Consider the following 261372-nt stretch of genomic DNA (forward strand, 5'->3'; position numbering starts at 1 on the left):
ACAGTTGATGTTGAGATGTGTCTGTGACGTGAACTCTGTGAAGCATTTATTTGGGCTGCAATTTCTGAGGCTAGTAACTCTGGGTCTTCCATTCCTGTGGCGGTTCTCATGAGAGCCAGTTTTATCATAGCGCTTGATGGTTTTTGCGACTGCACTTGAGGAAACTTTAAAAGTTCTTGAAATGTTCTGTATTGACTGACCTTCATGTCTTAAAGTAATGATGGACCGTCGTTTCTCTTTGCTTATTTGAGTTGTTCTTGCAATAATATGGACTTGGTCTTTTGCCAAATAGGGATATCTTCTGTATACCCCCCCTACCTTGTCACAACACAATTGATTGGCTCAAACGCATTAAGAAGGAAATACATTCTACAAATTAACTTTTAAGAAGGCACACTTGTTAATTGAAATGCATTCCAGGTGATTACCTCATGAAGCTGGTTGAGAGAATGCCAAGAGTATGCAAAGCTGTCATCAAGGCAAAGGGTGGCTATTTGTTTAACACTTTTTTGGTTACTACATCTTCACTATTATTCTACAATGTAAAAAAATTGTAAAAATTGAATCAGTAGGTGTGTCCAAAATGATTTATCTTTGAAACAAGTTCAGTTGGATTTACAATGCTTCTTCGGTGAAAAACCACTTCAACAAAAAAGCTTACTAACACAGCCATACACATGATGGACACATATTTACATATCCATTTGGGTTTGGAGGCAGTTTCTGGAATATTCCTCTGAGCTTTCTCATGGCCAACCTCAGGCCCTATTACACCTCTTCCTGCATGGCATCAATGGGAAGCATGACTGCACCTCCCCCACACACAACTCCTGCATGATGGGGAGACAAACTCAAAACATCATCAGGCATCAAACAGGGAGGAAATATCTAGAAACAAGGAGGGACTATTTAATAAGAAATGCTTATTTTCATTTTGAGTTGTAAAATGTTTTAACTTTTTCCAAGGTATGCCCTTATGAGCAAGATCCAGGTATTTCACAAAGCAGGTTTAACAGTTTGGTGAACTCAATAAGTTAGTACTGCAATGTATTAGCCAGCTAACTTAGTGGTACGGAGCCACTGTGAAACGTTAAAACTGTTGTTTTTGATTGTTTACATTGTTTTAGCTCGCTTACTCATTAACCCTGATTCATTTAACCCATGGTAGGCCTAACATTGACAGAAAATATTTTGTAAGACCTTTCTTACTGTAGATTTGCATGAACCTTTCTTACATGGGCTTTTGCACAAAAAGAGGCTGGGACAAACAGTTTTTCCAACAGTAACTGCTGTACTGTAACTAGCTTCTGGTGTATCACATCTCCCTCTCTCGTTGCCAAGTGAAGCCGCACAGCCTCCCATCCCTGGTGGTTCATTGACTCCCCAATCGGACTGAACAATGCCCACCATTGAAATCTCAATGGGTGTCTTTAATTGACAGCTGGTTTTCATTAATGCTGAGCCTGGTAGCCATAGCAACTCCACAATAACTTTGTCATCCATATTCATGAACTAAAAATATATTTTAAGCCCGGTGCAATGGAACTAAGATGGAAACATCAGACTTTGTTCGGTGCAGCCTGTGCACAGTGACGAAACAGTGTAAGCAGCCTTGAAAAGAGGCCCTTCAGTGTTTCAGCATGTTTTGTATCTGAGTCACTCGCCTTTTCCACCCCTGGTTCGCGAGTGCTATTTACGTTTGGGAGTTATAATTTCCATGATTTGAATAAATGGGGTGACTAGAGTACATCTGGTAACCATTTTGTTCATCAGGCTTATAAGCTTGTTCTTTCTTCTTCTGTATGACATGTTAGGGTACTGTACTGTAGAAGGAGGGAAGACAGAGTTTGCTCCCTCAGGAGAAATTGATGATGAATTGTACTGGATGTTTCCAAACCTGCTTTTCAAAAGTGAAATAAGCTGCGTCATCACAATATTGTTTTATTCTTTCATTGTTAAAGTAAATCACAATTTATTCAAAATCAACCAACATGACATAGAATGAGGTTCCATTGAACTTGTCACATGAAACACTTTACAGTGGAGAAGACTAGAAGTTGATTCAGCACTTGTGGCCATTGTGAACTTCAGTTCACTGAGATCAACATCTAGGACTCACCATCCATACAAATATATACAGTAGATGACCAAAAGTATGTGGGCACTTGCTTGTCGAACATCTCATTCCATAATCATGGGCATTACTATGGAGTTGGTCCCCCCCTTTGCTGCTATATGTCACGATCGTCGGGAACAGAGGACCAATGCGCAGCGTTATTTGCGAACATGCTTTTAATATTTTTGAATGATAACACGAACAAAAACAACAAACGATAACGTGACATCCAAAGGTACAAACCTACAACAGGAACAAGATCCTACAAACACTGTGGAAAAACTGTTTAAATATGGTTCCCAATCAGAGACAACCAGCAACAGCTGACACTCGTAGCCTCTGATTGAGAACCACTCTGGCCAACATAGAAACACAATACAATAACTATACCCTAGAAACACAAAACTAGAACAACATAAAGAACACTCACACCCTGGCTCAACATACAAGCGTCCCCAGAGCCAGGGCGTGACACTATAACAGCCTCCACTTTTCTGGGAAGGCTTTCCACTAGATGTTGGAACATTGCTGCGGGGACTTGCTTCCATTCAGCCACAAGAGCATTAATGAGGTCGGGAACTGATGTTGGGCGATTAGGCCTGGCTCGCAAACCATTTCTGTATGGACCTCGCTTTGTGCACGGGGGCATTGTCATGCTGAAAAAGGAAAGGGCCTTCCCCAAACTGTTGACACAATGTTGGAAGGACAGAATTGTCTAGAATGTCATTGTATGCTTTAGCGTTAAGATTTCCCTTCACTGGAACTAAGGGGCCTAGCCCGAACCATGAAAAACAGCCCCAGACCATTACTCCAGAGTCCAATGGCGGTGAGCTTTACACCACTCCAGCCGACGCTTGGCATTGCGCATGGTGATCTTAGGCTTGTGTGCGGCTGCTCGGCCATGGAAACCCATTCCATGAAGCTCTTGACAAGCAGTTCTTGCTCTGACGTTGCTTCCAGAGGCAGTGTTGCAACCAAGGACAGACGATTTTTACGCGCTACGTGCTTCAGCACGTTCTGTGAGCTTGTGTGGCCTACCACTTCGCTGCTGAGCCATTGTTGCTCCTAGACGTTTCCACTTCACAATAACAGCACTTACGGTTGACCAGGGCTGCTCTAGCAGGGCAGCAATTTGACGAACTGACTTGTTGGAAAGGTGGCATCCTTTGACAATGCCACATTGAAAGACACTGAGCTCTTCAGTAAGGCCATTCTACTGCCAATGTTTGTCTATGGAGATTGCATGGCTGTGTGCTCGATTTTATACACCTGTCAGCAACGAGTGTGGCTGAAGTAGCCAAATCCACTAATTTGAAGGGGTGTCCACATACTTTTCTATATACAGTGTATGTATCAAAATATTTGCTACTGAAATTGATGTTGATCCTGGTCGAAATTGTTTACACTTGCTTTCGAGCTAAATTAAATGGTGTCTTCAAGACCTTGGACCTCCTGTAATTTTATTGGTTTACTGAACTGGGCAATTGTTACTTAAGTTCACAGCCACGGAAAACATCAAAATGGGCTGACAAATATATGGGATGGAATCCAGTGCTGTCCCAGTGTACACTGCATCAAACAGGGGAAGGCTGTGTGTGTGTGTGTGTGTGTGTGTGTGTGTGTGTGTGTGTGTGTGTAAAATAGAGAGAATGGTTACAACATTGTACAACTGACAGAAACGGGCTGAATTGCGAGTACAATTTACATAAAAACAAACATAATACCAAAACACATTGAACAATAGATATACTGTACATTCAGTGGCCAGTTTACAAGGTACACCACACCATTCACGAAAATGGTTAGCTCCTACAGACAGTGAGTCTGGTGTCCATGGCTTGCTATATAAAGCAGTCAGACATTCCGTTACTGTTCGATTGAACGTTAGAATGGGCAAAACGAGTGACCTAAGCAACTTTGAGTGTGGTATGATCATCAGTGCCAGGCACGCCGGTTCCAGTATCTCAGAAACTGCCGGCCTCCTGGGATTTTCATGCACTACAGTGTCTAGGGTTTATGGTGTGACAAACAAAAAACATCCAGTCAGCGGCAGTCCTGTGGGCGAAAACAGCTTGTTGATGAGAGGTCGAAGGAGAATGGCAAGAATCGTGCAAGTGTCACACCCTGATCGAGAGAACTCTTGTTGGTTGGGTCAGGGTGTGAGTCTTCTGTTTAGATTCTATGTTTAGAGTCTAGTATTTGTATTTCTATGTTTGGCCAGGTGTGATTCCCAATCAGAGGCAGCTGTCGCTCGTTGTCTTGATTGGGGATCATACTTAGGCAGCCAGTTTTCCTGCCTGGGTTGTGGGATCTTGTTTGTGTTTCGGTGAGTTTGGCTTGTTTGTGTATCGCCTTCCGACGTCACGTTTCGTTGCCTTTTGTTGTTTTGTCAGTGTGTATTCAGTTTAATAAACATGTTCGCATACCACGCTGCACCTTGGTCTGACCCGTCTCTCAACGACCGTGACAGAAGATCCCACCAAAAATGGACCAAGCAGCATGCCCAGGAGCAGACACCCTGGACACAGGTGGGGAAGTCATTTTGGACTTGGGAGGAGATATTGGCTGGTAGAGGACCCTGGGCGAAGGAGGAAGCTCAGGCAGGAGAGGAACACAGAAGGCGCCGGCCGAGGAGGAAGCCCGAGAGACAGCCCCAAGAAAAACATTTTGGGGGGCTAAAAGGGTGGTCAGGGATCGATAGAGAAGAGCCCCGACCACTGCACTCGTGGGGGCTAAAGGAGGAGTCCTCACTGGAGGAGGACTGGGCGCGGAGAGTAAAAGACTGGTACAGTCGGAGATCTCTAACGTCAGTTCCCAGTCCGGTACACCTCGTGCCTGTGTCTCGTACCAAGCTAGTTGTGCGTGTTCCCAGTCCGGTACGGCCCGTCCCTGCTCCTCGCACCAAACCAGTGGTGCGTGTCGCCAGCCCGGTACGCCCCGTACTTGCTCCCCGCACCAAGCCAGTGGTGCGTGTTCCCAGTCCAGTACGCCTCGTCCCTGCTCCTCGCACCAAACCAGTGGTGCGTGTCGCCAGCCCGGTACGCCCCGTACCTGCTCCCCGCACCAAGCCAGTGGTGCGTGTCCCCAGTCCGGTCCGGCCCGTTCCTGCTCCTCGCACCAAACCTGTGGTGCGTGTCTCTAGTCTGGCCCAACCCGTTCCTGCTCCTTGCACCAGACCAGTGGTGCGTGTTCCCAGTCCGGCCCGGTCCGTGCCTGCTCCTCGCACCAAGCCAGTGGTGCGTGTTCCCAGTCCGGCACGGCCCGTGCCCGTTCCACCGGGGCCTGGTCCAGCACCGGTCAGCTGCTCCACTCCGGAGTCAGAGCAGTCCGTTCCACCGCTGCCCAGTCCAGCTCCGGTCAGCAGCTCCACTCCGGAGCCAGTGTAGTCCGCTCCACCGGTGCCCAGTCCAGCTCCGGTCAGCGGCTCCACTCCGGAGCCAGAGAAGTCCGCCCCACCGGTGCCCAGTCCAGCTCCGGTCAGCGGATCCACTCCGGAGCCAGAGCAGTCCGCTACACCGGTGCCCAGTCCAGCTCCTGTCAGCGGATCCACTCCGGAGCCAGAGCAGTCCGCTCCACCGGGGTCCAGTTCAGCTCCGGTCAGCGGCTCCACTCCAGACCCAGAAGTCAGCCCCTCTCCAGGGTCGGGGCCTCCCACACCAGGGTCCAGACAGGGCTTGGTGCATCGCGGGAGGATTGCAGATCCAGGCCCAGCCGTCAGCCCCTCTCCAGGTTCGGTGTCTCCCACACCAGGGTCCAGACAGGGCTTGGTGCATCGTTGGAGGAAGGAGAGGGGAAGCATCGCGCCGAGGTCCAGACCAGACCAGGGGCGCAATGGGGAGGCGGAGAGGGAGAGGTCGTCACGCCCAGAGCCGGATCCGCCTCCGAGGCTGAATGCCCACCCGGACCCTCCCCTAATGAGTCAGCTTGGTGCGGCCAGAGTACACACCTTTGGGGGGTACTGTCACGCCCTGATTGAGAGAACTCTTGTTGGTTGGGTCAGGGTGTGAGTCTTCTGTTTAGATTCTATGTTTAGAGTCTAGTATTTGTATTTCTATGTTTGGCCGGGTGTGATTCCCAATCAGAGGCAGCTGTCGCTCGTTGTCTCTGATTGGGGATCATAGATAGGCAGCCAGTTTTCCTGCCTGAGTTGTGGGATCTTGTTTGTGTTTCGGTGAGTTTGGCTTGTTTGTGTATAGCCTTCCGACGTCACGTTTCGTTGCCTTTTGTTGTTTTGTCAGTGTGTATTCAGTTTAATAAACATGTTCGCATACCACGCTGCACCTTGGTCTGACCTGTCTCTCAACGACCGTGACAGCAAGCTAACAGGCGGGCCACAAATAGGCAAATAACGGCGCAGTACAACAGTGGTGTGCAGAACAGCATCTCGGAACGCACAACTCATCAGTCTTTGTCACGGATGGGCTATTGCAGCAGACGACTACACCGGGTTCCACTCCTATTAGCTAAAAACAAGAAGTGGCTCCAGTGGGCACGCGATCACCAACAATGGACAATTGAGGAGTGGAAAAACATTGCCTGGTCTGACAAATGCCGGTTCCTGTTGCGTCATGCAGATGGCAGTCAGGATTTGGCGTAAGCAGCTTGAGTCCATGGCCCCATCCTGCCTGTTGTCAATGGTACAGGCTTATGGCGGTGGTGTAATGGTGTGTGGAATGTTTCCTGGCACACGTTCAGCCCTTGATACCAATTGAGCAACATTTCAATGCCCCGAAGATTTCAGGCTGTTCTGGAGGCAAAGGGATGTCCGACCCGGTACTAAATGGGTGTACCAAATAAACTGGCCACTGAGTGTTGGTCTCGAGCAATGAATGAAAGTAGTTAGTAATGTTCATCAACTACTTTTGGGCAGTTGGCTTGAGTTGGGCTTTTCGGCAGTCAGTCTTACACAAGCCAGGAGCTCTTTTTAAGGACCCCTCGCTGTCTCGGACATTCACTTTTTCTCTGTAGTAGCTGCTCCTAGGTATTTAGTCCCCCATGGACGAAAGCGTACCACCCACTTCACAAGAGAGGCAGAGGAAGAGGGAGACAGTGTCAAAGTTTTAGATGTAAGGATAACTGTAATCAGAAAGTACATTTTGATTATCTCCAGCTGGTTCTCAGTAGGACTGTCATGGTGACCGTATTACCGCCACATTGGCAGTCAGGAGTCATAACCACAGTCAAATTCCACGTGACTGTTGAGTCACGGTAACAAGGCTTCTCCAAAACTGTGCTCTGATGCCTCTCATTAGTAGCCTACCAAACTTGCTGGCCAGTCGCTAATGGCCGGTACTCAGCGCTCTATTGTCCCTCTAATCACTCTGACATCAATGCAAATGAAATCTAAAATCAAATCAAACACTTCATGAGAGCCCTGGCACTCAGAGTTTGAGCGGAATAGGATCACCTGTTGCGTAGTGAGAAAAGCGTCCACCATTTGTTATTCAAGTGCATACGGATATCTTTTTTTTACCCTGCCCCTGTTCCGACAGGTACATGATAATGGCCCATTCTAAATCAAAACTAATTTCACACATATTATTTAGTATATGTAAAGACTAGATTCAGTCGAGAATAATCCGAATGTTGAGAATATTATCACTTGTGATTATGCATTTTTTTGAGACTTTTTCCAATCATAGTCACCTGCATCATGTAGCCTAGCCCATAGGCCTATATGTTTTGCTAAGGTCTATATCACAACTAAAGTGACCAAATAACTCCAAACGTAGCCTATAGGCCCAAGAACCGTGGAACATGGTTGGAGAGCCCATAGCCTACAGAGCCCAGTGAAATATGTGAAGCCCAGTCATTGCGCAATCGAGTGTGAAAACCAGAGTTTTGACTGGCCACTATTTAAAAGCGTATCCGAGCTTTCTGGTGCTGCTATATTTATTGCTAAATTCTAAAACAAATTAAGCACATTAATCCGCTTTACAAACGGTGTAGCCTACCTGGCATATTAAAAAAGGAACTGCACGTAACCTGCATTCGCTATTGGAGTGCAGGCTATGGATGACTTTTAAATTTTTTATGGGCCATTCTAAATCAAAAACAATTCCACTCTTTATGTAAAGACTGGATTAAATTGAGAATACTGCTTGAGAATATTATCAAGTGCTTGTCAAATTGTGAATGAGAGACTGATTAAGTGTTGTTTTGGGGCTGTCGCTGGGCAACACGGACTTTCAACTCCCTCCAAAGATTTTCTATGGGGTTGAGATCTGGAGACTGGCTAGAACACTCCAGGACCTTGAAATGCTTCTTACGAAGCCACTCCTTCGTTGCCCGGGCAGTGTGTTTGGGATCATTGTCATGCTGAAAGACCCAGCCACGTTTCATCTTCAATGCCCTTGCTGATGGGAGGTTTTCACTCAAAATCTCACGATACATGGCCCCATTCATTCTTTCCTTTACACGGATCAGTCGTCCTGGTCCCTTTGCAGAAAAACAGCCCCAAAGCATGATGTTTCCACCCCCATGCTTCACAGTAGGTATGGTGTTCTTTGGATGAAACTCAGCATTCTTTGTCCTCCAAACACGACGAGTTGAGTTTTTACCAAAAAGTTATATTTTGGTTTCATCTGACCATATGACATTCTCCCAATCCTCTTCTGTATCATCCAAATGCACTCTAACAAACTTCAGACGGGCCTGGACGACTTTTTTCAAATCATAATTTGTCACATCATGCAGCCTTAGAATATATTAAAAATCAAAACATATAGCCTAACGTTTGTATCACAACTAAAGTTGCATACATAACTCTAAATTAAGCATATACAGTGGGGGAAAAAAGTATTTAGTCAGCCACCAATTGTGCATGTTCTCCCACTTAAAAAGATGAGAGAGGCCTGTAATTTTCATCATAGGTACACGTCAACTATGACAGACAAAATGAGAAATGTTTTTCCTGAAAATCACATTGTAGGATTTGTAATGAATTTATTTGCAAATTATGGTGGAAAATAAGTATTTGGTCAATAACAAAAGTTTCTCAATACTTTGTTATATACCCTTTGTTGGCAATGACACAGGTCAAACGTTTTCTGTAAGTCTTCACAAGTCTCTCATTCACAAGTCTCTCGTTTACTGGCTTAAGCAGGGGGACACGTCTGGCACTGCAGGATTTGAGTCCCTGGCGGCGTAGTGTGTTACTGATGGTAGGCTTTGTTACTTTGGTCCCAGCTCTCTGCAGGTCATTCACTAGGTCCCCCCGTGTGGTTCTGGGATTTTTGCTCACCGTTCTTGTGATCATTTTGACCCCACGGGGTGAGATCTTGCGTGGAGCCCCAGATTGAGGGAGATTATCAGTGGTCTTGTATGTCTTCCATTTCCTAATAATTGCTCCCACAGTTGATTTCTTCAAACCAAGCTGCTTACCTCTTGCAGATTCAGTCTTCCCAGCCTGGTGCAGGTCTACAATTTTGTTTCTGGTGTCCTTTGACAGCTCTTTGGTCTTGGCCATAGTGGAGTTTGGAGTGTGACTGTTTGAGGTTGTGGACAGGTGTCTTTTATACTGATAACAAGTTCAAACAGGTGCCATTAATACAGGTAACGAGTGGAGGACAGAGGAACCTCTTAAAGAAGAAGTTACAGGTCTGTGAGAGCCAGAAATCTTGCTTGTTTGTAGGTGACCAAATACTTATTTTCCACCATAATTTGCAAATAAATTCATAAAAAATCCTACAATGTGTTTTTCTGGAAAAAAAATTCTCATTTTGTCTGTCATAGTTGACGTGTACCTGTGATGAAAACTACAGGCCTCTCTCATCTTTTGAAGTGGGAGAACATGCACAATTGGTGGCTGACTAAATACTTTTTTCCCCCACTGTAAGTGGACCTGTTTCTTTGTTAACTGCTCAACACAGAATAGCTCCCTCGAAAATCATTTGTGGAAAAATATCCTTTCTCTTTTCTTAAGCTATGTTCCATTGTATTGATCTTACTATAAAATAGTATAAAATAATGCCACGGGAAGTATAAGCAAATACTGCCTGCTAAATGAACTAGTGTAGCCCACTGCCATATGGCATAGCCAGATCAGGAGCTAACATAATGACGACTCAGAATATGCTATTCTGTTCTTCTCAAATAGGCTAAAATGTAGATGTTCCAAAGGTCAACATCAGTGGCTTGTAGGCTATGTGTGGAAGCCGGAGATGTTATACTGAACAAAAATATAAATGCAACATGCAACAATTTTAACGATTTTACTGAGTTACAGTTAATATAAGGAAATCAGTCAATTGAAATAAATTCATTAGGCCCTAATCTATGGATTGCACATGACTGGGCAGGGGTGCAGCCATAGGTGGGCCTGGGAGGCCATAGGTCCACCCACTGGGGGGCTAGGCCCAGCCAATCAGAATGAGTTTTACCCCACAAAAGGGCTTTATTAAAGACAAAAATACTCCTCAGTTTCATCAGCTGTCCGGGTGGCTGGTCTCAGACAATCCCTCATGTGAAGAAGTCAGATGTGGAGGTCCTGAGCTGGAGTGGTTACACGTGCTCTAAAGTTGTGAGGCCGGTTGGACGTACTGCCAAATTCTCTAAAACGACGTTGGAGGCGGCTTATAGTAGAGAAATGAACATTTAATTCTCTGGCAAGAGCTATGGCGGACATTCCTGCAGTCAGCATGCCAATTGCACACTCCCTCAAAACTTGATACATCTGTGGCATTGTGTTGTGTGTCAAAACTGCACACTTTAGAGTGGCCTTTTATTGTCCCCAGCACAAGGTGCACCTTTGTAATGATCATGCTGTTTAATCAGCTTCTTGATATGCCACACCTGTCAGATGGATCGATTATCTTGGCAAAGGAGAAATGCTCACTAACAGGGATGTAAACAAATTTCTGCACAACATTTGAGAGAAATAAGCTTTTTGTGCATATTGAACATTTCTGGGATATTTTATTTCACCTCATGAAACATGGGACCAACACTTTATATGTTGCATTTATATTTTTGTTCAGTTAGTATTAAGAGTAAATTACCGTGAGACCGGCAGTTATTTGAATGACAATCACCAGCTGACAAAGTGTCATGACTGCCACAGCACTAGTTCTGAGCACATTCATCACAACAAAGGCTAAACATAGCACACATAAAACATTTAACATAAACCATACATAAGATAACATTCTAACATTCCACTGTGACAGGGCCTTTAAACTTGATCAAGACAGCTCTCTTACTCTATTGATATTTGCTGGCTGTTTTGGTGTAAGACTGGTATGCATTATAATTTAGGTGGGCTCTTACCTTTCACCACAAAGCCTTTGCAATGGCAATTATCAATGGGAAATTGGGAACTGTATGTTATCACAGTCAACTTTAATACACATTATTATTATTAATTGCTTGAAATTAAGCTAAGCAGACATCCTTGAAAATATGTATTTGAAGTTTTTCAATACATTTTATTATTTGTAGCTACTTTTTATGTAAATACCTGCAGTCAACTTCTGCAAATCGTTAGGAGTTAAAGCAGATTGTGTTCTTTATTTCACCAGTCACATTATTTTACATTATGAAGCTTACCTTAGTTCCCCAGAACAGTTGAGCCAGTCACGTATTTGTTTGTAAATAGCACAACAGGAGAAAGCGGGAGCGGATGAGTCCAGCTGTGTATTGACAGGGGTCCTGTTTTATATTGAAAGTCAACAGTGTTTTTTTGCTTCAATAGAGTGATCAGGGAAGTGCAAGTATAGTTTTCCTTCCCTTCACAGAAAATACATGACTGCAGCACATTCAGCAGAAAATAGCTTAATTTTCATCAGATGACAACATAAGTGCAATGCTATTTGGCTGGCAGCCACACAAGTAAATGAGTTTACAATGAAAAAGCAAGGTCATTTTTGCAAAAACGTTGCATTTTCATCATATTCCTAATGTTTATCATATAAATAATGTAGCTAGCTATATTCCTAATGTTTTGCTTAAAGTTCATCTTGCATTTTACCAGAGAAAAGTCAGAGCGCTGTCTGCTGATAAATGCCAATTTGTGAATTCTCATCTGAGTGGAGAAGTGCAACTGAAGCATGAAATTAGTCTGATGCAGAGCAGAAATTACAATAAGAAGCATTTTAGATCTGCATTTACAAAACGCAGCAAGATATTTCTTATGCGTTTTCAAATTCTGCATTAACTCTAGTTAATCTAAGTATGTGGCTGAATTAATAAAGTGATGGGGCATCATATTGTGTTGTTTGAGAAGTCAAAGCCCTTTGGATGAGTAATTTGTTCAGCTGCCACACTGTCTTGATTTCCTTGAGTTGTTTCTCCTCTCTGTTCTCAGCCCTTCTTCTCCTCTCCCCACGTCACTGAGCAGAGCAGGCAGGCCTTTCCCTAGAAACTCCTGACTACACAAAGACACAACATGTAGCCTACACATGCTGCTCCAGAGCCAGTACTGTTCTTCCTTCAGACAAGCATATTGTCACACCCTGGCTCTGGGACTCATTATGTTGAGCCAGGGTGTGTTCATTCTATGTGTGTATTTCTATGTTGGTAATTCTGTTGTGTTTAATTCTATGTTTGCCTGAGTGACTCCCAATCAGAGGCAACGAGTGTCAGCTGTTGGCTGGTTGTCTCTGATTGGGAGCCATATTTAAACTGTATGTTTTTCCCTTTGGGTTTGTGGGTTTTTGTTCCGTGTTCGGTCATTGATACCGTTGGACGTCACGAGTCATTTCTTGTTTTGTATTGTGTTTAAACTTTAACTAATTAAAGTATGTTTGTTCATCATGCTGCGCCTTGGTCTGTTCCATATGACGATCGTGACAGAAAAACCCACCATGCAACGACCAAGCAGCGTGTCCAGGGGCAGCTCTTGGGCTGGACATGGGAGGAAGCACCGGGAGAAGAGACGGTGGAGGCGCGCCGTAGAGAGGAGCAACGGCGTGATCAGGGTCGTCGTCGGGCGGTCGAGAGGCAACCCCAGAATTTTTTTAGGGGGGGGCACACGGCATGGACGACGGGGCTGACAGAGGCAAAAGAGGGGCGGATTCTGGAGGCCACCAGGTTACGGATACACCGCCCTGTACGTCCTGTGCGGATGCCTCACACAGAGTGTGTGAGGGTAGGCATTCAGCCAGGACGGGTTGTGGCCGCTCTTCACTCCAGGGCTCCTATCCGTCTCCACAGCCCGGTTCGGCCTGTCCCTGCTCCACGCACCAAGCCTACGGTGTGCGTCGCCAGCCCAGTCCGGCCTGTCCCTGCTCCACGCACCAAGCCTACGGTGTGCGTCGACAGCCCGGTCCGGCCTGTCCCTGCTCCACGCACCAAGCCTACGGTGTGTGTCGCCAGCCCAGTCCGGCCTGTCCCTGCTCCACGCACCAAGTCTACGGTGCGCGTCGCCAGCCCGGCCCGGCCTGTTCCTGCCACTCGCACCAAGTATACGGTGCGCGTCGCCAGCCCGGCCCGGCCTGTTCCTGCCACTCGCACCAAGTATACGGTGCGCGTCGCCAGCCCGGCCCGGCCTGTTCCTGCCACTCGCACCAAGTCTACGGTGCGCGTCGCCAGCCCGGCCCGGCCTGTTCCTGCCACTCGCACCAAGTCTACGGTGCGCGTCGCCAGCCCGGCCTGTTCCTGCCACTCGCACCAAGCCAGGGGTGTGAGTCGTCTGCCTGGTAAGGCCCGTCCCTCCTCCACGCACCAAGCCAGGGGTGCGAGTCGTCAGCCTGGTAAGGCCCGTCCCTCCTCCACGCACCAAGCCAGGGGTGCGCGTCGTCAGCCTGGTAAGGCCCGTTCCTCCTCCACGCACCAAGCCAGGGGTGCGCGTCGTCAGTCCAGCACAACCCGTGCCTGGGTCACCGGTGCCTGGTAAGGTACCGGTCAACTGCTCCACTATGGAGCTGAAGCTAACCGCTCCTGCTAAGTCCAGTTCGGCTCCGGCCGGCGGGGCCAGACTGGACCAGGGGCGCTATGGGAGGTGTATTGGAGGGTGGTGGTCAAGGCCGGAGCCAGAACCGCCGCCGAGGAGGTATGCCCGCCCAGCCCTCCCCTGTTTTGTTTAGTTGAGGCGCGGTCGCAGTCCGCGCCTTTAGGGGAGGGTACTGTCACACCCTGGCTCTGGGACTCATTATGTTGAGCCAGGGTGTGTTCATTCTATGTGTGTATTTCTATGTTGGTAATTCTGTTGTGTTTAATTCTATGTTTGCCTGAGTGACTCCCAATCAGAGGCAACGAGTGTCAGCTGTTGGCTGGTTGTCTCTGATTGGGAGCCATATTTAAACTGTATGTTTTTCCCTTTGGGTTTGTGGGTTTTTGTTCCGTGTTCGGTCATTGATACTGTTGGACGTCACGAGTCGTTTCTTGTTTTGTATTGTGTTTAAACTTTAACTAATTAAAGTATGTTTGTTCATCACGCTGCGCCTTGGTCTGTTCCATATGACGATCGTGACACATATATGAAAACTTTGTTTATTTGCACAATATCTCTAGTTCACATTCACTTGTAAATGTCCAAATTCACCAACAATGATATTTGGTAATTCCTACCTATATGTGTATAACTTTATGGGCTGGATTGCCTGTCTTTGCAATTAGTTTATTTTGGTTGAGCTCATTAGCATATTTAGGGAAACTAAACTAGTAATCATTTCGCTTTGTCCTCCAAGGTTTGGAACATTTGATGTTGCAAATTGTCCCTTGAGTGAGACAGTATTCAAACAGATCCTATGATTAACTTTTGTCACATTCTCAAAACTGCTGTAATTGAGGAAAAATGGGGTCGTTAATAGCTAGCAGTGCCCAGCTGGATGTGTGAAAGGAAAAGCCATTCAGCACAAAGCTCCATAACTTTAAAAGGGGGATTCCCATAAAAACGATTATTTCTACCATCTCGAGCCAAACGCTCCCGTACGCATCAAACCAAGAATTCTGGGACATTGGGTGTTAACAGCATTATTAATTCGATGGTTTACTGACAGTCAGCAACAGCAGTAAAACTAAGTCATATCTATCCCACTAACAAGGAAACCACAACTGTATGAGACTTCGTATTTTGTCAAACATTTCTCTTCAAAAATGTCTTCATCATTTAAAGGCCTATTGTGTATTAGCAGGTGAATGGTCGTCTGTGGATGACATCATCACCACCAGTGGCGTGTTTCTGATGTGAACACAAACTTTGATCTGACGCGGGACAGCCAAGCCAGACCAAGTACTCAGTCAAACTGCGAGAAATATAAAACATTTCACTGTGGGATGTCCCTTTAATAGAGGAGGACTTTAATGATGTGAGGCTTGGTGCACTGCCTGACTTTGGGACCCAGTGAAGGAATGTGTCCATTTCCTGCTGTTTTTGCTGACATTGATAGGCATCGCTTTCTGGTTCATCAGTGTGCAGCAGAGAAACCAGGCCCTCTTCCTGCTTTTCAGTGATTACCGGAGAAGGGTTCCAACATTTCAAGGGCAGAGCAGGAAATAACTAATTAACAGCCCCTCAGACCATGTCTGCTTCTATCAGCTTGTTACAGTAGCAGGGCATTTCAATAAGTAATTTTCAGTACTGTATAACTGGCATAGTAGTGCATTGTGTGCAGGGTGAGTATACTGTAACATACACACAAGTTATAATAGGCATTGTTGTACAGGAGAATACATTATTTAATACTGTTGTACTGTGAAGCCAAGTTCGGTCAAAACTAAAAGTCTGCCAGCTAACAATACCTTCAGTTCCAGTATCTTTGTGGTCAGGCACATTTACATACTGTATGATGTCAAGTGCAGTATTCAAAACAATTATAAAACTAATCCAAGGGCCTTCAAGGCCCCCCTCTACTATACTTAAAGCCATACTCCAAACTGGAGAATGCATTATTTTGGAGTCAAGTACTGAACAAGATTGACTGACATTTCCACCAGATTATTTTCATACAGAGTGCATATCTTACCAATAGGGGGAGGCCCAAAGCAGACCTACAACCAATGCCTACAATCCAATTTACCTCTGTATAACTCAATAACAAACTTGCACTGTTGAGTTATTGGCCATTTGCAGTTCAGAACACCAGTAAGCCATTTGGTGTATTTATGTATGTCTATCTGGTCATAATGTCTTGTGATGTATGTTGTGTGTCATGCATGTTATCTGGTATATTATATGACTTGTGATGTACATGTAACAACCTAAATAAAGGAAACACTTGAGTAAATGAAGGATACATTTACATTTTAGCAGACGCTCTTATCCAGAGCGACTTACAGTTAGTGAGTGCATACATCATTTTTCATACTGGCCCCCCGTGGGAATCGAACCCACAACCCTGGCATTGCAAACGCCATGGGATGCAAAGTATATTGAAAGCAGGTGCTTCCACACAGGTTTGGTTCCCTTGTTAATTAAGCAATTAGCAACCCATCATGCTTAGGGTCATGTATAAAAATGCCATTATTGTGGCAAGCAGAGATGTAAGTGACTTTGAAAGAGGGGTCTCAAATGACAATAAGGGGTTTAAAGTGTGTGTGTGTGTGTGTGTGTGTGTGTGTGTCAGTCACCAGATCTCAACCCAATTGAACACTTATGGGAAATTCTGGAGCAGTGCCCGAGACTGCGTTTTCTACCACCATCAACAAAACACTAAATGATATAATTTCTTGTGGAGAAATGGTGTCGCATTCCTCCAATAGTGTTCCAGGCACTTGTAGAATCTATGCTAAGGCACATTGAAGCTGTTTTGGCGGCTCGTGGTGGACCTTAAGACACTTTATTTAGGTGTTTCCATTATTTTGGCAGTTACCTCTATGTTACAGTATCTGTTTGCCAAGTATGCCTGCATGTAGATTGTTGGAAAGCACATTTTCCCATAGGAATGTGACTATCTATCTAGAACAGTAGACAATATTGTCAATTTCTCAACAGGTGTAGCATTAGCTGCAATGACCCAAGTAGTTGTAATATTTGCATTAGGTGTCACTGAGTCCGGGTAGGATTTCTAAAACAGTATTCAATCTATGCCTCAAGTGAGTGGGAGTAAAGGGGTAGACAATGTTACAGGAGTTGTATATTTACTGAATATACAGTACTTTAAGGATAATACAGTCGCTTGCCATTTTTTCTATTTTGTTGCCTTACAACCTGGAATTAAAATAGATTTTTTTGTGGGTTTGTATCATTTGATTTACACAACATGCCTACCACTTTGAAGATGCAAAATATTTTTGGGGTGAAACAAACAAGAAATAATAAAAAAAAAACTGAAAACTTGAGCGTGCATAACTATTCTTGAAGCAATGGCTTTTTTCTGGCCACTTTTCCGTATAGCCCAGCTCTGTGGAGTGTACTGATTAAAGTGGTCCTATCGACAGATACTCCAATACATTTACATTTACATTTTAGTCATTTAGCAGACGCTCTTATCCAGAGCGACTTACAGGAGCAATTAGGGTTAAGTGCCTTGCTCAAGGGCACATTTACGTCATTTAGCAGACGCTCTTATCCAGAGCGACTTACAAATTGGTGCATTCACCCTATAGCCAGTGGGATAACCACTTTACATTTTTTTTTTTTTTTTTTTTTTTTTGGGGGGGGGTAGAAGGATAACTTTATCCTATCCCAGGTATTCCTTAAAGAGGTGGGGTTTCAAATGTCTCCGGAAGGTGGTGAGTGACTCCGCTGTCCTGGCGTCGTGAGGGAGCTTGTTCCACCATTGGGGTGCCAGAGCAGCGAACAGTTTTGACTGGGCTGAGCGGGAACTATGCTTCCGCAGAGGAAGGGGAGCCAGCAGGCCAGAGGTGGATGAACACAATGCCCTCGTTTGGGTGTAGGGACTGATCAGAGCCTGAAGGTATGGAGGTGCCGTTCCCCTCACTGCTCCATAGGCAAGCACCATGGTCTTGTAACGGATGCGAGATTCAACTGGAAGCCAGTGGAGTGTGCGGAGGAGGGGGGTGACGTGAGAGAACTTGGGAAGGTTGAACACCAGACGGGCTGCGGCATTCTGGATGAGTTGTAGGGGTTTAATGGCACAGGCAGGGAGCCCAGCCAACAGCGAGTTGCAGTAATCCAGACGGGAGATGACAAGTGCCTGGATTAGGACCTGTGCCGCTTCCTGTGTAAGGCAGGGTCGTACTCTCCAAATGTTGTAGAGCATGAACCTGCAGGATCGGGTCACCGCCTTGATGTTAGCGGAGAACGACAGGGTGTTGTCCAGGGTCACGCCAAGGCTCTTCGCACTCTGGGAGGAGGACACAACGGAGTTGTCAACCGTGATGGCGAGATCATGGAACGGGCAGTCCTTCCCCGGGAGGAAGAGCAGCTCCGTCTTGCCAGGGTTCAGCTTGAGGTGGTGATCCGTCATCCATACTGATATGTCTGCCAGACATGCAGAGATGCGATTCGCCACCTGGTTATCAGAAGGGGGAAAGGAGAAAAAATCTCCTTTGCAGCTCCTTCAGGGTTATCTTTGGTCTCTTTGTTGCCTCTCTGATTAATGCCCTCCTTGCCTGGTCCGTGAGTTTTGGTGGGGGCCTTCTCTTGGCACGTTTGTTGTGGTGCCATATTCTTTCCATTTTTTTATAATGGATTTAATGGTGCTCCGTGGGATGTTCAAAGTTTCAGATATTTTTTTAGAACCCAACCTTGATCTGTACTTCTCCACAACTTTGTCCCTGACCTGTTTGGAGAGCTCCTTGGTCTTCATGGTGCCGCTTGCTTGGTGGTGCCCCTTGCTTAGTGGTGTTGCAGACTCTGGGGTCTTTCAGAACAGGTGTAGATATACTGAGATCATGTGACACTTAGATTGCACACAAGTTGACTTTATTTAACTAATTATGTGACTTCTGAAGGTAATTGGTTGCACCAGATCTTATTTAGGGGCTTCATAGCAAAGGGGGTGAATACATATGCACACACCACTTTTCCGTTATGGTCTAAGGCACTGCATCGCAGTGCTAGCTGTGCCACTAGAGATCCTGGTTTGAATCCAGGCTCTGTCGTAGCCGGCCGCGACCGGGAGACCCATGGGGCGGCACACAATTGGCCCAGCGTTGTCCAGGATAGATGGAGGGAATGGCCGGCAGGGATGTAGCTCAATTGGTAGAGCATGGTGTTTGCAACGCCAGGGTTGTGGGTTCGATTCCCACGGGGGGCCAGTATGAAAAATAAAAAAAATAATGTATGCACTCACTAACTGTAAGTCGCTCTGGATAAGAGCGTCTGCTAAATGACAAAAATGTAAAAATGTTATTTACTCCAATTTTTTGAAACAAGTTATTTTTTTCATTTCACTTCACCAATTTGGACTATTTTGTGTATGTCCATTACATTAAATCAAATAAGAATCAATTTAAATTACAGGTTGTAATGCAACAAAATAGGAAAAACGCCAAGGGGGATGAATACTTTTGCAGGGCACTGTATACACTGAAAGAACTTAAAATGTAAAGCAACACAAGTTAAGTATTTGTTTGAATACATATTGCTTCGGAGGGTTATGAGGAGTACAAGTGGTCGAAAGGCCCCCTTGATTGTTTTGGGTGTCATCCAAGATAAGAAGGTAGGTTGGTTACGTGTTTGCTTATATTACTGTACAGTTTATCTGATTCAATCAACAGTTTGATCTTTGTCTGATGTTACTTTTTTTTATTGCTGCAGTTTCTGTCAGTAGAAAACAATTGTTTGGTCATTCCTTGGGTATTTCAGTTGTTGAGGTCATCAGTAGGCAGGTTTCAATTGACCCAGGTTTATTCGACAAAAGCAATATCGCAAAAAAGATCTTTGCGATGTGTAATGGATGGCAGATATAGAACAAATACTATTTTTTTCTCAAATAAATGATGATTGACTAATACTTTTGAAGGTATGTGGGGCACTTGATGTCAACACATAACTAGTACAAGATGGCGCCGATAAACATGGACGCCCTGTTCCTGACTCCTAAGCAAGTTGTATGTTTCATGATTAACTACTCATGGTGTGATTGTGATAATATACAGGAACTCAAGTCCTTTTGTTCACCTGACCTGGAATACCTCACAATCAAATGCCGACCACACTACCTCCAGAGAGAATTCTCTTTGGTCATTGTCACAGCCATGTATATTCCCCCTCAAGCTGATACCATAATGGCTCTCAAGGAACTACACTGTACTTTTTGCAAACTGGAAACTGCATATCCTGAGGCCGCATTTATTGTTGCTGGGGTCTTTAATAAAGCAAATCTGAGGAAAACGCCACTGAAATGTTATTAACACATCGCATGCGCTACTCGCGCCTCAAAAACTCTCAACCAATGCTATTCTCCCTTCTGGGATGGCTACAAAGCCCTCCCCCACCCTCCTTCTGTAAATCAGATCATGCCTCCATTCTGCTCCTTCCTTCCTATAGGCAGAAATTCAAACAGGAAGTACCTGTGGTCAGGTCAGTTCAACGTTGGTCTGACCAAACGGAATCTATGCTTCAAGATTGTTTTGATGACACGGACTGGGATATGTTCTGGGTTGCCTCTGAGAATAACATTGACGTATACAATGACTCGGTGACTGAGTTCATCAGGAAGTGCATAGAGGATGTTGTTCACACTGTGACGATTAAAACCTATCCAAACCAAAAACCGTGGATAGATTGGCGCAAAACTGAAAGCACGAATGAACACATTTAACCACAGCAAGGTGACTGGGAACATGGACGAGTACATACAGTCCAGTTATGCCCTTGGTAAAGCAATCAAACAGGCAAAACATCAGAGCAGAGACAAAGTGGAGTCGCAATTCAAAGGCTCAGACACGAGACGTATGTGGCAGGGACTCCAGACAATAACAGATTATAAAGGGAAAACCAGCCACATCGCGGACACCAACGTCTTGCTCCCGCACAAGCTAAACACCTTCTTCGCCTACTTTGAGGAAAACACAGTGCCGCCGACGCGGGACACGACACTCACGAGGACGGTGAGCTCTCATTCTCCGTAGTTGATGTGAGTAAGACATTTAAGCGTGTTAACCCTCACAAGTCTGCCGGCCCAGACGGCATCCCTAGCATGTGCAGACCAGCTGGCAGGAGTGTTTACAGACATATTCAATCTCTCCCTATCCCAGTCTGTTGTCCCCACTTGCTTCAAGATGTCCACCATTGTTCCTGTACCCAATAATGCGAAGGTAACTGAACTAAATGACTATTGCCCCATAACACTCACTTCTGTCATCATGAAGTGCTTTGAGAGGCTAGTTAAGGATCATTTCACCGCCACCTTACCAGACACCCTAGTCCCATTGCAATCTGCATACCGCCCCAATAGATCCATGGAGGACACTATCGCCATCGCACTGCACACTGCCCTATTCTATCTGGACAAGAGGAATAACTATGTAAGAATGCTGTTCATTGACTACAGCTCAGCCTTCAACACCATAGTACCCTCCAAGCTGATCACTAAGCTCTTGGCCCTGGGTCTGAACCCCGCGCTGTGCAACGGGGTCCTGGACTTCCTGATGGGCCGCCCCCCAGGTGGTGAAGGTAGGCAACAACACCTCCTCTACGCTGATCCTCAACACAGGGGCCCCACAAGGGTGCCTGCTCAGCCCCCAGCTGTACTTCCTGTTCACCCATGACTGCGTGGCCACGCACATCTCCAACTCAATCATCAAGTTTGCAGAAGACACAACAGCCTACAGGGAGGAGGTGAGGGCCCTGGCAGAGTATTGCCAGGAAAATAACCTCTCCCTCAACTAGAGTTGGGCGGTATCCAGATTTTCATATCGTCATACCGTCCTTCTCTCATCCCGGGATTTATGGTATTACCGGTTTAGTACACAAGGGGGCGCCATTATATTACTAGAATGCTAACAAAATTAGCACAAGTAAAAGTGAATTTCCATGGAGGCTGCTAGCTAAATATGCTAACAAGCTAATTGTAAAGACAGGCAGTCCAGCTCATAAAGTTATACATATATAGGTAGGAGCTACCAAATGTCATTTTTGGTGTGTTTGTACATTTGTGGCCGACCACCTCGATTTGGTCTTATGTAGCAAAATTTGAAATTGTATTTTTTACTTTGGATTAAAGTAGAGACTCAGAGCTACAAAATGATATATCATACACTGCAGTTGAGGAACAATGGGAAAGTAATTATGCTTTGAAAGTTGATAAACTTGTAACCCCACTTTTGAGAAAATGGCCCTTGAATGTTTTGTACACCTACTGGAGAGCTCTTCTTTATCTACACCTATTCAGAATCGTTCACACAATCTTAAACCTTATCCCCACTCATCTCTTTAAAGGTTCACATGTGAGGCCATGTGCTAAACAGAGTGAGTAAGGTAGTGAAGGAAACAACCAAAGCTTTCAAGACTAAAAGTGTTGAAAGTAGTAGCTTACAATAAGGGAAAAACTCCAGGTAAAAATACACTTTATCGAGTCCTTGGCCTATATCCTAATCTGACTTTGGTGCAGGTCATGTTGTTCTTCACATTACTTTCTCTGGTAAACGCACACAATATGAAATAAAATCAAAGTTTATTTTTCACATGCACAGGATACAGAAGGTGTAAACAGTACAGTGAAATAGTTACTTTAGTAGCAATATCAAAAATAAAAAAAGTGTCCAGATACAAATATTATGTAAATATTTTATAATTACTGTATTAGATTATGCTTACCCAGACACACTTGTCTAAATTAATGCTATAACCACCCCCCAGCCAAATCTAGCTAAGTGGATGGGTCACTATTGTCAAGACATCTACACATGTTCATGAAATACAATAGATGGCCTTAATCACCCCCAGACATACCTGGCTAACTTGATCAGTCATGTGAAAGAGAGGCTATAACCACCCCTCAGCCACGTCTAGCTAAGTGGATGGGTCTCTACAGAATGTGTAAACAGTACAGTGAAATGGTAAGTTGCATATTTCCATAGTAGCAATATCAAAACTAGAAAGTGTCAATATAAAAAAAACAAGAACAAAAAGTGTCAATGCCAGTAGAGAAAGAACGAAATAATAAACAGCATGTACAAGAACAATATCAATAATGAGAAGTGATACTGGTGATAGATGTTGTGTGTATGTACTGACGTATTCCTGAGTGGCGCAGTGGTCTAAGGCACTGCATCGCAGTGCTAACTGTGCCACTAGAGATCCTGGTTCGAATCCAGGCTCTGTCGCAGCCGACCGGGAGACTCATGGGCGGCGCACAATTGGCCCAGCGTCGTCCAGGGTAGGGGAGGGAATGGCCGGCAGGGATGTAGCTCAGTTGATAGAGCATGGCGTTTGCAACACCAGGGTTGTGGGTTCGATTCCCACGGGGGGCCAGTATAAAAAAATATATATATGTGTTCACTAACTGTAAGTCGCTCTGGATAAGAGCGTCTGCTAAATGACTAAAATGTAAATGTAAATGTGTAACTGATAGATGCACACACACATGTTAATGTTTTTAAATGTATGTAAATTGTAAAGTATTTTGTCTGTAATGTATTTTTCGTTATATGTTTGACCCCAGTAAGACTAGCTGTCGCCATTGGCGTCGGCTAATGGGGATCCCAATAAATCAAATAAAAAATGAGGTAGTTATATGCATACAATTTGGGGTAAAGTGGCTGAGCAGCAGGATTAAAAAAATAGTAGCAGCAACATATGGTGTGTGTGTGTGTTAGGAAAGAGTCATGTGAATGTGCATAGCACTGCAGACTGGGAACTCACCCCCAGTGATGAACTGATCCGTCTGCATCTGCCCTTGACTTTGGTGCAGGGCATTTGATGTCATGCCCTCTTCATCGCAAAATTCCCTGATCATCTCAAAAAGATACGTTTGTCTAGTTGTGTCCAGTCCAGTTGGTGCTTGTACAGGCAGACCATCTATGGGAGGAAGGACGTCAGCGTTGTGCAGCAGCTGAAACCTGGTCCCGACTGAGTCCTGTGGTGGCAGAATTTAGGGTGAGCTGCTGTAACTTCTCAAGCGATATGTTCTGTGTTGGACTGTGATGTTATGCCTTTCATAGACTCCTGGTATGTCTGCACCCTAACACAAGGCCATTGTGGTCCGGAACTGTTGCTTGTATTGAAATAACTGTTGTGTAAACAATATGATTGTATAATCACCTCCCACTATTAAGGGACATGTAACCATTTATTATTTGAGTTCTTCCCTGTGAAATCAGAGATACTGTAGATCTCCCCTGCAGCTGCTTGATTAAAGATTGTTCTATTATATCATTAAATAGTCTCTACCTGTCACGCCCTGACTCTGAGGACTTGTATTTGTTGAGTCAGGGTGTGTATTTTCTGTGTTGTGTTTGCTATGTCGATGTTCTATGTTTAGGATCTAGAATGTGTAGATCTATGTTGGCCTGTGTGGTTCCCAATCAGAGGCAGCTGTTGCTCGTTGTCTCTGATTGGGGACCATACTTAGGCAGCCTTTTGGCACCTGTTAGTTGTGGGATCTTGTTTGTATGTTACCTTGGACTTCACGTTTCGTTTCATTTGTTATTTTGTCGTTGTGGTGTTTATTCGTTTAATAAACATGTACGCATATCACGCTGCGCCTTGGTCCGTCCCGTCTATAAACGATCGTGACACTACCTTAATCTTTGGATAGAATTTTCCACAACATCGACAGCAACCTGTCCTTTTTGATCCATTTCGCTCGGCTTGGACTCAGACATTCCTCTGGACGTAAAAAGGTAAGAGACCTTATTCAAAAATCTCTGTGAGGGACTGTCTGATTTCCAGCCGAGCCTTAATGGTGAGAGATCTCTTGTCCTCCTCATCCACGAAATGTTGGGGTTCAATTGGGCAGAACAATTTTTCCTATAATAATGAATCTGGCTGGTTAATATTGATCAATAGTGGGTATTCAGAGATTGACCGCACTTTCAAGTATTCTGAGTTTGACGATACTTTAAAGCCCACATATAGGAAGCATTTCCCTACAACCAGGTGATAGCCTACAGGAAAAGTATTCAGAGTTTGACTATACTTCAAAGTAGGTAGAAAAGTATTCAGAGTTTGACCAGTATTCAGAGTTTGACCAGTATTCAGAGTTTGACCAGTATTCAGAGTTTGACCGTACTTTAAAATGAGTAGGAAAGTATTCGGAGTATGACCTTACTTTAAGGATAGCATTGCCGGCCAGTAGAAAATTATTGTGAGGTTGTATGTGTGGTATGTACTGTATGTATAATGGTTTATTATAGATTTTGTGTAATAATAAGGATCTAAGAAGGCTATTAGAAAGCATGGGTGCTGAACCCTCTGGGTGTACTGCTGGAGGTGCTGATCCAGCAGGGAAAATACAACTTGCGCACCCACACAAGACGTACGTAAGTGGTGTAAAAAGTATAGTACCAGGGTATGGAATAAAGAAAAAAAAAAGCTGATCAGCCAGCACCAACGTCTTGAAGGCCCTAGCAGATTTGTTAAACAACAGGTTTCATATGTTGATTAGATGATGTCCCAGAGACAGAAAATACAGGACTCAAGCCATACCTCAATGCAACAGGTCTAGTTGAAGGAGATTACAAGAAAGGGGCTCTGGGATTGTTTACTTTAGAAGGTGCCTATTCCACTTAATGGGACCCTGTACAAGGAGATTGGAACCACAAAGGAAATGTCACGCCCTGGCTCTGGGGACTCTAATATGTTGAGCCAGGGTGTGTAAAGTCTATGTGTGTTGTTCTAGGTTTCACATTCTGGTATTGTGGTTCTATGTTGGCCAGTGTGGTTCTCAATCAGAGGCAACGTGATTCAGCTGTTGCTTGTTGTCTCTGATTGAGAACCATACTTTAGCAGCCTGTTTCCCCACAGAGTTTGTGGGATCTTGTTTCTAGTCGGTTGTGTTAGACCGTGAACTGTCACGTTTTCGTTTTGTTGTTTTTTATCGTGTCTCTAATAAAGAGTATGTTTGCCTGCAATGTTGCGCCTTGGTCCTCATCCCTGTTCGACGATCATGACAGAAGATCCCACCAAGACTGGACCAAGCAGCAAGTCCAGGAGCCAGCGCCTGAGAGATCTCTAGTGGATCTCCTTCGCCTCCTCGACTGGGTCAAGCCATGTGAGGAAGAGAGGGGCTTGACGTGGAGGCAGAAGGGCGAAAGGCTGGCGAGGAGCATGGAGACCTGGTCCACGGGTAGGAGTGAAGCCCATACATTTTTTAGGGGGGGGCTAACGCCGTGGACGACGGGGCAGCAGGAGGCCGCCAGGTTACGGGAGTCACTGGTCACCAGGGGGAAGGAGGATGTAGAGGCACGGCGAGAGGTACTGGCGTGTGTTGCCAGTCCGGTCCGGCCTGTTCCTGATCCCCACGTAGGGCCAGTGGTGTGTGTTCCCAGTACGGTCCGGCCTGTTCCTGCCACTCGTACCAAGTCTACGGTGCACATCGCCAGCTCGGCCCGGCCTGTTCCTGCACCCCGCACCAAGTCTGTGGTCCGCGTCGCCAGCCCAGTCCGGCCCATTCCTGCTCCCCGCACCAAGTCAGTGGTGCGTTTCGCCAACCCTGTCCGGCCCGTTCCCGCTCCCCGCACCAGGTCAGTGGTGCGCGTCGTCAGCCCGGTCCGGCCCATTCCTGCTCCCCGCAACAAGTCAGTGGTGCGTTTCGTCAGCCCAGCTCGGCCCGTTCCTGCTCCCCGCACCAAGTCAGTGGTGCGCTCGTCAGCCCGGCACGGTCCGTTCCTGCTCCCCGCACCAAGTCAGTGGTGCGCCCGTCAGCCCGGTCCGGCCCGCTCCTGCTCCCGCACCAAGTCAGTGGTGCGTTTGCGTCAGCCCGGCTCGGCCCGCTCCTGCTCCCCACACCAAGCCAGTGGTGTGCGTCGTCAGTCCGGCACGGCCCGTGCCTGTTCCACCGGTGGCTGGTCCGGCACCGGTCAGATGCTTCACGCCGGAGCTAGAGCAATCCGCTCCACCAGTGTGCAGTCCAGCTCCGGCCAGCGGGGCCAGACCGGACCAGGGGTACTTTGGGGGTTGGAGAGGAGCGGGGATCAGGCCCGAGCCGGATCCGCCGCCTAAGCGGAGTGCCCACCCGGTCCCTCCCCTGTGGTGTTTGGTGGGCGCGGTCGAGTCCGCGCCTTTAGGGGGTACTGTCACGCCCTGGCTCTGGGTACTCTAATATGTTGAGCCAGGGTGTGTAAAGTCTATGTGTGTTGTTCTAGGTTTCACATTCTGGTATTGTGGTTCTATGTTGGCCAGTGTGGTTCTCAATCAGAGGCAACGTGATTCAGCTGTTGCTTGTTGTCTCTGATTGAGAACCATACTTTAGCAGCCTGTTTCCCCACAGAGTTTGTGGGATCTTGTTTCTAGTCGGTTGTGTTAGACCGTGAACTGTCACGTTTTCGTTTTGTTGTTTTTTATCGTGTCTCTAATAAAGAGTATGTTTGCCTGCAACGCTGCGCCTTGGTCCTCATCCCTGTTCGACGATCGTGACAGGAAAGGAGAAGCTCAGAATAGGGACGCCCCTTAGAGGAAACAACATCCTTGATACAGCAACGCCCACAGGTAAAAGTAGACTGTCGTATCGGATGAGTGGTGGCAATTATTGCTGATGAACAAAAGGAGTCTGCTCATACTGAACGTTGATCATAAGGTTTATTCAGATCAGAAGCTTCAGCATGAGTGACAGGTGACATGACACCCGGAGAGTGACGCCTCAGAATGGCTGCTTGTTCTGCCCTCTCCTTCGTTTTCCCCCCTATTTATAACAATGATGCTCCCTCTTCTGGCCAATCACCAGTCTCCCCTGGGGCGTCACCCTAAAACATTCCCTTTTGATACTAACATAAACAACATTCATTGTTCCTCCAAAACAGTCATAATGTTAATACACCACATTTCCCCCCTTCGAGACGAACTAAACGTTTCGAAAACAAACAGAATAGGATTATGACCAGTAACAATTTCTTATTGAGTATCTTTAACATTAAACCAAAAACATTCTTCTCTAGAGTGTAAATACCTTTCTATGCAATAACTGTTTATGAAGTGTGAATACATTACTATGAAATATGAACAAATCTCTATGGAGTGTAAGAGCGAAAAACTGTCCGGCAACCTTCCATCCATCAATCAAGACAGTAAAATTCTCTCACGGTCCCTCTGCCCCAGGCAACCACCTTCGGTACTCCAGATAACCTCATAACCCATGTAAATGCATTTGAAACTATGATGCAATTAAATACACATGTAAGCCCTTGCAAACAAAATCCTATCCAAAAACATCCACTTGTAAGGCTGGTCAACCCATTGGACCTTACAGTGAACCTCTCCCTGCCTAATTCCCTGTCCCTAATCATTCACGAAATAAACAAAAACATCTAAGATCCTCACATGTATTCAATAACATCAAACATCATTCTACAAAAATTAATACCTAAGAATATGACACAGTTATGTATTACACATGTCTATATTTCATTGCAGACACTGGAATGTAGTCCACTACACTTCATCTCCCCGTAGTCTCCTCTTCCAATGGATTGTTGATGATGGAATCAGCCACACCCTCCTTGTTTCATCTCCTCCAGTCATTGTCGTTTCATATTGTCCCTTCATATTGTCCTTGTTTGAGTCACATGTTCCCCCAAATGCTTCTGGAAGAAAAGAAAAGAAACGACCAAACAGTATCTTTTGCAAAACAACCCTTTCAAATTAAACATCAATATCCACTAAGAATATAAAAATGATATATAAATGATGCATGAATCACATAAACCCATTCCCCCCTTTGATTCATAAATCATACTAAAAATCACACTAATATTGAAAAAAAAATGAAAAATCATCAAATAATCCAAAATGATATTTATCCATCAGTTCCACTTGTCCATCTTTATCCAGATCAGGAACAGTCAACACCGGCATCTGAGTGTTGTCTCCAGGCATCACTCTCCAACCTATCTCAATATCATAGCTTTCTCAAAGGTCAGTAACAAATTACAAACCTCACACACAGTGTTATCAAAGCTGCCATTAAATGTAACCCATCACTGCCCCTACTGGCCTACCTGATCTTGCAACCAAATCTTCTCAGATCTCCCAAACACATCCCTTATATTTTCCAATGCATATATAACCCTAGTTATAATATCTGAACTATCTGGACTCAAAGTATCTACTAATATTATCAATATGATCTTCCCAAATGTTACACCATACCATGGAAAAAGTCCCCCCTTCTCCCTTAGATTTATCCTTCAATGATAGGCTTGAAGACTATGACATGTAGCCATGTCACCCTTTTAACCCTAGATTTAGCTGTGTCCGGTGCTATCCCTCTTATAATGGTAAAAACCTCATATGGAAGCTTCAACGTTGACATGTAACAACATCCTGTCTATCCATAGTGTAAGAATATATATGCTTTATCACCACAAACCCTCCAAATATCTCTAAAATTCCCCATAGTCACATTGTCAGGCAAAAGCTAATCTTTTAACCATCAAAGTCCTGCTGTTCCTACTAACTGGTACATAAAAATTACATTATATTTGTCATCTCTAACCTTATGTTCATGCTTATCCAAAGTCATCCTATAATCATCACAATCTGATATTCCCATAAACATACCCCTTACCTCATATGTTTTATTAGAACCAAACAACTTTTAGCCCTCAATGGTTACACCTCAAATGCTTCAGTTACGCTGTTACCTGATTTTTCTTTACATCTAACAAATTCACACAAGTTAATTCACTTAATCCAATAACACCTAACCCTAGGCTTAAACAAATGTTTTGACAACGACATAATTTTATCTGTTACTGACTGTTGCTGATACCACAGTCATGACAAAGCATAAGATTGACACATACTTGATAGAGGTCGAACGACCGTCTCTAACATGTTTGGTTCTGGAATTCTCACCAGACATGGACCCTCAAGATTCCTCACTGATCTTACAGAATGAGCTGCTGGAACCTGCCCATCTATCTCTAATCTTCACAACAGAAGAATCAAACCACTCCCTTTAGTTTCTCTCTTCCCTAACGAGCGGTACTGATCAGATACCTCTCCTTGTCTGTCATTAAAATCAAAGACCTCATCCTGTATCTCCATGATAGTATCACTATTTCAGATGAATCTATATTGTCTCTACCACTATCTGCTCTCATATTTTAAGTCCTTCTTGCTACCCCCTTTAATTTCAGAAAAGTTGTTGTCGGTGTCATACTTCCTACATTTGCTTATTGCCATCGTATCATTAATCCCTTCCAAAGTTACCATTAAAGTAGTTGATTTAGCTGATGTATCAACACTCTTCACTACCGATACCCTATGTGTATTATTCACTGTTGGAGTGGCTACTGTAACCTACTCTTCCTGAACCTCCTTGGTGCCTGTGAAACTTCAACAGATTTCAAATCTTCCATCATAAGCGTTACTTTATGAATTACATAGCCTTTTAACCAATAATTCTTAACCGGAACAAATTTCTAATGCTTGCACTAGATAAGTACACATATATTCTCCCTGACCTTTCTCTGTAACATTACGCAACATAAGTGAACAGTCACTCCTAACCCTCTTCTAAACTATACCTCCTTTAATTAGGTGCCACAGCTTCTACTCTTGGTCCTGATAACAATACTTCTTCTCCATAATTATCTCTCCATGTGGGAGGAACTACCCCATCCTATCCCCAATAAGTATTTTTTCCCTAAAATTGGCGCTGGAGCTATTGGTTCCCTTATAATCAAATGCGATATATTTATGGCTTTAATAACTATCAATGTTGAAAGAGTTAACTTGCTTCTCACTGTTGTTATAATAGACTGAAGTGTTAATCTCCTTAGTTACTTCTAGTTTTCCCCAAAGAAAAGTTGTCTTTGCTTGTACTTCCATCTATCACCACTAGTGTCACTTTTTCCCAACTCAGTCCTATCTCTAATCCCTGACTTTCAAACTTTTGATTATAAAAAATACACCTATAATTACCTTGATCTTCCTACTCTAAAGTGTCATTCACCATTGTTCTCTCTCTCTTACTACTAACTTTGAAACTTAGCTTACTGTCTTAGAGTTCCTTCAACCTAGTTCTCCTAACTTATTTTAATCTAATCTTTTCTCTCATAACCTTTAAAAACCTTTTCCACTGATTTATTCACAAAATCCCTTTACCACCAACTTTTTAGAATACGTGATTGGGAAAGTTCCCACCTGTTTCTGACTTCTTTACACACAGACTTGGCAAACGACTAAACACCTTTTAGCCTAGCCTGAAATCTCTTAGTGTAAAAATGTAACCCAGAATAAACAGTCACCCCTTTTAACTTTTCAGACAGATTGTCTAATAGACAGTCGTCTAGTGTACATCTTATTGTACAATTCAATTTAAATAATGCATCTCTTCCCAACACTGCAATAACACTATCTTCTAATATTAGTACCTTAAGAGTAATTAACTGTTTTACTACCTCAAATCCCTATCCTAATTAGTTATCAATTAGTGAGATGTTTAACCTCTTTAGGCTGAACCCAGATAAGTTTTTCCACTATTCACCATCACTTCTAATGGTCGGTTTTTACTTCAATTGTTAGCTATTTTCTCTTCTTCTCTAATCGATGCTCTCAGCTGACACCCCCCTTCCGGATCTTCTAGGCACTAACAGGTGATCTTCACTTGCTCCTTTATCTTCCTCTGTTGTTTTCTCCTGACTCATTTCCATCACAGGTAAAGTACCCAATCTGTCCACAATTATAACAGTCTTCTGAAAGTTGCTGGAAGTGTAGCTGAAATCTTCCTCCTTCTTCTAAGTCTTCTCGTCCTCTTCCTCTCCAATTCTGTGTCTGTCCAGAAACTGGCTGTGGATATGGAACATTTGGTACCCCCCTTGGCTGGTACAATTGCATTTGATATTGTTCTGTTGAAGCTGTAACAGTGATTGTTGATTTGGTTCATTCTGATTCTTCATAACCAAAGCTTCTCTTCTCCACCCGTTGTATGATTGAGTTCTCAGAGTTTCTTCGTCCTGTTCTTTCTTCTTCTCCAATTCTTGGGATCCTCTCAGCAGTTTCTCCTCTTCTGTATCTTCAGCTGTGTTACTTCTTCTAAACTATTTGCTTTATCCAGGCATGATAAACATCGGTCTATATCTCTATTTCTTCTTTGCTAGTCATTGTAGGATAAAATCCTCTTGAACATAAAGCACCTTTAATCTCCAAATCTTCATCGCTTTCTTCATCTTTGCTTTCATCAGAGATCAAATCTCGTCTATCCTTCTTCCTTCAACTTCCATCAGAGATCAAATCTCTAGTATCCTTCTTCTTTCCTCTCTTGCCAACTTCCTTCTGATCACAGAGTCATCTCCACCCATGACCTCTTCATCATCACTCATCTTCATCATCCTCATCTTCTTTAAGTTCCATCCTCCTTAACCTCCCTCTTTTCTTCCAGACATCACATTTTCTTCCTTCTGGAGTTTTGATTCATCTTCATCATCGTTTCTGCTTGTCCTCTATCTATTATTCGTCTTCATCTCTGATGCAACAATCACCCTCCTGGATGATCACCGGAAGCTGAGGATAAACATCCCTAAGCTCTACTTTTTGCTGAATCCGTATGTGAGAAAGGTGTACTAACTTCTGCCATTAGTTTTTCTAACACTACTTTAGTTAAAGGATTACTATTTTTTCCCCTATATCAACCCTTTTATATTCCTTTATTATGAATTATCTTATTTTAGACTGTATAGCCTATGGCTTCCCCCCTCTAATTATTAATATAACCCTAACAACTCCAAAAAAACAAAAAAACAATTAAAAACTCAATTAAAAATTATGAATAATTTAAAACCAATTTTTTATTTCTATATTCTATGTCACCAATTTATCAATTAGTGTTGGCTATCTTACCACAACCCATCAAATGCAAGTAGTCAACTTCAAAGCCATCCCAAAAACAAAGCCTGTAACCCCTAATTATCTTAAATTTACAGAATAATGTCAGTCCTTGATTCCCAAAACATCTGTAATTAACCCAAGTGATGCACATAGCCTCCAAAATGCAATTTTTAATGAATCAGTTTGCCAAGCCTATGTGAAATTGTCATACCATCACATATTTTGTGAACTAGCCTGATATCTGATCCTCTGCCTGCGTCACACCTTGTCACGTGACGCACGTCAGTCACACGTTAGCCCCTCCTCTCTCCTGTCGTATCGTATTGCTCCTCTCATATGACAGAAAAACATACACGAAAAACATTTTAGTAGTTAATGCAATCACTGAGTTATCTCAACCATATTCAACATTCCTTCGTTCACCCATTATTCACTCTAAGACTAAAGTCAGAACTAAATAGATCGCTCAAAAACATTTTTATTTTATTTTAATCCGTCATTTAATTTAATTCATTATACTCCGTCAACATATATTTAATTTATAAATTCACTACATCTCAACAAATAGTTTAATGTTCAAACCCCAGCCGCTTTAAACTACAAGATTCGTGTTAAAATCTCTCCTCTTTGTTCCCACGTCTGTGTCTCCCTGTCTCCCCCTGCAGTGTAACAGATGTGTTGTTTAGTAAAATCCCACGCATGCGCGATACATTCTAAAATACTTTCTCACCGTGGAAGGTGAAACAGACAGTTAACAGTCCGGCTGTAACTCCTTTTCCCCCTATTAGTCAAACAACATTTAACAGCGCTCACAAAACATAGAACCGAAATTCCACATACAAACATAATTTAAGAGGCTTTATTACCATCGCAGTGGACCTCTAAGGATATCCGTTAGCATGTAGCACGCAACACAATTAGCATTTAGCAATTAGCATTAGCTTTAGCTTTTAGGTACAATGTGACACAACACCCATTTAGCATTTAGCATTAGCATTAGCCTTTAGGTACCATGTGACACAACACACATTTAGCATTAGCATTAGCCTTTAGCCAACTGCGGCCTACAACATGTAACAGAACCCGCATTGCGTCTTAAATTGATTACTGTTTCGTTTGTCCTAAATTTATTCTGCCGTGAGTATGGCTATTTCTATGAGCGATCCCCCCCATGCAAATATCCCGTCGGACAGAAGCTGAGCAAGCCATCCCCAAGAAAATGTCCCACCAACCCCAGTCCAAGACTGACCTGAAAATTCCTAATGCGTTTCCAGGATTTTGTGGCCCACCCTTCGGTCGCCCCGTTTGTCACGAGGGCTTATCTAAACCTGCAATGCTCTAAAATTGTATACATATCTTGGCCCCGATTGTTCTTGACTTACTATTCAAGCAACACATCTCTATAAACAATCCATAAACTCTAACCACTTTTGCGCTGTTTTTAAAATTGTATAATGATTAGCCAGACCCCCCAGTCATCAGCAAAAACACCACCAGAGGCACGGTCGTAATGGTACATTCCTCCAGTGTACACAAGCAGTAACAAAACTAACAACTTAGCTGTGTTTGGTCTGGTCATGACTCCAGACCGAAGTTAGCTTGAGTTAGCTTGGCGGCTCCAAATGCAGGAGAGGAGAAGTGCAGACCCCTCCTGGCAAGCTCGCCATTTGTCGTATCGGATGAGTGGTGGCAATTATTGCTGATGAACAAAAGGAGTCTGCTCATACTGAACGTTGATCATAAGGTTTATTCAGATCAGAAGCTTCAGCATGAGTGACAGGTGACATGACACCCGGAGAGTGACGCCTCAGAATGGCTGCTCGTTCTGCCCTCTCCTTCGTTTTCCCCCCTATTTATAACAATGATGCTCCCTCTTCTGGCCAATCACCAGTCTCCCCTGGGGCGTCACCCTAAAACATTCCCTTTTGATACTAACATAAACAACATTCATTGTTCCTCCAAAACAGTCATAATGTTAATACACCACAAGACCAATCTGGCCCAAACATTATGGCAAACATACAGGGGAAAGGAATTCCTATGTTTGTAGATACGGGTGCTACTACATCCACTTTTGGTAAAGGACCGGGACTTGACCTACCCCTAACCAATAAAACTATAAACGCTTATGGGATGTCCTCCACCCCGGTTATAGATTTTGGGAACAAAACCCATGCCCTCTTCTATAGGAGCTGTAAAAGTTGAACAGGATTTCCTATATTCACCCACTCAACCATTTAATTTACTGGGAAGAAACTTGCTAACAATACTAAACGCTACAATTTATTGTACTGCCAATACATTTTTGTTGATATCCCTAACGATGAAGTTATAAATCAATTCGTGAGTAGGCAGATTTGAACCACTCCCCGAGACAGAGTGGGAAACTGTCTCTGTCTCTCAGTCTATTCTGTCTCAGGTGCCAGACTCATTATGGACAGAGCACTCCAATGACAGTCGACTGATAGGCAGTGCTAGCCCAGTTATAATAGAAAGAAACTCTAGTCTCGAGAGCTACTTAAAAAGGAAGCTCCCTCCAAAGTTGTTCTCCCCTTCTGAGTTGGTCGATGTATTTTGTCATTTCAGTGCATTACATATTAATCTCAAAATAAGACATTTTATGAGTGTGAAGCAGAAAGCAAATATCTAATGGAAATTGGTAATAAAGATATAGAGTAAGGGTAGACTAAAATGAAAACAATGCCTTCTAATAAGGAGAAAGTAAAAGGGGACAATGGCATCCCGTTGAACAGAAGTTAAGATGTTTGTTTTTAGGGGTAAAAGCAGAACATTGTTTGAGAGTGAGCTGTGTATTAGCAGTAGTGATTGAGAGGGTTTTCCTATTCGGAAGAGTAGAAGGGTCCTAGTTGAAGGAAACAGATATGGAGACTAGTGAAAGTAACAAATACTGTGATAAAGCTAAATGACTAAAATGTAAATGTAAAATAAAGACAGTAAAATGGAAAGATTCATGGTACTCATGGTCTATCAGTTGATGTCAAATTTAAATGAGTATTGACAGTATGTGAATGGTAATATGTTATTAGATGTTATTAGTGGCTTTCAGATAGCTTCTACAAATTACTAAGATATTGCATAATTAGAGTGCTAAGGTTTCAATACAAGGTCACATGACGAACAGAGCGATTGTGCCTTGGGACTGATATTAAATTAGAGGCTGCCATCTGTTGTTTAGGTTAAAGAAAAGCTTCCTGTGGACCCTTAGATAAGCCGCCAGTGAAAGTGAGTGGAATAGAGGTATGAATAATTGAATAAAGATACATTTTTGACGATTTCCAATTAGTATTTCTCAATTCGATAGTTTGCATAACACCAGTGATTTAAGGAAGAAGGTAATGGCATCTAAAAACAATAATCTGTTTCCATTACGTGGGACACTGTCCAAAATTGAAGTGAGTAGATCCAAATGAAAGAACAGACTCACTTAATGATTTTGAATTACCTCTGTTCTGACTTTCTGGTGAGGTCTGATCACCCTCGCTAGAAAGATCAGTGACATTGGTTGAAATTTTAATATAATATGTAAACGCTGATATGTATGAAGGAGTGTATGGTTGTTGATACTTTCATTTTCTTTACCCTTTATACTTTATCAATAGTTCTGATTTGTATTCGGATGGGCGAGAAGGAGCGAGACAGAGTGCTGCCCCTGAACTGAATGGTGTGAGGGGAACCTGTCTCTGGTCTATTTGACTCTTCCTTGAATGAAATTATTTCCTTATGGAGTTCTCAAGGGTTGTAATTCAAATTGTATTTGTTATTCTGATTTAGTTTGTTTTTATTGAACCGGCAGTGTTGTTTTTTTTGGGACGCATGAATCATGGTGTGAGTCATATGTCCAAAGGGGGAATGATGGTAAGTAAGTGCTTGTAGAAAAGAATGGTACGCAGCCAAATGTACTACTATCACAGCACAAATCTGTGCCTAATGTCTAATTTGTCAAGAACACAATGCAGGAAAGTGAGTACCGACCTCTTTGTCAAGCCTACCTGTCCCCTGTGGCCCTGCAAATTGATTTTGTTCACATGCCTGCCTGTAGAAGAAAAGAAATATCTATGTTGTTAATGGTTGAGAGTTACTCCAAATGGATTGACGCCTTCCCCACATCAAATGAAGAGCAAGGACTGTGGCTAAGTGCCTGTTACAAGACATTGTTCCACGATTCAGTGTACCACAAAGTTTAGATAGCGATAGGTGAACACATTTTACCTCGAAGATAATGAAAGAACTGTGTGACATGATGCAAGTTAAGAGACATTTGCATGTACCGTTTCACCATGAAACTTCTGGACTTGTAGAACGCTACAATGGGTTTCTTTCTCAAATAAACTGGCAAAAATATGTGCTCAAACAGGACTCACCTGGGTGGTTGCGCTACCCATAGCCTTGTTTTCAATGCGTTCCACCCCAGTCCGGAAAACTGGCTTCAGTCCACATGAGGTACTTATGGCCCGACCCATGAGGACCCCTGCATCACCACCAGCTGCAGTCCCTGATCTGCATCTTCTGGATGACACTATGATGAAGTACTGTATAGCTACATTTTACATTTTAGTCATTTAGCAGACGCTCTTATCCAGAGCGACTTACAGTTAGTGAGTGCATACATTTTTCATACTCTGACTAACTGTATTTGAGCTGTTCATTCACAGGTCTCTGCTGCCCAAACTCCCCCAGATGACTGTACCCATCATGATCTCCAGCCTGGAGATTGGGTAATGGTCAGGAGGTATGACAGAGGTAAAGAACCTTTGAAACCCAGGTGGAAGGTACCACATCAGCTCGCCCTTATCACCCCAACAGCAGTAAAGTGCTTAGGGAAAGACACCTGGATCCACGCCTCTCACTCTAAGCAAGGAGCAGATCCAGAATATGATGTTACTCCGTTTACTCCTACAACCCAGTAGGGACACTCTGCTTACCCTGAGACTCGCAGCCATTGTGGCTGTGGGCATCCTCTGGGTGGTAGCAGACTTCGAGCAAGAGGCGGGTGAATGTATTTGTATTTATTAAGGATCCTCATTAGCTTCTGCTACTCTTCCTGGGGCCCAGCAACATTAAGGCAGTTAAATACAATTTAAAATATTACATGACATTACATTTCATAACACTTTTCACAACACATTGTGTTCCCCAAGGCCACTCTACTATCACATAGCTACAATACAAAATCCATCTGTACCTGTGTGTAGAGTGCGTGTCTTATCATGTGTATGTGTAAGCGTGTGTCTGTGTGTGTCTCTTCACAGTCCCTGCTGTTCCATGAGGTGTATTTTTATCTGTTTAAAAAAAATCTGATTCTACTGCTTGCATCAGTTACCTGATGTGGAATAGAGTTCCACGTAGCCATGGCTCAACGTAGTAATGTGCACCTTCCATAGTCTGTTCTTGACTTGGGGATTGTGAAGAGACCTCTGGTGGCATGTCTTGTGGGGTTATGCATGGGTGTCCGAGAAGTGTGCTAGTATTTTAAACGACACCTCGGTGCATTCAGCATGTCAACACTTATTACAAAAACAAGTAGTGACAAGAAGTCAATCTCTCCTCCACTTTGAGCCATGAGAGATATACACGCATGTTATTAATGTTAGCTCTTTGTGTACATTTAAGGGCCAGCCGTGCTGCCCTGTTCTGAGCCAATTGTAATTTTCCAAGGTCCCTCTTTGTGGCACCGGACCACACGACTGAACAGTAGTCCAGGTGCGACAAAACTAGGGCCTGTAGGACCTGTCTTGTTGATAGTGTTAAAAAGGCAGAGCAGCACTTTATTATGGACAGACTTCACCCCATCTTAGCTACTGTTGTATCAACATGTTTTGACCATGAAAGTTTACAATCCAGGTTACTCCAAGCAGTTTAGTCACCTCAACTTGCTAAATTTCCACATTGTTTACAAGATTTAGTTGAGGTTTAGGGTTTAGTGAATTTGTCCCAAATACAATGCCTTTAGCTTTTGAAATATTTAGAACTAACTTATTCCTTGCCACCCATTCTGAAACTAACTGCAGCTCTTTGTTAAGTGTTGCAGTGATTTCACTCGCTGTAGTAGCTGACGTGCATAGTGTTGAGTCATCCGCTTTACTCAGTAGCATGTCATTAGACATCTAATGCTTAAAGTTAGTGAGGGAGATAAAAGTCTCCAGCTTCAGAGATTTTTGCAATTCATTCCAGTCATTGGCAGCAGAGAACTGGAAGGAATGGCGGCCAAAGGAGGTGTTGGCTTTGGGAATAACCAGTGAGATATACCTGCTGGAGCGCAGACTACGGGTGGGTGCTGCTATGGTGACCAATGAGCTAAGATAAGGCGTGGATTTGCCTAGCAGTGATTTATAGATGGCCTGGAGCCAGTGGGTTTGACGACAAACATGTAGAGAGGACCAGCCAACAAGAGCGTACAGGTCACAGTGGTGGGTAGTGTATGGGGCTTTGGAGACAAAACGGATGGCACTGTGATAGACTACATCCAATTTGCTGAGTAGAGTGTTGGAGGCTATTTTGTAAATGACATCGCCTAAGTCAAGGATCGGTAGGATAGTCAGTTTTACGAGGGCATGTTTGGCAGCATGAGTGAAGGAGGCTTTGTTGCGAAATAGGAAGCCGATTCTGGATTTAACTTTGGATTGGAGATTCTTAATGTGAGTCTGGAAGGAGAGTTTACAGTCTAACCAGACACCTAGGTATTTGTAGTTGTCCACATACTCTAGGTCAGACCCGTCGAGAGTGGTGATTCTAGTCGGGTGGGCGGGTGCCAGCAGCGTTCGATTGAAGAGCATGCATTTAGTTTTACTAGTGTTTAAGAGCAGTTGGAGGTTACTGAAGGAGTGTTGTATGGCATTGAAGCTCATTTGGAGGTTTGTTAACACAGTGTCCAATGAAGGGCCAGATGTATACAAAATGGTGTCGTCTGCGTAGAGGTGGATCTGAGAGTCACCAGCAGCAAGAGCGACATCATTGATATACACGGAGAAAAGAGTCGGCCCAAGAATTGAACCCTGTGGCACCCCCATAGACTGCCATAGGTCCAGACAACAGGCCCTCCAATTTGACACACTGAACTCTATCTGAGAAGTAGTTGGTGAACCAGGCGAGACAGTCATTTGAGAAACCAAGGCTATTTAGTCTGCCAATAAGAATGCGGTGGTTGACAGAGTCGAAAGCCTTGGCCAGGTCGATGAAGATGGCTGCACAGTACTGTCTATTATCGATCGCGGTTATAATATCGTTTAGGACTTTGAGCGTGGCTGAAGTGCACCCATGACCAGCTCGGAAACCGGATTGCATAGCGGAGAAGGTACGGTGGGATTCGAAATGGTCGGTGATCTGTTTGTTAACTTGGCTTTCAAATACTTTCGAAAGGCAGGGCAGGATTGATATAGGTCTGTAACAGTTTGGATCTAGAGTGATCTAGAGTGTCACCCCCTTTGAAGAGGGGGATGACCGCGGCAGCTTTCCAATCTCTGGGGATCTAAGACGTTACGAAAGAGAGGTTGAACAGACTAGGGGTTGCGACAATTTCGGCGGCTAGTTTTAGAAAGAAAGGGTCCAGATTGTCTAGCCCAGCTGATTTGTAGGGGTCCAGATTTTGCAGCTCTTTCAGAACATCAGCTGTCTGAATTTGTGTGAAGGAGAAGCGGGGGGGGCATGGGCAAGATGCAGCGGAGGGTGCAGAGTTGGTGGCTGGGGTAGTGGTAGCCAGGTGGAAAGCATGGCCAGCTGTAGCAAAATGCTTGTTGAAATTCTCGATTATTGTAGATTTATCGGTGGTGATAGTGTTTCCTAGCCTCAGTGCAGTGGGCAGCTGGGAGGAAGTGCTCTTATTCTCCATGGACTTTACAGTGTCCCAAAACTTTTTGGAGTTAGTGCTACAGGATGCAAATTTCTGTTTGAAAAAGTTAGCCTTTGCTTTCCTGACTCCTTGTGTATATTGGTTCCTAACTTCCCTGAAAAGTAGCATATCGTGGGGGCTATTTGATGCTAATGCAGTACGCCACAGGATGTTTTTGTGCTGGTCAAGGGAAGTCAAGTCTGAGGAGAACCAGGGGCTATATCTGTTCTTAGTTCTGTATTTTTTGAATGGGGCATGTTTATTTAAGATTGAGAGGAAATTACTTTTAAAGAACAACCAGGCATCCTCTACTGACGGAATGAGAACTATATCCATCCAGGATACCTGGGCCAGGTCAATTAGGAAGGCCTGCTCGCTAAAGTGTTTTAGGGAGCGTTTGACAGTGATGAGGGGTGGTCATTTGACCGCGGACCCGTTACGGACGCAGGCAATAAGGCAGTGATCGCTGAGATCCTGGTTGAAGACAGCGGAGGTGTATTTAGAGGGTAAGTTAGTCAGGATGATATCCATGAGGGTACCCATGTTTACGGATTTAGGGTTGTACCTGGTAGGTTCGTTGATAATTTGCGTGAGATTGAGGGCATCTAGTTTGGATTGTAGGATGGCCGGGGTATTAAGCATATCCCAATTTAGGTCACCAAGCAGTACGAACTCTGAGGATAAATGGGGGGCAATCAATTCACATAAGGTGTCCAGGGCACAGCTGGGGGCTGAGGGGGGTCTGTAGCAAGCAGCAACAGTGAGAGACTTATTTCTGGAAAGGTGAATTTTTAGAAGTAGAAGCTCAAACTGTTTGGGCACAGACCTGGATAGTATGATAGAGCTCTGCAGGCTATCTCTACAGTAGATTGCAACTCCACCCCCTTTGGCAGTTCTATCTAGAACTGCCAAAGGTATTTAACATGAGATCAACAACATAGGAATCACTACAGAACTTCTTGTAAGACCTCTTATACACTATATTAGGCCCAGCCTTTGGAACTTTGGAAATATGGATACTATATTGTGATCACTACATCCGATGAATTTGGGATAATGCTTTAAAGCATATTTCTGCAGCATTAGTAAAGATGTGATCAATACATGTTGACGATTTCATTCCTCTGTTGTTTGTAACTACCCTGGTAGGTTGACTGATAACCTGAACCAGGTTGCAGACACTGGTTAAAGTTTGAAGCTTTTTCTTGAGTGGGCAGCTTGATGAAAGCCAGTCAATATTTAAAATCACCCAGAAAAAATTCCTCTCAGTTGATATCACATACATTATCAAGCATTTCACACATTATCCAAATAGTGACTATTAGCACTTGGTGGTCTATAGGAGCTTCCCACAAGAATGGCCTTTAGGTGAGGTAGATTAACCTGTAGCCATATTACTTCAACAGTATTTAACATGAGATCCTGAACAGGAATGTGGTTATGAATATAAACAGCAACACCTCTACCATTGGCATTTCTGTCTTTCTGTCTGTAGATGTTATAAACATTTATTGCTACCACTGTATCATCAAAGGTATTATCTAAGTGAGTTTCAGAGATAGTCAGAATATTAATGTTATCTGTTATTAGCAAGTTATTGATTTCATGAACCTTGTTTCTTAAGCTACATACACTGCTCAAAAAAATTAAGGGAACACTAAAATAACACATCCTAGATCTGAATGAATGAAATAATCTTATTAAATACTTTTTTCTTTACATAGTTGAATGTGCTGACAACAAAATCACACAAAAATTATCAATGGAAATCAAATTTATCAACCCATGGAGGTCTGGATTTGGAGTCACCCTCAAAATTAAAGTGGAAAACCACACTACAGGCTTATCCAACTTTGATGTAATGTCCTTAAAACAAGTCAAAATGAGGCTCAGTAGTGTGTATGGGCTCCATGTGCCTGTATGACCTCCCTACAACGCCTGGGCATGCTCCTGATGAGGTGGCGGATGGTCTCCTGAGGGATCTCCTCCCAGACCTGGACTAAAGCATCCGCCAACTCCTGGACAGTCTGTGGTGCAACGTGGCATTGGTGGATGGAGCGAGACATGATGTCCCAGATGTGCTCAATTGGATTCAAGTCTGGGGAACGGGCGGGCCAGTCCATAGCATCAATGCCTTCCTCTTGCAGGAACTGCTGACACACTCCAGCCACATGAGGTCTAGCATTGTCTTGCATTAGGAGGAACCAAGGGCCAACCGCACCAGCATATGGTCTCACAAGGGGTCTGAGGATCTCATCTCGGTACCTAATGGCAGCCAGGCTACCTCTGGCGAGCACATGGCGGGCTGTGCGGCCCCCCAAAGAAATGCCACCCCACACCATGACTGACCCACCGCCAAACCGGTCATGCTGGAGGATGTTGCAGGCAGCAGGCGTCTCCAGACTCTGTCACGTCTGTCACATGTGCTCAGTGTGAACCTGCTTTCATCTGTGAAGAGCACAGGGCGCCAGTGGCGAATTTGCCAATCTTGGTGTTCTCTGGCAAATGCCAAACGTCCTGCACGGTGTTGGGCTGTAAGCACAACCCCCACCTGTGGACGTCGGGCCCTCATACCACCCTCATGGAGTCTGTTTCTGACCGTTTGAGCAGACACATGCACATTTGTGGCCTGCTGGAGGTCATTTTGCAGGGCTCTGGCAGTGCTCCTCCTGCTCCTCCTTGCACAAAGGCGGAGGCAGCAGTCCTGCTGCTGGGTTGTTGCCCTCCTACGGCCTCCTCCACGTCTCCTGATGTACTGGCCTGTCTCCTGGTAGCACCTCCATGCTCTGGACACTACGCTGACAGACACAGCAAACCTTCTTGCCACAGCTCTTATTGATGTGCCATCCTGGATGAGCTGCACTACCTGAGCCACTTATGTGGGTTGTAGACTCTGTCTCATGCTACCACTCGAGTGAAAGCACCGCCAGCATTCAAAAGTGACCAAAACATCAGCCAGGAAGCATAGGCACTGAGAAGTGGTATGTGGCCACCACCTGCAAAACCAGTCCTTTATTGGGGGTGTCTTGCTAATTGCCTATAATTTCCACCTGTTGTCTATTCCATTTGCACAACAGCATGTGAAATGTATTGTAAATCAGTGTTGCTTCCTAAGTGGACAGTTTGATTTCACAGAAGTGTGATTGACTTGGAGTTACATTGTGTTGTTTAAGTGTTCCCTTTATTTTTTTGAGCAGTGTATGTTAACGTGTGCTATTTTTAGCACTTTTCTGGGTTGCTTGATTGTTTTCATTGCTTTACTGGGAAGCTTAGCAGAAGTAGACATGCTCATGTTATTTATGTTAGTGCAGGGTGAGTTGCACACAGTGGACTTCCTACTAGGGCACGCCGCCTCAGTGCTAACAGTATAACTCTGGTTCATAAGTACATGATTACTGCATACAATAGTTGTAGGATCAGCAGAGGCATTCAGGGAAGTTAGAGGGACATAAATTAGGTTACTTACACTGTGTCTACCAACGCCCCTGGTATAATGTACATTTGCTGAAGCATTATCACAACTCAGCGACACAATGGTAGGGATTAACTGAGCTGAGCTTGGGTCATTGATAAGTAATTGTCTCAATGCAGCCTTATAATGGTATGAAAGGATCCAGGAACCCAAATTATTCGGATGGATCCCATCATCCTTATAGAACGTGTCTTGTTTCTAAAAGGTATCGAAATTGTCAACAAAACGTACACCCATTGAGCTGCAATAATCACGTAGCCAGTTGTGAAGAGAAAGAATCCTGCTAAAGCGTTCAATGCCACGATTCAGAGAGGGAACAGGGCCAGATATGATGGGTCTTTTATTGTCTAGCAGAGAATCAATCAGCTCTTTAAAATCCAGTTTCAACTGTTCAGAGCTGACCTTCATAATGTCATTAAAACCCACATGGACTAAGATAGAATCGATTTCCATATCTTGGCGTAGAATATTCATTAGCAGCTTAGTAATGTCATTTACTCGAGCTCCGGGATAGGACATTGTTTTTGCACCAGGAACAGTGACATTTCTTACCATGGAGCTGCCCAAAATCACGGCTGGTGAGAAGGACGAGGAAATGCGCCCACTCCAACACTTCACAGGATTCGGAGAACCCTTTATTGATGGGCGAGAGGCAGGATAACTTGAGCCCATAGCTCTCTGCGCCTGGTGCAGGCCTCCGACAGATGGAGAAGTCCCTCTTGGTCCAGAGCGGGTACGGAAGGTTGCCGACGTCGACTTTGAAATCGTAGGGGAAGGAGTCGGCACAGCGGCCGCAGACACAGATACCCCCAGCAACGAAGGTGCAGGAAGATCAGGCTCCAGGGCGGCGAAACGATTTGTTGTTTGTATCCGCCCCGGGCCTTTCATTGGGAGTGTAGCCTGCTTTGTGGGAGGCCGCTGTCTTCGGCTTCCATGGCTCGTGGCATGTGACCATCGTTGATTGGAATGCTCCTCTTGCTGTGCTCCTTCGACTCCGCTATCAGATGGGGAGGAAAGGCAGGAGATGGCTCCCCTGGCGAATGAACTCCGGGCAGTCGGACAACGACAAGGCTCATCCACCTCTGGCCTGCTGGCTCCCCTACCTCTGCTGAAGCACAGTTCCCGCTCAGCCCAGTCAAAACTGTTCGCTGCTCTGGCACCCCAATGGTGGAACAAGCTCCCTCACGACGCCAGGACAGCGAAGTCACTCACCACCTTCCGGAGACATTTGAAACCCCACCTCATTAAGGAACACCTGGGATAGGATAAGTAATCCTTCTACCCCCCTTACCCCACCCCACCCCCCAAAAAAATAAAAAAATAAAATAAAAAAATAAAAGTGGTTATCCCACTGGCTATAAGGTGAATGCACCAATTTGTAAGTCGCTCTGGATAAGAGCGTCTGCTAAATGACGTAAATGTAAATGAGGTGCATTCAACAAGCTTGAACGCCGTCCAGCCACTGGCGTAGAAAAGGTAAACATTACACTCTGCGTTTTCCCCAGTTTCTTACTTAGGCTGGTAACCTGCTTGATCAAGAAAGCCACTTCAATCCTGTAGTCCTCGGCAAGCAAACAGTTGCTATATTGGAACTCCGAGTGATCCAGTTTGTCCCGAAAACAAAACGTAGTATGTACAGCTCCTACAGCGTTGGAACCGTTAATTTACTCATTTGTGACTAACTTAGTTAGCTTTATGGCTAGCAGCTTAGCTAGCAGCTTAACTAGCTAGCTAGCTAAGGTTAGCGGCTCTGTCAAGCAAGCTTCAACCTGTCTGTTAAGCGGGATTCTGGGACAAGAAATAGCGGTCCTAGCTGTTAAAAGCTAACCGCATTGCGGAATCCTTGCAAAAACAAGTTCAGTATTTATATTGTGATGTCACGAGAGGCTGTGTCCTGGAGGGACGTTACATCCCCCTGAGGTGGCTGCAAACCCAGACAGCTATGGCTCCATCTGCTGGTATGGTCGGGAACTCCACCCCTCTATGGCCAATCTTCCCACGCAGCTGAAACAAATGAGGAGCTGATGAGCTGAAGGTTTGGGAAGTGAAGGGACACACGGAGGGAGTGTGTGGGGGGTGAAGAGACACAGTCTCCAACCTGGGCTCTCTGGAGGACAAGAGTGCTGCACGTCCACTTCCATGAGGAATATAAGGATTTGGAGATACTTACCTTTGGGAAATACTCACCTTTGGATATATGCACCTGTGGAAATACGTGAGAGACATTTGGAAGGACTTTTTGCTGGGTTGGCCACTAGCTGCAACGTGGACTACAGTAAGGCTGGGGAAAAGTTATCTGAGCGAGTGAGAATTATGACTTTGGATGTGGAAGAGACATCCCTGAACTGTTAACCCTTAAAGAGCCACAAGAGAACAGAATTTTGTTATATTTTCGTTAATTTCCCAAGACCTATAATAAAATCCTTGTTTTGTTTGAACCTTGTCTCCTTGCACTACTTGAGCAATCCCGCTGAAAGCTGTGTAGCCTCTCGTGACGTCACAGATGGTGGAGAATACAGGCACGCTCAAGCGTTAATAGTGCATGTCAGAGGAGGATACCGAAGGTTTGATCACCCAGTTTTCCAAGTTGGCCGTAGGCTCCCCGCCCGACTGAAATGGAGGACATATTGAAAGCCCTTGTTGCTGGCCAGCAAGCCCAGATGCAAGCAAACGTGGCTCTCTTGGAGGAGCAAAAGAAAGCCAACCTTCTGAAGGCAGAGGAATTGCAGTTGCAGAGACAGAGGGTGGTCCAAAATACCCGCCCAATAAAGGCAAGTGACTTTATATCTAAGATGGGAGCTACCGATGACATTGAGGCATACCTGCATGCATTTGAGGCCACGGCCACTAGGGAAGCCTGGCCCAAGCAACAGTGGGTTGGTCTGTTAGCCCCCTTTCTAACCGGGGAATCGCTGAATGCTGTCCGGGACCTGGGCCCTGACCAGGTTACTGACTATGATGCCCTGAAGTCTGAGATCCTCAGCAGATATGGACTCACAAAGTTTGGTATGGCCCAGCGCTTTCACAGCTGGACCTTCCAACCAGACCAACCTCCTCGGGCGCAGATGCATGAACTTGTCCGAATCGCAAGGAAATGGCTGGATCCGCAGAGGAATACAGCAGCGGCGGTGGTGGAGGCCGTTGTGGTGGATCGTTACCTACGCGCCCTGCCTTATGAGGCAAAACGGTTCATCAGTCAACAGGCCTTGACCACGGCTGATCTGACCGTGGAAGCTGTGGAAAAGTACCAGGCCACAGCGGAGATGCTGAATGCTTCCCGAAAAAGACCCCAGGAGTGCGGCCCCACCACAAATGGGAAGAACCCGTCCAAAGGACCCCAAGGTCTCGAACCCAGCCACGTCAGGACTTATCCCGGCTCCAGGGGGAGCCAGAAACCAGGCGGGTCCAAGAAGAGTACACCAGGAGGGGGAAACTTCGACAGTGTTACCGGTGTGGGGAGATGGGACATATCTCCTGGCAGTGTGGGAAACCAGCCGATGAACCTATGCCCACTGCGGAGTCCTCCAGCTCAGCACCCACACACCGTTTTGCCTCGCTCTTGGGAGTCGTAGATGGCGGCCCAGATCGACCCCCCCACCTGCCCGGTAACTGTGAATCACCATGATGTGGAGGCCTTACTGGATTCTGGTAGCCGGGCCACCCTGGTGCGTAAGGATTTGGTGGGCCCAACGTGTCTGACCCCGGGAAAGTCCTCCCAGTTTCCTGTGTCCATGGGGACACCAGAGAATACCCCATTACTGAACTTACAATGACCAGCACACGGGGAACCATACACACGACCGGCGGGGGTGGTTGATTCCCTCCCCGTCCCTGTCCTAATTGGACGAGACTGCCCAGCCTTTTACCCACTCTGGAGAGAGTCTCAGGAGAGGATAACCCGAGTACCTCGGAAACGGAGAGGCAAGACTCATCCTGGGAAGGCTCCGGTGCAATCCTCCGAATTACTCACTCCCGCCCGGGCTCTGATAGGGATGGCAGGTGCCCAGACCGACACAGAGACGGAGCTACAGAATCTGGACAAAGAACTGTCTGGTCTGAAGGGGACCGCTGAGAGGTATCGTTTGTTAAAGCAACAGTTAGACATGAAGACAGAAGAGTTAGATATCCTCCAGGCTAAACTCCAACAGAGCTCCTTCCATAAGCAACAGGAGGAGCTGGAGAGGCTGCGCAGGACCATCGAGGAGTGTGAGGAGACCCTGCGCAGTAGTAAGGAGGTCCAGAAGAAGGCAGAGGAGAAGTACAAGGTGTTGGAGAACAAGATGAAGAATGCGGAGGCAGAGAGAGAGAAGGAACTGAAAGCTGCTCAACAGAAGCTAAACTCTGCTAAAACCAAGGCTGATGCGTTCAGTAAGAAACTCAAGGAGAGACAACAGGAGGCTGAGTCCCTGGTCCTAGAGGTGGAGGAGTTGAAGAGAGAGCAGGCTGGCAAGCACCACGGCAATGCGGACGCCCTCTCCCGGCGTGATGCCTTCTTCGCTGCCTTTACCCCGACGAGGACGTCGGTCCCGAGGAGGGGGATGTGTGATGTCACGAGAGGCTGTGTCCTGGAGGGACGTTACATCCCCCTGAGGTGGCTGCAAACCCAGACAGCTATGGCTCCATCTGCTGGTATGGTCGGGAACTCCACCCCTCTATGGCCAATCTTCCCACGCAGCTGAAACAAATGAGGAGCTGATGAGCTGAAGGTTTGGGAAGTGAAGGGACACACGGAGGGAGTGTGTGGGGGGTGAAGAGACACAGTCTCCAACCTGGGCTCTCTGGAGGACAAGAGTGCTGCACGTCCACTTCCATGAGGAATATAAGGATTTGGAGATACTTACCTTTGGGAAATACTCACCTTTGGATATATGCACCTGTGGAAATACGTGAGAGACATTTGGAAGGACTTTTTGCTGGGTTGGCCACTAGCTGCAACGTGGACTACAGTAAGGCTGGGGAAAAGTTATCTGAGCGAGTGAGAATTATGACTTTGGATGTGGAAGAGACATCCCTGAACTGTTAACCCTTAAAGAGCCACAAGAGAACAGAATTTTGTTATATTTTCGTTAATTTCCCAAGACCTATAATAAAATCCTTGTTTTGTTTGAACCTTGTCTCCTTGCACTACTTGAGCAATCCCGCTGAAAGCTGTGTAGCCTCTCGTGACGTCACAATATCTAATGAAGATTGATTATTTTTTAGTCAAAAACAACAAACCAAGTGTTTCCAGCATACAGTGTTCAGCTGCGCACTCAGCTGCTAGTAACCACTCCCCAACCTCTCTGCTCCAACGAGGCCCGGCTTCTACAGGGGAAAGCCCAGAAGTAGATGACCCCGCTGACCTGAACCTGGACTCTGATGACCCCGCCGACCTGAAGAGATGAAAAAGAGGACACAAACATTATGGGGTTTTCTCCGGGTCAAACATTATCTTACAATTCGCTAGTAACGTCTCTGTACTACAGAATGTATCAGATTGTTGGGTTTGAGGATTGTTACCAGACAGTGCTGAATCTATGCCATTACTATCTATACCCCTCGGTGCTTATGAAATATTGATGTGGACCAAAGCATGTAACCTTACAGACAGAGAGCTTGATTGGGTGTAGTTTAGGGTGTTTTATCTCTGCCCAAGCAACCCATCACCCTGGCCTACTCTCCCCCAGGTTATTTGTGTTATATAGCAAATGGAACCGGTCTCCAGTTGGGAGAAAGTCATTGTAAGTATAACCTTTCTGTCTAGAAAACATATCCCTGCCCTTACTGTTGAGAAATGGAACGTTCCACCCTAACATGATGTTGGGAATACGTTATAAACTAAAGAATGTCAGTATGTATGCTAAACCTTGTTCCTCAGTAAATGCATTATCTGCATACAAATTGGTCAGGATCCTGCTATGCTGCCGCTGTTTTGCAGTGGTGGTGGCAGAATGTTGTACTTACATTCCGGATTCCTCCATTGGGGTTGCTGAGTCTGTTGCTACTATCAGACAGGTGGTAGCTACTGTAAAGAAGCGAAATAACGAGTGGGGTTGGGATCTGTTTGCATGGGTAAAATCCAGCCTGGGGAACATTGGAACTCTCGTGTTGCAAGGTCTCCTAGCCCTGGTTGGAGTCCTTGTGATATTGTTCTGCCTGTTCTCTTGCCTGACAACCTTGTTGAGGAGATTGTGTGAAACAGCAGTATCTCCTCCCCACCAGATGGTCATGACCATAGAAGTAAACTTGAATGGCCTGACGGATCTCGCCACTCTTTCACCCTTTATTGGGGATCTAAATTGCCCTATGGGAGATGATAGTCCCTACTGTGCTCGAAATGACCCCGATCCCTATGAACCCCCCCTTTTTCCCGGATTGTTATTATTAAATTATATTTTCGGGGTTCCATTCAGACCACCCCTTTCTGTGTAAAATGCCAATTTCCCCGAAACCAGAAGATGTTCAATTCTGTCTGACAACAGCTCAGATATGTAATGTATGGTGATGCCTATGGTTTTCATGACATCAAAGTGGGAATTGCGGTGGCAGAATTTGGGGTGAGCTGTTGTAACTTCTCAAGGGATATGTTCTGTGTTGGACTGTAATGTTATGCCTTTCATAGACTCCTGGTATGTCTGCACCCTAACACAAGGCCATGTTGCTTGTATTGAAATAACTGTTGTGTAAACAATATGATTGTATTACCATCTCCCACTATATAAGGGACATGTAACCATTTATTCTTTGAGTTCTTCCCTGTGAAATCAGAGATAGATCTCCCCATGCAGCTGCTTGATTAAAGATTGTTCTATTATATCATTAAATAGCCTCTGCCTTAATCTTTGGATCTAATTTTCCACAACAGACCGAACGCTCGTTGGCGACAACAACACCAGGCTCCAGAGCATCGAAGCTGTAAAACCGGAAAATAGAAGAAAAAAAAATTATAAGACATTACAACCTTGCGAAACATCAATTCACCTCCCAAGTTTAGATACTAAGAATAACATCATACAATGCAATGAAAATTATATTCACCTTAAGCGCTGGTACTGCTTGGTCTGTGGCAGCGGCCTGAAGTACAGAGTCAGGTGTTGTTGCCAGCCATAGCTTTCCACCAGCATCGTACCATCCTCCAGTCCAACCAGCTGTGGGATGTTGACCTCTGTCACAGTGCTGTCCTTTACCACACCAGCAATCTCTGACAAAGTGTTCACTCAGGTCTTTCTGAAGCGCTGCTTGATGAGGCCGAAACACCAGTCAGGGGCAAACTTGGTGTGGCCTGTGATCAGGAAGTGAAGGTCCAGACTGTGGTGGAGCTTGTGCATGGTCCACCAGGCACAATACCAGAGCACAAACTTGTTCTTGTTAAAAAGTAGATGGGACCTGGCTGCATAGGGTCAGAAGGATAGCGCACCTGCAAACAACGACAAAAGAACATTAGAGAAACCAAAAATGTATTGTCACATCCCTGTCAGTCTTTACACAGGTCAGTGAAAGACGCGTGCCTGCTTCCCATTTATAAACATAAATAAAACATAACCTTTATTTTATCAAGGAGTCATACTGAGACCAAGGTCTCTTTTACAGATGAGCTCTGAATTACATAAATTACATAAAATACACACATCAATATAAATATAAAAGAGAAACACATTCATCAGTAATAAGGTCCTCAATCAGTATAAAGGAGGAAATGTTGCTTACATTGAGCAAAATCAAAGCTGTAATGCATCCTGATGTCTTTGCTTGCTGGTTCAGTAGGGCCCCCCAGAGACAACTGCATGTCTTGACAGGTGGTCTTACAGTCAGCAACCATCTTCTGGTAGACAGACCGCTCACTCTGAACAAGCAGGAGATGCTGCTCTTGCTTCTTCAGTTTGGCTGATTTAACAGCTTCTGGCAGATCTGAAAACCTGAAAGTTGTTCCTCTGGCACTGCCAGCACAGGTCTGTCCTGGGCTTAGTGCTGGAGATGTGGGGAAGCAATTGTCTCCACAGATTCCTGAAGGAAGACAGCCTGACACCACGTACAGTGGGGAAAAAAGTATTTAGTCAGCCACCAATTGTGCATGATCTCCCACTTAAAAAGATGAGAGAGGCCTGTAATTTTCATCATAGGTACATGTCAACTATGAAAGACAAATAGAGAAAAAATATCCAGAAAATCACATTGTATGAATTTTAATGAATTTATTTGCAAATTATGGTGGAAAATAAGTATTTGGTCACCTACAAACAAGCAAGATTTCTGGCTCTCACAAACCTGTAACTTCTTCTTTAAGAGGCTCCTCTGTTCTCCACTCGTTACCTGTATTAATGGCACCTGTTTAAACTTGTTATCAGTATAAAAGACACCTGTCCACAACCTCAAACAGTCACACTCCAAACTCCACTATGGCCAAGACCAAAGAGCTGTCAAAGGACACCAGAAACAAAATTGTAGACCTGCACCAGGCTGGGAAGACTGAATCTGCAATAGGTAAGCAGCTTGGTTTGAAGAAATCAACTGTGGGAGAAATTATTAGGAAATGGAAGACATAAAAGACCACTGATAATCTCCCTCGATCTGGGGCTCCACGCAAGATCTCACCCCGTGGGGTCAAAATGATCACAAGAACGGTGAGCAAAAATCCCAGAACCACACGGGGGGACATAGTGAATGACCTGCAGAGAGCTGGGACCAAAGTAACAAAGCCTACCATCAGTAACACACTACGCCGCCAGGGACTCAAATCCTGCAGTGCCAGACGTGTCCCCCTGCTTAAGCCAGTAAATGTCCAGGCCCGTCTGAAGTTTGCTAGAGTGCATTTGGATGATCCAGAAGAGGATTGGGAGAATGTCATATGGTCAGATGAAACCAAAATATAACTTTTTGGTAAAAACTCAACTTGTCGTGTTTGGAGGACAAAGAATGCTGAGTTGCATCCAAAGAACACCATACCTACTGTGAAGCATGGGGGTGGAAACATCATGCTTTGGGGCTGTTTTTCTGCAAAGGGACCAGGACGACTCTTTTTGACAGGAGGCATTGGACCATTCTCCTTGTATGACTGGTCGAGGAGTCAGGTGTGTTCTACTGATACTGAAAGACAAATTCCAGATACAAATATTTTAGCATTATTAGGTGAGGCTTACCAAGACACACTTCTCTAAATTAATGGGTCATGTGAAAGAGAGGCTATAACCACCCCCAGCCACATCTAGCTAAGTGGGTCTCTATTTTCTAGACCTGTTCAAATGTTCATGAAATACAATAGATGGCTGTAATCACCCCCAGACAATTTGATGGGTCATGTAATTATCTGGCGAAGGGGAGTCTTTTGTTAGCTAACATTAGGCTATAACTAGCAATGCAAATGGATTTCTGAGAAACAAAAAATAGTACTACACAGATCATGTAATCATCTGGCGAAGTGGAGTCTTTTGTATATACACATGTAAGTTAGCTAGCTAACTAAACAATGAACCATAATCCCAACCCATAGAGTACTAGCAATACAAACTGATTGTCATAGCTAGCCACCATGCATGAAATGCTGTAGTATGAATCTGCAGGTAGCTAAAGCTAACCAACTAGGTTCAATGTTAGCTAGCTAGCTAACATTAGGCTATAATTAGCAATGCAAATGGATTTCTGAGATAGTAATAATATTACTATCGCCGTTTCTTCCCCATCACTGTCATCAGAAGACTACAATGTCTGGTTCAATGAAAATGTTTTTACCTAAATCAGGGATTTCCTCATCGTCCGATTCATTTTCAGAGTCAGAGAGAGTCAGCATGGCATGATCGTCTGCCAGAAAGTAGTCCATCACAACTTTTTCCCCACTGATCTTTGTTGATAGCGTCTGCTAAATTCAGGGCAGCAATGTTGTTGAGAGCAGTAGCAACACTTTTGCAGTTCTCCATGATATCTTTCAAAAAAGCTGCGCTAGCAAAGATTATCTACACATACTGAGCAGCTCAGAAGCATACTACATGGCAGACCATTCCCAAACTATTCTCTCAGCATGTCCAGCCCATCCATTATCTCAGCCAATAATGGCTAGCGGGAATGTTCCTGTCTTTTTCCTTGGGTAAACCAACTAGGCTCGTAATTTAACCATTTTATTTGTATTTACAGATGGCATACCAGTTTGCTATTAAGGCACATGAAAATTCACATGTTCCCGAGGGCATTACTGACAATTTTATTTTCTACATTAAAATGCCTCTCCTGTGAAGTAGTGACGTGCGACATAGGCCTATCTTCCTGAAACGGGTCTCATCAGCCCAGTCAGGCAATTTATAAACTTGATCTCCACTATAAAAATCATCTAGACATTATCTCGCATTTCTTTTAGACTAACATTTAGTTTCCAACAGCGGAGATTTGTATAAACCTTGCTGTCTCTCTCTCCGAGATTTGCAACATTGTTTCAATATTCAAATTCGATCTCCTGCTGTCGCATAGTAATGAACGTGTTGGGAGTTGGGATGAGACAGACAGCAAGGCAGCTTTTCTCAGCCAGTCGAAATCATGAATCAGCATAATTTGTATGGATATATACAAAGAAATATAAATTAAAAAAAGGTACAACAAAATGAAGTGCAGCTAGTTTACAGCCTTTCCAGCTTCAGTTTGAAGTGATTGTGTTAGCTGTGTTGTTGGCTAGCTCCTCTGAACAACAGTGTCCTGACAAGAGAGCACATTTTCTATGCCAGGTGAAATCACGCCTCATTAGATTGTTTTACTTGAACTATGAAGCTCCACTCTCCATTTAATTATTATTGCCTACTGCCTGCTAAATCTATTGTTCAACTATAAAAAAGTATGTTTCTTTGCAGGATCCTTGTTCTGGCTTTCAAGAATGGCTGAATTGCTTCGCTTTGCTTTTCCGGTTAGCAATGCAAGTTTCACCATCCAATTATTTCAGATCTAAAGGGGTGCAAGTTTCACCATGGCACGGACAGTGACGATACCTTGGCACATGAGAATTATTAGAATATAGTCAATTCTTGCATTCTAGCCATGCTGGCCTTTGTGGGCTACACTCTTAGAAAAAAGGGTTCCAAAAGGGTTCTTCGGCTGTCCCCATAGGAGAACCCATTTTTGTTCCAGGTAGAACCCTTTTTGGTTCCATGTAGAACCCTCTGCGGAAAAGGTTCTACATTGAACCCAAAAAGGTTCTACCTGGAACCAAAAAGGGTTCTTCAAAGGGTTCTCCTATGAGGATAGCCGAAGAACCCTTTTAGGTTCCAGATAGCATCTTTTTTGTGTATCTGAGACATGAAACAGATAGGTTAAGGGCATACAGCTGTCGCCATTTTATTAATGCGCAATTTGCGTAAATGGGTAATGGAAACACTTAAACCACTTAATTTATCAACAAGATTGTTAAATGGAAAGGCACCTTAGCAGGCAATTGTGAAATCTATTTTCTATGCAAACTTTCTAAATGTCGCCAAAAAGAATCACTGGACACAAGTTAATGGAAACATAGCTGATGACAATGATATGCCAATTGCACAGTTGTTTTTCATTCGTTTCTTAATTTTCCCTTTAATACACTTCCTGTAGCCATTAAAGTTGTCTTGAGAATGCAAATGCATTTACTGTACAGAAAGAACTGAACATACCGTGCATTCATCCCAGAAATGGCTAAATGAATTAGAGTTAGCCAACTAGAACTGCAAGCCTCTTCATTCAAAACACAGTCAGCTGACTGATGCCCTAGATGGGCGACCGCCATAGATCAGGAGTGCATCCCAGGAGCTCGTCTCGTGGAAAACTAGGTGCATTCATTTTAGCTTGTCGGGGTCTCTCACTGCTAACTCACTCACTGCTCCCAGATCATTGATCCTTATAAGGGGCCCCATGCCAAGTGTCAGCCAACGGTCAATTGGTCTCAGTGGTCCCCGGAAAAAGTGAGCTGCTTAGAAATGAGGAATCCTGTGATTTTATGAGAAGGACGAGGGAGCCCAATTCTGATATTTTCTTCACTAATTGGTCTTTTGACCAATCAGATCAGATCTGAAAAAGATCTGTGAAAAGATCTGATTTGATTGGTCAAAAGACCAATTGGTGGAAAAAAAAGATCAGAATTGGGCTGCTTGTGTTTCTCTATCCATTTCGATGTTGATTAGGTGTGGTGCACTGATTGAAGTCACCTCGTTAGATCTATTGGCCCAGAACAGATATAGCCCCTGGTTCTCCTCAGACTTGACTGCCCTTGACCAGCACAAAAACATCCTGTGGCGTACTGCATTAGCATCAAATAGCCCCCGCGATATGCAACTTTTCAGGGAAGTTAGGAACCAATATACACAAGGAGTCAGGAAAGCAAAGGCTAACTTTTTCAAACAGAAATTTGCATCCTGTAGCACTAACTCCAAAAAGTTTTGGGACACTGTAAAGTCCATGAAGAATAAGAGCACTTCCTCCCAGCTGCCCACTGCACTGAGGCTAGGAAACACTATCACCACCGATAAATCTACAATAATCGAGAATTTCAACAAGCATTTTGCTACGGCTGGCCATGCTTTCCACCTGGCTACCACTACCCCGGCCACCAACTCTGCACCCTCCGCTGCAACTTGCCCATGCCCCCCCCCCCGCTTCTCCTTCACACAAATTCAGACAGCTGATGTTCTGGAAGAGCTGCAAAATCTGGACCCCTACAAATCAGCTGGGCTAGACAATCTGGACCCTTTCTTTCTAAAACTAGCCGCCGAAATTGTCGCAACCCCTATTACTAGCCTGTTCAACCTCTCTTTCGTAACGTCTGAGATCCCCAGAGATTGGAAAGCTGCCGCGGTCATCCCCCTCTTCAAAGGGGGTGACACTCTAGATCCAAACTGTTACAGACCTATATCCATCCTGCCCTGCCTTTTGAAAGTATTTGAAAGCCAAGTTAACAAACAGATCACCGACCATTTCGAATCCCACCGTACCTTCTCCGCTATGCAATCCGGTTTCCGAGCTGGTCATGGGTGCACTTCAGCTACGCTCAAGGTCCTAAACGATATTATAACCGCGATCGATAATAGACAGTACTGTGCAGCCGTCTTCATCGACCTGGCCAAGGCTTTCGACTCTGTCAACCACCGCATTCTTATTGGCAGACTAAATAGCCTTGGTTTCTCAAATGACTGCCTCGCCTGGTTCACCAACTACTTCTCAGATAGAGTTCAATGTGTCAAATCGGAGGACCTGTTGTCTGGACCTATGGCAGTCTCTATGGGGATGCCACAGGGTTCAATTCTTGGGCCGACTCTTTTCTCCGTGTATATCAATGATGTCGCTCTTGCTGCTGGTGACTCTCAGATCCACCTCTACGCAGACGACACCATTTTGTATACATCTGGCCCTTCATTGGACACTGTGTTAACAAACCTCCAAACGAGCTTCAATGCCATACAACACTCCTTCAGTAGCCTCCAACTGCTCTTAAACACTAGTAAAACTAAATGCGTGCTCTTCAATCGGACGCTGCTGGCACCCGCCCACCCGACTAGAATCACCAATCTCGACGGGTCTGACCTAGAGTATGTGGACAACTACAAATACCTAGGTTAGACTGTAAACTCTCCTTCCAGACTCACATTAAGAATCTCCAATCCGAAGTTAAATCTAGAATCGGCTTCCTATTTCACAACAAAGCCTCCTTCACTCATGCTGCCAAACATGCCCTCGTAAAACTGACTATCCTACCGATCCTTGACTTCGGCGATGTCATTTACTAAATAGCCACCAACACTCTACTCAGCAATTGGATCTAGTCTATCACAGTGCCATCCGTTTTGTCTCCAAAGCCCCATACACTACCCACCACTGTGACCTGTGCGCTCTTGTTGGCTGGTCCTCACTACATGTTCGTCGTCAAACCCACTGGCTCCAGGCCATCTATATCACTGCTAGGCAAATCCCTGCCTTATTTTAGCTCATTGGTCACCATAGCAGCACCCACCCGTAGTCTGCGCTCCAGCAGGTATATCTCACTGGTCATTCCCAAAGCCAACACCTCCTTTGGCCGCCATTCTTTCCAGTTCTCTGCTGCCAATGACTGGAACGAATTGCAAAAATCTCTGAAGCTGGAGACTCTTATCTCCCTCACTAACTTTAAGCATCAGTTGTCAGAGCACCTTACCGATCACTGCACCTGTACACAGCCCATCTGAAATTAGCCCACCCAACTACCTCATCCCTATATTGTTATTTATTTTGCTCTTTTGCACCCCAGTATCTCTATTTGCACATAATCTCTTGCACATCTTACATTCCAGTGTTAATACTAATTGTAATTATTTTACACTATAGCCTATTTATTGCCTTACATCCATAACTTGCTACATTTGCACACACTGTATATTTTCTGTTGTATTTTTTTGACTTTATGTTTTTTTTTACCCCATATGTAACTCTGTGTTGTTTTTATCGCACTGCTTTGCTTTATCTTGGCCAGGTCGCAGTTGTAAATGAGAACTTGTTCTCAACTGGCTTACCTTGTTAAATAAAGGTGAAAATAAAAAAATGCATCAATTGGAAAGAAGATGTTGGGAGAGCTACACCTCACGTTAGCTGCAGTGTGATTTACAGCTCAACCACTTTAGTTAGCCAAAAGTAGCCAGAGTTTTGTGTTTTCCTGTCACGACTCCCTCCGAAGCTGCCACCTCTCCTTGTTCGGGCAGGCTTCGGCGTTCGTCGTCACTGGCCTTCTAGCCACTTCCGCTCCTCATTTCATCATTCCATTGGTTTTGTCTTGTTCAATACACACCTGGTTTATATCCCCTCATCAGTACCTGTATAATTGTTCCCTCTGCCCCCTTGTCTTTGTGCGATTGTTTATTGTGGAGATAGTGATGCTCGGTGGAGCTCTTTGTATTTTGCATCGCCAGGTTATTTTCCCTGTGTGCCTTGTTGGTTCCAGTGCGCCTGTTTTGCACACTGGACTGTTTTGACGCATTACTGCGTAATTCTGTTTTCTGGAATAAATCCTGTTATTCTGTGATTTACCATTCTGCGCCTGACTCTTTCAACTCACCCATCACATTTCCGCTGTTTGTTTGGCTCCATATTAGTTTTACTCCCTATCCTAAATTGGTGTGGGGTTTTTCTTTAGTTTGTCTTTTCTGAGGTAAAACTAGTGGGTTGTCACGTTCGTCGTGTAAAGGATTGGACCAAGGTGCAGCATGGTATGCGTACATGTTTAATGTCAATAATAAACACTTGAAAAAAACAACAAAGCAACTGAACGTGAAGTTCTAAAGGCTATACATCAAAACAAGCCAAACAAACAGAAACAAGATCCCACAACATAGGTAGGCAAAATGGCTAACTAAGTATGATCCCCAATCAGAGACAACGATCGACAGCTGCCTCTGATTGGGAACCACACCCGGCCAACATAGAAATACACATACTAGATAGTCACATAGAAATTCACACCCTGACCAAACCAACTAGAGATCTCCCCAAAGGTGCGGACTCCGGCCGCAAAACCTGACTCATTAGGGGAGGGTCCGGGTGGGCATTTAGCCTCAGTGGCGGCTTCGGCTCCGGGCGCGACGTCAACCTTACTGTCCTCTTCTTTTCTGGCTCCCCGTTGCATGCCTGGTCTGGTCTGGACCCCGGCGTGATGCTTCCCCTCTCAAAACTCCCACGATGCACCAAGCTCTGTCTGGAACCTGGTGTGGGAGGCCCCGACCCTGGAGAAGGGCTGACGTCTGGGCCTGGAACGGAAATCCGCCCGTGATGCACCAAGCCCTGTCTGGACCCTGATGTGGGAGAGTAGACGACCGGACCCGGACTGGGCACTGGTGGAGTGGACTGCTCTGGTACTGGAGTGGAGCCGCTGACCGGAGCTGGACTAGGCACCGGTGGAGCAGACTGCTCTGGCATTGGACTGGAGCAGCTAACCGGAGCTGGACTGGGCACCTGTGGAGCGGACTGCTCTGGCACTGGAGTGGAGCAGCTGACCGGAGCTAGACTGGGCACCGGTGGAGCGGACTGCTCTGACCCTGGACCGTACCGGGCTGGGGACACGCACCACTAGTCTGGTGCGAGGAGCAGGCACGGGCCGTACCGGGCTGGGAACACGCACCACTGGTTTGGTGCGAGGAGCAGGTACAGGGCGCACCGGGCTGGCGACACGCACCACTGGTTTGTGCGGGGAGCAGGTACAGGGCGCACCGGGCTGGCGACACGCACCACTGGTTTGTGCGGGGAGCAGGTACGGGGCGTACCGGGCTGGCGACACACACCACTGGTTTGGTGCGAGGAGCAGGTACGGGCCGTACTGGACTCGATTAACGCACCACGGGTCTGTGAAGGCACCCTGGCGGCACAGTGCGCAAGCCGGCGCATAGCCTGGTGCCTGCACGGTCACACGCTCCTCAAAGCGAGTGCGGGGAGTTGGCTCTGCTCTGCAACCTGGCTTCGCCAGCCTCTGCTCTAAGTACTGAGCTTTCTGCTGCTGAAGGGTTAACTCCTCTCTCAGCTCCTCCTGTTGCCTGGCCAACTCCTCTCTCAGTGCATTTACTGACTCCTTCTCCCTGTGAGCCTCCTGCAGTGCTTCCCTCTGAAGGGAGAACTCCTGCTCCTTCTTCGTTGTCAGCCCCCGTAAGGTGGTTGTCTCTTCAGCCAACCACCCCGTGTGCCCCCCAATTTTTTTTTATTGGGGTTCAATCAATCAATCAATTTTATTTTATATAGCCCTTCTTACATCAGCTAATATCTCGAAGTGCTGTACAGAAACCCAGCCTAAAACCCCAAACAGCTAGTAATGCAGGTGTAGAAGCACTCTCGGGCTTCTACACCTCTCGGGCTTCCTTCGCGGTCTCAAACTTCGATTTCGCCGTTGATCCTCTCCTGCCTGGGCTTCTTCCTTCGCCCAGGGTCCTTTACCAGCTAATATCTCCTCCCATGTCCAAAATGTTTTCCCCACCTGTGTCCAGAGTGTCTGCTCCTCCTGGCCACGCTGCTTGGTCCGTTGGTGGTGGGATCTTCTGTCACGTTCGTCGTGTAAAGGATTGGACCAAGGCGCAGCGTGGTATGCGTACATGTTTAATGTTAACAATAAACACTCGAAAAAACAACAAAGCAACTGAACGTGAAGTTCTAAAGGCTATACATCAAAACAAGCCAAACAAACAGAAACAAGATCCCACAACATAGGTAGGCAAAATGGCTACCTAAGTATGATCCCCAATCAGAGACAACAATCGACAGCTGCCTCTGATTGGGAACCACACCCGGCCAACATAGAAATACACATACTAGATAATCACATAGAAATTCACACCCTGACCAAACCAACTAGAGATCTCTATGTCAGGGCGTGACAGTACCCCCCCCCCCCCAAAGGTGCGGACTACGGCCGCAAAACCTGACTCATTAGGGGAGGGTCCGGGTGGGCATTTAGCCTCAGTGGCGGCTTCGGCTCCGGGCGCGACGTCAACCTTACTGTCCTCTCCTTTTCTGGCTCCCCGTTGCACGCCTGGTCTGGTCTGGACCCCGGCGTGATGCTTCCCCTCTCAAAACTCCCACGATGCACCAAGCTCTGTCTGGAACCTGGTGTGGGAGGCCCCGACCCTGGAGAAGGGCTGACGTCTGGGCCTGGAACGGCAATCCGCCCGTGAAGCACCAAGCCCTGTCTGGACCCTGGTGTGGGAGGCCCCGACGTCTGGTTCTGGCTCTGCAGTCGTCCCGCGATGCACCATGTCTTGTCTGGACCCTGGTGTGGGAGAGTAGACGACCGGACCCGGACTGGGCACCGGTGGAGTGGACTGCTCTGGCACTGGAGTGGAGCGGACTGCTCTGGCATTGGACTGGAGCAGCTAACCGGAGCTGGACTGGGCACCGGTGGAGCGGACTGCTCTGGCACTGGAGTGGAGCAGCTGACCGGAGCTAGACTGGGCACCGGTGGAGCGGACTGCTCTGACCCTGGACCGTACCGGGCTGGGGACACGCACCACTAGTCTGGTGCGAGGAGCAGGCACAGGCCGTACCGGGCTGGGAACACGCACCACTGGTTTGGTGCGAGGAGCAGGTACAGGGCGCACCGGGCTGGCGACACGCACCACTGGTTTGTGTGGGGAGCAGGTTCAGGGCGCACCGGGCTGGCGACACGCACCACTGGTTTGTGCGGGGAGCAGGTACGGGGCGTACCGGGCTGGCGACACACACCACTGGTTTGGTGCGAGGAGCAGGTACGGGCCGTACTGGTCTCGAATAACGCACCACGGGTCTGTGAAGGCACCCTGGCGGCACAGTGCGCAAGCCGACGCATAGCCTGGTGCCTGCACGGTCACACGCTCCTCAAAGCGAGTGCGGGGAGTTGGCTCTGCTCTGCAACCTGGCTTCGCCAGCCTCTGCTCTAAGTACTGAGCTCTCTGCTGCTGAAGGGTTAACTCCTCTCTCAGCTCCTCCTGTTGCCTGGCCAACTCCTCTCTCAGTGCATTTACTGACTCCTTCTCCCTGTGAGCCTCCTGCAGTGCTTCCCTCTGAAGGGAGAACTCCTGCTCCTTCTTCGTTGTCAGCCCCCGTAAGGTGGTTGTCTCTTCAGCCAACCACCCCGTGTGCCCCCCAATTTTTTTTTATTGGGGTTGCCTCTCGGGCTTCCTTCGCGGTCTCAAACTTCGATTTCGCCGTTGATCCTCTCCTGCCTGGGCTTCTTCCTTCGCCCAGGGTCCTTTACCACCTAATATCTCCTCCCATGTCCAAAATGTTTTCCCCACCTGTGTCCAGAGTGTCTGCTCCTCCTGGCCACGCTGCTTGGTCCGTTGGTGGTGGGATCTTCTGTCACGTTCGTCGTGTAAAGGATTGGACCAAGGCGCAGCGTGGTATGCGTACATGTTTAATGTTAACAATAAACACTCGAAAAAACAACAAAGCAACTGAACGTGAAGTTCTAAAGGCTATACATCAAAATAAGCCAAACAAACAGAAACAAGATCCCACAACATAGGTAGGCAAAATGGCTACCTAAGTATGATCCCCAATCAGAGACAACAATCGACAGCTGCCTCTGATTGGGAACCACACCCGGCCAACATAGAAATACACATACTAGATAATTACATAGAAATTCACACTCTGACCAAACCAACTAGAGATCTCTATGTCAGGGCGTGACATGGGTATCCATGGTGGGTGTCTTTTAGAAACCCTTTACTAGTTGCTTTGCCAACTTTCAGTGGACACCCCCATGGGTGTGTTTGAAACCCTTTCTGTTTTGGTTTGGTTGTCGAAGTGACTTCTTTGTTAGTTCCCTATTCTGTGAGCGACAACACATTGAGTTTGTATTTTGGGAGCGTCACAAACTCCTGAAATAATCAAGATTTTGCACACAACAGAGCATAGCTACAGATGTAGGATCTTAAATTGATCTTCTTTTGTAGCCGAGAAGTTTAGAAAGGCTTCTAAAATGTGTAATGTCCACTTTTAAATGTCAGACTTGATTTGCCCTAACAAAAAATGTATCAACCCCTACAAATCCATGAATTATAATCCACATAATAATTCACATTTCCTGTTGCTGCAGGATTATTTTCCTGCTGTAGCAAACTGACTCAAATTACGATCCTACATCTGTACCTACTGCACAGCTCTTAGCTCTCTCTCTGCTTAAGGCCTTCCCACACTGTACGTCAGATTAACTATTTTACGATTATTACATGTCACACTGTGCAACGTGACCAAATAGAAATCTTGATATCAACCTGTCCAGATTTTACGATTTGCTTCAGTTCTGTCATCAAATTTTGCGATTGGCTTACAAGGCTACGTCAGCCGACATAGGCTACGTCAACTGCAACTGGGCATATCAAGCATGGTATTGAAAGAACAACAAGCTGTTGCTATGTTGATGATTGACAGACACTGCTCCTCCTACCGTTGTGAATGTGCGCTCCTCGTAATGAAAGCTCAACTCTCAAATTAAAGAGGCACATCACAACATGAAAACAGTAACGCTGAATATAAACCCCATAGCTCGAATGTGATATGCGCCTCCACATTATCATTGCCATTACTCAATACAAGCATTGCGATTTTGACATTCAAGGTGTGTTTGTTATTTGTAACTAGACACAGCCCATTACTTGCACCAAGTTTTCATTTTACGATGTGTGAATTCTATAGTATAATTTTTTTTATAAACAAATGCATTTCTTCATTGCCGGTCGTGTTCCTATTAGTCAGTCACCGGGATCGGCTCGTAACGCCAGCCACACTACACGATGAAGGCTCAACATTTATGACACTGCCAGAACTTTGTCGAACCCTACAACCGCACATAGTGGTAGTTAATCGGCAGACCTAGACCCTGTCATACTGAACGAGCCAAGACGTCCGACAATCGTTTACAACCATTTGCCCACAATGTCTGGAATGGCAAAATCGTTGCATAAGACAGCTAAAATCATACAGTTGGTGTGGGCCTTTAGGTAACAGCTTTTTAAGGGAAGGTGGTCAGTTCAGTCATCTGGCTGGGCTTGTAACATAGGAGAGGGGTGGAAGAGGTGCCCTAACCCTTCGCTAGTACACCTTAGCCTTCATGATGAAGTGTCTTCCAGTTCCACCTTGAATTACCCCACCGTAGGCAGTCACATAAATACTAGTGGTGAGATGTTGAAGTTCAAGTGTACTAGATTTTCACTAGACCTGTCAGTATAACCTGGAAAGTGAGGATCTGTTGCGAGAGCTATTGTTTTCCCTTTCAGTTGTGTATTGAGTGATTTGCTTAAGTTAATTTGAGAGAAAGTAACAGGACGTCCTCCTGCTCTCCCTGCTACTTTGCCTCCATATGTCATATGTCATGTCCTGAAACGCCCATGACGGAAACAGTCCCAACACTTTGACACATTGTATTGAGGCACAATCACTAATACCACACACTCACTCACACTCATCCAAGGCTCACTTGATAAAGAGATGTCAATCTCAATTGTGACTTCCCTGGTTACATAAAGGATAAATACACATTTTTATAAATATACTCATGGGCCAATTATATTATGCTATTATTGGCCATGCTTACTAACCGATTGTCTAAACTCAATCAATATGAATAACTTTTTAGGAAAAGTTTTTCATATCATTTATATTTATTTAAGGCTTATTAAGGCTTAATATGGCCTACCTCTTATGTCGACAATAGAGACAAATTCAAATAGGAATCAACATCATACAAATTCACATAAGGATTTATTGCGTATTATTGAGCCTGACCTTTTGAAGTAAGGGCATGGAGGCGGAGACTTTCTTCTCTCTTGTTAACAAGACATGTGATTAACATTGCTGGACTTGCGCCCTTATGCAGTCGGTCTGTCAAGTTCTCTCAAGGGAATGTGCCACAGGGAAGGCTACGAACAAAGTTAGCGCGCAGGTCAAGGTAAGCGTAATATTTTACAGCATTACTGTGCTAATAATAGGCTACATTACCACTTTGTAGAAGTATAGGCCTATCGTAATGGCCCTGATGTAAAATAGGTTATTACCTTTTGCCTTCTACATTCCCAAATGTAACATGAGGGATGGTGTGATAAGGTCCCTGTTTTGAGTTGTTTCAGCATTCCCTTTGCAACTTTGATCATTTGACAAATTGATAGATATACTGTTTTCTTGAATCACTGTCAACATTGTCCGCACCATTGTTTTTGTTGGATAGCTGTGCATTCTTGCCCCAATAAATATTAATTCACTGATAAACAAGGTTTAGCCAAACTGTATAATTGGAATTTGGTGAATTAAGGTATTTTGAGAGATTGAGTATTTTATAATGACTAATTTCCCATAAGTGCAAATATATGTTCACCTCAAGCATCATACTTTTTGCAAATAGTGAAATGATACTGAGGACATTTAGCCTATATCAGTGGAGGCTGGTGACTTGAAAAATTTAGAAGGATGGGAGACCCACAGTATAGGCGCGGAATGCACGGAGACTACAAAGTCTGTTTCAAAAATCGTCAAAGACTAATTATTTTAACCTAAAGCATTTAATAAAGACATTTATAGTACAATATTATGGGGAATGGGAATGAGAGGGCTACTTACAGTGTTGGAAAGGGATCACAGCAGTGATTGAATGAGGGTATGAGGCATGAGTTGAGGTGTTCAGAGGCTTGACCAGTGCAGGACAGGATTTGACTGGGAAGACAAAAAACAATAACACAACACACTACACAGTTAGACAAAGAACAAAGAATGAGTTAGTCCAAGCAAGGAGTAAAATCATTGATGTTTAATAATGTGATTGTGTTTGTGTATGTGATTGACTCTACATACAGTAATGAGAGAAAATTGATAGGAGTACTCACAGTGCTTGGAGGGGAAACATTCAATGTGCCAGTGGATGAGCGGGCACATGAGATGTGGCTTCAGTTCATGTGAGGAGAAAGTTGACAATGGTAGTGTAGTGGAGTAGTCATCACCTCTTAATCAGGGAACAGGAGGGGACTTAGCTGTAAATACAAATAGCAGATACATTCCATTACAGCTGCGCCATCATAGGTTTGGACAACAAGTTTCTCTATGAAGTTAAACTCAGACATCTCAGAATTCATAAAGTCAAACACAGACTGTGCATCTCACCCACTTGACACATCAAAGTAGCCCAAGAACCGTTCCTGAATAAAGCCCTGATCATCCACATACCTGACGATAACTGACAACTGCAAGCAGACTGGTGGCACCATAGGTCCCAGAGCAGTGGGGCAATATTTACCCCTGGGGCCTGGAGTTTTTCCTTATATGTTAACCTAACTAGGAAGACTCTGGACCCTATAAGGTATGACAGTGATTCATCCATTGTAAAAAGGTTTTATATGGGCTATGATGCGACCAGTTATTCCTAATCAAGTCACATGGTTTAAAAAAAACTATACTTTTTTACGTGTCTGTCTGTCTGTCTGTGGGCATGAGTGCAAGTTGCCTCATCTTCAGCTTATCTCAATAAATGTATTGTGATGCCTGGGTCTGGGAAAATGTGCACAGGCTAAATTGCATGGAGTCCAGACAGAATGGCTATAATCCCCTCCACTGGAGAGTGATGTGATGGTTCTGAGTTATGCCAACACTAGGTCACATGATAGCGCTGGGCGCAGCAGACAGAGGAACCTTTCCCCACAGACAGAAGTAGGGAGTAAAATAGTATTTTAAAAATATAGGGGAATGAGGTGTGATTATGATTAGTGTTGGGCACCAATATTGATCATTCAATATGATATCGATATAATTTCATAGCGATATGACAGAGGCATGTGATATCGTTTAATACTTATTTTACCCACTTCCGACACTCTTTTGTAAAAAATTAATACAATAATGCCGCACTAGGCGGATAGCTAGCAAAGCAAAGTAATAGCATTGGTTCACCAATGCGACCAGCTTGCTAGTTCACCCAAATTTCAAAATGACACATTAGTTTCCTTACCCTATAAGCAGTCTTTCGACAAGGTATGACAGCAATCCATGCTATGGTTTCGTTTCCCTGGCACCATTTCCACATGCTAACATTTTAGCATTCGTGGCACAAATCCCATTCAAGTCATGTGACCGATATTAGCATATTTTGTGCATCATGTCCAAATCAACCAAAACTGTATAAAATTGATTGTGAAGCCAAACAAAGACACTTATAGATGTTTTGAACATGATGCGCAAATATGCTAATATATACATTTTTTGCAAATATATTGAAAACGAAATACAGAAATATCTTATTTACATAAGTATTCACATCCCTGAGTTAATACATGTTAGAATCAGCTTTGGCAGCGAGTAAAGCTGTGAGTCTTTCTGGGTAAGTCTCTAAGAGCTTTACACAGCTGGATTTTACAATATTTGCACATTATTCTTTTACAAATTCTTCAAGCTCTGTCAAATTGTTTGTTAATCATTGCTTGACAACCATGTTCAAGTCTTGCCATAGATTCTCAAACAGATTTAAGTCAAAACTGTAACTCGGCCACTCAAGAACATTCACTGTCTTCTTGGTAAGCAACTCCAGTGTAGATTTGGCCTTGTGTTTTAGGTTATTGTCCTGCTGAAAGGTGAATTTGTCTCCCAGTGTCTGTTGGAAAGCAGACTGAAGCAAGTTTTCCTCTACGATTTTGCCCGTCCTAAGCTCTATTCTGTTTATTAAAAAAAAACTCTCTAGGGCCTCCTGAGTGGCACACCGGTCTAAGGCACTGCATCACGGTGCTAAAGGTGTCACTACAGACCAGGGATCGATTCCAGGCTGTGTCACAACCGGCCGTGATCTTTAGTTAAGCGGACAGGTGTTAAGAAGCGTGGTGTGGCGGGTCATGTTTCGGAGGACGCATGACTCGACCTTCGCCTCCCGAGCCCGTTGAGGAGTTGCAGCGATGAGACAAGATCGAAATTGGGGAGAACAAAGGGGGAAAAATACAAAATAATCCAATAATAATAAAGTCCTTGCCGATGACAAGCATATCCATAACATGATGTAGCCACCACCATGCTTGAAAATATAAAGAGTTGTACTCAGTGATGTGTTGTGTTGGTTTTGCCCCAAATATAATGCTCTGCATTCAGGACATTAAGTTAATTTCTTTGCCAAATTTTTTGCAGTTTTACTTTAGTGACTTATTCCAAACAGGATGCATGTTTTAGAATATTTGTATTCTGTACAGGCTTCCTTCTTTTCACGCTGTCATTGAGGTTAGTATTGTGGAGTAACCACAATGTTGTTGATCCATCCTCAGTTTTCTCTTATCACATCCATTAAACTCTGTAACTGTTTTAAAGTCACCATTGGCCTCATTGTGATATCCCTGAGCGGTTTCCTTCTTCTCCAGCAACTGAGTTAGGATGGACACCTGCATCTTTGTAGTGACTGGGTTATTGATACACCATCCATAATTAATAACTTCACCATCCTCAAAGGGATATTCAAAGTCAGCTTTTTTTTTACCCATCTACCAATAGGTGCCCTTATTTGCGACGCATTGGAAAACCTCCAGGGTCTTTGTGGTTGAATCTGTGTTTGAAATTTACTGCTTGAAATTCACTGCTCGACTGAGGGACCTTACAGATAATTGTATGCCTGGGGTACAGAGATGAGGCAGTCATTCATGTCACTTTTTGGGCAACCTGACCAAATTCACATAGAAATGGTAGTTACAGATCTGTCATTCTCATTAAAAGCAAGTCAAATAAGCGGTATAACTGTTCTATGGGCGCTATTTCTATGATTCCCATGCTTAAGATTCGTTTTTTCGTCTTTTACTTTTGGTTTTGTACATCAGCTTCAAACAGCTGAAAATGCTATATTTTTGGTTATGGAAAAGATATTGTATTTCACAGCAGTTTAGATGGCACAATTATTCTCTACACTATCCTTGCTTGTTTTGTCACATAAACTGAAATTAGGCGAACTATTAGAATTTTAGCAACCAGGAAAGGGGATATCTTTTCATTACACATTTTCGATATTCTAGAGAATACAGACCATTTCCAATGCACATTTAGAGTTTTGTGGATTTGCACAATATCCTGACAACTTCTGAATCCAGATGTGTCTTTTAGACATATATGATATCACACATGGACATTTCCTTTGGAGACTTCCTATGGCCAGATATGGGGCGGCAGGTAGCCTATCGTTGGGCCAGTAACTGAAAGCTCACTGGTTCGAATCCCCTAGCTGCCTAGGTGAAAGATCTGTTTATGTGCCCTTGAGCAAAGCAATTAACCCTAATTGCTCCTGTAAGTTGCTCTGGATAAGAGCATCTGCTAAATGACTAAAATTGAAATATGGACTCATTCAATATCCTGAGATATTAGACATCCTATTTTCTCCCTTCATGTTGACAAATACTGACTGTATACATCGCATATCTGTGTTTTCTCAGCATGTTCAAGATATTAAGCTATATTGATTCCAAATATGCTTATCTTGGTTGAGGTCCATAACCAGATCTTGATATGCTTTTTGATATGCTGAAAATACGGACGATTTCTGATGCATTTCAGAGTTTTCAGCACATTCTCAATAACTTGTCAAATTTGAAATCTATATTTTTCTTTCATGCACTAATAATTTTTTGATTCGTTCCCGATATCATGCATGGTATGGCCGGATATTGACTCATTAGATATCCTGTGTGGACATCTTATATTCTCTATATGAAGACAAATACTGACAGTAGGCCTACATAGTATATTTTCTCAGAACATACAATGCATATGCTCTTGACTGAGGTCCATATCAGGATCTTTATATGCTTTTTGATATGCTAAATAAGGACAATTTCTGATGCTTATCTTAGTTTTGAGGACATGTTCAATAACTTGATAAATGTTAAATCTATATAATTATTTCAGACACTAGCTAAACTTTTTGTATGCCATCTGCATAAAGGCACGCGCAAACTGCAAGCACTGTAACTGGTAGCCTAGCAACAAGAATCACATATTGTGGAGTTTTACATTTTTGTCATTTAGCAGACGCTCTTATCCAGAGGGATTTAGAGTTAGTGAGTGTATACATTTTCATACTGCCCCCCCGTGGGAATCGAACCCACAACCCTGGCGTTGCAAACGCCATGCTCTACCAACTACACAGGGGGCATTTCTGAATTTGGGCGCCACAAATGAGTTTGTAAATGGTGTGTGTCGGACTGTCAACTGGAAAAACAAAGAAGTTAACGCTAAAGTGAGTGGCTAATTTGAGATGTTTTATTTCTCTTAGTAACTACAATCAAGAATGTTAGCTAATTTGGCCAGCAGCCAGTAGGGCTAGCTAGCTAGCTAGGCTTGATAGGGAGGTAAAAGCTAGCTGGTAGCCTAGCTAGCTTACAAATAACAAAATGTCCTTCCCTTCAGGATTTTTTTAACCCACTATCAAGCCTCAAGGTGACACCTGTTAATATAAGATAGCTAGCTAGCTCCCTAGCCACTTGGCTAGCTAGCTTGTTCCAGTTAGTTTTCACATCATGAATGAAGCAGGTAGAGTGCTATGGTCATGTGAAATGACAATATTTTCTTGCTATATCTACACAATATTGATTCATGATTTATGCATTGACAGTTTGGAGTGGATCACAGACCAACACTACCACGTTGGTTCCACGACCCCATCTTGTCCATCGTGCATAACAAACAGGGCAGGCAGGGGTATTGAGGGTGTGCAAATTGAATTTTCTGTTAAATAAATAAAATAAATGTTTTGCAAAGATTGGCCTTAGTTTGCATCTTTACAGAAAACATGTGTTGTGATAAGAGTTCTGGATTTGCTATGCTGCATTTTTAAACAGAAATAGCAGAAATGTGCTTTGGATTAAATATGACGGTGTTTGCTTTTCTGTGGCTTGTAGCCTACTACTGAATATGGTGCAAATGTATGCTCAGATATGTCACCTTCATGTGAAGAAGCACAATGATTTTCGGCACCTGAACAGGTAAAATAATTTGGCGCTGGACATTGATCATGAGTCAGATTTAGTCCATTTTCGATCAGACATACACTATATATATACAATAGATTTGGATAATTCAGCCACACCCGTTGTTGACAGGTGTATAAAATCGAGCACACAGCCATTGAATCTCCATAGACAAACATTGGCAGTAGAATGGCCTTACTGAAGAGCTTAGTGACTTTCAACATGGCACTGTCATAGGATGCCACCTTTCCAAGAAGTCAGTTTGTCAAATTTCTGCCCTGCTAGAGCTGCCCCGGTCAACTGTAAGTGCTGTTATTGTGAAGTAGAAATGTCTAGGAGCAACAACGGCTCAGCCGCAAAGTGGTAGGCCACACAAGCTCACAGAACAGGACCGCCAAGTGCTGAAGTGCGTAGTGCGTCTGTCCTTGGTTGAAACACTCACTACCAAGTTCCAAACTGCCTCTGGAAGCAACTTCAGCACAAAACTGTTTGTTTATTATGAAATTGTTTTTTTAATGAAGATCACCATGTGCAATGCAAAGTGTCTGCTGGAGTGGTGTAAAGCTCACCGCCATTGGACTCTGGAGCAGTGGAAATGCATTCAGTGTACAGATTCTTGCGACATGGGGCTGTACATTATCATGCTGAAACATGAAGTGATGGCGGCGGATGAATGGCACGACAATGGGCCTCAGGATCTCGTCAAGGTATCTTTGTGCATTCAAATTGCCATTGATAAAATGCAATTGTGTTCGTTGTCCGTAGCTTATGCCTGCTCATACCATAACCCCACCGCCACCATGGGGCACTCTATTCACAACGTTGAATCAGCAAACTCCTCGCACACACAACGCCATACACGTGGTCTGTGATTGTGAGGCTGGTTGGACGTACTGCCAAATTCTCTAAAACGAAGTTGGAGGCGGTAGAGAAACATTACATTCTCTGGCAACAGCTCTGGTGGACATTCCTGCAGTCAGCATGCCAATTCCATGCTCCCTCAAAACATGAGACATCAGTGGTATTGTGTTGTGTGACAAAATTGCACATTTTAGAGTGGCCTTTTATTATCTCCAGCACAAGGTGCACCTGTGTAATGATCATATTATTTAATAAGCTTCTTGATATGCCACACCTGTCAGGTGGATGGATTATCTTGGCAAAGGAGAAATACTCACTAACAGGGATGTAAACACTTTTGTGCACAACATTTGAGAGAAATATGCTTTTTGTGCCTATGGAACATTTCTGTGATTTATTATTTCAGCTCATGAAACATGGGACCAACACTTTACATGTTGCGTTTATATTTTTGTTCAGTGTATACAGATGAAGTTATCCCCTGATATTGACCCTTTTCGCCCAGTGCAGTGTCTTCCTCGATTATTGAGCCTCTAACGTACACTCACTGGCAAGTTGACTAGGTAAACCACCCCGTTCTCGGATCGCTCTGACAGACATTGAGTCACGTGGCCATGGCTTGCTATATAAAGCAGGCAGACATGCATCGAGGCATTCAGTTACTGTTCGATTGAACGTTACAATAGGCAAAACGAGTGACCTAAGCAACTGAGAGTGGTATGATCGTCGGTGCCAGGCACGCCGGATCCAGTATCTCAGAAACGGCAACCCTGCTGGCTTTTCATGCACGACAGTGTCTAGGGTTTCCCGAGAATGGTGCGACAAACAAAAAACATCCAGTCAGCGGCAGTCCTGTGGGAGAAAAAAACAGCTTGTTGATGTTGCAAGCTAACAGGCGGGCCACAAACAGACGAATAACAGTACAACAGTGGTGTGCAGAATCTCGGAACGCACAACTCATCAATCCTTGTGACGGATGGGCTACTGCAGCATACGACCACACCGGGTTCCACTCCTATCAGCTAAAAAGAAGAAGAAGTGGCTCCAGTGGGCACACGATCACCAACACTGGACAATTGAGGAGTGGAAAAACATTGCCTGGTCCGACGAATCCTGGTTCCTGTTGCGTCATGCTGATGGCAGAGTCAGGATTTGGTGTATGCAGCATGAGTCCATGGACCTATCTTGCATGGTGTCAATGGTACAGGCTGGTGGCGGGGGTGTACCGCCGTCCAATCTGCAGCAACTTTGTGATGACATCGCATCAGCATGGACCAACATCCCTTTGGAACATTTCCAATTTGTAGAATCCATGCCCTGATAAATTCATGTTGTTCTGGTGGCAAAGGGGTTCCAACTTGGTACTAGATGGGTGTACCTAATAAACTGTCCGGTGAGTGTATATCTTCACCAATATCTGTACTACAGTTTTGTTTTGGAGAGAAAATGGTGTATAAAATAATGTTGAAACACTTAAACCAATGCTATTCTATATGAGAACCAACATGGTTTTCGTAAAAACTACCCCACAGATATTGCTCTTTTACAACTTGTGGGTAACATCTTTACAGCCCTGAACAACAATGAATACGCTCTTGGCATTTTTTTATATTTATCCAAAGCATTTGACACGGTTGATGATCAAATATGACTTGCTAAATTGCATTATTACAGTTTTCATGATGATACATATAAACTGAACAAAAATAGAAACGCAACATGCAACAATTTCAAAGATTTTACTGATTTACAGTTCACATAAGAAAATCAGTCAATTTAAATAAATTCATTACGCCCTAATCTATGGATTTGCATCTGTTGGTCACAGATACCTTTAAAAAAAGGTAGGGGCGTGGATCAGAAAACCAGTCAGTACTGGGTGTGACCACAATTTGACTCATGCAGCGCAACACATCTCCTTCGCAGGCTGTTAATTGTGGCCTGTAGAATGTTGTCCCACTCCTCTTCAATGGCTGTGAGAAGTTGCTGGATATTGGTGAACTGGAACACTGTCGTACACGTCGATCCAGAGCATCCCAATCATGCTCAATGGGTGGTGACATGTCTGGTGAGTATGCAGGCCATGGAAGAACTGGAACATTTTCAGCTTCCGGAAATTGTGTACAGATCCTTGCGATATGGGGCTGTGCATTATCATGCTGAAACAAGAGGTGATGGCAGCAAATGAATGGCATGACAATGAGCCTCAGGCTCTCGTCACGGACTTGCCAAAACTATAGTTTGTTAACAAGAAATTTGTGGAGTGGTTGAAAAACAAGTTTTAATGACTCCAACCTAAATGTATGTAAACTTCCGACTTCAACTGTAGATATAGAGATAGATATCTAGATAGATATAGATATAGATATATATACACTCGTCACGGTGTATCTATATATCTATATACTCACTTGAATGAGTAGGTGTGTCCAAACTTTTGACTGGTAGTGTATGTGTGTGTATATAGGTGCGTATAGACAGTATGGACAGTTTATGAATAAAATGTTTAACAGTTGTCTTTACATTCTTTAGTTTAGTTGATGCTTTGCACAGTTCATTTGTTTTTTTACATGTGTGTAGATAGCCAACTGCCAATTTTTTTCCCCATCTGCTTTAGCTAACGTTACCTAACGCCCCTCAGCTAGATGCTAGCTAACTAGCTAGCCAGCAAGCCATGTAACTAGTGACTAGCCCCTAAGTCAGTGGTGGAACCCATCCGACAAAATAGCCAGCTGCTAGCCAGCTAGCACATGATAAGAAAGATGGATAGTTGTAACAAACATGTGTTGTTTATATTATGTGTGGCTTAAGTTTAGTTGATGCTTGCGCACAGTTAATCTGGAAAAAATTAATAAATGCTGGGCCTCCCGAGTGGGGCAGTGGTCCAAGGCACTGCATCGCAGTGCTAGAGGCGTCACTACAGACCCGGGTTTGATCCCGGGCTGTATCACAACCGGCCGTGATCGGGAGTCCCATAGGGCGGCGCACAATTGACCCAGCGTCGTCCAGGTTAGGGGAGGGTTTGGCCGGGGGGGGGCTTTACTTGGCTCATCGCGCTCTTGCGACTTCTTGTGGAGGGCCGGGCGCCTGCAGGCTGACTTGTTAGTTGAATGGTGTTTCCTCTGACACATTGATGCGGCTAGCTTCCGGGTTAAGCGAGCTTCCGGGTTAAGCGGGCAGGTGTTAAGAAGCGCGCTTTGGCGGGTCATGTTTTGGAGGACGCGTGACTCGACCTTCGCCTCCCGAGCCCGTTCGGGAGTTGCAGCAATGAGACAATATCAAAAAAGGGGGTAAAAAAAAAATATGCTTGTTGCTTGCAATTTCTTTCATCTGTTTTAGTTAACGTTAGCTAGCTAGCTCCATTGGGTTGAATTTTTTCAAACACGCTAGCTCTACTCTCTCCTACAGATCTGTGGATGGTGACGTTTTTAGCGAATTGGACAGAGATGGAATGGGCACAAATTATATGGAAATCTAGCTACAGATTTGTTGTAGCGGTACAGCTAGTTTGTTTACTCCAGTTTAGATTTAGCTAGCCAGCCAGTTTGCTTCATCCATTCGAGCAGTGACAACTATGGTGGCTCATAAGGAACTGAAACCACAACGTTACGGTGGAAGATAAAACACATTTTTTGCCTACACATGTTTTAAAATTACGATATATGATATCGATATCAAATTTTTTAAAATCTACTGATGTCGATAATGACTTTACATATTAGTGCCCATCCCTAATTATGATCTAAAAGACAAAACTGATCCTAGATCAGCACTCCTACACTGAGACTCATATCAACAACCCACACCAATGACAGCAATTTAATCTAAAGTAGTCAGGGAAGGGAAGAAAACAATTGCCTTTGGGTCTTGGCCTTGACAATTGTAGAAGCCAACATAGTAGGCCAGTGTTTCTAAGACTGAGTTGTGACAACAAACATAGATTTTATTCAAATGGGGTTCATTTCATGGGTCGTGAGAACTTGAAAAAGGCTCTAGTTGGATCATAGGCCTGAAATGTTTGGGAAATCCTGAAATAGAATACTGACTGCTACACATGGCTACACATGGATTATCTTGAAATTATACTATGCAGTAGGCCTAGACTATAAAAAGTACACAAACTGTTTAGAATACCAAACATTCATTAGAGGCTTAAGTAATGCTGTATTCCATCTTTCGATGTTACATTTTCTAATAACTTTTATTGATAAGCCATTATAAATGGTTATATATGTTTATAAATGCTGAAATGCTTATTTAGCCTAATAAAACCTAAACATACTATAAATAAATAGTTTATTATAGTATTAGCCTACTGTCTGTTCACTGTTCAGATTAAATGAATTGCCCAATTCCTTGGAGACCTTACACTGCTGTAGTCCAGAACGCTGCTGTTAAACTCAGATTTTTTATGCAATGTGTTGGGATTTATGACCACCTTAATGGGAGCAATTAAAAAATACTGCCAACTATGGGACTGGTTTGGCATGGGGATACAGTGGATATGTGTGGTTATACAACGGGTGTGTCTAATCCTGGATGCTGATTGGTTAAAATTGCATTCCAGCCGGTGTTTACTCCACACGTTACTACCGGCTAAATCTATGATGTTGAAATGCCTATTTACTCTGTTCCATCTGACCGCACAATCCACTGTCTCATCAACTCAGCCAGGCAATTTATATACTAGATCTACACTGTAAAAAGCATCTAGACATTTATTTTAGCCTGGCATTTGGTTTTTAACAGCGGAGATTTGTAATAACATTGTTGTCTGTCTCTCCAACATTTGCAACATTGTTTCAATATTGAAATTCGATCTCCAGCTGTCTTATGGTAATGAACGTGTCGGGAGTCGGGACGAGACAGACAGGCTGGCAGCTTTTCTCAGCCAGTCGAAATCATGAATCAGTATCATTTTTATGGATATATACAAAGAAATGCCCCCCCAAAACATAAAATCAAAAATAAAATAAAATAAAATAAAGAAATGCCAATTAAAAAACACGAATTCCAGCTTCAGTTTGAAGTGATTGTGTTAGCTGTGAGAGAGAAAATGTTCTATGCCAGGCGAAATCAAAATTAAAATATATAATGTATGCACTCACTAACTGTAAGTCGCTCTGGATAAGAGCGTCTGCTAAATGACTAAAATGTAAATGTGAAAATGGATGTATCCCAAAAAATCACTAGAAAACAGCTTAAACAAACGCAAATGCAGCTACTTTGCTGTTATTCTGGCTGCACTGTTTGACGTGACTGTGTTAGCCAAAGTTGGCTAGCTAGCAAGCAAGGGATAAGAACGTTGCCAGCCATCATGGCAACGGAACATTTAGAACGAACGACTGGGTCCATAGATCTATAACAAAAATACTTAAAGACTGGGTCGCATCTCTGGCAACCGAACCGATAGACCGAATGACCAGCCGGCTTGGGTAGCAACCCTATATTTGTGTTGGGACTATATCTCATGGAAGGATTAAATAGTATGAATAAATTAATCAAAATAAAGTTTTTAATTAAAATATGTCAATCATTATTTTAATATGTAACAACACCCGTGCCAATATAGCCTTCAAACACCGGCTTCTCGATCATTATCACTTAAATACATGCGGACGCACTGAGTTGGGAAAAGGCAACTTAGCAAGACATCTAAACTAAGTGTTGGGTTACTTGAATGATTATGCTTTTGACAATAAATAAAAAAATTACTGAACACCTCCCTACTGAACATTTCACACAAGATGAATACGTTCCATATGCCATTCACAAATGGGTTTGAATAACATTGCAACACAATATGAATACCAGAAATATGATTGCATTAACAGCATTTCTAAATGTATACATTTCTGGTGGGGCTATCTAACCCTGACCAAATGATGAGGAAAAGGGACATTTACGGTGGGTAGGCCTAATGTTGCAGTATTCTGGAGTGTGTTAACGGTTCCTCTGATAATATGTATTTTCTGTACTTTGTTTATGTTGGCTGTTTTGCATTTAGTCAGTCCAGAGGAACTGGTTAATGTAAAACAGAGGCAAAGTGTACAAAAATGAAAGAGCCCCCAAGTCCTCCACAATTCCTCTTACACTCAAAAAAAAATGCTAGGTTAAAAACAACCCAATTTGGGTTATTTGGTAACCCAGCGCTGGGTAAATATTTTGTGAATAACCCAACATGTTGGGATTACTCAAACATGGGTCAATTTAACCATCAGTTGGGTATTTTTTACTTTCATGCTTGGCTGACCTAGCAGCTGGGTCTTTTTTAATGTAATCCTTAGGTTATTTTCAGGAGGAGTGTCTTATTAGGGGCGTGGCTTTCAGATAGAGCTAATTGGCCACCCGTGAGAGTAAATGTAATTCCTGTTCATCATGTTAAGTTTACATACTGCAAATGTAATTTGTCCTTAAAATGTTAAGCTTTTTACACATTCTTCTAGAATTTTAAGATAATTTATTACATGTTATAAGAAGGTGGTATCTATCCAAACAATGGGATTTGCATAGGCATTTTACAGACCTTGTACACTTCTGTAAGCCTCATTGAAACTACAAAAATGTCAATGTTCAACCTTAACATGTGACAACTATACAACAGAACAGATGAACAGGAATGACATTTCTCTCACAGGTGGGTAAAAATAACAATCTGAAAGCCATGCCTCTACTAAACTACGCTTCCGGTCTTCTGATCTGACCAACTGGGTCATATCTCAATAACCTAGCACCGATAACCCAGTATCAACAATGGAACCTTTCTCTTTTTAAAGAAAACAACCCAACTAAGTGACCCAACGCCTGCAAACCAGCTGTTGGGTCAACCAAACAACCCAGAATGTTTGAGTGTCCTGCATTCCCTACCTCATGTTGTTTTGTCAGTTACACTGTCTGCAAGTATTTGTATTACTTTTGTTGCAATATAAAAACAGAGACATATTTTCATGTGTGTGGATGACAAGAGGTGAACTACATCAAAGCAAAGCTTGCAGTTATTTTTTTTGTCAAATTGCTATAGCTTTACTACTCCATCCAGCTGTATCACACATTGACTTTGGAACATCAACTGTAGTGTTTTGTGTTGTAGTTATTAGGGGATTTGGCTTTTCTTGGTTGAGTTCCTGTTCCAGGTACTTTTTTTCTATATTTGATGCCACGGTCGTTTTGTATTATAATGGTTTTGAGTAAACATTTGTCTTGTGTCTTTCTGTTGCACTATGGTGGCAATCTAACTGGTTTTCTCTCCCCATTCTTGCAGTCCAATATAAAGCAGTGAATAGTCCCCAGGCACCCAAGGTGACCATGATGCCTACCACCGCTATGGGGAAGAAGCTGGATCTCTCCACACTGACAGAGGAGGAGGCCCAGCACGTGTTTCAGGTCGTCCAGAGAGACTTTGACTTGAGGAAGAAAGAGGAGGACAGACTGGGGTAGGCAAACCTCTTTTCATTTTATGTATTATTTATCCTTTTGTTTATCCTTTTATTTGAACATAGAGGTTTGTTGGTTCACAAAAAAACACATCTCTACTTTGTTGAAATGAAAGCAAACATCACCAAGAGCTGGACTCATACAAAAGGCAGGGGCTCTCTTATATGTTTCAACTTAAGAAGGTTGTTGTTTTTGTTGCCAAATTGTTGGTTTGATTTCAGTAGGTTATATTGAAGTAGTATGGAAATATTATGTATATTGGATCATATTAGCTATTTATCACTATTCTGTCTGCCAGTGACCGATCTCGCCTAAGAATACAACAATGTCATATCTTAGTAACAATCTAATTGAGCTACTGGATATGTTGAAATGTCAGAGGTTTACTGCTCTGTAATTTGGAACAGCAACTTTAAAGATCACTTACCATGCAGGATCAATCAGTTATTCGTTATTCATTTAATGTAATTATTTTGATACATTTGACCATATATCAGAGTCTATAGACATTACATCACATTTTAATAAGGATTATCATTCCACTTTGTTGAGGGAATCATACTTTCTACCCAGAGAATACCAGAGTTGGGTCCAGCTGACAAAGGCTACTTTTGAAGATATCTACCATTGAATGTACACTGTGTGACCACGTAGATTAATAGTGTAAATTAGTGCAGATTAGGATATTTTGTTGGTTCAGACGGCTCTCTCTCCAGGAGACGTGTTAATCTGTCTCATTTTAATTGCAGTTTTCTGTAGACTGGGATTAGGAGTGACCTCAAGGTTCACCTCAGAGTCAAATGCAGTATACAGTACATACTGTACATACTTTTCGTTCCCTTAACTCCCTCTGGAGAGACACCCTAAGGCTTTTTGTTGATATTTGATGTCAACTAAGCATGTTTGACTAATGGGAAATTAACTAAAGCCTTGACGCCTGTGGTGGACTTCAGGCAAGACCAAAATAGAATTTTTAAAATCCAATTTGATTTCCATGTTGATACAATGTTGAAAAGTCGTTAAAGCAATGTCCTTTCAACCTGTTTGTACCCAGTGGGTAGGCATGATAGTAAACACTGATAGAGGGCCTCTATATATCTAAGCTCTACTGGGATGTCTGGGAGTGAGCCACAGATCACATGACCTGTACTGAAGCCCAACCGTGTAATGCCAGATAATTGGCACATTCCTGATTTTTTCTCTGGTAGAGATGGAGTCTACTAGTCAGCTGATTGGGCAGTTCATTATATTATTCCATAAAGGCAAGGTTGCATGATCCAGTTGTGGTTTGACACTCACATTTGTTTCACTTGAACTTTCACCTCACTTGTATGGTTTGGCCTTAATTAAACAAAATAGGGAAACCCCTTAGGACATTTTACAAAAACACCCTCCTATATCATAAAAAGCAGATCAATTGGTTAAAAAAATATATTTTTTTACTTGCATTGATTCTCATAGGAGTCAGGTCAGAGCTAGCAATGTTATGAAGAGCATTGACTCTCCCTTCTCACGCTGTGTGGGTTTCTAGGTAATGAGTCTCAGGACTATCTGTGCCATGCAGTAGTCAGCAGACGATGTGGACTATGTCCAGACTCCGGGAGGCACTGCTCGGCCTAGCCCGGCCATCACATGACTCTCTGGAGCGCCTCTGATGGCAGGGAGAGATAAGCATGATGGTATGGGGATAATGGGACCTTCCCTGGCTGTGTCGTTGATTAGTTCTGCTGAGTCAAATCTAAATCTTGTTCATCCAATATGCAGAATTGGACGAAGTTCCATCTTACCTTTGTTTCTTTACCTCTACCAATATGCAGTAGGCAGATCTTAAACCAACCACTTGGATTTACACTTTTTGACATCACATCTAGGCCTCTGATGGAGTATATACCATGTTGGATTTCTATGTGACTCCAGTTCAAGTTAGGGATACTACTTTGATCAGCAAACAATCAACCCTGTTCAACCGTGGATCAACCCTATCACTTAGTAGTCTATTATAATTCTTCACAACATGCTGTCTGATCACACCTGAGAGGTATCCTACGAAGCAAGCTAGATCTACTCAGGGTTTTCTAAAGCTAACCAGCTTCAGTTAGCATCACATTCCAGCTCAGGCTTCATCCATACTACGACAGTGGATACTGCTCGTCCCCCTGCCTCTAACTCTAGCAGGCTTGTAACTGCGCATGCATGTTGCACATGGCTCTTCATTGAGACAATGTTAAAATATCAATCCAAGGGCGAATCAGTGCCACATTTTCATTTGTTCCCGAAATCAAAATGAAAATAAAAGTTATCTTGCAAAATCAGCAGGCTATGGTGTGAATTAGGCTTTTAGAAGTGCTGTCTTTATTTGATTACTTATCAACTTTGGTGTGCTTTGGTGTGCTTATCAATGCACAAGCACCTTTTTTCCCACTCCTATCGATACAATTATTTGTACCAATTGTACTATTATGTGTGTTTTTCCGTCATACAAAAGTGTTACTGTGCGTGAAGCTTAAAATACATTGTCATTACTAAATGTGTAATGGGATATATTTTAAAACTGAAAAATTATACCACTATTTTTTGATTTATTAATAAAATATTTAATCAGTCGTTTTCCTCAAATGAAGGGGATGATGACGCAATCTTTGCAAGAGGGAGGGAATCTGATTTCATTGGTCCTTAACTCATGGCTCAGTCATTTCATTCAGTGTAAGTGGAGTTCAGTGGCGGTCAGTGCCGTTTAAGATGAGGGAGCATGGTCTTATTTCTATTACAGCATATTGGATGACTCTCATTCATATTCCATTCACCCAGTTCAATGTAACAGCAATAGGTTTAGGCTACTACATGATACTCAAATGTTCCCTATACCCATCATTAGGTTGCTACAACCTAGTTTATGAATGAAAGTTTACAACGTAGGTGCACACAGGTCGAGAGACACATTTGAGGTACGTTATAAATGTTCCATTGCCAAACTGGCTGGCAACGTTCTTATCCCTTGCTTGCTAGCTAGCCAACTACGGCTAACTTACAGTCACATCAAACAGTGCAGACAGAATAACAACAGTAGCTGCATTTGCATTTGTTTTAGCTGTTTTCTAGTGACATTTATGTGGATACATCCATAACAATGAGCTAATGAGGCGCGATTTCGCCTGGCATAGAAAATGTAATCTCTCGTCAGGAGAGTGTTGTGTCAGAGGAGCTAGCCAACAACACAGTTTACAACAATAAGGTAATTATTAGTCCAACAGCTACAAACGAGAGATTCTATTGGACAAATTCAGGTATGTTTATCCCCGTTTTGTTCCGTTTGCTTCCGTTTAAGAATTTTTTTTCAACAGAATCGGCAGAATGAATACACCCCTGATCACGTGTAAACAGAGTTCACTCTCATAACAGCCACATTGTATTCCTTCTCTTCCCTTCGCGTGTGGACTCCAATGCACAACAATTCAGCTGTATGTGACCAGGCGAAAAAACCTTTCCAAGCCAAACCTCTTGAAACAGCCTACATCGTTGTCACCATATTAGCTAAAGCAACGTCATAGTCAGCATAGCTAATAGAACTAAGGAGTTAGTAAACCCGCTACAATCATGCAGTAATGTTAGTGTACAGTCAGTAAGCAGTTACACCGGTGGGCCGGTGGCAATAAATTAGTAATACCAAAAGCTTAACGTTACCTTGACTTGGAAGAGTTGCAGTGTTGTGTTGGAAAGTCATAGCCAGCTAGCTAACATAGCATCTATCTGTTTGAGCAGGGTGTTTCAGTAGGCTAAACTAGCTAGCTGCATTTGCTAGCTAAGTAACTGAAACTGAAAGTGAAAAAAAATTCTCTCTTGCTTCTCCTTCATTTTGGAAGAAATTAATGTTCAAAACTGTTCAACTATTGTCTTTCTCTCTCTTTGAGTCAACTACTCACCACATTTTATACATTGCAGTGCTAGCTAACTGTAGTTTATGCTTTCAGTACTAGATTAATTCTCTGATCCTTTGATTGGATGGACAACATGTCAGTTCATGCTGCAAAAGCTCTGATAGGCTGGAGGACGTCCTCCGGAAGTTGTCATAATTACTGTGTAAGTCTATGGAAGGGGGTGAGAACCATGAGCCTCCTAGGTTTTGTATTGAAGACAATGTACCCAGAGGAGGACGGAAGCTAGCTGTCCTCCGGCTACACCATGCTACCCTACAGAGTGCTGTTGAGGCTACTGTAGACCTTCTTTGCAAAATAGTGTGTTTTAATCAGTTATTTGGTGACATGTTATTATATTTAGTATAGTTTTATCTAAAAAGGATCACTTTTAAAATGTTTTATAATTAAAACATTTATGAAATTCACTGAGGAGGATGGTCCTCCCCTTCCTCCTCTGAGGAGCCTCCACAGGTGGAGTTAGACGTGAGTTAGCCTGCCCGGGAGCGGGTTAGTTCTGAAGGGTTCATTGCCATAGAAATGTACCTGGCTAAAAGGTGAGACACTAAAAGGTGAGACACAGAGGGATACCCTTCTGGTCAAGTCTTTTACAACATTAGCCGAGCGCTTGTGACCCAAGCCGCTCGTTTCCTTCGGAAAACTTGTCTTTGTCCCAAATGGCACCCAATCCCTTTATAGTGCGTTACTTTTGACCAGAGCCCTATTGGCCCTGGTCAAAAGTAGTACACTAAATAGGGAATAGGGTGCCAACTGGGACGCAGACCTTGTTTTTATTCCTCCTATGTGAAATATCCTTGTTACATAACCCATTGTAAATTGATTAGCTGCTGGTTCCCATGTGTACATAAGGCAAGTTATATTTAACATGTTAAATGTCATGTCTGATTTTTCCACTTGCATGTCACATATATTACATTAAGCATTTAAATGGTTGTAATTCTTCGGAAGTAACAGGCAGGGATGTAGATATGGAATACTGATGTTCTACAGGTGTTTGGGAATGCCTGGGGAGGTGTGTGCGTGCATGCACACATATGTACTGTACATGTGCATGTGTGCATCTGGCCTTATTTGTGTGTATGGTTGGGTTTGAGAGCGAGAGACAGACAAGGGAGGGACATAGCAGAAAAAGAAGCACCAGTTTGGCACAAGCCCTGCCCTTTGGTCAGAAATCTAACCTGATCTAATCAACCAATAATTCTTGGCATGCTCAGAGCTCTTTTGCAGATTTGCAGAAAGCCCCCAGGTCCCCTGATGCCATGATGGTGACCTCTGCTGCTCCACATGTCTCTATAACTTAATATAGAGAAAATACAAAAATATACAGATGCACAGTACAATTAAACAGGACTAACGGTCCATTTTGTGTCCAGATAAATCTCCCATGTATATATATATATATTCAGTGTGGTTAGAAAGCTTTAGCTACAGTCACAGCTATACAGTAGGCCTAAGCATGCTTGGTTACAGTTGCTGATGGTCTATGTTTTCCAGGCCATGTGTGTCTCTATGGCTCTGGAATGTAAGTGGAATTTTATTTCCCGTTACACGGCCATGTTACAGTCACAAGGCCAATTTTAGCTAGCCAATTGCAATCTCTGAATGAAAAACAAGATTCTCTCTCTCTCCCCCTCTCCTTCTCTCCCCTCTCCTGGTCTGTCTCTTTCCCAAAACACAAACAACACACTGTCTCCTCTTCCTTTCCTAATTCAGCCACACAGTCCTTTGCAACATCTTGATCCAGCTATTTATTCTCTGTGTTCTCCTATGGTCTCTGTTAAAGTTAGAGCTGTTTTTGTCATGGTGCTTGTTGTTGATTAAGTCCATTGAATCTAGGACACACATTGTTACTCGTGGTTTTAATCAGTTTTAGGCCTAGTCTCTTAGAACTGAATAAGAAATGGAATAATGGGGTTTGAGAGATTCGTGTACTGGTATAGTGTATGTGAAAATAGTATATTGTGAAGAATATCAACCACAAATCACGTTTCACTATTAACAATGGAGCTTATAACAATGGAGCTTATTCATCACTGCCTACTGTCCTTAACCCTCTAAGGTCGATGTCCACACACCCTCGGAAATCTAGAATGGCGCCGGAGAAGATGGCTGCCGTTTTACAGCCCTCTAACCAATTGTACTATTATGTGTGTTTTTCCGCGTTATTTTTAATTTATTTTGTACATAATGTTTCTGCCATCGTCTCTTATAACCAAAAAGAGCTTCTGGATATCAGGACAGCGATTACTTACCTGGACAAAGATTTTTTCTTCAACGAGGCGGCCGCAAAGGATATCCTACAGACACCCGACAAGGCCCAAATCCCCGTCATTCGCATGAGGAAGAGACGGAGATATCTTGGACGTAGGTCGGGGTGCCTTGTAAGAATCCGACGACGAGCGAGTAAACTGCCTCTCCCATCAATCCTATTAGCCAATCTTCAATCATTTGAGAATAAATTGGATGACCTAAGATTACGGTTATCCTACCAACGGGACATTAAAAACGGTAATACCTTATGTTTCACCGAGTCGTGGCTGAATGACGATATGGACAACATACAGCTAGCGGGCTATACGCTACATCGGCAGGATAGAACGGCTGACTCCGGTAAGACAAGGGGTGGCGGTCTGTGAATATTTGTAAACAACAGCTGGTGCACAAAATCAAATACTAAGGAAGTCTCGAGGTTTTGCTCGCCTGAGGTAGAGTATCTTATGATAAGCTGTAGACCACACTGTTTACCAAGAGAGTTTTCATCTATATTTTTCGTAGCTGTCTATTTACCACCACAAACCAATGCTGGCATTAAGATTGCACTCAATGAGCTGTATAAGGCCATAAGTCAACAGGAAAACGCTCATCCAGAGGCAGCGCTCCTAGTGGCCGGGGACTTTAATGCAGGGAAACTTAAATCCGTTCTACCTAATTTCTACCAGCATGTTAAATGTGCAACCAGAGGAAAAAAAACTCTAGACCACCTTTACTCCACACACAGAGACACATACAAAGCTCTCCCTCGCCCTCCATTTGGCAAATCTGACCATAACTCTATCCTCCTGATTCCTGCTTATAAGCAAAAACTAAAGCAGGAAGCACCAGTGACTCGGTTAATAAAAAAGTGGTCAGATGACGCAGATGCTAAGCTACAGGACTGTTTTGCTAGCACAGACTGGAACATGTTCCGGGATTCTTCAGAGAGCATTGAGGAGTACACCACATCAGTCACTGGCTTCATCAATAAGTGCATCGATGATGTCGTCCCCACAGTGACCGTACGTACATACCCCAATCAGAAGCCATGGATTACAGGAAACATCCGCACTGAGCTAAAGGGTAGAGCTTCAGCTTTCAAGGAGCGGGACTCTAACCCGGACGTTTATAAGAAATCCCGCTATGCCCTCCGACGAACCATCAAACAGGCAAAGAGTCAACACAGGACTAAGATTGAATTGTACTACACCGGCTCTGACGCTCGTCGGATGTGGCAGGGCTTGAAAACTATTACAGACTACAAAGGGAAAAACAGCCGCGAGCTGCCCAGTGACACAAGACTTCCAGACGAGCTAAACCACTTCGATGCTCGCTTCGAGGCAAGCAACACTGAAGCATGAATGAGAGCATCAGCTGTTCCGGATGACTATGTGATCACGCTCTCCGTAGCCGATGTGAGTAAGACTTTTAAGCAGGTCAACATTCACAAGGCCGCAGGGCTAGACGGATTACCAGGACGTGTACTCCGAGCATGTGCTGACCAACTGGCAAGTGTCTTCACTGACATTTTTAACATGTCCCTGACTGAGTCTGTAATACCAACATATTTCAAGCAGGCCATGTAGCCATGAAGTGCTTTGAAAGGCTGGGCATGGCTCACATCAACACCATTATCCCAGAAACCCTAGACCCACTCCAATTTGCATACTGCCCCAACAGATCCACAGATGATGCAATCTCTATTGCACTCCACACTGCCCTTTCCCACCTGGACAAGAGGAACACCTACGTGAGAATGCTATTCATTTACTACAGCTCAGCATTCAACACCATAGTGCCCTCAAAGCTAATCACTAAGATAAGGATCCTGGGACTAAACACCTCCCTCTGCAACTGGATCCTGGACTTTCTGACGGGCCGCCCCCAGGTGGTAAGGGTAGGTAACAACACATCTGCCACACTGATCCTCAACACGGGGTCCCCTCAGGGGTGCGTGCTCAGTCCCCTCCTGTACTCCCTGTTCACCCATGACTGCATGGCCAGGCACGACTCCAACACCATCATTAAGTTTGCCGACGACACAACAGTGGTAGGCCTGATCACCGACAACGATGAGACAGCCTGTAGGGAGGAGGTCAGAGACCTGGCCGTGTGGTGCCAGGATAACAACCTCTCCCTCAACATGACCAAGGCAAAGGAGATGATTGTGGACAACAGGAAAAAAAAGAGGACTGAGCACGCCCCCATTCTCATTGACGGGGCTGTAGTGGAACAGGTTGAGAGCTTCAAGTTCCTTGGTGTCCACATCACCAACAAACTATCATGGTCCAAACACACCAAGACAGTCGTGAAGAGGGCATGACAAAGCCTATTCCCCCTCAGGAGACTGAAAAGATTTGGCATGGGTCCTCAGATCCTCAAAAAATTATACAGCTGCAAAATCGAGAGCATCCTGACTGGTTGCATCACCGCCTGGAGGGAAGGCCCTCAAAATTGTCAAAGACTCCAGCCACCCTAGTCATAGACTGTTCTCTCTGCTATCGCACGGCAAGCGGTACCGGAGTGTCTATGTCCAAAAGACTTCTCAACAGCTTCTACCCCCAAGCCATAAGACTCCTGAACAGCTAATCATGGCTACCCAGACTATTTGCGCTACCCCCCACCCATCTTTTTACGCTGCTGCTACTCTGTTAATTATTTATGCACAGTCACTTTAACTCTACCCACATGTACATATTACTTCAACTACCTCAACTAGCCGGTGCCCCCGCACATTGACTCTGCACCGGTACTCCCCTGTATATACAGTGGGGAAAAAAAGTATTTAGTCAGCCACCAATTGTGCAAGTTCTCCCACTTAAAAAGATGAGAGAGGCCTGTAATTTTCTTCATAGGTACACGTCAACTATGACAGACAAATTGAGGAAAAAAAATCCAGAAAATCACATTGTAGGATTTTTTATGAATTTATTTGCAAATGATGGTGGAAAATAAGTATTTGGTCACCTACAAACAAGCAAGATTTCTGGCTCTCACAGACCTGTAACTTCTTCTTTAAGAGGCTCCTCTGTCCTCCACTCGTTGCCTGTATTAATGGCACCTGTTTGAACTTGTTATCAGTATAAAAGACACCTGTCCGCAACCTCAAACAGTCACACTCCAAACTCCACTATGGCCAAGACCAAAGAGCTGTCAAAGGACACCAGAAACAAAATTGTAGACCTGCACCAGGCTGGGAAGACTGAATCTGCAATAGGTAAGCAGCTTGGTTTGAAGAAATCAACTGTGGGAGCAATTATTAGGAAATGGAAGACATACAAGACCACTGATAATCTCCCTCGATCTGGGGCTCCACGCAAGATCTCACCCCGTGGGGTCAAAATGATCACAAGAACGGTGAGCAAAAATCCCAGAACCACACGGGGGGACCTAGTGAATGACCTGCAGAGAGCTGGGACCAAAGTAACAAAGCCTACCATCAGTAACACACTACGCCGCCAGGGACTCAAATCCTGCAGTGCCAGACGTGTCCCCCTGCTTAAGCCAGTACATGTCCAGGCCCGTCTGAAGTTTGCTAGAGTGCATTTGGATGATCCAGAAGAGGATTGGGAGAATATCATATGGTCAGATGAAACCAAAATAGAACTTTTAGGTAAAAACTCAACTCGTCGTGTTTGGAGGACAAAGAATGCTGAGTTGCATCCAAAGAACACCATACCTACTGTGAAGCATGGGGGTAGAAACATCATGCTTTGGGGCTGTTTTCTGCAAAGGGACCAGGACGACTGATCCGTGTAAAGGAAAGAATGAATGGGGCCATGTATCATGAGATTTTGAGTGAAAACCTCCTTCCATCAGCAAGGGCATTGAAGATGAAACATGGCTGGGTCTTTCAGCATGACAATGATCCCAAACACACCGCCCGGGCAATGAAGGAGTGGCTTCATAAGAAGCATTTCAAGGTCCTGGAGTGGCCTAGCCAGTCTCCAGATCTCAACCCCATAGAAAATCTTTGGAGGGAGTTGAAAGTCCGTGTTGCCCAGCGACAGCCCCAAAACATCACTGCTCTAGAGGAGATCTGCATGGAGGAATGGGCCAAAATACCAGCAACAGTGTGTGAAAACCTTGTGAAGACTTACAGAAAACGTTTGACCTGTGTCATTGCCAACAAATGGTATATAACAAAGTATTGAGAAACTTTTGTTATTGACCAAATACTTATTTTCCACCATCATTTGCAAATAAATTCATTAAAAATCCTACAATGTGATTTTCTGGATTTTGTTTTCTCATTTTGTCTGTCATAGTTGACGTGTACCTATGATGAAAATGACAGGCCTTTCTAATTTTTTTAAGTGGGAGAACTTGCACAATTGGTGGCTGACTAAATACTTTTTTTCCCCACTGTATAGCCTCCCTACTGTTATTTTATTTTACTTCTGCTCTTTTTTTCTCAACACTTTTTTGTTGTTTTATTCTACTTTTTTATTTAAAATAAATGCACTGTTGGTTAAGCGCTGTAAGTAAGCATTTCACTGTAATGTCTGCACCTGTTTTATTCGGCGCATGTGGCTAATACAATTTTATTTGATTTTAATTAGCATAATAAACACATTCCCATAAAGATCCAAAGGTGACTCTCACGAACACGTACACTACCAGTCAAAAGTTTGGACATACCAACTCATTCAAGGGTTTTTCTATATTTTTAAAATTTTTCACATTGTAGAATAATAGTGAAGACATCAACACTATGATATAACACATATGGAATCATGTAGTAACCAAAAAAGTGTTAAACAAATCTAAATATATTTTATATTTGAAATTCTTCAAATAGCCACCCTTTGCTTTGATGACAGCTTTGCACACTCTTGGCATTCTCTCAACCAGCTTCATGAGGTAATCACCTGGAATGCATTTCAATTAACAGGTGTGCCTTCTTAAAAGTTAATTTGTGGAATTTATTTCCTTCTTAATGCGTTTGAGCCAATCAGCTGTGTTGTGACAAGGTAGGGGGTGTATACAGAAAATAGCCTTATTTGGTGAAATACCAAGAATAGCTCAAATAAGTAATGAGAAATGACAGTCCAACATTACTTTAAGACATGAAGGTCAGTCAATACGGAACATTTGAAGAGCTTTGAAAGTTTCTTCAAGTGCAGTCTCAAAAACCATCAAGCGCTATGATGAAACTGGCTCTCATGAGGACCACCACAGGAATGGAAGACCCAGAGTTACCTCTGCTACAGAGGATAAGTTCATTAGAGTTACCAGCCTCAGAAATTGCAGCCCAAAAATGCTTCACAGAGTTCAAGTAACAGACACATCTCAACATCAACTGTTCAGAGGGCACTGTGTGAATCAGGCCTTCATGGTCGAATTGCTGCAAAGAAACCTCTACTAAAGGACACCAATAAGAAGAAGAGACCTGCTTGGGCCAAGAAACATGAGCAATGGACATTAGACCGGTGGAAGTGTGTCCTTTGGTCTGGAGTCCAAATTGGAGATGTTTGGTTCCAACCGTCGTGTCTTTGTGAGAAGCAGTGTGGGTGAACGGATGATCTCTGCATGTGTAGTTCCCACCGTAAAGCATGGAGGAGGAGGTGTTATGGTGTGGGGGTGCTTTGCTGGTGACACTGTCTTTGATTTATTTAGAATTCAAGGCACACTTAACCAGCATGGCTACCACAGCACTCTGCAGCGATACGCCATCCCATCTGGTTTGGGCTTAGTGGGACTATCATTTGTTTTTCATCAGGACAATGACCCAACACACCTCCAGGCTGTGTAAGGGCTATTTTACCAAGAAGGAGAGTGATGGAGTGCTGCTGTACCTCCAACAATGAAACTTTGTGTAAGTAATAACCACAAATCATGTCTCTCTATTAACAATGGATCTTGTTTACCATTGTCACTTGCACTTTCTATCATTTCATTTCACAGCGTAGCATTTGGGTTAGATAATACCTTGGAGAGTCAATAAACATCAGTTGACAGCTAATCCTCATTTGAGAGGGGTTACATTTTCCTAGGCCCATCTGTCAGCTGTGTACCAAAACAAGTGGCGGGATGAACATTTCGTTGTTTTTTAAATCCCAGAATGAAGCTTTAAATTAATAATATTATCATATTTGATTGCATTTATATAGAGGAGAGGTGAGGTGTGATACTATGTGACAATTATGAATGAGGGGGTGATTAGGTGGACATGATGGAAATGGGGCTATGTTGGGAATTTAGCCAGGACACCGGGGTTAACATCTTAAGATAAGCACTCCTACTCTTTTATATATGCATTCACATTGATCCCCGCATTATGTAACTGTAATGTTGAAACTCGTCCATTTAGCAGAACTGCTTGGCCAAAGATTTATCAAATCCAGCTGAGGTTTTTGGGAACAAAAGGGAAAAGCGCTCTTAATGCTTAGTAGTCTGCTCTGAGCTGTGGGTTGCTGTTCAGTCTCTGAAAACCATTATGTTATGGTTTTATAATTCTGTCTTTCTCTCTCTCCCTCCCCTTAACTAAATGTGGGCTATGGAGGATGTGGCAAGTGGGGGGTAGGGGGGGGAGGGACTGGTGTTGATGGGCATCCAGGAGATATCCTTGTATGGGAACAGTCTGCTAAATTGGATCTTCCCAGAAAACGGATGTCTGGCTCCCATACCAGGATTCCCTAGGAGTGCCAGCTAAGCAGATTACTTTCTGGTTTAAGGCCATGATCAATTTAGTTTAATATAATCCTAGGGACATGCTATCCTGTGTATTTTATAAAACCTCTCAAATATCTGAGCGTGTGTCTACCTGTGAAGTTATTTAATTTTTAGAACCCTTACACAGACTCAAACTTGGCTCAGTCTGTCTACACTAAAGATCACATTGAAAAAGAAAAGATAAATATCTACTGTTTCTATAGCATGTAAAAAAGATAATGTACAAAACATTGATTTTTATTAGTTTGTATGAAATAAAATTCCAAGGCACTCTTCTTTGAAAGTTAAATTGCTTTTATTGACATAGCATATTAATGATAAAGATGATTTTTAACACATTAAAAAAGATATGTTTACACTTGCACATTTCACATCTAGCCTTCATTGTAAGGTAGTTCTTTTTCCGGGTGCCTTGCAAAAGTATTCATCCCCCTTGGCGTTTTTCCTATTTTTTTTGTATTACAACCTGTAATTTAAATGGATTTTTATTTGCATTTCATGTACAGTAATGGACATACACAAAATTGTCCAAATTGCTATGAAGCCCCTAAATAAGATCTGGTGCAACCATCTACCTTCAGAAGTCACATAATTAGTTAAATAAAGTCCACCTGTGTGCAATCTAAGTGTCACATGATCTGTCACATGATCTCAGTATATATACACCTGTTCTGAAAGGCCCCAGAGTCTGCAACACCACTAAGCAAGGGGCACCACCAAGCAAAAGGCACCATGAAGACCAAGGAGCTCTCCAAACAGGTCAGGGACGAAGTTGTGGAGAAGTACAGATCAGGGTTGGGTTATAAAAAAATATCAGAAACTTTGAACATCCCACGGAGCACCATTAAATCCCACGGAGCACCATTAAAGAATATGGCACCACAACAAACCTGCCAAGAGAGGGCAGCCCACCAAAACTCACGGACCAGGCAAGGAGGACATTAATCAGCGAGGCAACAAAGAGACCAAAGATAACCCTGAAGGAGCTGCAAAGCTCCACAGCGGAGATTGGAGTATCTGTCCATAGGACCACTTTAAGCCGTACACTCCACAGAGCTGGGCTTTACGGAAGAGTGGCCAGAAAAAAAGCCATTGCTTAAAGAAAAAAATAAGCAAACACTTTTGACGTTTGCCAAAAGGCATGTGGGAGACTACCCAAACATATGGAAGAAGGTACTCTGGTCAGATGAGAGTGAAATTGAGGTTTTTGGCCTTTAAGGAAAACGCTATGTCTGGCGCAAACCCAAGACCTCTCATCACTCCGAGAACACCATCCCCACAGTGAAGCATGGTGGTGGCAGCATCATGCTGTGGGGATGGTTTTCATCTGCAGGGACTGGGAAACTGGTCAGAATTGATGGAATGATGGATGGCACTAAATACAGGGAAATTCTTGAGGGAAACCTGTTTCAGTCTTCCAGAGATTTGAGACTGGGACGGAGGTTCACCTTCCAGCAGGACAATGACCCTAAGCAAATGCTAAAGCAACACTTGAGTGGTTTAAGGGGAAACATTGAAATATCTTGGAATGGCATAGTCAAAGCCCAGACCTCAATCCAATTGAGAATCTGTGGTATGACTTAAAGGTTGCTGTACACCAGCGGAACCTATCCAACTTGAAGGAGCTGGAGCAGTTTTGCCTTGAAGAATGGGCAAAAATCCCAGTGGCTAGATATGCCAAGCTTATAGAGACATACCCCAAGAGACTTGCAGCTGTAATTGCTGCAAAAGGTGTCTCTACAAAGTAGTGACTTTGGGGGGTTGAATAGTTATGCACGCTCAAGTTCTGTTTTTTTGTCTTATTTCTTGTTTGTTTCACCCCAAAAAATATTTTGCATCTTCAAAGTGGTAGGCATGTTGTGTAAATCAAATGATACAAACCCCAAAAAAATATTTTCCGGTTGCCTTGCGAGACCATGCTGCCACACGCCACCATGCAGCTAGCTAGGACTCTGTCTATGGTGCGGATATCCTCGCTATTCAAATCAGACAGGCACAGGATATATACCAAGTCCCTGGGATTTGGGCTTTCAGAGGAGGACAGATATAACTTTTGTATCCCATTGCTAATGCCAAACAGCTGTACCACTGTATCTCTGAGGCACCATCTTGATGACCGGCCATACAGTGGGGAAAAAAAGTATTTAGTCAGCCACCAATTGTGCAAGTTCTCCCACTTAAAAAGATGAGAGAGGCCTGTAATTTTCATCATAGGTACACGTCAACTATGACAGACAAAATGAGAAAAAAAAATCCAGAAAATCACATTGTAGGATTTTTAATGAATTTATTTGCAAATTATGGTGGAAAATAAGTATTTGGTCAATAACAAAAGTTTCTCAATACTTTGTTATATACCCTTTGTTGGCAATGACACAGGTCAAACGTTTTCTGTAAGTCTTCACAAGGTTTTCACACACTGTTGCTGGTATTTTGGCCCATTCCTCCATGCAGATCTCCTCTAGAGCAGTGATGTTTTGGGGCTGTCGCTGGGCAACACGGACTTTCAACTCCCTCCAAAGATTTTCTATGGGGGTTGAGATCTGGAGACTGGCTAGGCCACTCCAGGACCTTGAAATGCTTCTTACGAAGCCACTCCTTCATTGCCCGGGCGGTGTGTTTGGGATCATTGTCATGCTGAAAGACCTAGCCACGTTTCATCTTCAATGCCCTTGCTGATGGAAGGAGGTTTTCACTCAAAATCTCACGATACATGGCCCCATTCATTCTTTCCTTTACACGGATCAGTCGTCCTGGTCCCTTTGCAGAAAAACAGCCCCAAAGCATGATGTTTCCACCCCCATGCTTCACAGTAGGTATGGTGTTCTTTGGATGCAACTCAGCATTCTTTGTCCTCCAAACACGACGAGTTGAGTTTTTACCAAAAAGTTATATTTTGGTTTCATCTGACCATATGACATTCTCCCAATCCTCTTCTGGATCATCCAAATGCACTCTAGCAAACTTCAGATGGGCCTGGACATGTACTGGCTTAAGCAGAGGGACACGTCTTGCACTGCAGGATTTGAGTCCCTGGCGGCGTAGTGTGTTACTGATGGTAGGCTTTGTTACTTTGGTCCCAGCTCTCTGCAGGTCATTCACTAGGTCCCCCCCGTGTGGTTCTGGGATTTTTGCTCACCATTCTTGTGATCATTTTGACCCCACGGGGTGAGATCTTGCGTGGAGCCCCAGATCGAGGGAGATTATCAGTGGTCTTGTATGTCTTCCATTTCCTAATAATTGCTCCCACAGTTGATTTCTTCAAACCAAGCTGCTTACCTATTGCAGATTCAGTCTTACCAGCCTGGTGCAGGTCTACAATTTTGTTTCTGGTGTCCTTTGACAGCTCTTTGGTCTTGGCCATAGTGGAGTTTGGAGTGTGACTGTTTGAGGTTGTGGACAGGTGTCTTTTATACTGATAACAAGTTCAAACAGGTGCCATTAATACAGGTAACGAGTGGAGGACAGAGGAGCCTCTTAAAGAAGAAGTTACAGGTCTGTGAGAGCCAGAAATCTTGCTTGTTTGTAGGTGACCAAATACTTATTTTCCACCATAATTTGCAAATAAATTAATTAAAAATCCTACAATGTGATTTTCTGGATTTATTTTTCTAATTTTGTCTGTCATAGTTGACGTGTACCTATGATGAAAATTACAGGCCTCTCTCATCTTTTTAAGTGGGAGAACTTGCACAATTGGTGGCTGACTAAATACATTTTTTCCCCACTGTAGCTACTAAGCAGTAGCCTTTCTATTCTGACTCCTGAGAACCGTGCACAGTTGGAAAAGAATGCCCCCATATCATGGCATAAGTCCGTTTACCAGGGGTGTATTCAGTGATTTGAAATGTTCAGAACCTTGCAGACCTGGGATATCTATAGTTTTAACTATGCTTTGTGAAAAGGTTTTTAAAAATAGGGGGAACAAATATTTACTTTGGAGGTGACTACAACTATTTGACTACAGATCACAGAAAGTAACTACTTTTTTCAAACTATTTGAATACATATCTGAGAAAGTAACTACTTTAAAAAAAAACGTTTGAAACAGATCTCAGGATGTGACTACTTTTCAGAAACTGTTGGATTGGCTGCCTTCAACTAATGCCCGGGCAAACTGTCCAAACAGATCCTCAAGGAAGGTGGATCATTTTAAATATGTTATTGGACCATAAGCAAATGATGATCCACACTTCTTAGAAAATATCTATATAATAATCTATCGAGCTCACAAGCTACAAATGACTCAATTATTATGGTGGGAGATTATAATATGGTTTTAAGTACCAAAATGGACAGTAAAGGAAATCACACTACAAACTATCACCCTGATGCAAATACGGAAAGTATTCAGACCCCTTGACTTTTTCCACATTTTGTTACGTTACAGCCTTATTCTAAAATTGATACAATTACTTGTTTTCCTCATCAATCTACACAATACCCCATAATGACAAAGCAAAAACTGATTTTTAGAAATGTGTGCTAATTTATTAAAAATAAAAAACTAATATTACATTTACATAAGTATTCAGACCCTTTACACAGTACTTTGTTGAAGCACCTTTGGCAGCAATTACAGCCTTGAGTCTTCTTAGGTATGACGCTACAAGCTTGGCGAACTGTATTTGGGAAATGTCTCCCTTTCTTCTCTGCAGATCCTCTCAAGCTCTGTCAGGTTGGATGGGGAGCGTTGCTGCACAGCTATTTTCAGGTCTCTCCAGAGATGTTCGATCGGGTTCAAGTCCGGGCTCTGGCTAGGCCACTCAAGGACATTCAGAGACTTGTCCTGAAGCCACTCCTGCATTGTCTTGGCTGTGTGCTTAGGGTTGTTGTCCTATTGGAAGGTGAACCTTCGCCCCAGTCTGAGGTCCTGAGCGTCTCTAGAGCAGGTTTTCATCAAGGATCTCTCTGTACTTTGCTCCGAAAATCTTTCCCTCGATCCTGACTAGTCTCCCAGTCCCACTGAAAAACATCCCCACAGCATGATGCTGCCACCACCATGCTTCACCGTAGGGATAGTGCCAGGTTTCCTCCAGACATGACGCTTGGCATTCAGGCCAAAGAGTTGAATCTTGGTTTCATCAGACCAGAGAATCTTGTTTCTCATGGTCTGAGAGTCTTTAGGGGCCTTTTGGCAAACTCCAAGCGGGCTGTCATGTGCCTTTTACTGAGGAGTGGCTTCCATCTGGCCACTCTACCATAAAGGCCTGATTGGTGGAGTGCTGCAGAGATGGTTGTCCTTCTGGAAGATTCCCACAGAGGAACTCTAGAGCTCTGTCAGAGTAAGCATCGGGTTCTTGGACTCCTCCCTGACCAAGGTCCTTCTCCCCCGATTGCTCAGCTCTAGAATGAGTCTTGGTGGTTCCAAAGTTCTTCCATTTAAGAATGATGGAGGCCACTGTGTTCTTGGGAACCTTCAATGCTGCAGAAATGTTTTGGTACCCTTCCCCAGTTCTGTGCCTTGACACAATCCTGTCTCAGAGCTCTACAGACAATTCCTTCGACCTCATGGCTTGGTTTTTGCTCTGACATGCACTGTCAACTGTGGGACCTTATATAGACAGGTGTGTGCCTTTTCAGATCATGTCCAATCAATTGAATTTACCACTTGTGGACTCCAATCAAGTTATTACAGACCTCTACATGCTTTGTAAGTAGGAAAACCTGCAAAATCGGCAGTGTATCAAATACTTGTTCTCCCCACTGTAATTCATCCTGATCAGACAGTTTTTTTTTTACATGGACGATACTATAAGACAAGTACTTGAAACAATAGAACACTATGGAAAATATAGGAAACCTGGTCTGGTATTCCTAGAAGATTTTCAAAAGACTTTTCATAAAGTACAACTAGAATTTATATATAAATTCCTGGACTATTTACATTTAGGATAATCTCTCATACATCTTGGTTAAAGTTAGATATAGCAACCCCAGGTGTAAAATAGTAAATAATGGTTACTTCTCAGAAAGTATTGAACTGTGAAGAGGAGTAAAACAAGGTTTTCACTGGCAGCGAATCTATTTATTATGGCCATCGAAATGATAGCTTTTATAATCAGATCCAACTATAATATAGAGGGGCTAGAAATCCAGGGCTTAAAAACAAAGGTGTTATTGTACGCTGACGACTAAAGTTTCCTTTTAAATCTGCAATCTGGATCCCTGCACAGCCTCATAGAGGATCTAGATAATTTCTCTAACCTCTCTGGATTACAATCAAACTATGATAAGTGTACCAAATTACTTATTTCATCGTTAGTAAATACCACTTTTACATTACCGTTACCAATAAAATGTTCTGACGGTGAAGTGGACGTACTTGGTATTTATATCCCTACAAAAACAAATGTTTATAGAAAGTTATTTTTAAAAAATTGATACGATCTTGCCATAATGGAAAGGTAAATAACTGTCTATTTGATACAGATACACTACATGACCAAAAGTATGTGGACACCTGCTCGTCGAACATCTAATTCCAAAATCATGGGCTGTATGGACCTCGAGCCATGGAGCTCGAGGTCTATTTTCTTTGATATTCAAATACCGGTCTCAGAAAATCAATATATATTTGAAAGTATTTTGAATACTCTCAGAAAACCCAGTAATATTTGAAGGTATTTGAATTATGCAATATTTATTTGATGGCTGCCAAATATTTGATGAAGAACTAAAAACTACAACAGATAGTTGAATTGGTCTAAACATATGATCATAAGCACATGGTTTGAATCTTAATATAGCCTATAATCTAGAATTATATAGATGAGGACATGGAATCACCTTAACACTAGAGTAGATCACTTTTGCAGCTTCAAAATGACTGACAAATATATTTTCATAATGAGTGAGACATAAGGTAATACAGTAACACTTGACATCAAGTCCTTATAAATGTACAGTAATTTTGGGATTATTACAATAGCAACATTGTTGACACATACGACTTTGGAAATTGCTTAGCAATAGAGTTATTACATGGAATAAGGAACAGTCACTATTCATATTGTGTACACAGTAGTAACAAAAACTCTCCGCTCAATGACATGCAATTAAAATGCAATTACCAACATATTTTGTAACATGCTAATACAATGTTGCTCCAAAAGTAATACAGTTTTATTACACAGGTACAAGAACAGTTTAATGTTGAAGACATGCTCCGGAACTTTGGCGAATACTAAGTATTTTTTTTAAACCTCCTGCTTTGGCCTGGATGTGCCAATGTGTAGTTCATACACACATAATCTGTGAAAAGAATTACGGTCTTATCTCAATTAGCTACAAAATTCCTAGTTAGAAAGATAATATTTTTCTGGAAGCTGTACTGCGCCATTTTCCCAAAATCTTCCCCGACGTGGCCCAGCCCCCTAGCAATTCGAGTTCAACCAATGAGCTTCAGTCCCTCGCCATTTGAGTGAAAGCTAGCAAGATACACACAGCAGAGTAAGAGAGAGATCAATGATGTGGTGCAGATACACTATACAGTGAGGGAAAAAAGTTTTTGATCCGCTGCTGATTTTGTACGTTTGCCCACTGACAAACAAATGATCAGTCTATAATTTTAATGGTAGGTTTATTTGAACAGTGAGAGACAGAATAACAACAAAGAAATCCAGAAAAACGCATGTCAAAAATGTTATAAATTGATTTGCATTTTAATGAAGGAAATAAGTATTTGACCCCCCAATCAGAAAGATTTCTGGCTCCCAGGTGTATTTTATACAGGTAACGAGCTGAGATTAGGAGAACACTCTAATCTCAGCTTGTTACCTGTATAAAAGACACCTGTCCACAGAAGCAATCAATCAATCAGATTCCAAACTCTCCACCATGGCCAAGACCAAAGAGCTCTCCAAGGATGTCAAGGACAAGATTGTAGACCTAAACAAGGCTGGAATGGGCTACAAGACCATCGCCAAGCAGATTGGTGAGAAGGTGACAACAGTTGGTGCGGTTATTCGCAAATGGAAGAAACAAAAAAGAACTGTCAATCTCCCTCAGCATGGGGCTCCATGCAAGATCTCACCTCGTGGAGTTGCAATGATCATGAGAACAGTGAGGAATCAGCCCAGAACTACACGGGAGGATTTTGTCAATGATCTCAAGGCAGCTGGGACCATAATCACCAAGAAAACAATTGGTAACACACTACGCCGTGAAGGACTGAAATCCTGCAGCGCCCGCAAGGTCTCCCTGCTCAAGAAAGCACATATACAGGGCCGTCTGAAGCTTGCCAATGAACATCTGAATGATTCAGAGGAGAACTGGGTGAAAGTGTTGTGGTCAGATGAGACCAAAATCGAGCTCTTTGGCATCAACTCAACTCGCCGTGTTTGGAGGAGGAGGAATGCTGCCTATGACCCCAAGAACACCATCCCCACCGTCAAACATGGAAGCATTATACTTTGGGGGTGTTTTTCTGCTAAGGGGACAGGCCAACTTCACTGCATCAAAGGGACGATGGACGGGGCCATATGCCGTCAAATATTGGGTGAGAACCTCCTTCCCTCAGCCAGGGCATTGAAAATGGGTTGTGGATGGGTATTCCAGCATGACAATGACCCACAACACACGGCCAAGGCAACAAAGGAGTGGCTCAAGAAGAAGCACATTAAGGTCCTGGTGTGGACTAGCCAGTCTCCAGACCTTAATCCCATAGAAAATCTGTGGAGGGAGCTGAAGGTTCGAGTTGCCAAACGGCAGGCTCGAAACCTTAATGACTTGGAGAAGATCTGCAAAGAGGAGTGGGACAAAATCCCTCCTGAGATGTGTGCAAACCTGGTGGCCAACTACAAGAAACGTCTGACCTCTGTGATTGCCAACAAGGGTTTTGCCACCAAGTACTAAGTCATGTTTTGCAGAGAGGTCAAATACTTATTTCCCTCATTAAAATGCAAATCAATTTACAACATTTTTGACATGTGTTTTTCTGGATTTTTTTGTTGTTATTCTGTCTCTCACTGTTCAAATAAACCTACCATTAAAATTATAGACTGAACATGTCTTTGTCAGGGGGCAAACTTATAAAATCAGCAGGGGATCAAAAACTTTTTTCCCTCACTGTATATACAAAAGTATGTGGACACCCCTTCAAATTAGTTGATTCGGCTATTTCAGCCACACCTGTTGCTGACAGGTGTATAAAATTGAGTACACAGCCATGCAATCTCCATAGACATACATTGACAGTAGAATGGCCATACTGAAGAGCTCAGTGACATTCAATGTGGCACCGTCATAGGATGCCACCTTTCCAACAAATCAGTTCATCAAATTTCTGCTCTGCTAGAGCTGCCCCGGTCAACTATATGTGCTGTTATTGTGAAGTGGAAATATCTAGGAGCAAAAAGGGCTCAGCCGCGAAGTGGTAGGACACACAAGCTCACAGAACGGGACCGGAGAGTGCTAAAGCGTGTATAAATCGTCTGTCCTCGGTTGTGACACTCACTACCGAGTTCCAAACTGCCTCTGGAAGCAACATCAGCACAATAACTGTTTTCGGGAGCTCCATGAAATGGGTTTCCATGGCCGAGCAGACGCACACAAGCATCGGCTGGAGTGGTGTGAAGCTCACCGCCATTGGAAATAAGTTGCTTTAATTGGTGCAGCTAATAGCTAGAAGCCACAGGCACCCACAAAAGAAATTCAAGCAACTTATTTATCAATTTTGTTGTGCTGTTGTTACATTTGTATTGGTGTTTTGTGTCTGATGAGCTCAGGGTGTTGTTACATGTCATTTACGATGTGCATCATGAGCAAAGTTATTGTAGCCTATCATTTCACTTCCCCTGTGAGAACCATGAGCACGGGCTGACTTGGCTTTGCTGCCCTTACGAAAAAGGATTGCAGTTAAAGTGCAGTATAACTACAGTACATTGCAGTATAACTGCAGTTAGAGTGCATTATAACTGCAGTATGCTGCAAATACTGTGTCCAAAATAACACAGTTTTTTTTACTGCAGTAATTTTGCAGTGTAACTGCAGTTAGAGTGCAGTATAACTGCAGTTCAACTGCGGTACACTGAAATTACAGTGGGGAAAAAAAGTATTTAGTCAGCCACCAATTGTGCAAGTTCTCCCACTTAAAAAGATGAGAGAGGCCTGTAATTTTCTTCATAGGTACACGTCAACTATGACAGACAAACTGAGGAAAAAAAATCCAGAAAATCACATTGTAGGATTTTTAATGAATTTATTTGCAAATTATGGTGGGAAATAAGTATTTGGTCACCTACAAACAAGCAAGATTTCTGGCTCTCACAGACCTGTAACTTCTTCTTTAAGAGGCTCCTCTGTCCTCCACTCGTTACCTGTATTAATGGCACCTGTTTGAACTTGTTGTCAGTATAAAAGACACCTGTCCACAACCTCAAACAGTCACACTCCAAACTCCACTATGGCCAAGACCAAAGAGCTGTCAAAGGACACCAGAAACAAAATTGTAGACCTGCACCAGGCTGGGAAGACTGAATCTGCAATAGGTAAGCAGCTTGGTTTGAAGAAATCAACTGTGGGAGCAATTATTAGGAAATGGAAGACATACAAGACCACTGATAATCTCCCTCGATCTGGGGCTCCACGCAAGATCTCACCCCGTGGGGTCAAGATGATCACAAGAACGGTGAGCAAAAATCCCAGAACCACACGGGGGACCTAGTGAATGACCTGCAGAGAGCTGGGACCAAAGTAACAAAGCCTACCATCAGTAACACACTACGCCGCCAGGGACTCAAATCCTGCAGTGCAAGACGTGTCCCCCCTGCTTAAGCCAGTACATGTCCAGGCCCGTCTGAAGTTTGCTAGAGTGCATTTGGATGATCCAGAAGAGGATTGGGAGAATGTCATATGGTCAGATGAAACCAAAATATAACTTTTGGTAAAAACTCAACTCGTCATGTTTGGAGGACAAAGACTGCTGAGTTGCATCCAAAGAACACCATACCTACTGTGAAGCATGGGGGTGGAAACATCATGCTTTGGGGCTGTTTTTCTGCAAAGGGACCAGGACGACTGATCCGTGTAAAGGAAAGAATGAATGGGGCCATGTATCGTGAGATTTTGAGTGAAAACCTCCTTCCATCAGCAAGGGCATTGAAGATGAAACGTGGCTGGGTCTTTCAGCATGACAATGATCCCAAACACACCGCCCGGGCAATGAAGGAGTGGCTTCGTAAGAAGCATTTCAAGGTCCTGGAGTGGCCTAGCCAGTCTCCAGATCTCAACCCCATAGAAAATCTTTGGAGGGAGTTGAAAGTCCGTGTTGCCCAGCGACAGCCCCAAAACATCACTGCTCTAGAGGAGATCTGCATGGAGGAATGGGCCAAAATACCAGCAACAGTGTGTGAAAACCTTGTGAAGACTTACAGAAAACGTTTGACCTGTGTCATTGCCAACAAAGGGTATATAACAAAGTATTGAGAAACTTTTGTTATTGACCAAATACTTATTTTCCACCATAATTTGCAAATAAATTCATTAAAAATCCTACAATGTGATTTTCTGGATTTTTTTTCATCATTTTGTCTGTCATAGTTGACGTGTACCTATGATGAAATTTACAGGCGTCTCTCATCTTTTTAAGTGGGAGAACTTGCACAATTGGTGGCTGACTAAATACTTTTTTCCCCCACTGTATTCTGCAATTACTGTTTCCAAAATACCACAGTCAACTGTAGTTACTGCACTTTTACTGCAGTTTCAAAACTGCAATCTTCTCTTATGGAAGATGCCAAAACTTTGGAGATAACAATAGATGGCAAAGTCAAAGATACTGGTTTCCATCTGTGGCGAAGTTTTCCCTAAATGCTTATGATAAATCCAGAACCAGCCTATTCAGCTGCCTAATCTTTTGAATATGGTGTAGTTTAAAAAAAACAGCAACCACAGACAACACTAGCTAGCTAGATAAGGTTAACATGATATCTAGCCAAGGTTAGCATGCTAGCTAGCTACACTGACATCTGTCAGTTCCCTATATGTTGATGTTTCTCATCCACATGGAAATCACCACAAAGTTCTTTCCCACCCCAATTTGTGAATATGTATAAGTAGCCTGCATCACTCTTCGGAGGGTGAACCTATACAAGCATTTCCGCTACAGGGCAGGAATTACGTTGAACTGGGGCGGAATTGCCCTCTGGTTGGTGCCTTCTTAAAGTTATAAAACTGTTCTTGTAGTACTGTTATTTGCTGAACATGGCAATGCAAGTTATGTCTCCCTTCTGTGGGTTCCATGTGGTATTAAGACACAATTTATACGCCTTACATTATTGACTTTATCCTCTAATAATACACTGAAATGGTTGAGTTGAGTGGTATACTAATTTATATAATCTCTGTCTTAATTACAATTTACAGTAAATATAGGGTCTAAGTAAGCACAGTTAAACCGCGTCACATCTGCCTCCAGGAATTTTCCTACCCTCAGTCTGAGGGGGTGGAACAAACAAATTGGTGGTCCTGTCAGTGACAAACGAATAGCAACACCTCACAGCACAATGCCTCTCCCCTATTTGACCTAAATACTGTATTTTGTATGTATGTAATGATATATAGGCTATGTGTGCTGTTTTTAAATTTGTAGTTCTGTCCTTGAGCTGTTCTTGTCTATTAATGTTCTGTATTGTTTCATGTTTTGTGTGGACCCCAGGAAGAGAAGCTGCTTAATGGGGATCCTAATAAAATACCCCGCAAAAAATAATGTTGTTGCTTAGGGGTGTGGCAAGTCTGCCTCTCTGTATTCTAATGGTGCAGGTGAATATTATGATATTACCTTGTAAGCGCAACGCTTCCAGCTGTATATATTATTGGGTCCTTGAGATCAAGGAAAATGTGAGTTTCTTGCATGTATGTCCAATGTTAGAATTCAGCCCATTATGCATACATGGAACTTTTCTGTCAGGCTCTACTAACTCTACAAGTCCAGTGCTGTTAAGGTACTGTATCATTATGCATGCTGTGCCTGATTACTGGCACATACTATTGGATTAGTACGCCTCAGAAACGACTGTATATCAACATCGCATGTCACGAGATCCATGTATAGCCAAGATGGCCACCAAGTACTTTCTGCAATCCACCATAATGTGAGAGACAGACAAGGGAAACCTGTTTCAACTGGCTCAAATGACCCTCATTTAGCCCCCCAAAATCACTTGTTTTCATGTGGAAAATAGAAAATAGAATTGTTAGCCTTCTCCATGTCTACATCTGATGCAGCATATATTCCTAGTTCTCTCTTCTTACTTGTTGTCTCATAAGGTTAGCGGTTGACATTTGATATGTAGGGGTTTAGTTGTATCAGGGATTCAGACTTTCCCCAGGTCAGAGAACCCACAATCTCCTGAGTTTAAAACCTTTGATATTTGGCCCCAAAAAAGTACATATGGTCCCGCTTAAAGGAAGCAATAATGCTTTGGTTTTCATCTGCAAAGTGATAGCATTTTAGCCTTTGGGCTAGTCATGTTGCTGTATATGAGATGGCTGACAATAGAAGAGGGATACTGTAAAAAAAACGGACTTGTTTCCCGGGGCCATATTTGCAGCTTATGTAAAATATATGTAACCACAGATGTGAGCGCATTTCTGTGCCATGCCTCTCGGGCTTCGTAGAAAGCCTTCATAGATACCAATGCACCTTCATTACTTTGGATAGCCCAAGGATATGCATGCCTTGGTCCGTCACTGAACATATTACAGGATAGGAAAGGGACTGAATGCAGTCTTACAGAATAATTGGGCCATAGTCTTCAACTCCCATGACTGGTATAGAATAATCTATCTACTGTCTGTCCTCTCCATTTGTCCTTTCCTATGTCCATTCTTCTGTCTTTACTTCTGTCTGTCCATCCATCACTCCACTACAGCATGGTTCCCCAGCTGTCAATTTGGACTGCAGGTGATTTTATTTGGCCCCCCAAGTTTTCTTAGCAAAATAAGCGATCGTAGCTTTCACCCCCCACTTTTTTGGATCCACTTCAATCAGTGTAGATGAAGGGGAGGAGACAAGTTAAAGAAGGATTTTTAAGCCTTGAAACAATTGAGACATGGATTTTGTATGTGTACCATTCAGAGGGTGAATGGGCAAGACAAAATATTGAAGTGCCTTTGAATGGGTAGTAGGTGCCAGGCTCACCAGTTTGTGTCAAGAACTGCAATGCTGCTGGGGTTTTCACGCTCAACAGATTCCTGTGTGTATCAAGAATGGCCCACCACCTAAAGGACATCCAGCCAACTTGAAACAACTATGGGAAGCATTGGAGTCAATATGGGCGAGCATTCCTGTGGAATGCTTTCGACACCTTGTAGAGTCGAATTGAAGCTGTTCTGAGGGCAAAAGCGGTGGTGCAACTCAATATTAGGAAGTTGTTCCTAATGTTTGGTATACTCAGTATATGTGATCATACACAAATGTAAGCAAGGTTTGAAATTATTATGTTGTAGTCTAACATTATATCTGTTTGGGCTTCTTGTGGTCAATTTGCAGTCTACAAATTATTAGTAATTATGTTCCGGCCCCCTGACCATCCTCTCAAGAAAAAATCGGCCCGCGGCTGAATCTAGTTGAAGATCCCTGCACTATAGCCTCTCTGTCAAGCTATCCATCATCTTCTGTTTATATTTCTCTGTCAATCAATTTATCCATCCTTCCTTGGGTCTTTTGCAGGGAACTAAAGACGCAGCTAGAGAAGGAGGACACCAAGAGAGAGCTGCTGGGCACTGGGACCAGCCTGACAGAGTCCCACTGCATCCGCTGCCTGCAGCCCTTCAAGTTCCTGGTGAACAGCAAGCGCCAGTGTCTGGACTGCCAGCTATACGCCTGCAAGGCCTGCAGCCGCTACAACAAGAAGGAGCACGGATGGGTATGCGACCCCTGTCGCATGTCCAGGTGAGCCGGAAAAACATACTAATGCTAACATCTCAGCATAACAACCTTCATGCTAATATATGCTGACATGCTAGGGCCTGAAGCCTCGACAACATAAAGTATCGCAGCTGGGTGTGCGACCCCTGCCATATGACCAGGTGAACTGAAGAAACATACTAATGCTAGGACATTAGCACAATAACTGTAATGCTAATATACAGTGCCTTCAGAAAGTATTCAGAATTCTTGACTTTTCCACATTTTGTTGTGTTACAGTCTGAATGTAAAATTGATTAAATTGAGATTTGTGTCACTGGCCTACACACTACCCCATAAGTGGAATTATGTTTATAGATTATTATTTTTTATTCATTAAAAATGAAAAGCTGAAATGTCAATGAGTATTCAACCCCTTTGTAATGGCAAGCCTAAATAAGTTCAGGAGTACAAATGTGTTTAACAAGTCACATAATAAGTTGCATGGACTCACTCTGTGTAATAGTGTTTAACATGATTTTTGAATGACTACCTCATCTCTGTGTCCCAATCACACAATTACCTGTAAGGTCCCTCAGTCGAGCAGTGAATTTCGATCACAGATTCAACCACAAAGACCAGGGACAAAGACCAGTTTTCCAATGCCTCGCAAAGAGGGGCACCTATTGGTAAGATGGGTAAAAATAAAAAAGCAGACATTGAATATCCCTTTGAGCATGGTGAAGTTAATGATTACACTTTGGATGATGTATCAATACACCCAGTCACTACAAAGATACAGGCGTCCTTCCTAACTCAGTTGCCGGAGAGGAAGGAAACCACTCAGGGATTTCACCATGAGGCCAATGGTGACTTTAAAACAGTTACAGAGTTGAATAGCTGTGATAGGAGAAAACTGCGAATGGATCAACAACATTGTAGTTACTCCACAATACTAACCTAAATGACAAGGTGAAAAGAAGGAAGCCTGTACAGAATATCAATATTCCAAAATATGCATCCTGTTTGCAATAAGGCACTAAAGTAAAAACATTATGTTTGGGGCAAATCCAACACGACACGTCACTGAGTACCACTCTTCATATTTTCAAGCATGGTGGTGACCGCTCCATGTTATAGGTATGCTTGTCATTTGCAAGGACAACAAAAAAATACAATAAAAAATGACACAGAATAGAGCTAAGCACAGGCTAAATCCTAAAGGAACACCTGGTTCAGTCTACTTGCCAACAGACACTAGAAGACAAATTCACCTTCCAGCAGGACAATAACCAAAAACACAAGGCCAAATTTACACTGCTTACCAAGATTACATTGAATGTTCCTGAGTGGCCTAGTTACAGTTTTGACTTAAATCGGCTTTGAAAATCTATGGAAAGACTTGAAAATGACTGTCTAGCAATGACCAACAACCAAGTTAACAGAGCTTGAAAAAAATAATAAAAATAAAAGTGCAAATGTTGTACAATCCAGATGTGCAAATCTCTTAGAGACTTACCCAGAAAGACTCACATATGTAATCGCTGCCAAAGGTCATTCTAACATGTATTGACTCAGGGGAGTGAATAATTATGTAAATAAGATATTTCTGTATTTATTTCCCCCAATTTTTTTTACATTTTCTAAAAACATGTTTTCACTTTGTCATTATGGGGTATTGTGTGTAGACGGGTGAGGAAAAAAACACAATTTAATCCATTCAGGCTGTATCACAACTAAATATGGAATAAGTCAAGAGGTATGAATACTTTCTGAAGGCACTGTATGCTAACTAATATATGCTAGCAACTGTAATACTAATATATGCTAGCTAATATATGCTAGTTTGCTAATATATACTTGCTTACATTTTAGCATCACAAGTCTGTTACAACCCCCAAAACTAAATGGAGGAAGGCTTCAAGCCGCTTCAGGCAACCAGGAAGTTAGCCGGACAGAATATAAAAGTAAAGGAGAATTTACATCTAAAGTTTACATCCCAATTCCTACTCAAGGTCTGAGGGCAAATAGATAGACCCTTTTATCCACCCCTCTGGCAAATCTCCCACACACCTGGTCTGATGCATTTCGCAAACTCGCATACTGTATATCTAACATACTGTGTGTGATCCAAGTACTGAAATATTGGCTCTTGGGAGAGTGGGGTAAGTCAAGCCAAAGGGTTTGTTGAGCCACCCCTCGTTTCTAGGAAACTATACACAAAATTAATCATGTGAACAAATATTTGGGAAGAGGTCATCATTTCATGCAGTCTGTGAAGGAAAGAATCACATTGAAAAAGGTGGTAAACAAGCTAGTTCCAAAAAACAGATTTTCGCAGTCAAATGAATTTATTGTGGTACAGGTTTCATGATGATTGTTTCTAAACCAAAGTAAATACTGTAGTTTTAAAACTGTTCTATACATCAGTTGGGGTCTCTAAAAACTTCAATATGAGGTCGTAAACATACCAAGAAAGTGCATCCTTGTAGCTGTGTGGGCTAATACAGTAAAAAAGCTTCCTGTGGGGAATATTGAGCAATTTGGCCAGGGGCAAGTTGAGCCAATGGTTGAGCCAATGGAAAGTTGAGCAAATTTAAGTGTTTTCTTCCCAGGTTTAATGCAAGGCATTATCGCTGGGTTATGAGGTAAGACCATGGCCTGGCCCATGTTAAAAGTGTTAAAAAAGTACAAAGTGTTTGTTAGGTGTTAAGCCTATGGTAAAATATGCTTAAAATGATGAAAATACAAAGTGATTGGGAAATAAAGATAGACATGGGTTTTAAAAAGGTTGTGGTAATATTTAATTCAGTATATACATTTGTAGGCGGCTCAACTTACCCTGTCCCTATGCTCAACTTACCACATACCCAGGATAAGGTATGTTTTAAAAACTGTTGTGTTTACATAAATTCTGATTATTTCTAGGGATACACAACATCCTGAAATATACAGCTAATGTCGGAAGTGTACATACACTTAGGTTGGAGTCATTAAAACTAGTTTTTCAAACACTCCACAAATGTATTGTTAACAAACTATAGTTTTGGCAAGTCGGTTAGGACATACTTTGTGCATGACACAAGTCATTTTTCCAACAATTGTTTACAGACAGATTATTTCACTTATAATTCACTGTATCACAATTCCAGTGGGTCAGAAGTTTACATACATTAAGTTGACTGTGCCTTTAAACAGCTTGGAAAATTCCAGAAAATGATTTCCTGGCTTTAGAAGCTTCTGATAGGCTAGTCAATTGGAGGTGTACCTGTGGATGTATTTGAAGGCCTACCTTCAAACTCAGTGCCTCTTTGCTTGATATCATGGGAAAATCAAAAGAAATCAGCCAAGACCTCAGAAAAAAAATTCTGGTTCATCCTTGGGAGCAATTTCCAAACGCCTGAAGATACCACGTTCATCTGTACAAACAATAGTACGCAAGTATAAACACCATGGGACCACGCAGCTGTCATACCGCTCAGGAAGGAGACGCGTTCTGTCTCCTAGAGATGAACGTACTTTGGTGCGAAAAGTGCAAATCAATCCCAGAACAACAGCAAAGGACCTTGTGAAGATGCTGGAGGAAACAGGTACAAAATTATCTATATCCATAGTAAAACGAGTCCTATATCGACATAAACTGAAAGGCCGCTCAGCAAGGAAGAAGCCACTGCTCCAAAACCGCCATAAAAAAGCCAGACTACGGTTTGCAACTGCACATGGGGACAAAGATCGTACTTTTTTGATAAATATCCTCTGGTCTGATGAAACAAAAATATAACTGTTTGGCCATAATGTCCATCGTTATGTTTGGAGGAAAAAGGGAGTAATTGCAAGCCGATGAACACCATCTCAACCGTGAAGCACGGGGGTGGCAGCATCATGCTATGGGGGTGCTTTGCTGCAGGAGGGACTGGTGCACTTCACAAAACAGATGGCATCATGAGGAAAATTTAAAAATTATGTGGATATATTGAAGCAACATCTCAAGATATCATTCAGGAAGTTAAAGCTTGGTCGCAAATGGCTCTTCCAAATGGACAATGACCCCAAGCATACTTCCAAAGTTGTGGCAAAATGGCTTAAGGACAACAAAGTCAAGGTATTGGAGTGGCCATCATAAAGCCCTGACCTCAATCCTATAGAAAATGTGTGGGCAGAACTGAAAAAGCTTGTGCGAGCAAGGAGGCCTACATACCTGACTCAATTACACCAGCTCTGTCAGGAGCTTTATTGTGGGAAGTTTGTGGAAGGCTACCCGGAACATTTGACCCAAGTTAAACAATTTAAAGGCAATGCTACCAAATACTAATTGAGTGTATGTAAACTTCTGACCCACTGGGAATGTGATGAAAGAAATAAAAGCTTAAATAAATCATTCTCTCTAATATTATTGTCACGACTTCTGCCGAGGCTGCCCCCCCTCCTGGTTCGGGCAGGCTTCGGAGTTCGTCGTACTAGCTACTGCCGATCCCATTGTCATCACTCCACTTGTCATGTTTTGTCAATCACACATACTTGGTGCTCATTCCCCTAATTAGTATGTGTATAAGTGTTCTCTCTGTTCCCCTTGTCTTTGTGAGTGATTGTTTGTTGTGAGAGTGGGTAGCTCGGTTGAGCTACTATTCACTGTGTTTATGCCAAGGTGGATGTTTTCCCTTGTAATAGTTTTGTTTGACGCTTGGGGCGTTTTATTTATGTAAACGGAATAAACTCTGGACTTCGGTATTTTACCTCCTGCGCCTGACTCTTTAATTCACACCTCGTCACAGAATCACTCACCTGATCTGATATGGAGTCAGCAGGAGAAGACCGCATGCTTGGAGTTGTGGCAAGGGTTCAGGAGCATTCCTCGATGTTGGCCAGCTTGGGGGAAGCGATGGATTGGGTTCTTCAGGTGGTAGAACACCTGGAGAGGAGAGGATCTGATCTATCGAGACCAGCTGGTCAACCGGATCCAGCCACCTACACACCAGCCCCTGGAGGGATCCAGATATCCCGGCCACCGGCGTTTGATGGGACAGCAGCGTGATGTAAGGGATTCCTCTCCAACTGGAGTTGTATTTCTCTAGCATCTGGCCGCAGCCCCGGGAGCGGGAGAAGGTATCCGTCCTTGTTTTCTGCCTTTGTGGGAGAGCCCTGGAGTGGGCCAACGCGGTGTGGAACGAGGGAGGTAACGCATTGGAGGACTATGGGGAGTTTGCTCGTCTCTTTCAGGCCGTTTTTTATCACCCGCCTGAGGGTCGAGAGGCGGGCAAACGACTGTTTCATCTGAGGCAGGGGACGAGGACCGCTCAGGACTACGCGCTGGAGTTCCGAACGCTGGCAGCGGGGTCCGGGTGGAACGAGCGAGCCCTAATCGACAATTTCCGGTGCCACCTAAGGGAGTACGTCCGATGGGATCTAGCCTGCCGGGATGCCATGCTATCATTCTCCCAACTGGTGGACATGGCCATCCGGCTGGACAATCTGCTAGGAGCCAGAGGACGTCCTGGTAGGGGTCTGCCCATTCCCACTTCGGACGACTCTGACCCCGAGCAGATGGAGCTAGGGGGAGCCGCCGGTCGAGAGAGAGCAGGAGGACAGCGACAGTGCCACTCTGGTGGCACGAAGGGACAATCTACCTCACGTCGCAGTAAACCTTATTTTGGGTCTGGAGGCGGTAGACAGGGTACTCACGCAACACCCCAGGTAATGAACACCCAAACGTGTTCAGAGCCCATTGTGGCGCACTATACTTTATCTATCTCCTTTTCCGATCACTTGGTAGGTTCCCAGTGTAAGTCGCTAGTCGATTCAGGCGCAGTTGGGAATTTTATGGACAGGGAATTTGCACGCCGTCAAGGCATTTCATTGGTTCCCCTAACCATTCCACTCCCCATCAGAGCACTTGGTAGTCGACCATTAGGGTCTGGGTTGGTTAAGGAAGTTACGGTACCAGTCAACATGATTACGCAGTAGACGCATGTTGAGCAGATAACCTTTATGATTATTGAGTCTCCTGCTTACCCTGTAGTCTTGGGTATCCCGTGGTTAGCCCTTCACAACCCCAATTTCTCATGGCCGCAGAGGGTTCTTACGGGGTGGTCGCGTGTGTGTCCGGGTAGGTGTCTAGGTGTCTCCGTTGGTGCGACCACAGTGGAAAGACGGTACCCCCACCGTGCGCATTCCCCCCGAATACCATGATCTGGCACTCGCATTTTCCAAGACGCAAGTTACTAAATTCCCACCTCATCGGGAGGGGGATTGCGCGATAAACCTTCGGGTAGACGCTGTACCTCCCAGGAGTCATGTGTATCCTCTGTCGCAGGCTGAAACGGAGGCTATGGAAACATACGTCACCGAGTCCCTGCGCCAGGGGTATATACGTCCCCCCACTTCACCTGCCTCCTTGAGTTTCTTCTTTGTGAAGAAGAAAGATGGCGGTTTACGCCCCGTGCATTGATTATCGACCACTGAATAATGTGACTGTACGATTTAGTTATCCTCTTCCCCTCATTCCTTCAGTGATTGAGTCAATGCATGGGGCCCGCTTTTTCACCAAATTAGACCTCAGGAGTGCCTACAACCTGGTGCGTATGCGGGAAGGGGATGAGTGGAAAACAGCATTCAGCACAACCTCGGGGCATTACGAATACCTGGTGATGCCCTACGGTTTGATGAATGCTCCATCCGTTTTCCAGTCCTTTGTGAACGAGGTGTTTCGGGACATGCTTGGTCGCGGTGTGGTGGTCTACATCTATGACATCCTGGTGTATTCCGCTACGCTCGCTGAGCATATGTCCCTGGTTCGCAAGGTACTGGTCTGACTGCTGGAAAATGATATTTATGCCAAGGCAGAGAAGTGTGAATTTTCCAGCAATCAATCTCCTTCCTCGGATATCGCATTACCACCACAGGTGTGGAGAAGGAGGGAGACCGCATTGCAGCCGTGCGTAATTGGTCGACTCCAACCACGGTAAAGGAGGTGCAGCACTTCCTTGGCTTTGCCAACTACTATGGAAGGTTGATTCGGGGCCTTGGCAAGGTCGCAGCTCCCATTACCTCCTTGCTGAAGGGTGGGCCATCCCGGCTCCACTGGTCTGCTGAGGCTGATTTGGCCTTCAGTAGATTGCGGGGTTTGATCACCTCAGCCCCGGTACTGGCTCACCCCGATCCATCACTACCGTTGGTAGTGGAGGTGGATGCGTCCGAGGTAGGGATAGGAGCTGTCTTATCCCAACGCTCGGGCACGCCACCCAAGTGCCTTCTTTTCTAAGAAGCTCAGCTCGGCAGAGCAGAACTACGGCGTTAGTGATCGGGAGCTGCTGGCTGTTGTCCGAGCATTGACGGCGTGGAGACATTGGCTCGAAGGGACGAAACACCCTTTCCTCGTCTGGACAGACCACCGTAACCTGGAGTACATTCGGGCAGCGAGGAGGCTGAATCCTCGCCAGCCCAGGTGGACCCTCTTCTTCACCCGGTTTGATTTCACACTCTCATACATTCCGGGTACAAAGAACGTAATGGCAGACACGCTGTCTCGGCTGTATGACACAAAGGAGAGGCCCAGAGACAACACCCCCATACTCCCGGCCTCATGCATTGTGGCGCCGGTAGTATGGGCGATGGACGCAGATATAGCGCAGGCATTACGCACAGATCCATCTCCACCATAGTGTCCAGCTGGGCTGCAGTACATGCCTGCGCTTATCCGTGATCGTCTGATCTACTGGGCACACACGTCACCTTCCTCTGGTCATCCAGGTATCGGTCGTACAATGCGCTGCCTGACCGAGAAGTACTGGTGGCCTACCTTGGCAAAGGACGTGAGGGTGTATGTTTCCTCATGCTCAGTGTGCGCCCAGTTTAAGGCACCTAGGCACCTCCCAGCGGGTAAGCTACAACCTTTACCAGTTCCACAATGACCATGGTCTCACCTGAGTATTGATTTTCTCACTGATCTTCCCCCCTCCCAAGGTAACACCACTTTCCTGGTCGTTGTGGACCGCTTTTCAAAGTCCTGCCACCTCCTTCCTCTGCCCGGTCTCCCCACGGCCATACAAAATGCGGAGGCTCTGTTTACTCATGTCTTCTGGCACTACGGGGTACCAGAGGATATAGTGTCCGACAGAGGTCCCCAGTTCACGTCTAGAGTCTGGAAGGCGTTCATGGAACGTCTGGGGGTCTCGGTCAGCCTGACCTCTGGATTTCACCCCGAGAGTAATGGGCAGGTGGAAAGGGTGAATCAAGATGTGGGTAGGTTCCTGCGGACCTACTGTCAGGACCGGCCGGGGGAGTGATCGGTGTATGCTCAGAACTCTCTCTGCCACTCCTCCACTAACCTAACACCCTTCCAATGTGTTTTGGGTTACCAACCGGTCCTGGCACCGTGGCACCAGAGCCAGACCGAGGCTCCTGCGGTGGATGACTGGTTTCGGTGCGCGGAGGAGACTTGGGATGCTGCCCAGATTCGCCTCCAGCGCGCTGTGCGTCATCAGAAGGCCAACGCTGACCGCCACCGCAGGGAGGCCCCGGTGTTCGTATCGGGGGATCGGGTCTTGCTTTCGACCCGGATTCTGCCCCTCCGTCTGCCCTGCCGGAAGCTGAGCCTGCGGTTTGTGGGGCCATTTAAAGTCCTGAGGAGAATAAACGAGGTGACATACAGGTTGTTACTCCCCCTGATTACCGTATTAAACCCTCAGGCCGGTGGTAGCTGGTCCGCTCCAGGAGTCTGAGGTATGGGAGGTTCCTCCACCTCCTCTGGACATTGAGGGGGCCCCAGCGTACTCGGTCCGTTCCATCCTGGATTTGAGGCGTCGGGTGGGGGGCCTCCAGTATCTCGTGGAGTGGGAGGGGTACGGTCCGGAGGAACGGTACTGGGTCCCAAGGCGGGACATCCTCGATCCCTCCCTTCTGAGGGATTTCCACCGTCACCATCCGACTCGCCCTGCTCCGCGTCCTCCTGTTTTCGGCGTTCGTCGTGACTGGAGTACAAGCTGCTGCCGATCCCATTCTCATCACTCCACTTGTCATTTCTTGTCAATCACACACACCTGGTGCTCATTCCCCTAATTAGTATGTGTATAAGTGTTCCCTCTGTTCCCCTTGTCTTTGTGAGTGATTGTTTGTTGTGAGAGCGTGTAGCTCGGTTGAGCTACTATTCACTGTGTTTATGCCAAGGTGAATGTTTTCCCTTGTAATAGTTTCGTTTGACGCTTGGGGCGTTTGATTTATGTAAACGGAATAAACTCTGGACTTCGGTATTTTACCTCCTGCGCCTGACTCCTTCATTCACACCTCGTCACAATTATTCTGACATTTCACATTCTTAAAATAAAGTGGTGATCCTAACTGACCTAAGACAGGAAAGTTTTACTAGGATTAAATGTCAGGAATTGTGAAAAACTGAGTTTAAATGTATTTGGCTAAGGTGTATGTGAACTTCCGACTTCAACTGTATGTAGATATCTTTGTTAGAAAGAATACTATATTTCCCTTGACGTAGTGATGTGTCAATTTAAAAAAAAGTCTCAACATATACCCCAAGAACAGCTGCTTCAGATTTAAACCTTGGAGCCATACAGTAATTTACAGTGTTTATCTATTGAGTCTATGTCAATGTCTGTCCCTGTTCTGTCCATCCGTCTGTCTGTATAGCCAGTCACATATGCTTATTGAAGTCCTCTCTCTCTCTCTCTCTCCAGGGTCCTCAAGATTGGCACTTTGGAGTGGTACCATGAGAATGTGCGCTCCCGTTTCAAGCGCTTTGGCAGTGCCAAGGTGATGCGCTCGCTCTACAAGAGGTTGAGTGGCGATCTCAGCGCCTCCCAGAGTGACCTGAGAGGTGGGTACTATGGATTCCATGCCCACACCTGAACAAGCCCTTAGTAGACCACATCACCTCTATATAAACCCTTAGGAAACCCCATAGCACATGGCAGCAGTGCTACAGAGCCCACTGGGTACAGTAGGGAGTTTATTGTTGCTCAAGGTCTGCTGAAGCTTATTGTTCTAAATCCACAATAAATGAAAAGCTTTCTAGAGACACAGCTGCTTTATACAGTGGCTGAATGTTAATAATCTCTTGTCATGATGGATGGAATGTATATACTGTAGGCTGCATCTATGGTATGGAAAAGATCACCCATAATGATTACAATGTCAGGCCATGTCAGGTCAGTGTTGTGGTGTATGCATCACCATGTTAATTCTGGAATCGGAAAATTGTTTAAATCACTGGTCGTTATTTTTTGTGAACACTACTCATAAAATTATGGTGTTTATAACAGCCTATGCAGGCATCCCTTCTCAACTTACCATTTAAACTCCATAAATCCAACATTTGCATGGTATCTAACGCAGGAGCTTTTGTAATCTGTTAAAGTAACATTTTATCCATCTTTGCATAATGCTTTTTGGGTGTGTGGAAGATTTATATGCAAACTTTACTGGAGTGATACACATTACTAATTTGTCCCACTCTGTGAATTCTGAATCATAGCAAATAAGTTTATCTTTCTTTCTCTCTTTTCAGCCAGTAAGCCCTTCTCAGGGAGCTGCCTGCCAAATAGGACAGAGGGACTTAGTATTTTCCATATTTTCTGTTTTTCCGGCTCTGGCTTCCTACAACTGTGTGTGTGGAGCCGTGTTAAGAGTACTGCAGCACACAAAGGCCTGGATTCGATCTAAATGTCATGCCATTTTGTCCTCCACTGACTAGCAATGTTATAGAAATGTTGCCTCCGTTGGTCCCTTTATGACGCGGTCAGTTCCAGACGTTGCCTACGTTACCAGACATATTTACATAGCAATGAAACGCTTTGTGTATGTTTGTCTGACATGTTTAAAGTTTAACACAGTGACGATTGGGTTTAATCAAAGCAAAACTGACATTTTATTTGCCTGATGTTAACTGTACAATGGAGCTTATCTGCTAGCAACACCCAAGGCATCTTTAAAACGATGAGACCTATTACGTATTGGCCCTGATGAGTTTGTGACGTTGCTTAAAGGAAAAGTAAATCATGCAAATATGAATTATAGCGAAAAAAAGCAGAGTCACAATGGAGGATTGTGGGGAGGGTGCGGAGGCAGCTGGTTTGCTCGGTCCAGCGGTCCGTATGATCGCATGATCACATGTCTCGCTCTGTGTCTGGAATTTCATGTCTCTGGTTGATCCAGTCATGCAGGGTTCAATTGGCCAGATATAGGGCAAAAGAGAACAAAGACACCGGTTTTCCTTTTTGTTAAATTATTAACACGAATTTGGGCAAATGTACATGCACACGTATTGAATGTATAGATATATACAGAAACACCCACACCTACAAATACACATACAAACAGATGTATACACAGTCTATACAGAGTCCACACGCAAGCATGTACCAGTGTGTGACGAGGTGTGAAAGAAGGAGTCAGGCGCAGGAGGTAAAATAACGAGGGGTGGCAGCCTCGGCGGAAGTCGTGACAGTACCCCCCACCCCTGACGCGCGGCTCCAGCAGTGCATCGACCCCGGCCTCGGGGACGGCCAGGAGGACGCGGAGCAGGGCGAGTTGGATGGCGATGGTTGAAATCCCTCAACAGGGAGGGTTCGAGGATATCCCGCCTTGGGACCCAGCACCGTTCCTTCGGACCGTACCCCTTCCACTCCATGAGATACTGGAGGCCCCCCACCCGACGCCTCGAATCCAGGATGGAATGGACCGAGTACGCCGGGGCCCCCTCAATGTCCAGAGGAGGTGGAGGAACCTCCCGTACCTCAGACTCCTGGAGCGGACCAGCTATCACCGGCCTGAGGAGAGACACATGAAACTAGGGGTTAATACGGTAATCAGGGGGGAGTAACAACCTGTGTGTCACCTCGTTTATTCTCCTCAGGACTTTAAACGGCCCCACAAACCACGGGCTCAGCTTCCGGCAGGGCAGGCGGAGGGGCAGAATACGGGTCGAGAGCCAGACCCGATCCCCTGGTACAAACACCGGGGCCTCCCTGCGGTGGCGGTCAGCGTTGGCCTTCTGACGACGCACGGAGCGCTGGAGGTGAACGTGGGCAGCGTACCAAGTCTCCTCCGTGCGCCGAAACCAGTCATCCACCGCGGGAGCCTCAGTCTGGCTCTGGTGCCACGGTGCCAGGATCGGTTGGTAACCCAAAACACATTGGAAGGGTGTTAGGTTAGTGGAGGAGTGGCGGAGAGAGTTCTGAGCATATTCTGCCCATGGCAGGAACACCGACCACTCCCCCAGCCAGTCCTGCCAGTAGGTCCGCAGGAACCTACCCACATCTTGATTCATCCTTTCCACCTGCCCATTGCTCTCGGGGTGAAAACCAGAGGTCAGGCTGACCGAGACCCCCAGACATTCCATGAATGCCTTCCAGACTCTAGACATGAACTGGGGACCTCGGTCGGACACTATATCCTCTGGTACCCCGTAGTGCCAGAAGACATGAGTAAACAGAGCCTCCGCAGTTTGTAGGGCTGTGGGGAGACCGGGCAAAGGAAGGAGGCGGCAGGACTTTGAAAAGCAGTCCACAACGACCAGGATAGTGGTGTTACCTTGGGAGGGGGGTAGATCAGTGAGAAAATCAATACTCAGGTGACACCATGGTCGTTGTGGAACTGGTAAAGGTTGTAGCTTACCCGCAGGGAGGTGCCTAGGTGCCTTACTCTGGGCGCACACTGAGCATGAGGAAACATACACCCTCACATTCTTTGCCAAGGTAGGCCACCAGTACTTCTCGGTCAGGCAGCGCATTGTACGACCGATACCTGGATGACCAGAGGAGGGTGACGTGTATGCCCAGTAGATCAGACGATCACAGATAAGCGCAGGCACGTACTGCAGCCCAGCTGGACACTGTGGTGGAGATGGATCTATGCGTAATGCCTGCGCTATATCTGCGTCCATCGCCCATACTACCGGCGCCACAATGCATGAGGCCGGGAGTATGGGGGTGTTGTCTCTGGGCCTCTCCTCTGTGTCATACAGCCGAGACAGTGCGTCTGCCTTCACATTCTTTGTACCCGGAATGTATGAGAGTGTGAAATCAAACCAGGTGAAGAATAGGGCCCATCTGGCCTGGCGAGGATTCAGCCTCCTCGCTGCCCAAATGTAGTCCAGGTTACGGTGGTCTGTCCAGACGAGGAAAGGGTGTTTCGCCCCTTCGAGCCAATGTCTCCACACCGTCAAAGCTCGGACAACAGCCAGCAGCTCCCGATCACCAACGCCGTAGTTCTGCTCTGCCGAGCTGAGCTTCTTAGAAAAGAAGGCACAGGGGCAGAGCTTGGGTGGCATGCCCGAGCGTTGGGATAAGACAGCTCCTATCCCTACCTCGGACGCATCCACCTCCACTACGAACGGTAGTGATGGATCGGGGTGAGCCAGTACCGGGGCTGAGGTGAACAGACCTCGCAATCTACTGAATGCCAAATCAGCCTCAGCAGACCAGTGGAGCTGGAACGGCCCACCCTTCAACAAGGAGGTAATGGGAGCTGCGACCTTGCCAAAGCCCCAAATAAACCTTCGATAGTAGTTGGCAAAACGAAGGAAGCGCTGCACCTCCTTACCGTGGTTGGAGTCGGTCAATGCACGGGTGTAAACCGCCATCTTTCTTCTTCACAAAGAAGAAACTCGAGGAGGGAGGTGAAGTGGAGGGACAAATATATACCCCTGGCGCAGGGACTCGGTGGGAATGCGCACGGTGGGGGTACCGTCTGGACTTTCCACCATGGTGGAACCACGGAAACACCTAGACACCTACCCAGACACTCATGCGACCACCCCGTAAGAACCCTCTGCGGCCATGAGAAATTGGGGTTGTGAAGTGCTAACCACGGGATATCCAAGACTACAGGGTAAGCAGGAGACTCAATCATAAAGGTGATCTGCTAAACATGTGTCTCCTGCGTAATCATGGTGACTGGTACCGTAACCTCCTTAACCAACCCGGACACTAATGTGCTAGTGCTCTGATGGGGAGTGGAATGGTTAGGGGAACCAATGAAATGCCTTGACGGTGTGCAAATGCCCTGTCCATAACATTCCCAGCTGCGCCTGAATCGACTAACACCTTACACTGGGAACCTACCAAGTGATCGGGAAAGGTGATAGATAAAGTACAGTGCGCCGCAAAGGGCTCTGAACATGTTTGGGTGTTCGTTACCTGGGGTGATGTGTGAGTACCCTGCCTACTGCCTCCAGACCCAAAAGAACGTTGACTGCGACGTGAGGTGGTTGTCCCTTTGTGCCACCAGAGTGGCACTGTCGCTGTCCTCCTGCGCTCTCTCGACCGGCGGTTCCCCTCAGCTCCATCTGCTCGGGGTCAGAGTCATCTGGAGTGGGAACGGGCAGACCCCTACCAGGACGTCCTCTGGCTGCTAGCAGATTGTCCAGCCGGATGGCCATGTCCACCAGTTCGAAGAACGATAGCATGGCATCCCGGCAGGCTAGCTCCCGTCGGACGTCCTCCCTTAGGTGGCACCGGAAATGGTCTATCAGGGCCCGCTCATTCCACCCGGACCCCGCTGCCAGCATCAGGAACCCCAGCGCGTAGTCCTGAGCGGTCCTCGTCCCCTGCCTCAGATGAACCAGTCGTTCGCCTGCCTCTCAACCCTCAGGTGTTTGATCAAAAACGGCCCGAAAGAGGTAAGCAAACTCCACGTAGTTCTCCAACGTGGTACCTCCCTCGTTCCACACCACATTGGCCCACTCCAGGGCTCTCCCACAAAGTCAGGAAACGAGGACGGATACCTTCTCCCGCTCCCCAGGCTCCGGCCTGATGCTGGAGAAATACAACTCCAGTTGGAGTAGGAATCCCTTACATCGCGCTGCAGTCCCATCAAACGCCGGTGGCCAGGATATCTGGATCCCTCCAGGGGCTGGGGTGTAGGTGGCTGGATCCGGTTGACCAGCTGGTCAACCGATAGATCGGATCCTCTCCTCTCCAGGCGTTCTACCACCTGAAGAACCCGATCCATCGCTTCCCCCAAGCTGGCCAACATCGAGGAATGCTCCTGGACCCTTGCCACAACTCCAGGCATGCGGTCTTCTCCTGCTGACTCCATATCAGATCAGTTGAGTGATTCTGTGACGAGGTGTGAAAGGAGTCAGGCGCATGAGGTAAAGTCCAGAGTTTAATCCGATTGCATAAATCAAACGCCCCAAGCGTCAAACGAAACTGTACAAGGGAAAACATCCACCTTGGCAATAACACAGTGAAATGTAGCTCAACCGAGCTACACGCTCTCACAACAAAATAATCACTCACAAAGACAAGGGGAACAGAGGGAACACTTATACATATATTAATTAGGGAATGAGGACCAGGTGTGTGTGATTGACAAGACATGACAAGCAGAGTGTTGAGAATGGGATCGGCAGTAGCCAGTACTCCGGTGACGACGAACGCCGAAGCCTGCCCGAACCAGGAGGGGGGGCAGCCTCGGCGGAAGTCGTGACACGGTGCGAAAGTATTGCTTCACACACACATGCCGCATACGCCAGAACAGTGTGCATGTGCACACACAAACACACACACACAATCCTTTCTGACAGTGATCCATGAGGCCCCCAAAGCTCAGAGGGTGTCATCCCCACACCACTGTCTTCTGGTGTACAGAGAGACTATGACTAAACTGACGTTGAGACTTTCCATTCTGTTGAGGAGCAAAACGACATAAAGTTTCTTTACGCATGCACAGTACAAGTCTCATTCTTCACATATGAGCATACATTGAAATTAGCAGCTATAGCAACAGTGTATCTTTATGTGTATGTCATCAAGATTATCTCTGATTGTGCATTTATTTACAGAGGAACCAGCATTACTGATGACGTCAGGGACCTTTCCTTTGAATTGTTTGATTTTACCTCAGATAGTTAGTCTTTCTCCCTCTGTCTCTCCCTCCCAGAGCTTCGTGAGGATGACACACACAGCATGCCCGAAAGCCACAGTAAGTAGAGCTCTGTGTATCTGCACAATTCACAAGCACAATGTCTTGGTCCAGTGTCATTCCATAGACACTACCAAGAATGGCTTGTCTCACTGATCACTCACTCACTCCATCCACATGCAGTACAGTATGGGCTTTTCAGACTCAGTCAATTTTAAGGAGTTTGGAATCTGATTTCTTCTGTGAAGCACAAACATATTTTACCCTTTTTCAGTGACTTACAACTTTTCAGGTAATATTTAAAGTGTATGCATTTAACATTTGTAGATAAGGGCAGTCGCTCTGACAGACATTCATATTAACCAGCTAGCTAGAGCAAGATTTGATTATGGCTTAGGAAATCTGATTAGGGTAAATTGAAATGAAGTGGTATTTAATGTTTTTTTTGACTGAAAGAGACCCACGTTGTAGCTCTAGGCAGAGCCGTGGGCACTGTAGCTTGGCCACTTACCAAGCGCCCTTTGGGTTGGCTGGCACAGAGTTTGCCTGTCAAACCCCGACACATTGGTATGTCAACAGGGGTATTAGAGTCCGGGAAGTTTTAGGTCAATTAGAGTCTTATGGAATTTATTAGAGGGTAATTTTGTGAATTTTGTTTGTGTGTGCGCGCACGTGCGTGTGAGAGCATGTGTGAGCATGTGCGTGCGCATGTGTGTTTTTAGAATCTATTGTACCGTTTTTTTGCTGCATGGCCATTAGTTAATGTGCATGATCTTAACATTTACAATCTTGTTTCAGTTTTTAGTTGTTGATTTTTCTGCTGAGCAGAGCAGCTGCTCATCCTTAAATCTTCTCCCACTTAGCATCTATTTTTGTCCCTCACTCTCTCTTTCTCACTCACTCTATTCCTCTCTCTCCCTCTCTCTCTCTCTCTCTCTCTCTCTCTCTCTCTCTCTCTCTCTCTCTCTCTCTCTCTCTCTCTCTCCCGCTCTCTTTCCCACTCCCTGTCTCCTTGTGTCCTCTGATTCAATAAGCGCAGGAACCGGTAGAACAAAATGTTACTGAGCAAAGCAACTCACTCATAAACACACACATAAAAAGAGACTGAGAAACACATTGTGTGCTCGCACTTTACCTCCTTGTGCTGCTTTTATGCTGGCAGACAGAAGAACCATTTGATTTGCTCTCTGACGTGTGTTTCTTAAAAAGGCCACTTAGGTCCTGCACTTCCATTACCTTATCTATTTAGAGAGTTATAAAAAGAAACAAACACTATACAGCTACAACTTTGAAAAGAAAAGCACCTTTGCGCTAATGCTAAATGAGTGTTTGCTAATATGCTAATTTGTTTGGACGTTCAATGCCTTCAGAAAGTATTCATACCCCTTGACTTATTCCACATTTTCTTGTTACATCCTCAATTCAAAAAAATGTTAATAGATTTTTTTCCTCACCCATCTTAACACAATACCAATAATGTCAAAGTGAAAACATGTTTTTAGAAATGTTTGCACATTTATTGAAAATGAAATACAGCAATATCTAGTTTACTGTACATAAGTATTCAACCCACTGAGTCAATACATGGTAGAATCATCCTTGGCAGCAATTACAGCTGTGAATCTTCCTGGGTATGTCTCTAAGAGCTTTTCACGCCTGGATTGTACAATATTTGCCCATTATTCTTTTCAAAATTCTTCAGGCTCTGTCAAATTGTTTGTTGATCATTGCTAGACAACCATTTTCAAGTCTTACCATAGATTTTCAAGCAGACGTACACTACTGTTCAAAAGTTTGGGGTCACTTGGAAATGTCCTTGTTTTCGAAAGAAAAGCTATTTTTGATCAGAAATACAGAGTAGACATGTTTTATGTTGTAAATAGCTATTGTAGCTGGAAACAGCTGATTTTTTTATGGAATATCTACATAGGCGTACAAAGGCCCATTATCAGCATCCATCAGTCCTGTGTTCCAATGGCACGTTGTGTTTGCTAATCCAAGTTTATCATTTTAAAAGGCTAATTGATCATTAGAAAACCCTTTTGCAATTATGCTAGCACAGCTGAAAACTGTTGTGCTGATTAAAGAAGCAATAAAACTGGCCTTCTTGAGACTAGTTGAGTATCTGGAGCAATTGTGGGTTCGATTACAGGCTCAAAATGGCCAGAAACAAATAACTTTCTTCTGAAACTCGTCAGTCTATTCTTGTTCTGAGAAATGAAGGCTATTCCATGCGAGAAATTGCCAAGAAACTGAAGATCTCTTACAACGTTGTGTACTACTCCCTTCACAGAACAGCGCAAACTGGCTCTAACCAGAATAGAAAGAGGAGTGGGAGGCCCCGGTGCACAACTGAGCAAGAGGACAAATACATTAGAGTGTCTAGTTTGAGAAACAGGCACCTCACAGGTCCTCAACTGGCAGCTTCATTAAATAGTACCCGCAAAACACCAGTCTCAACGTCAACAGTGAAGAAGTGACTCCGGGATGCTGACCTTCTAGGCAGAGTTGAAAAGAAAAAGCCATATCTCAGACTGCCCATCTTAATCTTTTCTTTTTATTGGCCAGTCTGAGATATGGCTTTTTCTTTGCAACTCTGCATCCCGGAGTCGCCTCTTCACTGTTGACGTTGAGACTGGTGTTTTGCGGGTACTATTTAATGAAGCTGTACAGGCTTCCTTCTTTTCACTCTGTCAATTAGGTTTGTATTTTGGAGTAAATATAATGTTGTATCCATCCTCAGTTTTCTCCTATCACAACCATTAAACTCTATAACTGTTTTAAAGTCAGCATTGGACTCATGCTGAAATCCCTGAGCAGTTTCATTCCTCTCCAGCAACTGAGTTAGGAAGGATGCCTGCATCATTGTAGTGACTGGGTGTATTGATACACCATCCAAATTGTAATTAATAACTTCACCATGCTCAAAGGGATATTCAATTTCTTCTACCAATAGGTGCCCTTTGCGAGACATTGGCAAACCTTCCTGGTCTTTGTGGTTGAATCTGTGTGTGATATTAACTGCTCGATTGAGGGACCTTACAGATAATTGTATGTGTGGGGTACAGAGATGGGGTTGTCATTTAAAAATCATGTTAAACACTATTATTGCACACAGAGTGAGTCCATGCAACTTATTATGTGACTTGTTTAGCACATTTTTACTCCGGAACTTATTTAGGCTTGCCATAACAAAGGGATTGAATACTTATTGGCTCAAATCAGAATGCCGCCTGAGGAGATGGCTGCCATTTTACGGCCCACTAACCAATTGTGCTATTATGTGTGTTTTTTCGCGTTATTTCTGCCACCGTCTCTTATGACCAAAAAGAGCTTCTGGATATCAGGACAGCGATTACTCACCTTGTATTGGACAAAGATGTTTTCTTCAATGAGTCGGACGCGAAGGATATTCTACAGACACCCGACAAGGCCCAAATCCCTGTCATTCGCATGAGAAAGAGACAGAGATATTGTGGACGTAGGTCGGGGTGCCTTGTAAGGATCCGACAGCGAGTGAGGAATCTGCCACTTCCATCAGTCCTATTAGCCAAAGTACAATCATTGGAAAACAAAATGGACGACCTAAGATCAAGGACATTCAAAACTGTAATATCTTATGTTTCACCGAGTCATGGCTGAACGACGACATTGATAACATACAGCTGGCGGGATATACGCTACATCAGCAGGATAGAACGTCTGGTAAGACAAGGGGTGGCGGTCTGTGTATTTTTGTAAACAACAGCTGATGCACGAAATCTAATACTAAGGAAGTTTCAAGGCTTTGCTCGCCTGAGGTAGAGTATCTCATGATAAGCTGTAGACCACACTATTTACCAAGAGAGTTTTCTAATATATTTTTTGTAGCTATCTATTTACCACCACAAACTGATGCTGGCACTGAGATTGCACTCATTGAGCTGTATAAGGCCATAAGCAAACATGAAAATGCTCATCCAGAGGCAGCTCTCCTAGTGGCTGGGGACTTTAATGGAGGGAAACTTAAATCCGTTCTACCTCATTTCTACCAGCATGTTAAATGTGCAACCAAAAGAAAAAAAACTCTATACCAACTTTAGTCCACACACAGAGACGCGTACAAAGCTCTCCCTTGCCCACCATTTGGCAAATCTGACCATAATTCTATCCTCCTGATTCCTGCTTATAAGCAAAAACTAAAGCAGGAATCACCAGTGACTCGGTTAATATGGAAGTGGTCAGATTACGCAAATGCTAAGCTACAGGACTGTTTTGCTAGCACAGACTGGAATACGTTCCGGGATTCTTCTGATGGCATTGAAGAGTACACCACATCAGTCACTGGCTTCATCAATAAGTCAATCAATGATGTCATCCCCACAGTGACCGTCCGTACCCCAACCAGAAGCCATGGATTACAGGCAACATCCGCACTGAGCTAAAGTGTAGAGCTGCCGCTTTCAAGGAGCGGGACTCTAACCTGGATGCTTATAAGAAATCCCGCTATGCCCTCCGATGAACCATCAAACAGGCAAAGAGTCAATACAGGACTAAGATTGAATCGTACTACACCGGCTCCGATGCTCGTCGGATGTGGCAGGGCTTGCAAACTATTACAGACTACAAAGGGAAGCACAGCCGCGAGCTGCCCAGTGACATTAGCCTACAAGATGAGCTAAATCACTTCTATGCTCGCTTCGAGGCAAGCAACACTGAAGCATGCATGAAAGCATCAGCTGTTCCAGATGACTATGTGATCACGCTCTCCATAGCCGATGTGAGTAAAACTTTTAAGCAGGTCAACATTCACAAGGCCGCAGGGCCAGATGGATTACCAGGACATGTACTCCGAGCATGTGCTGACCAACTGGCAAGTGTCTTCACTGACATTTTCAACATGTCCCTGACTGAGTCTGTAATACCAACATGTTTCAAGCAGATCCCCATAGTGCCTGTGCCCAAGAACACTAAGATAACCTGCCTAAATGACTACCGACCCGTAGCACTCACGTCTTTAGCCATGAAGTGCTTTGAAAGGCTGGTCAAGGCTCATATCAACAACATTATCCCAGAAACCCTAGACCCAATCCAATTTGCATACCGCCCCAACAGATCCACAGATGATGCAATCTCTATTGCACTCCACACTGCCCTTTCCCACCTGGACAAGAGGAACGCCTACGTGAGAATGCTAGTCATTGACTACAGCTCAGCGTTCAACACCATAGTGCCCTCAAAGCTCATCACTAAGCTAAGGACCCTGGGACTAAACACCTCCCTCTGCAACTGGATCCTGGACTTCCTGACGGGCCGCCCCCAAGTGGTAAGGGTAGGTAACAACACATCTGCCACTCTGATCCTCAACACGGGGGCCCCTCACGGGTGCGTGCTCAGTCCCCTCCTGTACTCCCTGTTCACCCATGACATGGCCAGGCACGATCATTAACACCATCATTAAGTTTGCCTACATGGAGGAGGTCAGAGACCTGGACATGTGGTGCCAGGATAACAACATCTCCCTCAACGTGATCAAGACAAAGGAGATGATTGTGGACTACAGGAAAAAAAATAGGTTTGAGCACGCCCCCATTCTTGTCGACGGGGCTGTAGTGGAACAGGTTGAGAGCTTCAAGTTCCTTGGTGTCCACATCACCAACAAACTATCATGGTCCAGACACACCAAGTCAGTCATGAAGAGGGCACGACAACGCCTAGTCCCCCTCAGGAGACTGAAAAGATTTGGCATGGGTCCTCAGATCCTCAAAAATTTATATAGCTGCACCATCGAGAGCATCCTGACTAGTTGCATCACCACCTGGTATGGCAACTGCTCGGCCTCCGACCGCAAGGCACTACAGAGGGTAGTGCATACGGCCCCGTACATCACTGTGGCCAAGCTTCCTGCCATCCAGGACCTCTATACCCGGTGGTGTCAGAGGAAGGACCTAAAAATGGTCAAAGACTCCAGCCACCCTAGTCATAGACTGTTCTCTCTGCTCCCCCACGGCAAGTGGTACCAGAGCGCCAAGTCTTTGTCCAAAAGGTTTTTAACAGCTTCCACCCCCTCTTTTACGCTGCTGTTTATTATATATGCATAGTCACTTTAACTCTACCAACATGTACATATTGCCTAAATTACTTTGACTAACCGGTGCCCCCGCGCATTGACTTTGTACCGGTACCCCCTGTATATAGCCTCCCTACTGTTATTTTTTTACTTAACAGTTATTTTTCTTAAAACTGCATTGTTGGTTAAGGGCTTGTAAGTAAGCATTTCACTGTAAGGTCTACAACTGTTGTATTCGGCACGTGGCAAAAAACATTTGATTTGATTTTGATTTGATTTGAAAACATTTCTAAAAACATAATTCCACTTTGACATTATGGGTTATTGTGTGTAGGCCAGTGACACAACATCTAAATGTAATCAATGTTAAATTCAGGCTGTAACACAACAAATTGTGGAAAAGGTCAAGGGGTGTGAATACTTTCTTAAGGCACTGTATTATGTACTGTGTGTATGCATGTACCTAATGTACTTAAACGTGCACTGTTTTGCCCAGCACAGTTGCCTTTTGAGGGATAATTGAAGTGATATGGAATTGAATTAAATAAATGTCTTAAACTCACACAAGACACTTCTCCCTCCTCAGCAGATCTCTATGATGAGAACAACATGGACACCGTGGCAGATGGACGACACTACAGAGCGGTATTGCCCACTCTCTATTCTTCCTGAATTACAGTATTACCTTTTTCACACTACCGAGCCAAACTGTACTGGGCTGGCCTGGGTTCACATACACCAAAGTTCCTAGAACTGTACGCGAAAGGACAATATAAAGAGAAAATATCAGAGCCAGCACAGTATGGTTCGGGTTGGCCCTATATTGTGAATCAGTCAATTGTGTCCTTGACTGTTTATGTTGGTGGGTAGAGGATATCCCTCTATGTCAGTGTTTCTTAGCTTGGGTCCTCGGGTGTGCCCGAGTGTTGCACATTTCTGTTCTAGCTCTGCATTAACACATGCGATTCAACTAACAAAGTGTCTTGATGAATAGTGGAATAGTTGAGTCAGTTGTGCTTGTGCTGGGCTAAAACAAACATGTACAACCTTACCCGATGAATGATTTTGGGAAACGTTTCTTTGTGGTATACTGTACATTCCATATCTTCATAAAACAAACACAAAACATAAACGTAAAAGAAACAGTGACTCATTAGTGTGCATTCAGCAGTATTTGGCATCTTTTTAAATGTTGCTGGGTCTTCTCAATGGTAATCCACGCTGAAGCATTGAGACCTTGACACAAAGTAACGTGTATACACAAATGAAAATATCACATTTACATAAGTATTCAGACCCTTTACTCAGTAGTTCCGTGTAGCTCAGTTGGTAGAGCATGGCGCTTGCAACGCCAGGGTTGTGGGTTTGATTCCCACGGGGGGGCCAGTATGATAAAAAAATATATATATATGTATGCACTCACTAACTGTAAGTCGCTCTGGATAAGAGCGTCTGCTAAATGACGTAATGTAAAATGAAAACCTAGTCTAACTCTTGAGATATGCAGACTACAGTGCCTGCTTTATGTCTTTTAAGTTTTTATATGTTTGTTTTAACCCTCATACAACCAACTGGGGTCATTTTGACCCCAAAGGCATATTTTTGATCATAGCCCAAAGGTGGTTTATTCAATTCTTCCAATATTTCATGACTTTGTCAATGGATTTTTTTATTTATTAAGACACCTAATTCAGCCTGTAGTAATTTGATAAATAGGACCTTTATTTGAATATAGGTTTATCTGGGGACATAATTACAAATTATCTATACCACCAGAGGTATGAAATAAGTCTGTTTTGGTTATTCTTTATTTCAGATAACATTATTTACATGTCTAATGATGTTTTTATAAGAATTAAGTTGATATTTTGCTATGATTGTTGCTTTTTCTAATAGTTTCTTCTTGGGGTCAAAATGACCCCAGTTGGTAATCCATGTATGTATCCGTGATTTTGACCAGATAGACATATCATCTGCTGAGATAATACACCCCATGTACACGGCTAAGATTGTACTTTTCTATACCACGTATCGTATGACTGTACAAAACGAAATTACCTTATTTATGTGCATATACAAATCTGCCAATGGTATAAATACTTGATATAATTTCAATACAGAACTCAGATACACTCTGAATCTACATAGAGAGGTGTATTGGTGTGTATTCTCTGAAAATTAGTTATTTTAGGGCAAATCTAAAAAAATATATATATTAATTTGAAATTGGAGACATAATATTAAGTTATACATATCCTCTGAAGGTGGAGGGGGACCTGTATTAGTGATTGTGACCAGATAGACAGATCACCTGCACAGAAGGAGCACCTTGTGTACTCACCTATGGCTATAACTGGTTATAACTAGGTATGACGGTGTGCAAAATTAAAATTAACTCACATATATGCATAGTTGCAGTCAAAATAGCAAATAAAAGTATGTCAGTGGTAATTGTAATTTCCACTCAGGATCAATGGATGAATCACTTTTTTTCAATAAAATTAAGCATATTAAAAATGTTGGTGTACCGCCCCTGAATATGGCAAAATTAGTATTTACTTCAAAATTCTAAAAGCTAAATGATACTACAATCAAATTATGTAAAATCAGCTTTTTAGTAGATTGTAATTTGGAGAAAAGATGGTCACACTTTATTTGATGGTCATACTATCAACAAACTATCTGTTGATAAACAATTGTTTCTTAAGGTTAAGGTTAGGGTTAGGGTAAGGATAAGGTTTAGAATAAGGGTTAGGATAAGGCTTAAGGTTAGGCTAGTGTTCGGGTTAGTAGATAGTTAGTTGAAATGTTACTGATAGTCTGTAGATCTCTACAGATGGACTGTCCAAATAAAGTGTTACCAAAGGCTGCACATTATTTAAGGGGAAAATGTATATTTTCATTTGACGGAATATGCAAATTAACTGTAGCTGAAATAAGTCTGTTTTGGTTATTCTTTATTTCAGATAACATTATTTACATGTCTAATTATGTTTTTATAAGAATTTAGTTGATATTTTGCTATGATTGTTGCTTTTTCCAATAGTTTCTTCTTGGGGTCAAAATGACCCCAGTTGGTAATCCATGTATGTATAATACAGTATGTTGGTAGTATGAGGGTTAAGTTGCTTGTACAGGTCTTTTTGAATGTTTGAGACACCTAAGTTCATGTTTATGGTTGAGACATTCCTGTGTGCAAGTAAAGGTGAATTCAGACTTCAAAAAGTGGACATGTTTGTACAGCCCCTTTATAAAAATGAATGTAGGCCCATAGTTTAGGAAAAGGCTGAAATTATATATCAACCATAAGTCATTTAATTGGTCCTACAAGAATGCTATGTGGTCTTGTATGGCTCAGTTGGTATAGCATGTCGCTTGCACCTCCAGGGTTGTGTGTTTCGATTCCCGGGACATCCCATATGTGAAATGTATACATGCATGACTGTAAGTCGCTTTGGATAAAAGCATCTGCTAAATGATATATATACTGTATATATTATTTTATTTATATTATTATACTATGTAGCACCTTCTGTATCATCGGCCTAAGCTAGGCGGTCTAAACTGTAGATTCCCTAATCTTTCATCATACAGATCTACCCATGCCCTGTTGTTTGACAGTTGGGATGATTTATAGATCTGGTCATTTGTGCTGACCCTTGTGAATGAGCAGCTGGTCAGTGTTAAGGCATTGCAGAACCAGCGCTGGCCCGGTGCATCATGGGTAAATAAATACCAGGCTGTCATAGATCATGTCACACATTAAAGAGTCCCAGGGTGCATCACAAATGGCACTCTATTCCCTATATAGTGCCCTTCTTTTGACCAATGCTGATGGGCCCTGGTCAATAGTAGTGCACTACATAGGTAATAGGGTGCATTTTAGGACGCAGTCCCAGAAATGTCAAGTGTATGAGAAAAGTGATAGAGAGACCCTGTAGTGTCTCCTGCTGGTTTTTGTTATGACTGTTGTACAGTCTAGATTGGTTGTTTAGTTCCAAATCACAATGAATAACCAACACTAAGCACTTTCTCTCATTGTTGTCTGCTGACACAATAATCCTTGGCTCATATTCACAAAGTGTCGAGTAGGAGTGCTTATATAGGATCAGTTTTGTCTTTTAGATCATAATGAATAAGATAATATGGACCTGATCCTAGATCAGCACTCCTACTCTGAGATGCTTTGTGAATATGGGCCATTGTGTCCAAGTTTAGAAATGTAATATCACATATCCATGTATGTAGTGTAGCCTATGATTTAAACCTAATTTTGTTGTTGCAATTTAAGTGATAGTGAATACTGCTGTTTTCATGTTTATGACCACAACTTTTCCATGGTCTTACCAGTACCTCCTGCTTTGGTTACCTTGTGAAAGACAGTGATAGAGAGGGAGAGCACCCTCAAGTGGTGTAAGCAGAAAAAGTAATTTGAATGACTCAGGGACACATGAGCCAGTGTAGTTGGGTAAAATGCTTTTTTCTGCTTATGAACTGTTAATTTCTGAAACAACTCAAATCCCATCTTCAAGAGCCTCAGTTTAGCATATGGTGATCCTTTGTTATTCCAAAAAAGAAAAGGTGACACCATCTCCCATAAATGACCACAACAACAAACTTATGGTGATATTTCCATCATATGGTGATATTTACTCAAGGAACATTGTCCTCATTGTCATTCAACATATGGCAGCCCACCCAAAGCCATGGGAATGATGCATTTGCATGGCCTGCATAATATCCGTCATTTAGCAAACACTTTTATCAAACCCATGTCCCTAGCATTGCAAGTGCTGTGCTCTACCAACTGAGCCACACAGGGAGCCACACGTGCATTCCTTATTGACTCATACAGTATTGGAAAGAAGAACATCTGTTGTCACATTCAGTAAAAGCATAATCTTCCTAAAAGAACATGTCAGCATGGTAATGCTTATTTGACCAATGCTAACCCCACTGGTATACACATTAAGAGGGAAAGGTTGTATTCCAGGTATAAGGTTCTCTAATTTGAAAAAGGACACTTTTTGTTGGGACACCAATGGTCCCCTCCAGAGCTCTTGAGGGAGTGTGTCTCAGTAGTTGTTATTAGTGGAGAGTTGTCACTTCTCACCGCCTTTACCCATCTTTGGTGTCCTCCCTGTCTCCTCTCCGCTCTCCTGGTTCTATGTGTGACGGTGTCTTTATCTCTACTCTCCTGAAGATGAAAAAGGCCAAACGACTGCTCACTGTGCACCCCGTCGATTTCGGTCTGGATCTTAACTACTCCACCCACTCTCTGTCTCAACGAGAGTCCTGTCAGGTACTGTCTCGAAGAAAAAGTCCTCTGTCCCCCTTAGACTCTCTCTTAGCCCTTGCTAGTCAATTTGATGTCAAAATAAAAAGATACACCCATATAACCACACAAAGCATGCATAGATACACACACAGACACACATTTTTGTTTTACTATCGTTGTGGGGACCAAACAATTGATTCCCATTAAAAATCCTATTTTCCCTAACCCTAACCCTAATTGTAACCCTAAACCTAATCCCTATGCCTAAAATAGCATTTTTTATGTCCCCACTTGTCAGAATTTTCCATGTTTTACTATCCTTGTGAGGCCTCTGGTCCAAACACACACACACACACACACACACACACACACACACACACACACACACATTAGTGTCTTTCTTGGCATTAACTTTAAAACAGTAACTATATTAAATTGGCCATATTTCTATATCTATTGTTTTATTCAAGCAGTCTAGTCAGCATGGTTTCCTTGGTTTCGCTTTCAAAGTGGAAAAGTGGACAATAATTCTTAACTGTGAATGTTGAGTTGCTCTATGAAGTCTGGAACACATTTGGGCTTGATTCAATAAAACAATCACATTGTAGCAGCCAGATACACTAGGGGAGGCCCAAAATATCTCCAGACCTACACTACCGGTCAAAAGTTTTAGAACACCTACTCATTCAAGGGTTTTTCTTTATTTTTACTATTGTCTACATTGTAGAATAATAGTGAAGACATAAAAACTATGAAATAACACATATGGAATCATGTAGTAACTAAAAAAGTATTAAACAAATCAAAATATATTTTATATTTGAGATTCTTCAAATAGCCAGCCTTTGCCTTGATGACAGCTTTGCACACTTTTGGCATTCTCTCAACCAGCTTCACCTGGAAAGCTTTTCCAACAGTCTTGAAGGAGTTCCCACATATGCTGAGCACTTGTTGGCTGCTTTTCCTTCACTCTGCAGTCCGACTCATCCCAAACCATCTCAATTTGGTTGAGGTCGGGGGATTGTGGAGGCCAGGTCATCTAATGCAGCACTCCATCACTCTCTTTCTTGGTAAAATAGCCCTTACACAGCCTGGAGGTGTGTTTGGTCATTGTCCTGTTGAAAAACAAATGATAGTCCCGCTAAGCCCAAACCAGATGAGATGGCGTATCGCTGCAGAATGCTGTGGTAGCCATGCTGGTTAAGTGTGAAGTACGGTGGAAAATACACATGCGGAGATCATCCGTTCACCCACACGCGTCTCACAAAGAAACGGCGGTTGGAACCAAAAATCTCCAATTTGGACTCCAGACCAAAGGACACATTTCCACCGGTCTAATATCCATTGCTTGTGTTTCTTGGCCCAAGCAAGTCTCTTCTTATTATTGGTGTCCTTTATTAGTGGTTTCTTTGCAGCAATTCGACCATGAAGGCCTGATTCACACAGTCTCCTCTGAACAGTTGATGTTGAGATGTGTCTGTTACTTGAACTCTGTGAAGCATTTACTTGGACTGCAATTTCTGAGGCTGGTAACTCTAATGAACTTATTCTCTGCAGCAGAGGTAACTCTGGGTCTTCCATTCCTGTGGCGGTCCTCATGAGAGCCAGTTTCATCATAGCGCTTGATGGTTTTTGCGACTGCACTTGAACTTTCAAAGTTCTTGAAATGTTCCGTATTGACTGACCTTCATGTCTTAAAGTAATGATGGACTGTCATTTCTCTTTACTTATTTGAGCTGTTCTTGCCATAATATGGACTTGGTCTTTTACCAAATAGGGATATCTTCTGTATACCCCCCTACCTTGTCACAACACAACTGATTGGCTCAAACGCATTAAGAAGGAAAGGAATTCCACAAATTAACTTTTAAGAAGGCGCACATGTTAATTGCAATGCATTTCAATTGACTACCTCATGAAGCTGGTTGAGAGAATGCCAAGAGTGTGCAAAGCTATCATCAAGGCAAAGGGTCGCTATTTGAAGAATCTGAAATATAAAATACATTTTGATTTGTTTTATAATAATAATAATAATAATATGCCATTTAGCAGACGCTTTTATCCAAAGCGACTTACAGTCATGCGTGCATACATTTTTGTGTATGGGTGGTCCAGGGGTTCGAACCCACTACCCTGGCGTTACAAGCGCCGTGCTCTACCAGCTGAGCTACAGAGGACCACATCTACAATGTAGAAAATAGTAAAAATAAAGAAAAACCCTTGATTGAGTAGGTGTTCTAAAACTTTTGACCTGTAGTGTATGTACACTACTTGACTTTATGTGCTAGGGCTAACATTGCATTTTTGTGAGCAACAGGTCCGCACTTTGTAAATACAAGGGATTGTAGCTACAATAGCCTGACTGCTCTTGTTTATTGTCAATTTGTCAGTTGGTTATTGTAACTGTTGTGAATGGGCGGTATACCGTATATACCATAAACCGGGGTATTTGGAAATAGCCAGGGGATGGTTTTTCAATACCATTAAAACTATTTCTTAGAAGTTTTTCAATATTTTGTTATATTTGTAGCTACTTTTTAAGTAATTACCTGCAGTCAACTTGTGCAATACATTACGAGATAAAGCAGATCACATTCTTCATTTCACCTGTCACATTATTTTACATTATGAAGCTTACCATAGTTCCCCGGTAACAGTTGAACCAGTCATGCGTTTGTAAATAGCACAAAGGATGAAAGAGGGAGCGGGTGAGTCCAGCTGTGTATTGACAGGGGTCGTGTTTTATATTGAAAGTCAACAGTGTTTTTTTGCTTCAATAGAGTGATCAGGGACGTGCAACTATAGTTTTCCTTCCCTTCACAGAAAATACATTAGTGCAACACATTCGGCAGAAAATAGCTTAATTTTCATCAGATGACAAAAGCAGTGCAATGCTTTTTGGCTGGCAGCCACACAAGTAGCCTAAATGAGCTTACAATGAAAAAGCAAGGTATGTTTTGCAAAAACGATGCATGACCATCATATTTCTGTTTATCATAAAAAAATTATGTAGCCAGCTGCATGTCCTAATATTTTGTTTAAAGTTCATCTTGAATTTTACCAGAGAAAAGTAGGCTGGCTACACTGAGAAAAAAGTAGGTCTACCAAGTACCAGAGGAAAAAGCTACACATCAGTCAGAGCGCACTGTCTGCTGATAGAATGCCCATTTGTGAATTCTCATCCAAGTGGAGAAGTGCAACAGAAGAACAAAGTTAGTCTGACGCAGAGTAGAAATTACAATAAGAAGCATTTTAGATCTGCGTTTACAATGCGCAGCAAGAGATTTCTTACACGTTTTCATATATCCAGAAAAATGCATGTAAAAATTTTTATAAATTGATTTGCATTTTAATGAGGGAAATAAGTATTTGACCCCCTCTCAATCAGAAAGATTTCTGGCTCCCAGGTGTCTTTTATACAGGTAACGAGCTGAGATTAGGAGCACACTCTTAAGAGTGCTCCTAATCTCATCTTGTTACCTGTATAAAAGACACCTGTCCACAGAAGCAATCAATCAATCAGATTCCAAACTCTCCACCATGGCCAAGACGAAAGAGCTCTCCAAGGATGTCAGGGACAAGATGGTAGACCTAAACAAGGCTGGAATGGGCTACAAGACCATCGCCAAGCAGCTTGGTGAGAAGGTGACAACAGTTGGTGCGATTATTCGCAAATGGAAGAAACACAAAATAACTGTCAATCTCCCTCGGCCTGGGGCTCCATGCAAGATCTCACCTCGTGGAGTTGTAATGATCATGAGAACGGTGAGGAATCAGCCCAGAATTACACGGGAGGATCTTGTCAATGATCTCAAGGCAGCTGAGACCATAGTCACCAAGAAAACAATTGGTAACACACTACGCCGTGAAGGACTGAAATCCTGCAGTGCCCGCAAGGTCCCCCTGCTCAAGTAAGCACATATACAGGTCCGTCTGAAGTTTGCCAATGAACATCTGAATGAATCAGAGGAGAACTGGGTGAAAGTGTTGTGGTCAGATGAGACCAAAATCGCGCTCTTTGGCATCAACTCAACTCGCTGTGTTTGGAGGAGGAGGAATGCTGCCTATGACCCCAAGAACACCATCCCCACCGTCAAACATGGAGGTGGAAACGTTATGCTTTGGGGGTGTTTTTCTGTTAAGGGGACAGGACAACTTCACCGCATCAAAGGGACGATGGACGGGGCCATGTACCGTCAAATCTTGGGTGAGAACCTCCTTCCCTCAGCCAGGGCATTGAAAATGGGTCGTGGATGGGTATTCCAGCATGACAATGACCCAAAACACACAGCCAAGGCAACAAAGGAGTGGCTCAAGAAGAAGCACATTAAGGTCCTGGAGTGGCCTAGCCAGTCTCCAGACCTTAATCCCATAGAAAATCTGTGGAGGGAGCTGAAGGTTCGAGTTGCCAAACGTCAGCCTCGAAACCTTAATGACCTGGAGAAGATCTGCAAAGAGGAGTGGGACAAAATCCCTCCTGAGATGTGTGCAAACCTGGTGGCCAACTACAAGAAACATCTTACCTCTTTGATTGCCAACAAGGGTTTTGCCACCAAGTACTAAGTCGTGTCTTGCAGAGGGGTCAAATACTTATTTCCCTCATTAAAATGCAAATCAATTTATAACATTTGTGACATGCGTTTTTCTGGATTTTTTTGTTGTTATTCTGTCTCTCACTGTTCAAATAAACCTACCATTAAAATTATAGACTGATCATGTCTTTGTCAGTGGGCAAACGTACAAAATCAGCAGGGGATCAAATACTTTTTTCCCTCACTATATGCCTCCTCGTCTGTATACCTGAAGACACCAACACAAAAGTGAGCAGTTCAGTCATCTGCACCCAATACAGCTAGCCTTCAACAAATTCTTATAGCCTACAGTACATATTCTTACCTCTTTATTGACTGATATCCATTGAATTGTGTCCATTTTCTGTTTTAGAAAGATTTGCACAAATATGAAAAGATGGATAGTGTCATCAGAAAACAATATCAATTTAGATCATACAAGGGACAAACCTTACCTTAAACACTTTTTAATTTTTAATTTAAGTGCCTGCACCTGCTGTCCTTTCAAATTCAAATCCAAATGTTTCAGTTGGGCAGTTAGTTTCCTGCATGAACCTCCACCAACTTAGGAGGTTCCTCGATGAACCCCACCTCCTATGGGGGTTTTGGAATAACTTTTTGGGTGCAATTTTCAGTCCCAAGAACCCTAAAGGTTCTTTGAAGATCTTAGAAGAACCCTTGTTGAACCCTTAATTTTTAGAGTGTACTTTGCATCCTTCTCCAACACGGCTGAGTGGCATGTTTCAGGACTTTCCAGAGGGACGCAACACATCAAACTCCTGAGTTTTCTGGCTTTTCATGACACTTACTGTAAGCATAAAAATTAACGATTGGCATAATCTGGGCATGCAGGACATGACATAACAGTAACACACAGTAAAATATCTTTAACAGTCAGAATCTAAAATGTGGTAGCAAAGGCATGTTTGCTCCTCTGCCCCTTCATATTGAAATGAACTTAGCTAGCTAAAACAACTACCGGTAGCCATATCTATGAATAAAAATAGAAGAGGTTTTACAATTGAGATCTTTTGTCTCTCGATTGTAAAACCTCGTCCTTTTAGTCGTAGATATGGCTAGCTACTAAACAGCAAGCTACAACGTTACAACCAGCCTTGAGAAAGTAGATAACAGTTTATTACTAAAATATAAATGAGTATGAATAATTTACATCAAATAAAACTAATTTCAGTGATGTGCATTGACAAACAATGAAAATATTGTTGGAGTTTGTGTTGCAGAGATGCACTTGGAAAGTGAAGGAAGAAATACACAAGATGGGTTGAATAAATGTATATATAATATTTTAGACTTTGATTTTTTTTACAAATTGCATATCAAAACAAACAAAACAAACAATTAAATCTCGACCTCCGTCCCTATATTGTCACAGAAATCACAATAGAAATCCAGCTCCACAGCCACCTCGATCCCACTGCACACACCTGCAGTGGAACCAGTGTCAAAGCACACCCATGGCACCTCAGACTCACACTCCTGCGGGGAGCTTGCAGGCGGATCACGCTCCCCGCAGCGAGCACAGCAGGTGGTGTCTTCTTTTATAAAACAAAAATCAAATTGATTAACATGGTTTGCAAATGTAGAAATACTACAGCAACAATAGTAATTGATACAACTGAGAGAGAGAAAAACCAACAGATTACGAAGTACCTGAGGGTGGTGCCATGGTTGGCGTGACAGAGGTGGCCGGTGGAGCTTTTCTGTGCTGCAGTTGAGATAAAAGTAGTGTTAGACAGAGCATGTCAATAACTCTGGAGGAAGCTGCAGAAGTTTTGGAGGAGGTGGACATACCTTGAGGGCTGGTGCTATGGACTGTAGATATATAAAGTGAGATAAAAAAAACAACAACATTGCAGTTCTTTTTTTTTATCATACTTTAACATATGTTTACTTGTGAAGGTGGCTGTATTCGAATTGCAGGGGGCAGGGACACCAGACGAGGCTGTTGTGGTGGTGTGACCAGGGGAGATGGAGGAGGCAGTTGGTCCAGAGGAGGCCGCTTCGGTGGTGACAGACAGGAGAGGTGGTGTGCATCGTGGTGGTGGACGAAACCTCTGACGATGGCTTGGAGGAGCTGGTGTTTGTAGTGGTGGGGTTGAGGGGACGACTATGGTGTGGCCGGGAGAGCAGGCACGTGGCCTTCTTTTGCAGCTGTGGGCTCCGGCGGCTCCTACAGGTGTTGCACACTGGGAGGCACTGGCGGTGGTGATGCAGCTGTCAGGAGTGGTTCCAGCGGGGGGTTCAGCAGAGGCGATGTCGTCGACGATCTCATCCATAGCAGCCCTCTCCTGTGCCCTCTGTGTTCTGAGGGCTGCCCTTTCCTTTGCCCTCTCCTTCTCACCCCTCTGCTGCCACCGGCAAGTCTTTTGTATCAGTCTGGCCGATACTTCAGGACAGTAAGGATGTGCCCCAGGTCCTTCGCTATCAGCCCCCCCCCTCTATTAGGGGGTGCTCTTCTAGGGATGTGACTGAAGCAGGGGCTGGGACTGGAGCAGGAGCTGAGGGTCCTCCTGTGGTTCCAGGAGAGGCGGTGCTGGGAGATGGCAATAAACAGGACCCTTCGATGGCTGAAGAGTCAAAAGGGAAGAGGCAACACTTCTTAAACCCTTCCACCACATAGCGCATGTCCTTGCAGTGCTGGTACGGGTAGCGTTTGTTTACCATGTAGGAGTGGTCAAAATGGCTGAAGTCTCAAGCTACCTTGGAGAACTCAGCCTTTAAAGTGCCAAAGTATGCCACATCCAGCGGCTGCAGGACATGGGTGCAGTGTGGTGGAAGACAAAGAAGTATAACCCCTTCCCTTAGTGCCGCTGAGAGCACCTCCGGGTCTATGTGGCTCTTGTGCCCATAGAAGAGGAGAATGAGAGGGCGCGCCTTCCCTGCATGCTTAATGAAGTGTTGAAACTACTTCCTGAACAGGTCACCATCAATGTAGCCACTGTTGGACCGTCCATACAAGGCTTGGGGGGGGTCTCCCAGTGTGTAGTGGCCGAAAGATAACCGGGGGGACATCCTCCCCAGCTGTGTTGAAGCAGGCCAGCACTGTGATGTGCTCCTTCGTCCCTGGAGCCTGCTGGTACACATGTTTTGCGCCCCGGGGAGCCAGGACTTTGTTCCTGCTCTTATCGCTACGAAACCCAGACTCATCGCATTTATAGATTTGTCTGGGTTTCTCCCTCAACCCACTCTCCTCCAAGTGCTTCTCATAAGAAGTGAAGAAGGTGTTCATCGTCGGACGTGTGACACACTCAGCTCTCCCCCTGTCCAGTGTGTCCTGCCTCCTAATGCTCAGAATCTTGTGCCTCCTGAACATTTCCCACCACCTCTTCCCCAGTGGTGGGATTGTCTCCCCTGGGTGCCAAAACCTAGAATAGAATAGAATATAAAATTGTCCATCCAGGATGAAAATGTTTATTTTGGCATCATCATACACATACACATTTACATCACACACAGTCAGTCCAGCATTCTACATACATAAACACATAGAACACCAAATACCTGCGTATTTCATCAGCCTCTGTCTGGTGAATGGGAACCCATGGCTGGCGCAGTAGATACAGTACTGCACCAGATAATTTTCAACCTCTGGTGCATGCAATGTGGGTGGTCCACTGCAACAACCATGAGTCAGCTGGCCGCTCAGCCTGTCCGCCAGGGTCTGCCGAGGTACACCATGCACCTTGGTAGATAAGAAAATACAACTGTTATTAGCAGATAACATTCACATACACGTGGTAATCTCCTAAAAACGAAAGATGCCTAACCTCGGCAGCCTGGCGGATAGCCATCCCTGCCCCGCAGTCCTCCATGGCATGGAACATGTCCACCTACTCCACTGCTTCCTCTTAACCTTCTCCATGCTGTGGTAGGAAATACATGTAGTTAAATAACTTGCCATTCTATACACATTTTAGAAAGATACCTCTATCTGAATATGTATAAACATTTACAATTCAAAACTAAGGCATTGAAAGGTGATGATGAAAGGTTTCACAATAACTGAAAGTGTACACACATTTTTTGTTTGACGCTGTCTAATGAAAATGTGTGTCCCAACTAGTTTAATATTGATGCATACATTGTAACGTTTGACTAAATACTGCCTCTATGTAGCCGTTGTAAGATGAAACATAGCCAACAGTGATAGGTGTCAAAAAGTTCATGGTTTAAAGATCAAAATACATTTTTACAGATTGCGCAAATGCACCCGGCAGACGACTCCAATTTTGATACGGTAAAGCTGGACAACATTCAGCTGTTTTTGGGATATGTATTATCTAACACAATTTCTTTCCTTTTATGGTTACTAAGCAGTTCTATCAACATTTAGCAACTAAGCTATCAACATTAGCAAATCCGTTAGCTATATTTCAGAGGTTAAAAGTTGGATATTAAATGTGTGGTCTGACGCGCAGTCAAATTTTGTCCCACAAAATATGTATTCGGAAATTATTTGTTCAGAACCTTTCTCTTTTTCCACATTTTTGTTACGTTACAGCCTTATTCTAAAATGTATTAAATTATATTTTTCCCTCATCAATCTACACACAATACCCCATAATGACAAAGCGATAACTGTTTTTTTGAATTTTTTGTAAATGTTAAAAATAAAACAATAAAAATATGTATTTACATAAGTATTCAGACCCTTTGCTATGAGACTCGAAATTGAGCTCAGGTGCATCCTTTTTCCATTGATCATCTTTGACATGTTTCTACAACTTGATTGGAGTCCACCTGTGGTAAATTCAATTGATTGGACATGATTTGGAAAGGCACACACCTGTCTATATAAGGTTCCACAGTTGACAGTGCATGACAGAGCAAAAACCAAGCCATGAGGTCGAAGGAATTGTCCGTATAGCTGTGTCAAGGCACAGATCTGGGGAAGGGTACAAAAAAAATTCTGCAGCATTTAAGGTCCCCAAGAACACAGTGGCCTCCATCATTCTTAAATGGAAGAAGTTTGGAACCACCAAGACTCTTCCTAGAGCTGGCCGCCCGGTCAAACTGAGCAATAGGGAGAGAAGGGCCTTGGTCAGGGAGGTGACCAAGAACTCGATGGTCACTCTGCCAGAGCTCCAGAGTTCCTCTGTGGAGATGGGAGAACCTCCCAGAAGGACAACCATCTCTGCAGCACTCCACCAATCAGGCCTTTATGGTAGAGTTGCCAGACAGAAGTCACTCCTCAGTTAAAGGCACGACAGCAGTTTGCCAAAAGGCACCTAAAGGACTCTCAGACCATGAGAAACAAGATTCTCTGGTGGTGGCAGCATCATCCTGTGGGGATGTTTTTCAGCGGCAGGGACTGGGAGATTAGTCAGGGTCGAGGGAAAGATGAGAGCAAAGTACAGAGAGATCCTTGCTGAAATATTGCTCCAGAGCGCTCTGGACCTCAGATTGGGGCGAAGGTTCACCTTCCAACAGGACAATGACCCTAAGCACACAGCCAAGACAACGCAAGAGTGGCTTCGGGACAAGTCTCTGAATGTCCTTGAGTGATCCAGCCAGAGCCCAGACTTGAACCCGATCTAACATCTCTGGAGAGACCTGAAAATAGCTGTGCAGTGATGCTCCCCATCCAACCTGACAGAGCTTGAGAGGATCTGCAGAGAATAATGGGAGAAACTCCCCAAATACAGGTGTGCCAAGCTTGTAGCGTCATACCCAAGAAGACTCAAGGCTGTAATCACTGCAAAAGGTGCTACAACAAAGTACTGAGTAAAGGGTCTGAATACTTGTGATATTTCAGTTGTTGTTTTTTAATAAATTAGCAAACATTTCTAAAAACCTGTTTTTGCTTTGTCATTATGTGATATTGTGTGTAGATTGATGAGGGAAAAAAAACTATTTAATCCATTTTAGAATAAGGCTGTAACGTAACATTTTTGGGAAACAGTTTGAATACTTTCCGAATGCACTGTATATTACTTTTTTGAAAACCCTCATAACCTAACTTAACTTACATAAATTGTAATGAAAATCGGTTGTCAGCTAGCTAGAATGGTGTATTTAGTCGCAAAACGTACCATTATTTTCCAGTTCATTTATATTTTGAGCTTGAGGTGACTTAGACCTCCAACGTCCAAAGTTAGGCGGTGTCCGATGTTGGAGGGAAATTAACTAGGATTCCAAACAGATGTAAATAACAAGTATTGCATATCCAGCAAGCTAGCTAGCTATGTTTACTAGGAAACTGTGAAGAGAAACAATAATACAATTTACTTTAGTAAATCTCTAAAACTGAAGCTGGTTTTACAATAAGTATATTTGGCTAAGCATGCTTGATAGGCATGGCTGTAGGTAGATACTGTCTGCCTACCTACATATCTGTAAGGTCTGTTCACTGTACAACGGTTGAGGGTTATGCCATATTTCTTTATATTAGGCTAGATATTGTTGTAAATGTAATCTCTGTGCCTGTGCACATGTATGCATGTTCAACTAGTCTACCCTAATGTTGATGCTATGCTGGCACGGTTCCACTGTTGTTCAAACTGTACAATAGAGTATAATTTTTTTTTTCTTCTGTCATACAAAATATACTGTGTGGTGTCTGGGCTTCTTCCTGGAGTGGATTCTAGATACAGAAAAATAATTCCTTTGCCTGCGTATGTCATTGTAGTAGAACTGAATCCCCTGAACTGAATTCCTCTCGAGGAATTAGACATTATGCTGGATTTCAAGCAGATTACTCATGAGGAGCTGAATGGCAGTTTGATCATGACAACACTCCTCCCATAGCTTTACAAGTATTCCCTGAACTTACTGTATGTTTCTTTGGAATGGCAATTTGATCATGACCACCTCTTCCATCATTTGCTGATCACGTGTTCTCTTAGCTACAGATTGTTACACCAGATAATGTGATTTAACCAAATCTTTTTGGTATACATTACTGGGAGTTACAGGATAGGTACTGTGGTGTAGCACAGAATTTTCAACCAACCTTAGCGATGGCATCTTCATCCTCGATTCGGGGAAACAGGAGTCTCATAATGTCAGTGTCCATTTGCAGGGAATCAGTTTGAATTTAGAAAATGCTCCGTTATTAAAATAAATATTTGTTTTGCTCCATAAAGTAATCCAACAATATGTGCGCTGCCATCGTGTCTATTTCAAGTCTTCTCACTCATTGATCGAGACAGGTCTCTGTCATCATGACAATATGTCGTCAAAAATCTTTGGGTAAATCACATTATCTGGTGTAAAAATATGTAGCTACAGTTTTCTGCACTTGCGTGCCTCTACACCTGAGACACACTCGGACACACTGAACTGTACTACACTGTTCAGAATTTTACAAATATCTTTGGATATCTGAATGTCTAGCATCTGTTTGATGCCACAGAGCCCTGTATAGCTTATATAAATATATTATGTGAATCCATAAGGGCAGACACATTTCAAAGATTGATAGAAGAGATCCATATTCATTTTATGGTGGGTTTTAAACCTAGTTTCCATGTGTTTGATGCCATTCCATTAGCTCCGCTCCGGACATTATTATGAGCCGTCCTCCCCTCAGCAGCCTCCTGTGTGTTCTACATGCTCTTATGCTGAGCCACACTGGCTGCGTTTACACAGGCAGCCCAATTCTGATATTTTTTCCACTAATTGGTTTTAATCACATCAGATCTTTTTCAGAACTGATCTGATTGGTAAGGCTGACACCATTTAGTCGACTGGTCGATTGTTTGGTCGATGGGCTGTTGGTCGACTGAGATTCTTAGTCGAGTATTGGCAAATATATTTAAACAAATGATGGTACACTAGACACTGTCTGATTCACGCCTGTCTGAGTGGACTAATCCATTGCAGAGGGGATGGCACACCAGTATCACCAGTAGTACACTTACCGTAATTACCATAGTTTCTAAGCTACAATGTTTGTTTGGTTATGGTCATTTCTGTTAATGCATTCAATATATTATTATTACAGTCTTACCATTGTCATTGTAGGAGTGGACACGTTGTTTGCAGAGCGCACAACCTAGGCTACACTTGGGAGGAAAAAGTTTTGGTTTATTTCATTCCATTTCCGAGTTGTCAATTTATTCATTGTGTTTTGTTTGGAGCGCTTCTGTCAATCTTGAGTAAGGACACGCACCTGATTACGCATAGAACTAGGCCTAGGCTACCTGGCCTGTTATAAATGTGCCCATTTAGGAATCTGATACTATTTCTGATTGTCTTAACTCACCATCACTGTGGAGCTTCTCAAAGTAATTTTTTCTTTGCCTCAAAAAGCAAGTAAACTTAGTATGTTTTTACATCCATTGAGAATGACAATAGTTCCTCAACGTAGCCTATTTAAAAAATTTTGATCACCACTCAGCATGAAAGGGGAAAATATGTCATGCTCTGATCCAGTGGAAAAAAGGCCTACCTGATTACTTCTTATCCCTTGCGCAAATAGCCTACAACTGTGTCTGTCTGTCCGGAGCTCACTGGTATGGGAAACTCTGAGGGCCCAGAATATTTTATACAGTGTTGCAAGTTTGCTAGCATTAGTTTCAGGCCTGACCCAAGTTAATAGTTGATACTATGTTTCAAGTTCCTTGCAGACCAATGCGTAGCCAATGTGATTTATAGGATATTTATTTTTATCAGGATATTTTCTACCTGCGGGCTGCAATGTTTTTATTTATTGGCTTTATATAGGCTATTTTTACATATTGGCAATGGCAATAGAAGTTACTTTTAGATTTGTATCATTTTCATTTAGATAGAATTTTGATTAACCACATGCCATTGATTTTGAGATATGAAGACAGGTTTTTTTCTTCTGGTTAGGCTATATTGATCTCTGGCTCCCTCTTTAGTAATTTGTGTGTCTTGATTTATAATTGCAGTGCTTAAAGCGTCAGGCAAGGTAAAAAATTATCAGAATTGGGCTGCCAGTGTAAACACAGCCATAGTCCTTTATCCGGCTTCGGTAGACTGGCAATTGTGTTCGGCATGGTGAGCTGGGGAAGCTAAGACTCTTTGTGCTTATGGCGATGGGCTTGTCCTGTCTGCAGTGAACGGCCAGCTGGATAAGACTCTGACGAAAGTGGTGTAGGGCTTCTTAACCACCAACTGTCCTCTTGCCGAAGATGTGTTGGTGCTGCACGAGTCCTGGAAAGACATGGTTGTGGTGTTAGCATTTTACACTTTTTGTGAAAGTCACGTAGGGCAACACGCCTTTGTTGGTAAAGGTATCAACCGAATGGGACTGGCTAGCTTATTGTTTAGGAACAATGAGGGGACATTGGGAGCTGCTTTTGATGGGAAAGATCAGTCAACAAAGTGAATGGGCTGGGGGGGCTAAAGAAGGTCTTAGAAGGCAGTTCTTACACAGTATGAATACACAACAACACATTTATTGTCTAAGCACAACCCTGCACAACCCAAACCCCATCAAGGTACTGTCTGTAAACCTCCCCCAGCACATTTACTTTGATAGATCATTCTTGTCAATAGTAGCCCTTTGCAGGGGAATTTTGTAGACATGTCTTTGTATTGTGTTTTGAAAATCTGCAGACAGAAGAATGAGGTGGTTGTGTCATTACTGATGTAGCCTTCATTTTATACCTTTCAATGCCTCTTGCTGGTTTCTGTCCCACAATCTTGTTGTGCTCCATAACTTCAAGGTGTGTCCGCTCCCTCATGCTTGTGTACCCAAAATCCCCCCTTTGGGGTATTTTTTTGCAGGGCACTATGTAAGTTTTACAAAAAGAAAAGGTAAAAAGAGAAGAGGGGTAGACTAAATTGATAAAAACAATTTTTAAAAGGAGTGGTTGTCCCACTGGCTATCCTAAATTGAATGCACCAATTTGTAAGTCGCTCTGGATAAGAGTGTCTGCTAAATGACTTAAATGTCAAATGTAAATGGTCTGAAAGTTATTCTGTGGTTCTCAGGCTACCTCTAACCACCTGTTACCCCATAACACAAACCATAGAAACACTACCCAATTCATGTTTATACCCTGCTTACTGTAAATTCAGCTATCTTAGCCGTTAGCTTGTAAATATTTTGTCCAACTTACCTTCACCTTGTGCAGAGCTAGGGGTTAGAAGCGCATGTTGGTGGAATCAGATTCTGTACCACCTACAACAGGATACAGAACAATACACAATTTAACCACCCCACTAATTGTATTGATCTCGCTAGCTAAGCATACCTAACATGGACATTTTAATATTGTTAGCTAACTAGCGTCACTAAATTAGCAGCAAGATTGCTAGCCAGCTGAGACTGGCTGAGAATCACCTAACCAACCATAGACGATTTATACACATTCATCATTGCTACCAACACACAAACAGAGAGTGAGTTAGCTATATCGACAGTTCTATTTTTAGTAACTGAGTGTTTTCCAAAAAAGGGTGGAATAGAAAGCTATCAAATTCAGATACCAAATAAGAGTAACATTAGCTAGCTTACGTTAGCTAATGTCAGTCAAAGATAGAACGAACAAACAATCATGTTTACTCTGCTGAAGGTAGCTAACATTCTAGCAGTGACTACCAGTATCATGCCATAAGCTAAATTGATTGACTGTGTATACCAAAAGATAGCTATTTGATTTAGCTCATGGCTTTCAGAGTTCAATACAGGACTGTAAAGTTAGCTAGCAAGCTAACTTACCCAGCTAGTCCAGCTAGGCTAGCTAACTTCCAGATTACACCAGTGAAATGAAAATGTGTGAGCTCTAGCTTTTGGTTTGGATAATTGTGATGTTTATGATAAAAACGTTTTGTTGTTTATATAGTAATGACTATATGCCGTGCCAGAGCCAGGGTGAAATTCCCCTTTAATCCTAAAACTAAACCTAAACTTAACCAATTTCTATCCTTAAGATCTGCCAGCTGAATATACACTTCCTAACCATCATTTATGGGAACATCAAGCACCACTGTAACCTGTAATTGGAGATTGTATTTTGGAAGATTCTGAAGATTACAGAGATATTATATATTATTGTTTTATGGTGACTGAGAGACATGGTGGTGGTGATGTCTCCAGAGTCCACAGAGCAGTCTGGAGGGAGGCACACGGGAGTCTCTGACAGCCGAGGCTGACATGGCCTGCATGTTCCAGCAGATCCTGGAGGAGCAGGGTGAGAGAGACCCCGAGTTCAACACTGAGATCCTCCACAGCCGCCAGATGAGTCTGCTGGACAAGCCGGCGTGCTTCAGTGAGGACGGTGAGGACTACACCACGTGTGTTGGACGTACACGCCCACTAACATAAACGTATTCTATTGTATATATTAATGTAGGTCCTCATTAATATTAGGACACAAAGTACATACACATACATACAATGTAGGCAAGGATCAAGCCCAAATGCCTTAACTATTCTTAGGGTTGAAAGGGTGGGTACAGTGCCTTCGGAAAGTATTCAGACCCCATAACTTTTCCCAAAGTTTTTTTTAGGTTACAGCCTTATTCTAAAATTGATTATATTGTTTTTTCCCCTCAGAAATCTACCCCATAATGACAAAGCAAAACAATTAAAAACGGAAATATCACATTTACATAAGTATTCAGACCCTTTACTCAGTAGACCCGTGTAGCTCAGTTGGTAGAGCATGGCGTTTGCAACGCCAGGGTTGTGGGTTCGATTCCCACGGGGAGCCAGTATGAAAATGTATGCACACACTAACTGTAAGTCGCTCTGGATAAGAGCGTCTGCTAAATGACTAAAATGTAAATGTAAATGTACTCTGTTGAAGCACCTTTAGCAGCGATTACAGCCTCGAGTCTTCTTGGGTATGACGCTACAAGCTTGGCACACCTGTATTTGGGGAGTTTCTCCCATTCCTCTCAGCAGATCCTCTCAAGCTCTGTCAGGTTGGATGGGGAGTGTTGCTGCACAGCTATTTTCAGGTCTCTCCAGAGATGTTCGATCGGGTTCAAGTCCGGGCTCTGGCTGGGCCACTCAAGGACATTCAGAGACCTGTCCCGAAGCCACTCCTGCGTTGTCTTGGCTGTGTGCTTAGGGTCGTTGTCCTGTTGAAAGGTGAACCTTCGCCCCAGTCTGAAGTCCTGAGCACTCTGGAGCAGGTTTTCATCAAGGACCTCTCTGTACTTTGCTCCGTTCATCTTTGCCTCGATCCTGACTAGTCTCCCAGTCCCTGCCGCTGAAAAACATCCCCACAGGATGATGCTGCCACCACCACGCTTCACGGTAGGGATGGTGTCAGGTTTCCTCCAGACGTGACGCTTGGCATTCAGGCCAAAGAGTTCAATCTTGCTTTCATCAGACCAGACAATCTTGTTTCTCATGGTCTGAGAGTCTTTAGGGGCCTTTTGGCAAACTCCAAGCGGGCTGTCATGTGCCTTTTACTGAGGAGTGGCTTCCGTCTGCCCACTCTACCATAAAGGCCTGATTGGTGGAGTGCTGCAGAGATGGTTGTAATTCTGGAAGGTTCTCCCATCTCCACAGATGAACTCTAGAGCTCTGTCAGTGTGACCATCGGGTTCTTGGTCACCTCCCAGACCAAGGCCCTTCTCCCCTGATTGCTCAGTTTGGCCGGGCGGCCAGCTCTAGGAAGAGTCTTGGTGGTTCTAAACTTCTTCCATCTAAGAATGATGGAGGCCACTGTGTTCTTGGGGACTTTCAATGCTGCAGAAATGTTTTGGTACCCTTCCCCAGATCTGTGCCTCGACACAATCCTGTCTCGAAGCTCTACGGACAATTCCTTTGACCTTATTGCTTGTTTTTTCTCTGATATGCACTGTCAACTATGGGACCTTATATAGACGGGTGTGTGCCTTTCCAAATCATGTCCAATCAATTGAATTTACCACAGGTGGACTCCAATCAAGTTGTAGAAACATCTCAAGCACCTGACCTCAATTTAATGTCTCATAGCAAAGGGTCTGAATGCCTACGTAAATAAGGTATCTGTTTTTTATTTTCAATAAATTGGCAACATCTCTAAAAACCTGTTTTCACTTTGTCATTATGGGGTATTGTGTGTAATTGCTGAGGAATTTGAATTTATTTAATCAATTTTAGAATAAGGCTGTAACGTAACAAAATATGGAAAAAGTCAAGGGGTCTGTAATACTTTCCGAAGGCACTGGAACTTTTTAAGTTTACCATTACACTACCCGAATTTTGGTAACGTCCAAGTTTTTAAAATTAATTTTAACAGATGACATAGTGGCATTTTCGGGTACTTCAGATTATCACAGGTGTCTGATTATCTCTGGCCCTCTGTCTGGCCTCGTAAAATGTATAAAATAATACAATTAGATGATTTAAAAATACAAAATTGAATGGCAAAGCTGTAAAACATTATCCTAAATATAAACCATCAACGTAGTGAATACCATTGGTGTTTAATATTAGGGTTTCAGCATGAAATATTTTTTTTACAATTTCAATATGTCTTTGTTGTAAATGTTTTGGCGCCAAACTGGTGGCAGTTGTGAAAAAAGTCAATAGACGGAAGAGATGCATCTCATTGAAAACAATGCCATTGTTGATTAGATGCTTTTTTCATTAATTAGGCTATTTTCTCTTGAACCAAAACTCATGGACAATATGGAAACATATATAAAAAACGAATACTATATATAAATACATTTTTTTAAAGTTATTCAAGTACAAATGACCAAAGTTACCATAGATTGCCATAGATTACTTTGGTATTTCATTTGATAAATTACCGGTAGCTTTGCAACCCTTGCTGTGCTTGATTGAGCTTGCCTGGAGCAAAATGGAATAGTCCCAAAAGTGCAAACCCAACCTATCTGGCACTCAATATGGTATTCCAGTACTCCAATACTATTTGAACCAAGAATGCACTCTGGCAAGAATGCACTCTGCTCTAGAGGTGAAAAATAGAATGACATAACTGATCACCCAAAAGGTACACATGTTATTGCACTTGATACATAATCTCTTGCTCTTTCCTACACGGACATGGAATCCATAATAATAACTTCACTAGGCCCCCCCGTCTATGAACTCTCTATTCGGCCAGACGAGGTGCCGTACCCAGGGAACTGGATGATGCGGGCACGATCCTTCTCCAGGATGAGCCAGTCTTCGAGTTCCAGTGCCAACAACGGGCACCTCCGCAGCAGCGGACAACTGTATGGCCTGGAGGACTCGGAGGAAGAGGAAGAGTACCAGCGTCTGCCGTCGCGCCGACGTAGCCACTTCTCCTCACAGGAAAGCCTCAACCACGGGGCGCCGCCACAGGTAAAGGACACACACACTAAGGGGCTCCGCTCCGCCAGATGTATAGGACATTGGAAATGACACACCCACAAACACCATGGGACTCCAACTAGGTTTGCAGGATGGAGGATGTCTATAATGAATAACAAATGAATAGATAACCATCCATTAAGACCAACTGTCTTGCCAGGATAAGTGTATGTAAGGCTGTGTTTACACAGGCAGATCAATTCTGATATTTTTCCACTAAATGGTATTTTGACCAATCAGATCAGCTCTTCAGCCAATAATTGGGCAAAAGATCAGAATTGGACTGCCTGTGTAAACGCAACCTGAGTGTCTAATCTTGCATAATCGTTGGAGTCTTATGCTTAGAGTGGATGTCGGTGCTATAACATAGACGGGAAGAGATCACTTGAGCTGAGTTGCTTTGAGATTCTCATGCACGCATTCACCCAGGGTCCCCACTAACAAAGGGAACAACATCATTGTGACATATGGAGTGATGGAGAGGAGACACAGCTGTTGATCAGACAGGAGAAGAGGATATTGCATCATATTCATATGTTACTACTGACTCCGACCTTTACGGTGCCTATCATAAATATTCACCCACCTTGGATTTCTTAACATGTTATTGTGTTACAAAGTGGGATTAACCCTATCAGACCCGAGACTCCAGCAAAAAACGACATTTCCTTTATCTGACTTTCATTTATCTGCATGTCCAACCCCTATATTTAGCCTCACAATTAAGTTTTCAGGACAACCAGGGATACAAGTAGAACACAAAACAATTTGACATAAACTGTTGCATTCATGAGTTTTATTGACAATGTGTCTGGATCGCTCAAGTGAGCCGTAAGACCGATGTTCCTAATTCACAGGAGAGACGTTTGAAAAAAAAATATGTTTTTTCATAGCAATGCTTTTTCGGGGGGGGGGGGGGGGCTTCTTGAACATGTGAACTTTCATGAAACAAAGGATTCTTCCTGGCTAGCCTTGATTGGCTGAGATAATGGAAGGGCTGGTCATGCCGAGAAATGAGTCCTGATTGGTCTGCCATGCTACAGGGTACTGTCTATAACATAATGGGGGCTTCCCTGATCAGTAGTAGTCTACCGCAGATTTAAAAAAAAGATAATAGCAATGGACAACTGCAAACCAGTTGCTACAGCTCTCAACAACATTGCGACCCTGAATTTAACTGGCGCTATCGACAAAGCTCAGTGGGAGAATGTTGTGATTGACTACTTTCTGGAGGACGACGACTGACTCTCTCAGACTCTGAAAATGATTCAGATGATGAACAAATCCTTGACTTTGGTAACAACAACACTGTCATTGAACCAGACATTGCAGAGTTTTCTGATGACAGTGATGGGGAAGAAACGGAGATCAATGTTATTGAACACTGTCAGTGTGAACTGGAGCGACATGACACAACTTCCCAAGAAAACTGAGCAGAAGAAATGCAAACAACAGAGGACCTTTTACTTAAAGATGCACTATGGAGAAATGCACCGCCATTTCCTGGTTGCTAAAATGATAATAGCTAGACTAGTTTAAGTTTGTGACAAAACAAGCAAGTAGAGTGTAGAGAATCATTGTACCATCTAAACCGCTGATAAATATATTTTCTATAACCAAAAATGTGACCGACCGACTCGATCTTATGTAGCAAAATTTGAAAATGTGTTTTTTACATTGGATAAAAGTAGAGACTCAGAGCTAGAAAATGGTACATCATACACTACAGTTAAGGAACAATGGGAAAGTAATTGCTTTGAAAGTTGATAAACTTGTAACCTCACTTTTAAGAAAATTGCCTTGAATGTTTTGGTAAACCTACTGGAGAGCTCTTCTTTGTCTACACCCATTCAGCATCGTTCACACCCTCTTAAGCTTTAGCCCCAACCATCTCTTTAAAGATTCATATGAGAGGCCATGTACTAAACAACAAAGACTTTTAGAACTTGGACACTGTCTCATTGGCCTAACATTATATCCTAATTTGACTTTGGTACAGGTAATGTTCTTCACATTACCGTCTCTGGTAAACACATACTATATCAAATCAAATCAAAGTTTAATTGTCACATGCTCAGAAAACAGAAAGTGTAGTGAAATGGTTACTTGCATAGTGGAGTCTTTTGTTTAGACATGTAGCTAGCTAGCTAGCTAAACAATTAACCATAATCCCAACTCATAACGTTACTACCCTGCATGAATCCGCAGGTAGCTAACCAACCAGGTTCAATGTTAGCTAGCTAGCTAACATTAGGCTATAACTAGCAATGCAAATGGTTCTGAGATACAAATAATTTTACTACACAGATCATACACGTAATGTTAGCTAGCGAGCCAGCCAGCTAACGTTAGCTAGCTAACAGTACACTTTAACTTGAAATGAAAACAACTTTCTGACTAAATTAGTAGCTTATAATATCTGAAAATCTTACCCATATACATGGATGATGCTACTCCCGCTCTGTCACGGCTGCCATGGTTGACCTTAGTTTGAAGATGTAATCTGTGTGTTCTCTTTTTGACTCCCGGATATTTGCAATCAAATGCCAGAATTTTCTCCATCTCCTTAGCTATCATAATCTAATTCCAACTGATTTTAAAACTCGGTCCTCCAGAAAGTGGAGAGTAACACTTTTGCAGTTCTACTACTATGTGATATCATTCAAAAAAGCAGTGTTAGAAATTATTACATACACATCTTCTTCTTCTTCTGTGGGTTTTATGGCGGACTACAACCCAAAAATATGTATTGCCGCCACCAACTGGACGGATTGAAAAACCAAAACAAGGTAAAAAGAAAATCCATACATGATTAGGAAACTAACTTAATCCACGCAAATAAAATTAGTACATTGACAAAAACAAAACTCCAGCTACTTCCTTCTTTCAAATCTCCATATCTCTCTTCTCAGGCTCTAGGTTCTGAGAGGGTGGTACGGCTTGTGACAATATTCCAGGTAATTCTTCCGCCGCCACATCCACAATGATATCTATTTTCCTGCACCGTCTCTCCACCTTGGCAGTATCATTAATCACCATAGCTATAAAGGGCACACAGTCCACCTTCTTAACCTTTAAAATGTCAGGGTCCTGCTGGTGAAAGGCAACCCCTGCAGCCTGCAGTGAAGGCCAATCCACCACCATGGACTCTTCAGGAGCATCATTCAAACACTCAACCCTTTCACCAGCAGGTTAGGCATCTGTTTCTCAAACTAAACACTCTAATGTATTTGTCCTCTTGCTCAGATGTGCACCGGGGCCTCCCACTCCTCTTTCTATTCTGATTAGAGCCAGTTTGTGCTGTTCTGTGAAGGGAGTAGTACACAGCGTTGTATGAGATCTTCAGTTTCTTGGCAATTTCTGGCATACAATAGCCTTCATTTCTCAGAACAAGAATAGATTGACGAGTTTCAGAAGAAAGTTATTTGTTTCTGGTCATTTTGAGCCTGTAATCGAACCCACAATTGCTGATGCTCCAGATACTCAACTAGTCTCAAGAAGGCCAGTTTAATTGCTTCTTTAATCACCACAACAGTTTTCATCTGTGCTAACATAATTGCAAAAGGGTTTTCTAATGATCAATTAGCCTTTTAAAATGATAAACTTGGACTAGCAAACACAACGTGCCATTGGAACACAGGACTGATGGTTGCTTATAATTGGCCTCTGTACGCCTATGTAGATATTCCATAAAAAATCTGCCGTCTCCAGCTACAATAGCCATTTACAACATGAACAATGTCTACACTGTATTTCTGATCAATTTGATGTTATTTTAATGGACAATAAAATTGCTTTTCTTTCAAAAACAAGGACATTTCTAAGTGACCCCAAACTGTGTATATATATATATATATATATATATATATATATATATATATATATATATATGTGATGGGATGTATAGACATTGTGGACAGTATGTGGACCGAATATATAGTATATCTGAAGAATATGTGTATATAATAATATATGTAGAGCAATAGTTGACTAGGATGGACTTGACTAGAATACATAATATGCAAATGAAATAGGTAAAACGGTATGTAAACATGATTAAAGTGACCAGTGTTCCATTATTAAAGTGACCAGTGTTCCATGTCTATATACATAGGGCAGCAGCCTCTAAGGTGCAGGGATGAGTAACCGGGTTGATAAACCTGTACTGACCTTGCCTTCTGGATGATAGCGGGGTGAACATGCCGTGGCTTTGGTGGCTGATGATCTTCTTGGCTTTCCTTTGACCCCGGTGCTGTAGATGTCCTGAAGGGCAGGCAGTGTGCTCCCGGTGATTCGTTGGGCTGACCGCACCACCTTCTGGAGAGCCCTGCGGTTGCGGACGGTGCAGTTGCCATACCAGGCAGTGATACAGCCTGACAGGATGCTCTCAATCTGAGAGGGTCTTAGGGGCCAAGCTGAATTTCTTCAGCCTCCTGAGGTTGAAGAGGCGCTGTTGTGCCTTCTTCACCACAGGTTCTGTGTGGGTGGACCATTTCAGATTGTCAGTGATGTGTACGCCGAGGAACTTGAAGCTTTTCACCTTCTTCATGTGGATGGGGGCATGCTCCCTCTGCTATCTTCTGAAGTCCACGATCAGCTCCTTCGTTTTGTTGACGTTGAGGGAGAGGTAATGTTCCTTGCACCACTCCGTGCAGACTGAGATAGGGAGAGATTGAATATGTCCGTAAACACTCCATCCAGCTGGTCTGCACATGCTCTTAGGACGAGGTTAGGGATGCCGTCTGGGCCGGCAGCCTTGCGAGGGTTAACTCGCTTAAACGTCTTACTCACGTCGACCACGGAGAACGAGAGCTCACAATCCTCAGGAGCAGCCTGTGTCAGCGGCACTGTGTTATCCTCAAAGCGAGTGAAGAAGGTGTTTAGCTTGTCCGGGAGCAAGACATCGGTGTCCGCGATATGGAAGTTTTTCCGTTTATAATCCTTGATTGTCTGGCGTCCCTGCCACATACGTCTTGTGTCTGAGCCGTTTAATTGTGACTCCACTTTGTCTCTGTACTGACGTTCTGCCTGTTTGATTGCCTTACGGAGGGCATAACTAAACTGTTTGTATTCGATCATATTCCCAGTCACCTTGCCGTGGTTAAATGCGGTGGTTCACGCTTTCAGTTTTGCGCGAATGCTGCCATCTATCTACGGTTTTTGGTTAGGTTTTAATCGTCACATTGGGAACAACATCCCCTATACACTTCAGTCACCGTGTCAGTGTATACGTCAATGTTATTCTCAGAGGCAACCTGGAACATGTCCAAGTCTGCGAGATCAAACAGTCTTGAAGCATGGATTCGGATTGGTCAGACTAGCTTTGAATAGACCTTAGCACGGGTACTTCCTGCCTATAGGAATGGAGGGGCAAAATGGAGTCGTGATCTGATTTGCCGACGGGAGGTCGGGGGAGGACATTGTAGCCATCCCGGAATGGAGAGTAACAATGGTTGAGTGTTTTTGAAGGGCGAGTACTGCAGGCGATGTGTTGATAGAACGTTGGTAGCGTTTTCCTCAGATTTGCTTTATTAAAGTCCACAGCTATAATAAATGAGACCTCAGGATATGCAGTTTCTAGGTTGCATAAGGTCCAGTGTAGTTCCTTAAGAGCTGTCATGGTATCAGCTTGATGGGGAATATACACGGCTGTGACGATAACCGAATAAAATTCTCTAGGGAGGTAATGCGGTTGGCATTTGATTGTGAGGTATTCTAGGTCGGCTGAACAAATGGACTTGAGTTCCTGTACGTTACGACAATCACACCATGAGTAGTTAATCATGAAACATACACCTCCACCTTTCTTCTTCCCAGTGAGTTCATTATTCCTATCCTCACGATGTATTGAAAACCCCGCTGGCTGTATGGATGGGGACAGTATATCCGGAGAGAACCATGATTCTGTGAAACAGTATGTTACAGTCCTGAGGTCTCTCTGGAAGAAGAGCCTCGCCCTGAGCTCGTCAACTTTATTGTCCAGGGACTGAAAATTAGCGAGTAATATACTTGGAAGCGGTGGATAGTATGCACACCTCCTGAGTCTGACTAAAAGTCCACTCCGAATACCTCTTCTCCGCCAGCGGCATCTTGGAGCAGCCTCTGGGATAAGTTCAATCGCCTTGGAAGGTACAAACAAAGGTTCCAATTTAGGAAAGTCCTATTCCTGGGCGACATGCTGGTGAGTTACCACCTCTTTGATATCCAAAAGTTATTTCCGTAATAATGTAAAGAACATTCTGGGCTAATAACGTGAGAAATAACTTTTTTTTTAAATTATACTGCAAAGTTGCTTAGGAGCTAAACAAGAAACAAGGTGGCCATGTCTATTGGCGCCATCTTCACATATTTTTTGTCCTTGTTGTTATATATTTGCATACCGCCCCAACAGATCCACAGATGATGCAATCTCTATCGCACTCCACACTGCCCTTTCCCACCTGGACAAGAGGAACACCTACGTGAGAACGCTATTCATTGACTACAGCTCAGCATTCAACACCATAGTGCCCTCAAAGCTCATCACTAAGCTAAGGATCCTGGGACTAAACACCTCCCTCTGCAACTGGATCCTGGACTTCCTGACGGGCCGCCCCCAGGTGGTAAGGGTAGGTAACAACACATCTGCCACACTGATCCTCAACACGGGGGCCCCTCAGGGGTGCGTGCTCAGTCCCCTCCTGTACTCTCTGTTCACCCATGACTGCATGGCCAGGCACGACTCCAACACCATCATTAAGTTTGCCGACGACACAACAGTGGTAGGCCTGATCACCGACAACGATGAGACAGCCTATAGGGAGGAGGTCAGAGATCTGGCCGTGTGGTGCCAGGACAACAACCTCTCCCTCAACGTGACCAAGACAAAGGAGATGATTGTGGACTACAGGAAAAAAAAGAGGACTGAGCACGCCCCCATTCTCATCGACGGGGCTGTAGTGGAACAGGTTGAGAGCTTCAAGTTCCTTGGTGTCCACATCACCAACGAACTATCATGGTCCAAACACACCAAGACAGTCGTGAAGAGGGCACGACAAAGCCTATTCCCCCTCAGGAGACTAAAAAGATTTGGCATGGGTCCTCAGATCCTCAAAAATTCTACAGCTGCACCATCGAGAGCATCCTGACTGGTTGCATCACCGCCTGGTATGGCAACTGCTTGGCCTCTGACCGCAAGGCACTACAGAGGGTAGTGCGTACGGCCCAGTACATCACAGGGGCAAAGCTCCCTGCCATCCAGGACCTCTATACCAGGCGGTGTCAGAGGAAGGCCCTCAAAATTGTCAAAGACTCCAGTCACCCTAGTCATAGACTGTTCTCTCTGCTACCGCACGGCAAGCGGTACCGGAGTGCCAAGTCTAGGTCCAAAAGACTTCTCAACAGCTTCTACCCCCAAGCCATAAGACTCCTGAACAGCTAATCATGGCTACCCGGACTATTTGCACTGCCCCCCACCCCATACTTTTTACGCTGCTGCTACTCTGTTAAGTATTTATGCATAGTCACTTTAACTCTACCCACATGTACATATTACCTCAACTACCTCAACTAGCCGGTGCCCCCCGCACATTGACTATGCAACGGTACCCCCCTGTATATATAGCCTCCCTACTGTCACTTTATTCTATTGTATATATAGCCTCCCTACTGTCACTTTATTTTTACTTCTGCTCTTTTTTTCTCAACACTTTTTTGTTGTTGTTTTATTCTTACTTTTTTGTTTAAAATAAATGCACTGTTGGTTAAGGGCTGTAAGTAAGCATTTCACTGTAATGTCTGCACCTGTTGTATTCGGCGCATGTGACCAATAAAATTTGATTTGATTTGATTTGATTTGATATAGTGTATCGTTTTTGATATATAGTGTATTTACCAGAAACAATGTGAAGAACATGTTAAGATATAGGCCAAGGACTAGATAAAGTGTATTTTTACCTGGAGAAGTACCTTATTTTAGGCTACTACTTCCACCACTTGTTTACTACACTACCTCAATCACGCAGTTTAGCACATGGCCTCACCTGAATACTTAAAGAGATGTGTGGAACTAAGACTTAAGAGGGTGTGAACGATGCTGAATGGGCGTATTCAAAAAAGAGCTCTCGAGCAAGTGTGAAAAACATTCAAGGGGGCTTTCTGGTACCTGTCTACAAGGTGGAATAACAACTCTATCACATTTCAAATAAGCATGTTTCCACCAACTGCAGTGAAGCTATTAATTAGGCTTTGGATGATGTATCAATACACCCAGTCACTACAAAGATATAGGCATCCTTCCTACCTGAGTTTCATTATGAGGCCAGTAGTGATTTTTTGTACATTTACATAGTTTAATGGCTGTGATATGAGAAAACTGAGGACGGACTAACAACAGTGTAGTTACTAAAGTAAATGACAGAGCGAAAAGAAGGAAGCCTGTACAGAATTAAAATATTCCAAAACATGCATCCTGTTTGCAACAGGGCACTAAAGTAATACCTCAGAAAATGTGGCATTTCCGAGATTCGTTTTTTGTACATTTTATAAAAGTACATACTCAGAGCTTCAAAATGATATATCATACACTCCGTGCTCAAAGGGATGTTCAGTGTCTGCTTTTTTCTAGGTGTGGCGCACACTATATTTTATTTTATTTTATTTATTTAACCTTTATTTAACTATGCAAGTCAGTTAAGAACAAATTCTTATTTACAATGACGGCCTACCCTAGCCAAACCTGGACAACGCTGGGCCAGTTAATTAATTGATGCTACCTCAGGTTGTTAGTCAGGACGTTAGTCAGGTTGTGTCACACCCTGACCTATAGAACTCTAGTTAGTTTGGTCAGGGTGTGTCAATATCATGTGTGTGTTGATTCTATGTTTGTATTTCTGTGTTTGGCCGGGTGTGGTTCCCAATCAGAGGCAGCTGTCGCTCGTTGTCTCTGATTGGGGATCATACTTAGGCAGCCAGTTTTCCTGCCTGTGTTGTGGGATCTTGTTTTGTGCTTGGTGAGTTTGGCTTGTGTGTGTATAGCCTTAGGACGTCACGGTTCGTTGCCTGTTGTTGTTTTGTATGTTTATTTGGTTTAATAAACATGGATGCATTTCACGCTGTGCCTTGGTCTGACCCGTCCTTGTGACAGAAGATCCCACCACCAATGGACCAAGCAGCGTGCCCAGGAGGAGCAGAGAGTATGGCTTTGGAGGGAGATAAGAGAGGATCTGGCCAAGCAGATGGAGGCCCTGAAAGGGATCAGGGTGGAGAAGGAGAGAGAGCCCCAATAATTTTTTGGGGGGGCTAAAAGGGTGGTCGGGGAGCGATAGAGAGGAGCCCCGACCACTGCACTCGTGGGGGCTCAAAGAGGAGTCCTCACTGGAGGAGGAAGGGGCGTGGAGTGTAAAGGACGGAGACAGTCGTAGACCTCCAGCGCCGGTTCCCAGTCCGGTACGCCCCGTACCTGCTCCCCGCACCAAGCCAGTGGTGCGTGTTCCCAGTCCGGCCCGTGCCTGCTCTTCGCACCAGACCTGTGGTGCATGTTTCCAGTCCGGCACGGCCCATGCCTGTTCCACCGGTGCCTGGTTCAGCACCGGTCAACGGTTCCACTCCGGAGCCAGAGCAGTCCGCTCCACTGGTGCCCAGTCCAGCTCCGGTCAACGGTTCCACTCCGGAGCCAGATTAGTCTGCTCCACCGGTGCCAGATCCAGCTCCGGTCGGTTGCTCCACTCCGGAGCCAGAGCAGTCCGCTCCACCGGTGCCCAAGCCAGTTCCGGTCAGTGGCTCCACTCCGGAGCCAGAGCAGTCCGCTCCACCGGGATCCTGTGCAGCTCCGGTCAGCGGCTTCACTCCGGGTCCAGACGTCAGCCCCTCTCTAGGTTCGGAATCGGAATCGGAATTCGGAATTATTTAAATGTAAGCTCACTCAGCTGTGCTTCACACGTAATACAACAATGGATCTATTACCAGTGTGATAATATAGCCTACCTCAATTTTTATTATATCATTTTAAAAAATGGTCCGAACAACAATGCATTGGTAGGGCAATTCAAGCAAAGCCAATATGCAGTGATAATGTATTGGGCCTGTAGCTTTCTGCACAAACCTCATTGCTACAGTACTGTTTTTAATTGGTTAATGTTGCATAGGCCTGCGTCTTTTAGTCATGTTGAAAAATAAATATCTGAGCGGTAGATCTCAGCTTGCATTTTGACTCAAAGGGATCTTGACTTAGAAAAGGTTGGTGACCACTGTTCTAGAGTTTTCCCTGTTAACACTATCAACGTTTCACTTTACTGTGGCAATTGTGATCGAATCAACGCAATATTAGCCACTTTAAATGCAACACACCAAAACAAAATGAACTATGCAAGAGATTTTGTTGTAGACAGAACGCATCAGAGTAGGATTCTATTGCATTGACACGCACTACTCAGCCCGTACTCTACACAGAGCGGTATAAACAATCAGAGAAGCAGTAGACCTATATGCAAATAGACCATTGCCATATATGGATCTGTGTCACTTCCTTTGAACTGGACTGTGTTTACAGCATGAGCAGTCGTGAGTAGATGCGCTTGTTTTGAGATCGAAGCAAGAGCTGCATGTAGCCTCGGGTGCACATGTTGTTAATATCCTTAGCTAGTTAGTGAGTTAATAGCCCAGCTATAGATCATTTGTAGTCAGCAATAGGGGAGTGATTGCTTCCTACAAGAGCACAAAATGTATACATTTCTAGACATCTTTAAAAAGTGAGTCAGGTAAAGAGCTTTTTTTTGTCTTAAAGGAGCATTGTTGTATTTTGAGACAGGCTTGAATAAGTAGCCAATAGGCAGAGGGTAGCATAATTTGTCATATTCTCTGTAATAATGGTATGGGAATAATAACGCTTTTTATTTTGTAAAGTGGTTTCTTGCATCAAACAACACATCAACATTTTCAGTCACCTTGTCTGAAGGACAAGTGGATAAAAATGTTAATGTCAAGCCCTGCATGTTTTTGTTCTCCAAAAGTTTAATGGAATGTAGGCCTACATTGAACACCACACATTGGCTGCTACTGTAGGCTGAATGATAGAACGGCTATTTCCATGTTAAAATGTTATGGGATGCATTTTCTCCATTGTTTTTGATGGTAAGCCACTCGGGTAGGCCTACATTATGATCAAATAGCCACAGTAGCCTACATGGCCATTGTTAAAACTGTAACTTAAAGCGGGTACAGCCTCAGTGTCCACAGTAAACACGCACTGGAAGTTGCACAGAACTTTCACAATATTCAAGTTTGGGCTCAGCAGACCTGAAATCTGCTCAGTGCCCAAAACAATTAGAGGGAACATTGCATGGTGGGTGTCTTTTAGGACCCTGTGTCACGATCGTCAGGAACAGATGAGGACCAAGGCGCAGCGTTGCAGGCAAACATACTCTTTATTGAGCGAAACACGATCAAAACAACAAAGACGGTAACGTGACAGTGCACGGTCAAACACAACCAACTTGAAACAAGAACCCACAAAAAACAAAGGAAAAACCGACAGTTTAAATATGGCTCCCAATCAGAGACAACCAGCAAACAGCTGACACTCGTTGCCTCTGATTGGGAGTCACACAGGCCAACATAGAAATAAAGAACATAGAACTACACACCCTGGCTCAACATAACAGTGTCCCCAGAGCCAGGGCGTGACAGTACCCCCCCTAAAGGCGCGGACTCCGACCGCGCCAACTAAATACCACAGGGGAGGGACCGGGTGGGCACTCCGCCTTGGCGGCGGATCCGGCTCTGGACCTGATCCCCACTCCCTCTCCAACCCCCCAAAGTACCCCTGGTCCGGTCTGGCCCCGCTGGCCGGAGCCGGACTGACGACACGCACCCCTGGCTTGGTGCGTGGAGCAGGAACGGACCGGACCGGGCTGACGATGCGCACCCCTGGCTTGGTGCGTGGAGTAGCAACTGGCCGGACCGGGCTGATGATACACACTCCTGGCTTGGTGCGTGGAGCAGGAATGGACCGGACCGGGCTGATGATGCGCACCCCTGTCTTGGTGCGTGGAGGAGGAATGGGCCGAGCCGGGCTGACGATACGCACCCCTGGCTTTGTGCGGGGAACAGGCACGGGCCGTGCTGGACTGACGACGCACACCACTGGCTTGGTGCGGGGAGCAGGAACAGGCCGGGCCGGGCTGGCGACGTGCACCATAGGCTTGGTGCGGGGAGCAGGAACAGACCGGACCGGGCTGGCGACGCGCACCATAGGCTCGGTGCGGGGAGCAGGAACAGACCGGACCGGGCTGGCGATGCGCACCATAGGCTCGGTGCGGGGAGCAGGAACAGGCCGGACCGGGCTGGCGACGCGCACCATAGGTTTGGTGCGGGGAGCAGGAACAGGCCGGGCCGGGCTGGCGACGCGCACCATAGGCTTGGTGCGGGGAGCAGGAACAGGCCGGGCCGGGCTGGCGATGCGCACCATAGGCTCGGTGAGGGGAGCAGGAACAGGCCGGGCCGGGCTGACGACACGCACCACAGGCTCGATGCGAGGAACAGGAACAGGCCGGACCGTACTGGGGACACACACCACTGGCCCTACGCAGGGATCAGGAACGGGCCGGACCGGACTGGTAACACACCCCAGTACCTCTCGCCGTGCCTCCACACTTTCCCTCTCCTCTGTGACCAGTGGCCCCCTTAACCTGGCGGCCTCCTCTGCACACCCGCTGGACCGCTCCATCGCGGCCTCCTGCTGCCCCGTCGTCCACGTCGTGAGCCCCCCCCTAAAAATTTTCTGGGGGTCTCTCCTCCCCGTGGACCAGGCCTCCCTAGTTCTCTCCAGACTCTCACTCCACTGCTTCAAAGTCCAACCTTTCTGCTCCTCACTTGGCTTGGCCCAGTCGAGACTCTTACTCCACTGCATCAAAGTCCAACCTTTCTGCTCCTCACTTGGCTTGGCCCAGTCGAGACTCTTACTCCACTGCTCCATAGACCAACCTCTCTGCTCTTCACGCTGCTTGGTCCTGTCTTGGTGGGTTCTTCTGTCAACGCGTGCTGTAGGTGGGTGCAGTGGTGGAATCAAACGCAGGACACAGACGGATAATCCAACAGACTTTAGTGATCGCCAAACACGGCAATAGGTCCACTCTTGCCCGAAGGCGAAATACGCACGAAGGCGAACAAAACAAAAGCGCACAAACAGGTGCGTAAATACTCCAACAGTGGAGGGAAGCTCAACCGAGCGAAATACAGGAAACACGCCCTATACACGACTGACAAAAATCAAAGGAAAAACCGACAGTTTAAATATGGCTCCCAATCAGAGACAACCAGCAAACAGCTGACACTCGTTGCCTCTGATTGGGAGTCACACAGGCCAACATAGAAATAAAGAACATAGAACTACACACCCTGGCTCAACATAACAGTGTCCCCAGAGCCAGGGCGTGACACCCTGGTGGTGTAAAGCTTGACGCCATTGGACTCTGGAGCAGTGGAAACGCATTATCTGGAGTGATGGATCACGCTTCACCATCAGGCAGTCCGAACGACTAATCTGGGTTTGGCGGATGCCAGGAGAACACTACGTGCCCGAATGTATAATGCCAACTCTAAAGTTTGGAGGTGGAGGAATAATGGACTGGGGCTGTTTTTCATGGTTCAGGCTAGGCCCCTTAGTTCCAGTGAAGGTAAATCGTAACGCTACAGCATACTATGACATTCTACACGATTCTGTGCTTCCAACTTTGTGGCAACAGTTTGGGGAAGACCCTTTCCTGCTTCAGCATGACAATGCCCCCGTGCACAAAGCGAATTCCGTACAGAAATGGTTTGTCGAGATCGGTTTGGAAGAACTTGACTCGCCTGCACAGAGCCCTGACCTCAACCCCATCGAACACCTTTGGGATGAATTGGAACAACGACTCTGAGCCAGGCCTATTCGCCCAACATCAGTGCCCGACCTCACTAATGCTCTTGTGGCTGAATGGAAGCAAGTCCCCGTAGCAATGTTCTAACATCTAGTGGAAAGCCTTCCCAGAAGAGCGGAGGCTGTTATAGCAGCAAGGGATAAACTGTCCTTAATTTTGGAGGGTGTTTTGCCTTTGTCTGATACTTCAGCAATTTATTACAGTGTTAGTTCAAGGCATGGAGATGGGCTGCATGGAAGTTAATTTGTATAATGTGGAACTCGAGTCTGATCTTGTTTTTGGTCCTGAGGTTGTTGGAGTGAAGCCTTGCCTACCTGTATAGGGGTCTCATTCATTTTGGGCAATGATTTGGCTGGAGGGAGGGTTGTGCTAAAATTCTGTTGTTTGTAAGGTGCCCAGAGTAGAGGAACCTGGTGGGTTATCAGAGAAATACCCTAGTGTTTCTAGCATGTACTGCTACACGTGCTATGGCTAAGAAGATTGCAGAGGGCAGTGTTGAGGAGGATGTCAGTGATCCCACCATGTTTGACCTTTCTGGGACTTTGTGTGGTCCTGACATCGGTAAACTGCCTGAGATGACCTGTCCTTTAAAAAAAACAAAGGTGACCCCTACAGTTGACACATCTACAGTATGTATAGGTAACAGCTAATTCCTATTTTTGCTGAGATATGTCCAGAGGAGGAGTTTGATTTAAGTTTTTGTTATTTTGACAGAGATGGTGTTCTGATGAGGAAATGGCGTTCCCACGCCACTTCTGGGCAAGACGATTTGCCCAGTATATCTCAAGTCATTCCAGTTACACTCCGACAAGAGATACTGAGGTTGGCTCACAATGGTAGTATGGCATTTCTTGTGGTCAACAGACGTATGACTATATCTTGTGTAACTTCTTCAGGCCTGGTCTGAAAAAGGATGTTGTGGTTTCCTGTATATCCTGTTTCGTTTGCCAGCTGATGGGTTAACCGAACCAAACTGTGCCGGTTGCACCTTTGCAGCCTATACCTTTTCAGCAGGATTCTGGTGGACTGTGTTCGTGTTTTGCCCAAATCAAAGAGTGGTTACCAACTTCTCTTAACCATCATGTGTGCTGCTACTCGTTTCCGCAAAGCCATTCTACTGAGGAATATCGCAGCTCCCAGTATTGTTAAGGCCCTTTGGGCTTCCACAGATAGTGCAGTCAGACCAAGGTAAACATTTCATGTCAAAGGTTTTCAAGCAAGTTGGGTGTTACCCATTACAGCAACTTTTTAGTTTGGATCATTTGCTGGGATTGCTAGTCTCTGTCCAGTGATCCTGCTGACCAAGGACGGGTCTGAGGAGCTATTTGGCGTTGCAGCTAGTCTAGCTGCTAGCTAGCAGCATATCAAGCTAGCTGGGTTTTCTTGAGGGCTTTAACACAGCCCGCGACGCATTTAGCCATTGTGGCTGGGACCACTGATTGTCCCGGGTTTGTGGCTGTCTAGATCCCTGCTGTTTGTTGTTTTCAATCTTCCCTGTGACCTGCCCTGTCTGGAACTGCGAGGAGTAACAGCGTAGCCTACATTGCTAGCTACCATGACAAAGACCAAAGCCGGCGGGAGTACCATTTTCGAGGACAGTGGTGTCTCTCTATCACACGTGAAGGATATTTTAAACAAACAAAAATAGTTCTACAAGCAGCTTCAAGTGCTTTGTCCAAATACTGGTGGATTAGACTAATAAATTAATGGACGACCTGACCAGAGAGGTCCAGGACCTAAAGAACAGTTTGCAGTTCTCCCAGGGTCAGCTTGGTGAGTTGAAACAGGAGAATGGCAAGATTACAGCAATCTGTAAATCATTGAGAGAGGACATCAGTTCTGTCTGTGAATCCATGATAACAATTATGGATAAATCAGACTCTCGAGGGACAATCAAGGCATAACAACATGGTTGTGGACGGAATTGCAGAATCTCCACATGAGACCTGGACGGAGTCTGAGGACAAAGTGAGGGAAATTATCTCTGAGAATATGAAGATGGACCACAGGAAGATGGAGGTGGAGCGCGCCCACAGGACTGGAAAACCCACCACCGGCCCAGGTGACAGGCCCAGGCCGATAGTGGTTAAGTTCCTGAGGTTCAAGGACAAGGTAGCTGTTCAAAAAAGAGCCAAGAACTTGAGGGGAACGTATATCTTTCTCAACGAGGACTATCGTGAAGCTGTGCGCCAGAAGAGGAAATAACTTATCCCAGCCATGAAAGCTGCCAGAGCGCATGGGGACATTGCTTACATCCGCCATGAGAGGCTCATTGTCCACCCTCCCTCCCAGAAGCCTGGAAGGGATGAGAGAGCCAAGCCTATGGGTTCGTATCTTGAACCCCGCAGCACACACACACACCAATTGATTAATTGACTGCTGAATGTATATTGCTTTGTTTGCTCTTTTCAATATTATGTCTATCTCTGATAAGCTACCCAGGAAAGGGCTGAAAATAGCCCATATTAATATATGTAGCCTTAGAAATAAGGTTCATGAAATCAATAACTTGCTAACATCAGATAACATTCATATATTAGACATTTCTGAGACTCACTTAGATAATTCATTAGATGATACAGCAGTAGTACTACAATAATATGAATGCTTATGGGGAGGTGTTGCTGTATATATTCAGAGCCATATCCCTGTAATGCTTAGAGAAGATCTTATGTCAAGTGTTTTTGAAGTGTTGTGGTTGCAGGTTCACTTGCCACATCTAAAGCCTTTTCTTTTGGGGTGTTGCTGTAGGCCACCAAGTGCGAACAGTCAGTATATAAATAATATGTGTGAAATGCTTGATAGTGTATGTGATGTAAACAGAGAGGTCTACTTTCTTGGGGACCTGAATATTGACTGGTTTTCAACAAGCTGTCCGCTCAAGAGGAAGCTTCTTACTGTAACCAGTACCTGTAATCTGGTTCAGGTTATTAATCAATTTACTAGGGTGTTTACAAACACTACAGGAACAAGATCATCCACATGTATCGATCACATTTTTTTTGGATCAAATTGCTTCTTCCAATTATTGCTAAACATGCACCTGTTAGGAAACTGACTGTTAGAACTGTTAAGGCTCCACAGATAAGTGAGGAATTGAAAAACTGTATGGTTGAAAGAGATGGGGGCAAAAGGAGTGGCTAAAAGTCTGTCTGCACATCTGACTGGTTGACTTACTGCAAATTGAGAAATTATGTGACTAAACTCAACAAAAAGAAGAAGAAACCAAGATCAATGATATAAAAAAAACGTGGAGTACTTTTAAATTAAATTATGGGCAGAAAGACATTCAACTCCATCTTTCATCGAATCAGATGGCTTATTCATCACAAAACCATTTGATGTTGCTAATTTTTTTAATGATTACTTCATTGGTAATGTGGGCAAACTTAGGCAGGAAATGCCAACAATGAACAGTGAGCCATCGTATTCATGCATAAAAAAACAAATAATTAAAGAAAAGCATTGCAAGTTTGAATTTTGTAAGGTTAGTGTGGGAGAGGTGGAAAAATTATTGTTATCGATCAATAATGAAAAACCTCCTGGCATTGACAACTTAGATGGAAAGCTCCTGAGGATGGTAGCTGACTCTATAGCCACTCCTATTTGTCATATCTTTAATCTGAGACTAGAGGAAAGTCTTTGTCCTCAGGCCTGGAGGGAAGCCAAAGTAATTCTGCTACCCAAGAATGATAAAGCGGCCTTTACTGGTTCTAACAGCAGACCTATAAGCTTGCTGCCAGCTCTTAGCAAACTATTGGAAAAAATGGTGTTTGACCAAATACAATGCTATTTCTCTGTAAACAAATTAACAGACTTTCAGCATGCTTATAGGGAAGGGCACTCAATATGTACTGCACTGACACAAATGACTGATGATTGGTTGAAATAAATTGATAATAAGAAGATTGTGGGAGCTGTACTGTTAGACTTCAGTGCAGCCTTTGATATTATTGACCATAACCTGTTGTTGAAAAAATGTATGTGTCATGGTTTTTCAACCTCTGCCATATCATGGATTCAGAGCTATCTAACTAATAGAACTCAAAGGGTTTTCTTTAATGGAAGCTTCTCTAATGTCAAACATGTAAAGTGTGGTGTACCATAGGGCAGCTCTCTAGGCCCTCTACTCTTTTCTATTTTTACCAATGACCTGCCACTGGCATTAAACAAAGCATGTGTGTCCATGTATGCTTCAACCATATACGCATCAGCAACTACAGCTAATTGTCACGATCGTCGGAAGGAGCGGACCAATACGCAGCGCGTGGAGTGAACATGATGACTTTATTTATAAAGCAACCACGTAAAAACAACAAAAGACGATAGTGAAGTCCTAACGTAACAATACACTGAACTTGGAACAATAACCCACAAAACAAAGGTGAAAACTGACAGTTTAAATATGGCTCCCAATCAGAGATAACGAGCCGACAGCTGACACTCGTTACCTCCGATTGGGAGTCATTGACTACAACATACAACACCTAGAAAAACAACCCACAGACCTGCAAACATAGAAATACACCCGACAGAACTACCAACATAGAAAAACACCCAAATCCCCAACAAAACAACATACACTCTAGCTCACATACAAAAGTCCTAGAGCCAGAGTGTCACACTAATGAAGTCACTGAAACCCTTAACAAAGAGTTGCAGTCTGTTTTGGAATGGGTGGCCACTAATAAACTGGTCCTGAATATCTCTAAAACTAGGAGTATTGTATTTAGTACAAATCATTCCATAAGTTCTAGACCTCAACTGAATCTGGTAATGAATGGTGTGGCTGTTGAACAAGTTGAGGAGACTAAATTACTTGGCGTGTAATCAGAGGGCTGATATAAATACTATGCATGCCTGTCTCTCTTGGCTAAGAGCTGAGGAGACTGACTGCATCACTTCTTTTTTTTATAAGAAACATTTATGTGTTGAATATCCTAAATTGTTTGCATAGTCAACTTACACACAGCTCTGACACACACACTTACCCCACCAGACATGCCACCAGGGGTCTTTTCACAGTCCCCAAATCCAGAACAAATTCAAGAAAGCGTACAGTATTAAATAGAGCCATTATTGCATGGAACTCCGTTCCATCTCATATTGCTCAAATAAACAACAAACCTGTTTTCAAAAAACAGATAAAGCAACACCTCACGGCACAACGCCTCTCCCCTATTTGACCTAGATAGATTGTGTATGTATTGATATGTAGGCTACGTGTGCCTTTTTAACAAATGTATGTAGTTCTGTCGTTGAGCTGCTCTTGTCTATTCATGTTCTGTATTATGTCATGTTTCATGTTTCATGTTTCATGTTTCATGTTTTGTGTGGACCCCAGGGAGAGTAGCTGCTGCTTTTGCAACAGTTAATGGGGATCCTAATAAATACCAAATACCCCTCTAGTGCATATCAGCCAGTCTCAAGGCGCTCTTGAGATATTTCATCAGACTTTGAAGTCTATGTTGAGAGCTTACTGCTTTGAGTTCGAGAAAGACCGGGATGAAGGGGTGGCCCTAGTGCTATTTGCAGCATTGGAGGATGTTCAGGAGTCTGTCGGTTTCAGTCTGAATGAGCTCGTGGTTGGACATTATGTGAGAGGTCCGTTGGAGCAGGTAAGCACTTTTCAATACAGATTGAACCGTGCCTTTGAGTTTGCCAGTGATAATATGGAAAAGACTCAAACCAAAATGAAAGTCTGGTATGATCGAATGGCCCGATGTCACCGTTGTAAGCTCGCTTTTCAGGCTCTTACCCCATAGAGAGAAAAGTTATTAATCTGGATTACCTTACTGCCACACCGGAGCAGAGACAAAAAACAGGCTGTGTCATGTCAACATGTTGAAGCCATACATCTCCTGTTGCAATCTGGCAGAGAAGTCTGCGGGAACCGGTAGCGATCCTCTGCCTGTAGCCACTGCCGTCACTGTTGACTCTAGCCATGATGGCTTTTTGGCACACTTGTCTACAGAGGAAAAAGACGACATTGCTGCACTGCTTTTAGAATATCAGGGTTTATTCGCAGATGTGCCAACTCAGACAAATGTACTAGAGCAAGACATTGATGTTTGGGACTCTGCCCTGAAATAAACAGCATGCCTATCGAGTAAACCCTGAAAAGAGTGAGAAACTCCACAGCGAGGTGGAGTTCATGCTTGCGCACGGCATTGCACAACATGGCAACAGGAGGTCGCCCTGTATATTAGTACTTAAGGCGGATGGGTCTCTGCATTTTTGTTACGATTTTCACAAGCTCAATGCTGTTACTAAGCCAGACACATACCCTTTGCCTAGGGTCGACGATTGTGTGGACCGTGCTGGCACTGCTAAGTACGTTAGCAAGTTAAATCTGCTGAAGGTATATTGGCAGGTCCCTCTGAGCTGTCGGCTTTTGTCACTCCTGATGGGTTGCAAAATGCAGGGGCCACGTTTCAAAGGTCGTTCTATGTGATCTGGAAAATGCTAAGAGATATCTGGACAATGTGGTAGTATTAAGTGCCACCTGGCCAGAACACCTTCAGGACATTATGGAGCCTGTTCAAACTATTTGCATCTGCCAACTTGACAGTTAACCTGTCAAAGAGTGAAATCGCCCAAGCAACAGGGAAATACCTCGGAAAAGTGGTGGGCCAAGGAAAAGTCGACCGGTCATGGCATCAATAACCTTCCTGTGCCAACTTCTCGCCAGGACCTGCGCCAATTCTTGGGGATGGCTGGCTACTACCGGGCATTTTGGAAGAACTTTGCCCAGGCTGTTGCCCGCTTACGGATTTGACCAGTCCCAAAGTCACTTTTCGTTGGAACTCAGACTGTCAAGTGGCGTTTTAGAAGACAAGAGCCATTTTAGTCTCCTCACCGGTGCTTGCTGCTCCAGATTGCCATTCTCCATTTTCTTTGTACACATGCCAGTAATTAAGGAGCAGGTGCTATGTTCATACAGCAAGACAGTGGTATCGAGTACCCTGTGGGGTACTTTCTGAAGAAGTTAGCCTCCTATCAAAAACACTACTCCACCATCAAGAAAGAAGTGTTCGCTTTGATCCTGGCTCTTCAGCACTTTGAGATTTTGTGTCAGCTTCTACCCCGCTAGTTGTCTATACAGATCATAATCCTCTCGTATTCCTGCAAAAGACTAGATCCACAAAACGCTGACTCCTTTCACTGGAGTCTGATGTTGCAGGAGTTTCCCCTTGAAGTTTGGCATGTCCGTGGTAAGGACAACTTGTTCTTTCGAGGGTGGGCAGTCAATACGATTTTTGTGTTTAGCCAGTGAGTAGACCTGGTGCACATTTTGGTTTGGCTGCACGTTTTGCCGTATTGTAGATGTACGTTTTGTTTTGGATTGGCTCGTCCCGAGGGAATAAGTATAATAGAAAAATTGTAAATGTTAAAGTGCCTTTTTTGTCTTGTAAGGATTACTATTGTATTGGGGTGTTGACAGCCAGTAAACACCATATTTAAATTGGAGAAAGCCACAAGGACGCATTTAAGTTGATCATGTTACGTATTGGGTTTATTTTCTGTTGGTTGTGAGAACTTCTTGTGTTTGGGTTTGCACAACCACATTGTTTGGGGTGGTCCTGGGCCGAAAATGCTGTCAACCACCTAGGTAGCTAGCATTATCATCAACAAATGAAACACACTATCATGTCACCAATCTGCATATCTGGCTTTAGCTAGCTAACATTAGCTAGTTGAAATAAAGGCATTGGGCATCTTGTGGGGTTTATGCAGTGTAGCTACATGATGCTATTGTTGGATTCCTTTGAATACAAAACAGTCAGAATACAGAAGATGTTAGCTAGCTAAGTAGCCTTGTTAGCTAGCTTGAACAATGAACCCACTAAGGTTAGCAACTAACGTAGCTATCAGGCTAAAAACGCAACCCAACACTTACAAGTGAGAACGGTGGCCATTTTGGAATCACTCTTCCACCTTTCAAAATTCATTCCAATGTTTATCCGGTTTATGGATTGGTCATGAGCAGTCGTTCTCGCTTCTTTTTCTCTATTGGGGTCGAGTTGATTTAGATCCAAGAACAGAAAATGATGCTAGTTGGCTTCGTCTGCTCTGTTTGTTTCTGGCGGCTGTAGCATTAGGTTGCAAGTGACTTTCACTTCCTTTCCAGCTCTGGGGCAGCAGGGTAATTCGAGTAGATGGGATTTAGTGCAAAGACACACCTTGCCCAGAAGGTCAGCCCAAAGCAGCTCAGGGCTCAACCCCCTTTTTTTTGTTCACAGTGAAAACACTACAGAATAAGTGGGGCGGCATAGGGTCGGCCACGACCTGCGGATTTCAGTTGGAAAGGAGATGTTGGGATAGCTACACCTCACATTAGCTGAGGTGCGAGATACAGCTCTTTCACTTTACGTAGCCAAAAAAAAATCACGATGTAATCCATTTAATTCCCACTTTGTAACGCAACAAAATTTGACAAAATCCAAGGGAGGTGAATACTTATGATAGTCACTGTACATGTACGATTATTGACATGGTTATGTTTACATCTGTCAATCAAGCAAAAATACTAAACTAATTAGTTGGTCATTTTATCAGTGAATCAATCAATCAATCAATGTCCTCTCCACAACATAAATGTAGCTTATTTCACTACTTGTATCAAGTTATTTATCAGAAGATAGGAGACAGAAAACACAACATATATTTTTTAAATAAACATTTTAGCAAATATCAATGTTTCCCGAACCAATCAGACCATCTACCACTGAGGAGTAGATAAGGCCAAAGAAAACAACAAAACAAAAGGGCATTAAGACGATAGTCTGTCACAATATCAAAGAGCTTTATCTTCTCAATCCCAGCTGTACTCTCTCTCATTCCCACCTTAGAAAAGATTGAGATATCCTGTATCATGCTAAATTAGTCTCACAGCTGGGCAACACTAAGGAAGTTAGGGAGACGTTGAAAAGAAGAGAAGAGAGCAGCGCAGACAAGTGTGCCAACAGCAGAGCAACGTGTTTGTCAGCGATCAAAAGAAGCCGTGACATCAATCTGTGCATCAGTCTCCAAACTCTTATCGGCAGCCAATGGCAAGCCTTTCTCAGAAGTGTCTATGTTAGCTCTTCCGGCATATGATCTGTCTGTTGTGTACTGGTAGACTAAGCATTCATCTTGTGTTTTCAAATCAAGAGCTAGATTCAATCAAACTGGTGCTGTACATACACTATGCATAAAAAAGTATGTATTTGGTTGCAACACTCACTATCAAGTTCCAAACTGCCTCTGGAAGCAACTTCAGCACAAGAACTGTTCGTCGGGAGCTTCATGAATATTTCCCTCATTAAAATGCAAATCAATTTATAAAAATTTTGACATGCGGTTTTCTGGATTTGTTTGTTGTTATTCTGTCTCTCACTGTTCAAATAAACCTACCATTACAATTATAGACTGATCATGTCTTTGTCAGTGGGCAAACATACAAAATCAGCAGGGGATCAAATACTTTTTTCCCTCACTGTAGCAGCAAAGGGGGGGACCAACTCCATATTAATGCCCATGATTTTGGATTGAGTTGTTTGATGAGCAGGTGTCCACATATGTTTGGTCATGTAGTGTACACTGAACAAAAATATAAACGCAACATGTAAAGTGTTGGTCCCATGTTTCATGAGCTGAAATAAAAATTCCACGCACAAAAAATGCATTTATCTCAAATTTTGTGCACAAATTTGTTTACATCCATGTTAGTGAGGGATGTAAAATGTCTGTAATAAAGCCCTTTTGTGGGGAAAAACTCATTCTGATTGGGTGGGCCTGGCTCCCCAGTGGGTAGGCCTGGCTGCCAAGTGGTTTGGCCTATGCCCTCCAAGGCCTATGCCCTCCAAGGTCAACCTATGGCTGCACCCCTGTCAAGTCACGTGAAATCCATAGATTAAAGCCTAATGCATTTATTTCAATTGACTGATTTTCCTTATATGAACTGAAACTCAGTAAAATCATTAATTGTTGCATGTTGCGTTTATATTTTTGTTCAGTATATATAAAATGCAGATAGCATAAATGGTGGGTCAAAAAGCACCCATTCATTAAAATTGAAAGGAATGCGGTTTTGTTTGATATAGTAAATTATGACACCAAACCTCACAGAAAAGTACATATTGTTTTAAATCGACTTTTGTTTTCTATAAAAGCTTTTAAATCTCAGCTCTAGTGATGGACTCCTATTATGGTTTTGTGCGATTCATTGTATGTGAGGACCTCTCAATAATTGTGGAAATGTTTTTCAGAATTTAGTGGTTTGTGTGGGAACACACTGCTTCAGATAAAGTGCCTTTAGAAAGTATTAATATCCCTTGACTAATCCCACATTTTGTTATGTTACAGCCTGAATTCAATATTTTTTTAATAAATAAAAAATCTCACCCATCTACACACAATACAATGACAAAGTGAAACATGTTTTTAGAAATGTTTCCTAATTTATTGAAAATGAAATACAGAAATATCTCATTTACATAAGTATTCACACCCCTGAGTCAATAAACGTTAGAATCAACTTTGGCAGCGATTACAGCTGTGAGTCTTTCTGTGAGTCTTTAAAAGCTTTGCACACCTGGATTGTACAATATTTGCACATTATTCTTAAAAAATGGTTTCAAGCTCTGTCAAGTTGGTTGTTGATCATTGCTAGACAGCCATTTTCAAGTCTTGCCATAGATTTTCAAGCCAATTGTCACGGATTCAGCCGAGGCTGCCCCTCTTCCTTGCTCGGGCAGGCTTCGGCGTTCGTCGTCACCGGAGTACTAGCTGCTACCGATCTATGTTTCTGTGTTCGACTTGTTCTGTCTTGATTGTGTACACCTGTTTCCCATTATGTTGTATTGTCTTCCCTATTTAACCCTCTGTCTTACACTGTGTGTTGTGTGTGATTGTATTCGTGATCGCAGTCGTTAGTGTGCGGGTTATTTCCTAAAGTACGTTTTCGGATCAGCTCTGTGTCCTGCGTTTGACTTCGCCCACCGCAATTCACTGACGCCTTTGACAGAATCACACACCTACGACATGGAGTCAGCAGGAGCAGTGGTGCCAGCCGGATCAATGGAAGAACGCGTACAACAACAAGCGGCCATGATCCAGGCTCTCGGCACCGCCATGGAACGTGTGGTGAACACCATGGAGCGATGGGAGAGAGGAGGTCTTCCTATACCTCCTCCGATTACACCACCACCATCATCGATACCCATCGCTTCACCTCCGGGGTCCAGTGGGATTCGGCTCTCGCTCCCGAGGGCTTATAACGGCACAGCTGCCGGGTGTCAGGGTTTTCTGCTCCAGGTAGAACTCTACCTGGCAACCATCCACCCAGCCCCCTCGGGATACGAGAGCGTGTCCGCCCTCATCTCCTGTCTGTCCGGTAAAGCACTGGAGTGGGCCAACGCCGAGTGGGGGGGAATAGACGCCGCTACTGTCAGCTATGCGGAGTTCACCTGCCGCTTTAGGGCGGTATTCGATCATCCACCAGAGGGAAAAGTGGCGGGTGAGCGTCTAGTCCACCTCAGACAGGGGAAGAGGAGCGCGCAGGAATTCGCACTGGACGTTCGGACTCTGGCTGCCAACGTGGGATGGAATGAGTGGGCCCTCATCGACCACTACCGATGTAGCTTGAGGGAGGACGTGCGTCGGGAATTGGCCTGCAGGGACACCAACCTAAGCCTGGACCAACTGGTGGACATGTCGATTCGACTGGATACCCTGTTGGCTACCCGCGGACGTCCGGATAAGGGGCCGTCCATTCCATCCCCCAGCACTTCCGAGTCTACCCCTATGGAGCTCGGAGGTGCTGCCATGAGGGAGACCAGGAGAGGGGCCGTCCCCTGCACCAACTGTGGCCGCAGAGGACACACAGATGGTCGGTGCTGGGGAGGGTCTCCTAGGAGTCGAGGCAGTAGGCAGCGCACTGATGAGCCATTCCAGGTGAGTAGGCAACCAACTCACCCATAGCTCCCTGTTGCGCATATGTGTATGAATGTTGTGTTTCCCGAGTTTTCTCCTCAGTCCCAGCATAAGGCGCTAGTAGATTCAGGCGCAGCTGGGAACTTTATCGATCGTCAGTTTGCCCATAAGTTAGGGATTCCTGTTGTGCCAGTCGATGTGCCCTTCCCTATCCATGCCCTAGATAGCCGCCCTTTAGGGTCAGGGTTGATTAGGGAAGTCACAGCGCCTCTCAGGATGAAAACGCAGGAGGGGCATGAGGAGATAATTAGTTTGTATCTGATTGATTCTCCTGCATTTCCCGTGGTGTTGGGGCTTCCCTGGTTAGCTTCTCATGACCCCACTATTTCATGGCAACAGAGGGCTCTCAAGGGATGGTCTGATCAGTGCTTGGGGAGGTGTGTAGGTGTTTCCGTAGGGGCAACGACAGTGGAAAGTCCGAACCAAGTTCCCACCATGCACATTCCGCCTGAATATGCCGATTTGGCTCTCACCTTCTGTAAAAAAGAAGGCGACTCAATTACCACCCCATCGACAGGGGGATTGTGCGATAAACCTCCAGGTAGGCGCTGTGCTTCCCTGGAGTCACGTGTATCCTCTGTCTCAGGAGGAGACGGTGGCTATGGAGACATATGTCACCGAATATCTGAGACAGGGATACATACGGCCGTCCACTTCCCCTGCGTCATCGAGTTTCTTTTTTTGTGAAGAAGAAGGATGGTGGTTTACACCCGTGCATTGACTACCGTGGTCTAATTCAGATCACAATAAAATACAGCTATCCACTACCTCTGATTGCTAGTATGACGGAGTCATTGCACAGGGCGCGCTTCTTCACAAAATTGGATCTCAGGAGCGCGTACAACCTAGTGCGTAATCGGGAGGGAGATGAGTGGAAGACAGCATTTAGTACCACCTCGGGGCACTATGAGTACCTCGTCATGCGATACGGTCTGATGAATGCTCCTTCAGTCTTCCAATCGTTCGTGGATGACATTTTCCGGGACCTGCATGGACAGGGTGTAGTGGTGTATATCGATGACATTCTAATATACTCCGCTACACGAGCCGAGCATGTTTCCCTGGTTCGTCGGGTGCTTGGTAGACTGTTGGAGCATGACCTGTATGTGAAGGCGGAGAAATGTCTGTTCTTCCAAGAGTCCATCTCCTTCCTGGGACACCGCTTGTCCGCGTCAGGTGTGGAGATGGAGATTGACCGTGTTTCGGCCGTGCGTAATTGGCAGACTCCAACCACGGTGAAGGAGGTGCAGCGGTTCTTGGGTTTTGCCAATTACTACCGGAGGTTTATCCGGGGCTTTGGGCAGGTAGCGGCTCCCATTACCTCCTTGCTAAATGGAGGGCCTGTGCGTCTGCAGTGGTCGGCTGAGGCGGACAGGGCTTTTAGGCATCTGAAGGACCTGTTCACTTCGGCTCCGGTGCTGGCTCATCCGGATCCTTCCTTGGCATTCCAAGTTGAGGTGGATGCGTCCGAGGCTGGGATCGGTGCTGTACTGTCTCAGCGCTCGGGTATGCCACCAAAACTCCGCCCCTGTGCTTTCTTTTCTAAGAAGCTCAGTCCGGCAGAGCGCAATTATGATGTGGGGGACAGGGAGCTGTTAGCTGTGGTTCAAGCCCTGAAGGTGTGGAGGCATTGCCTTGAGGGGGCTAAACACCCTTTCCTCATTTTGACTGACCATCGTAACCTGGAGTACATCCGGGCGGCGAGGAGGTTGAACCCTCGTCAGGCAAGATGGGCTATGTTTTTCACTCGATTTGTGTTTACGCTCACTTACAGACCAGGTTCCCAGAAGGCTAAGGCAGACACCCTGTCCCGACTATATGACACAGAGGAGAGGTCCATTGAGCCCACTCCCATACTCCCGGCGTCGTGTCTGGTTCACCGGTGGTGTGGGAGGTTGATGCGGACATCGAGCGGGCGTTACATACCGAGCCTACTCCCCCCCAGTGTCCGGAGGGTCGGATGTACGTGCCGCTCGAGGTTCGTGATCGATTGATCTATTGGGCTCACACGTCACCCTCCTCTGGTCATCCTGGCATCAGTCGGACAGTGCACTGTCTTAGTGGGAAGTACTGGTGGCCCACTTTAGCCAAGGACGTGAGGGTTTATGTTTCCTCCTGCTCGGTGTGCGCCCAGTGTAAGGCACCTAGACTCCTGCCCAGAGGGAAATTACAACCCCTACCCGTTCTACAACGGCCGTGGTCTCATCTATCGGTGGACTTTGTCACGGACCTTCCCCCCTCACAGGGGAACACTACGATCTTGGTCATTGTGGATCAGTTTTCGAAGGCCTGCCATCTCATTCCTATTCCAGGTCTCCCTACAGCCCTACAAACTGCTGACGCCCTGTTTACAAACGTCTTCCGGCACTACGGAGTAACTTGAGGATATAGTGTCAGATCGGGGTCCCCAGTTCACCTCTAGAGTCTGGAGGGCGTTCATGGAATGTCTGGGGGTCTCGATTAGCCTAACCTCAGTTTTTCACCCCGAGAGTAATGGGCAGGTGGAGAGAGTGAACCAGGATGTGGGTAGGTTTCTGAGGTCCTATTGCCAGGACCAGCAGGGGGAGTGGTCGGGATATATCCCCTGGGCAGAGATAGCCCAAAACTCACTTCGCCACTCCTCAACTAACCTTACGCCTTTTCAGTGTGTGTTAAGTTATCAGCCGGTCCTGGCACCTTGGCATCAGAGCCAGATCGAAGCTCCTGCGGTGGACGAGTGGTTCCGGCGCTCGGAAGAGACCTGGAACGCTGCGCATGTACACCTGCAGCGGGCTATCAGGCGACAAAAGGCGAGCGCCGATCGCCACCGCAGTGAGGCTCCGGTGTTTGCACCGGGAGATCGGGTCTGGCTCTCGACCCGAAACCTGCCCCTTCGCCTGCCCTGCCGGAAGCTGGGTCGGCAGTTTGTGGGGCCATTTAAAGTCCTGAGGAGATTGAACGAGGTTTGTTATAGGTTATGTGACGACCCTCCCACTCTGTCTGCCGTATTCTCTCTTTGCTCTTGTTTCCTTATTAGGATGCCGGTGGGCGGAGTTGGGAGGGTCGTCAGCTACATGGGAAACACCTGGGCCGGGTGTGTCCCAGCATAAATGGACCTGTTCCACATTCATTGACGAGACTCTCTCCAGGCAGATACTTTGACTTTGGTTGTGGTATTTTTGTGGCTTTTTGGTTGTTGCTTTGGCACCTCTCAACACCTTTCCATATTACATTTATGCATGCAAACACTCACTTAAACTACTGATTACTGATTACACACACCATTGTTATTTGATTTAGTTTACTTTAGTTAATAAATATATACTTTGAGTATTCCTTGTCTCCACGTGTCTCCCTTTTGTTACGAACTTGAGCCGGTTCGTGACAAGTGGGGGTTCGTCCGGGATCTTGAACTGGTTGTGTTTGGGAGAACGTGGAGTTAATGTCCAATTATGTAGGGTCTTTCTTTGTAAATTTTGTTAGTTTGTTTGAGTTTGATAGGACCAGTATTGGTTGCCTTTGGGTTGTGTACTGCGTTGGAGAGAGTACATTGGTTAGTTTCCAGGCCCTGCCCAGCCTGGAAACTCTTGCTCTACTCGCTGTTGGGACATCGGTCGGAGGTGAGTACAATCGGCTGTGTACCTCAGTGGGAGATTGGGTAGGGTAATGACATTTGCTACCTGGAGCTATAGCTTTTTCCCCTGATAGGCTTAGTGACGTGTTTTGTTTTGGGATACGTTGGGCATGGTTAAATGTTTGTTATTTTTGTGTGGTGTCTGTGGACTGAGCAGTTGTCTCGGGGGCACATCCGTGGCTTGGGGGAATCTACCAGCGTGCTGGGGGGTTTCATTCCTTGCCAGCGGGCTACAGTGCGTAATTACCCACCGCGAATCTGCACGAAGACTAGGGTTGAGTTATTGTAGGTTTTGGGGAAGCTCTATATCCCATCTCTCTTCTGTGGTACTCGGTGTGATTGTCATTTCTCTTGTGTCTGGTGTGCTCAGCAGATGGGGTTGAGCGAGATTATTATGATATATATATTAATTTTTTTTCCTGATTATGGCGTCTAATGTAGACGAGTTCATTCGCTTTCCATCAGAAGAACTGTTAGAATTATGTACTAAAGAACAGCTGTTGAAGGTTGCTGAACACTACAAGGTTGAAATTAGTGATAAACGTCAAAAAAATTATATTAGGTTAATATTGAAGGCCAATTTGATGGAGAGTGGTATTCTGGATGTTACCACTGGGGCAGCCTCTGCTGAGGACACGTTGTCTCCCCGATATGTTACAATGACCGCTCCATCGGTTAGTCATAGTAGTATTCTTTTTGAACAGCAGAAAGAACTGCTTCTGTTACAAATGGAGCATGAACAAGCTAAAATGGAGCATGATCGTGTAAAATATGAAAGGGAATTGGAATTTAAACAGGATATGGAGCGTGCTAAAATCAAGCTGCAACAAGAGCGACTAGAGTTGGTTAGGGAAGGAAAGCTCTCAGGGCAGAGTTTGCTCTGGGAAGGTGATCCAGAGTTACCTAGGGGTCGTTCCTCTTTTGGTCGTAATCCAGACACATTTGATATTGTTGGGAATTTACGGTTGTTGCCCCAGTTTAATGAAAAGGACCCGGAGACATTCTTTTCGTTGTTTGAGCGTGTTGCTAACGCTAGGAGTTGGCCTGATTCTGATCGCACTTTGATGTTGCAGTGTGTGCTGACTAGTAAAGCGCAAGAAGCATATTCAGCTCTTAGTGTAGCCAACAGTGTTAGTTATGATAAGGTTAAAACGGCTGTGTTACAGAGTTACGAATTGGTCCCTGAGGCTTACCGCCAACGATTTAGAACTTTAAAAAGGGATGATCAGCAGACTCATGTTGAGTTTGCGTGAATATTATCTTCACAGTTTAATCGCTGGTGTTCCGCCTCTGCAGTTATGACTTTCCAAGGGCTGTGTGATCTGATTATGTTAGAACAATTTAAGGACACAATCCCTGATCGTATAGCGACGTACATTAACGAACGAAAAATAAAGACTGTCGCTGAAGCTGCAGTTTTGGCAGATGAATATGTGTTGACTCAAAAAAATGTTTTTGCAGAACCCCGTATTCGGAGTGAGTGGGGGCGTTCGCAGAGATTTGGGCCTCGCTCGCCGAGATACTTCGGTTCCCGGGCAGAGTTTCATTCAACTAGGGTTGAGCCTGATACCCGTGGTAAAACTGACTTTGGTCAAGAGTGTCACTACTGTCAAGAATTAGGTCATTGGAAAAATGAATGTCCGATTCTTAGGTCTAGGGGTAAATTCAGTACAGGTGCTTATGGTAAATCGAGGCCTACAGCGTTAGCAGCACCTGTTCCACATCAGTTCACTCCTGACGCATTGTCTCATGCCCAGAGCCATGTGAAAGGCTATATTGTTCCATACTATTTACCTTTCGTTACAGAGGGTTTTGTGTCTATGTTAGGAAGTAAGAACCTAGTGCCAGTAAAGATCCTAAGAGACACAGGTGCCTCTGAATCATTTGTGTTGGAATCTGTGTTACCCTTCTCTGCGGAGACTGATTCGGGGAATAGTGTTCTAATTAGGGGAATAGGTTTGAACACTCTGTCAGTTCCTTTGCATAAACTGATGTTGGATTGTGGACTGGTGAAAGGTGAGGTTGTTGTGGGAGTGCGTCCTTCATTGCCTATTGAGGGTATTGACGTGATCCTTGGAAATAACTTGGCTGGGGAGCGTGTGTGGCCTATCGTGTTTCCATCTTTAGTGGTTTCCACTAAGCCTTCAATTGTAGGGATTCCTGATGAGAGTGCGCAGAACTTCCCAGAGGTGTTCTCTGCGTGTGCAGTGACGCGTTCTATGATCCATGACGACTTGGTCACAGAACTGGCTAACGAGAATACCACAAAGAAGTCTGTTACTGTTTTCCCTGTTATCCCGTTATCTGTATCCCGCTCCGATTTAATCGAGGCGCAACGGACTGACCCTACATTAGAAGAGTTGCGGGACCAAATTGTGCCTGTGGAACAGTTGGGAGATGTCGCACAGGGCTATTTTCTCCAAGAGGAGGTCCTGATGAGAAAGTGGATGTCTCATGGTAGTTGTTTTCTAGGGGAGGCGATTAGTCAGGTTGTGGTACCAGTTAAGCTTCGTGAGTTGGTGCTGACAACTTCTCACAACGACGTTGCTGGGCATATGGGTGTGAGAAAAACCTACAATCGCATATTACGACATTTCTTTTGGCCAAGACTAAAGAGGGATGTTTCTGATTTCATCAAAACTTGTCACACCTGTCAATTAACTGGTAAACCTAATCAAGCTATTAAGCCGGTACCACTGTTCCCTGTTCCTGTACTCAGTAAACCCTTTGAGTATCTGATTATTGACTGTGTTGGTCCTCTGCCTCATTCTAGAAAGGGTAGTAATTATTTGTTGACAGTGATGTGTCAGACCACTAGGTTTCCTGCTGCCTATCCTCTCCGGTCTATCACGACTAAGTCTGTGTTAAAAGCTTTGACTCAGTTTCTCTCACTGTTTGGAATCCCTAAGGTCATTCAAAGTGATCAAGGATCTAATTTCACCTCTAATCTCTTTGGTCAGGTTCTCCAACAACTCCATATTAAACACAACTTGTCTAGCGCCTATCATGCCCAAAGTCAAGGAGCACTGGAACGTTTCCATCAAACACTTAAGTCTTTGTTGAGAGCTTATTGTACTGAGATGGATAAGGATTGGGAGGAGGGGTTGCCTTGGTTACTGTTAGCTGCTAGGGAGGTTTCACAGAAGAGCACAGGTTTTAGTCCAAATGACCTAGTGTTTGGACATAAGGTGCGTGGGCTTTTATCTGTTCTCCAGGATGACTGGAAGTCTCCCGAGCCTCCTCAGTCCCTGTTATCATATGTATGTGATTTTCGGCGACGCTTGTATGCCGCTGGTGAAATGGCTAAAGAGAAGCTATCATCTTCACAGGACAGGATGAAGATCATATATGATCGCCGAGCTGAGCCTCATCACTTTAGTCCTGGTGATCAGGTTTTGGCTCTGCTGCCAATTGTTGGTTCTCCTTTTCAAGCCAAGTTTCAAGGTCCATATACAGTGGTGCGCCAGTACACTGAGCAAAATTATCTAGTTGCCACTCCAGAACGGAGGAAAGCACACCAACTGTGCCATGTAAATTTGTTAAAACCCTATTATGCACGTTCCTCTGAGACTGAACAGGGGGGGTCTACAGAGGACGGTAAGGCTGTTCTTTTGGCTGATACTGTTTATTCCCTGGGTTCTGGTCATGCTAGGTCTGTGCAGGAGCAGGAAGATGTTTCTGGACCCGACGATTGCATACTGCAGGGTAGATTGAAAAATTCAGAGACACTGGAGATTTTAGATAGCCTTCTTAATCATCTACCTGTTGATGGGCGGAAAGAGATGGTTGGTTTGATTCAGAGATTTCCAGGGTTGTTTTCTGATACACCTACACGTATAAACTTAATAGAACATGATATTGACATTGGAGATGCTGACCCCATTCGTCAATGGTTCTATAGAGTTTCTTCAGAGAAACTGCGTTGTCTGGATGCTGAGGTCAGGTACATGCTGGAGAGTAAAATAGCAGAGCCTTCTTTCTCCAGTTGGGCTTCTCCCTGTATCTTGGTCAGTAAATCGGATGGAACAAACAGATTTTGTACGGACTACCGTAAGGTAAACGATGTCACTAAGCCGGATTCATTTCCTCTTCCTCGGATGGAGTACTGCGTTGATCAAGTCGGCGCAGCTAAGTTTGTGAGCAAATTTGACCTGTTAAAGGGCTATTGGCAGGTGCCACTGACGAGTAGGGCACGTGAAATCTCTGCCTTTATTACACCTTTTGGTCTGTACTCGTATTCGGTTATGAGTTTCGGACTGCGTAATGCGCCTTCCACTTTTCAGCGACTTATGAACAGGGTTGTCTCTGGTCTGGCCGGGTGCGCTGTTTATCTGGACAATGTAGTGATATATGCAGATACTTGGGAGGAACATCTGTCCCGTATTCAAGCCTTGTTCAGACGTCTGGCTGCGGGTCGCCTCACGATAAATTTGGCTAAATGTGAGTTTGCTCAGGCGACTGTTACATACCTTGGAATTGTGGTTGGGCAGGGTGAAGTGCGTCCTGTTCGAGCTAAAGTGGTAGCTATTGATGCTTTTCCACTACCAACTACTAAAAAGGAACTGATGCGTTTCTTGGGAATGATTGGGTATTATCGTGGTTTTTGTAGGAACTTCTCTACTGTGGTCGCTCCCTTGACAGATTTGCTGAAAGCTAAGGCTGTGTACGTATGGTCTTCTCGTTGTCAACAGGCTTTCGAAGATTCAAAGAGGTTGCTTACCTCAACTCCGGTACTGGCTGCTCCTCGTGTGGATTTGTCATTTACCTTGCAGGTGGATGCTAGTCATGTGGGGGCAGGTGCAGTTTTGCTGCAAGCAGATGTGGCTGGGGTTGAGAGGCCTGTTAGTTTCTTTTCCAAAAAGTTTAACCATTATCAGTTGAACTATTCGGTAATTGAAAAAGAAGCATTAGCACTCATATGGGCGCTACAACACTTTGAAGTGTATGTCGGGTCGGGAGTAGTACCTATTGTGGTCTACACCGACCATAACCCTCTCACCTTTTTGAGGTCCATGAGGTGTCCTAATCAGAGGATAATGAGATGGTGTTTATTTTTACAATCCTTCCATCTAGATGTGCGGCACATCCGGGGGACTGATAACGTGATTGCTGATGCGCTCTCTCGTGCGCCCTGTTCCTGAATATTGATGTGACCGACCATTGATTTTGTCATGTTCTATCTTTCCTGTTTGTCCCCTCCTAGTCTTGTGTTCTTCTTTCCTCTTAAAGTTGCTTCCTGTGTAAAGGTTCCTGAGGTCTGGAGAGGAGGATGATGGTTGGGGCAAGTGGAGGTGTGAACATGTACAATTTGTCGGTTTGGGACGCAGGGGCTGGTACGTTGGTCCGGGGTCCTTGTTGGTCCCCGGTTTTATGGGGGGGGTGTGACGACCCTCCCACTCTGTCTGCCGTATTCTCTCTTTGCTCTTGTTTCCTTATTAGGATGCCGGTGGGCGGAGTTGGGAGGGTCGTCAGCTACATGAGAAATACCTGGGCCGGGTGTGTCCCAGCATAAATGGACCTCTTCCACATTCATTGACGAGACTCTCTCCAGGCAGATACTTTGACTTTGGTTGTGGTATTTTTGTGGCTTTTTGGTTGTTGCTTTGGCACCTCTCAACACCTTTCCATATTACATTCATGCATGCAAACACTCACTTACACTACTGATTACTGATTACACACACCATTGTTATTTGATTTAGTTTACTTTAGTTAATAAATATATACTTTGAGTATTCCTTGTTTCCACGTGTCTCCCTTTTGTTACGAACTTGAGCCGGCTCGTGACAGTTACAACTTCCTATTAATTACCGTATTAACCCCTCGTTCCATGCGTCTATCCTCAGGCTGGTAGTAGCTGGTCCACTCCAGGAGTCTTAGGTACGAGAGGTTCCTCCGCCCCCTCTGGACATCGAGGGGGCTCCGGCGTACTCAGTCCGCTCCATCTTGGATTCGAGGCGTCGGGTGGGGGGCCTGCAGTATCTCGTGGAGTGGGAGGGGTACGGTCCAGAGGAACGGCGCTGGGTCCCTAGGAGGGACATCCTAGATCCTCGGGCAGGCTTCGGCGTTCGTCGTCACCGGAGTACTAGCTGCTACCGGTCTATGTTTCTGTGTTCGACTTGTTCTGTCTTGATTGTGTACACCTGTTTCCCATTATGTTGTATTGTCTTCCCTATTTAACCCTCTGTCTTACACTGTGTGTTGTGTGTGATTGTATTCATGATCGGCAGTCGTTAGTGTGCAGGTTATTTCCTCCCTGTGTGGAGATTGTTTGTTCTCGATTTTACTTTCAAGTAAAGTACGTTTTCGGATCAGCTCTGTGTCCTGCGTTTGACTTCGCCCACCGCAATTCACTGACGCCTTTGACACCAATTTTAAGTCAAAACTGTAACTACGCCTCTCAGGAACATTCACTGTCATCTTTGTAAGCAACTACAGTGTATATTTGACCATGTGTTTTAGCTTATTGTCTTGCCGAAAGGTGATTTTGTCTCCCAGTGTCTGTTGTAAAGCAGACTGAACCAGGTTTTCCTCTAGGGGTTTGCCTGTACTTAGCTCTATTCTGTTTATTTTTATCCCCCAAAAAACTCCCTGGGTATGCTTGCTGATGACAAGCATACCCATAACATGATGCAACCACCACGCTTGAAAATATGTAAAGTGGTACTCAGTGACGTGTTATGTGTTATGATTTAACTGGATAGAACCCAAATGCAGACAAGTACACCAAGCCAGAGAAGTTAACAGGTTTATTATAATGTTCAATAGTCCAGGTTTCCAATAAATGGGGAAGAGCAAGTCCAGGTTACAGGGAGGGTACAGATCCAGGTCAGGGCAGGTGTGGTACCGTAATGTCCTAGTGTCCGTGGTGAGTCCAAAGGAGAGGCCCGATAGTGGAGAGCAGGATGGTGGTGGCAGGAGTGAAGCGGAGGCAGGAGTCAGGTTCCAAATATCTGTGGCACAGGAGAAAAAGTAAATAAACAGTCCAAAAAACACAAGAGCGAAAACAGACAGGTTGAGTCGGCAGCGAGACTAACATGGTTGTCTTGACTATGATCTGACGATGAGTGGAAAGTTTGACCGGGTCTTAAAGGCTGAGGTGATTATGGTGAATGAGCTGCAGCTGGAACCCTGACTCCCGCACACCAGACTTCACTCCTGCAATCAAGGACAGACAGAGGGGAGGGGGAGAGCAGAGAGAGAGCTACCCTAGCAGCAGTAGGCCTAACAGTACCCCCTCTACGGACGCCACCTGGCGGCCGACAGGGTTTATCAGGATGTAACCTATGAAACTCACGAACCAGAGCAGAATCCACAATGAAGCTCCTGGGCACCCAGGAACGTTCCTCAGGACCATAACCCTCCCAATCCACCAGGTACTGGAAACCACGACCCCGGCGGCGAACATCCAGAAGTCGCCGGACAGTGTAGACCGGACCCCCACCCACGATCTTGGGCGGAGGAGGGGACGAGAGGGCGGGCACAAAGGGCTAACCGACACAGGCTTAATCTGGGAAACATGAAAGGTGGAATGAACCCGTAGGGAGGCAGGAAGCTGTAGCTTAACCGCGCAGGGGTTAACAATAGACAGTATCTTGAACGGTCCTATAAAACGAGGCGCCATCTTCTTCGACTCCACCTTCAATGGAAGGTCCCGTGACTTCAGCCATACCTCTTGACCAGGAGAGTAACCGGGAGCCTGGGACCGGTGACGGTTGGCTTGCCTCTGCCTGTACGCCGAAGCTCGGGACAGAGCTACCCTGGCCTTCCTCCAGACCTTGCAGCAGCGGCGCATGTGGGACTGCACCGAGGGTACCGCAAGTTCCCTCTCTTTGGAAGGGAACAGGGGAGGTTGATAACCCAGAGCACACAGAAAAGGAGACAAACCAGAGGAAGCGTTAGTCAAGGTGTTATGAGCATATTCCACCCAGGGGAGCATGGAGCTCCATGACCCAGGGTTAGACCCAGTGACACAGCGAAGTGCGGTCTCCATCTCCTGGTTCGCTCTCTCGGCTTGCCCGTTGGTCTGGGGGTGATATCCAGAGGACAGGCTGGATGTAATGCCCAAAGCTTTACAGAAAGCTCTCCACACCTGGGAGACAAACTGGGGACCCCTGTCAGAGACAATATCCGTGGGTAGACCATGAGAGCGGAACACATGTTCAACCAAAATATCAGCCGTCTCTCTGGCAGTGGGCAGTTTAGGTAGGGCCAAAAAATGAGCGAACTTAGAAAACGATCAATCACCGTAAGAATGACAGTCTTACCAGATGAGGGGGAAGTCCAGTGACAAAATCCATAGCGATATGCGACCAGGGCCGGCTGGGTATAGGTAGAGGTCGTAGATGACCAGCGCTGGCCTGGGTGGAGTTTTTACTTCGTGCACATACCGTACAAGCAGCAATGAAGGCTCGAGTGTCCGCCTCCATCGTGGCCCACCAGAACTTCCGTCGCACAAAGTCAAGGGTCCGCGAAACTCCAGGGTGACAGGTAAGGGGAGACGAGTGAGCCCACTGAAGTACCTGGGAGCGAGCAGACTCAGGGACAAACATCCGGTTAGGAGGACCCCTCCCAGGGTCAGCTTGATGATGTTGAGCCTGTCTAACAATCCCCTCGATGTCACATGTGATGACTGCAATACTGCAGGTAGGAGGCAAAATGGGTTCAGGGTTACTACCAGTATCAACAGCCGAATGAACACGAGACAGGGCGTCAGGCTTGACGTTACGTGACCCAGGACGGTAAGACAGAGAAAAATTGAATCTCCCAAAAATAGTGCCCACCTGGCTTGACGGGGGTTGAGCTGCTTCGCTGACTGGAGGTAAGCCAGATTCTTATGATCCGTCCAAACGATGAAGGGTTGTTCCGCCCCTCCAACCAATGTCGCCACTCCTCGAGAGCCAGCTTAACGGCGAGCAGTTCACGATTTCCAACATCATAATTCCTCTCTGCCTGAGAAAGTTTCCTTGAGAGAAAAGCACAGGGATGCAGTTTGTTATCTTCAGGAGAACGTTGTGACAACACTGCACCTACCCCAGTGTCGGATGCATCCACCTCCACGACAAACTGGCGGTCGGGGTCCGGCTGCATCAGAATGGGAGCCGAGGCGAAGCGATGTTTCCAGTTCTTCGAACGCTGATTCGGCCCCTTCATTCCAAGCGAACGGTCGTGAGATGGAGGTGAGAGCGGTGAGTGGCGCCGCAATGCGGCTGTAGTCCTTGATGAACCTCCTATAGAAGTTCGCAAACCCCAGGAATCGTTGAAGTTGTTTGCGGGTAGAGGGAGCTGGCCAGTCCGTGACAGCAGAGATCTTAGCTGGGTCCATCCGCAGCTCCCCCTGAGCTATGATGTAACCCAAAAAGAGGTCTCAGACACATGAAATTCACATTTCTCCATCTTCACAAACAGTTTGTTCTCCAACAACCTTTGCAACACCTGGCGCACATGCAGTTCATGTTCCTGGGAGGACTCTGAGAAAATCAAGATATCATCCAGATAGACAAAAACAAACCGATTCAACATGTCCCGAAGGACATCATTGACTAGTGCCTGAAAAACAGCAGGGGCATTAGACAACCCAAAAGGCATAACCCGATACTCAAAATGTCCCAAGGGTGTGTTGAAGGCAGTCTTCCATTCATCACCCTTACGAATGCGCACCAGGTGATACGCATTTCGTAGATCCAGTTTCGTAAAGATGGTAGCACCATGAAGGAGGGGAAAAGCAGAATTAATCAAAGGCAGAGAATACTTGTTCTTAATGGTGATGTTGTTAAGTCCACGGTAATCAATACAGGGTCTGAGGGTCTTATCCTTCTTAGCAACAAAAAAGAATCCCGCTCCTACAGGTGACGAGGAAGGACGCATAATACCTGCCGCCAAGGAGTCCCGAATGTAGTTCTCCATAGCCTCCGTCTCCGGCCGGGAGAGATTGTACAGGCGACTGCTGGGGAGCGGGGCTCCTGGCTGGAGGTCAATGGCGCAGTCGTAAGGCCGGTGAGGAGGAAGAGAAGTAGCTCTGTGTTTGCAGAAAACGGATGCCAGGTCATGATACACGTCAGGAACAGCAGAAAGATCCATGGACTCCAGTGGAGGTTGAGGCACAGTACTGGCAGGAGTCTGAGCAGAACACAAACAATTCACATGACAAAATGTGCTCCATGAAACAATGCTACCTGTCACCCAATCAATGTGTGGATTGTGTTTTATGAGCCAGGGGATACCAAGGACCAGGGAGTCTGTGGGCAGTCGATAATATGGAATTGAATGTTCTCCTGATGATTTCCCGACACTCTAAGACAAACAGGAACAGTCTGATGGGTAATGCGGGTCAACAATTGTCCATTTAGACCCTTAGCCTGCAGCGGACAGTCCATAGGAACAGTCTCCAAATCCATTTGTTGAGCCCACTCTCTATCCAAAAAGCTTTCGTCGGCACCAGAGTCAATCAGCGCACTAACAGAGAAATTCTGGGACTGCCACTGGAGGGATGCCTGGAGCAGAATGCGGGGAGAAGAGGAAGAATCCGCTGCTCGGCTCACCAAAACTTCTCCCATAAATGATGAGCCGGCCCTTTTCCCGGACGAACTGGGCAGGAAGGAACGAAATGACCAGCTTCTCCACAATACAGGCAGACCCGAGCCTGAATACGACGTGCACGCTCCTCTGAGGACAACCGTGCACGACCCACCTCCATGGCTTCGGGTTCAGTGCTCCTCGTATCGACTCGGGAAGACCCGGCTCTCTCCGTAGGGACGATGCAGGGAGGAGTTTGTTGATGACAGACAGGTTGCTTGGAACTAACACTCCTCTCCCGGCGGCGCTCCCGAATCCGATTATCCAACCTGATAGTGAGTGAAATAAGATTATCCAGCGTAGGCGATTCATCATATGACACCAATTCATCTTTTAAAGTCTCAGACAAAGCATTGATGAACACTCCTTGTAATGCCTCGTCATTCCAACCACTCACTGCTGCTAAAGTCCGAAACTCCACTGCCATCTCCGCCACACTACGAGCCCCCTGCCGAAGAGAAAACAACCGTTTCGCAGCCTCCTTGCCTCGTACGGGGTGGTCAAAAACCTTCCTCATCTCCGTGGTGAAGGCCACGTAAGCGTTGCAAATGTCCGACTGACTCTCCCAGACCGCGGATCCCCAGGCACGAGCGGAACCGCTAGTAGAGTTGATAAGGTAGGCAATACGGGCTCTTTCTGAGGCGTAGGTGAGGGGCTGTTGTTCAAACACTAACGAGCATTGAGTCAAAAAATCGCCACAGGTTCCCATGTTCCCGTCATAGCGCTCTGGAGCAGGAACAAAAGGCTCTCTGATCTGGGCTGAAGGGGTAGTAAGGGCAGACACTTGATTGGTGAGTAATTGAACCTGATTAAGCAGCACCTGACTGTCCTCAGCAATCGTCTTAAACAGGGTATCATGTTGGCCAAGTAGAATGCCCTGATTGGCTATGGCAGTCCAAATTTGAGTGCACTCTGGGGTGGTATCCGAGCTACTGTCTGCTGGGTTCATGTTGGTCAGATCATACTGTTATGATTTAACTGGATAGAACCCAAATGCAGACAAGTACACCAAGCCAGAGAAGTTTTAACAGGTTTATTATAATGTTCAATAGTCCAGGTTTCCAATAAATGGGGAAGAGCAAGTCCAGGTTACAGGGAGGGTACAGATCCAGGTCAGGGCAGGTGTGGTACCGTAATGTCCTAGTGTCCGTGGTGAGTCCAAAGGAGAGGCCCGATAGTGGAGAGCAGGATGGTGGTGGCAGGAGTGAAGCGGAGGCAGGAGTCAGGTTCCAAATATCTGTGGCACAGGAGAAAAAGTAAATAAACAGTCCAAAAAACACAAGAGCGAAAACAGACCGGTTGAGTCGGCAGCGAGACTAACATGGTTGTCTTGACTATGATCTGACGATGAGTGGAAAGTTTGACCGGGTCTTAAAGGCTGAGGTGATTATGGTGAATGAGCTGCAGCTGGAACCCTGACTCCCGCACACCAGACTTCACTCCTGCAATCAAGGACAGACAGAGGGGAGGGGGAGAGCAGAGAGAGAGCTACCTAGCAGCAGTAGGCCTAACATTATGTTGGATTTGCCCCAAACATAATGCTTTGTATTCAGGACATGAAGTTCATTTCTTTGCCTAATCTTTTGTAGTTTTACTTTAGTGCCTTATTGCAAAGAGGATGCATGTTTTGGAAATGTTTTATTCTGTATAGGCTTCCTTCTTTTCACTCTGTCATTTAGGTTATTATTGTGGAGTAACTACACTGTTGTTGATCCATCCTCCAGTTTTCTTCTATCACAGCCATTCAACTCTGTAACTATTTTAAAGTCACCATTGGCCTCATGGTGAAATCCCTGAGCGTTGTCCTTCCTCGCCGGCAACTGAGTAAGGAAGAACGGCTGTGTCTTTGTAGTGACTGGATGTATTGATGCACCATCCAAAGTGTAATTAATAGCTTCACCATGCTCAAAGGGATATTCAATGTATATATATATATTTTTTTTATATATCTACCAATAAGTGTCTTTCTTTGCATTGGAAAACCTCCCTGGTCTTTGTGGTTGAATCTGTAAATTAAATGCACTGCTTGACTGAGGGACCTAACATATAATTGTATGTGTGGGGTACAGAGATGAGGTAGTCATAAACAAAATCATGTTAAACACTATTATTGCCCACAGAGTGAGTTCATGCAACTAATTATGTGACTTGTTAAGCACATTTTTACTCGAACTTAATTCGGCTTGCCGTAAGAAAGGGGTTGAATACTTATTGACTCAAGACATTTCAGCTTTTCAATTTCTATTAATTTGTACACATTTATGAGAACATAATTCCACTTTGATGTTATGGGGCATTGTGTGTAGGCCAGTGACACAAAATCTCAATTTAATCCATTTTAAATTCAGGCTGTAACACAACAAAATGTGGAATAAGTCAAGGAGTGTAGATACTCTCTGAAGGCACTGTATGTTCTAGTGTCATAGTTTCAAGATTACTTGTATTTGAGACAAAAGTCTGTTCCCTTGTTCACAACTGGATTGGTACATTAAGCTCAAACTCAGCATGGTTGGAATGACCCAAAACCCATGGCTGAAGCTTGTGCTTTAATTTTATACACAGTGCTGGTTTTCACACTACAACACATACCATACAGTCACAATTGGTATTTTATTGTCTTCTTCTCTCCTTTCCTCCCTTTCCTTCCTTTCCTCGTCTCTGTGTGTCTCTCTCTCTGCTGTAGATAACTGAGCTGAACAGACGCATGTCGGTCATTGAGAAACTACTTAACCGTCTGGAACAGAAAGTGACATCCCCCTATGACCAGGTAAAGGGCCTTACCCCGAGAGACCATACAAAGAACAGAATGTTTGGGACAGTAGTGCTCTCTACACCAGTCTGTTCTAAAGCTCATCTTTCACTATTATTTGTATGCTCAAAAGCCTTCTGTTAATGAGAGAAGAGAGGCCATACACACTCAAATCTCATGATTCATGATTTGTCACGCAAGTCTGAGGTCATCTTTGCATCAACACTTCAGAGACCTCGTGTCCAAGCCATCAGGTGCCAGGGGAAAACCAGCAGACCTTTGAAAATGTGTCCTATGCTAGTGACAAATTGAATTTCCCCTTTTGAGGATCAACAAAGTTTATTAAGTTAAATTCAAAACAAACAAGGCAGGCTTTGAGCTTGATTGCTCATTATTGTTTGCTTCCAAACCTAATCGGCTTGACATTTTAAAGAATCCCTTCAAAAGTTTGGGGTCACTTAGAAATGTCCTTGTTTCCGAAAGAAAAGCAATTTTTTTGTCCATTAAAATAACATCAAATTGATCAGAAATACAGTGTAGACATTGTTAATGTTGTAAATGGCTATTGTAGCTGGAAACGGCTGATTTTTTATGGAATATCTACATAGGCGTACAGAGGCCCATTATCAGCAACCATCAGTCCTGTGTTCCAATGGCACGTTGTGTTTGCTAATCCAAGTTTATCATTTTAAAAGGCTAATTGAGCATTAGAAAAACCTTTTGCAATTATGTTAGCACAGCTGAAAACTGTTGTGCTGATTAAAAAAGCAATAAAACTGGCCTTCTTGAGACTAGTTGAGTATCTGGAGAATCAGAAATTGTGGTTTCGGTTACAGGATAAAAATGGCCAGAAACAAATAACTTTCTTCTGAAACTTGTCAGTCTATTCTTGTTCTGAGAAATTAAGGCTATTCCATGCGAGAAATTGCCAAGAAACTGAAGATCTCGTACAACGCTGTGTACCACTCCCTTCACAGAACAGCGCAAACTGGCTCTAACCAGAATAGAAAGAGGAGTGGGAGGCCCAGGGACTTTGTTTTTAAAAAAAGAAGCAAAAGGCAAACCTACAGCCTAAGGCCTAAGTAAAAATAGTGAAAATAAAGAAAAACCCTTGAATGAGTAGGTGTGTCCAAACTTTGGACTGGTACTGTGTATATACAGCTCTGAATAGGTGTGTCCAAACTTTTGAGTGGTACTGTGTATATACAGTACCAGTCAAAAGTTTGGACACACCTACTCTTTCAAGGGTTTTTCTTTATTTTCTTTATATTTTTACATTTTAGAATAATAGTGAAGACATCAAAACTATGAAAAAACACACATGGAATCATGTAGCAACCAAAAAAGTGTTAAACAAATTAAAATATATTTTATATTTGAGATTCTTCATATAGCCACCCTTTGCCTTGATGACAGCATTGCACACTCTTGGCATTATCTCAACCAACTTCACCTGGAATGATTTATCCAACAGTCTTGAAGGAGTTCCTACATACGCTGAGCACTTGTTGGCTGCTTTTCCTTCACTCTGCCGTACGACTCATCCCAAACCAGCTTAATTGGGTTGAGGTCGGGGGATTGTGGAGGCCAGGTGATCTGATGCAGCACTCTATCCCTCTCCTTCTTTGTAAAAAAAAAAAGCCCTTACACAGCCTGGAGGTGTGTTGGGTCATTTTCCTGTTGAAAAACAAATGATAGTCCCACTAAGCCCAAACCAGATGGGTTGGCCTATCGCTGCAGAATGCTGTAGTAGCCATGCTGGTTAAGTGTGCCTTGAATTCTAAATAAATCACAGACAGTGTCACCAGCAAAGCACCCCCACACCATAACACCTCCTCCTCCATGCTTTACGGTGGGAACTACACATGCAGAGATCATCCATTCACCCACACCACGTCTCACAAAGACACAGCGTTTTGAACCAAAAATCTCCAATTTGGATTCCAGACAAAAGGACACATTTCCACTGGTCTAATGTCCATTGCTCGTGTTTCTTGGCCCAAACAGGTCTCTTCTTCCTACTGGTGTCCTTCAGTTGTGGTTTCTTTACAGCATTTTGATTATGAAGGCCTGATTCACACAGTCCACTCTGAACAGTTGATGTTGAGATGTGTCTGTTACTTGAACTCTGTGAAGCATTTATTTTGGCTGCAGTTTCTGAGGCTGGTAACTCTAATGAACTTATCCTCTGCAGCATAGGTAACTCTGGGTCTTCCATTCCTGTGGCGGTCCTCATTCGAGCCAGTTTCATCATAGCTCTTGATGGTTTTTGCAACTGCACTTGAGTAAACTTTCTAAGTTCTTGAAATGTTCCGTATTGACTGACCTTCATGTCTTAAAGTAATGATGGACTGTCGTTTCTCTAAGCTTATTTGTGCTGTTCTTGCCATAATATGGACTTGGTCTTTTACCAAATAGGGCTATCTTCTGTGTATACCCCCCCCCAAACTTTTGACTGATAGTGTGTATACAGTGGGGTGAACAAGTATTTGATACACTGCCGATTTTGCAGGTTTTCCTACTTACAAAGCATGTAGAGGTCTGTAATTTTTATCATAGGTACACTTCAACTGTGAGAGACGGAATCTAAAACAAAAATCCAGAAAATCACATTGTATGATTTGTAAGTAATTAATTTGCATTTTATTGCATGAAATACGTATTTGATCACCTACCAACCAGTAAGAATTCCGGCTCTCACAGACCTGTTAGTTTTTCTTTAAGAAGCCCTCCTGTTCTCCACTCATTACCTGTATTAACTGCACCTGTTTGAACTCGTTACCTGTATGAAAGACACCTGTCCACACACTCAATCAAACAGACTCCAACCTCTCCACAATGGCCAAGACCAGAGAGCTGTGTAAGGACATCAGGGATAAAATTGTAGGCCTGCACAAGGCTGGGAAGGGCTACAGGACAATAGGCAAGCAGCTTGGTGAGAAGGCAACAACTGTTGGCGCAATTATTAGAAAATGGAAGAAGTTCAAGATGACGGTCAATCACCCTCGGTCTGGGGCTCCATGCAAGATCTCACCTCGTGGGGCATCAATGATCATGAGGAAGGTGAGGGATCAGCCCAGAACTGCACGGCAGGACCTGGTGAATGACCTGAAGAGAGCTGGGACCACAGTCTCAAAGAAAATCATTAGTAACACACTACGCCGTCATGGATTAAAATCCTGCAGCGCACGCAAGGTCCACCTGCTCAAGCCAGCGCGTGTCCAGGCTCGTCTGAAGTTTGCCAATGACCATCTGGATGATCCAGAGGAGGAATGGGAGAAGGTAATGTGGTCTGATGAGACAAAAATAGAGCTTTTTGGTCTAAACTCCACTCGCCGTGTTAGGAGGAAGAAGAAGGATGAGTACAACCCCAAGAACACCATCCCAACCGTGAAGCATGGAGGTGGAAACATCATTCTTTGGGGATGCTTTTCTGCAAAGGGGACAGGACGACTGCACCGTATTGAGGGGAGGATGGATGATGCCATGTATCGCGAGATCTTGGCCAACAACCTCCTTCCCTCAGTAAGAGCATTGAAGATGGGTCGTAGCTGGGTCTTCCAGCATGACAACGACCCGAAACACACAGCCAGGGCAACTAAGGAGTGGCTCCGTAAGAAGCATCTCAAGGTCCTGGAGTGGCCTAGCCAGTCTCCAGACCTGAACCCAATAGAAAATCTTTGGAGGGAGCTGAAAGTCCGTATTGCCCAGCGACAGCCCCGAAACCTGAAGGATCTGGAGAAGGTCTGTATGGAGTAGTGGGCCAAAATCCCTGCTGCAGTGTGTGCAAACCTGGTCAAGACCTACAGGAAACGTATGTTCTCTGTAATTGCAAACAAAGGTTTCTGTACCAAATATTAAGTTCTGCTTTTCTGATGTATCAAATACTTATGTCATGCAATAAAATGCAAATGAATTACTTACAAATCATACAATGTGATTTTCTGGATTTTTGTTTTAGATTCCGTCTCTCACAGTTGAAGTGTACCTATGATAAAAATTACAGACCTCTACATGCTTTGTAAGTAGGAAAACCTGCAAAATCGGCAGTGTATCAAATACTTTTTCTTCCCACTGTATATATACAGGTGCATTGTGGAAAAGTTAAGTCATTTCAATAATTCAATTGACAAAATGAAACTCATATGTATCGTGGATTAATTACACAAAAAGTGAAATAGTTCAAGCCTGTATTTGTTTCAATCTTGATGATTACGGCTTACAGCTCATGAAAACCCCAAAATCAGAATATGACATAAGACCAGTGAAAGAAGGAAATGTTATACAGACATGTCAGCATTCTGAAAAGTATATTCTTGTACATGCAGTCAGTACTTGGTTGGGGGTCCTTTGTATGAATCACTGCATCTATGCGGCGTGGCATGGAGTCGATCAGCCTGTGGCACTGCTGAGGTGTTATGGAAGCCAAGGTTGCTTCGATAGCGGCCTTCAGCTCGTCTGCATTGTTGGGTCTTGTGTCTCTCATCTTCCTCTTGACAATACCCCATAAATTCTCTATGGGGTTCAGATCAGGCGAGTTTGCTGGCCAAGCAACTTGGATTCTGTGCCTCTCCACTCTTCCTCCAGACTCTGGGACCTTGATTGCCAAATGAAATGCAAAATGTACTTTCATCTGAAAAGAGGACTTTGGACCACTGAGCGACAGACCAGTTCTTTTTCTCCTTAGCCCAGGTAAGACGCTTCTCACATTGCCTCTGGTTCAGGAGTGGCTTGATACGAGGAATGCGACAGTTGTAGCCCATTTCCTGGATATGTCTGTGCGTGGTGGCTCTTGATGCACGGACTCCTGCCTCAGTCCACTCCTTGTGAAGCTCCCCCACATTTTTGAATGGCCTTTGCTTGACAATCCTCTCAAGGCTCCGGTTATCCCTGTTGCTTGTGCACCTTTTCCTACCACACTTCTTCCTTCCACTCGACTTTCCATGAATATGCTTGGATACAGCACTCTGTGAACAGCCAGCTTCTTTAGCAATTATCTTTTGAGGCTTTCCCTCCTTGTGGAGGGTGTTGATGACTGTCTTCTGCACAAGTGTCAAGTCCGCAGTCTTCCCCATGATTGTGAAGCCTACTGAACTGGACTGAGACCATTTAAAGGCTCAGGAAAACTTTGCAGGTGTTTTGAGTTAGTTAGCTGATTAGAGTGTGACACCTTGAGTCTACAATATTGAACTTTTACACAATATTCAAATTTTCTGAGATACTGAATTTGGGGTTTTCATGAGCTGCAAGCCATAAATCATCAATTTTAAAACAAATACAGCCTTGAACTATTTCACTTTTTGTGTAATCAACGAAATACAGTGGGAAAAAAAAGTATTTAGTCAGCCACCAACTGTGCAAGTTCTCCCACTTAAAAAGATGAGAGAGGCCTGTAATTTTCATCATAGGTACACGTCAACTATGACAGACAAAATGAGAAAAAAAATCCAGAAAATCACATAGTAGGATTTTTAATGAATTTATTTGCAAATTATGGTGGAAAATAAGTATTTGGTCAATAACAAAAGTTTCTCAATACTTTGTATATACCCTTTGTTGGCAATGACACAGTTCAAACGTTTTCTGTAAGTCTTCACAAGTTTTTCACACACTGTTGCTGGTATTTGTGCCCATTCCTCCATGCAGATCTCCTCTAGAGCAGGTGCTGTTTTGGGGCTGTCGCTGGGCAACACAGACTTTCAACTCCCTCCAAATATTTTCTATGGGGTTGAGATCTGGAGACTGGCTAGGCCACTCCAGGACCTTGAAATGCTTCTTACGAAGCCACTCCTTCGTTGTGTGTTTGGGATCATTGTCATGCTGAAAGACCCAGCCACGTTTCATCTTCAATGCCCTTGCTGATGGAAGGAGGTTTTCACTCAAAATCTCACGATACATGGCCCCATTCATTCTTTCCTTTACACGGATCAGTCGTCCTGGTCCCTTTGCAGAAAAACAGCCCCAAAGCATGATGTTTCCACCCCCATGCTTCACAGTAGGTATGGTGTTCTAACTATCCTAGCTAACTAACTGGCTGAATAAGTTGACGACGGACTCGCTCAAGCTGTCGGGACTAACCCACAACATTAGACACGGACACGGACGATCTGCTTGCGTGTTGATACACTGGTGGTTTGTTGTGGCTGAGTATTGGCGCTAAACCGTGTTGTTGGAGACTGGCATGCTAGCTGGCTGTGGCGTCTTATGACGAGGTGCCCGGACGTTTTTCACGGAATAATACTGCACCTAGTTAGCTAGCTGAATAAACTAAGTTAGTCTATTCCTAGAAAACATTGAACCGCTGTAGTTTACAACAATTATAGTTTCTGAGGTGGAAGTTGGGAGAGTTATATTTGGGAGTTGTGGTGAGGGAGGCCCCGCTCTCTCCTTTCCCAGATGTTTAGTTAATTTCATTCCGATCTCCTCTGCATTATTGTAGCCATCTGCTGTTGCCTGTCAACTATGCCTCTGCCTATCCCTGTTCTCTCCTCTCCGCACAGGCTACACAAACGCCTCACACCGCGTGGCTGCTGCCTCTCTCACCTGGTGGTCCCTGCACGCACAACCCACGTGGAGTTCCAGGTCACAGGCAGCCTCTGGAACTGCCGTTCTGCTGCCAACAAGGCAGAGTTCATCTCAGCCTATGCTACCCTCCAGTCCCTCGACTTCTTGGCGCTGACGGAAACATGGATTACCACTGAAAACACTGCTACTCCTGCTGCTCTCTCCTCGTCTGACCATGTGTTCTCGCATACCCCGAGAGCATCTGGTCAGCGGGGTGGTGGCACAGGAATCCTCATCTCTCCCAAGTGGACATTCTCAATTTTTTCCCCTGACCCATCTGTCTATCTCCTCATTTGAATTCCATGCTGTCACAGTCACTAGCCCATTTAAGCTTAATATTCTTGTCATCTATCGCCCTCCAGGTTCCCTTGGAGAGTTCATCAATGAGCTTGACGCCTTGATAAGTTCCTTTCCTGAGGATGGCTCACCCCTCACAGTTCTGGGGGATTTCAACCTCCCTACGTCTACATTTGACTCATTTCTCTCTGCCTCCTTCTTTCCACTCCTCTCCTCTTTTGACTTCACCCTCTCACCGCCCCCCCCCCTACTCACAAGGCAGGCAATACGCTTGACCTCATCTTCACTAGATGCTGTTCTTCTACTAACCTCACTGCAACTCCCCTCCAAGTCTCCGACCACTACTTTGTATCATTTTCTCTCTCCCTCTCCTCCAACACTACTCACTCTGCCCCTACACAGATGGTAATGCGCCGTCGCAACCTTCGCTCTCTCTCTCCCGCTACTCTCTCCTCTTCCATCCTATCATCTCTTCCCTCTGCTCAATCTTTCTCCCTCCAATCTCCTGATTCTGCCTCCTCAACCCTCCTCTCCTCCCTTTCTGCATCCTTTGACTCTCTATGTCCCCTATCCTCCCGGCCGGCTCGGTCCTCCCCTCCAGCTCCGTGGCTTGATGACTCATTGCGAGCTCACAGAACAGGGCTCCGGGCAGCAGAGCGGAAATGGAAGAAAACTAGACTCCCTGCGGACCTGGCATCTTTTCACTCCCTCCTCTCTACATTCTCTTCATCTGTTTCTGCTGCTAAGGCCACTTTCTACCACTCTAAATTCCAAGCATCCGCCTCTAACCCTAGGAAGCTCTTTGCCACATTCTCCTCCCTGCTGAACCCCCCTCCCTCTCTGTGGATGACTTCGTCAACCATTTTGAAAAGAAGGTTGACGACATCCGATCCTCGTTTGTTAAGTCAAATGACACTGCTGGTCCTGCTCACACTGCCCTACCCTATGCTTTGACTTCTTTCTCCCCTCTCTCTCCAGATAAAATCTTGCGACTTGTGACGGCAGGCCGCCCAACAACCTGTCCGCTTGACCCTATCCCCTCCTCTCTTCTCCAGACCATCTCCGGTGACCTTCTCCCTTACCTCACCTCGCTGATCAACTCATCCTTGACCGCTGGCTATGTCCCTTCCGTCTTCAAGAGAGCGAGAGTTGCACCCCTTCTCAAAAAACCAACACTCGATCCCTCTGATGTCAACAACTACAGACCAGTATCCCTTCTTTCTTTTCTCTCCAAAACTATTGAGCGTGCCGTCTTTAGCCAACTCTCTTGCTATCTCTCTCAGAATGACCTTCTTGATCCAAACCAGTCAGGTTTCAAGACTGGTCATTCAACTGAGACTGCTCTTCTCTGTGTCACGGAGGCTCTCCGCACTACTAAAGATAACTCTCTCTCCTCTGCTCTTGTCCTTCTAGACCTGTCTGCTGCCTTTGATACTGTGAACCATCAGATCCTCCTCTCCACCCTCTCTGAGCTGGGCATCTCCGGCGCGGCTCACTCTTGGATTGCGTCCTACCTGACCGGTCGCTCCCTACCAAGTGGCGTGGCGAAGCTGTCTCCGCACCACGTGCTCTCACCACTGGTGTCCCCCAGGGCTCTGTTCTAGGCCCTCTCCTATTCTCGCTATACACCAAGTCACTTGGCTCTGTCATATCCTCACATGGCCTCTCCTATCATTGCTACGCAGACGACACACAACTAATCTTCTCCTTTCACCCTTCTGATAACCAGGTGGCGAATCGCATCTCTGCATGTCTGGCAGACATATCAGTATGGATGACGGATCACCACCTCAAGCTGAACCTCGGCAAGACGGAGCTGCTCTTCCTCCCGGGGAAGGACTGCCCGTTCCATGATCTCGCCATCACGGTTGACAACTCCGTTGTGTCCTCCTCCCAGAGTGCGAAGAGCCTTGGCGTGACCCTGGACAACACCCTGTCGTTCTCCGCTAACATCAAGGCGGTGACCCGATCCTGTAGGTTCATGCTCTACAACATTCGGAGAGTACGACCCTGCCTTACACAGGAAGCGGCACAGGTCCTAATCCAGGCACTTGTCATCTCCCGTCTGGATTACTGCAACTCGCTGTTGGCTGGGCTCCCTGCCTGTGCCATTAAACCCCTACAACTCATCCAGAATGCCGCAGCCCGTCTGGTGTTCAACCTTCCCAAGTTCTCTCACGTCACCCCGCTCCTCCGCACACTCCACTGGCTTCCAGTTGAAGCTCGCATCTGCTACAAGACCATGGTGCTTGCCTACGGAGCTGTGAGGGGAATGGCACCTCCGTACCTTCAGGCTCTGATCAGTCCCTACACCCAAACGAGGGCACTGCGTTCATCCACCTCTGGCCTGCTGGCTCCCCTACCTCTGCGGAAGCATAGTTCCCGCTCAGCCCAGTCAAAACTGTTCGCTGCTCTGGCACCCCAATGGTGGAACAAGCTCCCCCAAAAAAAAAAAAAAAAAAAAACATTGTAAAGTTGTTATCCGACTGGCTATAAGGTGAATGCACCTATTTGTAAGTCGCTCTGGATAAGAGCGTCTGCTAAATGACGTAAATGTAAAATGTGTTCTTTGGATGCAACTCAGCATCCTTTGTCCTCCAAACATGACGAGTTTAGTTTTTACCAAAAAGTTATATTTTGGTTTCATCTGACCATATGATATTCTCCCAATCCTCTTCTGGATCATCCAAATGCACTCTAGCAAACTTCAGACGGGCCTGGACATGTACTGGCTTAAGCAGGGGGACACGTCTGGCACTGCAGGATTTGAGTCCCTGGCGGCGTAGTGTGTTACTGATGGTAGGCTTTGTTACTTTGGTCCCAGCTCTCTGCAGGTCATTCACTAGGTCCCCCCGTGTGGTTCTGGGATTTTTGCTCACCGTTCTTGTGATCATTTTGACCCCACGGGGGTGAGATCTTGCGTGGAGCCCCAGATCGAGGGAGATTATCAGTGGTCTTGTATGTCTTCCATTTCCTAATAATTGCTCCCACAGTTTATTTCTTCAAACCAAGCTGCTTACCTATTGCAGATTCAGTCTTCCCAGCCTGGTGCAGGTCTACAATTTTGTTTCTGGTGTCCTTTGACAGCTCTTTGGTCTTGGCCATAGTGGAGTTTGGAGTGTGACTGTTTGAGGTTGTGGACAGGTGTCTTTTATACTGATAACAAGTTCAAACAGGTGCCATTAATACAGGTAACGAGTGGAGGACAGAGGAGCCTCTTAAAGAAGAAGTTACGGGTCTGTGAGAGCCAGAAATCTTGCTTGTTTGACCAAATACTTATTTTCCACCATAATTTGCAAATAAATTCATAAACAATCCTACAATGTGATTTTCTCGATTATTTTTTCTCAATTTGTCTGTCATAGTTGACGTGTACCTATGATGAAAATTACAGGCCTCTCTCATCTTTTTAAGTGGGAGAACTTGCACAATTGGTGGCTGACTAAATTCTTTTTTCCCCCACTGTATATGAGTTTCACTTTGTCAATTGAATTATTGAAATTACTTAACTTTTCCACAATATTCTAATTTATTGAGCAGCACCTTTGTGTGTGTATATATATTATATATATATATATATATTTTTTTTGCTGCCTCTTGGCCCCGCCCACAGGCCTGGGCCCATGGGCTTCTGCCCCAGTAAAACCTGTATTAATCCGGCCCTGTCCATAGATGCCACATATCAAGTTTCGTGCAGATCAGTCATTGGGTGCCAGAGGAGTGGCGTTTTATGTGTTTTTCACAAATATGAAAAAGGCGGAAAATCCATCATGGCTGGACCTTATGGGTCCCTGAGGCAAAATAAATCCTTGTGAGGAGAGGGACCTATGTAGGACATTTTACGACTTTCGGTCAAACGGGGTGAGGGGCGTGATCTTTCAAATTTACCATTTTCAATCGCTTGTTATAGCGCCACCATCTCGCCAATCAGTGTAATTTTGTAAATGCCGGATCTCTATGGCCAGATGCATCATTCACCCAAGGTTCGTCAAAATCGGGTCAGTGCTGTCTGCGATGTCGCGTGTGATGAACGTACTAACGGACTGAGACAGATCCTCATAAATGCTTTTCTTTAAATTAATTTCATTGTGTAATGAAATTAAGCAAACAAAATAACCATATTTGTAAGTGATGACTGTCATGTCTTCCCGTTCTGTGTTTTCCTAGGGCCAATCCTGTACTTCTCCCCTGCCCCAGTGGGAGGAGGTGGACCTGGAGGAACTGCAGCTGAGACAGAAGCTGGACCAGCTGACGGGCAACATCAGTGACAAGGGCCTGTCCTCGGAGGAGGATGAACCCAAGAGGCCCCTGTCCCCCAAGGATAGCCCAGGGAGGAGAAGGCGCCTTAGGGGGGACGTGAGCCCATCCGTGTCCCTCTCCAGACCCTCCTCCAGACCGGGCATCATGATCAGCCCACCCATCAATGAACTGCTGGAGCCCTCTGAAGTACAGGTAGAGAAACGCAAGGCTGACCGACTGGGTTTGACCTCAGTCATCTGTGGGCCACAAGATTGTTAGCCCGTCGAGCTAAAGCCAAGGCAATAGCTCAGGGAGCTAACGCAAGTCTTTAGGTCTCAAGCAATGTTACTCATCATAGTATTTCACAGAACCACCTCCATTTCACCATATTACACACCTCCAATCCTAACCTGAGATATTTGAGTCAATGGAATATTTGCGTGAAAGTTTACTTAAAAGTTAATCACTAATACTCATACGCACAACATTACAAACATGCGTACACACATATTGTAAACTAACATGCATATTGTAGCAAACACATCACACCTGCACTGTGTTATGGAAATATAAACTTACAAGCAGAAATTAATCGTACAATTGTAAGGCAACCAGCTGCAATAGGATTTTGCAGCTGTTTTTTATTTGTGTGAAATTTTGTTGAGAACTCACAATTATATTGCAGCCTTATAATTGTACGTTGAATCAACATATACTTTTTTTGTTGTGTAGGTTTTGCCTGAACTTTTAATCCTGAAGTCTTTTAGCGATATATTTGACCTTTTTACACTGGATATCATTGGATGGAGAAGAGCTTTTTAAGCCACTTCACTGAAGTGCACGCTCAGCCATTATTCAAGTTTCTGTGCCTCCCTGTTTACATGTTCCTTCACAAACAGCTTGTATCCAACAGATTTACTGAAAAATAGGCAGAACTGGGAACATATTTCCTTTAAGTGGTCACTGCTCCAAATTCAAAACTGTTTCAATACAGATTTCAATCATATTCTCTTGAAACAAAAAAAGAGTAGTGGGTTTTCCAATATATTCTCTTGAAACAAGCAAAAGTAGTGGGTATTTTGGCCATTTTTGTATTGAAACGTGTTATTATCACCTGACCATAAAGGATATTAAAGCGTGATAAGGTGTTTATTCAAACAACATGTCATTTAACACCTAATGTCACAAAACACCAAGTTAAAACCAACTTTTTAGAGCAGATATTTGTGAGCACAAACAATGTATCTATTCATTAAGTTGTAAAGACTCAGGGGTGGACAAACATTTAAGATGTGAAGCCATCTAATGGAAAGCACAAACCATGCAACACCTGAAGTTACAACCATTAAATGTTTTAGGGCAGATATTTGTAAGCACCTAAGCCACATCTATTCATTCAAGATGTGAAGCCAGAATGGTGGACATTTTGTGCTCAGATATTGAAGATGATCATTACTGAACTTACAAACCATTTGTTACCTTAGAAACAGAACAGAAGTTCAAAGGTCAGGCGTTACTCTAATAGAGCTCTTTCTTTCCCATCAGCCCCTGTTTTTAGCACAACCTTTTTTGAAACGCGTCGTCTGGGTTTGACTTAATGGCTAAAGTAATGTATGAATAGCAACTTGATGAAAAGAAGGACATACAGTACATGTAGCCAAAATGATTATGACTCTCTAAAACCACACTGTGCTGGATAGATACATTTTTCAGGATGAATGAAGAATTCTGTCTCTTTCATATCTTTCTTTAAGATATCATTTTTCTTATCCACCTGTAGCCTTTGGTGAGCAAGTCTAATAGCACAGTTTCTCTTATTCTAAACTTAGCCAGTAAGTGAATAGAAAAATCATCAGTTGCTACGGGTAGGACATGGACGTGTACAAACAGACCAGCTATGACCTCCGTAAGGCAATCAAAGAGGCAAAACGACAGTACAGAGACAAAGAGGAGTCGCAATTCAATGGCTCAGACATGAGACACGTTGCAGGGACTCCAGACAATCACGGATTATAAAGGGAAAGACAGCCACGTCGCGGACACTGACGCCTCTCTCCCGAACAAGCTAAACACCTTCTTTGCCCGCTTTGAGGAAAACAACAACGAACCGCCGATGTGGGCCCCTCCGTTCACTGTGGACTGTGTGGCCGGATCTCTGTGGCCGACGTGAGAAAGACATTTAAGCGTTAACCCTCTCAATGGTTCTGGCCCAGAAGGCATCCCAAGCCGCGTTCTCAGAGCATCTGCAGACCAGTTGGTTTGAGTGTTAACGGACATATTCAATCTCTCCCTATCCAAGTCTGTTGCCCCCATTTCTTCAAAATGTCCACCATTGTTCCTGTACCCAAGAAAGTGAAGGTAACTGAAATAAATGACTATCGCCCCGTAGCACTCACTTCTGTCATCATGAAGTGTTTTGAGAGGCTAGTTAAGGATCATATTACCTCCACCTTACCCGACACCCTAGACCCACTACAATTTGCATGCCGCCCCAATAGATTCACAGACAACGCAATCGGTATTGCACTGCACTCTGCCCTATCCCACCTGGACAAGAGGAATACCTATGTAAGAATGCTGTTCATCGACTACAGCTCAGCCTTCAACTACATAGTGCCCTCCAAGCTCATCTCTAAGCTCAGGGCCCTGGGTCTGAACCCCTCCCTGTGCAACTGGCTCCTAGACTTCCTGACAGGTCGACCCCAGGTGGTGAAACACTTCTGCCACGCTGATCCTCAACACAGGGGCCCCACAGGGGTGTGTGGTCTGTCCCCTCCTGTACTCCCTGTTCCCCCATGGCTGCGTGGCCACGCACTTCTCCAACTCAATCATCAAGTTTGCTGACGATACAACAGTGATAGAATGACTACAGTGGTAGTCATTCTATAGCTAGAGGACTCCTAATATCTCCAGAAATGATTAAGACAAATATTATACTGTTGTTGTTTTTGTAATTAGTGGCTGTATTGGAGGGGGAGTGGTTTCTCCTCAGTAATTAGTACCGGGAGGTGTGCTCTTCACCTCTGCAAGGCAGTTATCAATTAGTGTTAGTACTTCAGTCTCCCCTGTTTTCTCAGCGGCAGCTGTAAGCAGTGGTCATGTCAGTGGCGGTCTTGTTGCAAAACTAAGACGGTTGTACGGAGTGGTTCGAGGAAGGCTCCACACCACTCTCTCACTTGAATATCTTACCTAGTTATTTTCTGATGATCTCATTTAGCTCTTTTGTAGCTTTGGCAACTGTGTATGTTTTCTATACCTGTTCACTCCTCTCCCTGTAGGCTTTACAGACGCTCCCCATCCCTTGGTTGCAACAGTTTGCAACCCTTCTAATTTGGAATTCCTGGTCTCTAGTAGCGTTCGGAAATGCCGATCTGCGGTCAAGAACGCCAAGTTCATCTCAGCCTATGCTGCACTTCAGTCCCTTGACCTTTTGGCCTTGACAGACATGGATCACCCCAAAGAACACTGCTACTCCAGCTGCTCTCTCTTCATTTGACTACGTTTTCTCTCATAGTCCAAGAGCATCTGGTCGTCGTGGTGGTGACACGGGGCTACTCTTCTCTTTTCTCCCTCACTCACCTGTCCATCTCCTCATTTGAATTCTATGCTGTCACTGTCAATTGTCCACTCAATATTAATTTGATTTGATTTTGATGTACAGTTGAAGTCGGAAGTTTACATACACCTTAGCCAATTTCATTTAAACTCAGTTTTTCACAATTCCTGACATTTAATCCTAGTGAAAAGTCCCTGTCTTAGGTCAGTTAGGATGTGAAATGTCAGAATAATAGTAGAGAGAATTATTTCTTTCTGCTTTTATTTCTTTCATCACATTCCCAGTGGGTCAGAAGTTTACTCAATTAGTATTTGGTAGCATTGCCTTTAAATTGTTTAACTTGGGTCAAACATTTCGGGTAGCCTTCCACAAGCTTCCCACAATAAGTTAGGTGAATTTTGGCCCATTCCTCCTGACAGAGCTGGTGTAACTGTGTCAGGTTTGTAGGCCTCCTTGCTCGCACACGCTTTTTCAGTTCTGCCCACACATTTTCTATAGGATTGAGGTCAGGGCTTTGTGATGGCCACTCCAATACCTTGACTTTGTTGTCCTTAAGGCATTTTGCCACAACTTTGGAAGTGTGCTTGGGGTCATTGTCCATTTGGAAGACCCATTTGCGACCAAGCTTTAACTTCCTGACTGATGTCTTGAGATGTTGCTTCAATATATCCAAATAATTTCCCTTCCTCATGATGCCATCTATTTTGTGAAGTGCACCAGTCCCTCCTGCAGCAAAGCACCCCCACAGCATGATGCTGCCACCCCTGTGCGTCACGGTTGGGATGGTGTTCTTTGGCTTGCAAGCGCCCCCCTTTTTCCTCCAAACATAATGATGGTCATTATGGCCAAACAGTTATATTTGTTTCATCATCATGTTTCATCAGACCAGAGGACATTTCTCCAAAAAGTACGATCGTTGTCCCCATGTGCAGTTGCAAACCATAGTCTGGCTTTTTTATGCCGGTTTTGGAGCAGTGGCTTCTTCCTTGCTGAGCGGCCTTTCAGGTTATGTCGATATAGGACTTGTTTTACTGTGGATATAGATACTTTTGTATCTGTTTCCTCCAGCATCTTCACAAGGTCCTTTGCTGTTGTTCTGGGATTGATTTGCACTTTTCGCACCAAAGTACATTCATCTCTAGGAGACAGAACGTGTCTCCTTCCTGAGCGGTATGATGGCTGCGTGGTACCATGGTGTTTATACTTGCATACTATTGTTTGTACAGATGAAAGTGGTACCTGCAGGCATTTGGAAATTGCTCCCAAGGATGAAGCAGACTTTATTTAAATTTATTTTGAGGTCTTGGCTGATTTCTTTTGATTTTCCCATGATGTCAAGCAAAGAGGCACTGAGTTTGAAGGTAGGCCTTGAAATACATCCACAGGTACACCTCCAATTGACTCAAATTATGTCAATTAGCCTATCAGAAGCTTCTAAAGCCATGACATCAAGTTTGTTAACAAGAAATTTGTGGAGTGGTTGAAAAACAACTTCAACTGTAGATGTAGAGAGGAGTAAAAGGCGCTCAACCAACGTGATATGTGATAAAATTGTATGAGCACCGAGAAGGAAAAGGTGCAACTCTCACTCACAATGAAAAACGTGATACTTTATATATACATCTATTAAAAACATGAAGTTTCGGCCGCCAATGTCCTTTATAAGATGTGCAGATGTATCAGAACATGTTTCATAGATGCAGAATGGTTAGTCACTGGCAGAATTGTGTACATAATGCGTGTTAGAAGTTAGCAACTATGAATAACTAATTCCAGTACAATTAGGTAGGGAACATAGTAAGGCCTTCGAGTATGAAAAATGTATGTACTCACTAACTGTAAGTCGCTCGGGATAAGAGCGTCTGCTAAATGACTAAAAATTTAAATGTAAAAATGTGTTACAGTGGATTTTAGGGTAGCCTAAGGTTATATTCATTTTATGTCATTCATTTAATGTCCCAATCTTTCTCTGTAGGCCTATTTTTCAACAGGATATTCCAGGAGCCGCCGTGAGGACAGTTCTCTGAACCGCTACCGTCCTACCACCACCACGGAGCTGTTTGAGCTGGAAGGCATGGTGGCGATGGCCGCTGCCACAGTACAGAGCACAGTGAGCGAGGTAGGGGTCAATTTACAGTGAGGTCCAAAAGTATTTGGACAGTGACACGTTTTTTGTTGTTTGGCTCTGTACTCCAGCACTTTGGATTTTAAATTATACAATGACTACAAGGTTAAAGTGCAGACTGTCAGCTTTAATATGAGCGTATTTTCATCCATATCGGGTGAACCATTTAGAAATTTCAGCACTTTCTATACATAGGCCCCCAATTTTAGGGAACCAAAAGTATTTGGACAAATTCACTTGTGTTAAACTTTGAGTGCTTGTTTTGGACCCGGTACAAAGATCATACCCCCAAGACTTGCTAACCTCTCACCATGACCAATTATGGGGGAGATTAGCATTTTTTGGGGGGTATGATAGTTATGCAGAGGTGGGACCAAGTCACTAATATTTGAGTCACAAGCAAGTCTCAAGTCACAGGGTTGAGTCCCAAGTAGAACGTGTTGAGTCTGGAGTCAAGTCCAAGTCATGCATTCTAAGAGCAAGTAGAGTCGAGTCACAAGTTTCCCCCAAAAAAATAATCTATACATTCAGTGACTTGATCTTTGTCTATTTATTGAGGCTACCAGACACGCTTTTCATTATTTTGTCTACAACACATTTTGATTATGTAATTGTAAAATAGGGACGTAAGGGCATGAAATCAGCAGAAGGCAAGGCAGGTTGACGTGCTCAGAGTATAGATTTATTTACAGGTCTTGGTGATCCAATGGTGAAAGGGCCATATCATACAAAATATACATGTAGATTTACCAAATATACACGGGTAATAGCCTGAAAGAAATAGCTTGTATCAGGCTATCTGAACGGACACAGGTAAAGGGCAAGACTGCACAGCCTCCCCTTGAGAAACCAAATAAAATCTGTCTAACAGGATCTCAATCAGGTAGCCTACATAAAGGTTGCGTTCCCCTGCTCAGACATTGCATGCATCAACCAATGGTTGCAAGTCATCGACTGTGTCATTGACTGACAGATTGCTATAACTTATGATGTGGTTAGCTGATACATAAAATACAGTTTCAGGCATTGTAAGCTGTGGCATGTGTCAGCAACATCTGGGCAGAGGAACACACCCATAAGCACTTGGCCCCTCTCAGGACCCAATTGGCAATTACAGCAAATAAGCTGGTTATACAATGTAAAAGGTAATTTCCACATCCATTGTACATTGGTACATTCGTCTTAATCAGACTTAAGAATTATTCATGATTACCATTCATACATGGAACAATAATTGTATCTTATTCAACATACTGACTCCAAAGCATGGCGCGCAGGCCATGTAGCGCACTAAGGTGTGCGCGCTCCTATTATGCAAAACCAGAATGACCGAAACGTAGGACACAGAACTCCGACATAACGAGGGAAATATGAATAAAGGAAACCATACGTTGAATTAAATAAACAGAACTTGAGTCTTGTGAATGTTCATGTGCACAATAAACATCGCGCCCACTGAGGGTAAGAAATGGTAATTGAAAATGTACCGTATCAAACAAACAGATGTCTAAATGTTGCAATAAATGGTAAGGGCTGGAATAATGAAACGCTAGCAATTATTGTAAGGTTAAATTAAATATAGATTTACCACATATGCATTTAAACATGTGAAAGCAACAGCAAACATTTCAACAAGAGAACAAATCGCTTTCCACTGGCAGGTGTAATGCATATGCAGGGAGTCAGGAGCAGAAGGTGAGTTTAATAATGAAACGATACAAAATAACAAACATTGAGCCGCTTACTGAACGTGAGAGAAAACAATACTGCCTGATGACTGAAGCTTACTGAGGGCTATATGAAGGGAGAGTAATCAGGGTGGTGATGAAGTCCAGGTGTGCTTAAGATGGGGAGCAGGTGTGCGCAATGATGGTTGCCAGGTGTGAGCAATGTGGGTTGCCAGGACAGGTGGTTAGTAGACCGGCGACATCGAACGCTGGAGGGAGGGAGCAGGAGTAGGTGTGACAGCGGGAGTTTGGAGAATGTCTATGGTGCTTCTTCGCCACAGTAATAATTCATTTGAATAACAAATTCCAAATGCACGCTTAATACTGCAAGTAAATGAAAAATAAAATAAAAAGTAATTATACATTTCTGTCAATTTTGACATTCCAAAAGACCAGTAGGCCTATGCTAGTAATTGTTGCTTAATACCCCATTGTTGATGAGCTTGCAAAGTAAACAGTTAATATTCTTGATCACCAAACAATTTTTAGAACTGCATATTTATTTATTATGGTAATCCTATCTCCCTACAATTTGTCGTTTGCTCTGCACCTGATCCTATAGCTGTACAAGAAATCAGCAATATTTTCGCTAGCTCACCCGACCTGTGTAGAGTGACAGTTTTTTGTTTAATCAGAGGGCCGAGTGTGCGTTTCACTAGCCAAGTTTTTTTTGCAAGGGCGATGCTACGGCTACTGTCTCTAGCTGCTGCGTGGAGAGTAATTCGCTACAAAACCTGGCCAGATCATTTCAAGTCATCAGTCTCAAGTTAAAGTCGAGTCCCGAGTCTTGAGGCTCCCAGTCAAGTCTCAAGTTAATAGAAAATAAAATAAGTAGAGTCTCAACTCATTCAATTTGTGACTCGAGTCAGACTCGAGTCTAAGTCATGTGACTCGAGTCTACAACTCTGTATTTATGTCTCTAACTTTCTCACTCATCATTATTTACGATTCATTCATGACATATTCTATTCTTATTTACAATAAAAGTGACTCTAAAATTACACAATATATTATTTACCATTAATTTCTATTGGGCACAAAATAATCTGAAACACAACCAAAACAAACTGCAAATGCCTCCAACAAGTTTGTAAATGTTCTAAACAACACATAATATTGTATAGTACCCTCATAAAGTACATTTTGGTTTCAAAACTACAAGTTCTACAAACACATGCTTAGTACTGTTAGAAAGGTAAGAACTGTATGATTCTGATAAAGGTGTCAGAAATAATGTGAATATCACAGAGCTGGGGGTGTCCCCCAATTGTCAAACGTTGGGGAATAAGAGATTTGAAAGTCTAGGTTTGACATAAAATACAGTGCATTCAGAAAGTATTCAGACGCCTTTACTTTTTCCACATTTTGTTACGTTACAACCTGTTTTCGCTTTGTCATTATGAAGTATTGTGTGTAGATTGATGAGGAATTGTTTTTATTTAATCCATTTTAGAATAAGGCTGTAATGTGGAATGTGGAAAAAGTAAAGGGGTCTGAACACTTTCCGAATGCACTGTATGTCACCAAATAGTGTTCGAAAATTATTATTTTTAATGGTGTCGCTCTAAACATGCACAAATTCCCATAGGAACACAGCCATTTTAAGTGTAACAATTTTTCGTCTTACAATAATATTTTTTTTGTTAATATCTTCATGTTTTTGATATACAATCAATGAATTAGGTACACCCACCTAAAACCATGTTGGACCCCTCCCCTTTGCATCCAGAACAGCCTGAATTCTTTGGGGCATGGATTCTACAAAGTAATGGAAACGTGTGTTGCTCAATTGGTACACCAAAGGTATGTGGACACCCCTTCAGATTAGTGGATTTGGCTATTTCAGCCACACATGTTGCTGGCAGGTGTATAAAATTGAGGACACAGCCATTGGCAGTAGAATGGCCATTACTGAAGAGCTCAGTTACTTTCAATGTTGCACCGTCATAGGATGCCACCTTTCCAGTTCGTCAAAGTTTTGCCCTGCTAGAGCTGCCCCGGTCAACTGTAAATGCTGTTATTGTGAAGTGGAAACGTCTAGGAGCAACAACGTCTCAGTCGCGAAGTGGTAGGCCACACAAGCTTACAGAACGGGACCGCGGAGGGCTGAAGCGTGCAGCGCGTAAAAATCGTCTGTCCTCGGTTGCAACACTCACTACAGAGTTCCAAACTGCCTCTGGAAGCAACGTCAGCACAATAACTGTTCCTCAGGAGCTTCATGAAATGGGTTTCCATGACTGAGCAGCCGTTCACAAGCCTAACATCACCATGCGCACCCCACAGAAATGTTCCAACATCTAGTGGAAAGCCTCCCAGAAGAGCCGAGGCTGTTATAGCAGCAAAGGGGGGACCAACTCCATATTCATGCCCATGATTTTGGAATGAGATGTTTGACGAGCAGGTGTCCATATACTTTTGCCCATGTAGTGTATCAAGGGACCTAACATGTGCCAGGAAAACATTCCCCACACCATTACTCCACCGCTACCAGCCTGTACCAGGCTGGATGGGTCCATGGACTCATGCTGCTTACGCCAAATCCTGACTGCCATCAGCATGACGCAACAGGAACCGTGATTCGTCTGACCAAGAGAAGTTTTTGTTGTACTGCGCCATTATTTGTCTGTTTGGGGTCCTGTTAGCTTGCACGATTCTTGCCATTCTCCTTCGACCTCTCATCAACTAGCTGTTTTCGCCCACAGGACTGCTGCTGACTGGATGTTTTGTGTTTGTCGCACCATTCTCAGTAAACCCTAGACACTGTCGTGTGTGTGAAAAGCCCAGGAGGGCGGCCGTTTCTGAGATACTGGATCCGATGCACCTCGCACCGACGATCATACCACGCTCAAGGTCGCTTAGGTCACTCATTTTGCCCGTTCTAACGTTCAATCGAACAGTAACTGAATGCCTCGATGCCTGTCTGCCTGCTTTCTATTTCAAGCCATGGCCACGTGACTCACTGTCTGTAGGAGTGATACATTTTCGTGAACAGGGTGGTTACCTAATAAACTAGCCAGTGAGTGTACATATGAGAAGAAAGCTGAAGTTTCTACCTATTTACTGATGTAAATATATCCCCTATCTGATTCCCAGTTCGTCCATTGTAAGCAGTAAGAGATCACATGACGTCTCTTGGCCACTTGAAACCAGTTGCGTCTGGTTTGGGTGGTGAGTCACTGTGCCAAAATGGCCTCTTAAAATGACCCTAGCAATCAGGGCTTTCAAGTTATCGAGTTTTCTTAAAACAACACAGACAGGTTGTTAGGCCTACTGCTGCTAGGTAGCTCTCTCTCTGCTCTCCCCCTCCCCTCTGTCTGTCCTTGATTGCAGGAGTGAAGTCTGGTGTGCGGGAGTCAGGGTTCCAGCTGCAGCTCATTCACCATAATCACCTCAGCCTTTAAGACCCGGTCAAACTTTCCACTCATCGTCAGATCATAGTCAAGACAACCATGTTAGTCTCGCTGCCGACTCAACCTGTCTGTTTTCGCTCTTGTGTTTTTTGGACTGTTTATTTACTTTTTCTCCTGTGCCACAGATATTTGGAACCTGACTCCTGCCTCCGCTTCACTCCTGCCACCACCATCCTGCTCTCCACTATCGGGCCTCTCCTTTGGACTCACCACGGACACTAGGACATTACGGTACCACACCTGCCCTGACCTGGATCTGTACCCTCCCTGTAACCTGGACTTGCTCTTTCCCATTTATTGGAAACCTGGACTATTGAACATTATAATAAACCTGTTAAAACTTCTCTGGCTTGGTGTACTTGTCTGCATTTGGGTTCTATCCAGTTAAATCTTAACAGTATGATCTGAACAACATGAACCCAGCAGACAGTAGCTCGGATACCACCCCAGAGTGCACTCAAATTTGGACTGCCATAGCCAATCAGGGCATTCTACTTGGCCAACATGATACCCTGTTTAAGACGATTGCTGAGGACAGTCAGGTGCTGCTTAATCAGGTTCAATTACTCACCAATCAAGTGTTTGCCCTTACTACCCCTTCAGCCCAGATCAGAGAGCCTTTTGTTCCTGCTCCAGAGCGCTATGACGGGAACATGGGAACCTGTGGCGATTTTTTGACTCAATGCTCGTTAGTGTTTGAACAACAGCCCCTCACCTACGCCTCAGAAAGAGCCCGTATTGCCTACCTTATCAACTCTACTAGCGGTTCCGCTCGTGCCTGGGGATCCGCGGTCTGGGAGAGTCAGTCGGACATTTGCAACGCTTACGTGGCCTTCACCACGGAGATGAGGAAGGTTTTTGATCACCCCGTACGAGGCAAGGAGGCTGCGAAACGGTTGTTTTCTCTTCGGCAGGGGGCTCGTAGTGTGGCGGAGATGGCAGTGGAGTTTCGGACTTTAGCAGCAGTGAGTGGTTGGAATGACGAGGCATTACAAGGAGTGTTCATCAATGCTTTGTCTGAGACTTTAAAAGATGAATTGGTGTCATATGATGAATCGCCTACGCTGGATAATCTTATTTCACTCACTATCAGGTTGGATAATCGGATTCGGGAGCGCCGCCGGGAGAGGAGTGTTAGTTCCAAGCAACCTGTCTGTCATCAACAAACTCCTCCCTGCATCGTCCCTACGGAGAGAGCCGTGTCGTCCCCGAGTCGATACGAGGAGCACTGAACCCGAAGCCATGGAGGTGGGTCGTGCACGGTTGTCCTCAGAGGAGCGTGCACGTCGTATTCAGGCTCGGGTCTGCCTGTATTGTGGAGAAGCTGGTCATTTCGTTCCTTCCTGCCCAGTTCGTCCGGGAAAAGGGCCGGCTCATCATTTATGGGAGAAGTTTTGGTGAGCCGAGCAGCGGATTCTTCCTCTTCTCCCCGCATTCTGCTCCAGGCATCCCTCCAGTGGCAGTCCCAGAATTTCTCTGTTAGTGCGCTGATTGACTCTGGTGCCGACGAAAGCTTTTTGGATAGAGAGTGGGCTCAACAAATGGATTTGGAGACTGTTCCTATGGATTGTCCGCTGCAGGCTAAGGGTCTAAATGGACAATTGTTGACCCGCATTACCCATCAGACTGTTCCTGTTTGTCTTAGAGTGTCGGGAAATCATCAGGAGAACATTCAATTCCATATTATCGACTGCCCACAGACTCCCCTGGTCCTTGGTATCCCCTGGCTCATAAAACACAATCCACACATTGATTGGGTGACAGGTAGCATTGTTTCATGGAGCACATTTTGTCATGTGAATTGTTTGTGTTCTGCTCAGACTCCTGCCAGTACTGTGCCTCAACCTCCACTGGAGTCCATGGATCTTTCTGCTGTTCCTGACGTGTATCATGACCTGGCATCCGTTTTCTGCAAACACAGAGCTACTTCTCTTCCTCCTCACCGGCCTTACGACTGCGCCATTGACCTCCAGCCAGGAGCCCCGCTCCCCAGCAGTCGCCTGTACAATCTCTCCCGGCCGGAGACGGAGGCTATGGAGAACTACATTCGGGACTCCTTGGCGGCAGGTATTATGCGTCCTTCCTCGTCACCTGTAGGAGCGGGGTTCTTTTTTGTTGCTAAGAAGGATAAGACCCTCAGACCCTGTATTGATTACCGTGGACTTAACAACATCACCATTAAGAACAAGTATTCTCTGCCTTTGATTAATTCTGCTTTTCCCCTCCTTCATGGTGCTACCATCTTTACGAAACTGGATCTACGAAATGCGTATCACCTGGTGCGCATTCGTAAGGGTGATGAATGGAAGACTGCCTTCAACACACCCTTGGGACATTTTGAGTATCGGGTTATGCCTTTTGGGTTGTCTAATGCCCCTGCTGTTTTTCAGGCACTAGTCAATGATGTCCTTCGGGACATGTTGAATCGGTTTGTTTTTGTCTATCTGGATGATATCTTGATTTTCTCAGAGTCCTCCCAGGAACATGAACTGCATGTGCGCCAGGTGTTGCAAAGGTTGTTGGAGAACAAACTGTTTGTGAAGATGGAGAAATGTGAATTTCATGTGTCTGAGACCTCTTTTTTGGGTTACATCATAGCTCAGGGGAGCTGCGGATGGACCCAGCTAAGATCTCTGCTGTCACGGACTGGCCAGCTCCCCTCTACCCGCAAACAACTTCAACGATTCCTGGGGTTTGCGAACTTCTATAGGAGGTTCATCAAGGACTACAGCCGCATTGCGGCGCCACTCACCGCTCTCACCTCCATCTCACGACCGTTCGCTTGGAATGAAGGGGCCGAATCAGCGTTCGAAGAACTGAAACATCGCTTCGCCTCGGCTCCCATTCTGATGCAGCCGGACCCCGACCGCCAGTTTGTCGTGGAGGTGGATGCATCCGACACTGGGGTAGGTGCAGTGTTGTCACAACGTTCTCCTGAAGATAACAAACTGCATCCCTGTGCTTTTCTCTCAAGGAAACTTTCTCAGGCAGAGAGGAATTATGATGTTGGAAATCGTGAACTGCTCGCCGTTAAGCTGGCTCTCGAGGAGTGGCGACATTGGTTGGAGGGGCGGAACAACCCTTCATCGTTTGGACGGATCATAAGAATCTGGCTTACCTCCAGTCAGCGAAGCAGCTCAACCCCCGTCAAGCCAGGTGGGCACTATTTTTTGGGAGATTCAATTTTTCTCTGTCTTACCGTCCTGGGTCACGCAACGTCAAGCCTGACGCCCTGTCTCGTGTTCATTCGGCTGTTGATACTGGTAGTAACCCTGAACCCATTTTGCCTCCTACCTGCAGTATTGCAGTCATCACATGTGACATCGAGGGGATTGTTAGACAGGCTCAACATCATCAAGCTGACCCTGGGAGGGGTCCTCCTAACCGGATGTTTGTCCCTGAGTCTGCTCGCTCCCAGGTACTTCAGTGGGCTCACTCGTCTCCCCTTACCTGTCACCCTGGAGTTTCGCGGACCCTTGACTTTGTGCGACGGAAGTTCTGGTGGGCCACGATGGAGGCGGACACTCGAGCCTTCATTGCTGCTTGTACGGTATGTGCACGAAGTAAAAACTCCACCCAGGCCAGCGCTGGTCATCTACGACCTCTACCTATACCCAGCCGGCCCTGGTCGCATATCGCTATGGATTTTGTCACTGGACTTCCCCCCTCATCTGGTAAGACTGTCATTCTTACGGTGATTGATCGTTTTTCTAAGTTCGCTCATTTTTTGGCCCTACCTAAACTGCCCACTGCCAGAGAGACGGCTGATATTTTGGTTGAACATGTGTTCCGCTCTCATGGTCTACCCACGGATATTGTCTCTGACAGGGGTCCCCAGTTTGTCTCCCAGGTGTGGAAAGCTTTCTGTAAAGCTTTGGGCATTACATCCAGCCTGTCCTCTGGATATCACCCCCAGACCAACGGGCAAGCCGAGAGAGCGAACCAGGAGATGGAGACCGCACTTCGGCTGTGTCACTGGGTCAAACCCTGGGTCATGGAGCTCCATGCTCCCCTGGGTGGAATATGCTCATAACACCTTGACTAACGCTTCCTCTGGTTGGTCTCCTTTTCTGTGTGCTCTGGGTTATCAACCTCCCCTGTTCCCTTCCCAAGAGAGGGAACTTGCGGTACCCTCGGTGCAGTCCCACATGCGCCGCTGCTGCAAGGTCTGGAGGAAGGCCAGGGTAGCTCTGTCCCGAGCTTCGGCGTACATGCAGAGGCAAGCCAACCGTCACCGGTCCCAGGCTCCCGGTTACTCTCCTGGTCAAGAGGTATGGCTGAAGTCACGGGACCTTCCATTGAAGGTGGAGTCGAAGAAGATGGCGCCTCGTTTTATAGGACCGTTCAAGATACTGTCTATTGTTAACCCCCTGCGCGGTTAAGCTACAGCTTCCTGCCTCCCTACGGGTTCATTCCACCTTTCATGTTTCCCAGATTAAGCCTGTGTCGGTTAGCCCTTTGTGCCCGCCCTCTCGTCCCCCTCCTCCGCCCAAGATCGTGGGTGGGGGTCCGGTCTACACTGTCCGGCGACTTCTGGATGTTCGCCGCCGGGGTCGTGGTTTCCAGTACCTGGTGGATTGGGAGGGTTATGGTCCTGAGGAACGTTCCTGGGTGCCCAGGAGCTTCATTGTGGATCCTGCTCTGGTGCGTGAGTTTCATAGGTTACATCCTGATAAACCCTGTCGGCCGCCAGGTGGCGTCCGTAGAGGGGGGTACTGTTAGGCCTACTGCTGCTAGGTAGCTCTCTCTCTGCTCTCCCCCCTCCCCTCTGTCTGTCCTTGATTGCAGGAGTGAAGTCTGGTGTGCGGGAGTCAGGGTTCCAGCTGCAGCTCATTCACCATAATCACCTCAGCCTTTAAGACCCGGTCAAACTTTCCACTCGTCGTCAGATCATAGTCAAGACAACCATGTTAGTCTCGCTGCCGACTCAACCTGTCTGTTTTCGCTCTTGTGTTTTTTGGACTGTTTATTTACTTTTTCTCCTGTGCCACAGATATTTGGAACCTGACTCCTGCCTCCGCTTCACTCCTGCCACCACCATCCTGCTCTCCACTATCGGGCCTCTCCTTTGGACTCACCACGGACACTAGGACATTACGGTACCACACCTGCCCTGACCTGGATCTGTACCCTCCCTGTAACCTGGACTTGCTCTTTCCCATTTATTGGAAACCTGGACTATTGAACATTATAATAAACCTGTTAAAACTTCTCTGGCTTGGTGTACTTGTCTGCATTTGGGTTCTATCCAGTTAAATCTTAACACAGGTGAGAACTTCAAACTTATTTTCCCATTTACTTTTCCTATTGTAAACGAGTGAGATAGATCAACGGTGCATGTGGATGATGCATACGAGGCAATGTGGATAGAGAAGAAAATGCATTGCTTAACAATGACCATCAGGGTATACCCTTTCCATGCATACTATATTTTCTGGGGATACCCCCAAACTCGCTGGACCCAATACCGGGTCCAAAAGAACCGCTCAGAGTTAATTTAAAGCTGACAGTCTGCACTGTAACTTCATAGTCATTATATCATTTCAAATCCAAAGTGCTGGAGTACAGAGCCAAAACAACAAAACATTTGTCACTGTCCAAATAGTTTTGGACGTCACTGTATATACCATAGAACTACCATTTGAATTGTCAAAGTCAGACATTTAAGGGCGCTTTCCCGGACACAGATTAAGACTAGTCCTGGCCTAAAAAGCATTTTCAATGAAGATTTTCCATTGAGCATGTTTTTTTGTCCAGCACTAGGCTTAATTTTCTTTTTCAGTTTTAAAGCAAATTTCCTGCAATTCTACACATTTTGTAATGACTTATGCCATGCTGATATCAATGGGGGCCCCCTGGAGGTACGTGCCCGGCCGGTATTCGGCCATGATTACCAAATGTTTAGATAGCTGGCTAGACTAACTATATAGCTAAAAATTGTTAGCTGACATGGCTAATTGAGTGACAAGCATTTCACTACACCCACAATAAGATCTGCTAAATACAGTGCATTCGGAAAGTATTCAGACCCCTTGAATTTTTCCACATTTTGTTACATTACAGCCTTATTCTAAAATTGATACAATAATTATTTTCCCCTCATCAACCTACACACAATACCCCATAATGACAAAGCAAAAACAGGTTTTTTGAAATGTTAGCAAATATATAAAAATACAATTTTAAAAATACCTTATTTACATACAGTTGAAGTCGGAAGTTTACATACACTTAGGTTGGAGTCATTAAATCTCGTTTTTCAACCACTCCACAAATTTCTTGTTAACAAACTATAGTTTTGGCAAGTCGATTAGGACATCTACTTTGTGCATGACACAAGTAATTTTTCCAACAATTGCTTACAGACAGATTATTTCACTTATAATTCATTGTATCACAATTCCAGTTTACATACACTAAATTGACTGTGCCTTTAAACAGCTTGGAAAATTCCAAAAAATGATGTCTTTAGAAGCTTCTGATAGGCTAATTGACATAATTTGAGTCAATTGGAGGTGTACCTGTGGATGTATTTCAAGGCCTACCTTCAAACTCAGTGCCTCTTTGCTTGACATCATGGGAAAATCAAAAGAAATCAGCCAAGACCTCAGAAAAAAAATTGTAGACCTCCACAAGTCTGGTTCATCCTTGGGAGCAATTTCCAAACACCTGAAGGTACCACGTTCATCTGTACAAACAATAGTATGCAAGTATAAACACCATGGGACCACGCAGCCATCATACCGCTCAGGAAGGAGACGCGTTCTGTCTCCTAGAGATAAACATACTTTGGTGCGAAAAGTGCAAATCAATCCCAGAACAACAGCAAAGGACCTTATGAAGATGCTGGAGGAAACAGGTACAAAAGTATCAATATCCAGAGTAAAACGAGTCCTATATCGACATAACCTGAAAGGCCGCTCAGCAAGGAAGAAGCCACTGCTCCAAAACCGGCATGAAAAAGCCAGACTACGGTTTGCAACTGCACATGGGGAAAAATATCGTACTTTTTGGAGAAATGTCCTCTGGTCTGATGAAACAAAAATACAACTGTTTGGCCATAATGATAATATGTTTGGAGGAAAAAGGGGGTTGCTTGCAAGCCGAAGAACACCATCCCAAAATTTATGTGGATATATTGAAGCAACATCTCAAGACATCAGTCAGAAAGTTAAAGCTTGGTCGCAAATGGGTCTTCCAAATGGACAATGACCCCAAGCATACTTCCAAAGTTGTGGCAAAATAGTTTAAGGACAACAAAGTCAAGTTATTGGAGTGGCCATCACAAAGCCCTGACCTCAATCCTATAGAAAATGTGTGGGCAGAACTGAAAAAGCGTGTGCGAGCAAGGAGGCCTACAAACCTGACTCAGTTACACCAGCTCTGTCAGGAGGAATGGGCCAAAATTCAACCAACTTATTGTGGGAAGCTTGTGGAAGGCTACCCGAAACATTTGACCCAAGTTAAACAATTTAAAGGCAATGCTACCAAATTCTAATTGAGTGTATGTAAACTTCTGACCCACTGGGAATGTGATGAAAGAAATAAAAGCTGAAATAAATCATTTTCTCTACTGTTATTTTGACATTTCACATTCTTAAATAAAGTGGTGATCCTAACTCACTTAAAACAGGGATTAAATGTCATGAATTGTGACATTTTTGGCAAATATATTTGGCTAAGGTGTATGTAAACTTCCGTCTTCAACTGTAAGTATTCAGACCCTTTGATGTGAGACTCGAAATTGAGCTCAGGTGCATCCTGTTTCCATTGATCATCCTTGAGATGTTTCTACAACTTGATTGGAGTCCACCTTTGGTAAATTAAATTGATTGGACATGATATGGAAAGGCACACACCTGTCTATATAAGGTCCCACAGTTGACAGTGCATGTCAGAGCAAAAACCGGAAGACACTCCTCAGTAAAAGGCACATGACAGCCCGCTTGGAGTTTGCCAAAAGGCACCTAAAGGACTCTCAGACCATGAGAAACAAGATGCTCTGGTCTGATGAAAACAAGATTGAACTCTTTGGACTGAATGCCAAGCGTCATTTCTGGAGGAAACCTGGCACCATCCCTACGGTGAAGCATGGTGGTGGCAGCATCATGCTATGGGGATGTTTTTCAGCGGCAGGGACTGGGAGACTTGTCAGGATTGAGGGAAAGATGAACGGAGCAAAGTACAGAGAGATCCTTGATGAAAACCTGCTCTAGAGCGCTCAGGACCTCAGCCTTGGGCGAAGGTTCACCTTCCAACAGGACAACGAGCCTAAGTACACAGCCAAGATAACGCAGGAATGGCTTCGGGACAAGTCTCTGAATGTCCTTGAGTGGCCCAGCCAGAGCCCGCACTTGAACCCAATCAAACATCTCTGGAGAGACCTGAAAATAGCTGTGCAGCTACGCTCCCCATCCAACCTGACAGAGCTTGAGAGGATCTGCAGAGAAGAATGGGAGAAACTCCCCAAATACAGCTGTGCCAAGCTTGTAGCATCATACCCAAGAAGACTCCAGGCTGTAATCGCTATCAAAGGTGCTTCAACAAAGTACTGATTAAAGAGTCTGAATACTTATGTAAATGAAATATTTCATTTTTTTTTATATATATAAATTTGCTAAAATGTCTAAACCTGTTTTTGCTTCGTCATTATGGGGTATTGTGTGTAGATTGATGAAGAAAAAAAACAATTTAATTAAATTTTAGGCTGTAACGTAACAAAATGTGGAAAAAGTCAAGGGGTCTGAATACTTTCCGACTGCACTGTATGTGTATGCGACCAATAACATTTGTGAAATTTGTCAGTGACTGACATAACAAGAGAAAAACTGGTGGTACACAACCAAATTCCACCTGGTGTATTCTTCCTCTCAATAGTAAGGTGGGGGGGGTGGGGGCTAGCGATCGGGTTGTTATTATGTCGCTTATGTCTGGAACCGGCACTGCCCCTTAGTGTGGTCAAGCATTAGAGATGGGCAACCACCATATCTCAAGCCAGACACTTCAAACCAAGGAGGCACATAGTTCAGAAAGGTCTTTAAAGATAATCTGTTTCTGGACTAAAAAAGCACTTTCAATGGAGATTCTTTATTCAGCTGTCTTTTTAGTCCAACAGCAGGCTTAATCTGCGTCCAGGAGACACAGACCCATTGAGTTATTTTCCTTCTCCCCTGAAGGTGACAGACATCGAGAACAAGATCGCTGCCCTGAGTGCTGCTGGGATGTCTGTGGATATGACCAGGAGAAAGGTAAAGTGGGTAGAGCCTGGGACCTATCAAAATCAGATTTGAGTATCTCTATACTTACCCATGATTTTGATTAAAACAGGACCCCTCATGTATAGATTGCGTAATACTATGGAAAACAAAACATGGTGCTATGTGTATTTTTCTTAAAGTGACATTTTCACCCATAAAGCCTCATTACAAGGTACTTTTTTCCAGATCAACTCCCATGTCACCATAACATAGCCGTAGAGTGGAAAGAGATGTCTCGGACTGATTCCAATGTCTTTAATTTGAATCAGACTACTGCTGAGTCTTGATGTGCGTCCAGGGTCCTCCTCACAATAGCATTATATTTTCTTCTCTCTTGTTTCTTTTAGTCAGCAGTCCCTCCCCAAAGAAGGAGAAGTGCCTATGACCTTCCCACAAGTAAGAACCGAAAATGCTGCGCTTGCAGAATCTACAGGGGCTCGTAACCCTAAAGTCTTAACCTTGTTTCACTTAGAACATGGTAGGATTGAGAAACACTGCAGAGCTCATTCCTGAGTGTACCAATTGGCCAATAATCTTTGGAACACTTCCCATGCTTTTGACAGTCATAAGAGTATATGAGTAAAGCCATAACCGTGTCATACATTGTTACAGGTTTATAGTATGTCAGTTATCATATGTTTCTGGTTGGTCGTCAAAATAAGCTGTCACTACATGGCATTATCAAATTTTTATGACAGCACTATGTCAGAGTGAGAGCTATAGTTGAACTAAAGAGTCACCAGGAAGCTAGCTTGATCCCAGATCTGTTTGTGCTGTCTTGCTAACTCCTATGGTGATTGAAGTTGGCAAGACAGCACAAACAGATCTGGAACTAGGCTACCAGGAACCTCCCTACATGAGAAAAGACATGCTTGTGGGCGACCCCAAAAACACTTTATAGAGAGGTTGCAAACAGTGGTTGCATTCTAATAGTCTCTCCTTTCTCCCGAAGTGTGCACTTGTTCACTTCCCTTCATGGATTTGAAAGGAAATTACTGGTATATGGAAACTCACTCTAGCCAATGCCTACACCAATCCAATGTTTTTAAACTTGTTGGGAGTAGTGAACGAGTGCACACTTCAGGAAGAAGGAGACATTATTGGGACGCAACCTGTGTGTTCCAACTTCCAGGTGAAGAGGAAGAGTTTCAGAGGAAATCAGTCAACAAGGGCTCCCTGACCCAGTGGAAAGGCCCCATCTCCAGCGCACCATATCCTGTGTGGTACGACCCAGTCTCAGGGTGGTTGGTGCTGGGTTCACCAGTGGTTGGTTACACTAGGCTTATACAGGCTGGGTTGGCTATGCCTGTTGTTGATTTGTGGTTGGTTTGTGGTTGCTTAATGCTTAATTTGAGCCGGATCCTGGCACCTCTGTTTTGGACTGTTTCGTATCGGAACCCATTTGCCAGCATGTGGTACCTCTCATGGCATGAAAAATAATTGTCACTGTTTTCAATGTAAAAAATTATAATAAAAGCCATTAAAGTTAATTCAAGTTGACTCCTCTGTAATTCTCCTGCCCCCTAAAAAACGTAATGTGAAAACGCATGCTGATATTCAAAGAATTGATTAGTGTTGGGCCGGCCCGGGTTTAGCCTATGGTTTGCTTAACATTGTAGCCTATATAGACCAACGCGTGGCCATTGCTGTGGTGAGAGAAGCGTGCCTGTATCTGTCACAGAACTAGAATGAGATTCACTTTCTATAATCCCTCTCCTTCTCTCTGCTCTGATAGACATGAGCCTTCAACTCTCATCTCTCCAGTGTTGCACTTCATAATTTATTTCCTTATAGAATAAAAGCCGCGGGAAGGGTGCTGAAGGTGCTGCAGCACCCATGATAAATTGAAATACATTTGCCAAAGTTATAGAATTACTTCTGTCTGTTCAGAAATAAATGAAATAATTCCTGAATACTACACCAGGAGTAGGCCTATAATTTAGCCACAGAGTATCAATCGTTTATTTAAAAAAATTGGCTAGCTGTGGATTGTGTGTAGCCCAATCTCAAGGCATGCCTACAGTCGGGAACGTGCGGCAAATCTGTCAGTGAACAGCATGCAGCCAAAACAGGCCTTTCGCAATAGTTCAAAAACAATCGCGGGAAAACACAGGTTGGAAAACAAATGGCTCCTGCTGAAAAGAGAAGACTAATCTGTCTATAGACTACCAAGTTATAAACTTTCAAATAGGCCTATTGAGCGGACAGCATTGTTTTACAAAGTAAAACAAGATAGATAAGCTTTTGGCACGAGCACATCAGCCATCACCGGTGAGTGAGCTGTGCATCATTGAAATGGAAAAAGCTTTTTAAGGACTATAATTTCCTCCTCATATTGTACAATATGTGTGTCTCCACACACCTAGGCCTAGGCTATTGATTGATTTTTTATGCGTTCCGGTACCTCAGAGCCCCCCAGGTCACCCCCCTCTCGGGCTCACTTTTTGTTCTGGCACCTCCCAATTTACAAATTAAGCACTGGTTGCTCTGTGTGGCGTTTCTCTTGTTGGCGTACTCCATACTCTCTGGGTTTATTCCACATGGGGTTGGCATGTGGTTGGTTTGTGGTCCGTTTGTGGTTGGTTTTGGTTAATATGTGTGTTGATTGGGTTTCTGTTGTTGGGGTACTCTTTCCTTCTCTTTGAGTTATACCACCGGAGCATAAACAAGGTGAAAAATGTACAGAATTTAAACTAAAAAATAATATAATTACCTGAGCTCATAAAATGGGGTTGATCTAAGAATCAAAACATGTTTTCTTGTTTTGGGCTCCAAATGTCAGGCTGCAGAGGTAGAATGATTCTCTTATTTCTACATTGCATAGTCATTAGAACAGGGTGGTGAGGCTTGGAGTCATTCAGGCTGAACCTTTGTTCACTTTTCTTTGTTGTCAGTTGCCCGTGTAGGCCCTAAGCACCGTGATGCACTCAATGACGTTCTCTATCCCATTGATACTCCCATAGAGAAATCAGCCTTGATTGTTTTTGCACTGCTTCCCTTTTAGTGACACATACTTTGAACACTGATAAGAGGAATATGATGAGAGAGATATAGAGAAAAGGGAGGGATGAGGAAAAAGGCGAGCGAAAGAGAGTTGTTTATGGTGCTGTTCTATGCCAGAATGTATTTCTTATTCGGGTGGATTTAAAACATGTGGTTACACCACTAGTTCGGTTTAAGACGGTTCTTAGTGGAGGATTGCTGTATGCATTGAGTTGCCAGACTTCAAGAGTTTTACGGGAGTGCTGTACGAGTTGGGAAGAATACTGTAGCCTACACACAACACTTTCTCATCAGCCCCTTAGGTCTAGTTAGTTATTCAGCCTGTTTTAGGTGGCCCTAAATTATTTACAATTTGTGGTCCCAGTCTTTTCTTTTCAGCTCATCTCAAAACTCAGTGTCAAGAGTATTTATGTGACACATTTTGAACTATTCTTGTGTCCCAATGTCCCAGTCAGTCATGTTTGGGATATTCATCCAATCACTCTCAAATGGATTTAAAGCTTTCTGTCCCCCTCCTCCCCATCTCTCACTCTCTCTATCTCGCTCTCTCCATTCTGCAGAAACCAGTAATGGCACAGGGTCCATGAGGAGGAAGTTGAGCATCTTGTGACTGAGTACAGTGATTCTCATTTCTCCTGGAGCAGGAGTAAATTTAGAATACTGTGTTAAGTTCTTTCATTGGCTATAAGTTATTGCGAACTGAACCAGGGTATAATGCCATTATCTGTGTGTGTGTTTGTTTGTTTATTACATTTATCCAATATTATTTCTAATAATATTTATATTCAAGATTGTGAAATGTTATGCTTCATGTTTCAATGTCTTAATGCATTTATGTTGGGGGGAAAAAATTATGTAACTGCCAACTGTATTAAAATGTACTTATGACTAGACTTATTAGACATCCATAGTACATGAACTGTAATCACATGTTTGAACTACTGTTGAATGAGTCTGTTGAAAAGCTTTTTGTGGGTTGTTTGGAACTGAGATTCTAGAGTAATTTGCTTTATTAACTTCAGATGACACAATTATATGTGGTGTTTTCTCCAGAGAATTGCAGCTGTTTCTCAGATAGGCTTCATTCCATAGGGTTCATGGAACACTTTCTATTAACCAAATCTCAGTGGTCAATTGATAAACCAATTCCAGGAGGCACATATGGTTCTCTATTGGGTTCCTGTCTATATCCTTTCTGACATCAAGGAGATTGAGTCATGGTCTGCGTCCAGACCCGGCGCCAGAACAAATCAGTTGGACTGCCTTTGATTTCCATAGGGGGGCCCGTTTTTTCACAGAACCTCCTATGTGTGCACACGCTTGCGCGTTCACAATTGTTTAAATGGCTGTAATAGTAAAGACCATAGGCAGCTTGTGAGTTTCAAGTTTGGGGAAGCTTACAATTTATCCTATCATTTCCACCGATCTGTGTGACAGTAATGATTATTTTTATAAACACATTTTCAATAATAACGTTTTCATTTATCAAAATCACTGGCTTGGTGATTATCGAGGCCGGTAGTGTTGGAAAGATTTTTCAAATACTGAGGAACTATCATTCGCAATGGATGTTAAAAAAACAGACTTCATTGACCTGTGTGAGAGGAAGAAAAAATGAGTGGTGTTCATGGTGATTTAAGACAATCAGAAGTTAGGCATTGCCAAATGGGCACTTTCCTACATATGCATTCATTCTGGAGAGAGATGTACCATATCTTTGCCACACTCCCCCTACCCTTTTTCTTGATGCAGCATTTTAAATTATACTCAAGACACATTATCTTCACACATATTTTAGACGCTTTTCTCTGACATGCGCAACTCAATCAGCTAGACCTATTGCCACGCACACTACCCACATTGCAGCCTTCCCAAACACACTTCTGATTTGAAACAATCCACAGCAAAAAAAATTTAAGAAGCAAATTATCCTCTGTGGCTAAGTCATGCTCCCTGGTGAAGTTTTGAATGATTTTATTTAGACAGGAGTAATTATATAATTTGGGCGAAACATTTATTTATTTTAGGGCAATCCAGCATCTTAACTGTAGACTGTGCACCCGCCAACTTTCCTTTCCAATTAGCAAGAGGCTGAAACCAGAGATCTGTATATAATGACAAGATGCTCATGTCTCCACCCTAACAATGGGAGTCTTTGTCCCAAAGGCAGGAAGGCAGGCGACAAGCTTAGGTCTGCATATTATTCCCATAGAAACGCATTGAAGTTATACTGGACATATTTTGGCAAGAGTGAGCCCTCTTGCTTCTCCTCTTCCTCTCTGCTGAAGCTATATCACAGGAGAAAGCATCTGAGTGAGCGAAACAGCGCCCCTCTATATGTAGCCCATGTATCTGATGCCGTCTGGTCAGAAATGGTATGACATGCTATACTCCTTTGGTCCAGACAGCATCATGTACATGGTCTACACATACTGAGACAGAGGGGCGCCGTTTCGCTTGCTCGGATGCTTTAACTAAGATTGATGCGTCTTTCTGTCGGCGCGTGTCTCGGTCAAATAAATGATCAATATTTCAATATTTTATTTGTACGGTAGGTCGGCCCAGGCCCCCTAAGGCCCGCCCATTACGCTGGGCCTGGATGCGTTCAAAATCTCACCCTATTTCCTATATAGTGCAATTATTTTGACCAGAGTCCTATGGGGTTCCAGTCAAAAGTAGTGCACTATAAAGGGAATAGGGTGACATTTCATGATGTAGGTGTAGGAGACAGACTGTTCAAATAGATACAGCCATTTTATGCTGGAATATTATGGCTTATATTCAAGGAATAAACACAATCACGCACACAAACATTGGTGTGTGAATGATGCAAGCAAGAGGTTAGAGCTATGTAGTGATTGCCGCTATTGTACTCTACTTAGTCTACCATGTAAAACAGTCTCTCATTAATTTAGCTATTAGTACAATATACTTAATACTGCATTTCTTCTACTGAATTGCTCTGTATATTTGAGTCATCTGAATGAATGAATTTGAATGAATTTGTATCCTCTGCATGAACTCTTAATTGCTATTTTATATTTATTAATAGATATCCTTAAAATTGTACATTACTACAAAGTATTTTAACCATGTTTCCAATACTAGAGTGCCAAGTAATAACTTCTTTGACATTGTACTAATTAAAATGTAAACAAAGTAAATGTTTTTGACTTTTTGTCTTTTATTCATGCCTCCACTTTTGTAATTAATGACTCGATAAATTCAAGGTAAATTATATTTATTTCAACAACTACCTTTTCTCCCAACTTATGTTTCCTTATCCGTATGTTTAACATCTGTCTGTTATTATTCAGCCACAAGTTTTCACACAAATAATATATTTTTATATAATGGTGAGTAGCTTTGTACATTTGTTGTATTTCTAGCAGATGGAGTCTTATCTCATCAGATTTTAACCATAGACATAGGATTAATTCTGTCTAAAAGAAAATGTGGCGATATTTTGATCATGACATGCCCTTTGACATAGGGACGGAATCAGATACTCCTAGGATATTCGTTTTCTTTGGGCTGCTGCTTATTGAAAAGTATGCCTCATGCCTGGCCATTGCCTTTGCAAGAATGAACACTCTTTCACTTTGATCCCTCTGAAAGGTCTCGCTAAGGTCCACTGGTGTGAGACTAAGATGTTGTCTATGTCGTTACCACCAGCCTTGTCATGAAATGGGCTCTGAACGAGCTGAATGCCTGTTGCGAGTGCACATAGACACACTGCAGGAATTCCATTACAAATAGCTACCATACATTACTTTATGCATACTGTTTCACTCTTGTCCCATCTATATGGGACCACCCATTACAGTCAAGACAAAATCCACACAACCCACATTGCATTCTGCCCTTACAGTGCCTTGCAAAAGTATTCATCCCCCTTGGCGTTTTTCCTATTTTGTTGCATTACAACCTGTAACAGATTTTTATTTGGATTTCATGTATTGGACATACACAAAATAGTCAAAATTGGTGAAGTGAAATGAAAAAAATAACGGAAAAGTGGTGCGTGCATATGTATTCACCCCCGTTGCTATGAAGCCCCTAAACAAAGATCTGGTGCAACCAATTACCTTCAGAAGTCACATAATTAGTTAAATAAAGTCCACCTGTGTGCAATCTAAGTGTCACATGATCTGTCACATGATCTCAGTATATATACACCTGTTCTGAAAGGCCCCAGAGTCTGCAACACCACTAAGCAAAGGGCACCACCAAGCAAGTGGCACCATGAAGACCAAGGAGCTCTCCAAACAGGTCAGGGACAAAGTTGTGGAGAAGTACAGATCAGGGTTGGGTTATAAAACAATATCCAAAACTTTGAACATCCAACGGAGCACCATTAAATCCATTATAAAAAAATGGAAAGAATTTGGCACTACAACAAACCTGCCAAGAGAGGGCCGCCCACCAAAACTCACGGACCAGGCAAGGAGGGCATTCATCAGAGAGGCAACAAAGAGACCAAAGATAAGCCTGAAGGAGCTGCAAAGCTCCACAGCGGAGATTGGGGTATCTGTCCATAGGACCACTTTAAGCCTTACACTCCACAGAGCTGGGCTTTACAGAAGAGCGGCCAGAAAAAAGCCATTGCTTAAAGAAAAAAATAAGCAAACACGTTTGGTTTTCGCCAAAAGGCATGTGGGAGACTCCCCAAACATATGGAAGAAGGTACTCTGGTCAGATGAGACTAAAATTAAGCTTTTTGGCAATCAAGGAAAACGCTATGTCTGGCGCAAACCCAACACCTCTCATCACCCGAGAACACCATCCCCACAGTGAAGCATGGTGGTGGCAGCATCATGCTGTGGGGATGTTTTTCATTGGCAGGGACTGGGAAATTGGTCAGAATTGAAGGAATGATGGATGGTGCTAAATACAGGGAAATTCTTGAGGGAAACCTGTTTCAGTCTTCCAGAGATTTGAGACTGGGACAGAGGTTCACCTTCCAGCAGGACAATGACCCTAAGCATACTGCTAAAGCAACACTTGAGTGGTTTAAGGGGAAATATTTAAATGTCTTGGAATGGCCTAGTCAAAGCCCAGACCTCAATCCAATTGAGAATCTGTGGTATGACTTAAAGATTGCTGTACACCAGCGGAACCCATCCAACTTGAAGGAGCTGGAGCAGTTTTGCCTTGAAGAATGGGCTAGATGTGCCAAGCTTGTAGAGACATACCCCAAGAGACTTGCAGCTGTAATTGCTGCAAAAGGTGCCTCTACACAGTATTGACTTTGGGGGGGTGAATAGTTATGCATGCTCAAGTTGTCCGTTTTTTTGTCTTATTTCTTGTTTGTTTCACAAGAAAAAAATATTTTGCATCTTCAAAGTGGTAGGCATGCTGTGTAAATCAAATGATACAAACCCCCCAAAAATCTATTTTAATTCCAGGTTGTAAGGCAACAAAATAGAAAAATGCCAAGGGGGGTGTGGCCTGGGTGGTCAAGCGGTCAGTGCCGCTGCCAACAGCACACATGTCCGAGCGATGGCATGGGTTTGAATTCGACCAACCGCCTATGTGACTGACCGCCTATTTCCCCACTCTCTCTCTCCTCTCTGTCCAATAAATCATACAATACAGAAGGAGTGGGATTGCACAACTCATTAAAATAAATAAACCATTACAGACATCTAGAGAGCTCTAGATACTGTAGTTAAATAATATAATAATTATCATAATCCCCTTGCTGGACATAAAGTATTCCATATACTGCGCCCCTCCATTTTCTCACCCCTTATTCCAAGATTAAATGTAGGATCATGAATAAAGGTTCATGAATGGAGGATCATAAATGGAGGATTGTGGTCATGGCTATTTACAGAAAGCAGCGTACCTTGCCTTTTAATAATTAATTTCTTCAGGACATTGTATATATGCATATTCATGGTTTGTAGGTATATCTTGGTAATTTTAGATGACACAGTATGGGTGTCACTGAGGATGTGAGTCATCTATGTGCTCATGATTGGCTTTGTGTGACTATTTGAGAAGATGCATGTTCAACTTGACCTCTCAACCAAACTCTAACATTTTAAAAAAATAGCTAAACCATCATTTATACCCATTTATGCAACTGCAACATACAGCAAGTGGTTAGGGTAAGTGGATCATTTTATGAATGCTAACGAGTGGTTAGGGTTTGTTAAGTGGTAGGGTAAGGTCAAGTTTAGCCAGCTAATGTGCGCAGCGTCACCAAATGTACAGATAGGACGCATACAAACGAACAATGAATCGGTTTATTATCATGCCTCTCAAGTAATAACAGGCTCATGATAAAGATGATGTCAATGTTTAATATCCATGTACACAGAAGAGGCGTGATACCTTGTATCTACATTGTGTGTGTGTGTGTATGTGTGTGTGCATGCGCAGTGTGACATCAGCGTCCCCTCTGTGGAGATATAAACAGACGTCCAGAGCAGGTCCTCTTCTGAATGACTCTCCACTACAGCCATACACTGCAACTCCATCCACCTCACAGGAGAAGCAGAGGCAAACCAAAACACTTCAGCTCTCCCTAGACCCATAGACTAAATACACTGAGTAGCTCTGGTCTATCATACTTTTCACACTCTAGTAGCTAGCCATCGGAACAGAAGATTCTCTGAAGATTCTCCATTCAAGCACAGGGACAACCTGAAGCCTGATTTTCTGTCCACCTCATTTTCTGTTCGTCTGTCCATCCTCCTATATCTGAGGTTCCTAAAGCCAAAGGATACTTGGCTCTTCTCCACAATGTAAGTCTTCACTTCTATTCTTTACTCTTAAGTGTCCTTGAATTAACTCTAAGATGTGTTATTTTAATAGCAGTTGTTATATTTTGAGCATATTTGATTCTTGTTTTTTGCATGCCTGAAGCATATTTGATGTCAAGTGAACTCCATGACCAGTCTATCCCCAGGATTCACCAATAAAAAATAAAAAATTGTGTGTTAGAGGCACTTCAATTAATTTCATAGCCACATCATTTCAACCCCAAAAAATCAATGTGAAGACGTTGAATCAACATGGAAAACTGATTGGATTTGCAAAAAGTCATCAATGTAAGGGCATTTTGTCTTTTTTTCAACCAACTTTCAACCAACATTTTTCCAACCTAAAATTCAATTCATCAGGGCATGGACTACAAGGTGTTGAAAGCGTTTCACAGGGATGCTGGCCCATGTTGACTCCAATGCTTCCCACAGTTGTGTCAAGTTGGCTGGATGTCCTTATGGTGGTGGACCATTCTTGATACACACAGGAAACTGTTGAGTGTGAAAAGCCCTGCAACGTTGCAGTTCTTGACACACTCAAACTGGTGTGACTGGCACCTACTACCATACCCCATTCACCCTGTCTTGCCCATTCACCCTCTGAAAGGCACACATACACAATCCATGTCTCAATTGTCTCAAGGCTTAAAAATCCTTCTTTAACCTGTCTCCTCCCCTTCATCCACACTGATTGAAGTGGAATTAACAGGTGACATCAATAAGGGATCATAGCTTTCACCTGGATTCACCTGGTCAGTCTATGTCATGGAAATAGCAAGTGTTCCTAATGTTTTGTACACTCAGGGTATTGTTGTGCTATTTTCTTGTGAGTCCATGCAATGTTTACAGAATTGTTTCATGCATAGTTTGGTAGTCAGTGTATTGCGCTTATGATAGTTTGGCAACAGTCTGGCAACAGAAGACAGACATGTACTAGGAGTTTTGTATTGTGTTGTACTGTATCTTCTGATTGTTATTCAATTAACACATTAATCTCTCATATTATAAATTCCAGGACTATAATCAATTATTCGATAGTACCTTTATATTGACAAAGTTATGTTAATTGGTTCTGGTTGGTAATTGATTTCTATTATTATTTGCATGATGAATGCTATTTGCTTTCTATGAACCTATGCTCATTCAGCAGAATTAAATTCTAAAGTAAAACTTTATTGTTCCAGATTGACGTCTGCCCCAGCCTATGACTCAGTGATCGACATCTGTATGGTGACCATGAGGGTGTGTGCTGTGCTCTATGCCCTCATGTTACTGCTGTCACAGACACTATCCAAAACACACGTTGGGTATCCACAGCGCTCCATGGAGATAAGAAGTATGTTCTTTTCCAATCTCTGTCTTTCTTTACTCTTCATCCTCCCTTTAACTTGAACTAATTTACTATAAAGTCGTATGATCGCTCTCGCCACTTTCATTCTTTGGACCCATTTACACACTCGCTCTCCCTACCATGTTCTTGTGTACGCTCCTCTCATTATCTTCTCTTCTAACTTCTCCCACAGTCCCTTTCACCCCACAGGTTCTGTTACAACCTCACCTATATTTCTCACCTCCCCCAACAATGACACCATTATTTACTTTCAGAAAAGTTGTTATCTATTTTTCCTCCAAAAAATTATTTGTGACACTCAGATCCAGACATCGATGCCTCGTGGTACACAGGACGAGGGATCCGACCAGTAGGACGTTTTGGGCGACGGACGACAGGGAGAATCCAAAGGCTGGCCATTGCCACACATAGATTATGTGTTCCCAACATGGACAACGAAGACTGGCGAACGGATTAATGACATCATGAAATTGTTTTGCCTCTTTATGTCCATTTATTTCTCCTTCTTTTTGTTTGTATATTAAGAGGTGATATGACTGAATAAAAACATCTAGAAACTATAGTGTCTCATGATGAATTCTGCTCTTCATATATACAGTACATCTGTCTCATATTGTGCATTTGTCTTGGCTTTGATTCTAAATTGTAACCTTTAACCTTGGACATTTCTGGACAACATTTTTTGTTACACTTTATATTACAGTAATTTTACAGTGAGGTTCAGGGCCGGACTGGGACCAAAAATTGTCCTTGGCATTTCTAACACACCGGCCCATTATTTTCCATGAGGCCCCCACATTGGCCCATTATTTTCCTCGAGGCCCCCACGCCGGCCCATTTTATATTATTAGCCAGTTAATAATTTCTGCAAGGTATGAAGGCTACTAAGGTATAAAGACAGTAACATAGGCAGGAAGCTAGTAGGGAACATCGTACAAGCGATAAAGGTTAAAGGGCTACAGCATAAGAAAACTGTTGGAGGAGGTTCTCTTCTGCACTGTTGAACCAATCCAGTAAATGTGGAGGAGGAGTTCAGATGGAGTGTCGTCTTGTTCACATCCAAAAGCAGAGTCGCATCACAGGCTCTCTTTCCATTTCCCCTGAAAAACGGATGCATCCGGTTGGGCACAAACCCGCAGAGGGTAGTCCAAACCAGGTAATTGCCTGTAGCTGATTGGCTAGATACACTATATATACAAAAGTATGTGGACACCCCTTCAAATTAGTGTATTCGGCTATTTCAGCCACACCCGTTGCTGACAGGTGTATAAAATCGAGCACACCACCATGCAATCTCCATAGACAAACATTGGCAGTAGAATGGCCTTACTGAGGAGCTCAGTGACATTCAATGTGGCACCGTCATAGGATGACACCTTTCCGACAAGTCAGTTTGTCAAATTTCTGCCCTTTTACAGCTGCCCCGGTCAACTGTAAGTGCTGTTATTGTGAAGTGGAAATGTCTAGGAGCAACAACGGTTCAGCAGCGAAGTGGTAGGCCACACAAGCTCACACAATGGGACTGCCGAGTGCTGAAGCGCGTACCGCGTAAAAATCGTCTGTCCTAGGTTGCAACCCTCACTCCCGAGTTCTGCCTCTGGAAGCAACGTCAGCACAATAACTATTCGTGGGGAGCTTCACGAAATGGGTTTTCATGTCCGAGCAGACGCACACAAGTCTAAGATCACCATGTGCAATGCCAAGTGTCGGATGGAGTGGTGTAAAGCTCGCCGCCATTGGACTCTGGAGCAGTGGAAACGCGTTCTCTGGAGTGATGAATCACGCTTCACCATCTGGCAGTCCGAGGGACAAATCTGAGTTGCCAGGAGAACACTACCTGCCCGAACGCTTTGTCATTATGGGGTATTGTGTGTAGATTGCTGAGAATGTTTTTTAATTTAATCCATTTTAGAATTAGGCTGTAACGTAACGGGTCTGAATACTTTCCAAAGGCACTGTATATATATATATATATATATATATATATATATATATATATATATATATATATATATATATATATACAGTGGGGAGAACAAGTATTTGATACACTGCTGATTTTGCAGGTTTTCCCTACTTACAAAGCATGTAGAGGTCTGTAATTTTTATCATAGGTACACTTCAGCTGTGAGAGACGGAATCTAAAACAAAAATCCAGAAAATCACATTGTATGATTTTTAAGTAATTAATTTGCATTTTATTGCATGACATAAGTATTTGATCACCTACCAACCAGTAAGAATTCCGGCTCTCACAGACCTGTTAGTTTTTCTTTAAGAAGCCCTCCTGTTCTCCACTCATTACCTGTATTAACTGCACCTGTTTGAACTCGTTACCTGTATAAAAGACACTTGTTCACACTCTATATAACAGACTCCAACCTCTCCACAATGGCCAAGACCAGAGAGCTGTGTAAGGACATCATGGATAAAAATGTAGACCTGCACAAGGCTGGGATGGGCTACAGGACAATAGGCAAGCAGCTTGGTGAGAAGGCAACAACTGTTGGCACAATTATTAGAAAATGGAAGAAGTTCAAGATGACGGTCAATCACCCTCGGTCTGGGGCTCCATGCAAGATCTCACCTCGTGGGGCATCAATGATCATGAGGAAGGTGAGGAATCAGCCCAGAACTACACGGAAGGACCTGGTCAATGACCTGAAGAGAGCTGGGACCACAGTCTCAAAGAAAACATTAGTACCACACTATGCCGTCATGGATTAAAATCCTGCAGCGCACGCAAGGTCCCCCTGCTCAAGCCAGCGCATGTCCAGGCCCGTCTGAAGTTTGCCAATGACCATCTGGATGATCCAGAGGAGGAATGGGAGAAGGTCATGTGGTCTGATGAGACAAAAATAGAGCTTTTTGGTCTAAACTCCACTTGCCGTGTTTGGAGGAAGAAGAAGGATGAGTACAACCCCAAGAACACCATCCCAACCGTGAAGCATGGAGATGGAAACATCATTCTTTGGGGATGCTTTTCTGCAAAGGGAACAGGACGACTGCACCGTATTGAGGGGAGGATGGATGGGGCCATGTATCGCAAGATCTTGGCCAACAATCTCCTTCCCTCAGTAAGAGCATTGAAGATGGGTCGTGGCTGGGTCTTCCAGCATGACATCGACCCGAAACACACAGCCAGGAAAACTAAGGAGTGGCTCCGTAAGAAGCATCTCAAGGTCCTGGAGTGGCCTAGCCAGTCTCCAGACCTGAACCCAATAGAAAATCTTTGGAGGGAGCTGAAAGTCTGTATTGCCCAGCGACAGTCCCGAAACCTGAAGGATCTGGAGAAGGTCTGTATGGAGGAGTGGGCCAAAATCCCTGCTGCAGTGTGTGCAAACCTGGTCAAGATCTACAGGAAACGTATGATCTCTGTAAATGCAAACAAAGGTTTCTGTACCAAATATTAAGTTCTGCTTTTCTGATGTATCAAATACTTATGTCATGCAATAAAATGCAAATTAATTACTTTAAAATCATACAATGTGATTTTCTGGATTTTTGTTTTAGATTCCGTCTCTCACAGTGGAAGTGTACCTATGATAAAAATTACAGACCTCTACATGCTTTGTAAGTAGGAAAACCTGCAAAATTGGCAGTGTATCAAATACTTGTTCTCCCCACTGTATATATATATATATATATATATATATATATATATATATATATATATATATATATATATATACATATATACATACATATATACATGTGCTTTGCACACGCTTGGCATTCTCTCAACCAGCTTCATGAGTTAGTCACCTGGAAAGCATTTCAATTAACAGGTGTGCCTTGTTTTTTTGTGCAATTTCTTTCCTTCTTAATGCGTTTGAGCCAATCAGTTGTGTTGTGACAAGGTAGGGGGGCATACAGAAGATAGCCCTATTTGGTAAAAGACCAAGTCCATATTATGGCAAGAACAGCTCAAATAAGCAAAGAGAAACAAAAGTCCATCATTACTTTAAGACATGAAGGTCAGTCAATATGGAACATTTCAAGAACTTTGAAAGTTTCTTCAAGTGCAGTTGCAAAAACCATCAACCGCTATGATGAAACTGGCTCTCATGAGGACCGCCACAGGAATGGAAGATCCAGAGTTACCTCTGCTGCAGAGGATAAGAATCATTAGAGTTACCAGCCTCAGAAATTGCAGCCCAAATAAATGCTTCACAGAGTTCAAGTCACAGACACATCTCAACATCAACTGTTCAGAGGGGACTGTGTGAATCAGGCCGTCATTGTCAAATTGCTGCAAAGAAAACACTATTAAAGGACACCAATAAGAGAAAGAGACCTGCTTGGGCCAAGAAACACAAGCAATGGACATTAGACCGGTGGAAATTTGAGATTCCAAATTTGAGATTTTTGATTACAACCGCCGTCTTTGTGAGACGCGATGTGGGTGAACGGATGATCTCTACATGTGTAGTTCCCACCGTAAAGCATGGAGGAGGAGGTGTTATGGTGTGGGGGTGCTTTGCTGGTGACACTGTCTGTGATTTATTTAGAATTCAAGCCACACTTAACCCATCTGGTTTGGGCTTAGTGGGACTATCATTTGTTTTTCCACAGGACAATAACCCAACACACCTCCAGGCTGTGTAAGGGCTATTTTAACAAGAAGGAGAGTGATGGAGTGCTGCATCAGATGACCTGGCCTCCACAATCCCCCGACCTCAACCCAATTGAGATGGTTTGGGATGAGTCGGACCGCAGAGTGAAGGAAAAGCAGCCAACAAGTGCTCAGCATATGTGGAAACTCCTTCAAGACTGTTGGAAAAGCGTTACAGGTGAAGCTGATTAAGAGAATGCCAAGAGTGTGCAAAGCTGTCATCAAGGCAAAAGGTGGCTATTTGAATAATCTCAAATATAAAATATATTTTGATTTGTTTAACATTATTTTGGTTACTACATGATTCCATATGTGTTATTTCTTAGTTCTGATGTCTTCACTATTATTCTACAATGTAGAAAATAGTAAAAATAAAGAAAAACCCTTGAATGAGTAGGTGTGTCCACACTTTTGACTGGTTCTGTATATATATACAGTGGGGAGAACAAGTATTTGATACACTGCCGATTTTGCAGGTTTTCCTACTTACAAAGCATGTAGAGGTCTGTAGTTTTTATCATAGGTACACTTCAACTGTGAGAGACGGAATCTAAAACAAAAATCCAGAAAATCACATTGTATGATTTTTAAGTAATTAATTTGCATTTTATTGCATGACATAAGTATTTGATACATCAGAAAAGCAGAACTTAATATTTGGTACAGAAACCTTTGTTTGCAATTACAGAGATCATACGTTTCCTGTAGGTCTTGACCAGGTTTGCACACACTGCAGCAGGGATTTTGGCCCACTCCTCAATACAGACCTTCTCCAGTTCCTTCAGGTTTCGGGGCTGTCGCTGGGCAATACGGACTTTCAGCTCCCTCCAAAGATTTTCTATTGGGTTCAGGTCTGGAGACTGGCTAGGCCACTCCAGGACCTTGAGATGCTTCTTACGGAGCCACTCCTTAGTTGCCCTGGCTGTGTGTTTCGGGTCGTTGTCATGCTGGAAGACCCAGCCACGACCCATCTTCAATGCTCTTACTGAGGGAAGGAGGTTGTTGGCCAAGATCTCGTGATACATGGCCCCATCCATCCTCCCCTCAATACGGTGCAGGGAAATGTTGAGGTTCAAGGAAATGTTAGTCACCACCAAGCACTGTACCCACTCCGTGCCTACAGCGCTCTGCCTCCAGAAATATATCACTCTTTGTCCCCTTGAAACCAGGTGCACAGGGCTGTGTTATGGAAAAACACTACGCTCATATGCCTCAGACGCATTGCGAGATACCCCAGTTAACTGGGACACTCTCAGCCCCTACAGTGTTATTGACTTCCGAGAGTCTGTTTTTCGAAACCTATCCAGAGTGATTCCACAGTCTGTTAGAAATGACTACCCTATGAGGGTTGTTTGGAGGCTCCATTCCCACATAGTGGTGACAAATGCACCCCTAAGGATGGAAGCACACTTTGTCTAGGTTGATGCCCCACGCCTTTCCTCCTCCTTGCCTGGCTCTCTCCACTCCATTAAAATAGGCTTATCCCTCGATGACCAGGGATGCCTTGATATGCGGAGATCATTCTCCTGCTTACAACCAGCCCTGCTGGTTGCCATTACGAAGGGATCCTCAGACCCATGCACACAGAGAAATCTACAATCTTCACCCATGCCATGACCTTCTGGGAGTGACCCGTGAGAGGGAAAGATTGAATGAGACACACCTGCCACTCGGGATCATCAGCATCCAGAGTGCCAGTGCCCCTCTTTATGCTCAATGTGGAAACTAGTGATGTGTTTTGAGAAGTGGTCTGGCCTGAACAGATAATTTGTTCATGCTCTGTATTCGGGGTGTTTAATGCTTCATCGCATAACCTTTTTTGGACAGAGGGAAGATCTCCACTGCCAAGGTCCATTTAAACCACTATCTCTGCCTGTCATACAGTGTTATGAGTACTGAGGATACGAAGAGGCAGGACGCAGATGCAGGAATCAACAATGTAAAGGTTTACTCAGTAGGAGAGCAACGGGAGGAGACGTGACAGTACCCCCCGGACGTGCGGCTCCCGCCGCAGGACATTGCCGACCAGGAGGATGACCCCGAGGACGAGGAGCGGCCATTCAGGGCGGCGACGGTGGAAGTCCCGAATTAGGTTGGTGTCCAGAACGTCCCCAGCTGGAACCCAGCTCCTCTCCTCAGGACCATGCCCCTCCCAGTACACCAGGTAACGGAGACGTCCCCCACGGAACCTCCCGACAATATCCAGGGGCGGAGGGGCGTACCAAAGGGGACGGCATCCGCCAGAGGACCAGGAACCACCGGCCTGAGGAGAGACACATGAAATGTGGGTGAGACACGGTAGTGAGGGGGAAGGAGCAGCCGGTACGATACCTCATTTATCCGCCGGAGGACCTTAAACAGCCCCACAAACCGGGGGCTCAGTTTCTTGCAGGGCAGGCGGAGAGGGAGGTTTTTTGTGGACAGCCAGACACTATCACCAGGCTGGAATACGGGGGCCTCACTGCGGTGGCGGTCGGCTTGGTCCTTCTGCTGACAAATGGCCCTCTGGAGATGGATATGGGCGGCGTCCCAGACCTGTCCGGCCCTGTGGAACCACTCGTTGACAGCGGGTGCATCGGTCTTGCTAGGTATCCAAGGGGCCAGGGCCGGCTGGTACCCCAGGATGCACTGGAAGGGAGTCAGCCCCGTGTAGGAGTGAACGAGGGAGTTCTGGGCATATTCTGCCAAGGGTAGAAACCTCGCCCACTCACCCTGCCGGTCCTGACAATGGCAACGAAGAAACCTCCCCAGCTCCTGGTTCATACGCTCCACCTGCCCATTCGACTGAGGCCTATAACTAGAAGTGAGGCTGGCCGTGGTCCCGATCTTCTCCAGGAAAGCCTTCCACACTCGGGAGGTGAATTGGGGGCCACGATACGAGACGATGTCCTCCGGAAGTCCATAATGCCGGAAGACCTGTTGGAACAGGACCTCAGCAACCTGGAGAGCAGAAGGAAGACCAGTTAGTAGCAAAAAACAGCATGATTTGGAGAACCGATCTATGACCACCAGGACTGTGGTGAAGCCGTCAGAACGTGGGAGGTCGGTGACAAAGTCTATGGACAGGTATGACCAAGGTCGCTGAGGCACTGGGAGAGGAACCAGTTTGCCTGCCGGGGCGTTCCGAGGTGTCTTCGTTTGGGCAGCAGTTGATATAGCGGGAGACATCAGTAGCCAGGGTGGGCCACCAGTATTTATGTGAGAGAGAATGTAGGGCGCGCATCATACCGGAGTGCCCTGCCATAAAGGTGGTGTGCGCCCAGATCAGCAGGTGGTCACGGACCCTGGTGGGTACATACACGCGCCCCGTGGGGCCGTTGACAGGCGCTGGGTCCTCCTGAGCCGCCAGGTGGATGTCTTCGTCCACATCCCAAACGACAGGTGCAACGATGAGAGATGGTGGCAGGATAGGACTCCCCAGATTCTTCCTTTCTCCAGTATGGTGCATCCTGGCGAGTGCGCCGGCTTTCACATTCTGGGATCCTGGGCGGTAGGACAGAATAAACTGAAAGGAAGCTCTGTAGGCCCTTGATGGTGGTGGGGACTGGCCATGACCTGACAGCATCCATCTTCGCTCTTTCCATGAACACCCCCTGAGGTCTGATCCTGTATCCCAGGAAGGAGATGGCCTGTTGGTGGAAATCGCATTTTTCCCCCTTCACCAACAGGCTGTGTTCCCGGAGGCGGAGTAGGACCGCTCTGACATCCCTGACGTGCTCCTCGAACGTAGCCGAGTAGATCAGGATATCGTCGATGTACACCACCACCTGTCTACTCAGCATGTCTCGGAACACGTCATTGATGAAGGACTGGAACACGGAAGGTGCGTTGGTGAGGCCGTAGGGCATGACGCAGTATTCATAGTGGCCTGAGGTAATGCTGAATGCCGTCTTCCACTCGTCTCCTTCCCGGATTCAGATCAGGTTGTAGGCACTCCTCAGGTCCAACTTGGTAAAGTACCGGGCCCCTCGTAGCTGCTCGATGGCCGACGGAACCAGAGGGAGGGGGTACCGGTACTTGGTGGTGACTGCGTTCAGCCCCCTGTAGTCAATGCATGGTCTCAGTCCTCAGTATTTTTTGGCCACCAAGAAGAAGCTGGCGGAGGCAGGAGAAGTAGAGCGTCTGATGAACCCCTGTTTCAGGGTCTCCACCACATACTTCTCCATGGCCTCAGTCTCCGCTATGGAGAGGGAGTAAATGCGACTCTTCGGGGGTGTTGTCCCTCCAACAGGTCAATTGTGCGGTTCCAGGGCCTGTGAGGAGGGAGACACTTAGCCTTGGAGGCAGAGAAGACATCGGAGAGATCTGCATACTCACGTGGAATGTTGGGATGGAGGGCGGACTCCGGACTCTCCACTGACGTGGAACAACAAACCACCGGCAGGCAGGTCCTCCGGCATGAGGGGGACCAGGCTGTGATCCTCTTGGTGATCCAATTGATGGTGGGGTTGTGTAGACTGAGCCAGGGCAATCCCAAGACGATCCAGTGAAGGGGTGACGTGACGATATGGAAGGACAGCTCCTCGTGGTGCTCCGGTAGTGTGGGAATGGTGATGGTGATGGGGAGAGTGACGTGCGTAATGGTGCCTGATCCAAGTGATTTATTGTCTAGCGAGGTGACGTGTAGCGGAGAAGGCAGTGGCACGGTGGGAAACCCCCATTCAGAGACCAGCTCCCTATCTATAAGGTTCCTTGCTGATCTGGAATCTATCATTGCCGTGGAAAGCGAAGAGAAGGAAGAACCATTCACTGTTAGGGGAACTAAAAACAATGGTTTGGTGACAGGTGATGACGAAACACTCACGGAGCGGAGACGGGAGTCATACCGTCTAGATAGGGAGCAGCCAGGATATCTGTGGTCCGTGGTGGTGTAGGGGGTGCTGCCCACCTCCATGGGTGAGGACTCGGAGGCAGGGCGGCTTCCATAGATCAGATGGGGTGAGCGTCAAGGCTCCGGGAGGTGTTGGGAACGCCGTCGGTCTCTCAACATGTTGTCAAGACGAGTGGAGGTGGCGATGAGGGCATCAAGGTCCATCTCGTTGTCCCGACATGCGAGTTCCGTCGTGATGTCCTCCCGTAAGCCTCTCCTGAAGACCGTGCGCAGAGCACGCTCATTGCAGCCGGAAAGACACCGCCACCGTGCGAAAGCTGAGGGTGTACTCGCACGCAGCCCACTCTCCCTGTTGTAGCCGGAGGAGACGCACACCCCCTGTCTTTACCCTCCGTGGGATGATCGAACACCACCCTGAACCGAGCGAGGAAGGTGGAGTAGACTGCCGTGGCCCAATCCAGCGCCTTTCCCTTCAGTAGCGAAATCACCAGTGCTATCCTGTCTTGGTCCGACGGAGATGCCCCACGCTGACGCGCCAGATACAGTGAAACCTGTAGCAGGAAGCCTCTATATTTTGTCGTTTTTCCCGTCATAGCGCTCCGGCAGGGCGAGGGGTCCCTCAGACGTTGGTGATAGCCTGGGAGGAGGTGGACTGGGTGCACTCGCCGCTCCCTGAGCTGGAACCGGAGCGATGGTCAGTTTATGCAGCGTTTGGAGCACTTCCTGCATGGCGGCGTTCAGCTGGGCAATCTGCTGCTGGTGCTGGTCGAGGTGCTGGGAAACTCCAGGAGAATTACCTGCTGCATCCATCTTCGTGATTGGTGTGTGATTCTGTGACGAGTACTTAGGATACGAAGAGGCAGAACGCAGTCGCAGGAATCAACAATGTAAAGGTTTATTTAACACTGAGCAAGAGAACAACAAAGAGCGAGTACACGACAAGACACTAACAATCACACACAACACAACACCGAACAGTCCAGGGCTATATAGGGGTGGTGATGAGATGATGAGGTGCAGGTGCGCTGGAGGTGATTAGGGTGCATTGGGTTTCCATTCCGATGTTGCCGAGATGGCTCAGTAGACCGGCGAATCAGAGCGCCGGAGGGGAGCAACGGGAGGAGACGTGACATACAGGCTCCGATAGTTGGGTTAAACCCTCTGTTATGCCATTGATAGAGGGTGCGCATCGCTTGCACCTAGTCTGGAAGCCTTTTTAGGGCCTATTCTATGCGAGAAATTGCCAAGAAACTGAAGATCTCGTACAACGCTGTGTACTACTCCCTTCACAGAACAGCGCAAACTGGCTCTAACCAGAATAGAAAGAGGAGTGGGAGGCCCCGGTGCACAACTGAGCAAGATAACAAATGCATTAGAATGTCTAGTTTCAGAAACAGATGCCTCACAGGTACTCAACTTGCAGCTTCATTAAATAGTACCCGCAAAACACCAGTCTCAACGTCAACAGTGAAGAGGCAACTCCGGGATGCTGACCTTCTAGGCAGAGTTGCAAAGAAAAAGCCATATCTCAGACTGCCCATCTTAATCTTTTATTTTTATTGGCCAGTCTGAGATAAGGCTTTTTCTTTTCTTTTTCACGCCTATGTAGATATTCCATTAAAAATCAGCCATTTCTAGCTACAATAGCCATTTACAACATTAATAATGTCTACACTGTATTTCTGATCAATTTGATGTTATTTTAATGGACAAAAAAATGCTTTTCTTTCAAAAACAAGGACATTTCTAAGTGACCCCAAACTTTTGAACGGTAGTGTAAATAAACGAAACAGTTGACCTAAATGCCTTGGCCAAACAGGGAAAACAAAACAACAAAAGGCTTCACCCGTCTTTAGACTATCATCTATACATAACATTTACAGGGGGAACGCTTCTCTCTACCTATAGCCTGCCTTGCTTAAGGTGAGTCTTCCTCCGGCCAGTCACTGAACTCTCACATGCATTCCCTCCCAAGAGCGACCCAGAGCGACGTGCACCAGACGAGACCTCCGAGTCTCGATGGGATAGCGCGTCTGCATTGCCAAGTGCTCTCCAAGTCGCCTCCATCTCCTCTAACTGAAGCTAATTGTAGAGATTTTTTTTCTATTGATAATGTCAAATTAACAGCCACACAGAAAGACTCATGTGAAGGTGAAATTACAGAGGAGGAACTTCTGGATGCAATTAAAGACTTTAAGTCCGGGAAAACTCCAGGGTTGGATGGCATACCAATCGAGGTATACCAAAACTTTTTTGATATACTAAGAGGACCGTTATTAGCATGTTTTAACCACTCCTATGTAAATGGTAGATTATCTGACACTCAAGAAGAAGGTCTGATCTCATTATTACTGAAACAGGATACAAGTGGAAAATATAAAGATCCAGTCCATTTACAAAATTGGAGGCCCCTTACACTTCAGTGTTGTGATGCAAAAATCCTAGCAAAATGTATAGCGCATAGAATTAAAAAGGTATTGTCGGATATTATTCATTCTAATCAGACAGGTTTTTTACATGGAAGATACATTGGAGATAATATAAGGCAAGTATTGGAAACAATAGAACACTATGGAAAATATGGGAAACCAGGCCTGCTATTCATAGCAGACTTCGAAAAAGGCATTTGATAAAGTTCGACTGGGATTTATATATAAATGCCTGGAGCATTTCAATTTTGGAGAATCTCTTATAAAATGGGTCAAAATCATGTATAGTAACCCTAGGTGTAAAATAGTAAATAATGGCTATTTCTCAGAAAGTTTTAAACTGTCAAGAGGAGTGAAACAAGGTTGTCCACTATCGGCATATCTATTTATTGTGGCCATCGAGATGTTAGCTATTAAAATCAGATCCAATAATAATATCAGAGGATTAGAAATACAGGGCTTAAAAACAAAGGTGTCATTGTACGCAGATGATTCATGTTTTCTTTTAGATCCACAACTAGAATCCCTCCACAGCCTCATAGAGGATCTAGATACATTTTCTAACCTCTCTGGATTAAAACCAAATTATGACAAATGTACTATATTACGTATTGGATCACTAAAAAATACAATTTTTACATTACCATGTAGTTTACCAATAAAATGGTCTGATGGTGATGTGGATATACTCGGAATACATATCGCAAAGGAAATAAATGATCTCACAAATTTTAATAGAAAGTTAGCAAAAATAGATAAGATCTTACTACCATGGAAAGGAAAATACCTGTCAATTTGTGGAAAAATCACCCTGATTAACTCTTTAGTATTATCCCAGTTTACCTATTTGCTTATGGTCTTGCCTACGCCTAGCAAACAGTTTTTTAAATTATATGAGAAAAAAATATTCAATTTTATTTGGAACGGCAAGCCAGACAAAATTAAAAGAGCATATTTATATAATGAATATGAATTCGGAGGACAGAAATTATTAAATATTAAAGCATTAGACCTATCACTAAAATCTTCAGTCATCCAAAAGTTATACTTAAATTTTATAATTGGTCATTTAGCAGACGCTCTTATCCAGAGCGACTTACAGGAGCAATTAGGGTTAAGTGCCTTGCTCAAGGGCACATCGACAGATTTTTCACCTAGTCGGCTCGGGGATTAGAACCAGCGACCTTTCGGTTACTGGCACAACGCTCTTAACCACTAAGCTACCTGCCCCCCCGAACTGGTTCTCAAGCAAATTAGTAAGATTGTCTCACCCACTGTTCAAGAAAGGCCTTTTTCCCTTTATTCAGATTACAACCTCTCACTTTCAGTTATTTGAAAAGGAAATAATCTCCCAAATGTCACTATTTCTAAAACAAGCCATAGAAAGTTGGTTGCAATTTCAATTTAATCCTCCAGAAACGACAGAACAAATAATGCAACAAATATTGTGGTTAAATTCAAATATACTAATTGACAAAAAACCTTTATTTTTTGACAGAATGTTTAAAAAAGGTATAATCTTCGTAAATGATGTCATCGGTAGGACTGGTGGAGTTATGTCGCACATGCAGCTAACAAAAACATATGGAAATGTCTGCTCTACCCAAAATTACAACAAAATAATTGCAGCCTTACCGCAAAAGTGGAAGAGGAAAGTTGAAGGGGGAGAAAGTAAGGAACTTGTCTGTCGGCCTTGCATTAAAGAACATAATTGGTTAAGGAATACTGTGATAAATAAAAAAGTATATCAGTTTCACTTAAGGACCAAAGGATTGACAGCCGTCCCATATAGATTGCAAAATAGTTGGGAAGAGATCTTTGACGTACCGATCCCATGGCATAGTGTTTATGAACTGACACGCAAAACGACACCGGATTCAAAAATTAGAATCTTTCAATTTAAATTATTATATAAAATTCTTGCTACCAATAGAATGTTATTTATATGGGGGATACAATCTTCCCAGCTCTGCAGATTTTGCTGTGAAGAGATAGAATCATTAGATCATTTGTTTTGGTTCTGTCCATTTGTAGCTTGTTATTGGACACAGGTCCAGGAATGGCTAAAGGATTGCAATATTTACCTGGAACTAACCTTGCAGATAGCATTACTGGGTGATCTGAAAAGTCATAGTCAATCAATCAATAATATAATAATACTTTTAGCAAAAATGTTTATTTTTAATTCACAATCTGTAGAAGCAATGAGAATAGAAAGGTTCAGAACTTTTGTAAAACATCACAGTACGGTTGAAATATATATGGCAAATAGAAATCCTATATGGATGGTGTTAAGAGATAGATGGGAGGTATTGAATAGAGTTGAAGGATGGGACTAATAACAAATAACAACAAATAATAACAAAGATAGCTAATAATGTAAGCATACTGTGTCCATAATAAGTATATAGGTTGTATGTTGGGAGCTTTTGGGAAAGAGCACAGTTAGAAAGATATGGCATTTAGAAGCAAACCGGATGGACATCATGAAAATGATCGGAGAGGTTGAGAGTAGAAGAAGTTCAGGAGCAAAAAAATAAATAAATAAATATATATATATAGAATTATTGTAAAATTAACTCTGTCCATAAGGTGTAGATAGTAAGTATAGACCGGAAGTAGAGGCCTGGGCGTTGTTGTTCACTAATTTACTCCAAGTAGGGAAAGGATGGTGGGGTTGAAAAGTAATAAAGGGGAATATATATATATAAAAAATAAAAAAAAACATGGGGGATTGGAAGTGATGCAGACAATTACATTGATAGAAGATACAATCTATCTGCAATATTAAGCTGATCCATTCCCCCCAAAAGAAAAAAAATAGAAATAAAAAATTAAAATTAAAAAAATTAAAAAATTAAAAAAATTAAAAATATATATAAAAAATAAAAAAATGAAAAGTGCTCTCCCCGATCGATGAACCACCTGGAAATTAAAGGGTTGGAGCAACAGGAACCATCTGGTTATTCGGCTGTTCGTGTCTCGCTTACCCGCCATCCACTGGAGGGGCGCATGATCTGTGACCACCCGGAATCGGCTCCACAGGAGATAATACCTCAGGTATTCCAGGGCCCACTTAATTGCCAGTGCCTCCCTCTCCATCGTCGCGTACTTCCTCTCCCTGTCGGACAACTTGCGGCTTATGTATAGAACGGGACGTTCCTCCGCCCCGTCCCATTGAGATAGAACAGCCCCCAAGCCGGTGTTGGAGGCGTCGGTGTGGATGGTGAAGGGCTGCTGGAAATCTGCTGGTCTCAACACCGGCTCAGAGCACAGTGTGTCTTTGAGGTGGAGGAATGCCCCTTCGGCTTCAGATGTCCATACCACCCTCAGTGGGGTGGCGATGATGGCGGCGTAGTTTGGGATGAACCGCCGGTAGTACCCCGTTAGGCCCCCCTTCTTGTCCCTGGGCCGCGGCCACTCCCGGATGGCCTTCTCCACCTGGTGTTTGATCAGACCGCTGCCGATGGTGTAGCCGAGGTATTCAGCCTCGTTCAGTCCCAGGCCGCACATCTTTGGGTTGGCTGTCAGGCCGGTCGCCTCCAGGCTGGCCAGCACGGAGCACAGCTGCCGGAGGTGGTCCTCTCAGTCCTCACTGTGTATTACCACATCATCAATATAGGCGGCCGTGAAGGGCTGGTGAGAACGTAACAGTGTGTCCATAACCCTCTGGAAGGTGGCGGCCGCTCCGTGCTAGCCGAAGGGGCGGCGGACGTACTGAAATAGCCCATCCGGGGTGGCAAAGGCGGTTTTGTGGTGGTCTTCGGGCACCAGAGGCACCTGCCAGTACCTCTTGGTGAGGTCGAGGGTTGATATATAGCACGCTTTCCCAAGCCGCACAATCAGTTCATCGACCCTCGGCATGGGGTAGGCGTCAAACCTGGAGATGGCGTTAAGGGCTCTGAAATCGTTGCAGAAGCGAATAGACCCATCGGGTGTCACCACCATCATATAACATTATTACACCACTACATATCTACAATAGAAAATGTATAATACAAAATGTATAATACCACCATACAACACAATTACAATGTATGCATATGCGTGTCTGTACCTTTGTGTGTCTCTTCACAGTCCCCACTGTTCCATAAGGTGTATTTTTACGTTTTTTAAAACTGATTCTACTGCTTGCGTCAGTTACCTGATGTGGAATAGAGTTTCATGTAGTCATGGCTCTATGTAGTACTGTGCGCCTCCCATAGTCTGTTCTAGACTTGGGGATTGTGAAGAGACCTCTGGTGGCATGTCTTGTGAGGTATGCATGGGTGTCCAAGCTGTGTGCTAGTAGTTTAAACAGACAGCTTGGTACATTCAGCTTGTCAACACTTCTTACAAAAACATGTAGTGATGACGTCAATCTCTCTTCCACTTTGAGCCATGAGAGATTGACATGCATATCATTAATGTTAGCTCTCCGTGTACTTTTAAGGGCAGCCATGCTGCCCTGTTCTGAGCCAACTGCAATTTTCCTAAGTCCCTCTTTGTGTCACCTGACCACACCTCTGAACAGTAGTCTAGATGTGACAAAACTAGGGCCTGTAGGGCCTGCCTTGTTGAAAGTGTTGTTAAGAAGGCAGAGCAGCGTTTTATTAAGGACAGACTTCTCCCCATCTTCGCTACTGTTGTATCAATATGTTTTGACCATGACAGTTTACAATCCAGGGTTACTCCAAGCAGTTCAGTCACCTCAACATGCTACATTTTCCACATTACTCATTATGAGATGTAGTTGAGGTTTAGGGTTTAGTGAATGACAAATACAATGCTTTTAGTTTAGGAAATATTTAGGATTAATTTATCCCTTGCCACCCATTCTGAAACTAACCGCAGCTCTTTGCTAAGTGTTGCAGTCATTTCAGTTGCTGTAGTAGCTGACGTGTATAGTGTTGAGTCATCCGCATACATAGACACTCTGGCTTTACTCAAAGCCAGTGGCATGTCGTTAGTAAAGATTGAAAAAAGTAAGGGGTCTAAACAGCTAACCTGGGGAATTCCTAATTCTACCTGGATTATGTTGGAGAGGCTTCCATTAAAGAACACCCTCTGTGTTCTCTTAGACAAGTAACTCTTTATCCACAGTATAGCAGGGGGTGTAAAGCCATAACACATACGTTTTTCCAGCAGCAGACTATGATCGATGATGTCAAAAGCTGCACTGAAGTCTAACAAAACAGCCCCCACAATCTTTTTATCATTAATTTCTCTCAGCCAACCATCAGTCATTTGTGTAAGTGCTGTTCTTGTTGAATGTCCGTCCCTATAAGCGTGCTGAAAGTCTGTTCAAATCAAATCAAATTTTATTGGCCACATGCGCCGAATACAACAGGTGCAGACATTACAGTGAAATGCTTACTTGCAGCCCTTAACCAACAGTGCATTTAATTTTAACAAAAAAGTAAAAAATAAAACAACAACAAAAAAAAGTGTTGAGAAAAAAAGAGCAGAAGTAAAATAAAATAACAGTAGGGAGGCTATATATACAGGGGGGTACCGGTGCAGAGTCAATGTGCGGGGGCACCGGCTAGTTGAGGTAGTTGAAGTAATATGTACATGTGGGTAGAGTTAAAGTGACTATGCATAAATAATTAACAGAGTAGCAGCAGCGTAAAAGGATGGGGTGGGGGGGGGGGGGCAGTGCAAATAGTCCGGGTAGCCATGATTAGCTGTTCAGGAGTCTTATGGCTTGGGGGTAGAAGCTGTTGAGAAGTCTTTTGGACCTAGACTTGGCACTCCGGTACCGCTTGCCGTGTGGTAGCAGAGAGAACAGTCTATGACTAGGGTGGCTAGAGTCTTTGACAATTTTGAGGGCCTTCCACTGACACCGCCTGGTATAGAGGTCCTGGATGGCAGGAAGCTTGGCCCAAGTGATGTACTGGGCCGTACGCACTACCATCTGTAGTGCCTTGCGGTCGGAGGCCAAGCAGTTGCCATACCAGGCGGTGATGCAACCAGTCAGGATGCTCTCGATGGTGCAGCTGTATAATTTTTTGAGGATCTGAGGACCCATGCCAAATCTTTTCAGTCTCCTGAGGGGGAATAGGCTTTGTCGTGCCCTCTTCACGACTGTCTTGGTGTGTTTGGACCATGATAGTTCGTTGGTGATGTGGACACCAATGAACTTGAAGCTCTCAACCTGTTCCACTACAGACTCGTCGATGAGAATGGGGGCGTGCTCAGTCCTCTTTTTTTTCCTGTAGTCCACAATCATCTCCTTTGTCTTGGTCACGTTGAGGGAGAGGTTGTTGTCCTGGCACCACACGGCCAGGTCTCTGACCTCCTCCCTATAGGCTGTCTCATCGTTGTCGGTGATCAGGCCTACCACTGTTGTGTCGTCGGCAAACTTAATGATGGTGTTGGAGTCGTGCCTGGCCATGCAGTCATGGGTGAACAGGGAGTACAGGAGGGGACTGAGCACGCACCCCTGAGGGGCCCCCGTGTTGAGGATCAGTGTGGCAGATGTGTTGTTACCTACCCTTGTTGTCAATTTGTTTACTGTAAAATAGCATTGTATCTGGTTAAACACAATTTTTTCCAGAAGTTTACTATGAGTTGGTAACAGGCTGATTGGTTGGCTATTTGAGGCAGTAAAGAGGGCTTTACTATTCTTGGGTTGTGGAATGACTTTTGCTTCCCTCCCAGCCTGAGGGCACACACTTTCTAGTAGGCTTAAATTGAAGATATAAACAATAATAATATAATATGCCATTTAGCAGATGCTTTTATCCAAAGCGACTTACAGTCATGCGTGCATACATTTTTTTTTGTGTATGGGTGGTCCTGGGGATCGAACCCACTACCTTGTCATTACAAGCGCCGTGCTCTACCAGCTGAGCTACAGAGGACCACTTATGGCAGATATGGCAAATAGGAGTTGCAATATCGTCCGCTATTATCCTCAATAATTTTCCATCCAGATTGTCAGACCCCGGTGGCTTGTCATTGTTGATAGACAACAATATTTTTTTCACCTCTTCCACACTCACTCTATGGAATTCAAAAGTACAATGCTTGTCTTTCATAATTTGGTCAGATATACTTGGATATGTAGTGTCAGCATTTGTTGCTGGCATGTCATGCCTAAGTTTGCTTATCTTGCCAATGAAAAAGTAATTAAAGTAGTTCGCAATATCAGTGGGTTTTGTGATGAATGAGCCATCTGATTCAATGAATGATGGAGCCTAGTTTGCCTTTTTCCCCCAAATTTCATTTAAGATGCTCAAAGCTTTTTACTATCATTCTTTAGATCATTTATTTTGTTTCATAGTATAGTTTATTTTTATTTTCATTTAGTTTAGTCACATGACTTCCTAATTTGCAGTACGTTTGCCAATTGATTGGGCTGCCAGACCTATTTTCCATTTATTTTGCCTCATCCCTCTCAACCATACAATTTTTCAATTGCTCATCAATCCAAGGAGATTTAACAGTTTTTACAGTCATTTTTTTAAATGGGTGAACGCTTAATCGTAACTGGAATAAGCAATTTCATAAATGTTTCAAGTGCAGCATCTGGTTATTTCTCATTGCACACCACATACCAGCAAATATTCCAAATAAAATCAAATCAAAATCAAATCATATTTTATTTGTCACATGTGCCGAATACAACAGGTGTAGACCTTACAGTGAAATGCATACTTACAAGCCTTTAACCAACAATACAGTTTTAAGAAAGAATACCTAAAAAAATAAGAAATAAATGTAACAAATACTTAAAGAGCAGCAGTAAAATAATAATAGTGAGGCTATATACAGGGGGTACCGGTACCGAGTCAATGTGTGGGGGCACCGGTTAGTCAAAGTAATTGAAGTAATATGTACATGTGGGTAGAGTTATTAAAAGTGACTATGCATAGATAATAAGCAGAGAGTAGCAGCAGGTAAAAGAGGGGGGGCAATGCAAATAGTCAGGGTAGCCATTTGATTAGATGTTCAGGACTCTTATGGCTTGGGGTTAGAAGCTGTTTAGAAGCTCTTGGACCTAGACTTGGCGCTCCGGTACTGCTTGCCGTGCGGTGGCAGAGAGAACAGTCTATGACTAGGGTGGCTAGAGTCTTTGACAATTTTGAGGGCCTTCCACTGACACCGCCTGGTATAGAGGTCCTGGATGGCAGGAAGCTTGGCCCAAGTGATGTACTGGGCCGTACGCACTACCCTCTGTAGTGCCTTGCGGTCGGAGGCCAAGCAATTGCCATACCAGGCGGTGATGCAACCAGTCAGGATGCTCTCGATGGTGCAGCTGTATAATTTTTTGAGGATCTGAGGACCCATGCCAAATCTTTTCAGTCTCCTGAGGGGGAATAGGCTTTGTCGTGCCCTCTTCACGACTGTCTTGGTGTGTTTGGACCATGATAGTTCGTTGGTGATGTGGACACCAAGGAACTTGAAGCTCTCAACCTGCTCCACTACAGCCCTGTCGATGAGAATGGGGTCGTGCTCGGTCCTCTTCTTTTTCCTGTAGTCCACAATCATCTCCTTTGTCTTGATCACGTTGAGGGAGAGGTTGTTGTCCTGGCACTACACGGCCAGGTCTCTGACCTCCTCCCTATAGACTGTCTCGTCATTGTCGGTGATCAGGCCTACCACTGTTGTGTCATGGGCAAACTTAATGATGGTGTTGGAGTCGTGCCTGGCCATGCAGTCATGAGTGAACAGGGAGTACAGGAGGGGACTGAGCACGCACCCCTGAGGGGCCCCCGTGTTGAGGATCAGCGTGGCGGATGTGTTGTTACCTACCCTTACCGCCTGGGGGTGGCCCGTCAGGAAGTCTAGGATCCAGTTGCAGAGGGAGGTGTTTAGTCCCAGGGTACTTAGCTTAGTGATGAGCTTTGAGGGCACTATGGTGTTGAACGCTGTAGTCAATGAATAGCATTCTCACATAGGTGTTCCTTTTGTCCAGGTGTGAAAGGGCAGTGTAGAGCGCAATAGAGATTGCATCATCTGTGGATCAGTTGGGGCGGTATGCAAATTGGAGTGGGTCTAGGGTTTCTGGGATAATGGTGTTGATGTGAGCCATGACCAGCCTTTCACAGCACTTCATGGCTACAGACATGAGTGCTACGGGTCGTAGTCATTTAGGCAGATTACCTTAGTGTTCTTGGGCACAGGGACTATGGTGGTCTGCTTGAAACATGTTGGTATTACAGAGTCAGATAGGGACATGTTAAAAATGTCAGTGAAGACACTTGCCAGTTGGTCAGCGTACACGTCCTGGTAATCCGTCTGGCCTTGCGGCCTTGTGAATGTTGACCTGTTTAAAGGTCTTACTCACATCGGCTATGGAGAGCATGATCACACAGTCATCCGGAACAGCTGATGCTCTCATGCATATTTCAGTGTTACTTGCCTCGAAGCGAGCATAGAAGTAATTTAGCTCATCTGGTAGGCTCGTGTCACTGGGCAGCTCGCGGCAGTGCTTCCCTTTGTAGTCTGTAATAGTTTGCAAGCCCTGCCACATCCGACGAGCGTCGGAGCCGGTGTAGTATGATTAGATCTTAGTCCTATATTGACGCTTTGCCTGTTTGATGGTTCGTCGGAGGGCATAGCGGGATTTCTTATAAGCTTCCGGGTTAGAGTCCCGCTCCTTGAAAGCAGCAGCTCTACCCTTTAGCTCAGTGTGGATGTTGCCTGTAATCCATGGCTTCTGGTTGGGGTATGTACGTACAATCACTGTGGGGACGACGATGCACTTATTGATGAAGCCAGTGACTAATGTGGTGTACTCCTCAATGCCATCGGAAGAATCCCGGAACATATTCCAGTCTGTGCTAGCAAAACAGTCCTGTAGTTTAGCATCTGCTTCATCTGATTAAAACTCTCTTGGTAGATTGTGTGGTCTATATCTTATCATGAGATACTCTACCTCAGGCGAGCAAAACCTAGAGACTTCCTTAGATATTCCTTAGATACCAGCTGTTGTTGACAAATATACATAGACCGCCACCCCTTGTCTTACCAGAGGCTGCTGTTCTATCCTGCCGATACAGTGTATAACCCGCCAGCAGTATGTTATTCATGTCGTCGTTCAGCCACAACTCGGTGAAACATAAGATATTACAGTTTTTAATGTCCCGTTGGTAGGATATTCGTGCCTGTAGTTCGTCCACTTTATTATCAAGCGATTGTAAATTGGCCAATAGTATCGATGGCAAAGGCAGATTAGCCACTTGTTGCCGGCTCCTTACCAGGCACCCCGATCTCCTTCCTCGATATCTCCGTCTCTTTCTACTGCGAATGACGGGGATGAGGGCCCTGTCGGGTGTCTGGAGCAAATCCCTCTTGTCCGACTCATTGAAGAAAAATTATTTCGGTAGGCCATGCATTGCTTCCAGGTATCATCAAAGGTATTATCTAAGTGAGTTTCAGAGATAGTCAGAATATGAATGTCATTTGTTACAAGAAAGTTATTGACCTCATGAACCTTGTTTCTTAATATGGGCTATTCTTAGCACTTTTCTGGGTTGCATAATTGTTTTTAATGCTTTACTGGGAAGCTTATCAGAAGTAAACTTGCTCTTGTTATTTATATTGGAGCTGATAGTGCACGGTGAGCTGCACACAGTGGACTTCCTACTAGGGCACACTGCCTCAGTGCTAACAGTGTAACTCTGGTTCATAGGCATGATTACTGCATACAATAGCTGTAGGATCAACAGAGGTATTCAGGGCAGTTAGGGGGACATAAATTAAGTTACTTACATTGTGTCTGCCAACGCCCCTGAGATAATGTACATTTGATGCAGCTTTATGACAACTCATTGTCACAATGGTAGGGATTAA

The 261372-nt window shown here is 44.3% G+C and overlaps 1 protein-coding gene and 2 long non-coding RNA genes across 4 annotated transcripts; 1 reads left to right on the top strand and 2 right to left on the bottom strand.

Annotated features, from left to right (window-relative positions):
* Positions 1 to 65484: 65484 nt before the first annotated feature.
* Positions 65485 to 232754, top strand: LOC121550703 (melanophilin-like). 2 transcript variants are annotated; one of them, XM_041863064.2, is made up of 14 exons: positions 65485 to 65570; positions 79712 to 79883; positions 107419 to 107640; positions 117282 to 117421; positions 123490 to 123531; positions 130107 to 130165; positions 150405 to 150585; positions 153346 to 153599; positions 196348 to 196431; positions 207442 to 207726; positions 213045 to 213188; positions 227508 to 227579; positions 227936 to 227984; positions 231152 to 232754. In XM_041863064.2, exons 2-14 carry the CDS (start codon positions 79756 to 79758, stop codon positions 231199 to 231201), a joined length of 1710 nt encoding a protein of 569 aa, XP_041718998.1. In that variant the 5' UTR covers positions 65485 to 65570; positions 79712 to 79755; the 3' UTR covers positions 231202 to 232754. The 2 variants fall into 2 exon arrangements, with proteins under 2 accessions (XP_041718998.1, XP_041719004.1); XM_041863070.2 differs by having other exon boundaries at positions 150483 to 150585.
* On the bottom strand, positions 140652 to 141161 carry LOC121550734. The gene is made up of 2 exons (XR_005996980.1): positions 141041 to 141161; positions 140652 to 140925 (listed from the first exon to the last, which is right to left on the bottom strand). It is a non-coding gene; the product is annotated as an uncharacterized LOC121550734 (long non-coding RNA).
* Positions 148155 to 156305, bottom strand: LOC121550726. The gene is made up of 4 exons (XR_005996978.2): positions 156041 to 156305; positions 149425 to 149486; positions 148970 to 149093; positions 148155 to 148513 (listed from the first exon to the last, which is right to left on the bottom strand). It is a non-coding gene; the product is annotated as an uncharacterized LOC121550726 (long non-coding RNA).
* Positions 232755 to 261372: the final 28618 nt, after the last annotated feature.

This window comes from Coregonus clupeaformis, chromosome 4 (assembly GCF_020615455.1).
Source record: "Coregonus clupeaformis isolate EN_2021a chromosome 4, ASM2061545v1, whole genome shotgun sequence".
In the NCBI taxonomy this organism is placed as follows: domain Eukaryota; kingdom Metazoa; phylum Chordata; class Actinopteri; order Salmoniformes; family Salmonidae; genus Coregonus; species Coregonus clupeaformis.

Excerpts from the sequence above, each read along its gene's own strand:
- LOC121550703 (XM_041863064.2), top strand. The coding sequence starts at position 79,756 with ATGATGCCTACCACCGCTATGGGGAAGAAGCTGGATCTCTCCACACTG. Across the intron at positions 107,641-117,281 it reads GACCCCTGTCGCATGTCCAG|GGTCCTCAAGATTGGCACTT; the intron begins GTGAGCCGGAAA and ends CTCTCTCTCCAG. Across the intron at positions 130,166-150,404 it reads ATGGACGACACTACAGAGCG|AGTCCACAGAGCAGTCTGGA; the intron begins GTATTGCCCACT and ends TGATGTCTCCAG.